Source organism: Gossypium raimondii, chromosome 5 (assembly GCF_025698545.1).
Source record: "Gossypium raimondii isolate GPD5lz chromosome 5, ASM2569854v1, whole genome shotgun sequence".
Taxonomy (NCBI): Eukaryota; Viridiplantae; Streptophyta; class Magnoliopsida; order Malvales; family Malvaceae; genus Gossypium; species Gossypium raimondii.
The window spans coordinates 56277673-56566030 of NC_068569.1; the positions used below are offsets into that span (position 1 = coordinate 56277673).

Consider the following 288358-nt stretch of genomic DNA (forward strand, 5'->3'; position numbering starts at 1 on the left):
TCTAACACAAGAATATATTTGTTATGATATATTGAGCAAAGTAAACATGTCAAATGCGAAGGAATCAAACACACCAATGTCCACTTTAGTTTCTTTTAAGTTTTCATGGTGGCTTTGCTGCAGTCGACGCCAAATTAAGAGGCCGAAAATTTTGTTGCTTCGTTGTAATATTTGACATTGACACTAAACAATAATTGTTTCGTTGTCAACAAACTTTCCAAATTTGTGCATAAACCAACCTCTATTAGAGATGAAGATAAGTACGGAGTAGATATATTTTTGTAGCTAAGGATTTAATATTTATTTCTCGTATAATGATAAAGTACAATGACCAAGTATGAGAATTTTAATTTTTAATACTACAAACCTATATATTTCTCATACATTTATTCTAACAAGTGGAGCATAATCATATGACTTTCACACAACCCAAGACGATTGACTCTGTAAATAACATCTTAGTAATGAATTACAGTAACGTTAAATTCAATGATGACATTGGTGGCATTTATAAGGATAGGGTTAAATAGTGCAGTCCCTGTTGCCATCGTGAATTGGCCTCTTCCTCCGACCACCGCAAGCCCAGCTTCTCCCCTTGAAAACACGCTTAGAGAGCTTCCGTTGAACTTACCGGTATTGAATCCAAAATCTATGTACTGCGTGCTCGATGCATTTGATCCGGCTAGGAGGGAAATACCCTGAACATTTCCAATCAGCTCTGAGTCAGGCTCAGGACCAGTCCTGAGGGGATCATTAACGGCAACTAGGGTGGCAAATGGCACTGATGTATTATTGCTTGTGATGTTAGCTTGGGTTAGCACGACTGCTGTAGTGCCCGTAAATTCGTGCATATAGAAGTGAAGATTGGTGACCACAACTGGCCTGGGTTGATATGGTAGGGTGTCCGAGTAGTATTGGCTCCGCACTGCTACTTGGGAGAGGCAGATGATCAGAATCCAACTCAACACCGATGCTCCCCTCATTGTCTCTGCTTTACTATAATTTCTGGGGTGAAGGAAAAATGTTGATGAAAGGTAGTGGAATTTTTGCTTCATGTTTATGAACAAAACGGAGACATTTATACTGAGAAATCCTGCGGACTTTGGAAATAATGTATTGCCCAAAACATTTGATATAATAACTGGTTGATTTTTCCCTAGTAATATTAAAAAGAAAACAAATTTTGACCACGCAACGGTAGCTTGGTCTAATTAGCAGCTTGATTTTTGAATAGGAATATACCTTTTTTATATACGTATAAATACGAATTTCTTCCCTTAATAATTAGAATGGTGAAGGTTGTAAACACCATTTTATCTATAAATATAATGTTTGGAAGTTTCCTGCCCTGCGTTTTTGTTTTTGTCTGAATTTGACTTTAATTTATCTGATATCAGATATTAGATGTGATTGATGTGTTGGTTTTATAAATTATTCTATCTTCCGCTAAGAAAAGTCTGCTTGATATGAAAGTCTTCTTTCTCTTTTTCTTTAAATCTACGTACTAAATTATTATATTCCTACAATGTTCTGTGTATAAGAACTAAACGACAAGAATAAAAGAATATAATTCCCCAACCTTCAAATAACTTCATTTTCATAGTGTCCTTGGTCATATGGAGCAGCAGCTACTCCTAATCCTTTGCTCCTTCTGTACAAACCCAAATATGCCCGGGCCCAGACCAACAAACAAGCCCAAACATTTAACCCCAAGCCCAATAACTAAATAGCCCAATACTTAAATAAATGCAGAAAACCCTAGTAGCAGCAAGTAGCCGCCGCCCTCAAACGCCCCAGCAATCTCCAGTCGCCGCAAGTTTCGGCCTCCACGCGTGCCGTTTCTCCGCAAACACCGCTCCTCAAGCACGTACCTGCAACAAGCGAAAGAGAAGAGAAAAAAATCGGGCCAACAAACAACCGAATAGATTTATTTGGATTTATTTTTTCTTTCCCATTTTCGGCTATAAAAGGCCAATATTTTCAGTGTAAAAAGGGGGATGCAGTGTAAAAGATACGAAAATAGAGAGAAAAGATTGAAATACAAAGAAAATTGAAGGTTAATCGCGTTTATTCTATTTTCATTTTTACTTTTTTTTTCTCTTTTCTTTTTTATTTGTTTTGTGAAATAATAGAACAAAAGGGGAAAAGGGAGACTTACCTTTCGCCGGAGTCTTCGAGCTGGTGTCCCCTCCGTCGGAATCGAGGCGTGGGCTGAACGGCGGCCAAAGGGTTAAGGAAACCCAGAAAGAAGCAGTTTTTGCTTCAAAGGGAAAGGCAAAATATTACCCTGAATTTGTTTTTTTTCTAAAACTTAAAACGGAACAAAGATGGTGTTGTTTAGTCTGGGGGTCTGCGCATATCAACCTTAAGTGGGAGAATTGCGCAATAAGTCCTCCCCCTTTGCGCCATGTTTTATTGAGCCAGTTATTTCTTTTTAATTTGGCCCAAATATTTTTACCTTGTTTCAAGTCGGTCCCCATTGCTGCGCACCGTTTGGGGAGAGGGATTATTTTCATTTTAGGTCCCCCATGTACTGCGCGCGTCGCAAATTGGTCCCCTTTCTTTTTTTTTAATTTCATTTTTTGGTTATTTTGTTTTTTTTGCATTTTTTTAAAAATTATTACTATATTATTTATTATTATTTATTATTATTCCTATATTTATACACGCATTTTCTTTATATAGTATATATATACATATTTCTTTATATAATATATATATTCTTAAACCTTTTTAAATACATGCATTCTACATTATATATTTAATTATTTTTTGTAACTTTTATGTACCTTATATTATATATATGCATACTTATACATTTTCTTTTATTCTGTGAATATATACATCTCCGCATACTCTTATATTTTTTATATTATTTTATTTTTATAGTTTTTGCATTCATATATGTACATATATATATACATATTTTAATGCGTGCATAATTTATATATATATATATTTTTCCTTTTTTTGTTTTCATAGTTTTTATAAATAAGTATATATGTATGTACACTTATATTTTACAATACATATGTATTTTCCTTATTTTTGTACATATACGTATTTTCTTTGAAATCTACATACATATTTTTGGAGATTACTATAAGTTCATTGTACATGTCTTTTTTACATACGTATACTTGTATATGTGTGTTAAATATATGCATACACATATTTTCAAATTTACTTGTGTATTGTGCTTGTGTTTACATATTTTGTAAATACATGTACATATATATTTTAAATTAAAATATTTGTTTCATATTGTACATTAATTTTTAACGTACCCTTTGGAAAATAAATCTTGGTTTTTTCGATATATCAAAATCATTTTTTCTTGATTCAAGGGTTTTTTTTTGAATAAAAGCAATATTCGAAGTTTGGGATTTTCGAGGGAAATTGAGCCCTAACGTATTGGGTTCTAATTTTCTTTGTTAATCTTAAATAACCGAGGATATTCTTCATTCAAAATGCATGAGTATAAAAATCATTTTTAGGAACTTAACTTGTTGTGCCCTAACGCATTGGGTGTGGCATGTTACTTTCTCAAAATGAAGATTTTCACATAAAATAAAAGTGATATTCAAAGTTCAGGGATTATGAGGAATTGTACCCTAACGTATTGGGACTCGATTTCTTTACATGACTTGAACAATTGATTATCCTTTTTCAAATTTCATCATTTGAGCCGATTTTAGAAATCTTTTTAACCTTCGACACTAAGATATTAAATGATCAATTTGGTACCGATTTTGGGCGTTATGAGGGTGCTAACCCTTCCTCGTGCGTAACTGACTCCCGGACTCATTTTCTCAAAATTCGTAGACCAAAATAGGGTGAGCCGATCACACCTTAATAAAGGATCGGTGGCGACTCCAGTTTTATTTTTAAAGTCGACAACTAAAATTTTTGTTTTCAAAAAACGGTTTCGACAGCTTGGCGACTCCACTGGGGACATTTGAGAGTCCAGTCATGAATTGATTATGCTTTGTCTTTTTGTCGAAAGTCAATTTTTTTTTAAATCATGATTTCCTTTTGCATTTATTGATTTTCATCATTTGCATGATTGAATCAAGTTGGTTGGTCTGTATTTGCATTTTGCATTGCATGGTCAGTGTTACCCTTTAAGTAGGAGCGAGAAACTAGTCCTTCGTGAGGTTTTCACCTCCGTGCAGGGTAGTGGACCGCTTCCGAGATACATCCGTACCTATGTCTTCGTGAGATTTTCATCTCCGTACAGCCATAGGGAAATGTATCCCCCTGAACTGAACTCGATCCACATGAGCCTATAATGGGTGAGGATCGAGGAATCTACTGGTTCGGGTACCCTTACTTTAGAAAATAACCCTCATATAGTAAACATTAGGAACTTACCCTAGGTAGAGCTATACCAAACCCTAGAGGGGTCCTGAATAGGTGCTTTTATAATTTCCTGTGTATATTGAATTATGATTTTATACATAATACTGACTTTTTTATGTTTCACTTTGACTGCATAGCATTTAGACTGCATGGCATTTCATTATAGAAAAGAGGTGTTGATTCACGTTTGGTTGTTAATAGAGAGCTCACCATGGAAAACAGGTTTCTTGATAAGGTGGAAGATAATACGATTGTATGAGTACAGTCTAAGAAAACGTGACACGAAAGGTCTAACAATTGGAGTATACGAATTTGCTACGTGACCTGAGAATTCAAATTGTCAAAGATTATTCAAAGTCATCAAATGTCCCAACCTCTTAAAGAAGCTAATGAACGTGAATGAGCAAGGAGTTACGACCTAGATCAAACAAAAAAGAGTTCGAATTCGCGAGGTGCATCTTAATATCCGAATGGTCGATGCCTTCGCTTGGAGTACGAAGGTGAAGCCGTATATATATATCCGCTTTATGTAAAGAGATTTATTTTTTAGTAAAACTTTCTAGTAAAGAATTGAACATAAATCAACGTCTCTTTTTTGCATTCATTTCATGCATTTGCATTTCATTACATTATATGCATTAGACACCTTTAAATGATCCTAATTAATTAAAATCCTCGCCGCTTAACTCGAAACCAACCAACCAACCAAGCAATCATTCGGACACTCGAGCAAAGATTAAAGACATGGATCAGAGATTGGAAAAACTTGAACAATACCAGAAGGAGATGCAAGACTTACTTCAGCTACAAGTGCAGGAGCGGTTAGACAAGATGCAACAGGATATGTCTGAGAAAATGCAGGAATCCCAAAAGGATATGATGGCAAAGCTAACCAAACTATTGACCGGAGGAGGTGATAAGGGAAAGGGTCTCATGGCTGATGTCAAAGTGGGTAATGAACCACTCTATCTTCTAGGCTTTACTCCTCCACATGTTCGAACTTAATATCCACATAAACCCACTGTCACAATCAAGCCTCAGCAGTCCCAGGCCAGTGCTTCGAACTTTTAAGTTAGATTGGGCTCTAACCCCGAAAACTACCCTGTTAACTCTGTCATTCCTGACTTTGATGAAGTGGCTGAAAAGGAAAGAATAAAAGAGGAGTTACCAAGGCAGTTAGAGGAAAGGTACAAATGGCTAGAGGAGAAATTCAAGGCGATGGAAGTCACTGAAAGCTATCGCGGGATTGACGCCAAAGAGCTAAGCTTAGTTCCAGATTTGGTACTCCCTCACAAGTTTAAGATGCCAGAATTCGATAAGTACAATGGGACAACTTGCCCAGAAGCTCATATCACCATGTTCTGCAGGCGAATGGCTGGATACGTTAACAATGACCAGCTATTGATACATTGTTTCCAGGATAGCCTTTCAGGGGCAACATCTAAATGGTACAATCAGCTAAACCGTACCACAATTGGTTCATAGAGGGACTTGGCACAAGCGTTCATGAAACAGTATAGTCATGTGACAGACATAGTTCCTGACAGAATCACCCTTCAAAATATGGAGAAGAAGCCGAACGAAAGTTTCAGGCAGTATGCACAAAGGTGGAGGGAGGTCGCAGTCCAAGTTCAACCACCGCTCTTAGAGAGAGAAACAACAATGCTCTTTGTCAATACGCTGAAATCTCCATTCATTACGCATATGTTAGGAAGTGCTACAAAAAGCTTTTCTGACATAGTCATGAATGGTGAAATGATCGAAAATGCTATAAGAAGCGGGAAAATTGATACAGAGGAGAGTAACAAGAGGTCAGTCTCAAATAGAAGAGAAAATGAGGTGAACAACACAGGTTACTCTAAATTAGTTACCGTGAGTCAGCCAAGAAAGGTGGTTGGTAATCAACAGAATTCATCGAGGCAAGATTCCGGCATGAAGACTGAGAAGTTTCAGTTTACGCCAATCCCAGTACCGTATAAAGAACTGTATCAAAATTTGTTTGATGCATATGTTGTTTCCCCTTTTCATGTGAAGCCTCTACAACCTCCGTATCCCGAATGGTATAATGCCAACACACAATGTGAATACCATGCTGGGGTTACGGGACACTCGATTGAGAATTGCACTGCCTTCAAGAAGCAAGTTGAAAGACTCATCGACATGGGTATTGTCAAGTTTGATGACCCATCTAGTGCAGGAAATTCGCTACCTAATCATGATGGATGATGAAGGGAATGCAATGTATGAAGAAGTGGTGAGGTTTTCATATCGATGCCATATATGCAGACACAAATAAAAGGGTCCTTGTTAGATATTCGCCTGGGAGGTTTTATAAATAATGGGACTGCAGAGGAAACCCTGTAGTATTTAGAGTTTGTTAGAGTAATATTCAGAACACACTTGTTGCTTTTAGCCTAGAAGCAATGAGAACCTCTTTGTGAAATAGGCTCACGTCTGAACATTATTATTTTAATGAAATACATTATTACAATCATCTTTGAGCAAATGTTCTTTCATTCTTTACAATTTTTTTTCATTCCTTCAGATTCTTTTCTGCCAAACCATTCATTTATTCATTCATTTATTTGTATATCCTTTAGCACCCACTATGGGTCCCCAAATATCAATGACATGAGTGACGCTTCTACAGACTCAAAATCGCCTTCTGAGTGAGACATGTGTTTAGAGGGATCTCATGACTTTGAAGATGTCATAAATTGTAGTCTATTTCTAGACTTATTAAGGATGGTAGAGCAGGAAGGAAATTTTACCTCATGAGGAGACAATAGAAACTGTGACCTTGAGGAACATGCATGATCGAAGAAACAAAGCAAGATGTTGTTGAGCTACTTCAAGAATTCAAAAATGTCTTCGTATGGTTATACCAGGGTATGCCCAGGTTAAACACTGTCATTGCAATCTGAACAACAACACAATATGAGAAATTTGCAGTACGTTCAAGATTAATATCATGAATGATATAGTGGAAACTGTACCAGAGCAGTACCTCTCTCTTTAACTCATCACAGTTTTTTCTATTGAAGTTGAAATTCTTTCTCTCCGGGTATTGGCTGAGCAGGTTGGATGAGGCAGAATAGATCCAATCGCAATGTGATCAATTGAACTTGATAGAAGGAAGAAGATTAAAAGTTATTCATCATGGTCAGATGTACCAGAAATGAATGATGCGAGCCTATAACAAAAGGTTCATCCTAGAGAATTCCACGAGGGTGACCAAATGTTGTAGATCTTCCCTCTACAAAAAATATTTTGGAAGGAAACGGATACCAAATTGGGAGGAACCTTATGATTATAGAGAAGGTTTTTTTCAAAGGAGCTTTGATTTTGAGCGAGATGAATGATAAAACCTGCAAAGTCCTGTAAACTCAGATTCAGTCAGGAAATACTCTACTTAGAGAAGGAGAGGACCAAGGTAAAAACCCGCAAAGGGCAGCTTGAGTCCCAAAAAAAAAGAAAAAGAAGTGATGTGAAAAAATGAAAAGATGAAAATAAAAAATGAAAAAGTAAAATGGAGAGGCTAAGGTGAAAACCCGTAAAGGGCGCCTTAGACCAAAGGGGATTTGAGTTGAAAACCCAAAAAGGGCGGCTTAAATGTTGGTCAAAATGGCGTTTGAATTTTTCAGAGCAGCTCAAATACTGATCAGAATGGGGGCATGCAGTGGTCTTGCTATACCTGAATCAACAGGAAAGGGTAGGCGACATCTTGGGGCATCGACAAAGTACTCCTAAACACATGTTAAACTCAGAATGGTCTTTAAAAATTTGTACAGAGAAGTTCAAGCTGCGATATCTGGGGCACCTAATCCTTATATTATTTTTTGTTATTCTTGGAACACTTCATTCATTTCCAAGATATGCATTCATAAATCAATTTCTTTGTTATCCATCTTTATTATCTTTGACAACTTATTCATTTCAAGCTATGCTCAGAACCAACTCAATTCTTATCCATGATCTTTTTTACAAGCATGTTGCATTAGAATAATGATTAATGGACTAATAAAACTTTCACAAGGGAAGTTTTGCATATTACTCTAGAAGTTTCTGAATAATATAGGAACCTCAAACAAGACTATTGTTTAGAACGCATCAGGTTGGAAATCTGATAAAGAAGAGTCAAAATTAAGACTATCTCTTTGGATTTTCTTGTCTAAAGTATTACTTGAACAAAATGGTAAGATGTCGTGTTGGTGACAAAGCTTCAATGAATAAGCAAGTAATGATCACCGAATAATAAGAAGAAGTTGTTCTTGGAGAAGATTTCTTCATTTGTGCATGAGCATTTGGTACAACACCCTGGGAATTGTGTAAGAGACCAAAAAGTTTCACATCCTGTATCCTTGAATTGTGATAACAGAGGATTGAGAAAAGGCCAAATTTTTTACTCTTGGGTTACAACAGGAAAAGATGGTACAAATTTTGCATCCCAGTAGATCAAACTTGGAGGTTTACAGCGTGGGGCAATCTGGTCAAGTGCTTATTGGGTTCACCAGCCGAGCATAAAGGCGCTATAGTACATTAAGCGATAAGACCTTAATAAACTTGGAGTAATGACAACTCAAGTGTTAAAATATCATTTTTATGACATTCTACATTCATTCAAATGTCATTCATACATGTCTAGTTAGGAGAATTTGATTCATTTGATCATGACATCCTATTCACTAGGCATAATTAGGTTCACAAAATAAATCATACAGGTTATGTTCCACAGAGAACAGATTGGTGAAATCATAAAGCCTTATCTCCCTGAGTTGCCGTGGAGCAGGTTGAAAAGATAGCAGATCTTGTCTTCCCATACTGGTGGCGAAGTAGATCAAAGAAAGTAGATCTTGTCTTCATGTACTGGCGTGAAGTAGATCAGAGATAACAGATCTTGCCTTCCCATACTGGTGGCGAAGCAGATCGAAGGAAAAAGCAGATCTTGTCTTCATGTACTGGCGTGAAGTAGATCAGAGATACCAGATCTTGCCTTCCCATACTGGTGGCGAAGCAGATCGAAGAAAGCAGATCTTGTCTTCCCATACTTGTCTTCCCATACTGATGGTGAAGTAGATCGAAGAAAGCAGATCTTGTCTTCATGTACTAGCGTGAAGTAGATCAGAGATACTAGATCTTGCCTTCCCATACTGGTGGCAAAGCAGATCAAAGAAAGTAGATCTTGTCTTCATGTACTGGAGTGAAGTAGATCAGAGATACCAGATCTTACCTTCCCATACTGGTGGCGAAGCAGATCAAAGAAAGTAGATCTTGTCTTCATGTACTGGCGTGAAGTAGATCAGAGATAACAGATCTTGCCTTCCTATACTGGTGGCGAAGCAGATCGAAGGAAAAAGCAGATCTTGTCTTCATGTACTGGCGTGAAGTAGATCAGAGATACCAGATCTTGCCTTCCCATACTGGTGGCGAAGCAGATCAAAGAAAGCAGATCTTGTCTTCATGTACTAGCGTGAAGTAGATCAGAGATAACAAATCTTGCCTTCCCATACTGGTGGCGAAGCAGATCGAAGGAAAAAGCAGATCTTGTCTTCATGTACTGGCGTGAAGTAGATCAGAGATACCAGATCTTGCCTTCCCATACTGGTGGTGAAGCAGATCAAAGAAAGCAGATCTTGTCTTCATGTACTGGCGTGAAGTAGATTAGAGATAACAAATCTTGCCTTCCCATACTGGTTGCGAAGCAGATCGAAGGAAAAAGCAGATCTTGTCTTCATGTACTGGCGTGAAGTAGATCAGAGATACCAGATCTTGTCTTCCCATACTGGTGGCGAAGCAGATCAAAGAAAGCAGATCTTGTCTTCATATACTGGCGTGAAGTAGATCAAAGATAACAGATCTTGTCTTCCCATACTGGTGGTGAAACAGATCGAAGAAAGCAGATATTGTCTTCGTGTACTGGCGTGAAGTAGATCAAAGATACCAGATCTTGTCTTCATGTATTGGCGTGAAGTAGATCGAAGAAAACAGATCTTGTCTTCATGTATTGGCGTGAAGTAGATCAAAGATACCCGATCTTGTCTTCCCATACTGGTGGCGAAGTAGATCGAAGAAAGCGGATCTTGTCTTCCCATACTGGTGACGAAGCAGATCGAAGATGGCGGATTTTACCTCCCTGAGATTACAGTGGAGTACATTGAAGCCAGTTATTCCTATCTCATTGAAGTTGCAATGGAGTGGATTAAAGTACCAGTTCCTATACCTCTGAAGATGCAGTAGGAAGGAACAAGGCTACTGGAAAGAGAAGCATGAAATAAGTTGAGATTCAGTAGGACCAGGAACAATTGGGCCTTGTAGTCTTTGCTCTATTCCCGTTACACGACAATGAACAAAGAGGGGCAGTTGTAATAGGCCCAATCGATCCAGGTCCAAACAAAATTAAAATCAGTCCAAGATTTACAAGCTCATCTAAAGCAAACACGGCCCAAAAGAAAAAAGAAAGCTAAACCCTAGAACCTTTAGCAAATGGCAGCAAGGAGCGCCGCAGCAAGCTGTCAGTGTCGTGCCCAACGCCCAGTCGCCGCACAACTCGGAGGTCGGCCTCCCCACGCGCGTTTACACTCCATGAACGCCTGAAAAAATGGACTCAAGGAGTCCAAAGAAAAACAAACAGGAAGTAATATTTTTTTTTCCTTCTTTTTCGATTATTTTCTTTCTCTTTTTCGGCCTATAAAAGGCCATTTTGTAATCTGTAAAATGGGGGGGATTTTCGGTGTAAAGGAATACACATAGAAACACTGAAAAATACAGAGAAAAAGAAAGAAAGATACAAACTTTTCTTGAATATAAAGGTGGCTTTTTTTTTCCGGCGTTCATTATTTTTTTTCATGTTTACTGTTGATTTATAAAGAGAAGAGAGTGAAGAGGAGTTTACCTCTGTGTTCGGGCCACCGTTTGCTACCATCTCCGCCGCAATCGGGGATCCGGTTCAAAAGGCCGACGAGCGACGACGCAGAAGGAAAAATTTTAAAAAAACCCTAGCAAAGGATTCTCAATTTTTTTTCCCTTTCAGCTGTAAATAAGTTTTTAACAAAAAAATTTGTTTTAAATAACAAAAGTGAAACGACGCCATTTTGCAAGGGGCTAGATCCGCGCGCCGACCCGACCTGCAAGCAGGGTCCGCGCGTTCTGGCCCTGAATGGGGAATTTACGCAACTGGTCCCTCTGTTTTTGAGTCACCTTCAATGCAATTTTTTTATTTTCAATTTTGACCGCACGTTTGTTTCTTGTTTCAATTTGGTCCAACATGAAAACGCTGCGTATAAGGGGCTGGTACATTTCTTGTTTGCTCCTTGATGTTTCCAGCGCACTACAAATTAGTCTTCAGCTTTTATTATTTTAAATGTTTACCTGAAAGTTTCCTGTAGTTTCAATTTGGGTCCCTTGTTATTAATTATTTTATTATTAAAATTATTTATTTTTATTATATTATTTATTATTATTGATTATTATCATATTTTCTATACATATATATATATACGCATAGTTTTTTTTATATATAATATATATATGAGCATTTTTTATATATAGGTATATATATATATTTTAAGCTTTTATAAATACATGCATATATTTTATACATATGTTTTATTTTTGTTTTTACTTTTTATATATACTTTTTTTGTAAATATATACACATGTACATATTTTTATATTTTTATCTTATTTTCATAAATTTCGCATACATAGATATACATGCATATTTTCTTAGGAATTATAATAGGTTTTTGTTTTGTTTTATGTATTTCATTTATTTTTTAATTTTATATACGTATACTTATATATACTGTTTTAATATATGCTTATACACGTTTTCAAAATTTATTTATGTCTCATACTTATATTTTGAAAATACATATATACATATATTTTAAATTAAAGTATCTCAGATCATATTGTATATTAACTTTTTAACATACCCTTTTGAAAATATATTTTGGTTTTAACCATTCATCAAAGTTATTTTCTTGATTTAAAGGTTTTTTTTGAATAAAAGCATTATTGGAAGTTTGGGATTTTCGAGGGTAATTGAGCCCTAACGTATTGGGTTCTGATTTTCTTTGTCAATCTTAAATGACCGAGAATATTCTTTATTCAAAATGCATGAGCATAAAAATCATTTTTGGGAACTTAACTTGTCGTGCCCTAACGTATTGGGTGTGGCCTGTTACTTTCTCGAAATGAAGATTTTCGCATAAAATAAGAGTGATATTCAAAGTTCGGGGATTATGAGAAATTGTACCCTAACGTATTGGGACTCGATTTCTTTACATGACTTGAACAATTGGTTATCCTTTTGCAAATTTCATCATTCAAGCTTATTTTAAAATCTTTTTTTCAAATTTTCGACACCAAGGCATTAAATAATTAATTTGGTACCGATTTTGGGCGTCACGAGGGTGCTAATCCTTCCTTGTGCGTAACTGACTCCCGAACTCATTTTCTCAAATTTCGTAGACCAAAATTATTTTTAAGGTGAGCCGATCACACCTTAATCAAGGATCGGTGGCGACTCCCATTTTCGTTTTTAAAGTCAAAAACTAAAATTTTTGTTTTCAAAAAACGGTTTCGACACCTTCCACTTCTTTCCTGTCAAGTTTGGTGAAATGTAAATTACCTACAAAATATAAGTATAAATAACTAATTGTATAGGTTTACAAAATAAGAAATTCAGTTCAACAAAATAATTAATATTTTATAATCTACCAAGTAATTTTGAGGCAGTGCCAACCCTTTTGACATCCTAAATTTTACTCTTCCTCCGATGATCGCAAGCTCACGTTCTGTCTGCGTTATAGCGTTTTCGTGAGAACTGTTTGGTATACGTGGGGGGACGAAATAAAATTAAGTGGATTGAGCATTGAGTCATGATAATAACTTCAGTCCGATACTACTCCTAATATTTTCCTATTTCGTTTATCCTTCTACTTCTTTCCTGTCAAATTTGGTGAAATGTAATTTTCCAACACAATATAAGTATAAACGACTAACTGTATCTGTTGCTACTTTAAATTGTTTACTTGCTAAAATACAAAATTGAAAGGGAAGTGTTAGATTGTAGTGGTCACTACGGCTTGGCACTTCCAAATGCCAATTCTGTGCAAACAAAATTATAAAGAACATCAAGGTTTCTTTACATAGTTCGGTTTCTTTATGTCCATAGAGTCTAACTCAGTGAGTAATTTTACTATCTTTAACTACACTCTATCACTTCTCAAGAATAGAAATCTCACCTTTGTACCTGAAGATTAGAACACTCAATAAGCTCTCATACAAAACCTAAATAAGCCTGTATATTCAATTTCGGCTTGCTAACATGGAATCTAAGTGAACACAATTTTACACATTAAAACCAGCTATTACAATTACAACTTTCAAAGCAGAATCAAACGAAGATATGATTTCCAGAATAGCAATGCAGTCTTGATCGAATCTCGACACTTTCCATGGGTTGAATTGATTCATTCATATCCAATCAAATCCTCAAAAGCCAAAGACTATTTTGCATAGATGGACCATAGTATCTTCAATAACACATCACATTAAACAGGTCCAAACATTTTTTTGCCACCACCTTGACGAATTAGTCTACAGTGACATTATCGAGTACCAGTTAGCAACTATCAACTCATCTTGCCTCAGTAGTATCAGTTTACAAAAATAAGAAATTTTGGTCTACAAAGTAAATAATATTTTATAAGTTTTAGTATTTTATTTTCCAAGTAAAGTCCCACGACCTGGAATTTTTTTGCACTAAATATTAAATTTTTTTACACATGCAATGTGGTTGAGAAAAATGTTGTATAAAATTGATATCTCGAGAAATAATTATATTCAAAATAAAAGATTTAATATTTTTTTCTAAGGAGATAAATTATGGTATTTAATTTAATTTTGTTTTTTTTAAATATTGGTAATTTAGTTAAGGATACGAAGTTTGAAGTGGGTAGTTATAGAGTAATCGGTGCTAGAACAAATTTTTGCCACCATCTTGACGTTTTTAATTATCTATGTATATATTGAAAGTTGATTAGTTAATAAAAATTGTGTCTAAATTGGATTGGATCGACTTAACTAAAGGCCCAACACAATGAAAACTATATTTCATTTAAATGGATTTAGGATCTATTCAATTTGGGTTTTATACGATGTCTTGTCAGTCTAGTTAGTTACATCTATATTCTTATCTTTTGGGAGTAATTTGTTCTATATTAAAGATAAGATATGTCACCAATTAGGCTAGATAGAGAACATATTAGTATTTTAATCGATTTTCTCAATTCCGATTAGACTAAGGACGTGTTTAGATTATCTACTAATATAAATTGTCTTTTTATATTATGAGTCGACCACATAATATCGCTTACTATTAATTAAGCGTTGGATAATTAGTGAGTTAATATTTGTTTTCATTTTGTTTTGCATGCAAAAACCATTAAGAATAATATATGAAGATGTTAATGAAACTGATGAATATTTTAGTAAATCAATTTGTTCGAAAATTACAACTACATGTAGACGACAATACTACACCAAGGCACTAGATCCCAATGCACCCAAGAGACAATTTTCTAACCACTAAATTCTCCTATTGAGAACATAGCATGTAAAGCCACAATACAAAATTTGTACAATCATATGCACTCTTACAAATAATGTTTCTCACTTGAATGTATTAAATGTTATAAAAAATCAACACATCAACATTAATCTATACAAGTCTCTCAATTAAATAAGGATTTCGAGACATGCTATCATCATAAAAATCTGTCAGAAACCTATTAAACAATAGCTATATAAGCTAAAATACCATATAATAATAACAACCAAGATAAATAAGGACTGTTGACAACTAAGTCTTCAACATTCTAATCTGATCCAACCTCCTTGGTCTAACGTATTAGATAGACTTGCACTTCCTCAAGCATATTTTTATAATATTTCAAGTAATATGATATTCTTTCAACATTAATGAGGCTTTAAGTTCAAATACCTCTATTTGTGGATTTGGTCCAGAAAAGGAAAATAATTTGCTACATCAAACAATAGTATTCTATGCATAAGAACTAAGCAACAAGAATAGAAGATTAATACAATCAATCGATATTCTCCCGATATATGAAGATTAATTCTAGAGTTCGCCAACCTTCATTAACTTTTCTGTTAATTGTATGTACTACAATTCCCTTTAGACCAAATAACTTCATTCTAGTAGTGTCCTTGATCATGTGGAGCAGTAGCTACTCCTAATATTTAACTAATTCTTTGGTCCTTTCACTTCTTTCCTGTCAAATATGGTGAAATGTAATTACTTAGACAATATAAGTATAAACTAATTGTATCGGTAAATTTAGTTATAAGTTTTAGTATTTTATTTACCAAGTAAACTCCTGTAATTTTTTTTTTCAACAAATACTAAAATTTGTGACACCCACTATGTGGATGACAAAAAATTTTATGTAATTAATTCCTCAAGAAATATTTATTTTAAAATCAGATGTCATGTGATTAATATAATTTTGAAATATTAAAGAGTAGCTTCAACATCTTTAATTATTTTAAAAATATATAATTATCATGGATGGCCCTTCTAACAACTTTGGCCAGCCATCATGCTCCGAAATGGCCCTTGGAGACAACCATAGTTGTTAAGGTACATGAGGAGCAAGGGCCATTTAGCCTCTTCTCGGCATTGCTTGACAACTTACACAAATTTGGGTCATCTGGCAACTTGGAGGCTGACAATTTCTGATGGTCTTCTAACAACTTTGGTCAACAATTACGCTCGCAGATGGCCGTTTGAACAACTTTGGCTGGCCATAACGTTTAAGGTTAAATTTGACATTATGTTTTGATTTATTGATCAAGCTTAAGAATTGCGAAATCTGAATTTATTGATTCAAACAAAATATTGTATCACTAAAAATAATAAAGCTTATCCCTTTGACTTAGTTAAAACTTTTGTGTAGAGATTTTTCATTAAAGATATTGGTGATTTGAATCATTTCTTGAGAATTGACGTATAAAGATTTATTCATCTCAACACAAGAATATATCTGTTATGATATATTGAGCAAAGTAAACTTTCTCATTTTTTGGTAAACCAACCTCTATCAGAGATGAAATAAATACTGAATAGATATATTTATGTCTCTTTTGTAGCAAACAATTTAATCTTTATTTGTAATAAAATAATAAAGTACAATGATGAAGTATGAGATTCTCATACATTTATTGTAATCAAGTGTAGCAGAATCATATGACTTTTTCACAGTCCCAGAGAATTGAGTCAGTAGATAACATCTTAGTGATGAATTACAGTAACGTTAAATTCAATAATGACATTGGTGGCATTTATAAGGATAGGGTTAAATAGTGCAATCCCCTTTGCCATCATGAATCGTCCTCTTCCTCCAACCACCGCAAGCCCAGGTTCTCCCCTTGAAAATACGCTTAGAGAGCTGCCATTAAACTTACCGGTATTAAATCCAAATTCTATGTACTGCGTACTCGATGCATTTGATCCAGCCAGGAGCGAAATACCCTGAACATTTCCAATTACCTCTGAGTCAGGCTCAGGACCAGTCCTGAGGGGATCATTAACGGCAACTAGGGTGGCAAATGGCACAGATGAATTATTGCTTGTGATGTTAGCTTGGGCTACCACGACTGCAGTAACACCCGTATGTTCGTGCATAAAGAAGTGAAGATTGGTGACCTTAGGTGGCCTGGGATGATATGGTCGGCTCTTCGAGTAGTATTGGCTCTGCACTGCTACTTGGGAGAGGCAGATGATCAGAATCCAACTCAACATCAATGTTCCTCTCATTGTCTCTGCTTTACTATAATTTCTGGGGCGAAATGTAGATGAAAGCTATAGAATTGTTTCTTTATTTTTATTAAGAAAACAGAAATATTTATAGCGATAAAACCCGCAGACATGAAAATAATTTATTGTCCCAAATATTTTATATAATATTTCGCCGTAGTAATATTAAAAGGAACACAAACCTTGATCACGCAAAAGAAACATGGTCTCATTGTCTATGATCCACTTGTAAATTAATTTTATATTGGAAGTTTCCTCTCCTACGTTTTTAATTTCGTGTGAATGGTGCATTGTCCATTGACTTTATTTTATTTGATATTATATATTACTTGTGATTGATTTTATAAATTATTTTATCTTCTGCAAATAAAAGATGTTTGATTTTATAAATCATTTATTTGATACGTTTTTTCGGGTATTCTAAGATTAAATATGACAAAAAAAAGAAGATAGGAGTGAGTTATCATAGAATATTTAAGAAAATTTTTCTTATATATACATCTTAGAATGCCCGAAAAACCTAAAAAAATGCAATTTCCTGTAATTTAGTGTACAAATTCATAAAATCGACACGAACTACCACATGGCCGTGTGGAATGGGTCAGCCCGTGTGGCTCATGTAGCTTACTCTGATTTTCCATTCTTCACACGTTTTGCTCCCAAATGCTCTATTAAGCATTAAAATATGAATTTAAAGGATTAGGATAATAAAATTCACCATTAACATCGAAAAATCACCTAAAAACGAATTAAGAGCGAGGTTAAAATATGGTTTCTTTTAGCACTCATCAAATATCTCCATACTTAAGCGTTTGCTTGTCCTCCACAATCAAGTGCACTTCCCTTAATTTATTGTTTTCACCGATAATGTCTCAGGATAATCCACAGATAATCAAGCATTAGAAATTCGAACTAAAATGACACTAAAGAATACAAGTAATCCAAGCAAAAATTTTCAATACATAAAAACAAAGGCATCTCTCCTATCTCAATAATTACATGAAATTTAAACTCAACAAGAATTGACATCCTCACTAAGGATCACTCAAAGCACTCAGAGTCTTTAATGTTCAAGGACTATGCACTCAATAGTCGAATGAGAAATGTTATTACCATAGGCTTGCTTGAAAATTAGATCTCTACCACTAAAGAAATGAGATGACACACCTATTACCTCACATAAATACTAAGAAACCTTTAGTTTCATATGATCAGTAAAATGCATGTTTCACTAAGTAGAAGATCTGAAAGGACTTAATTTGGTTTCTAAACTCATGAAAGATCAAGTTGCCATGGAATGCTTTCCGAACACTGTTAAGCATGATGAAAATAAATTAAGTTGATTAATGTAATTATCTTAACCTATACATGTTATTGATTGTTGAAGTTGTGTTTCTGTTGCTAAAATCCATTCATACATTTAGATTATTTTGCATACTTAGTTTAAAAATGCATTAGGGACCAAATTTTGCATCCAGTTAAATTAATTTAGTTAAATCATCATCACTAAAATTATTGTGTTTGATAATACTCTGGATTGACATATTTTTATGTATTAATTACATAATTATTTTGAGTATGATCCTGCTAATTTGAGCTATTTATGGTTTTTTTATATGCTAGGGATTAAATTGAAGGCAAAAGGAAATTTAGGAGCAAAAGCATGAATTTGAAACAAAATGGGCCAGCATGCGAAATAGGAAAGAAGTTGTGCCAAAAATGCAAAGTGTGGAAGACTTGAGAGCAACAGTTCAAAGAAAAGATTTTATAAACACAATACTCTATTTAAATTTTAATTATATTAGGATTATTGTTAAAATTATTATTTAAATTTCATTTTAGCTTTTATCTTTATTTATCTTTTAGAATTTAGATAGGAATAAACTAGGTTTTCTGAGTACTATAAATAGAGGATGGAGTGACATAAATTGCACTCATCTTTTCTGTAAAAGCTCCCTCTCCCAAAAAGCTCTAGCTTTTGTTCCTTTTATTTATTCAATAAAATTCCATTTTTATTAAGTTTATTTCTTTTTCCCCAAAAAGCATGAGCCACTAAATTCATCTAGCCAAAGGTTGTCGAAGATTACCCAAAAAGGGTTCATGAGGCTTAGAATCCACACTTAACCTTCTCAACAAATATTCGTCATTTCTCTGTATTACAAGATTGACGCTTCTATCCATGTCCCTTCAAATGTGATCTTTTCATCTTGTGCAAAGGCGGCCGCTTTATATGTTTTGGGAAGGTTGCACAGTCGGTTCGTTAGCCTACTGCGTCAGTGTTTGTCAAGTCCAAGAGACAAAATAGCGTGGCATTCGCCATTGAGAAGTGATGATCTAGTGTAAAACGGTTCCATAAAAGTGACGATTGGTTAGAGTCAGGTTCCTCTATATCGTGAGTCTAAAATCTAAGTGGAGCTGGTGGTCATAGGCGTCCTCTTCCACTATAACTGGCTTATTCTGTTATGATAAGGATCATCTAAAAGCCTAGGATTGAACCTGAGGAGGATCGAGATAACCGGAGGCTGGAATCTCTTTATCAAAAACTCTATTTTCTTAATTCTGTTTATTTTTACAGTTTCAATTTCAATTTATGCAATCTCAACTCAACCAAACTTTTAATTTTGTTTTTTTATTCTTTTCCAGGCACGCTATTTTTATTGGGCAAGACTTTGCTCGGGATATCGAGGAAGAGGAACCTGTGCAAGTCCAATCCCTGAAGATTTGACCCTACTTCCCTTATACTATTCTTTTCATTATTTTATAGGGATATGATACTTTTGGTGCTCTCAACGATGCACCAAATTTTGACACTGTTGCTGGGGACTAGTAACGTACTAATCTTGCTCCTTTTGTTTCTTATTACCAGATCTGTTCCAAGTATTCTTACATTTGATTCAGAGATAGAGAAGATTGCGTGAGCTAATCGCAAAGAAACAAAACTACATAAAAAGCAGTTAGGGGTGGTAAGGACTCAGACTAACCCACCGCTGGAGATAGAAGCAGATGACAATGTGTCTAGGGTTAACGAAAACCCTACTCAAACACTAGAAAATGAAAGAGTAGGAGTCGATCCACCAGAAGAAGTGCTTAATGTGAGGGTTAACGAAATGCAAAACAAAAATCCCCACAAACATTTAAAAGAGTTTTATATGGTTTGTCTTAGCATAAAACCTTAGGGCATAACTAAGGATCAAATCAAATTGGGTGCTTTCCCTTTTTCCCTAGCAGATTCTACTAGGGAATGGTTATTTTATCTACCCTCTAGATCTATTACAACTTAAACTGATCTTTCTCGTTTGTTTCTCAATAATCTTTTCTAGCATCGTATGCAATTGAGTTAATAAGGGAGATCGTTGGGATAAGAATAAAAGAAGTAAAGTCTCTTTATGACTATTGGGAGCGATTTAAGAAGTTGTGTACAAGTTGCCCACAACATGGTATAACGAAACAGTCTTTACTCCAATACTTTTATGAAGGATGGAAACCTATAGAAATGAACACGGAAGATGCCGCCAGTGGAGGGGTATTGGTCAACATGACTCCCCAACAAGTAAGGGACTTGATATCCACGATGGCTATGAATAATCAACAATTTTGAGCCAATCCTAAACCCACTAGAAGGGTTCACTAGCTAAGTAATTCAACCTTAGAAGATAAAGTTGATAGACTTACTAATATTATGAATTCTCTTATTGCAGAAAAAGCAAAACTAACTTGACTATGCGGAATTTGTTCCATACCTAAACATACAATTGATTTATGTCCTAGTTTGTATGATGATACTATGGCCTATTTGAATGCTGTGGAGAACTTTCCTGGGCCACCACAAAGTCGATATGATCCTTACGCTAATACCTATAACCCAGGATGGAAAAACCATCCTAACTTGAGTTATAGGGTCAACCTACGATATAACTAGCCATACCAAAATTAGTTTCAACAATAGCCGCGAGATTGATGTACTTCTCTAGAAACCATGGTCAATAAATTAGCAGCTAATATGCTTGATTTTTAATAGAAAACTGAGGTGTCTATAAGAGAGTTGACCATATCAATTGAGAAAATGAACTCTTAAGGGAAGCTACCATCACAAAAAGAGCCAAACCCAAGACAAAATGCAAATGTAGTGACATTGCAAAGTGGAAGAGAACTAGAACCAATTCCTGGTAGAAATCTTGGCAAAGATTTTGCCCAAGAGAAGCACGAGAACGACGAACTAGTTCGAATGAAACCTCCATTGCCTAAAATTCAACCTCCATTTCTAAGATGATTGAACCAAAATCGGAAAGGTAAAGAGGATAAGGAGATCCTCGAAACATTCAGAAATGTTGAGATCAACATACCACTATTGGATGCCATCAAACAAATTCTGCGATATGCCAAGTTTCATAAGGAGCTCTACACCAACAAGTGAAAATTAACTGGTAATGAAAGGGTAAGCGTTGGTGAAAATGTATCCACAGTGTTATAGTGGAAGATGCCAACAAAATGCAAAGATAGGGGAATGTTTACAATACCATGCAAAAGAGGCCACTTAGGAATTAAAAAAGCTATGTGTGATTTAGGGGTCTCCATAACTGTAATGCATTTTCTATTTATGAATCACTTACCATGGGTTTTTTAATGAAAATAGGTGCTATCATTAAGTTAGCAGACACGTCTATTGTGCATTCTGAAAGAGGATCGAGATAACTGGAGGCTGGAATCTCTCCATCAAAAACTCTCTTTTCTCAACTCTGTTTATTTTTACAATTTCAATTTCAATTTACGCAATCTCAACTCAACCAAACTTTTAAGTCTATTTTTTTATTTTTTATCCAGGTACGCCATTTTTCTTGGGCATGACCCTGTCCGGGATCTCGAGGAACAAGAACTTGTACAAGTCCAGTCTTTGAGGATTTGACCTTACTTCCCTTATACTATTCTTTTCATTATTTTATAGGGATATGGTATTTTTGGTGTTCTCAATGACGCACCAATGTTTTTATACCAAATTGTGAATTTATAAATTTGCAAATAATCAATTAACACACACAGCCCCTATGGAGATGATAACTCATTTTACTTACTTATTACTTGAACAACTGTGTACACTTGCACAATAATCCCGTTACAAATGTTTTTCATATTCAAAAGGAGTAAGCTTTATGCATGTCATGGATGAGAAAAGTATGGCACTGGGTGTAGAGAAAAGGATAAAATTTTTAAGAGGATGTAGAGATTATAAGGTTTTCTAAATCTTCTCAAATATATAAAAATTATTTGACAAGAAAATCCTTGTCCCATAATAAATATATACCTTAATCCTGAGTGGATGATGGACTATGTATGTGTGTATCATATACTTTGAGGTAAGTAAAAGTCTGAGTTCAAATAGATAAGGAACCAAAAGTTGGTGCATTGGATATACGACTTCTGTAGTATATAAGTTCGTTCACAATAGTGGAATTCATTGCGCAACTAATGGGTAAATGATACAAATTCATCTACATTACATGCTAGATGAAAATTAAACATGATCATAGATCGTTTGTCTTTGTGGTAAATGGCTTGATTACTATTTGTCCTAGACAAATGATTCGTGGCCTTGTTACTTTTTCATCTATCATTTAATGCTAATGAGAGAATATCATTTACCCTTTAATGGGTTATGAATTCCACTATCTGAATGAAGCTATGTCGTGCAAAAGTAGTATGCCTAACATATTAGCTTTCGGATTTTTAGTTGTTTTGAACTCAATCTTTCACTACATCTAAGTGTACGAGTTATGCACACATAGTTAGTCACTTAGTCAAGTTTGAGGTAAGTCACTATGAACATCACAAATAAATTAATCCACAAACAAATCTAAGATTAATTTGAATTGAGTCTTTCTTTATGTATTATCAATCCAGACAATAACATCTACGTCTCTATCTTCTGGGAGTCATCTGTTTCGATACTAAAGACAAGATATCTATCTAATAGAACTTGATAGACTGCATAATAATCCTTTAACTGATTTGCTCAATTTCGATTTAATGGACCTTTTAAATTATCTACTAATATAAGTTATCTTCTCGAATTGATCCGACCATATAATACAACTTAATATCGGTTAAACGTTAGGTAATCAATGACTAATATTTGTTGACATTTTACTTCTTTTGCGCTTGTTTTTATATTCAAAATTTACCACTTTCTTTTGCAAATTCATTTTATTCTATTTTAATTAGTTTATAGTTAACTACACTTAGACTCCCTTTGGATAGGTGATGAGATTAATCCGATGAGATTGAAAATAGTGGTAGCGACAATATTATCTACTATTGATGTACTAAAACAACTCTTCATGACCTAAAATAAATTAAAATTAATAAATTTTATTTATTAACAACAGAATACCGCCAAACTCAAGAGGACGCCTCTATAAATGAAACTATTCGTGGCATTCAACGAGAGAAACGCCACTAATATATACAAATTAAAATTTAAAAAATTAATTATATTTCTTAATTGTATAATTTACGGTATCTGAGACTTGGTCGCCACCATGTGCACTAATGTGTTATCCGCTGAAATGTTGAAATTCGCTGGCTGACGTGAGTGAATTAGCCGCGTTTTCTGGGTAACCTCCACTTATCATGCGCATAAGCCACTACAGGAGTACCTATGTGGCACTTTTCTCTGTAAACGCCGCAAGGTATTGCCGCGGTGAGTGGTGAGATGCAACATGATATGATCGTGGTTTTCTTCAAGTCAACTGGATGAGGTCGCATATAAGCAATCTTGCTCCTTCCTGTCTTCCGCTGTGAGTGAGCTTTGTTCAACAAAGTGATCTGAGAGGATAGGTGGGTTTTACTTGTTGTAAGGGTGGAGTGGCAACGTCTAGCAACTATAAATTTTGCAACCATATAAGCCAAACTGTAAACGACAGCACATAATTCATCAAATAAATAATCTTATTCATAATACATAAAAATAAAATAATTAATTCAAAATCATGCACAATTTTCTTTAAAATAATATAAATGTCAAATGCTAAATAATATGATCAGAACAAGAAAGAGATAATACACTAAAATAATACAGTTGAATGTTTGAGTTTATAAGTTAAGAGTATTTTTATTAATATTATATTCCAATTCGAGTTAAGATTTTTATCAAACTAAAAGTGAAAATTTATATCAAAGAAAGAAATTGTAGTAAGTTGAGTGTCAAATCCGTTTTTATTGAAAATGGTGGCAAAACATTAATTTTTAATGATGTTGACGCGACAACTTAATTACATATACTTTATACAAACATTACAATTCGCTTTTTTTATGTTACCTCACCAAATGATTTAAAATTTATAAAATATTCAAATTATAAAAAGAGTTCATAAAAATTCATAAAATTAGCATGGACTACATGTAGATTGCTAAGTGGGCTGTTATGTTTAAAAGTTTAATGTTTTAATAAGTATTTCTATTTAAAAAAATAACAATTCGATTCTTTTTAAATGTTGGTGGTCAAATTTGACCTCTTTAAAATGGTTGAGACTAAAACCAATATGAGTAAAAATATAAACATTAAGGGTTAAATTTGATATTATGCATGGACTTATCGATAATTAGAGGCTTTTAAGTATAGTTAAATCCGAATTTATTGATTCAAACAAAATTTTGTATCAATAAAAATAATAAAAGTTTTCTTTTTTACTTTGGTCAAACTTTGGTGGAGAGATTTTCGAGTAAAGGTGTTGGTGATTTGAATCATTTCCTGGGAATTGAAGTCATTCTCAAGATTTATTCATCTCAACTCAAGAATATATCTGTTATGATATATTGAGCAAAGTAAACTTGCTGCTTCGTTGTAATATTTGACTTTGACACCATTTCATAATTGTTTGGTTGATATATTGAGCAAAGTAAACTTTTCTCAGCTTTTGCGTAAACCAACCTCTAGCAGAGATGAAGATAAATACTGAATAAATATATTTGTAATAAAATAATAAAGTACAATGATGAAGTATGAGAATGTCAATCTCATACACTTATTCTATCCGAGTGGAGCGGAATCATACGACTTTTTCACAATCCAAGAGAATTGAGTCTGTAAATGACACCTTAGTAATGAACTACAGTAAAGTTAAATTCCATAATGACATTGGTGGCATTTATAAGGATAGGGTTAAATAGTGCAGTCCCTTTTGCCATCATGAATCGTCCTCTTCCTCCGACCACCGCAAGCCCTGGTTCTCCCCTTGAAAATACGCTTAGAGAGCTGCCGTTAAACTTACCGGTATTAAATCCAAATTCTATGTACTGCGTGCTCGATGCATTTGATCCGGCTAAGAGGGAAATACCCTGAACATTTCCAATCACCTCTGAGTCAGGCTCAGGACCAGTCCTGAGGGGATCATTAACAGCAACTAGGGTGGCAAATGTCACTGATGAATTATTGCTTGTGATGTTAGCTTGGGTTAGCACGACTGCTGTAACACCCGTATGTTCGTGCATAAAGAAGTGAAGATTGGTGACCTTAGGTGGCTTGGGATGATATGGTCGGGTATCTGAGTAGTATTGGCTCCGAACTGCTACTTGGGAGAGGCAGATGATCAGAATCCAACTCAACATCAATGCTCCTTTCATTGTCTCTGTTTTACTATAATTTCTGGGGCGAAATGTAGATGAAAACTATAGAATTGTTGCTTCAATTTTATTAGGAAGACAGAAAGATTTATAGTGATAAAACCCGCAGACATGAACATAATTTGTTGTCCCAAACATTTTATATAATACATGATTGATTTCGCCGTGGCAATATTATAAAGAACACAAATCCTGATCACGCAACAGAAACTTGGCCTAATTATTTTAGATTGGAAGTTTCCTCCTCCTGCGTTTCTGTTTTCGTGTGAATATTGTCCATTGACTTTAATTTATTTGATATTATATATTCCATGTGATTGATGTGTTGATTTTATAAATTATTTTATCTTCTGCAAACAAATGTTTGTTTGATGTGAAATCTCTTTTTTTTTTTTTCTTTCTAAATCTCCTTCAGAAATTAACGGCGAATCTAGAAATCAGAAACATGGTCTAATTAGCTGCTGGCTCTAATCAATTTTCTTTGTTTTTTACGCAAAGCAGGTTGTGGAATTCACTACCACCGTTCTGCCAATTTTTCTCTTTTTTCTTGAGTAATTAAAACTTTATTCTGGCTTGGGGACACTAATCAATCCGAGAGAGAACTGTGATGCTTTCAATTTTGCCTAAATCTTCCACACTCTTGCAACACTTTATTGGAATTTGTTAAATTTGGAACTGAATTGTGTGCTAATACATGTCTCATGGAATTTGACATTTTCTATACTCGCTTAGACAAATTGCTCATTTGAAAAAACGAAAAAGAAAAAAAAAAGAAGTGAGAACAGAACTGACAGCTTAAATTATGAGTAAGAACTTGTGTATTGTGACGGTTGTTTGAATTGTTATCGCACTTCGCGTCAAAAGCTCTAGTACTGTTTCAAGTCAATAAATTACTCTAATCACGGTGCCATAAGAGAGATATATTGAATTGTGTAATCATCTTGAGTTGTCATTTCATTTTATGTTAAAAGATTCGACAACATCTTAAACAAAAAGAAATAAATAAATGTCTGTGCGAGTCTAATTGAATAAGTCCATGGAATGAAAACATTTTCCGGGATATTGTTACATGACTCGAATGATTGAACAAAAGGTGTGCTTGAGAACAAGCTTTCTTCAAGTCAGCCGGAGGAGGTCTGTCATCCGGTGTGAGTGAGCAATATTGTTCAACAAAGTGATCTTAGAGGGTAAGGGTGGAGTCACCATGTCTAAAAGTTATAAATTTTTTAACCATATAAGTAAACGTGTAAGAAAAACACATAATACATCAAATAAATAATCTTAATCGCGATACATAAAATAAAAAAAAATGATTTAAGATCATACACACACATTGTTTTAAATAATATAAATGTCGATTCCCACACAATATCTTCAAAACAGGAAAAATATATTACACTAAAATAATATAGTTGAATGTTTGAGTGTATAAATTAAGAAAAATTTTATTAATGTTTTATTCCATATGAAAGAAAGAAATTGTAGTAAGCTGAAAAATTTAACACATTTGGCCTATAGTTGGAGACTAGAAATTCAAATTTAACTTCTCCTTATTGTGATTTAACTTTTGTTAAACTTAACTTAAGCTTCAATTTAATCCCAGAAATTCAACAGAGTCTAGATTGGAAGTTTCCTCCCCCTGCGTTTTGATTTTCGTGTGGATATTGCCCTTTGACTTTAATTTATTTGATATTACATATAATATATGATTGATGTATTGATATTATAAATTATTCTATTTCTGCTAAGAAAAGTTTGTTTGGTATGATCAAGTCTCTTTCCAATATAATCAACTCCGACATAAGAAATTCATTAGAAATCAGAAACATGATCTAATTAACACCCAATTGAGAAATTTATATCAATTTTCTTTGGTTTTTGCGCCAACCAGGTGGTGGCCCATTTTTTAAATTATTATTTAATTAATTATAATTAATTAACTTAAGTATAATGCGAGAAATAAATTTAAATAATTATCATGGATTTATTAAATAAGACAATTAAATATATTTTTCTTACAAATTTATTAAATAACTTTAATGGAATTATAATTGGGTTGAAATATAATTTAATTAAGAAAATAATTTAATTAATTTATATATTTAAGAAATATAAAATAAATATTAAGTTATATAAATTATAAGTGTTGGATAAAAAACCCAAATTAGTTCTAGTTAATGGAAGGGATGGCAAGCCTTAGTATTTTCTAGGCCATGCCACCGCCCCCACCTATTCTACTTCAAGTAGAATTTTTATTTTCTATTAAAATATTATCATTCGATTACCCTTTATTCGAATAGATCTCTTGTACTGTTTCTTTATAATTAGGGACTACGAGCTAAACTATTCATACAATTTTGAGAGTATTGTTATTTTGTCAAAAAATAGTGACAATTTTTTTAGAATAAATTCTATTTTTTGGGAAAATCTGATAGTTTCCAGTTTATAGAGAGAATTAACATTCTCATTGAAAGTTAAGAAATGTTTTCATTCTGTGCATTTGGTTCTATTTTGAGAGCTCATACTCAAAGCAATTCAGGGTTTGAGGATAGCGAAGAAGGTCATTCACTAGAAAGTCAGGATTGACTTAGACTACCTCGTACAAAACATAGGTATAAATTTGGTTAAAGGTTTATTGTTATAAATATCACCAGGCTTGATTTTAAGTAAAATTTTAAACTTCCGTTTTGCCTAAAAACTTAGTTTTCTAAACCCATTTTTACAACAATTGTGTGGTGTATAGTTGGAAGAATCGAAACAATCCGTAATTGTCATATTCAGTGTGTTGAAGAACAAACTAATGTGACCAATTGAGTAAATGATTGGATTTGTCAAGGGAATTAATGATAGATTTTAAACGACTCACACAATTGAGACCTTTGATTCAAGTCAATTCTATCTTGTTCGCATGGTTAATGAGGAACTAAATAGTGGAAGTTGATTTTAGGTTATTCGCTTGGTAAGGGTTACTTGTCAAATCGTTCTCACATTTAATTTACATACAAAAAGGCAAGTCGCGGTTAGAAGTTGCTCCTCAATCATTATAATTGACTTATCGGTTGGAGGAGAAAATCTATTGTCGTGCATCAACTAAAACCAAGGCCAAAACTATTCTTGAAGTTAGAGCGTTGTTTCATCAGTTTACTCAATTTTAATCCCTCTCTTCTATTTTTCATATAGTTCGACACATGTCGTGGGCATGAAAGTTGCCTACCACACGTTCTGGTTAAAATGAACATCAATTTATTCTGTTATATTAGCATTATGGAAATCTCTGGGATACCTGGTCTATTCCGCTGTTATACTCGCTATTATATTCTCCGTTGAATACAGCAGTCGGAAAGTTAATTTCTCTCTATGAAAAATCGAAAAGCTTTGAGATTTATAGAAAATAGGATTTATTCTTGTAAATATCTCTTTTTTAAAGAAAATGATGACAAAAAGAATTAATTTTTTAATGATGTTGGTATGGCAATCCACACGTAATTTATATTGTCATGATATTTTTTGTTTTATATGCCATGTCAACAAATAATTTAAAAATTATAAATTATAAAAAAATTAATACAAAATATATGTGGATTGCCCTGCGCGCTGTGATGTTTAAAAATAGTTAGTATTTCCATAAACAAAAAAAAAAAATTGACTCTTCTTGAAAGGTTTGTGGTCAAATTTGATTCCTTTTAAAAGGTTGCGGCTCAAATTTAGCTCAAAAATGAAATAAGAGTTAAATTGAGTAAAACACGTCAACATTGAGAACTAAATTTGACATTACGCCTTGATTTATCAATCTATTAAAGGCCTAAGTATTGTGGAATATGAACTTATCGAATCAGACAAATTTGGTATCAATAAAAACAATAAAGCTTTTCTCTCTAACTTTGTTCAAACTTTGGCGGAGACATTCTCTAGTAAAGATCTTGCTGATCTGAATCATTTCTTGGAAGTTAAAGTCATTCCAACATATCAAGATTTATTCATCTCAACACAAGTATATAGATGTTATGATATATTGAGCAAAATCAACAAATAATTGTCAAGTGCCAAGGAATCAAATACACCAATGTCTACTTTAGTTTGTTTAAGTTTTCATGTTGGTCAAGTTTTGCATAAAGCAGCCTCTATCAGAGATGAAGATAAATACTGAATAGATATATTTATATGCCTTTTTGTAGCTAAGAATTTAATCTTTATTTGTAATATAACAGTAAAGTACAATGATCAAGTATGAGAATTTTAAGTTTTAATCAAATCAACATATATATATATATCATACACTTATTCTAATCAAGTGGAGCATAATCATACGACTTTTTCACATTAATCCAAGAGAAATGAGTCTGTAAATAACACCTTAGTAATGAATTACAGTAACGTTAAATTCAGCAATTGTATTGGTGGCATTTACAAGGATAGGATTAAATTGTGCAACCCCTGTTGCCATCATGAATTGTCCTCTTCCTCCGACCACCGCAAGATCAGGTTCTCCCCTTGAAAATACGCTTAGAGAGCTACCGTTAAACTTACCAGTATTAAATCCAAAATCTAGGTATTCCGTGCTCGATGCATTCATTCCAGCCACTGACGCAATACCCTGAATATTTCCAATCAACTCTGAGTCAGGCTCAGGACCAGTCCTGAGGGGATCATTAATGGCAAATAAGGAGGCAAATGGCAGTGATGAACTATTGTCATTGCTTGTGCTGTTAGCTTGGGCTACCACTACTATTGTAACACCCGTAGTTCTGTGCATAAAGAAGTTAAGATTGGTGACCTTAACTGGCCTGGGATGATATGGTAGGGTCTCCGAGTAGTATTGGCTCTGCACTGCTACTTGGGCGAGGCAGATGATCAGAATCCAACTCAACATCCATGTTCCTCTCATTGTCTCTGCTTTACTATAACTTCTGGGGAAAGCTATAGAATTGTTGCTTCATTTTTATTAAGAAAACAGAAAGATTTATACTGATAAAACCTGCAGATATGAAAATAATTTATTGTCCATAACATTTTATATAATACCTGCATGATTTCTCACTAGTAATATTAAAGACAAAACAAATTTTGACCAGGCAACACAAACTTGGTCTAATTGGCTGATTGATTTTTTAAAAAAGGATAACTTCACGTAAACACCATTCTGCCTATAAAATTAAATGATCCACTTGCTTTAAATTAATTTGTGGATTGGAAGTCTCCTACCCTGCCTTTTTTATTTTCGTTTGAATGGTTTGTATTGTCCATACATCTGATTGATGTGCTGATGTTATAAATTATTTTATTTTATAATTTTGTGGATTGGGTCCACTTAAATAAAGGTTGAAGATAACCAAAAATAATATTAATGTTCTTAGGTATCATTAAGTAAAATAATATTGTGTTACTAGGAGGGCAACAACACTCCCTCTCGAGCCTTGGGTGTTGCCCATCACACATTGGATGAGCTTATTGGGCCTATCTCATATATTGTACATATATCTAAATATTTAATCAACCCATATATTTTAGTTAACTTCATAAATAATTTTTTATTTACTTAATTAAAAAAAATTAATTAATCTATTTAATTAAATTATTTTCTCAACCCAATTAAATATTTGAGGTAAAATTTATTATTATACCAATAAAAATTGTCACCGTCAATGATTTAACGGAGTGATGACCAAAATATTAAATTTCAATAAGGTGACTAAAATAGAAAATTTTAAACTTGAGTGACCATAATTGAAACACACTAAGAATTAGGTGACTATTTTTTAACTTTACCATTGTTGTACTATGATAAGAACAATCGGATTTGGCAGGGCATATAGAGTTAAAAATTGTCACATAGCCTACATAATTTTTCTATACATTAATGCTTAAAATACTCATAAACCCCCACGCTCGTAAATTGGAGATAAAAGCACTTAAAGTGTTTGAACCCACATCCTACTTATTGTTGCAACAACAATAGTAACACTTGAGTTAAAGATCAATTAGCCATGCTTCTTTTTCTTTTAAAGTTGCATAACAAGTGGTTAAAATCTAAACAATGAATCAAACCCCAAATTTGTGGTCTATTGATTGACTGCCTATTTTCTATAAAAATAGCCTAAATTCGAGTCATCTATGCACCTATAACAAATGATTAAAATCTAAATAATGAACCAAACCGCAAGTTGTGATCCATTGATCGAGTGTTTATTTTCTATAAAAATAGCCTAGATTCAAGTCATCGATGTGCCTAAAGAAAACGTCTAAACGGAGATCCAAAGTTTTGTATTTTTCAAAAATATTAGTTAAGCGCATATCCCTATTATACTCAAGGTTAAAACATATATGGAGTCTAATAATTAAAATTTTTTAATAAGTTTTTTTTATAAAATATTTAAAAAAATTGTATTAATTTATTTATGAGGATAGTTTAGTTCATCAATTTAAATTGATCAATATTTTAAAATTAATATTAGAATGATATTTTGGTCTATCAATTTTAAGAGTTAATTTAAAGCTTACTCAAGAAACAGATGAAAAGGTGAGTTAAAGATGAAATGGATCATACTAAGTGTTGGGTATAGCGGTAAGATACATTATATTTTTAAGGGAAAATACAAAATTAAATTTTGGAGATGACATTGTTAAGACGGACAACAACGAACCTTGAACATGGACTTAAAAAAAACAAGAGGAATACAAAAAAAAAAAAAAAAGAACAAATAGGTCACAAGCATGGTGTGTTTCAATGTACAGTTCCGAGTTTATCAATATTTTTAGTTTTACATATATATTTATTGTTTAATTTTTAGATTTTCTTTTTGTAAATTATAATATATATTCAAGTAAGTATATCTTACATGCATAAATATGTTTATATCAAAATATAAGTTTTAAAATTACTAATTAGGTTTAATAAATTAATTTAATAATTGTATTTTAAGTTTAAATGTAAAATTTAAATTGTTTAATATAAAATAAAATAAAATTTAGGTTTAAAGTATTAAAATTTTATATTGATGTCCACTAAATTAATTAATAAATTTAATAAATTGGTTAAAATAATTGTACCTATCAATTAATAGTATAATTATAACGAGTGATTTGTCATAATTAATGTCTCAAGTAAGAGTATTCTCGGCGAGCTTGCTTTGTAGCTAAGAATTTAATCTTTATTTGTAATATAACAATAAAGTACAATGATGAAGTATGACAATTTTAATTTATTCTCGTACATTTATTCTAATCAAGTGGAGCAGAACCATGACATTTTCACAATCGATGAGAATTGAGTTTGTAAATAGCACCTTAGTAATGAACTACAGTAACGTTAAATTCAATAATGACATTGGTGGCATTTATAAGGATAGGGTTAAATAGTGCAACCCCTCTTGCCAACATGAATCGTCCTCTTCCTCCGACCACCGCTAGCCCAGGTTCTCCCCTTGAAAATACGCTTAGAGAGCTGCCGTTAAACTTACCGGTATTGAATCCAAAATCAATGTATTGTGTGCTCGATGCATTCATTCCAGCCAGGAGCGCAATACCCTGAACATTTCCAATCACCTTCGAGTCAGGCTCAGGACCAGTCCTGAGGGGATCATTAACGGCAACTAGGGAGGCAAATGGCACTGATGAATTATTGCTTGTGATGTTAGCTTGGGCTACCACGACTGCTGTAACACCCGTATGTTCGTGCATAAAGAAGTGAAGATTGGTTTCCTTAGCTGGCTTGTGATGATGTACTGGTCGGGTCTCCGAGTAGTATTCGCTCTGCACTGCTACTAGGGAGAGGCAGATGATCAGAATCCAACTCAACACCAATGTTCCTCTCATTGTCTATGCTTTACTATAATTTCTGGGGAGAAATGTAGATGCAAGCTAGTAGAATTGTTGCTTGATTCTTTATTAAGAACACAAACATTTATACTGAAAATACCCGGAGACATGAAACTCATTTATTGTCCAAAACATTTGATGCAATACGTGCTTGATTTCTCACTAGTAATATTAAAAACAAAACAAATTTTGACCAGGCAACACAAACTTGCCCTAATTGGCTGCTTGATTTTTAAATAGGAATATTTGTGTTTTTGGATACATATAAATACGAATTGTCTTCACTTAATAATTGGAATGGCTTAAAGAGCATTCTGCCTATAAAATTAAATGATCCACGTGCTTTATATTAGTTCTAGATTGGAATTTGGAAGTTTCCTCCCCCGCGTTTTTATTTTCGTCGTCGGTTTTCGTCTTTTTCACATGTTATTGATGTGTTGATTTTATAAATTATTTTATCTTCCGCAATTCCCTTTAGACCAAATAACTTCATTCTAATACTGTCCTTGCTCATATATTAATCCACGTTTAATAAAGTAAAAACAAATTTAATCCAACAAATGTTTATGCATAATTAAATAAAACACATGTTAAAGGATGGTATCTGAATATTTAATCAAAACTCATATATTTTAATCAACCTAAAAACAATTTTCTATTTTTCAAAATATTATTTTTTTATTTTTTTATTTATTTATTTTCTCAATTGAATTAAATATTTGAGGTCCAAATTTGTTATTAAAATTTGGTAACGTGACTAAAATAGACATCACCATTAGTGATTTAACGGAGGCGTGACCAAAATATTAAATTTCGATAACATGACTAAGATAAACGTTTTTAAACGTGAGTGGCCAAAATTGAAAAATGGTAATAATTAGACGGTCATTTTTAGAGTTTACCCTTGTTGTAGTATGATAAGGACTTTTGAATTTGGCGGGGCATATAGAGTTAAAAATGGTCACATTGTGTACGAAATCTTCTTTATATAATTTATTCATAAACCTCCCACACTCATAAAATAGAGGATAAAAACACTTGTACGCATGCTCAAACCCAAATCCCGTTTATTGTTGCAACAATAATGACAACTGATCAAACCCAACGTTGTGACCAATTAACCAGATGTTCATTCTCTTTAGGAATAGTCTAGATTTGAATAATCGATGTATGAAAAAAAGTTGTAAACAGGAAACCAAAGTTCTATACGTCGAAACCATTTTTTTTGAAAAGAAACGGGGTCGACTTTGATTTTGAAAATGAAAACGAACACGGGAGTCGCCACCAATCCTTTTTAATGAGGTGTGATCGGGTCACCTCGCAATTTAATCGTTTTAATAAATAGTTTGATTTATTAAAACATTATTTTTTAGTCTACAAAAAATCCAGAAAACGGATTCGGGAGTCAGTTACGCACGAGGAAGGATTAGCACCCTCGATACGTCCAAAATTGGTACCTAGTTGATTGATTAGTGTCTTAATATAAAAATGTGCAAATATTTTAAAATACGATCCTTGTATTTAAAAAACTTGTATAAATCAAATTACCCGTTAAGACCCTCTCATTTCGGAGAGAGAAAATGTCACACCCAATGAGTTAGGGCATGATATTTCACCTCCTCAAAAATGAGCTTGTCCTAAAAAAACTCATGCAATAAAATTTAAAAGGATATTCAATTGTTTAAGTCAGATGAAGAAATTGCAGCCCAATACGTTGGGGCACAATTTCTCAAAATTTCAAACATTGAATATTGCCTTTATTATTTTTTAGAAAAATCCTCATCTCGGGAAAAAAAAACATGTCATATCCAATGCGTTAGGACACAACGTGTTGAATTCCCAATACGAGAATACATACCGAAAAATTTACTTATTTGAAAGACATTCGATTACCTCAATTTTAGAAAAGATCATATTCCGTAAGTTAGAACACGATCTTTTATTAATTCCCGAGATTATAAAAAACTTATCTTTAAAAAGATTCGTGTATTTGGATTTATTGAGGAAAATCGAAACCCCGTAAGTTAGGGCACGACTTTCTCAAATCTCAAAATACGTAGCTTTACTCATTTTAAAGTCATGGTTTATGCATCAAATAAAATTAATCTAACGTGAAATGGTAGAAATAAAACACGGTGTTAATATGCGTAACAAAACAATAATGAATATGACAATGTGGACATAAATAATACGAGCAACAACAACAAAAATAAGATACATCAATAAAAGGACAAATCAATTATATATAAAAAACAAGTAAACAAACAAATAGAACTAAAACATTTTTATAATAATAATAGACACATAAATAAATGAATGAATAAATATTAAGTAAAACAATAATAATAAAGAAAATAAATAAAAATGATAACAGTTTTAAATGCTAGAATATCATTAAATAATAACTATGTACTTAAAAAAATAGTAAAAATATAATAATAAATAAAACAAATATATATATAAAACGAAAAATATATATATAAAGAATAATAATAATTCAAATTTATTAATTTTAATAATAAAATAACCAAAATAGCGAAAAAGGACTAAATTAAATTTTAAAACAAGATTTTGGGGCGAATCAGAAATGAATACAAGAAATAGGACCTAATTGGATGCGCGAATAACAAGGAGGGACTAAATGAGCAATATTCCTCGTCCTCCAAAACGCACAATTCCATTAAGGACTAAATTGTAAGCACAACAAGTTGTGGGATAAAATTAAAAAATAAAATAATTAATTGAAAATTCATTAAAAAGCGGAAGGGATAAAAGCGCAAATTGCCCTTCCGCATAAAAACACGCGGATCCTGCAGGTTGAATCGTGCGCGGGTCAGAGAGCAAAACGGTGTCGTTTTGGTCTCTGAACCCAAACTCCAAAACGGCACCGTTTAGTAAATGTTATTTAAACACAAATTTTTTTATTTTCATTCTTTCTTCTTCCTCAGGAAAAAAATTTTTGGAAAACTCTCTGAAGGCCCCCCATGTCTTCTGACAGTCGGGCTTCTCACCTCCGCTCATCCGTCAGCCGCACCGCCACTAAACCGACGACCGACAAAGCATGACAAACGGCTTTTAAAGCCCGGCTTCTGGGTGCTTTGAAAAGTCGAGTCTTTGAACCCCCATGAGCGCCGAGACAGAGGCTCATAACTCCCCTTTTCGGATCCGGGCCAACGATGGAGAACCACCCACTGACGGCGCGGTCGCGATGTATCTCCGGTATGCCCCTTTTTCCCTTTTTTTACTCTTTTATTTATTAATAGTATTTTAAAAAAAAACAATTCGTAAAGAAAAATAAAATAAAATAAAATAAATAAACAAACAAATAAATCGACAAAGAAAAAAATGAAGAACAAGAACAACAACCTTTTTATTTTTTTGATTTATGTTGTTTTTGTAAAAAAAATCCAGAAGAAGCAATACGATCGCCCTATTCGGCCTTTTATAGCCGATTTAAAAAAAACTAAATCTCTCTTCTTTTGTTGTTTTGTGCTTTGGATTGTACGTTTGTCGTTTCTGTTTTGTTGTTTTCTTGCTGGTGTTCTGACGCGCATGGGAAGGTGGCGTGCACGAGGGAGCCTGGCAGAGCGTGCGGCGTTGGGGCTTGGGTAGAGGTGTGCGGCGCACCCTTAGGGAAATTAGGGTTTGCCTATGTGCTGGGCTTCGGGCTAGGGTTAATTTATTGGGTTTGGGCCACTGCTGTAATGGACTTTTTTATTTATTTTTTTGGTTTATTTTGTTTATTTTTATCTGTCTTGGGCCCAGGCCAAAATTTGGGCCTTACACTATATTTTTCAAAAATATTTGTCTGCGCATATCCTTATTATACTTCATGGTCAAAGTATTTAAGGAATATAATAATTAAAATTAAAATTTTAATAAAATTTGTGTATTTAATATTAAAAATAATTTCAAATATATATTTTATGTGGAAAGTTTAGTTAATCAAGATTTATAAAGTTAGCATGAAAAATATATTAACTGTAGGTTGTGTAACTAAATCCGAAAATCATTTTAATTTTAATTATATTACATATAGCCTTAATTATATTACAGAATTAAATTGTGAAAGTTCAATCGCTATTTAATTTTAATTTAAAAACGTTTGAGGATCCAGTTAGCAATTATGCAAATGGCCTAAAATAGTTATGAAACCATTGTTATTATAGGGAAGTTTATGATAATATCCACTTAATTTCATTAATAAAGGTTAATTAATAAAGTAAGCATGTTTAATAGTTAAAAATCTAAGTCAATTAATCTTTAATTATAACCTTAATTATGTATTAATAGGAAGGTGAGTGGAGAGATGATACATTCATCATCCTCACCAAATTGTGTTGTCCAAGTAGGAAGAGAAAGGAAAGGAAAACTCTTTTGCTTCTTTTACATTTTGGTCCAAAATCCCTGAGGTATTTAAGTCTTTCCTTTGAAACTTTTATGTTTTCATGACTATCTAAGTTTGATTAAGTTTACCCGCGCCTTAGATTTGTCAATTGTTAAATGCTTATCAAATAGTCATTAATGGGTATTTGATGAAATTGAGTTTGATTTTGATGATAAATAGAAGTATGATTTTTTAGCATGTTAGGACTAAGTTGAAAATTAGAGAAACGTGCTGGAATTGATTAGAAATTCAATTAACCTATCTAATTGGTTTATGACATTTGGGATCAAATTGAATAAAGTGAAAATTGTTAGGGAATTATGTTATAGATTAAAAGTACAAGGTCCCTAATGAAAGGATATGAAATTAGATTTTGATTCGATATTAAATATAAAAGAATACAAGTATTTTGGATATAGGAACTAAAATGATAAAAATGCAAACTATGTTTGATTATATGTTTTCATGTGATTGGGTGAAAACTATTATCGTTTCTATGCTTGAATTATTGTATGTAGCTAAAGATGATGTCAGATTGTCTCAAGAGAAAGGAAAGACGAGAGTTGTAGACAAGTAGCTAATACAGTTTGTGCTTCCATGATTTAAAATCAATACATTTACATATATTTCTATTAATTGTATCAAACTATCTTGATTGAGGTAATGTCATGAAAATGGTAAGTATTTCATGGTTGGCAACTTGTGAGAAATGTGGTGATATGCATGTGATAATACGAAATAATATGAATTAATGGATTGGATTAAGCATGATATAATATGAAATGTTGGATCTGGTGTCTTAAGTGCAGTATATTCGTTTGGTAAACTTGTATTTTTTTGAACAAATTGATTTAATAATATCCATTAATTACTTTAACACTCTTTGTATATTGTCCTCAATGGTTTTTGTACACTGTTGACACCATTTTTTTGATGAAAACGGGATTGACTTGGGTTTTGAAAACGAAAACGGGAGTCGCCACCAATCCTTTTTGATAAGGTGTGATCGGATCACCTTGAAAAGTGGTTGTTTTTAATAAACGATTTGATTTTATTAAAACAATGATTTTGGTCCACAAAATTTAGAAAAACAGGTTCGGGAGTCGGTTACGTACGAGGAAGGATTAACACCCTCATAACGCCCAAAAATTGGTACCTAGTTGATTACTTAATGTCTTAATGTCGAAAATTGAAAACTTTGAAGAATTTTAAAAATACGATCCTAACATTGAATAATATGAGTTGGAATTTAAGATTCTCTTGTTCCGAAAGAATATCACAACCAGCACATTAGGATACGACAAGATCACCTTATGGTTTCTTAAACCTATACTTTGAAACTTTAAAAGGGTATTTGGCTATTTGGCTAAAAGAGAAATCGAAACCCAGCTCATTAGGGCACGTTTTCTCGAATTTCCAAACGCAAAATATTGCCTTACTTGGAAATTTTAAAAGGATATTTGGCTATTTGGTCGAACGAAAAAATCGAAACCCAGCACATTAGGGCACGTTTTCAAATTTCCAAATGCAAAATATTGCCTTTATTATTTTTTAGAAGAATCCTCATTTCGATAAAACGATGTGTCATATCCAATGCGTTAGGACACAACGTATCGAATTCCCGATACGAGAATAAATGCCGAAAAGTTTACTTACTTAAAAGATATTTAACTATCTCAGATTTTAGAAAAAGGTGTCATGCCCAGTAAGTTAGGACACGATCTTTTCTTAATTCCCGAGATCGTTTAAAAACTTGAGTTTGAAAAGATTCGTGTATTTAGATTTATTACGAAAATCGAAACCTTGTAAGTTAGGGTACGACCTTCTCGAATCTAAACACGAGATTTTGCTTATTCAAAAATCATAATTTATGCATCGAATAAAATTAATCTAACATGAAATAGTAGAAATGAAACTCGATATTAATACACGTAACAAGATAATGAATACAATAATGTAAGCATAAATGATACGAGCAACAACAACAAAATAATAAATAAATAAATAAAAGATGACAAAACAATTATACGTGAAACAATAAACAACTAGGGCTAAAACATTTCATAAGAATAATGATGAAAACATAAATAAAAACATAAATATAAGATAAAACAATAGTAACAATAAAGAAAATAGATAAAAATTATAAAATGTAAAAAATATATATGTACATAGAAAGGAAATATATATGTATGTAGATATAAAATTATGAAAATACGAGAAAAATATATATATATCTTAAAATTATTGAATATAAAAGTTTATGCAAGTATGTATATACACGTTTATGTATATAAAGTTTATAAAAAATATATATATATATATATATATATATTCATAAAAATGTATATAAATATATATAAATATAGATATATATGTATAGATTATAAAATGTATATAAACATGCGTGTGTATGTACATATTAGAGGTGCTCATGGGCAGTGCTGGCTTGGCCCGACGGCCGCCCGAAATATGGGAGGGTTTGGGTAAAAATATAGGCCGAAATATGGGCTTGGGCAAAAAATGAGGCCCATTTAGAAAATGGGCGGACCTCGGCACCACTTTTTGGCCAGCCTGCCTGCCCTACCGATATAATAAATTTATTTATTTTTTAATTTTAAAATATTTTAAAATACTTTTTTAATTTTTAAATTTTAAAATATTTTTAAAATACTTTTAAAATACTTTTTTTAAATTTTTTTAATTTTAAAATATTTTAAAATACTTTTTTTAAGTTTTAAAATAAATTTTTAATATTTATTAAAAATGGGCGGGCAGGTCGGGCCGGACTTATGATTTTTTCGGTGGGCACAGGTAAAATTCAGCCCATATTTCGGCCGGGCCGGCCTGGACCTAGGACCCGGCCGAAATTTTTTATGGGCCCGGCCGAACCCGCCCGACCAGTCCCATGAGCACCTCTAGTACATATTAAATAAAAAACGTGTACATATATTATGAAAATGTATATATATAGATATAAAATAAAGCTAAAAATATATATATTACTAATTAAGGTATTAAATATAATAGTAACAAATAAATAAAAGAAAAATAAAATTAATAATAATTAATAATAGTAACGATAATAATAATAATAAGGTTAAATAATAAAAATGCTAAAAAAACACTGACTAAATTAAAATAAAACGAAAATACATGGCTGATTTGAAAGTAAAAAAGACGAAAAGGATCAAATTGTGACACGCACAAAAAGGGAGGGACCAAAACAATAAATAGACCGAATTCCCAAAACGCGGTGCTACAGTGGACTAAATTGAAACGAAAACAAAACTGCGCGTCTAAATTAAAAAAAAGAAAAGAAAGAAAAAAAAGGGGAAAATTGCAACACGCCGTAAAATCGGAGGGACTGCACGCGTAAATATCCTAAAAGTCAAAAACACGTGGATCCTCCAGGTCGGGTCGGGTCGGGTCGGGTCGACGCGCGGATCCCCTCACCAAAACGGTGCTGTTTCATTCCTTTATAAAAGTCAGATTTTTTATATATTTTTTTATTTCTGCTACTTTTTTCTAAAAAGTTTTCAAACCCTTTTTTTTTTCTCTCAACCCTTCCCTCATCTCCCCAGAATCCGGCCGTCGATCCGGCCATGGGCCACTGTGCCGGTCGCCGACGCCGGTGCCGACGTGTACGACGGCAAGGAGACCAAAAGTCTCCCCTTTTTCGCTGAATCGTCTCTCCTCGGCCTCCTAAGCGTCTCGGCGTCGATAAAAAAGGGTAAAAATGCCTCCCTTCTTCTTTTATTTTGTACTTCGAATAAAAATAAAAATAAAAACAAAACAAAAATAAAAAGAAGAGTAACCTTTTATTGCTTTTTTAATCTTTGTTCTTCCTTTTTTTTGAATAGATTTCTCTTTTTTTTTTCAAAAGAAGAACCCTTTTACAATTTGTTTTTGGGCTATTTATAGCCGATTCTGTTTTTGTTTCCTTTTTCTATTTATGCTTGCGTGTTCTTCTTTCTCTTGCAGGTGGAGCAGGTGCAAGTGGGGTGATGGGACGTCTTGACGCAAGCGGGCGAGCTAGAGGCGGCGGCAGTTGGGTCTGAATACCCTAGGTGCGGCGCCTAGGGTTCTTTTGTTTCTGCTAGGGTTTTTTTCTTTTTTTTTTCTTTTGGATTTGGGCCATTTGGGTTTTGGGCTTAGGTTAGGTTTAATTGGGGTTTGGTCTGTTTATTTTCTGTTTTGGTTGTATTTGGGCTAGTTGGGCCTCGGGCAAAAAATTGGGCTTGTACAACTGCCCCTCTTTGCTCGTTGTCGTGTAACGAGAACAGAGCAAAGACCTAAAAAGACCAATATTTTGCCCGGTCTCGCCGAGTCTTGACTTCTCTTGACGTTTCTCTTCTTCAAGTAGCTCCGTTTCAATCCACTACGTCTTGTTGCTTCAATCCACTCTACTGTAGCAATAACTTTAGGGGGACGAGGTTTGTGGTTTTAGTCTGCTCCACTTGGGAAGATAAGATTCACCATCTTTGATCTGCTCCACTACTGCTTAGGGAGACAGAATCTGCAAGGGAGACAGAATCTGCAATCTTTAACCTACTCCACTACTGCTTAGGGAGATAGGACTAATGGCTTAAATCTACTTCACCACTATCTCGGGAAGATAAGATTCACCATCTTTGATCTGCTCCACTACTACTTAGGGAGACAGAATCCTACTCCACTACTGCTTAGGGAGATAGGACTGATGGCTTAAATCTGCTTCTCCACTATCTTGGGAAGAGAAGATTCACGATCTTCGATCTGCTCCACTACTACTTAGGGAGACAAAATCTACAATCTTCAACCTACTCCACTACTGCTTAGGGAGATAGGACAAATGACTTAAATCTGCTTCTCCACTATCTTGGGAAGATAAGATTCACCATCTTCGATCTGCTCCACTACTGCTTAGGGAGACAGAATCTTCAATTTTCAACCTACTCCACTACTGCTTAGGGAGATAAGACTAATGGCTTAAATCTGCTTCTCCACTATCTTGGGAAGATAAGATTCACCATCTTCGATCTGCTTCACTACTGCTTAGGGGGATAGAATCTGCAATCTTCAACCTACTCCACTACTACTTAGGGAGATAGGATCTGTAATCTTTAATCTGCTTTGCTGCAAACTATGATGTCTTCGATCTACTTCACTGTCAGTACAGGAAGGCAAGATCTGCTATCTTCAGTCTGATGGTGTCTTTGATCTACTTCGTCGTCAGTACAGGAAGGCAGGGCTGGTGTCTTCGATCTGCTTCGCCGTCAGTACAGGAAGGCAATATCTGCTATCTTTAGTCTGCTCTGCTGTCAGTACAGGAAGGTAAGGCTGGTGTCTTCGATCTGCTTCGCCGTCAATACAGGAAGGCAAGATCTGCTATCTTCAGTTTGCTCCGCTGTCAGTACGGGAAGGCAAGGCTGGTGTCTTCGATATGCTTCGCTGTCAGTATAGGAAGGAAAAATCTGCTATTTTCATCTGCTCATTGTCAAGACAGGAAGGCAAGGTGGTGTCTTGATCTACTTGCAACAAGACAGAAGGCAAGATCTGCTATCTTCAGTCTGCTCCGTTGTCAGTACAGGAAGGCAAGGCTGGTGTCTTCGACATGCTTCGCTGTCAATATAGGAAGGTAAAATCTGCTATTTTAAATTTGCTCCGCTGTCAGTACAGGAAGGCAAGGTTGGTTTCTTCGATCTGCTTCACCGTCAGTACAGGAAGGCAAGATCTGCTATCTTCAGTCTGCTCCGCTGTCAGTACAGGAAGGCAAGGCTGGTTTCTTCGATCTGCTTCACCGTTAGTACAGGAAAGCAAGATCTGCTATCTTCAGTCTGTTCCGCTGTCAGTACAGGAAGGCAAGGCGGGTTTCTTCGATCTGCTTCACCGTCAGTACAGGAAGGCAAGATCTGCTATATTTAGTCTGCTCCGCTGTCAGTACAGGAAGGCAAGGTTGGTGTCTCCGATCTGCTTCGCTGCCAGTATAGGAAGGCATGATTTGCTATCTTTAGTCTACTTCGCTGTCAGTACAGGAAGGCAAGACTGGTTTCTTCGATCTGCTTCGCCGTTAGTACAGGGAGGCATGATCTGCTATCCTTAGTCTGCTTCGCTGTCAGTATAAGAAGGCAAGACTGGCTTCTTCGATCTGCTTCACTGTCAGTACAGGAAGGCATGATCTACTATCTTTAGTCTGCTTCGCTGTCAATATAGGAAGGCAAGACTGGTTTCTTTGATCTGCTTCGCCATCAGTACAGGAAGGCATGATCTGCTATCTTCAGTCTGCTCCGCTGTCAGTACAGGAAGGCAAGACTAGTTTCTTCGATCTGCTTCGCCGTCAGTACAGGAAGGCAAGATCTGCAATCTTCATTGATCTGTGCTCTGGGGAAAACCACCTGTATATTCTATTTTATGAACCTAATTGTGCCTAGTGGTTAGGATGACATGATCAGAATGAATCAAATGCTCCTAATTAGACACGTATGAATGACATTTGAATGAATGCAATGAGAATGATCCCTTTTTAATGCTTGAGTTATCATTACTCAAAGTTTATTAAGGTTTTATCACTACCGTGCTACAACGCCTTCTTGCTTGGCTGGTGTATCCAAAGAAACACTTTATCTGATTGCCCCCATTGTGAACGTCAGAGTTCAATCCACTAGGACGCAAAATTTGTACCATCATTCTCCCACTGTGATCCAAGGGTAGAAAAATATGGCTTTTCTCAATCATCTCCTATCGCAATTCAAGGATACAGAATGTGAAGCTCTTTGGTCTTTTACCCCATTCCCAGGGTGTTATACCAAATGCTCATGCACAATTGCAAAAGTTTCTTCTCCGAGAAAACCTTTTCTTATCACTCGGTGATTATTGCTTGTTTATTCATTGAAGCCTTGTCATCAACACAACATTTTGTCATTTTGTTCAATCAATGTTTGGATAACAAAATCTGAAAGGATAGTCTTAACTTAGACTCTTCCTTCTTAGAAATTTCAACCTTTAAACTTGGTGTGTTCTAAACAATATCCTGTTTCAGGTTCCTATATTATTTAGAAACTTCTAGGGTAATATGCAAAACTTCCCTTGTGAAAGTATTATTAGTCCATTAATCATTATTCCAATGCAACATGCTTGCAAAAGATCATATCGATAGATAAAACAAAATTGATTTGGGAGCCTAGCTCAAAATAAATTATCAAGGATAGCAAGAATAAAAGAGGAATTGATTGGAACACGTATCTTGAAAAAGAATAAAGTATTCCAAGAACAACAAATTCAATATAAAGGTTAGGTGCCCCAGATATCGCATCTTAAACTTCTCTGTACAAACTTTTTGAAGACCTTTCTGAGTTTGACATGTGTTTAGGAGATCTACAGGACTTTGTCGATGCCCCAAGATGTTGCCTACCCTTTCCTGTTGATTCAGGTATAACAAGATCACCACATGCCCCAATTTGGTTAAAATTTGAGCTGCTCTGATCACCTCATGCCCCATTTGATCCAAAACTTGAATCGCCCTTTTCGGGTTTTCAACTCAAATCCCCTTTGGTCTCAAGGCGCCCTTTGCGGGTTTTCACATTGGCCTCTCCTTTTTTTTTCTTTTTCTTTTTTTCCCTCTTTTTTTCTTTTTTTAATTTGAACTCATTGTATTAGGTATGTCATCGTTATCCCTTCCGATCAAGATTGACGCTTTTCCAGATAAGGCCTTCCCCATAAGGTTCTTCCCATCTTGGCATGAAGTTCTTTTTGTGTGGGAAGGATCTTCTTCGATACCAAGTACCCCTCATGGAACTTTATAGGGCAAACTTTTTTGTGAGCTCGCATCATTTGCTTTTGGCGCATTTGACCATGATGGACAACTTTGAACATTCCTCTTCAATCGGGATTGGATCCAAAAACTCAGAGAGAAAGAATCTCATCTTCAATAGGCGAAACCGCGATAGGCCCAAGAGAACGGCATTGCCCCCGCAGAGTTTTTTTTTAATGCTCTGTTCACCTTTGGGCAACATAGTGTTAATTTTGAACATACTGCCAACTTCTGATATCATGCTCTTGTTCAAATTTGGTGCATTGTTAGATATGATCCTTTTGGCATTCCATATTGACATATGATTTTTTTTGAGAATTTGTTGACTGTCAACTTTCTGATGTTGGCATATGAAGCGGCTTCTACCCGCGAAGATAAATCAATGACCGCCAAAGTCTTCTATCTAGATCGTCCCAATAGCCTTCATGCCCCACATAGGGAGGAGCCATGGACTCCATTGATTTTTTGTATGGTGGAATCTATTTTTCACCTTGTTTTATCATCCTTAACAAGTTCAGAGATAAGCTATAATCTATGTCATCTTCAAAGTCATGAGATCCCTCTAAACACATGTCTCGCTCAAAACGAGATTCTGAGTCTGTAGCAGCGTCACTCATGTCGTTGATATCTGGGGACCTATTGTAAGTACAAGAGAATATACAAAGAATGTATGAATTTAAGAATAATTATTTGTACAGTATGATTATGAATGAATGAAAGAATGATTTGGAAGAAAGAATGAAAGAATAATTATTCATAAAAGGATGAAAGAATATTAGCTCAAAAATGATCGCAAAGATATATTTCATTAAAATAACGACGTTCAGATATGAGCCTATTTCACAAAGGAATTCTTATCGCCTCTAGGCTGAAAGCAACAAGTGTGTTCTGGACATTACTCTAAATAAACTCTAAATACTACAAAGATTTCTTCTGCAGTCCGATTATTTAGAACACTCCCAAGTTTATAAGGGCGGATATCTAACAAGGTCCCTTTTCAATTGTCTTCATGTATGACATTGATATGACCATTTTTTTGACCCCTTCATAGAACTCTATCTTGTTGGACCTTAGCTAACCGCTCTTGTATTTGCAGTCATAGTTGGTCTTGCCTCCCCCTTTGGAGTCGTTCAAGTTTTCAATCTTTGGTCCATGTTTTTTTGTTCGGATACCGTAATGATGCTAAGTCGATAGACTTTTTTTCGGTTCCCAGGTTAACTGAAATAATTTTACTCAATTAGGGTCTTTTAATGGTCCCTAATGCACATGATGCTATGTAATGCAAATGCATGAAATGAATGCAAAAAGAGACATTGATTCTTGGTTCAATTCTATTAGAACAACTTTACTAGAAAACAAATCTCTTTACATAAAGCAGATATATATACGGCTTTGCCCTCATAGGCGGAGACATTCGATCCTCTTTTTCATTCAAGCGTTAAGATAAATCTCAGGAACTCTTCAAAAGGGACGTCTCTTCTATCTCTTTTTTGCTTAATCCAAGCCATGACTCGTTGCTCGCTCATCCTTGTGATGCTCATTGGCTTCTCTTTAAGAAAGTTCAGCGGCTCTCGAATAATCTTTGTCTTCTTGAATCCTCGGGCAACGGAGCAATAGTCGTGTAGTCCTCTATTAAACTATCATCATTCTCTTATCACGTTTTCTTGGACCATATTCGGATAACCGTATCGTCATCCACTTTATCAAGAAACCTATTGTCTTATGACAAGCTCTCTATTTAGCAACCGAACGTGAATCAACACCTCTTTTTATGATGAAAATGCAATGCAATCATAACAAAAAAGAAAACATGTTAGTACAAAGAAAAAGCAAGCAAGAATAAAGAGAACACCTATTCGGGTGAATACTAGGGGTTCGAAGTGGTTCTACCTAGGGTGGGCTCCTAAAGTTCGCCACATGAGGTTTGGTTCTAAAGTAAAGGTACCCGAGCCAGCAGATTCCTCGATCTTCACCCATTATAGGCTCACATTTCCCTAGTTCGGTTCAGGGGAATACATTTCCCTATGGCTGCACGGAGATGAAAATCTCACGAAGACATAGGTACAGATGTATCCCGAAAGCGATCCACTATCCTGCACGGAGGCGAAAACCTCACGAAGGAGTAGCTTCTCACTCCCACTTAAAAGGGTGTGACCAACGGTCATGCAATGCAATGTGCAGAGATGTAAAAATTTAAAATACAAAACATGATGAAAACTATAAAACATGATGAAAACTATAACTCAAAACAAATGCAATGAGAGGATTGTATATTTAAATCAAGTTTTTTAATTTTTGACAAAAAGACAAAAAATAATCATCTCGTGGCTTGACTCTCTTATTTTATGTCCCCAGTGGAGTCGCCAAGCTGTTGACACCATTTTTTTGATGAAAACGGGATCAACTTGGGTTTTGAAAACAAAAACGGGAGTCTCCACCAATCCTTTTTGATAAGGTGTGATCAGATCACCTTGAAAAGTGGTTATTTTTAATAAACGATTCGATTTTATTAAAACAACGATTTTGGTCCACAAAATTCAGAAAAACGGGTTCGGGAGTCGGTTACGTACGAGGAAGGATTAGCACCCTCGTAACGCCGAAAAATTGGTACCTAGTTGATTAGTTAATGTCTTAATGTCGAAAATTGAAAACTTTGAAGAATTTAAAAAATACGATCCTAAAAAATTTTGAATAATATGAGTTGGAATTTAAGATTCTCTTGTTCCGAAAGAATATCACATCCAGCACATTAGGATACGATATTTTAAACTCTCGAAACCAAGATCACCTTATGGTTTCCAAAACCTATACTTTGAAACTTTAAAAGGGTATTTGGCTATTTGGCTAAAAGAGAAATCGAAACCCAGCTCATTAGGGCACGTTTTCTCAAATTTCCAAACGTAAAATATTGCCTTACTTTGAAATTTTAAAAGGATATTTGGCTATTTGGTCGAACGAAAAATCGAAACCCAGCACATTAGGGCACGTTTTCAAATTTCCAAATGCAAAATATTGCCTTTATTATTTTTTAGAAAAATCCTCATTTTGAGAAAATGACGTGTCATATCCAATGCGTTAGGACACAACGTATCGAATTCCCGATACGAGAATAAATGCCGAAAAGTTTACTTATTTAAAAGATATTTAACTATCTCGGATTTTAGAAAAGGGTGCCATGCTCAGTAAGTTAGGACACGATCTTTTCTTAATTCCCGATATCGTTTAAAAACTTGAGTTTGAAAAGATTCATGTATTTAGATTTATTACGAAAATCGAAACCCAGTAAGTTAGGGTACGACCTTCTCGAATCTAAACACGAGATTTTGCTTATTCAAAAATCATAATTTATGCATCGAATAAAATTAATCTAACATGAAATAGTAGAAATGAAACTCGATATTAATACACGTAACAAGATAATGAATACAATAATGTAAGCATAAATGATACGAGCAACAACAACAAAATAATAAATAAATAAATAAAAGATGACAAAACAATTATACGTGAAACAATAAACAACTTGGGCTAAAACATTTCATAAGAATAATGAGGAAAACATAAATAAAAACATAAATATAAGATAAAACAATAATAACAATAAAGAAAATAGATAAAAATTATAAAATGTAAAAATATATATGTACATATAAAGGAAATATATATGTATGTAGATACATAAAATTATGACAATACGAGAAATATATATATATATCTCTTAAAATTATTGAATATAAAAGTTTATGCAAGTATGCATATACAGGTTTATGTATATAAAGTTTATAAAAAACATATAAGTATATATATATTCGAAAAAATGTATATAAATATAAATATAAATATAGATATATATGTATAGATTATAAAATGTATATAAACATGCGTGTGTATGTACATATTAAATAAAAACGTGTACATATATTATGAAAATGTATATATATATATAGATATAAAATAAAGCTAAATATATATATATATTACTAATTAATGTATTAAATATAATAGTAACAAATAAATAAAAGGAAAATAAAATTAATAATAATTAATAATAGTAACGATAATAATAAGGTTAAAAAATAAAAATGCTAAAAAAACACTGACTAAATTAAAATAAAACAAAAATACAGGGTTGATTTGAAAGTAAAAAAGACGAATAGGATCAAATTGCGACACGCGCAAAAAGGGAGGGACCAAAACAATAAATAGACCGAATTCCCAAAACGCGGCGCTGCAGTGGACTAATTTGAAACAAAAATAAAACTGCGCGTCTAAATTAAAAAAAAGAAAAGAAAGAAAAAAAGCGGCAAATTGCAACACGCCGCAAAATCGGAGGGACTGTGAGCGTAAATATCCCAAAAGTCAAAAACACGAGGATCCTCCGGGTCGGGTCGGGTCGACGCGCGGATCCCTTCACCAAAACGGCGTCGTTTCATTCCTTTATAAAAGTCAAATTTTTTTATATATTTTTTATTTCTGCCACTTTTTTTTTAAAAAGTTTTCAAACCCTTTTTTTTTCTCTCAACCCTTCCCTCATCTCCCCAGAATTCGACCGTCAATCCGGCCATGGGCCACCGTGCCGGTCGCCGACGCCGGCACTACCGTGTACGGCGGCAGGGAAACCAAAAGTCTCCCCTTTTTCGCCGAATTGTCTCTCCTAGGCCTCCTGAGCGCCTCGGCGTCGATAAAAAAGGGTAAAAATGCCTCCTTTCTTGCTTTATTTTATACTTCAGAAAAAAAATAAAAATAAAAATAAAAATGAAACAAAAATAAAACGAAGAGTAACCTTTTATTACTTTTTTAATCTTTGTTCTGCCTTCTTTTTTTTTTTGAATAGATTTCTCTTTTTTTTTTCCAAAAGAAGAACCCTTTTACAATTTGTTTTTGGGCTATTTATAGCCGATTCTGTTTTTGTTTCTTTTTCTATTTATGCTTGCGTGTTCTTCTTTCTCTTGCAGGTGGAGCAGGTGCAAGTGGGGTGATGAGACGTGTGGCGCGGCGGTGGCAGAGCTAGGGCGGCGGCAGTTGGGTCTAAATACCCTAGGTGCGGCGCCTAGGGTTCTTTTGTTTCTGCTAGGGTTTTTTTTCTTTTTTCTTTTGTTTTGGATTTGGGCCATTTGGGTTTTGGGCTTAGGTTAGGTTTAATTAGGGTTTGGTCTGTTTATTTTCTGTTTTGGTTGTATTTGGGCTAGTTGGGCCTCGGGCAAAAAATTGGGCTTGTACATACACAAAACAAAATGGAAGAAAATATTAGATCACTGATTACCTAACGTTTAACTAATACTAAGCAGCATTATGTGGTCGGATTGTAATGAGGAAAGACGACTTGTATTAGTAGATCATAAACCTAAACATGCCCTTAGTCTAATCGGAAATGAGAAAACCAATTGAAAGATTTATATGTCATATATGAAGTCCAATTAGGGCTAATCAATGACTAATAAATTTAATTTTCACTTCGAACTTCAATTATTTAATTTCAATAAATTAAATAATAATTCAAAACAATTAATTCAATTTTCTACATGCAATCTATTTTGGGTTATCTTGAATTAGCAGAGGAACCAATTGAACATATATAATTAGGGCTCAAATAATTTTTAATTTAGTTTCATCTATTCACCTATTAATTACAACATTATTTAATTATAAAGTCATTTCACTAAAGTATCATGATTGAACCCTTCCTATTATATAGCATCACGAAAGTAACTTAATAAATGCTTGTACAATGACCTTATTATGAGTGTGTTACCCTCGTAGGTTATCTATTATCTTTTTGGTTAATTTCTTTCAAGTAATATGATCCTATTTTATCTCATGGTAATTACTATTTCATCTTCCCTCATGAAACAGTCAATTAAATCATTTGTTCCAGACAAATGATCTAAGACCATGTTACATTTTCATCTATCATGTAATAATGTCAAAGAGAAGATATCATTTACCTTTTGTAGGACTATGAATTCCACCATAATAAATGAAGCTATGTCATGCAGAAGTCAAATACACTACATACCGGCTTTTGGTTCTTTAGTTGTTTTGAACTCAGACATTCAATACATTAAAGCATACGAGTCAAGCATACATAGTAACTTACTCAGGGTTAAGGTAAGTCACACTACGAACATTACAAGTAAATTAATCCTCAAACAAATCTACGATTAATTCGACTTGTATCTTGTCTAATGTATTATCAATCCAGACAATAACATCTATGTTCGTATCTTTTGGGAGTCATTTGCTTTGATACGCAAGACAATGTATCTCTCTAATTGGATTTGATAGACGACAGAATAGTCCTTTAATCAATTTGCTAAATTTCGATACAGTAAATGATGGATCTTTTAGATCGCCTACTAATATAAGTTGTTTTCTCACATTATGACTTGATGACGTAATACAACTTAGTATAAGTTAAACACTATGTAATTAGTGAGTCAATATTTACTATATTCAAAATTTACCATTTTCTTTTGGGAAATCATTTTAGTCTATTTTAATTAGTTTAGAATTAACATTTAATATCTCTCTCTCTTGGGCAGAACAATAAAATATATAATATGAGCTTAATATAGTTCATTAGAGTATACTTAGGCTCCTTTGGATTGGTGGTGACATTCGCTTGAATGGGATTAAAACTAGTGGTTCATGTACTAAAATGCCTCTTTATAACTCAAAATAAATTAAAATTAATAAATTTTATTTTTATATATTTAAATTTTTATTTATTAACAACCATATGTTAATTAAAAACATCGTTATATGATGGAATTCGCTGGTTGATGTTAGACTCATCACATTTGCTGCAGTGAGTGGCGAGATTCAACATGATATGATCGTCAAGTCCACTGGATGAGGTCGCATATTGGCAACCTTGCTCCTTTCTGTCATCCGGTGTGAGTGAGCTTTGGTCAACAAAGTGATCTTAGAGTTAAATAGAAATGTCAATTGCTAAACAACATCTTCGAAACAAGAGTATTTTTATTTGTCTTTTTATTCCATTTCGAGTTAAGATTTTTGAGAAAACTAAAAGTGAAAATTTGTATGAAAAGAAAGAAATTGTAGTAAGCTGAAAAGTTATATGGTTGGAAATTAGGAAGTTTAACTTTTCATAATTGTGATTTATCTTTTGTTAAATTTAACCAAAGCCTCATCTTAATTTATTTGAAATATCAGTTTATCCCAAATATTTAACTGAGTCTGGAATTAAGTTCGAAGGGTTGATTTAAGGTATAATATCAAATTTAGTCTTCAACATTTAAATATTGTCATTTTGGCCCTTATTCTATTTTTTAGCTCTATTTGACCGTTAACCTTTTAAAAAGCGTCAAATCGTTTTTGTTTTATATGCTATGTCAACTAATAGTTTTATTTTTTAAAAACAATAATAATAAAATTTATAAAAATATTCATAAAACTCAAAAAAGTAGCATGACGTACATGTGAATTACCATGCGGCTATGATATTTAAGAAGTTCACGTTTTAATTAATATTTTCATTAAAATTAATTATTCAACTCATTTAAAAGGTTGGCTCCTTTTGGTTAAAAAGTTGAGGCTCAATTTTAAGTAAAAAAAAAAAGAAGAAAAACCAAATTGAGTTTGATAGCTAAATTTGATATTATACTTCGATATATTAGAGGCTTAAGTATCTCTGAACCCAGATTTATCGAATCAGACAAAATTTGGAATCAATGAAAATAATAAAGCTTTTCTCTCTAACTTTATTCAAACTTTGGCCGAGAGAATTTCCAGTTTAGATGTTGGTGATCTAAATCATTTCTTGGGAATTGAAGTCATTCCAACATCTCAAGTTTTATTCGTCTGAATATATTAGTTATGATATATTGAGCAAAGTAAACATGTCGAATACTCAAACGCGAAGGAATCAAACACACCGGTTTCCACTTTAGTTTCTTTAAGTTTTCATGATGGCTTTGCTGTAGTCGAGGCCAAAGAGTCCAGAAAACTTGTTGCTTCGTTGTAATTGTTTCCTTGTAAACAAACTTTTCAAATTTTTGCATAAACCAATCTCTATTAGAGATGAAGATAAATTTTTGTAGCTAAGAATTTAATCTTTATTTGTAATATAATGATAAAATACAATGATCAAGTATGAGAATTTAAACTTTTAATCAGATGAAGATATATATCTCATACATTTATTCTAATCAAGCGTGACAGAATGATATGACTTTTTCACAATCTGTAGATAACATCTTAGTAATGAATTACAGTAACGTTAAATTCAATGATGACATTGGTGGCATTTATAAGGATAGGGTTAAATAGTGCAACCCCTGTTGCCATCATGAATCGTCCTCTTCCTCCGACCACCGCAAGCCCAGGTTCTCCCCTTGAAAATACGCTTAGAGAGCTGCCGTTAAACTTACCGGTATTGAATCCAAAATCTATGTATTGCGTGCTTGATGCATTTGTTCCAGCCAGGAGCGCAATACCCTGAACATTTCCAATCAGCTCCGAGTCAGGCTCAGGACCAGTCCTGAGGGGATCATTAACGGCAACTAGGGAGGCAAATGGCACTGATGAATTATTGTCGCTGCTTGTGATGTTAACTTGGGCTACCTGGACTGCTGTAATACCCGTAAATTCGTGCATAAAGAAGTGAAGATTGGTGACCTTAACTGGCCTGGGACGATATGGTAGGGTCTCCGAGTAGTATTGGCTCTGCACTGCTACTAGGGAGAGGCAGATGATCAGAGCCCAACTCAACATCAATGTTCCTCTCATTGTCTCTGCTTTACTTTAATTTCTGGGGCGAAATGTAGATGAAAGCTATAGATTTGTTGCTTCATTTTTGTTAACAAAACAGACACATTTATACTGAAAATACCCGCAGACATGAAAATAATTTATTGTCCAAAACATTTTATGTAATACCAACTTGATTTCTGACTAGTAATATAAAAAACAAAACAAGACAAGGCAACACAAACTTGGTCTACGAATACTTGGATAAATACGGTTGACTTTACGTAATAATTAGACTGGTCAGCGTTGTCAACACCATTCTGTCTATAAAATTAAATGATCCAATTGCTTTAAATTAATTTTAGATTGGAAGTTGTCCTCCCCTACGTTTTTCTTTTTCGATTTTATGTATCTACCTAAGAAAACTAAGTGGATTGAGAATAAGTATTGTGTCATGATGACAGTATACATGAATTTCAATTTGTATATACTGCAATCTCCCTATATATGAAAATCAATATTATAGGGATCTCCCTATATGTGAAGATCAATTCTAGAATTTCCCAACCTTCATAAACTTTTCTGCCATGTATATGCTGCAATTCCCTTCAGACCAAATAACTTCATTCTAATATTGTCCTTGATCAAATGGAGCAGCTACTCCTCGTAAAATTTAATTCTACAAAATAATTGAATAAATAAGAATTTCTTCACATAAAAATTAGAATGGTCAAGGTTTTAAACACCATTCTGTCCATAAACTAAATGTTCCATTTGTTGTAAATTAATTTTAGATTGGAAGTTTCCTCCACTTGAGGTTTTATTTTCTTCTGAATGGGACATTGTCCATTGACTTTAATTTATTTGGTGTTATATATTACATCTGATTGACGTCCTGGTTTTATAAATTATTTTATCTTCTTCTAACAAATGTTTGTTTGATATGAACTTTCTTTTTACTCTTCTTGCGATCACAACAAGCTCAAGTTCTGTCTGCATTATAGGATTGTTTGGGAATCAAGGACGAAGTTATAAGTTTATTTTGAGGATCAAAATTAAATTATAAAATTTTAAAGGGATTAGAATACAATTTTATCTTCGTATATGATTGCTAGTTTATAATTTTAAAAGATTAAATTGAATTTTTTTCAACTTTAGGAGGATAAAACAAAATTTTACCATTAAATTAACTTATAATTTTAAAAAATTCAAGGAACTAAATTGATAATTTATCATTTGAGGGGGGCCAGGCCCTTGCGTATCCCCGTTTGCTTTGTGGCTGTTGAGGACTGTTAGGTGGATTGAGAGCTAGTATATATGAATTTCAAACGTTATACTCAATTTTAACCAAAATTACTTAGAATAATTTTTATTTAATTCACAAGATCCCACTATAAAATAAAAAATATTTATTTTCTTAAATTTAATTTATACTTTTTATAATTTATACTTTTTAAAAATATTTTAAATACCATTAAAAAAAGAGTTTTTTTGGTTTAAATACCATCATGGATTTAATTCTGAAAAGGAAAATAATCCCCTCCATAAAAAAATGGCCTATGTAAGATGTTCAAATAACACCATTTGTGAATTTGGTTTTATAATTATATTGTATCCGGTTGATTTAGCCGCTGTTTAATAGGGATTGTGGCAAATATCAAAATTCTAATTGAGGGACTTGTACAAGTTGATAAATTAATTTTGAGAGCACTTATTTGTTCGAGTGAGGAACATTATTTGTAAGAGTACACTTGATGGTAAAATCTTTTGTGTTGTGATTTTACAAACTAAGTTCTCAAGGGGAGAAGTTAATGATGAAAGATATAATCTTCGAAAATCCCCTATTTGACTTTGTGTTATCATAGTGCTTGCCGAAGTGCCTACTACTACAGTTATTTTTGCTCGTACTTTTCTTGTTACTTAGCAACTATTTCAAGTCAACAATTGGTATCATGGCCTCCTACTTAACATTTCTAGTGGAGATTCCTGGTGTTGATAGTTGCAAGCTATGGAAGGATCATCAATCACTAGACCACCGATGTTGGAGATTGGCTATTTATGCTTACTGAAAAGCAGACATGGAGTCTACAACAAAAGGAATAAAAATGTAACGGTGTAATATCCCTAACCCAGTCGCCGAACTTGAGTTATAGGATGCTAGAGCAGATAACAACGCTTGTCACATATAGATTCAACTTTAAACATTGAATTAAACAATAGAACATTCCATAGTCAAAGTATAACATGATTTACAAACAAAACCGGAATGGCTTATGAATAGAAATTATAGACCATGGTAGTTACGGAAATTGTTGGGGGATATCGACTGTGGCACTAACTAGTTGGCTCAATTTTAGTTCGAAGATATTCACAGGCAAGGTAATGGTATGGAGGATGCTTGGTGAAAGCTGGTATATCGAGATCTTTTTTTTTTTTTTAAAGCTTTATGGTGAATTTTGTTTAATGTACTATAGCTCTAGTTGTTCAGAGGATTTTGTCTTTGGTTGCTAGTAGTAATACTACTGTATTCATGTTGTCCTTGAAAGATGTTGGTAGTTCCAACGTCTTTCTCGGTTTTACATTATTTTTCTTGACTGAGAAAAAAAAATAACCAATGGTAATCCACAAGCATTGTGGAAATTTGCAGAATGCCAAATCATTTTCCATGCAAAGAAGAAAATTTTATAGTTTTGAATATGCTTAACTCGAGAAAAAGATGATGAGATGAGCAGGAAGACTGCTAGAAATTTCATCCACCAATTAATAAGCTAACTAAAGTAAATAATGACAACTGATCAACCAATTGATGTTTTAATTCATTATATTATTATGCCCACATAAGTAAGCTTTTACTGACAAAGTCTTGAAAGCAGATATTATTGAGACTAAACTCTATGACACCAGTAAGATTATTTGAGGATAAAATCAGCTTGGTAAGATTGAGAAGTTGGAATATTGAAGATGGAAGAGGACCTTGGAGTTTATTATTTTTTAGATATAAATATTCTAGTGATTTGGATTGGAATTCTTTGATATTCCCACTGAATTGATTTTGAGAGAGATATATTGTCTTTAAGGAGAGAGCAAAATACAACCATGATGGAAGTGTTCCATTCAGTAAATTGTTTGTTAAGTCTAAAGATATTAGATAAAGAAAAGTGGTTACCTCATCTGGAATGGAACCTTCTAATGAATTTCCAGCTATTTTCAAGTATTCCAGCTGCGTTAGGTTTAGAATTGACAATGGAATTTGTCCACTCAATTTGTTCCGTCCCAAGTTTAAATGAGTGAGTTGCAAGAGGTTTCCCAATGATCTTGGAATTGGTCCTGATAAGTTGGAATGGGAGAGATCCAAAAACTTCAAGGATACAAGATTCCCTATTGACTCAGGCAATCCTCCAAAAAAATATGGATCTGAAATAATCAAGTCCTCCAAAGATGATAAAATTGTGATTGAGACAAACAATCCTTGAAAGAAAGAATTTCCTGATAGACCTAAGTACTTTAAGGCCTAGATTATCAATTGAATTAATCCATTCTGTAGAGAAGGACATCCTCGACAGATCTAAATGTTCAAGATTGCTGCTCCGGTCGAACTTCAAAAGATCAAGATTGAGGTTTCGGTTGCCTCGCAAGTTGAGCAAATTGAGGTTTGGGAAATCAAAAATGTTTTTTGGGAATTTTCCTTGCAAATCACAACTATCAAGACTGAGCGACCTTAGAGAAGATGATAGATTCATGAAGACATGAGGATTAATAGAAGACATGTCGATTCCATCCAAGAAAAGATGTCTTACCTCGGTTAGGTTGTGAACAAGTCCCTCCAGAGCATATTTGTCAATTGTTAATTGTTCATCAATCCAAGAGAGATCAAGCGAGACCAACTTTGACAGGTGGGAGACTTGCGATGGGACTACTCCTACAAACCCTGTATGAGAAAGGTTGAGGTAGAGTAGGCCTGTAAATCGACCAAACTCAGATGGAATTTTTGACTGATTAAAATTATTGAAGGCAAGATTGAGTTTTTGAAGGTGAGGAAGAAGGAAGAGACTGTTATTTAAGGGAAGTTGCCAAAAAGCCAACTGCAGCTCAAGTCAAGGGTGTTGGAATTTTCGATTAACAGCAAGGAGCAAAACAAAGTTTTTGTGTTTGAAAAATGAAAAACAGAAGCAAAAACAAAAGCTTGATGATGAAGAACAAAGCTTAACTTCATTACTTAAAAATGAGTAAAAACAAATACATAAGTAGTTCAAAAATTACATTGAAAGAAAACAAAGCTTGCTTGTGCAAGTATCTAAGCTATTACATCAGCTTAATGACAACCTAAGTAACTACCAAATCAGCTAAGCACACAATTAAATCTTAGCTGATCAAATAAAAATGATTACAACATAAGCTAGCAAAAAGTCAACTGTGCAAAGACTCTACAGTCGAATTACACCATGGACATTACCATGCTTCAGCTGTGTTCCTGGTTACTTGCATGCTGCAGCTGTGTTGCATGGTTTCTTGCATGTTGCTGCTGTGTTGCCACCTTTGAACAAAGGGCAATAACATGAGCATTAAGGTGATCACAACTGACCCCATCCCATGAGCAGCAATCTGTACCCTCCTTCCATGAATTTGTCTTGGGATAAGATTTAAGGCCAGCAATCTCATCGCAATACAAAGCGGGAAGCATTGTCAGAGTGATGGAAAAAGAATTCTTTAGCTGGATAGGGAAGCAGCTTCAGGGTGAGAGCAGGAGTGAGATCCTGAAGAAGAAGCATAAAGATGGGGAAAGAAGAGAAATAGGCAGAGAAAGAGTAAGGAGGCCATGTTATGTTTTTAGAGTAAGATGATGGAGAACGGTATTTATAGGCAACAACAACAGCAGTTGAAAAGTGAAACAAATTATAATATCCAATACTAAACAAAAGATTTGTTTAAATAATTTTAGATGTATATTTTCATACTTTAAATAATTTATTTATCATTTAAATAGTAATCTGTGATTTTATAATAGAATATGCGTTAAAGGATTCTAGAAAGTTAAGGATCTGCACGCACACAGACATGTTGTGAAGATTAAGTGAAATACTAGCTGTTAGGGGTGAGCATTCGGTCGAATCGAATCGAATCGAATCGAATCGAAAATTTTCGAGTTAATCGAGTTTTCGAATCTCATTTTATCATCCTAACTTTATTTGAAGTTTTCTCGAATCGAGTCGAGTGAGATGGAATTCGAATCGAATCGAATCGAATATATTTGTTCGAGTTAAATTTTAAAAAATAATTTTGGGTCCTTATAACCATTATCACCCATCGTAATAAAATTTGTCCACCTTAATCAAATTTTTTATTAACTTTCATCACTTCCTAATTTATTTATTAATTTTTTATATATTGGTTAGCTTCTTTGCTTGCTTAGTTGTTTCAATTATCTTGATTCTTGTCACTATGTATTTTAGAATTAAAAATATATTAAGCGTAAAAATATGATTTTTTAATAAAAGTTATTTTAAAATAAAATGTGAAATTGATACCAATTTAAAATTTTAACACGAATATTTTATGGCATAATTAATAATTCAATTTTAATATAAATATTCAATATGACTAAACAATTCAATAATATAAATAATATAAAATATGAAATTTAATTTAATAATATAAATAGTAGATATAAATAAAATTATTACTATTTATGTTTAGTGATTTTTTGAATAATTTTGATTTTTTATTTGAGAGTAAAGGGTGAGAAGTAAAAGTTTAGGGAAAAATAAAAGTTTTGCGAATAAAAGTTTGAGGAAAGTAAATAGGGAGTAAAATTTTGGAGGAAAATATTAAAAAATTGGAGGGGAGGGTTTGGGATAGAGGTGTTCATGGGCGGGCGGGCCTGAAAAAAATTCGGCCGGGTCCTAGGCCGGCCCGCCCAAATATGGGCCTAGAATTTTGCCCAGGCCCGGCTCGGGAAAAAATTCATAAGCCCGGGCCCGGCCCCGGCCCGTTTTTTAAATAAATACCAAAATTTATTTTAAAAATTAAAATAAAAATTAAAAAAAGTATTTTAAAAAATTTTTAAAATTACAAAAATTAAAAAAAGTATTTTAAAAGTATTTTAAAGTTAAAAAATAAAAAATAAAAATATTTATTATTCGGGCCGGGCCGGGCCCGGGCCAAAAAAGTTGTGCCCAAGGCCCGGCCCATTTTTTAATCGGGCCTCATTTTTTTGCCCAAGCCCATATTTCGGGCCTATATTTTTACCCAAACCCTCCCATATTTCGGGCCGGGCCGCCCGGCCCATGAACACCTCTAGTTTGGGATAGATGGGAGGTGGGATGAGAAGGAAATAAAAGTTTTAGGGGAAAAGTGGGAGAGAGTAAAAATTTTGGGGGAAAATAAAAGGTTTTGAGGGTTTTTGGGAGTAAAATTTTGAGAAAAAATAAATGGAAGAGTAAAATTTTGGTGGGAAATGGATTTTGGGTAGATTGGGGGTTGGGAGGAGGAGTAAAAGTTTTGGGGGGGAAAGTGGGAATGAGTAAAAGTTTTGAGGGAAAAGTAAAAAGGTTTGGGAGTTCGGGTTAAAAATGTAAAATATTATAGTTTGATATTGAATTATTCGAGTTATTCAATTGAAAACTCAACTCGATTCGAACTCGAATTGAAAAAATATTCGAGTTGATTCGAATAACTCGATTAACTCGAATAACTCGATTCGTTTAACTCGAAATTCAAAATTTTTTTCGATTTTTTCGAGTCGAATCGAGTTTTGCTCACCCCTACTAGCTGTCCGGTTGTCTTTTTATGTGTTTTTGACCTTCATTTAAATATAAAAAATGTTTTTTTTTTCTTTTGGTAATGAACACTACTCCGCATCCATAACCTATCAACACCACTTTCCAACCAAAAGCAATGTTTGATTTTGAGCAATCTTTTTCAAGCACATTTGGAGGTGCTGCCTCAATGATGTTGCAACCTTTCGAGACCGGAAATCCACATAGTCCCTTATTTCCTTCATATGAATCATTTCCAAATGTGTTGAATTGTTTTCCTTGAGGAATCTGACCATGGAGTTGATTTTCAGAAACATTTAAGGACGAAGGAAATGGCAGATCTGCCAATCTATTTGGAATCGTCCCAGACAACCTGTTTGAAGATAGGTCCAACCATTCAAGACTTGTCAAATTCCCTAATGAGGTTGGGATATCACCATTAAGGTTAGTATGAGAAAGGTTGAGCCCTTTCAGTAAGTTAAGCTTCCCAAAAACCTTTGGAATACCCCCTTCAAACTGATTGTTTGATAGATCAATGATCATCCACAAGGTGAAAATTTTCACCAATTCCATATATTGTCCTTTCATAACAATTCCAATGGAATAGGTATAGAAGCCACTACCTCTCTGAACATACACCCCCATGTACGACATTGTACTCCCAATCTTCTCTAGATTTATGATACCCTTGAAGCTGTTGATGTATCTCACTGGTAGAGGTCCAGAAAAATAATTACTTGAGAGATCAAAAATTTGGTCATTAAATATGTCATTTTCTATTAACTGCAAGAAAACTATCCGGTAAACTGCATCTTCTATGGTCCTTCAATTTTTTTTTTAAAAGTCATTTTAACTCTTCATTTAATATTTCGCCTTTTTGAGCTTTTAAATTTGTGTTATTTATCAAATCATCCCAAAATGGATAAAAAAATTAACATTTGTTAACTTTATTGACAAGACATACATATCGATATCATATGAACAATTAATTGATTTTTAAATTTTAAAATTTAAAATAAAACATATATTAAAATTTTTCATCTTTTTAGCCCTTAAACCTACATTGTTTATCAAATAACTCTTAAACTTACATTGTTTATCAGATGAAAAATTAATATCTATTAACTTTGCTAACATGCATACATATGCAACTTCATTTAAATCAAAAAATATAAAAATAATTAAATATGTATAAATCTAAAAATATCTTAAAATTAAAACTAAAATTTTTAAACTATTAATCGTTTGAATAAATAAAACATACACATGGATTAAATTAGCTATTAATCATTTGAATAAATAAAACATACACATGGATTAATTAATTAATCCACAAGCAATGTTCATATATAGCTTATAAGACAAAAGTTAAAACAGCCTTCAGTTCATCTACATTCCACGTCAAATCTGCAAGCATCAAATATTAACCTTTGAACTCCATAATAACAACACCAATTTCTAGCAATTGCAGAAGAATGTCCAATCATTCCACACAAATCAACAACAATTTGCAGCATCCACTACATTCATATGAATTCCTCACAAATTAAGACTGCAAATTCTAACTTGATTATACCCTCAATGAAGCTACCTAAAAGATATGAATTCCACTGCAAATTTTGTATTGCTTGGAATGAATATTACTATTTCCATTTTAGCAATTAAAGCAACCTATATGTACCCTTTTACAGTCTGCATTGTTCCATGTTTCAATTCATTCCATCATTCCTTCCACTCTGCTATATATTATTACTTTCTCCTTATAACCAAACCTTTTACGGCTAACTTGTAAAAAAATTATGACAATACAACAGAGATCATTGACACATTTTGTTCTCCTTTCTCCTTTACTGAGCAGTAGCAAAGATTATCGAGACTAAATTGAAAGTCATGAAAGAAGACATAAACAACTCCACCATACAAAATGTTACACTCAAACAAACCATTACAGATAGTACGAAATGCAATGAAAGACAGAGGAATTGGTACGATAATAAAGACAGACACGTACCAATGCAACCCTTCACCATAGGCAAAACGGTCTACAGAACAAGAAACTATGAAAATGCAACACTAATTCTTGAACATCATTTGCAGTAATTAGATCCTTCTTCGTCTATTGCTTCGATGGCCTTTCTTTGACATTCTTCTTCGCCTCATCTCTTGTTGGTTTTCAACCAAATTCCCAACCATTTCGGCTTACCAGTTTGGAAAACAACATATCCCACGGACATTCCGAACACCACTCCGCATCCATAACCTATCAACACCACTTTCCAACCAAAAGGAATGTTTGATTTTGAGCCATCTTTTTCAAGCACATTTGGAGGTGCTGGCTCAATGATGTTGCAACCTTTCGAGACCGGAAACCCACAGAGTCCCTTATTCGCTTCATATGAATCATTTCCAAATGTGTTGAATTGTTTTCCTTGAGGAATCTGACCATGGAGTTGATTTTCAGAAACATTTAAGGACGAAAGAAATGGCAGATCTGCCAATCTATTTGGAATCGTCCCAGACAACCTGTTTGAAGATAGGTCCAACCATTCAAGATTCGTCAAATTCCCTATTGAGGTGGGGATACCACCATTAAGGTTATTATGAGAAAGGTTGAGCCCTTTCAGTAAGTTAAGCTTCCCAATAACCTTTGGAATACCCCCTTCAAACTGATTGTTTGACAGATCAATGATCATCCACAAGGTGAAAATTTTCACCAATTCCATATATTGTCCTTTCATAACAATTCCAATGGAATAGGTATAGAAGCCACCAGTAAAATCTTGCACACCCATGTATGGCCTTGCACTACCTTTTTTCTTGAGATTGATGATAGCATTGAAGCTGTTGATGTATCTCACTGGTAGGGGTCCAGAAAAATAGTTACTTGAGAGGTCAAAAATTTGGATTTTAGAGAAAAAAGGGCTAGACTTGGAGCTATTGACACGCAAGGAACCATGCATATGATTTGACTTCAATACAAGAACTTGTAGCTGTGGAAGACTTCCCAACCAATGAGGAAATGTATCGTTGATCTTGTTGTTACCAAGATCTAGCACTTCCAGACCATTACAATTAAGGATGGATGGTGTCAAAGGCCCTTCTAACAGATTTCCATTTAAGTTGAAATCACTCAATTGGCATCCCTTTGCAAATGTTGGAGGAATCGTCCCATAGAACTTGTTCTTCTTCAGATTCAAGAATTGAAGGCTGTTGCTTAAATTTCCAAAACATTGCGGAATTGTTCCACTCAAGTTATTGTGGGACAAATCAAGAATTCGAAGAGAAGTGAGATTGCAGATTAAAGAAGAGACCTCTCCATTGAAACTATTATTTGAGATCAGGAAGACACTGATCTTCGAAGCTGGAATCGGAAGATTTCCACGGATCAAATTGGAGCTTAAGTCGAGAGCTTCAATATTCTTCCATGGAAAGTGCTCAACTTCTGCCAAAGAGTTATGAGATACATTTAAGTAAGCCAAAAAGCCATTCCCCACCTCTTGCATCCACTGTGGAATCTTACCTTCAATTCTGTTGCAAGAGAGGTCTAAGCTTTTCAAACTTTTAAGCCCTTTCAAAAATTGGGGGAATTCACTAAGATTGCAAGATGACAAAAATAAGCTTGCAAGATTTACAGTAGAAGTAGTATTAGATGTTAAGGATAGGCTGTTATATGAAAGGTCGAGAATTTCTAGATTTGTAGGTTTGAGAACATGCGAAACTCTATGACACCACTAAGATTATTTGAGGATAAAACGAGTTCGGTAAGATTGAGAAGTTGGAATATTGAAGATGGAAAAGGACCTTGGAGTTTATTATTGTTTAGATATAAATATTCTAGTGATTTGGATTGGAATTCTTTGATATGCCCACTGAATTGATTTTGAGAGAGATCTATATCCTTTAAGGAGGGAGCAGTATACAACCATGACGGAAGTGTTCCATTGAGAAAATTGTCATATAAGTCTAAATATATTAGATTAGGAAAAGCGGTTACCTCATCTGGAATGGAACCTTCTAAAGAATTGTTATATATTGCCAAGTATTCCAGCTGCGTTAGGTTTAGAATTGACAATGGAATTTGTCCACTCAATTTGTTCCATCCCAATTCTAAATGAGTGAGTTGCAAGAGGTTCCCCAATGATCTTGGAATTTGTCCCCTCAATTGGTTCTGCCACAAGTCTAAATAAGTGAGTTGCAAGAGGTTCCCCAACGAACTTGGAATTTCTCCACTCAATTGGTTCTGCGATAAGTCTAAATGAGTGAGTTGCAAGAGGTTCCTCAATGATCTTGGAACCGGTCCTGATAAGTTGGACTGGGAGAGAACTAAAAACTTCAAGGACACAAGATTCCCCATCGAGTCAGGCAATTCTCCAAAAATATTTGCGCCTGAAATTATCAATTGCTCCAAAGATGATAAGTTTGTGATTGAGACTGGCAATCCTTGAACGAAAGAATTTCCTGATAGATCTAAGTACTTTAGGGCCTGTAGATTATCAACTGAATCAATGAATTCTGTAGAGGAGGACATGGACGACAGATCCAAATGTTCAAGATTGCTGCTCCGATTGAACTTCAAAGGATCAAGATTGAGGTTTTGGTTGCCTCCCAAGTTGAGGAGATTGAGGTTTGGCAAATCAAAAATGTTTTTTGGGAATTTTCCTTGCAAATCACAACCAGCAAGACTGAGAGACCTTAGAGAAGAGGATAGATTCATGAAGACATGAGCATTAACAGAAGACATGTCCATTCCATCCAAAAACAGATGTCTGACCTCGGTTAGGTTGTGAACAAGTCCCTCCAGAGCATGTTTGTCAATTGTTAGTACATTAGCCCAAAAGGAGAGATCAAGTGAAACCAATTTCGACAGGTGGGAGACTTGGGATGGGACTTCTCCTGCAAACAATGTATTGGAAAGGTTGAGGTAGAATAGGCTTGTAAACCGACCGAACTCGGATGGAATTTTGGAATGATTAAAATCATTGTAGGCAAGGTTGAATTTTTGAAGGTGAGGAAGAAGGAAGAGAGTTGTATTGGAAGGGAAGTTGCCATATAGCCAACTGCAGCTCAAGTCAAGGGCAATAACATGAGCATTTAGGTGGTCACAAGTGACTCCATCCCATGAGCAGCAATCTGTACCCTCCTTCCATGAATTTGTCTTGGGATAAGATTTATGGCCAGCAATCTCATCGCAATACAAAGCAGCGTGGTCTGTCTGAGTGATCGAAAATGAATTCTTGAACTGGATTAGAGAAGCAGCTTCGTGGTGAGAGCAGGAGTGAGATCCTGAAGAAGAAGCATAAAAATGGGGAAAGAAGAGGAATAGGCAGAGAAAGAGATAGGGGGCCATGTTATGGTTGTAGAGGAAGATGAAGGATAGGAATGGCATTTATAGGCAACAAATAATACCACAACATTGCTGTTACAGTCTTTTATTTCTTTTACATTGAAAAGATATGGATATTAGATTTTTAAAAATTTTGTATTTTTCACAATCATCAACAACCACTTAGTCTTCTTTTTACCATTATTTTTCATTCTTAAAGTTAGATTTTTTTTTTAGCAAAATCTTGTATTTCTTTTGAACTCCTTAAACAACTAAAAAAATTAAGATTGACTTAGTCTTCTTCCCTATAACACTAAAGAATGTGTATCTGTTCACTTGCCTGTCAACCAAAGCTAATTAATGTGGAGATTCTTTTCCAAACGAAAGAATAAAATTGTGCTCTATTCACTACGTTTGAGGAATAAGACTGTTAAAATTTTAATCCACCGATTCCATAAAAATGTGTTTATATATTTACAACCTCATAATTCAAATCTAAAATCTCATTTGTTATAAATTTTGATAAATTTATTTGGGAATAGCTAGTTTTCATTCGTTAATTATTTCTCTTTTAATCAAGTAAAATATTAAAACTAAAAAGATATAATGATTTATTTGGCATTTTTAACTTTACAAACAAAAAGTGATTTTAGCTTTTCTTTTTTTTTTCCGTCTCTTTTAGTCTTTAAACTTGTATGATTCGTTAAATCACCCAAAAACATGATGTAAAAGTTTAAGTACCCAATTGAGTGGGAAAAAATAAGGGTTTAATTACTTTTTTGAAGAAGTTTGAGAGTATTTTTTATGCAATTTAAAAGTTTAAGTGCTTAATTGAGTGTAAAGAAAAAGAGGAGGATTTAATTTTTTTTTTTTGAAAAAATTTGAGGGTATTTTACACCTTAAGCCAATAAAAAAACATGTATATCTTCATACTTTAAATAATTTATTTATCATTTAAATAGTAATCTGTGATTTTATAATAGAATATGCGTTAAAGGATTCTGGAAAGTAAAGGATCTGCACGCACACAGACATGTTGCGAAGATTGGGTGAAATACTAGCTGTCAGGTTGTCTTTTTATGTGTTTTTGACCTCCAATTAAATGTAAAAAAATGTTTTTTTTTTCTGTTGGTAATGAACAGGAGCCAAATGTTGAAGTGGCTGGAACTTGTCTTGTATTGCTTGCCTGCAGATTTTGGTATGTTTGAATGTATGGAGATGTGCCAAGTGGAACTATTTTGGGGCTTATCACTACCTCTATGTCACACAACAGAACACAAAATAAAATAATCAAATCAGATCTTTGAATATTGAAATACCAAAAGTTAAAAGAGTACATGCACTAAAATACAGTAGAATACAATGGAAATAATTTTTTATTTTTTTTAGATTGTAAATAAGTATACATTATTGTTGTAAAATATAGTCGAAAATACTTTTTTGTTAAAATTGGAATAAACACATTGTGGATGAAAATTTTTAATACAATACAAATTGATCATTAACAAATTAAATGACGATTTACATGAGAAAAATAAAAATAAAAAAAAGAAACACCGGCGTTGTTTGCCCGAATGTGTGCCACAACCCAGTGGGTGTTAGTTACGAAAAGGATTCTAGCTCTTTCTCTTCTTCACCTCCACCTCCAATTGATCTTCATCTTCATCTCGTTCCTCCGTGCTAGTATGGATTAAATTCTTGCAATACAGGGGAGAGAAACCTAGTTTTCCCGTAAACTTATTATCAAAAAAGTTGAACAATTTCAAGTTCCAGCAAATGGAAAGGGGCTTAGCGGTCTTACTCACACTGGACCTAGCACCTAGGTGGTTTGGCTAATAGTGGGCTAAGAAATCTTGAATGGCGATATGGGTTGGGGCTTCCGAGGAGTACAAATAACCTCTGAGTTTTTTTTTTTCAAATTTGACGAGCATCTAGAATAACTAGTGAATTACAATTCTATTGTACCACAATCGGTGCATTGGTCTTTGCGGACTTAATGTGTTTTGCTTGTTGGTTCTATTATCACAAAGCGAACCCAAAATTGGCTTGGTTCCAAGATGTAGAATTTATGTTGAATCACCATTTAGCAAGGTTACTGGGGCTTGTTTCCCTTTCTTGGGCAGGGCATCAAGTACATGTCTCTTTACCAATAAACCAATTTTTAAATGCTTTAGTAGACTCTAAAGAGATCTCACTTCCCCATGAATTTTTATTGAATCATGATCTTTTGGCTCAACTTTATCCTAGTTTTGATGAGGGAACAACTCCATTTTTTACCTTGAATTGGTCAAAATATGCAAAATTTCTTACTTTTCGTGGATGATTAAATCCAATGATTGGGGGGTCCATGGTTGACTGATATTGCACACCATCATTTAGCTATTACAATTCCTTTCCTAATAGTACGTCACATGTATAAGACCAATTGGGGCAATGGACATAGCCTAAAAGATATTTTAGAGGCTATAGAAGTCCATTCATAGGCCAAGGACATAAAGAACTATATGAAATCGTAACAACAACATGGCATGCTCAATGATCTCTTAATTTAGTTATGTTAGGCTCTTTAACCATTGTTGTAGATCACCATACGTATTCCATGTCCCCTTATCCATATCTAACTACTGACTACGGTACACAACTATCATTGTTCACACATCACATGTGGATTGGTGGATTTCTGATAATGGGTGTTGTATGGTAAAAATTAGTTGTATTCATTCTTCACATAGTTGATCTTTTGTTGTGGAAGTATTGTATTTCTGGTAATCCATTAAGTATTCAGTGTTTGATACAATAGATTTGCATTTTATTATTGTATTTTGTGGAAGGATCCTTTTTCTATTTTGTTTTTTGCATTTCTGATAAGTTTACATTTTTCAGTAATTAATTTATGTTGTTTTAGCCAAACTTTGTAGCGTTTCAGTTTTGGTAAAATTTCATCCTTGGTCCCTTTAAACTTCTTTTTGCTTTAATTTGATTCCTTTCTAGCGTTGCAAATTACATAACACTCTTCAAATGTCTTATTAAATTCTCACTTGTACGAGTGCTATGTTAATCAATTTTAAGTTCCATATAACACTTACATGGCCACAAAATGTGTGTGTGTGTGTAAGTGTCCTCAACCACAAACAATCCAAATTTGCTGAGAAACCACCCACTGTATATAGGTTTGCCAATGAGATGGCAAGCAGACTGCTAGCTAGAAATTCATGCATCTTTGAATCACCAATTCAATTAATAAGCTTAACTAGAGGAAATAAGGACTTTACACCACCAATTAAAGCAACCTATATGTACCCTTTTACAGTCTGCATTGTTCCATGTTTCCATTCATTACATCATTCCTTCAACTCTGCTATATACTATTACCGTCTCCATATAACCAAACCTTTTACTGCTAACTTCTAAAAGAATTATGAAAATACAACAGAGATCATTGAGACATTTTGTTCTCCTTTCTCCTTTACTGAGCAGTAGCAAAGATTATCGAGACTAAATTGTAAGTCATGAAAGAAGACATAAACAACACCACCATACAAAATGTCACACTCAAACAAACCATTACAGATAGTACGAAATGCAATGAAAGACAGAGGAATTGGTACAATAATAAATACAGACACATACCAATGCAACCCTTCACCAAAGGCAAAACGGTCTACAGAACAAGAAATTATGAAAATACAACACTAATTCTTAAACATCATTTGCAGTAATTAGATCCTTCTTCGTCTATCGCTTCGATTGCCTTTCTTTGACTTTCTTCTTCGCCTCTTCTCTTGTTGGTTTTCAACCAAATTCACCAACCATTTCGGCTTACCAGTTTCGAAAACAACATATCCCACGGACATTCCGAACACCACTCCGCATCCATAGCCTATCAACACCACTTTCCAACCAAAAGCAATGTTTGATTTTGAGCCATCTTTTTCAAGCACATTTGGAGGTGCTGGCTCAATGATGTTGCAACCTTTCGAGACCGGAAATCCACATAGTCCCTTATTTCCTTCATATGAATCATTTCCAAATGTGTTGAACTGTTTGCCTTGAGGAATCTGACCATGGAGTTGATTTTCAGAAACATTGAAGGACGAAAGAAAAGGCAGATCTGCCAATCTATTTGGAATCGTCCCAGACAACCTGTTTGAAGATAGGTCCAACCATTCAAGACTTGTCAAATTCCCTATTGAGGTGGGGATACCACCACTAAGGTTATTATGAGAAAGGTTGAGCCCTTTCAGTAAGTTAAGCTTCCCAAAAACCTTTGGAATACCCCCTTCAAACTGATTGTTTGATAGATCAATGATCATCCACATGGTGAAAATTTTCACCAATTCCATATATTGTCCTTTCATAACAATTCCAATGGAATAGGTATAGAAGCCACTACCTCTCTGAACATACACCCCCATGTACGACATTGTACTCCCAATCTTCTCTAGATCTATGATAGCCTTGAAGCTGTTGATGTATCTCACTGGTAGGGGTCCAGAAAAATAATTACTTGAGAGGTCAAAAATTTGGATTTTAGAGAAAAAAGGGCTAGACTTGGAGCTATTGACACGCAAGGAACCATGCATATGGTTTGACTTCAATACAAGAACTTGCAAATATGGAAGACTTCCCAACCAATGAGGAAATGTATCATTGATCTTGTTGTTACCAAGATCTAGCACTTCTAGACCTCTACAATTAAGGATGGATGGTGTCAATGGCCCTTCTAACAGATTTCCATTTAAGTTGAAATTAGTCAATCGGCATCCCTGTGCAAAATTTGGAGGAATCGTCCCATAGAACTTGTTCTTCTTCAGATTCAAGAATTCAAGGCTGTTGCTCAAATTTCCAAAACATCGCGGAATTGTTCCACTCAAGTTATTGTGGGACAAATCAAGAACTCGAAGAGAAGTGGCATTGCAGATTAAAGAAGAGACCTCTCCATTCAAACTGTTATTTGAGATCAAAAAGAAATTGATGGTCGAAGCTGGAATCGGAAGATTTCCACTGATCAAATTGGAGCTTAAGTCAAGAACTTCAATATTCTTCCATGGAAAGTGCTCAACTTCTGTCAAAGAGTTGTGAGATACGTTTAAGTAAGTCAAAGAGCCATTCCCCACCTCTTGCATCCACTGTGGAATCTTGCCTTCAATTTTGTTGCAAGAGAGGTCTAAGCTTTCCAAACTTTTAAGCCCTTTTAAAAATTGGGGGAATTCACTAAGATTGCAAGATGACAAAAGTAAGTCTGTAACATTAGGCAATATATGATTAACACTAGATGTAGCATTAGATGTTAAGGATAGGCTGTTATATGAAAGGTCGAGATGTTTTAGATTTGGAACGTTTGAGAACATGCGAAACTCTATGACACCACTAAGATTATTTGAGGATAAAAGGAGCCAGGTAAGATTGAGAAGTTGGAATATTGAAGATGGAAGAGGACCTTGGAGTTTATTATTTTCTAGATCTAAATATTCTAGTGATTTGGTTTGGAATTCTTTGATATGCCCACTGAATTGATTTTGAGAGAGAATTATACCCTTTAAGGAGGGAGCAGTATACAACCATGACGGAAGTGTTCCATTGAGTACATTGTCAAATAAGACTAAATATATTAGATTCGGAACAGCGGTTACCTCATCTGGAAGAGAACCTTCTAAAGAATTTTCAGATATTTCCAAGTATTCCAACTGCGTTAGGTTTAGAATTGACAATGGAATTTGTCCACTCAATTTATTTGATCCCAAGTCTAAATGAGTGAGTTGCAAGAGGTTTCCAAGTGATTTTGGAACCGGTCCTGATAAGTTGGAATAGGAGAGATCTAAAAACTTCAAGGACACAAGATTCCCCATCGAGTCAGGCAATCCTCCAAAAAAATTTGCGCCTCTAAGAATCAAGTACTCCAAAGATGATAAATTTGTGATTGAGACAGACAATCCTTGAAAGAAAGAATTTCCTGATAGATCGAAGTACTTTAAGGCCTGTAGATTATCAACCGAATCAATGAATTCTGTAGAGAAGGACATCCACGACAGATCCAAATGTTCGAGATTGCTGCTCCGATTCAACTTCAAAGGATCAAGATTGAGGTTTTGGTTGCCTCCCAAGTTGAGGAGATTGAGGTTTGGCAAATCAAAAATGTTTTTTGGGAATTTTCCTTGCAAATCACAACCAGCAAGACTGAGAGACCTTAGAGAAGAGGATAGATTCATGAAGACATGAGCATTAACAGAAGTCATGTTGATTCCATCCAAAAACAGATGTCTGACCTCGGTTAGGTTGTGAACAAGTCCCTCCAGAGCATGTTTGTCAATTGTTAGTACATTAGCCCAAAAGGAGAGATCAAGTGAAACCAATTTTGACAGGTGGGAGACTTGGGATGGGACTTCTCCTGCAAACCCTGTATAAGAAAGGTTGAGGTAGAATAGGCTTGTAAACCGACCGAACTCGGATGGAATTTTGGAAAGATTAAAATCATTGTAGGCAAGGTTGAGTTTTTGAAGGTGAGGAAGAAGGAAGAGAGTGGTATTGGAAGGGAAGTTGCCATATAGCCAACTGCAGCTCAAGTCAAGGGCAATAACATGAGCATTTAGGTGGTCACAAGTGACCCCATCCCATGAGCAGCAATCTGTACCCTCCTTCCATGAATTTGTCTTGGGATAAGATTTAAGGCCAGCATAATCATTGCAATAAGAAGAAACATCCTCTGTTATGGAAAAAGAGTCCTTAAACTGGATTAGGGAAGAGCAGGAGTGAGATCCTGAAGAAGAAAAAGAAGCATAAAGATGGGGAAAGAAGAGGAATAGGCAGAGAAAGAGATAGGGGGCCATGTTATGTTTGTAGAGGAAGAAGAAGGATAGGAATGGTATTTGTAGGCAACAAATAGTACCACAACATTGGTGTTACAGTATTTTTTTTTTTTTCTTTTACATTGAAAAGCTATGGATATTAGATTTTCAAAAATTTTGTATTTTTCACCATCATCAACAACCACTTAGTCTTCCTTTTACCATATATTTTTCATTCTGTTTTTTTTAACAAAATCTTGTATTTCATTTCAGCTTCCAAAACAACTAAAAATTTAAAATTGATGAAATTACAAAGTAGATTGACTTAGTCTTCTTTCCTATAACATTTAAAAGAATGTCTTGTCAACCAAAGTTAATTAATGTGAAAATTCTTTTTCACACAAAAGAACAAAATTGTGCTCTATTCACTACGTTAGAGTAAAAAGACTGCTAGATTTTTTAATTATTTTTTCTTTGAAAAATTTAAAAGTTTTTTACTGCCTTAAGCCAATAAAAAAAAACATGTATTAATTTTGTTTTTAAAAATAGTGTGTTTGATTGTGAAATGATTCATCATCCTCCACCACAAACTATCCATGTTTGCAGTGTGAAAGCAGCTACTTTCATAAAGAAACTACTAAGGAGATGGGATCACCAATTTTACCTAAACTCGCATCAACATTGTTTAGCAATTTCAAAATAGACTAATTAGTCTGGTTCAAATACCAAGACTACAATATCTATTCACTTCACTTGGTCTTGCTGCCTATCACTGTCAACCAAACTTGATCGACTATCAGTAAGGAAATTTCAGTCATTTGCAGCATAATGTACAAGAATTCCACTCCCACAAAATAATTTACAATATGGACTAACACTCCTTTGTTTCACTAAAAATAATTTTTAAAAAATGATTTTTAGAAAGTAATTTTTGAAAAATGGTTAGAAGATAATTTTTGTTTCTGAAATAGTTAATTTTTTTTGGTGTTTAGATAAATTTTGTTATGTTTTCATTGTTTACTTGAGTTTATTTCATAAAGCTTATTTATATTTTAATTAATCATGTTTTAGTTTTAATTAAGCTTAATTTACTTAATTAAACTTAATTGTTAATTTCGTACATTAAAATATAAATTTATGTTTAATTAAGTTGAAAGTGATAAATATTTATTTTGAATATTATTTGAATAAGTTGAAAATGATTTAATTTGATAAAATTGAAGTCAGGGCCATAGAACTATGCTTTTTACTGACAAAATCTTGGATGCAGAGATTATTGAGACTAAAAAATGAAAGTCATGAAAGAATACATAAATAGTTGAACCATACAAAATGTTACATTTTGTAATGCAATGAAATATAGATGAATTGTTACAAAAATAAAGACAGATGCATTGCAATGCAACCTTTCTCCATAGGAAAAAAATTTGACAGACTTCAAAACAAGAAATTATGAAGATACAACATACACACTTGAACATCATTTCCACTAACTAGATCCTTCTTCGTCCATTGCTGCGACTGCCATCCTTTGACTTTCTTCTTCGCTTCTTCTCATGTTGGATTTCAACCAAATTCACCAACCATTTTGGCTTACCAATTTGGAAAACAACATATCTCACGACCATTCCAAACACTACTCCGCATCCATAACCTATCAACACCAATTTCCAACCAAAAGAGATGTTTGATTTTGAACCATCTTTTCCAAGCACATTTGGAGGTGGTGGCTCAATGATGTTGCAACCTTTTGAGACCGGAAATCCACATAATCCCTAGTTTCCTTCATATGAATCATTTCCATATGTGTTGAACTGTTTGCCTTGAGGAATCTGACCATGGAGTTGATTTTCAGAAACATTGAAGGACGAAAGAAATGCCAGATCTGCAAATCTATTTCGAATTGTCCCTGACAACCTGTTTGAATATAGGTCCAACCATTCAAGACTCGTCAAATTCCCTATTGAAGTGGGGATACCACCGTTATAAACACTGTCACATGGCATGAAAAACACACCCTCATATTCACTTTCACATTAGTCATCATAAGCTTATAACATATGTCATAGCAATCTCATATATATTCATAATTTCACAATTTCACAAGCGTACATATATCACATTTAATCATATGCGCGAGAAAACTTACTCTCACTTACTCTTGGAATTTAGAGTAGGAATTTAGGCTACCACTAAATTCTCATCAATTAAACAATGAAACATCTACGAGCAACAATTTCAAACCACAATGAATCGAGAGCTCAAACTAGCTCTTCCTCTAACTCGTAGAAGGCTTTAATGAATCCGAGGCTTCACACGTGACAATCACACAATACTCACAGTCAAATGACAGCCAAGGACCCACTTAAACTAACCAAAATAAAAGCCTAAGCTACCTTCTAATGTAACCAAACCCTTTAGCATGACGAACTTAAAATGCAAATATATCAATCTACACTTAAACATTTTCACATGAAACAAGTTTCAGTCATCCCCCATATTCATTTATAGCTAAACTCCAATCTTTAAACCACACAAAACTACAAGTTTCAAGGTATAACATTTTCGACAAATTTTGACCATAATAATGAAAATTCATTAAAACACGGAAATCTATAATGAAACTTAGAAGTAATTTTAAAAACTTCTAATTAAGTTAAAACAAGTTGAAAAACACTTTTAAATCACATTTTCATCCACAATCTCGAATTCCACCATTAATGACCCAATTTTTAGGTTTAAATTAAAACATGCAATTTCATAACTAAAATCTCAATTTTAAAGTCTAGATAACATTAAAAACTAATGAGAAAGTAAATGGTTACCTTTGATGAAAGATTAAACGAGTTTTGAAGTATATTTGAAAAACCCACAATTGAAGAAGATGATGAAATCTATGGCGTTTTTGAGTGTTTTTCTTGGAGATTTATGAAGGTAATTGACTTGGGAATTATAAGAAATCAAAGTACTATGGTTTGGGAATAAAAATTAATTGAAAGATCAAGGGAATAGCAAAGGACGGCAATAGCAAACTTTGGAGAGTAACTATTGTGAAATAGAACAGGGAATGGGGTTTATTAGGTTCAATTTAAAGCATTGGTAAAACTGCAATCTAAGTGCTCACTATTTTAACTTTGTTACAAATTAGTCCTTTTTCTAAATTTTAGGTATTTAAAACTCATTTTCAGAAATCGGCTCAATTCCCTAATAGCCATTGTCGAAAACATTATCGAATACTAACCTTACGAAATTTTGAGTACATATAGGCTAAAATTCCTAAAATACACTCGAAACTCTTAAACCTTATTTTGGGGTGTTACGCGCATGGTCATGATTCATGTTGAATTAATACATCATTCACCGTAATAAGGCTTATCGTTGTAATAATTAGTTAAATCACCTAATATCTAAAAAATAATTATTATTTTCATAAAATCATTGATCAAATTTTTGTTTTCAAATTTCATACATGAAATTAACAAATAAAGATAGCTCTAAATAGCAAAACCCAATATGTGTAACAAGTATTTTTATTAATCCATTTGGAACTAGATTTTGTTTTCTAATGTTAAGGTTTGCTGCAGCAAATAAATTGATTAATGCTTATGAATATAATGTTGGATTAAAATCCTTAATTATGAGTACATATGTATAATGTTTGATATTACAATTATCTTAATAATTTTTTTCTGTTTTTGTTGATTGATGATTATAAAAATCATTATTCTTTTGAAGGCATACTTTGTTGTCAATAACAGTACCTGCACCCTAAGAAATCACCAGGAAGCACATTGTCAGGAGATCCTTGCTGGAAAAAACATTGTGCAAACTTAGGATTTCAATTCTCAGCAAGGAACTTGCAAGCCTATTATAGTAGAAATGTTTTATCCAAATGATAAAGATGTTGATGCAACATTTTAGATTGCAAATTCCTTCATCACATTTGGAATCCTAACCACAGGGACTTGCAAGCCTATTAGCTCCAGGAACTTTAGATTGTACCTGTTCAATACATTTTTTCAAAGAAGGAACCATAGGTGAAATGCGTACGTCTACTCTGGTTCATCTCATTGAATACATCAAATGGAGGATCAATACGCTGAAAAAGGGACAATGGAAACAACTTTAGTCAGCAACTTGAGTTTTATAACTACTGCTATGCTAACCAGCAGACCATAACAGCATACATAAAAAAAAAAGATGCTGACTTACAATTTCTTTCATTTCATCACAACCAATCAAATCCCTTGCAATGTTGTTTGGATCACAACAGCTCATCTTTCAATCCTAGATGGCTCCGCCAATTTTTTTAAAGCATACATAAACTGTTAAAGAAATAAATGGATAAAACAACTACAGGATACATGTCTGGACTGCATGAGCTAACTTGTAAAAAAAAAATTATGAAAATACAACAGAGATCATTGAGACATTGTTGAAGTTGGCTTGCGTGCACACCAAGAAGCAGACCAAGCTGTCCGAGCCATGCAAGTTGCGGCTGAAGCTTATGCTGCTGTTTTGTTACTTTCAAATAGATATTTTATTACTTAGTTAGATATGAACTAAGTTGTTGATATGCTTGATGTAATTAGGTGCTGATAGATTGATAAATCAGCTTTACCAAGTGTACAAGCAATGTTTATCAAGTTACTAAGCCACTTATTGGAGTTAGGAATGTGTTTAGGTAACATTTTCTTATTTTTGACCAGCTGATTGCTTGGTATATGTAATGGCATTGTGCCTTCATTCAAATGTAATGAAATCTTTCAGAAAATTCTTCTTCATTTGGTCTTTAGTTAAGCATTTTTATTCACAAAGATCTTGCTGCTTTTGTTTTGTTTGTTGAGCAAGATATTAATGCTTTATGCTTAAGTTTCTGTCAAAATATCTCATTCTTTTTTCTTAGTTCCTACAGACATTTTGTTCTCCTTTCTCCTTTACTGAGCAGTAGCAAAGATTATTGAGACTAAATTGAAATCCATGAAAGAAGACATAAACAACACCACCATACAAAATATTACACTCAAACAAACCATTGCAGATAGTACGAAATGCAATGAAAGACAGAGGAATTGGTACAATAATAAAGACAGACACATACCAATGCAACCCTTCACCATAGGCAAAACGGTCTACAAAACAAGAAATTATGAAAATACAACCCTAATTCTTGAACATCATTTGCAGTAATTAGATCCTTCTTCGTCTACTGCTGCGATTGCCTTTCTTTGACTTTCTTCTTTGCCTCTTCTCAGGTTGGTTTTCAACCAAATTCACCAACCATTTCGGCTTTCCAGTTTGGAAAACAACATATCCCACGAACATTCCGAACACTACTCCGCATCCATAACCTATCAACACCACTTTCCAACCAAAAGCAATGTCTGATTTTGAGCCATCTTTTTCAAGCACATTTGGAGGTGCTGGCTCAATGATGTTGCAACCTTTCGTGACCGGAAATCCACATAGTCCCTTATTTCCTTCATATGAATCATTTCCAAATGTGTTGAATTGTTTTCCTTGAGGAATCCGACCATGGAGTTGATTTTCAGAAACATTTAAAGACGAAAGAAATGGCAGATCTGCCAATCTATTTGGAATCGTCCCAGACAACCTGTTTGAAGATAGGTCCAACCATTCAAGATTCGTCAAATTCCCTATTGAGGTGGGGATATCACCATTAAGGTTATTATGAGAAAGGTTGAGCCCTTTCAGTAAGTTAAGCTTCCCAAAAACCTTTGGAATACCCCCTTCAAACTGATTGTTTGATAGATCAATGATCATCCACATGGTGAAAATTTTCACCAATTCCCTCTCCTGTCCTCTCATAACAATTCCAATGGAATAGGTATAGAAGCCACTACCTCTCTGAACATACACCCCCATGTACGACATTGTACTCCCAATCTTCTCTAGATTTGTGATAGCCTTGAAGCTGTTGATGTATCTCACTGGTAGGGGTCCAGAAAAATAATTGCTTGAGAGGTCAAAAATTTGGATTTTAGAGAAAAAATAGCTAGACTTGGAGCTATTGACACTCAAGGAACCATGCATATGATTTGACTTCAATACAAGAACTTGCAAAAATGGAAGACTTCCCAACCAATGAGGAAATGTATCATTGATCTTGTTGTTACCAAGATCTAGCACTTCCAGACCACTACAGTTAAGGATGGATGGTGTCAAAGGCCCTTCTAACAGATTTCCATTTAAGTTGAAATTACTCAGTTGGCACCTCTCTGCAAATGTTAGAGGAATCATCCCATAGAACTTGTTCTTCTTCAGATTCAAGGATTCAAGGCTGTTGCTCAAATTTCCAAAACATTGCGGAATTGTTCCACTCAAGTAATTGTGGGACAAATCAAGAATTTGAAGATAAGTGGCATTGCATATTAAAGAAGAGACCTCTCCATTGAAACTATTATTTGAGATCAGAAAGACATTGATGGTCGAAGCTGGAATTGGAAGATTTCCATGGATCAAATTGGAGCTTAAGTCAAGAAATTCAATATTCTTCCATGGAAAGTGCTCAACTTCTGTCAAAGAGTTGTGAGATACGTTTAAGTAAGTCAAAGAGTCATTCCCCACATCTTGCATCCACTGTGGAATCTTGCCTTCAATTTTGTTGCAAGAGAGGTCTAAGCTTTCCAAACTTTTAAGCCCTTTCAAAAATTGGGGGAATTCACTAAGATTGCAAGATGACAAAAGTACGTCTGTAAGATTAGGCAATATATGATTAACAGTAGAAGTAGTATTAGATGTTAAGGATAGGCTGTTATATGAAAGGTCAAGATATTCGAGATTTGGAAGGTTTGAGAACATGCGAGACTCTATGACACCACTAAGATTATTTGAGGATAAGCTGAGGTGGGTAAGATTAAGAAGTTGGAATATTGAAGATGGAAGAGGACCTTGGAGTTTATTATTCTCTAACGCTATCAATTCTAGTGATTTGGATTGGAATTCTTTGATATGCCCACTGAATTGATTTTGAGAGAGATATACTGTCTTTAAGGAAGGAGCAGTATACAACCATGACGGAAGTGTTCCATTGAGTAAATTGTTAGATAATTCTAAATATTTTAGATGAGGAAAAGCGGTTACCTCATCTGGAATGGAACCTTCTAAAGAATTATAAGATATTTTCAAATGTTCTAGCTGCATTAGGTTTAGAATTGACAATGGAATTTGTCCACTCAATTGGTTATGCCACAAGTATAAATCAGTGAGTTGCAAGAGGTTACCCAATGATCTTGGAATTTGTCCACTCAAATGGTTCGCCGTCAAGTCTAAATGACTAAGTTGCAAGAGGTTTCCCAGTGATCTTGGAAGCGGTCCTGATAAGTTGGAATGGGAGAGAACTAAAAACTTCAAGGACACAAGATTCCCCATCGAGTTAGGCAATCCTCCAAAAACATCTGCGCCTATAAGAATCAAGTACTCCAAAGATGATAAATTTGTGAGTGAGACAGACAATCCTTGAAAGAAAGAATTTCCTGATAGATCTAAGTACTTTAAGGCCTGTAGATTATCAACTGAATCAATGAATTCTGTAGAGAAGGACACGGACGACAGATCCAAATGTTCAAGATTGCTGCTCCGATTGAACTTCAAAGGATCAAGATTGAGGTTTTGGTTGCCTCCCAAGTTGAGGAGATTGAGGTTTGGCAAATCAAAAATGTTTTTTGGGAATTTTCCTTGCAAATCACAACCAGCAAGACTGAGAGACCTTAGAGAAGAGGATAGATTCATGAAGACATGAGCATTAACAGAAGTCATGTTGATTCCATCCAAAAACAGATGTCTGACCTCGGTTAGGTTGTGAACAAGTCCCTCCAGAGCATGTTTGTCAATTGTTAGTACATTAGCCCAAAAGGAGAGATCAAGTGAAACCAATTTTGACAGGTGGGAGACTTGGGATGGGACTTCTCCTGCAAACCCTGTATAAGAAAGGTTGAGGTAGAATAGGCTTGTAAACCGACCGAACTCGGATGGAATTTTGGAAAGATTAAAATCATTGTAGGCAAGGTTGAGTTTTTGAAGGTGAGGAAGAAGGAAGAGAGTGGTATTGGAAGGGAAGTTGCCATATAGCCAACTGCAGCTCAAATCAAGGGCAATAACATGAGCATTTAGGTGGTCACAAGTGACCCCATCCCATGAGCAGCAATCTGTACCCTCCTTCCATGAATTTGTCATGGGGTAAGATTTAAGGCCAGCAATCCCATCGCAATATAAAGTAGGAAGCATTGTCTGAGTAATGGAAAAAGAATTCTTGAACTGGATTAGTGAAGCAGCTTCAGGGTGAGAGCAGGAGTGAGATCCTGAAGAAGCAGCATAAAGATGGGGAAAGAAGAGGAATAGGCAGAGAAAGAGGTAGGAGGCCATGTTATGTTTATAGAGGAAGATGAAGGATAGGAATGGTACTTATAGGCAACAAATAATACCACAACATTGTAGTCTTCTTTTTACCATATATTTTCCATTCTTAAAATTTGATGTTTTTCTTTTAGCAAAATATTGTATTTCATTTGAAGTCCTAAACAACTAAAAAAATTAAGATTGATGAGATTACAAAGTAGATTGACTTAGTCTTCTTTCCTATAACACTTAAAGAATGTCTTGTCAACCAAAGTTAATTAATGTGAAAATTCTTTTTTACACAAAAGAACAAAATTGTGCTCTATTCACTACGTTAGAGGAAGAAGACTGCTAGATTTTTTAATTATTTTTTCTTTGAAAAATTTGAGAGTTTTTTACTGCCATAAGCCAATAAAAAAAAACATGTATTAATTTTATTTTTAAAAATTGTGTGTTTGATTGTGAAATAATTCATCGTCCTCCACCACAAACTATCCATGTTTGCTGTGTGAAAGCAGGTACTTCCATAAAGAAATTACTAAGGAGATGGGATTCACCAATTTTACCTAAACTCGCATCAACATTGTTTAGTGCTCCCTCAATTTCACATCAATGCATTCAATTTCAAAATAGGTTACCAAGACTACAATATCTATTCACTTGGTCTTGCTTCCTATCACTGTCAACCAAACTTGATCGACTAGCAGTAGGGAAATTTCAGTCATTTGCAGTATAATGTACAAGAATTACACTCCCACAAAATAATTTACAATATGGACTAACACTCCTTTGTTTCACTAAAAATAATTTTTAAAAAACGATTTTTAGAAAGTAATTTTGAAAAATGGTTAAAAGATAATTTTGTTTCTGAAATAGTTAATTTTTTTGGTGTTTAGATAAATTTGTGTAAAATATTTTTGATGTTTAAAAAATTAGAAAATATTTCATAAAAGTTGTCTTTAATGAAATCAACATATATTTGAAATTTTGTTATGTTTTCATTGTTTACTTAAGTTTATTTCATAAAGCCTATTTATATTTTAATTAATCATATTTTAGTTTTAATTAATTTTAATTTACTTAATTAAGCTTAATTGTTAATTTCGTACATTAGAATATAAATTTATGTTTAATTAAGTTGAAAGTGATAAATATTTATTTTGAATATTATTTGGATAAGTTGAAAATGATTTAATTTGATAAAATTGAAGTCAGGGCCATAGAACTATGATTTTTACTGACAAAATCTTGGATGCAGAGATCATTGAGACTAAAAAATGAAAGTCATGAAAGAAGACATAAATAGTTGAACCATACAAAATGTTACATTTAAAACAAACCCTTACAAATACTACCTAATGCAATGAAATATAGATGAATTGTTACAATAACAAAGACAGATGCATGGCAATGCAACCTTTCACCATGGGAAAAAATTTGACGGACTTCAAAACAAGAAATTATGAAGATACAACGTACACACTTGAACATCATTTCCACGAACTAGATCCTTCTTTGTCCATTGCTGCGACTGCCATCCTTTGACTTTCTTCTTCGCTTCTTCTCATGTTGGATTTCAACCAAATTCACCAACCATTTTGGCTTACCAATTTGGAAAACAACATATCCCATGACCATTCCAAACACTACTCCGCATCCAAAACCTATCAACACCAATTTCCAACCAAAAGAGATGTTTGATTTTGAACCATCATTTTCAAGCACATTTGGAGGTGGTGGCTCAATGATTTGCATCCTTTTGAGACCGGAAATCCACATAATCCCTAGTTTCCTTCATATGAATCATTTCCATATGTGTTGAACTGTTTGCCTTGAGGAATCTGACCATGGAGTTGATTTTCAGAAACATTGAAGGACGAAAGAAATGCCAAATCTGCAAATCTATTTGGAATTGTCCCAGACAACCTGTTTGAAGATAGGTCCAACCATTCAAGACTTGTCAAATTCATACCACAATTATAAACACTGTCATATGACATGAATAACATACCCACATATTTACTGTCACATGGCATGAAAAACACACCCTCATATTCACTTTCACATCAGTCATCATAAGCTTATAACATATGTCATAGCAATCTAATATATGTTCATAATTTCACAATTTCACAAGCGTACATGTATCACATTTAATCATATGCACGAGAAAACTTACTCACTTACTCTCGAAATTTAGTGTAGGGGCTTAGGCTACCATTAAATTCTCAATTACACAATGAATCATCTACGAGCAATGATTCCAAAACACTCATAGATATCAACTTTAGCCAAAAATCGAGAGCTTGAACTAGCTCTTCCTCTAACTCGTAGAAGGCTCTAATGAATCCGAGGCTTCACACATGACAATCACACAATACCCACAGTCAAATGACAGCCAAGCACCCACTTAAACTAACCAAAACACAAGCCTAAGCTACCTTCTCATGTAACCAAACACTTTAGCATGACGAACTTAAAATGCAAATATATCGATCTACACTTAACATTTTTGCATGAAACAAGTTTCAATCATCCCCATATTTATCTATAATTAAACTCATACAAAACTGAACGTTTTAAGGTATCGATATTTTTCAACATGTTTGGCCATAATAATGAAAATTCATTAAAAGGCGAGAAATTGTTAATGAAACTTGTAAGTAATTTTAGAAACTTTCTAATCAAGTTAAAACAAGTTGAAAAACACTTTCAAATCACATTTTTATCCACAATCTCAAATTCCACTATTAATGATCCAATTTTTGAGTTTTAATTAAAACATGCAATTTCATAACTAAAAACTCAATTTTAAAGTCTAAATAACTTTAAAAATTAATGGTAAAGTAAATGGTTACATTTGATGGAAGATTAAACGAGTTTTGACTAAATTTGAAAAACCCACTATTGAAGATGATGATGAAATCTCTGGAGTTTTTGAGTGTTTTTCCTGGAGAATTATGAAGGTAATTGACTTGGGAATTATAAGAAATCAAAGTATTATTGTTTGGGAATAAAAAATCAATTGAAAGATAAAGGGAATAGCAAAGGACGGCAATAGCAAACTTTGGAGAGTAACCATCGTGAAATAGAACTGGGATTGGGGTTTATTAGGTTCAATTTTAAAAATTGGTAAAACTGCAATATAAGTGCTCACTATTTTAACTTTGTTACAAATTATTCCCTTTTTTTTTTTTCTAAAATTTAGGAATTTAAAACTTATTTTCAGAAATTGACTCAATTCCCTAATGGCCATTGTCGAAAACATTGTCGAATACCAAGCTTACGAAATTTTGAGCACATATAGGCTAAAATTCCTAAAATACACTCGAAATTCTTCGACCCTATTTTGGGGTGTTACACACATGGTCATGATTCGTGTTGAATTAATCCATCATTCACCGTAATAAGACTTGTCGTTGTAATAATTTATTTTGATATGTATTATTTTATGATGCATAAACATCATAAATTTTTATATTATGAAATAATATAATTAGTTAAATCATCTAATATCTAAAAAATAATTATTATTTTAATAAAATCATTCATCAAATTTTTGTTTTCAAATTTCATACATGAAATTAACAAATAAAGATAGCTCTAAATAGCAAAACATGGTAGGATGGTTTTTTTGTGCAAACTTAGGATTTCAATTCTCATCAAGGAACTTGCAAGCCTATTATAGTAGAAATGTTTTATCCAAACGATAAAGATGTTGATGCAACATTTTAGATTGCAAATTCCTTGCTCACATTTGGAATCCTAACCACAGGGACTTGCAAGCCTATTAGCTCCAGGAACTTTAGATTGTACTTGCAAATTCCTTGCTCACATTTGGAATTCTATTCTGGTTCATCTCATTGAATACATCAAATGGAGGATCAATACGCTGAAAACGGATCAAATCCCTTGCAATGTTGTTTGGATCACAACAGCTCATCTTTCAATCCTAGATGGCTCCGCCAATTTCTTGAAAGCATACATAAACTGTTAAAGAAATAAATGGATAAAACAACTACAGGATAGAAGGCTGAAAATTTACGAAGGGCAATGACCTTAATGTTAAAATTCCAACGTCCATTCCTTGGAAAGATATCTTCACCATTGCCCACTCAAGAGAACTCAAATAGCAGCAAGATCTAGAATAAAATGTAACCCTCAACAACACACAAATGTTTGTTCTGTCAAGGAACAATACACAGACATATTCACCTACCGTTGGTGCTGGCAGAATATGCCCATTCACTTGGGTGAAATTAGAGTTGATATTAACCCCACAAGATTTCTGCACCATAATTACTGCTAAGTAAAACCTGCACATAAATTTTCATTCTTCACTAGAAACTGAAACTATTTTTGTAAGTAAAAATTAGTTGTATTCATTCTTCGCATAATTGATCTTTTGTTGTGGAAGTATTGTATTTCCGGTAATCCATTAAGTATTCAGTGTTTGATACAATAGATTTGCATTTTACTATTGTATTTTGTGGAAGGAACCTTTACCTATTTTGTTTTTTGCATTTCTGATTAGTTTACATTTTTCAGTAATTAATTTATGTTGTTTTTGCCAAACTTTGTAGCGTTTCACTTTTGGTAAAATTTCACCCTTGGTCCCTTTAAACTCCTTCTTGCTTTAATTTGATTGCTTTCTAGCGTTGCAAATTACATAACATTCTTCAAATGTCTTACTAAATTCTCACTTTTACGAGTGCTATGATAATCAATTAAAATTCAATTCAGTTTTAAGTTCAATATAACACTTACATGGCTACAAAATGTGTCCTTAACCCCAAACAATCCAAATTTGCAGAGAAACCACCCATTATATATAGGTTTGCCAATGAGACGGCAAGCAGACTGCTAGCTAGAAATTCATGCATCTTTGAATCACCAATTCAATTAATAAGCTTAAGTAAAGGAAATAAGGACTTTACATCCTCCAATTAAAGCAACCTATATGTACCCTTTTACAGTCTGCATTGTTCCATGTTTCAATTCATTACATCATTCCTTCAACTCTGCTATATATTATTACCGTCTCCAGATAACCAAACCTTTTACTGCTAACTTGTAAAAAAAATTATGAAAATACAACAGAGATCATTGACACATTGTTGAAGTTGGCTTGCAGGCAGACCAAGAAGCAGACCAAGCTGTCCGAGCCATGCAAGCTGCAGCTGAAGCTTATGCTGCCGTTTTGCTACTTTCAAATAGATATTTTATTACTTAGTTAGATATGAACTAAGTTGTTGATATGCCTGATGTAATTAGGTGCTGATAGATTGATAAATCAGCTTTACCAAGTGTACCAAGTTACTAAGCCACATAGTGGAGTTAGGTATGTGTTTAGGTAACATTTTCTTATTTTTGACCAGCTGATTGCTTGGTATATGTAATGGCAGTGTGCCTTCATTCAAACATAATGAAATCTTTCAGAAAAATCTTCTTCATTTGGTCTTTACTTAAGCATTTTTATTCACAAAGCTCTTGCTGTTTTTGTTTTGTTTGTTGAGCAAGATATCAATGCTTTATGCTTAAGTTTCTGTCAAAATTTCTCATTCTGTTTTCTTAGTTCCTACAGTCATTTTGTTCTCCTTTCTCCTTTACTGAGCAGTAGCAAAGATTATTGAGACTAAATTGAAATCCATGAAAGAAGACATTAACAACACCACCATACAAAATGTCACACTCAAACAAACCATTACTGATAGTACGAAATGCAATGAAAGACAGAGGAATTGGTACAATAATAAAGACAGACACATACCAATGCAACCCTTCACCATAGGCAAAACGGTCTACAGAACAAGAAATTATAAAAATACAACACTAATTCTTGAACATCATTTGCAGTAATTAGATCCTTCTTCGTCTACTGCTGCGATTGCCTTTCTTTGACTTTCTTCTTCGCCTCTTCTCATGTTGGTTTTCAACCAAATTCACCAACCATTTTGGCTTTCCAGTTTGGAAAACAACATATCCCACGAACATTCCGAACACTACTCCACATCCATAACCTATCAACACCACTTTCCAACCAAAAGCAATGTTTGATTTTGAGCCATCTTTTTCAAGCACATTTAGAGGTGCTGGCTCAATGATGTTGCAACCTTTCGAGACCGGAAATCCACATAGTCCCTTATTTCCTTCATATGATTCATTTCCAAATGTGTTGAATTGTTTTCCTTGAGGAATCTGACCATGGAGTTGATTTTCAGAAATATTGAAGGACGAAAGAAATGGCAGATCTGCCAATCTATTTGGAATCGTCCCAGACAACCTGTTTGAAGATAGGTCCAACCATTCAAGATTTGTCAAATTCCCTATTGAAGTGGGGATACCACCATTAAGGTTATTGTGAGAAAGGTTGAGCCCTTTCAGTAAGTTAAGCTTCCCAATAACCTTTGGAATCTCTCCTTCAAACTGATTGTTTGATAGATCAATGATCATCCACATGGTGAAAATTTTCACCAATTCCATATATTTTCCTTTCATAATAATTCCAATAGAATAGGCATAGAAGCCGCTAGTATAATCTCCCACACCCATGTATGGCCTTGCACTACCTTTTTTCTTGAGATTTATGATAGCCTTGAAGCTGTTGATGTATCTCACTGGTAGGGGTCCAGAAAAATAGTTACTTGAGAGGTCAAAATTTTGGATTTTAGAGAAGAAAGGGCTAGACTTGGGGCTATTGACACGCAAAGAACCATGCATATGATTAGACTTCAATACAAGAACTTGCAAATATGGAAGACTTCCCAACCAATGAGGAAATGTATCATTGATCTTGTTGTTACCAAGATCTAGCACTTCCAGACCTCTACAATTAAGGATGGATGGTGTCAATGGCCCTTCTAACAAATTTCCATTTAAGTTGAAATTACTCAATTGGCATCCCTCTGCAAATGTTGGAGGAATCGTCCCATAAAACTTGTTCTTCTTCAGATTTAAGAATTCAAGGCTGTTGCTCAAATTTCCAAAACATTGCGGAATTGTTCCACTCAAGTTATTGTGGGACAAATCAAGAATAAGAAGAGAAGTGACATTGCAGATTAAAGAAGAGACCTCTCCATTGAAACTATTATTTGAGATCAGAAAGACATTGATGGTCGAAGCTGGAATCGGAAGATTTCCACGGATCAAATTGGAGCTTAAGTCAAGAACTTCAATATTCTTCCATGGAAAGTGCTCAACTTCTGTCAAAGAGTTGTGAGATACGTTTAAGTAAGCCAAAGAGCCTTTCCCCACCTCTTGCATCCACTGTGGAATCTTGCCTTCAATTTTGTTGCAAGAGAGGTCTAAGCGTTTCAAACTTTTAAGCCCTTCCAAAAATTGGGGGAATTCACTAAGATTGCAAGATGACAAACGTAAGTCCATAAGATTAGGCAATATATGGTTAACACAAGAAGTAGTATTAGATGTTAAGGATAGGCTATTATATGAAAGGTCGAGAAGTTTTAGAGTTGGAAGGTTTGAGAACATGCGAAACTCTATGACACCACTAAGATTATTTGAGGATAAAACGAGGCGGGTAAGATTGAGAAGTTGGAATATAGAAGATGGAAGAGGACCTTGGAGTTTATTATCGTTTAACCTTATGAATTCTAGTGATTTGGATTGGAATTCTTTGATATGCCCACTGAATTGATTTTGAGAGAGAGATATTGTCTTTAAGGAGGGTGCAGTATACAACCATGACGGAAGTGTTCCGTTGAGTAAATTGTCAAATAAGTATAAATATATTAGATTAGGAAAAGCGGTTACCTCATCTGGAATGGAACCTTCTAAAGAATTATTATATATTCCCAAGTATTCCAGCTGCGTTAGGTTTAGAATTGAGAATGGAATTTGTCCACTCAATTTGTTCCCGGACAAGTCTAAATAAGTGAGTTGCAAGAGGTTCCCCAATGATCTTAGAATTTGTCCACTCAGTTGGTTCCACGACAAGTCTAAATGAGTGAGTTGCAAGAGGTTTCCCAATGATCTTGGAACCGTTTCTGATAAGTTGGAATTGGAGAGATCTAAAAACTTCAAGGACACAAGATTCCCCATCGAGTCAGGCAATCCTCCAAAAACATTTGCTACTGAAATTATCAATTGCTCCAAAGATGATAAATTTGTGATTGAGACAGACAATCCTTGAAAGAAAGAATTTTGTGATAGATCTAAGTACTTTAAGGCCGGTAGATTGTCAACTGAATCAATGAATTCTGTAGAGAAGGACATGAAAGACAGATCCAAATGTTCAAGATTGCTGCTCCGATTCAACTTCAAAGGATCAAGATTGAGGTTTTGGTTGCCTCCCAAGTTGAGGAGATTGAGGTTTGGCAAGTCAAAAATGTTTTTTGGGAACTTTCCTTGCAAATCACAATAAGCAAGACTGAGAGACCTTAGAGAAGAGGATAGATTCATGAAGACATGAGCATTAACAGAAGACATGTCCATTCCATCCAAAAACAGATGTCTGACCTCGGTTAGGTTGTGAACAAGTCCCTCCAGAGCATGTTTGTCAATTGTTTGCTCATCATCCCAAGAGGAGAGATCAAGTGAAACCAATTTTGACAGGCGGGAGACTTGGGATGGGACTTCTCCTGCAAACCCTGTATAAGAAAGGTTGAGGTAGAATAGGCTTGTAAAGCGACCGAACTCGGATGGAATTTTGGAAAGATTAAAATCATTGAAGGCAAGGTTGAGTTTTTGAAGGTGAGGAAGAAGGAAGAGAGTGGTATTGGAAGGGAAGGTGCAATATAGCCAACTGCAGCTCAAGTCAAGGGCAATAACATGAGCATTTAGGTGGTCACAAGTGACCCCATCCCATGAGCAGCAATCTGTACCCTCCTTCCATGAATTTGTCTTGGGATAAGATTTAAGGCCAGCAAAATCATTGCAATAAGAAGAAGCATCCTCTATTATGGAAAAAGAGTTCTTGAACTGGATTAATGAAGAGCAGGAGTGAGATCCTAAAGAAGAAAAAGAAGCATAAAGATGGGGAAAGAAGAGGAAGAGGCAGAGAAAGAGATAGGAGGCCATGTTATGTTGGTAGAGGAAGATGAAGGATAGGAATGGTATTTATAGGCAACAAATAATACCACAACATTGGTGTTACAGTCTTTCTTTTCTTTTACATTGAAAAGCTATGGATATTAGATTTTCAAAATTTTTGTATTTTTCACAATCATCAACAACCACTTAGTCCTTTTATCATATATTTTTCATTCTTAAAATTAGATATTAGATTTTCAAAATATTTGTATTTTTCATTTGAACTCTCTAAACAACTCAAAAAATTAAGATTAACTTAGTCTTTTTCTTATAACACTTAAAGAATGTGTGTAATCTATTCACAGGTTAACCAAAGCTAAGTAATGTGGAAATTCTTTTTCACACGAAAGAACAAAATTGTGCTCTATTCACTACGTTTGAGGAAGAAGACTGTTGGAAATTTTATTCACCGATTCCATAAATTAAAACGTGTATACTTATATATATATATTTATAACCTCATAATTCAAATCTAAAATCTTATTTGTTATAAATTCTAATAAATTTATTTGGGAATAGTTATTTTCATTCGTTAATTATTTCTCTTTAATCAAGTAAAAATTAAAACTAAAAAGACATAATGATTACTTTTACCCTTGAAACTTATATGGTTCGTTAAATCACCCATTGATGACATATTAACCTTTGAGTTAAACTCAAATTGCTCTTTCCTTTGTTATAAATTAAGAGTATAACTAATTTTGATAAGAATGGTTACTTTTCATTAACACAGTTTAAAGGACCATAACACGTAAACTTTGGTCTATTGCAGAATTCACATGCAATGCAGGACATTTACATTATGCAGAATTCAACACATATATGGGAATTTTTGTATTTCCACAATCATCATGTTTTTAGTGATCAACAACTACTTCCTTTTTACCATATATTTTTCATTCATAAAATTGATTACTTCTTTTTACCAAAGAAGTAAAATAATTAACATTCCTGAGATTACAAAGTCTTCTTCCTTATAACACGTCAAATTTGGTCCCAAATAAATTTCCACACAAAATTAAGAATACACAAAGGCAGGATGAATTATTCCATGTTTGAACATCTGCAACATAAATGCATATGGCAAAAAGGCTCAAACCATACCTTAAGTTCATGAATTCTCATCATCACATGTTTATAAATGCAACTCAAACTTGAATAATTGAATCTTTTGTAATTCTACATGTATTTGTTTTTTTTTATGGTGAGCAGTATAATGTTTACTAAAAATTGAAATTCAAGAAAGAAGACATACATAGTTGCACCATTCAAGATAAACTTACCTCGAGTATTGATACTCGGGTTGAAGTATCGATACCAAATCTTTTTTATCATATATTTTTCATTCACAAAATTGGATACATTTTTTTACCAAAATTTTGTATTTCATTTGAATTCCCTAAACAACTGAGAAAATTAAAATTGATGAGATTATAAAGTAGATTGACTTAATCTTCTTCCTTATAATACGTAAAGAATGTGAGTGTCTATTTACTTAGTATGTATGGCTGTCAAGCAATGTAGAAATTTGCACACAAAAGAACAAATTTGTGGACTACTTAAAAATTCAAAGCATGTGTGGCCAATATTCATTTATTTTATTGCATAAAATTCAAGGCATGTGTGTTGAATAATTTTATCCAAGAAGCATATTTTCCACAAAACTTTAATCGGTTGGCATTAAATATGTCATTTTCTATTAACTGCAAGAAAACTATCCGGTAAACTACATCTTCTTCTTTTAGATAAAATTTTGTAAAAAAATTTGACATTATCACTTATATAGTTATATGGTCCTTCAATTTTATTTTTTTAAAAAAAAGTAATTTTAACTCTCCATTTAATATTTCACCTCTTTGAGTTTTTAAATTTGTGTTATTTATCAAATCATCCAGAATGTATGAAAAAGTTAACATTTGTTAACTTTATTGACGGAACATACATATCGATATCATATAAACAATTAATTGATTTTAAATTTTAAAATTTTAAAAATAAAACATATATTAAAATTTCTAAGAAATGAGAAAATTTGGAAGCATTGCAAAAGAATGTGCAATAATTCCAAACAAATTAACGCAACATTTTAGTTACCACTTATATAGTCCTTCAATTTTATTTAAAAAAAATTATTTTAACTCTGCATTTAATTTTTCGCCTCTTTAAACTTTTAATTTGTGTTATTTATCAAATCTTCCAAACAAATTAACGCCGTAATAACCCATTTTTCCCGGCCCATAATTAACCAAATTAAAAAAAACGAAATATAAAATTTTAATAACAGTCCACTACAAACACAATAAGTAGCAGGCCCAAAACCCAAATGCACTACCTAATTACAAACCCAACTAAACCCTAACCCAATACAAACCCCAAAAGCCCAGCTTGCAGCCCACAACACTAAAAACAATAGAAACCCTAGCAACAGTTTCAGCCGCCGCAACAGTGGCCCCAGCGCTGCAGACTGTCCTCCGCGCGTGTCAAGCCTCCGCGCGCGTGCGCCTCCAAGCTAGCATGTACCTGCAACGAACAATAAACAGCAAGCAGCAAGAGAGGCAAAATAACAGATTGATAGCTAAAAAATAAAGAGTTTTTTTGTATTTTTTCTTTTTTTCATTTTTCGGTTATATAAAGCCACTTGTGATACTGTAAAAGGGATTACGCATTCGAAAGAAAAAAAAAAGAATCAAATAGCAGCATAATTTTAAGGTGGTTTCCGATTTCTACTTCTTTTTTTTTCTTTTTCCTTTGATTTGTTTTTATTTGTTGATTAAAAGATAAAAAAAAGGGAAGTTCTTACCTACATATTGCGCCGCCAGGAGCCTTCGTCCCTTCTGTTTCAAATCGAAATGGGGTGGGCAATGGTCGAATCAAAAGCGGCGCACATAGGATAGATTTTAGGGTTGGTTAGATTTTTTTTTTTTAGAAATGGAGTGTCTGCTAATGTTAACTTATATATAGCGTATGAAACGACGACATTTGATGCCATTTTAGTGGTTTCAAAATGGCGTCGTATAGGGCCGAGATCCGTGCGGTGACCCGACCCGGGGAGGATCCGCGTGTTTTCACTTTGGTGGGATATTTGTGCGCTAGGTTCTCTACCTTTGCACTTTGTTTTAATTCGGTTTATTTTGATTCTTCAAATTGGGCTGCATAATTTCCTGCTGACTACATTTTAGTCCATTTGCAGCGGTGCGTTTTGGTGGGCAAGGAATATTTCCTATTTTAGTCCCCATGTTATTCGCGGTTTGTAATTTGGTCCTTTCCTTTTATATATATAATAATTTTATATAATACTATTTTATATATATATAATTTGTATTAAGTTTTTTATATATCATCGATTTCATATTTACGTATTTTTCTACTTATTTCATATATAATCTGTTTCATTTAAAACTTTACTTTATTATATACTTGATTTATATCAACCTTTTATACATACTATTATACGATACGTATATTGTTTATTTTAAATTAATATGTATATATTATTTCATGTATTTCGGTTTTCTTCATATACAATATTCACTTTAAAATTCATTTTAATATTATTTTTTCGTAGTATTTATTTTTATCTTCATTTTTGACTTATTTCAAACTCATATATGTATATCTATTATCTTTGCTAATGTGCATACATATGCAACTTCATTTAAATATAAAAATCTAAAATAATTAAATATGTATAAATCTAAAATATCTTAAAATTAAAACTAAAAATTTTAAACTAATGCAAATTTTTATTATTTAAAAATCTTAAAATTTTCAAATTAAATTCCATTTGTTTTCCACCGTTGAAGAACACCTTCAATCACATTAACAACTTCATGCTATTTTGCCTAGAAATTATTTTGCAAATTTATTTTGTTTTATTTATTTCTAAATCCATATTTCTTTTCTGTAACTCCAATTATTAGATTGTTTAGGGTTTTGAGTAACTTTCGATTTTGGAATTTTAGATTTTTAAATTTAAATACGAAGTGCTCTTCTTCTTCTCCAAACCCACAAATTTTCTACCAAATTTCAACTCAAGGTTTTACTTTCAGCTATAAATAAAACATATATTATATTTATAATGACCTAAGAATAGTAGAGTCGACGCCGATCTACATGAAAAAGGAGGGAAAAAAACAGGCAAAGAAAGATGATATGAAGAGAGCATAAATCAATAAAGCAAATGAAAAACGAGTAGAATTAAAGTAAATGGGTATTTAATATTTTTTTGTGAAAGTTCAAAGACTAATTATGTATGAGCTTGGATGTGGAAAAATTAGTTGGAAATTTTTTCTTGCACCAATTGATTTTTTTATATAGAATTTGTATTTATTTTTAAGATTTTTAAATTTTGTTACAATTATTTTTATGAAAATTTGAAAATATAAAAATACTTTTGAACTATAATTCAAGGATTAAATTAGCTATTAATCATTTGAATAAATAAAACATATACATGAATTAAGTAATTAATCCACAAGCAATGTTGGACATTTTCATAATGCCAAATTTCACTTCAGATTTAGTTACCCATAATCATATTTAAACAAACAAAACATAACAATCACACAAAATAGGCATAACTAGAAAACATGAGAAAAATGAGAAAAGCTTGAAAACAATTACAATGGTAGCAAAGGAAATGTAAAAAAAAAAACTTAAAAATCAGATTTTTAATGATGAAGGGAATTGATCATTTATATTAAAACCAAGGATTAAACTGAAAATACAAAGAGTTGAAGGTACTAAACTAGCAAACAAACCCTAGCTGCAATGTTAATTAACTTAACTAACTACTATTGGAACCAAGAAAAACTAAAAGAAAACATGAATTACACCCTAGAGTTATGGAGAAGAAAACAAAAACTCTAAAAATAAAGAGGAAATTTGAAAACCATGAAATGTTAAGTGTGCCTTTTGTTCAGCCAATTTTTTTCCCTTTCTAGCAAATTACAGATCCAAAAATAGTGGCCAAATTGTCCTTGATCGTTTAATTTTGGTTAGGGGACATGTTGGAAACGGATTACCCATACGGTTATATTTTGTCTCCTCTCATCAATGATATTGCCATACCCAAAGTTTGGTATCGCGATATCCACAACAATCTTGGGGATCCTTAGGAGTTTTGAGTATCGCGATACCTTATGACTGGTATCATGATAGCACTGTTGATGGCTCAATCTTCCTTGTTTTTAACATTGTTATGGGTGTTACGACTTTCAATCTTCCTTATTTTTAACATTGTTATGCAATACCCTCTTTCTAGGTGACATTTTCGCTCCTTCCGGGTCACCATGGGCTCTCTGCATCACTCACCAATCACATTAGATTCCCCGGGTGCCATTTGACCATCTCAGGTCTCAAAATAGCATCAAAATGCACACTAATCATTTATTAATATAAATAACTAAAACTAAATAAAAACACAACAAAGATATCTAAATTGCTCGAAAATAAGCTTTTAAGTGTGATGGAGAGCCTAATTTGACATATCAATTTACAGCATGTCATAAATATAATTTATGGAACCTTGTTAAAATTTTGGGTTTCTTTATTAGTTTTCTTTCAATATTCTGTATGGTACATTTGTATTAATATATTGTGCAGATCATAGACTAAATTGCTTTATTAGTTTTCTATTGTTAATCTCACTTTTTATTAATTAAGGAATACGAATTAGAATTAATATGAAATTACTATTTCAACATTTCATAAGAAAAAGCTAAAATAATATTTGTCATATCCCATATGCTCATATATAGCTTGTCGAAACCATTTTCTTGTAAAAGGGGGGTTGACTTTGGTTTTAAAACGAAAATTGGAGTCGTCACCGATTATTTTTATGAGGTGTAATCGGGTCACCTCGTAACGGTTTAATTTATAACAATTTTGGTCTACGAAATTTAGAAGAAAAAAAGGGGTTCGGGAGTCGGTTACGTACGAGGAAGGATTAGCACCCTCATAATGTCCAAAATTGGTACCTAATTGATTACTTAATGTCTTAATGTCGAAAATTAAAAATTCGAAAAGAATTTAAAATAAGATCCCTGTTTATTAATGTTATTTATTTTAAAAGAATTTGCTTGAATAAGTTGCAATGAATGTCAAAGACCCTCCCGTCTCGAGATAACTAGTGTCACGTCCCGTAAGTGAGGATACGACGCTTGGAAACCTAGAGAATAAGCCTGGCTTTAACTCTTACTGAGATTTCGTGTGTTTTGAAATTTAAAAGGATATTTTGTTATTTAGGTTTAACGAGAAAATCGAAACCTCGTAAGTTAGGGTACGATTTTTCTCGAATTTTCAAAACGCAAAATTTTTTTTTTGAATTTAAGTAAAAACTAATGTAATATGTAATAAGATATGTGTTTAATTTATTCAAACATCGCCTGAAAGTGAACAAATAATTTTAAAAAAAATGATGTATAATGCAACATATTAACTACTACAACGAAAGTGAAATGCAATGAAAGTCATGAAATCGAAAGATTATCGAGACTAAATTGAAAGTCATGAAAGAAGACATAAACAACACCACCATACAAAATGTTACACTCAAACAAACCATTACAGATAGTACGAAATGAAATGGAAAGACACAGGAATTGGCACAATAATAAAGACAGACACATACAAATGCAAACCATAGGCAAAACGGTCTACAGAACAAGAAATTGTGAAAATACAACACTAATTCTTGAACAGCATTTGCAGTAATTAGATCCTTCTTCGCCTATTGCTTCGATTGCCTTTATTTGACTTTCTTCTTCGCCTCTTCTCTTGTTGGTTTTCAACCAAATTCACCAACCATTTTGGCTTTCCAGTTTGGAAAACAACAAATCCCACGGACATTCCGAACACCACTCCGCATCCATAGCCTATCAACCCCACTTTCCAACCAAAAGCAATGTTTGATTTTGAGCCATCTTTTTCAAGCACATTTGGAGGTGCTGGCTTAATGATGTTGCAACCTTTAGAGACCGGAAATCCACATAGTCCCTTATTTCCTTCATATGAATCATTTCCAAATGTGTTGAACTGTTTGCCTTGAGGAATCTGACCATGGAGTTGATTTTCAGAAACATTGAAGGACGAAAGAAATGGCAGATCTACCAATCTATTTGGAATCCTCCCAGACAAACTGTTTGAAGATAGGTCCAACCATTCAAGACTTGTCAAATTCCCTATTGAGGTGGGGATACCACCATTAAGGTTATTATGAGAAAGGTTGAGCCCTTTCAGTAAGTTAAGCTTCCCAAAAACCTCTGGAATACACCCTTCAAACTGATTGTTTGATAGATCAATGATCATCCACATGGTGAAAATTTTCACCAATTCCATATATTGTCCTTTCATAACAATTCCGATGGAATAGGTATAGAAGCCGCGACCTCCAGGATCATTCACCCCCATGTACGACTCTATAATACCAATCTTCTCTAGATTTATGATAGCCTTGAAGCTGTTGATGTATCTCACTGGTAGGGGTCCAGAAAAATAATTACTTGAGAGGTCAAAAATTTGGACTTTAGAGAAAAAAGGGCTAGACTTGGAGCTATTGACACATAAGGAACCACGCATATGATTTGACTTCAATACAAGAACTTGTAGCTGTGGAAGACTTCCCAACCAATGAGGAAATGTATCATTGATCTTGTTGTTACCAAGATCTAGCACTTCCAGACCATTACAATTAAGGATGGATGGTGTCAAAGGCCCTTCTAACAGATTTCCATTTAAGTTGAAATTACTCAATCGGCATCCCTTTGCAAATGTTGGAGGAATCGTCCCATAGAACTTGTTCTTCTTCAAATTCAAGAATTCGAGGCTGTTGCTCAAATTTCCAAAACATTGCGGAATTGTTCCACTCAAGTTATTGTGGGACAAATCAAGAATTCGAAGAGAAGTGACATTGCAGATTACAGAAGAGACCTCTCCATTGAAACTATTATTTGAGATCAGAAAGACATCGATCGTGGAAGCTGGAATCGGAAGATTTCCACGGATCAAATTGGAGCTTAAGTCAAGAACTGCAATATTCTTCCACGGGAAGTGCTCAACTTCTGTCAAAGAGTTGTGAGATACATTTAAGTAAGTCAAAGAGCCATTCCCCACCTCTTGCATCCACTGTGGAATCTTGCCTTCAATTTTGTTGCAAGAGAGGTCTAAGCTTTCCAAACTTTTAAGCCCTTTCAAAAATTGGGGGAATTCACTAAGATTGCAAGATGACAAAAATAACCTTGTAAGATTAATAGTAGAAGTAGTGTTAGATGTTAAGGATAGGCTGTTATATGAAAGGTCGAGATATTTGAGATTTGGAAGGTTTGAGAACATGCTAAACTCTATGACACCACTAAGAGTATTTGAGGATAAGCTGAGGCCGGTAAGATTGAGAAGTTGGGATATTGAAGATGGAAGAGGACCTTGGAGTTTATTATTCTCTAAGCGTATCAATTCTAGTGATTTGGATTGAAATTCTTTGATATGCCCACTGAATTGATTTTGAGAGAGATCTATTGTCTTTAAGGAGGGAGCAGCATATAACCATGACGGAAGTGTTCCATTGAGTAAATTGTCAGATAAGGCTAAAGATATTAGATTAGGAAAAGCGGTTACGTCATCTGGAATGGAACCTTCTAAACAATTATTAGATATTTCCAAGTATTCCAGCTGCGTTAGGTTTAGAATTGACAATGGAATTTGTCCACTCAATTTGTTCCCTGACAAGTCTAAATAAGTGAGTTGCAAGAGGTTCCCCAATGATATTGGAACCGGTCCTGATAAGTCGGAAAAGGAGAGATCTAAAAACTTCAAGGACACAAGATTCCCCATCAAGTCAGGCAATCCTCCAAAATCATTTGCGCCTGAAATTATCAATTGCTCCAAAGATGATAAATTTGTGATTGAGACAGACAATCCTTGAAAGAAAAAATTTCCTGATAGATCTAAGTACTTTAAGGCCTGTAGATTATCAACTGAATCAATGAATTCTGTAGTGGGGGACATCCACGACAGATCCAAATGTTCAAGATTGTTGCTCCGATTCAACTTCAAAGGATCAAGATTGAGGACTGGGTTGCCTCCCAAGTTGAGGAGATTGAGGTTTGGCAATTCAAAAATGTTTTTTGGGAATTTTCCTTGCAAATCACAATAAGCAAGACTGAGAGACCTTAGAGAAGAGGATAGATTCATGAAGACATGAGCATTAACAGAAGACATGTCCATTCCATCCAAAAACAGATGTCTGACCTCGGATAGGTTGTGAACAAGTCCCTTCAGATCATGTTTGTCAATTGTAAATTGCTCATGGACATAAATCAAAGCGGAGAGATCAAGTGAAACCAATTTTGACAGGCGGGAGACTTGGGATGGGACTTCTCCTGCAAACCCTGTACGAGAAAGGTTGAGGTATAATAGGCTTGTAAACCGACCGAACTCGGATGGAATTCTGGAAAGATTAAAATCATTGTAGGCAAGGTTGAGTTTTTGAAGGTGAGGAAGAAGAAAGAGAGTGGTATTGGAAGGGAAGTTGCCATATAGCCAACTGCAGCTCAAGTCAAGGGCAATAACATGAGCATTTAGGTGGTCACAAGTGACCCCATCCCATGAGCAGCAATCTGTACCCTCCTTCCATGAATTTGTCTTGGGATAAGATTTAAGGCCAGCAATCTCATCGCAATAGAAAAAAGCATCCTCTGTCTGAGTGATGGAAAAAGAATTCTTGAACTGGATTAGTGAAGCAGCTTCAGGGTGAGAGCAGGAGTGAGATCCTGAAGAAGAAGCATAAAGATGGGGAAAGAAAAGGAATAGGCAGAGAAAGAGATAGGAGGCCATGTTATGTCTGTAAAGGAAGAAGAAGGATAGGAATGGTATTTATAGGCAACAAATAATACCACAACATTGGTGTTACAGTCTTTTTTTTCTTTTACATTGAAAAGCTATGGAGATTAGATTATCAAAATTTTTGCATTTTTCACAATCATCAACAACCACTTAGTCTTCTTTTTACCATATATTTTTCATTCTTAAAATTAGATGCTTGTTTTTTAGCAAAATCTTGTATTTCATTTGAACTCCCTAAACAACTAAAAAAATTAAGATTGATGAGATTACAAAGTAGATTGACTTAGTCTTCTTTCCTATAACACTTAAAGAATGTCTTGTCAACCAAAAGAAATGTTTAATTTTGAGCCATCTTTTTCAAGCACATTTGGAGGTGCTGGCTCACTGATGTTGCAACCTTTCGAGACCGGAAATCCACATAGTCCCTTATTTCCTTCATACGAATCATTTCCAAATGTGTTGAATTGTTTGCCTTGAGGAATCTGACCATGGAGTTGATTTTCTGAAACATTTAAGGACGAAAGGAATGGCAGATCTGCCAATCTTTTTGGAATCGTCCCAGACAACCTGTTTGAAGATAGGTCCGACCATTCAAGACTTGTCAAATCCCCTACTGAGGTAGGGATACCACCATTAAGGTTATTATGAGAAAGGTTGAGCCCTTTCAGTAAGTTAAGCTTCCCAATAACCTTTGGAACTCCCCTTCAAACTGATTGCTTGATAGATCAATGATCATCCACATAGTGAAAATTTTCACCAATTCCATATCTTGTCCTTTCATAACAATTCCAATGGAATAGGCATAAAAGCCACGACCTCCAAGATCATTCACCCCCATGTACGACACTGTACTACCAACCTTCTCTAGATTTATGATAGCCTTGAAGCTGTTGATGTATCTCACTGGTAGGGGTCCAGAAAAATAATTACTTGAGAGGTCAAAAATTTGGATTTTAGAGAAAAAAGGGCTAGACTTGGAGTTATTGACACACAAGGAACTATGCATTTGATTTGACTTTAGTACAAGAACTTGTAGCTGTAGAAGACTTCCCAACCAATGCGGAAATGTATCATTGATCTTGTTGTTACCAAGATCTAGCACTTCCAGACCTTTACATTTAAGGATGGATGGTGTCAAAGGCCCTTCTAACAGATTTCTATTTAAGTTGAAATTACTCAATTGGCATCCCTTTGCAAATGTTGGAGGAATCGTCCCATAAAACTTGTTCTTCTTCAGATTCAAGAATTGAAGGCTGTCGCTCAAACTTCCAAAACATTGCGGAATTGTTCCACTCAAGTTATTGTGGGACAAATCAAGAATTTGAAGAGAAGTGACATTGCAGATTAAAGAAGAGACCTCTCCATTGAAACTATTATTTGAGATCAGAAACACTTTGATCGTCGAAGCTGGAATCGGAAGATTTCCACGGATCAAATTGGAGCTTAAGTCAAGAATTGCAATATTCTTCCATGGAAATCGCTCAACTTCTGTCAAAGAGTTATGTGATACATTTAAGTAACTCAAAGAGTCATTCCCCACCTCTTGCATCCACTGTGGAATCTTGCCTTCAATTCCGTTGTAAGAGAGGTCTAAACTTTCCAAACTTCTAAGCCCTTTTAAAAATTGGGGGAACTCACTAAGATTGCAAGATGACAAAAATAAGCTTGTAAGATTAGCAGTAGAAGTAGTACTAGATGTTAAGGATAGGCTGTTATATGAAAGGCCGAGATGTTTGAGATTTGGAAGGTTTGAGAACATGCTAAACTCTATGACACCACTAAGATCATTTGAGGATAAGCTGAGGTAGGTAAGATTGAGAAGTTGGAATATTGAAGACGGAAGAGGACCTTGGAGTTTATTATTTTTTAGATATAAATATTCTAAGGAGGGAGCAGTATACAACCATGACGGGAGTGTTCCATTGAGTAAATTGTTAGATAAGTATAAATATTTTAGATTAGGAAAAGCGGTTACCTCATCTGGAATGGAACCTTCTAATAAATTTTCTGTTATATCCAAGAATTCAAGCTGGGTTAGGTTTAGAATTGACAATGAAATTTGTCCACTCAATTGGTTCTGCGACAAGTCTAAATGAGTGAGTTGCAAGAGGTTCCCCAATGATCTTGGAATTGGTCCACTCAATTGGTTCTGCGACAAGTCTAAATTAGTGAGTTGCGAGAGTTTCCCCAATGATCTTGGAATTTGTCCACTCAATTGGTTCTGTGACAAGTCTAAATGAGTGAGTTGCAAGGAGTTCCCCAATGATCTTGGAATTTGTCCACTCAATTGGTTCTGCGACAAGTCCAAATGAGTGAGTTGCAAAAGGTTCCCCAATGATCTTGGAATTTGTTCACTCAATTGGTTCTGTGACAAGTCTAAATGAGTGAGTTGCAAGAGGTTTCCCAGTGATCTTGGAACCGGCCCTAATAAGTTGGAATAGTATAGAACTAAAAACTTCAAGGACACAAGATTCCCCATCGAGTCAGGCAATCCTCCAAAAATATCTGCGCCACTAATAACCAAGTACTCCAAAGATGATAAATTTGTGATTGAGACAGACATTCCTTGAAAGAAAGAATTTCCTGATAGATCTAAGTACTTTAAGGCCCGTAGATTATTAACTGAATCAATGAATTCTGTAGAGAAGGACATGGACGACAGATCCAAATGTTCAAGATTGCTGCTCCGATTGAACTTCAAAGGAGCAAGATTGAGGTTTGGCAAATCAAAAATGTTTTTTGGGAATTTTCCTTGCAAATCACAATCAGCTAGACTGAGAGACCTTAGAGAAGAGGATAGATTCATGAAAACATAAGCATTAACAGAAGACATGTTGATTCCATGCAAAAACAGATGTCTGACCTCGGTTAGGTTGTGAATAAGTCCCTCCACAGCATGTTTGTCAATTGTAAATTGCTCATAGTCATAAATCCAACAGGAGAGATCAAGTGAAACCAATTTTGACATGTGGGAGACTTGGGATGGGACCTCTCCTACAAATCTGGTATGAGAAAGGTTGAGATATACTAGACTTTCAAACCGACCAAACTCAGATGGAATTTTGGAAAGATTAAAATCATTGTAGGCAAGGTTGAGTTTTTGAAGGTGAGGAAGAAGGAAAAGAGTGCTATTGGAAGGGAAGTTGCCATATAGCCAACTGCAGCTCAAGTCAAGGGCAATAACATGAGCATTTAGGTGGTCACAAGTGACCCCATCCCATGAGCAGCAATCTGTACCCTCTTTCCATGAATTTGTCTTGGGATAAGATTTAAGGCCTGTAATATGATCGCAAGACAAAGAAGCATCCTTTGTTATGGAAAAAGAGTTCTTGAACTGGATTAGTGAAGAGCAGGAGTACTGAGATCCTGAAGAAGCATAAAGATGGGGAAAGAAAAGGAGTAGGCAGAGAAAGAGATTGAAGGCCATGTTATGTTTGTAGAGGAAGATAAAGGATAGGAGTGGTATTTATAGGCGACAAAAAAAGGGTTACAGTCTTTTTTTATTTGACATTGAAAAGCTATGGATATTAGATTTTTAAAATTTTTGTATTTGTCCCAATCATCAACAACCACTTCCTTTTTACCATATATTTTTCATTCTTAAAATTGGCTGCTTTTTTTAGTAAAATCATGTATTTCATTTGAACTCCCTAAACAACTAAAAAATTAAGATTGATGAGATTACAAAATAGATTGACTTAGTCTTTTCCTTATAACATGTAAATAATGTGAGTGTCTATTCACTTGCTTGTCAACCAAAGCTAATTAATATGGAAATTTTTTGTACACAAAAGAATAAAATTGTGCTCTATTCACTACGTTTAGGGAAGAAGACTGTTGGAAATTTAATACACCGATTTCATAAAAAGTGTTTACTTATATCTATATATATATATAACCTCATAATTCAAATCTAAAATCTAATTTGTTATAAATTCTAATAAATTTATTTGGGGCTAGTTATTTTTAATCAAGTAAAAATTAAAATCGAAAACCTCATTATTTGTTGACGTGTTTACTTTTATATATATATATATATATATTTCTCTTTTAAAAATTAAAACTAAAAATATATAATGATTTATTTGGCATTTTTAACTTTACAAACAAAAAGTCATTTTAGTTTTTCCCTTTTTTTTTTGTGTGTCTCTTTTAGCCTTGAAACTTGTATAGTTTGTTAAATCACCTAAAAAAATGATGAAAAAGTTAACATCTGTATACTAACAAAACTAGCACTTACGTGGCTGATGTTGACTGTTAGTAGTTAATGGCAACACCTAAGTGGCTATTAACAGATACCACACCATTGTTTGTTGACGTGACGATGCCACATTATTAATAATCGCTGACATGGTAGTGCCACGCCATCGCCCATCGGTGACATATTAACCTTTGAGTTCAATTCAAATTTCTCTTTCCTTTGTTATAAATTAAGAATATAACTAATTTTGATGGGAATGGTAACTTATCATTAACTCGGTTTAAAAGACTATAACAGGTAAAGTTTAGTCCTATTACTGTCCGTGCCACATTAATGTGAGACATTTACATTACGCAGAATTCAAAGCATATATGGAAATTTTGCAGTATTGACTATTGAATATGCTCTACTCCACAAAAAAGACTAAGACTGTCAGTTGTCTATTGACTTCACTTGATGTTACTTCCTATCACTCTCACCCAAACTTAATTTACAAGGAACGTGGAGATTTCAAACATTTGCAGCACAAAATACAATAATTCAACACAATTTGCAGTATTGACTAAAAGCCATTAAACATTCATTATTGATTGCAATTATAATTATAACATCATTAAAAGAAACATATTATTTTAATTTATTGCTTAAAAATTCAAAGCGAACGTGGAAATATTTCATGGGTTGGCACTAAATGTGTGTCATTTTCTATTAATTGCAAGAAAACTACTCGGGAAACTGCATTTTTATGGAAAATTTTTTACTATAATGACTTATTTTGTCCTCTAACTTTATTTAAGAGATTATTTTAGTCCTCTATTTAATTTCGAATAGTTGCAGAACAAAGTCCAATAACTCCATACAAAATAACAACAATTTGCAATATCGACTACGTTTACTCGAGAGGTAGATAGATGTGCAGAGGGAAAAAAAAAGACATGGTTGCTGGAAATTCTACCTTGTTTGTACAGTCGACTAAAGGCCATTAAGGACATCAATTCCTCTAATTAGATAATACCAAATGGGAGACCAATTAGGTTTACTCTTTAAACTTTTAGTCTCATAACACCATCATTGATTAGTGTCAAAAGTAACATATTTTAACCTCATTCTTAGTACATTGTTAAGTGATTATGTGACATTAATTGTGAATTATATGCTTCTAATCCTTTATAAGAATGGAAGCAAGAAGCTACAAGAGGAGAGCACAAAATTACTTTGAGAACACCATTGAAGCCTATTTCCAAGTAATTTTTCATCAAGATTTAAGAGTCTAAGTTGATTTTAAAGAGAGTTATCATGGATTTTTTTTATTGTAGTGGTTATATTGTATTTTTTTGTGTTTACTCTTACCATTATGAACTGATTCTCTTAATACTTAGGGAGATGAACCTTAGAATGAATTCTATTATTTGATTTATATTTTATGCAATAAAATCTTAGTCTCTTTGTTTTCAATTATGAATGTTCTGTTATTCTTGGGTTAATAATTCTAGAGTGTTAATTCATGTTTGATGAGCATAAGTCTGGGGTTGAATAAACCCTTCTTGTGATTAGATCTTGCATAATTGAATTGAGTTGCATGCAATTCTATAAATAAAACGACATAAATCTATCAGATTAAAGTCAAATCTAATTAGTGTAATTGGAAAGTCAAATGATGTATATCACAAACGAGAAATTCTAATTAGTGTAATTGGTATTATCAAATGATGACTTCAAATGTTGATCATCCTCGACCACAAACTATCTAAGTTTGCAGTGTGAAAGCAGCTACTTCCATTACAGAAACCTTTCACTGTATATTGACTTGGTCTTATTTCCTATAACACCTCATGTTTGGTCATAGATGGTGGAAGATAGTAGAGACTCGATACAACACACCATTTGCACCTGCAATTAAGCTTCTTTAAAAGGAAATGGGATCCACCAATTTTACCTAAACTCACATCAACATTGTTATGGGGCTTTTCATTTCGTGAAGCACCTAATATTTGTCTCAACGTGTTTACTGGTTCCTCAATTTCACATCAATGCATTCAATTTCAAAATAGATTAAGTTGTTTGGTTCAAATACCAAGACTGCCAACATCTATTGACTTCACTTGGTCCGGCTTCCTCTCACTGTCAACCAAACTTAATCGAGAAGTACTAAGGAAATTTCAGTCATTTGCAGCGTAATGTACAGGAACTCCACGCCCACAAAATAATTTATAATATTTTGGATGGATGTTGCGTTTACTTACGACTAGTGTAAAAATAATGGTAGCGGTGAGATTAGGTATTGTAGCATGAGACCAAAAGTAAATTAAACACACCACACCGCACTCAATCGCCTATCCGAATTCACCCTAAGTTTGATGTGCTGAGAAAAAAAAAGCATGAATGATGAAGAATTAAAGCCAATACTTGGTAAGTACCCTAATTAGTTTACAAGTAAATATTCTTGTACTAATTATTCAGGCAAACCTTAGCCAATAATAAAAAATATATAATGATCTATTAGGTCCTCCAACTTTATAAAAAAGAATCATTTTAACTCAGGGGCATAATTAGGGGTTGACAAGGGCCTGCCTGAAATTACAATTTGGCCCTCCCTAAAATTGATAAAAATTTGATTTAATTATTTAAAAAATATAAAGATATAGAGTATTAAAATGGTAAAATTGCATTTTTACTGTCATAAATATTTATAATTTAATTTCGGCCCCCTAAAAAATTTTCTGGCTTCTCCCATGTTTTAGCCCTTCATTTAATTTTTCATCTTTTTTAGCCCTTTAATTTGTATTATTTGACAATTCACCTCAAAAAAGATAGAAAAGTTAATATTTATTAACTTTGTTGACGTGACATCCACATGACAAGACATGTGTATGTAACGTCAACAATCAATTAATTTTTAAAACTTAAAATATTTTTAATAATTTTGAATTTTAAAATTAATTAATTATTAATGTGGCATTCATATGACAATCCACAAAATTAATTAATAATTGAAAGTTGCGTTACATTAAAATTAGTTTGTTAGAATGGAATTCTAATAAATTTATTTGGGAATGATTACTTTTCGTTAAAGTGGAGTCAATATTACTTGGTTAACTATTTCTCTTTTAGCCAACTACAAAATTCAAGTCCATTACAAAATTGTAGAGGACTAAATCCTAAAAATAAAATGTATAGAGATTAAACTTTAAATTTACAAAGAGTACAAGAAATTTGAATATATTACAACTATTAAATTTTCCTCTATAATTTAGTTAAAATAAATAAATAATTCCCTCAACGCCAAACGTGGATAATAAACATACTAGTTTAATGTATATATTTGGTACACTTTTTTTTTAGTAAGAGCATATCACCACCATGTCAGCAATTTTAAGATGATGTGGTAGTGCCACATATTACTATTTCTCTTTTGGCTAACTAGAAAATTAAAATAGAAAAAAAGATGATCTCATTTCGAAAGACTATAAGACGTAAAAGTTTGGTCCAACACTGTTAGCGTCTATTGACTTCAACTGCTTTTACTGTTTGTGTCAACCAAATTAGATAACCTGCAAGCAGTGTAGGACATCTGCATAATGCAAAATTTTACACAAATAATATGAAATTTTTGCAATATTTGACTGTATACATTTACTCGAGAAAACTGCGATTAGGTGAGAAATTTTCACATTCATGCATTGAAGTTCGAGATACCTTTAGAATTTATTGAAAAATGGTAATTTTTAGAAAATTTGAGGCATATTTGTGATTGGTAAATGTGGAGAGTTGAATCATAAAATTATGAGACCTTTATAATGGTAATCTTCTTGTGAATTGTGTTGAGAAAAATGAGAAGCATTAGTCTCATGCTGGTTGAGAATTAAGTGTGGGACTTATATATATATATATATGTATGTAAATCAACTTAGTAGCTATTTAATGACTAAAGCTTGAAACTCTGTCTCATGCGCAATTGGGGTGCAAATCTAAACCCATCGGGGTTGGGGCATACCCGCACGACATGGGTGACGCGAAATGTCCGGACCAATAGGGCCCAAGAATGGCATGCAGATATTTTAGCCCAATACAAAAGATATTATACAGAATTTGTTTAAAAGGACAAATATATCAATTTGATTTTATTTGATTCAAATTGATTTAAAGGCTCCTCAAATTTTATTCAAATTTATCTCAGGATACACAACGAATTTTCAAACATTTCGGTGATAGAATAAGGCAATGTTTGTTCGTTGATCACTACATAGGTACTACTGCTGCGATTATTTTGTTGTTGTATCCTGAGAGACAGATGACTAACGCTTCTCCAATTGTCATAAGAACGACCAAATCTATCTTAAGAAAACTATGAAAGCAGGTCTCAACATCTAATAAAACTCAATTCCCTTATTTTATTTTTGATTTTTTAAAATCTTGTTTATTTAATTATTTTTAGATCTAATGTTTTAAATAAATATTTATTTAATTTGTTTTATTTAGATCTAGTATTTTTACATAAATATAAATATTTGTTTATATTATTTGTTCAGATCGTGCATTTAATATTTATATTTATTCGTAACGTATTTTCTCCAACAAATTTATCTTTATAGTGGATCCACTTTTTGAATTATATTAACACTGCAAATTATTCTGATGAATCTTATTGAAAATTGTTCTTTTGATGAAATTGTGGGTCAATGTTGTTTCGTAATTTCTCTTTTAACCCATATATATATATATATATATATATATATATATATCTATGCAATGCTATTGTATATATTATTGTTACTCAAATATGATGATAGATCTATCGGTTTGGGACATCCTATTATTTTACCTAGAAATTTTTAAATTAAAAAAAATAGTTACATGGATGGATTGAAGTTAAAATGAGTGACATCCTCAATTAATATCAAGACTAGAGCATAAAAATTAAAAGATTATATCGTCCCTAAGTGTGTATAAATTAATAACACTTTAAAAATTTTGAGCAAATACCAGGCCCAAACTGTTAACCTATTACCTAAACTGTAACATCTTGATTTTGTGTCTAGTAGGAACAGTAGTCGAGAGACCACAAATCCGACATCAAAATATTTTTTTATTATTTTTATGTCTATAGTATGATACTAAAGTTGTGTGAAATTTTCATAAAGAAATTTCTTCGTTTGAGTACTCAATTTGATAAAAAGAACTAAATCGCGTAAGGTGCAAAACTTGAGGTCTAATTGATAAAGGCACTAAATAGTTATAGAATTGAAAAGTATGGGCACTTGCATGGAAATTATACCAATAAAAAAGTGAGGAGACAAAGATGGACATGTAGTAGATGGATTTGGTGAAGTTACTAAAAGTTAAATTGGTAAATAAGTTAATAGGATAATAAGACAAAATAGCAAAAGCTATCATCTTTATTTTTCTTCTTCTTCAACCGTAATAGAAAAAAATGGAGGGTTTCATTTGGCCAAGCTTTGGAGCTTATGTGAGTGGTTTTTGCCCCGTTTTTAATGATTTCTATGTTTTTGGAGTTGTGGTAACTCGATTTAGCTATCTCGTACCTTCATTTTCAAAACTGTTAAAGTTTGTAAATTTTGCCATGGTTGATAAAGTGTGTATTTTGATAATTGATGATAGAAAATACATCCTTGTTGTTAGATAAACAACATTTGTAAAGACCACAGGCAGTGGAAACAACAAGAAGGCCATAGCCAACCAACAAAACACGAGAACGACCCAGATGCTAAAAAAAAAAAACACATGAATTCCAACAATTGCATAACCCCAATTTCAACACCAATTAGTTTTACTCAACTCTAATCTGTAATTACACTCATTGTTGAAATACCATTACAATAGATAAAGACATATAACTAAATTGGTCGAGGCAAAACATTACACACACTTAAAAATTAGATATATGCTTGAACATGGTGAAAATTCCAATAACCTTTGGAATCTCTCATTCAAACTTAATATTTGAGAGATCAATGATGGTCCACATGGTGAAAATTTTCATGAATTCCCTATCTTATATATCCTTTAATAACAATTCCAATTGTTGAGATTTATGATAGCCCTAAAATTGTTGATGCATCTCACTGGTAGTGGTCCAGTAAAATAATTACTTCGAAAGTTTGGTCCAAGACTGTTAGCGTCTATTGACTTCAACTGCTCTTGCTTCCTCTTACTGTTAGTTTTCAACCTAAGAATCTACAAGCAACCATGCAGAATTCCACACAAATAATATGAAAATTTTGCAGTATTGACTATATACATTTACTCGAGAAAAGCTGAGATTATAGGCTTGGAGATCCTAATTTTTACTATTTAAAATATTTGTTACCTGATCTATTTAAAAACAAAAATTCTTTTTCATATCACTGTGAAATTTGTGAATTGGCTAAACAACACCGGTCATTCTTCCCACCTCAAAAATATAAAGCTTCCAAACCTTTTTCGTTAATTCATAGTGATGTTTACGGACCTTCAAGAGTCTCAATTTTTTTAGGAAAACGTTGGTTTGTCACATTTATTGATGATCATACTCGCATTTGTTGGGTGTTTCAAGAGTCTCAACTTTTTCAAGAAAACGTTGGTTTGTCACATTTATTGATGATCATACTCGCATTTGTTGGGCGTTTTTATTAAAAGATAAGTCTGAAGTTAAAAATGTGTTTCAGTCTTTTTATGCTATGGTGAAAACACAATTTTGTGTGAAAATAGAAGTACTTCGAAGTGACAATGGTGGGGAATTTTTTAGTAACCAATTAGGTGTCTTCTTAACCAAACATGGTATAGTCCACCAAAGCTCTTGTACAAATACACCACAACAAAATGGGTTTGCAGAAAGAAAAACCGACATATTTTGGAAGTAACTAGAGCCTTGATGTTCACTAGTCAGATACCACATTATCTTTGGGGTGAACCCGTGTTAACTGCTACATATCTTATTAATAGAATGCCTAGTAAAACTCTAAACTATAGAACTCCTTTCAGTCTCTTTACAGATAACTTTCCTAACTCTAAATTGACCACAGATTTATCCCTCCGAGTTTTTGGGTGTAGTGTTTTTGTCCATCTTCACAATCAAGGTAAACTAGATCCTAGAGCAAAAAATGCTTTTTTGTTGGCTATGCTTCTAGTAAAAAGAGTTACAAATGTTACAATCCAATTGATTGGAAGATTATTGTTACCATACCTTATGTTCATGAATTCTCATCATCACATGTTTATAAATGCAACTCAAACTTGAATAATTGAATATTTTGTAATTCTACATGTATTTTTTTTATGGTGAGCAGTATAATGTTCACTAAAAATTGAAATTCAAGAAAGAAGACATACATAGTTGCACCATACAAGATGTTACACTCGAACTAAACCCTTACAAATAGTACAAATTGCAATGAAATACAGAGGAATTGGTACAATCATAAAGACAGACACATACCAATGCAACTTTTCACCATAGGAAAAACTTTCTGACAGACTACTAAACAAGAAATTATGAAGACACAGCAGAAAGGCTTTAACTTCATTTGCACCAACTAGATCCTTCTTCATCCATTGATGCGATTGCTATATTTTGGTTTTCTTCTTCGCCTCTTCTCATGTTGGTCTTCAACCAAATTCACAAACCTTTTCGCCTTACCGGTTTGGAAAACAACACATCCCATGGCCATTCCAAACACTACCCCGCATCCATAACCTATCAACACCACTTTCCAATCAAAAGCAATGTATCGAAATGGGGTGGGCAATGGTCGACTCAAAAGCGGCACACAGAGGGTAGATTTTAGGGTTGGTTAGATTTTTTTTTAGAAATGGAGTGTCTGCTAATATTTAGGGTTTATGTTGAGTTATTTATGGCGTATGAAACGACGACGTTTGACGCCATTTCAGTGGTTTCAAAACGGCGTCGTATACGGCCGAGATTCGTGCGGTGACTCGACCCGGGGAGGATCCGTGTGTTTTCACATTGGTGGGATATCTGTGCTCTAGGTCCTCAATATTTGCACTTTGTTTTAATTCGGTTTCTTTTGATTCTTCAAATTGGGCTTCATAATTTCTTGCTGACTTCATTTTAGTCCACTTGCAGCGCTGCGTTTTGGTGGGCAAGGAATATTTCCTATTTTAGTCCCCCATGTTATTCATGATTTGTAATTTGGGTCCTTTCCTTTTATTTATTTTAGATTTTTCCCTGAATTACTGCTTTAATGCCAATTTAGTTCTTTGTTTGTTATTATTGCTATAGAATTATTTAGTTTGTTATTATTGGTGTTACTATTATTAGTTTATATATTTACTTATTTTTATGCATGTACATTATTTTATTATGTAGTCTTATTTTAATTATTTTTTATCTAATGCATTAGTATATATTTTTATGTTAATTCAATATTATCTATACATTTTAATGAGTTTATTTTTATAATACATTTTCTTAAAATGTTTATTTATATATACTTTTGTGCTTTAAAATCAATAATATTTTTATATAATACTATTTTATATATATATATAATTTGTATTAAGTTTTTTTATTATACATATATATACCTAATATATCATCGATTTCATATTTACGTATTTTTTACTTATTTCATCATTTAAAACTTTACTTTATTATAAACTTGATTTATATCAACCTTTTATACATACAATTATACATATATTATTATAAGAAATTTTACAATCCATATGTAATATTTATTTAAATTAATATGTATATATTATTTCATGTATTTCGGTTTTCTTCATATACAATACTCACTTTAAAATTTATTTTAATATTATTTTTTCATAGTATTTATATTTTATCTTCATTTTGACTTATTTCAAACTCATATATGTATATTGTTTATTTTAAAATTTTACACATAGAACTCATTTTTGTATTGATAATTTTAAATTTCCTTGTGTATGTTTTTTATTTATTCTAAAACTTGTTACATTTTATTTGTGTTAATCTGCTTGTTTCTTAGTTTTTTATTAGCTTTTAAATATTAATGTTGATATTTACGTGTGATGTAAGATTATTGCCCTAATGTGTATTGTATTGCTTATTTGTATTCATTAGTATACATTTTGGCTTATGAATTATCATTTCACGTTACATTATCATTCCATCATTTTTTTTAAAAAGGGGATTACGTTTAATTTAAGCACTAAAATCGATTTATCCATAAGATAACGCAATACTCGGCATTTGAGATCTTCGAGCAGATTGAGTCCTAACGTATTGGGTTCCAATTTTCCTTGTTGAATCTAAATAATCAAGAATATTCTTTAATCAAAACACATAAATAAAAAGCTCATTCTCGGGAATTTGATACGTTGTGTCCTAACGCATTGGATATGGCATATTGTTTTCTCGAGATGAGGATTTTTTTCTAAAAAATAATAAAGGCAATATTCAATGTTTGGAATTTTGAGAAATTGTGCCCTAACGTATTTGGTTTCGATATTTCATCTGACTTAAACAATTGAATATCCTTTTTAAACTTCACTGCATGAGTTTTAAAAAAAAATCAAAAGACAAGCTCATTTTTGAGGATGCGAAACATCACATCCTAACTCATTGGATGTGACATTCTATCTCCCAAAATGAAGGGGGTCTTAGCACGCATTTTGATTACATTTGAGCTCCCTAAACAACTAAGAAAATTAAGATTGATGAGATTACAAAGTAGATTGACTTAGCCTTCTTCCTTATAATACGTAAAGAACGTGAGTGTCTATTCACTTAGTATGTATGGCCGTCAAGCAATGTAGAAATTCGCACACAAAAGAACGAAATTGTGCACTACTTAAAAATTCAAAGCATGTGTGACCTATATTCATTTATTTTATTGCATAAAATTCAAGGCATGTATGTTGAATAATTTTATCCAAGAAGCATATTTTCCACAAAACTTTAATTTGTTGCCATTAAATATGTCATTTTCTATTAACGGCAAAAAAACTATCCGGTAAACCGCATCTTTTTCTTTAGATGAAATTTTGTAAAAAAAATTTGACATTATCACTAATATGGTCCTTCAATTTTATTTTTTTTAAAATCATTTTAACTCTCGATTTAATATTTCGCCTCTTTGAGCTTTTAAATTTGCGTTATTTATCAAATTATCTCAAAATGGATGAAAAAGTTAACATTTGTTAATTTTATTGACGAGACATACATATCGATATCATATAAACAGTTAATTGATTTTTTAAAATTTTAAAAATAAAGCATATATTAAAATTTTCTAAGAAATAATGACCAAACTTGGAACAATCGCAGAAGAATGTCCAATAATTCCAAACAAATTAACGCAACATTTTAGTTATTGTCTACTGTCCAATAACGCCATGTGTATTAGTACAAACATTCATTAAACCTAATTTAATTTTAGCCCTTAATTTAATTTTTCATCTTTTTTAGCCCTTAATCCACATTGTTTATCAAATAACCCTTAAACTTACATTGTTATCAGATGAAAAATTAATATATATCTATTAACTTTGCTAGCGTGCATATATATGCAACTTCATTTAAATCTAAAAATATAAAAATTTATTAAATATGTATAAATCTAAAATTTCTTAAAATTAAAACTAAATTTTTTAAACTAATGCAAATTTTAGTATTTAAAAATCTTAAAATTTTTAAATTAAATTCCTTTTCTTTTCCAGCGTTGAAGAACACCTTCAATCACATCAACAACTTCATGCTGTTTTGCCTAGAAATTGTTTTGCAAATTTATTTTGTTTTATTTATTTCTAAACCCATATTTCTTTTCTATAACTCTAATTATTAGATTGTTTAGGGTTTTGAGTAACTTTCGATTTTGGAATTTTAGATTTTTAAATTTAAATACGAAGTGCTTTTCTTCTTCTCCAAACCCATAATTTTTTCTGCCAAATTTCAACTCAAGGTTTCACTTTTAGCTATAAATAAAACATATATTATATTTATAATGACCTAAGAATAGTAAAGTTGACGCTTGATCTACATGAAAAAGGAGGAAAAAAAAACAGGCAAAGAAAGATAATATGAAGAGAGCATAAATCAATAAAGCAAATGAAAAACAAGTAGAATTAAAGTGAATGAGTATTTAATAATTTTTTGTGAAAACGAGTAGAATTAAAGTGAATGGGTATTTAATTTTTTTTGTGAAAGTTCAAAGACTGAATATTTATGAGCTTGGATGTGGAAAAATTAGTTGGAATTTTTTTTCTTGCACCAATTGATTTTTATATAAAATTTGTATTTATTTTTAAGATTTTTAAATTTTGTTACAATTATTTTTATGAAAATTTGAAAATATAAAATACTTTTGAACTATAATTCAAGGATTAAATTAGCTATTAATCATTTGAATAAATAAAACATATACATGAATTAAGTAATTAATCCACAAGCAATGTTGGACATTTTCATAATGCCAAATTTCACTTCAGATTTAGTTACCCATAATCATATTTAAACAAACAAAAACACAACAATCACACAAAATAGGCATAACTAGAAAACATGAGAAAATGAGAAAAGCTTGAAAACAATTACAATGGTAGCAAAGGAAATGTAAAAAAAAAACACTTAAAAATCAGATTTTAATGATGAAGGGAATTGATTTATACTAAAACCAAGAATTAAACTAAAAATACAAAGAGTTACAGGTACTAAACAAGCAAATAAATCCTAGCTACAATGATAATTAACTTAATTAACTACTATTGGAACCAAGAAAAACTAAAAGAAAACATGAATTACACCCTAGAGTTATGGAGAAGAAAACAAAAACTCTAAAAATAAAGAGGAAATTTGAAAACCATGAAATGTTAAGTGTGCCTTTTGTTCAGCCAATTTTTTGCCCTTTCTAGAATTACAGATCCAAAAATAGTGACCAAATTGTCCTTGATCGTCGAATTTTGGTTAGGGGACATGTTGGAAAAGGATTAGCCCTACGGTTATATTTTGTCTTCTCTCATCAATGATATTGCGATACCCAAATTTGGTATCGCGATATCCACAACAGTCTTGGGGATCCTTGGGAGTTTTGGGTATCGCGATACCTTACGACCGGTATCAAGATAACACTATTGATGGCTCAATCTTCCTTGTTTTTAACATTGTTATGGGTATTACGACTTTCATGCTTTGATATGCGATACCCTCTTTCTAGGTGACATTTTTGCTCCTTTCGGGCCATGATGGGCTCTCTGCATCACTCACCAACCTCATTAGATTCCCCAGGTGCCATTTGGCCATCTCAGGTCTCAAAATAGCATCAAAATGCACACTAACCATTTATTAATATAAAGAACTAAAACTAAATAAAAACACAACAAAGATATCTAAATTGCTCGAAACTAAGCTTTTAAGTGTGATGGAGAGCCTAATTTGACATATCAATTTACAGCAGATCATAAACATAATTTGCGGAACCTTGTTAAAATTTCGGATTTCTTTATTAGTTTTTCTTTCAATATTTTAAACGGTACATTTGTAGTAATATATTGTGCAGATCATAGACTAAAATGCTTTATTAGTTTTCTATTGTTAATCTCTTTTTTTTCTTATTATTAACACCACTTCCTTTTTACCATATAATTTTTATTCATAAGAAAGAAGTGAAATAATTAGAATGAATGAGATTACAAAGTATATTGACTTGGACTTGCTTCCTTTATATGTATGAATGTGGAAATTGGCATAATGCCAACTTATTTTCCACGCAGAAGAAGAAAATGGTGCTCTATTCACTCAGTTTCTAACAACACCATAATAACAACACCAATTTGAACTCCCTAAAGAAAGAAGAAGTGATGAGATTAGAAAGTATATTGACTTGGTCTTGCTTCCTTTATATGTATGAATGTGGAATTTGGCATAATGCCAACTTATTTTCAACGCAGAAGAAGAAAATGGTGCTCTATTCCCTCCCTTTAACTTAGCAACTAAGGTCTAGCAAACAAGGCCACATATGACTTAGATATATATATATATATATATATATATGGTCCCTAAGTGTGTATATATTAATATATTTTAAAGTAGACAAACTTATGCCTTAAAAGTTGAATAATAGTATCTAAGAAACAAATTTTCCACCAGACTGAAAATTTTGTATTGCTTGGAATTAATTGACTGTCATTTTCTATTACTTGCTAGAAATATATTGTATTGCTTTAAATTCAAACAAGAAATAGGGGAAATTTCACATCAATGCATTCACTTCACTTGGTCAACTTGATCGACTAGCAGGAAGGAAATTTCAGTCATTTGCAGCATCAGAATTCCACACCCTCAAAATAATTTGCAATTTCAAAAATAGATGAATTAGTGTGGTTCAAATACCAAGACTACAATATCTATTCACTTCACTTCGTCTTTATTACTCACACAGAATTTATCATCATCATCATCATCATTATATTACTCTTTTATTGTTATTTTTTATTTTTTTCTTGTTACTTTTATTTGTTATTATTATTATTTTTATACTTTCATGTTTTCTTTTCATATATTCCACCTTTTATTTGTTTATTTAATTCTTTTACTTAATTAATATTAGATTTTATTAGTTGATGTTATTACTTATTTATTGTTTTTGATATATCATCGCTTCGTTAATATGCACCATCATTTTATTATTGTTACAATTACGTCACGAGCCGTTTTAAATGTATTCATGCTTTTCTAATATGCCCGAATAAATTAAATACCTACCGTTTTAAATATTACATTAACTTTTATGCGATACCTAAAAACGAATTTTTTTACCAAGACAAATGTTTGTTATTTCAAATTTAGAAAAATCATGTTCTAACTTACGGAATATGGTTTCCTTCTAAAATTGAGATAATTGAATATATTTTAAAATAAATATTATTTTTTTTGCATTTGTTCTCGTTTTCGGGATTTAAGGCATGGTGTCCTAACTTACGGAACGTTATCCTTTTTCCCAATTAATTTGAAATAAATCCATTTTTGTGAAAACAAAATTAAGTAATATTGTAACGAAGGATCGTATTTTAAAATCTCTTCAAATTCTCAATTTTTGACACTAAGACATTAATTAATTAATCAATTAGGTACTAATTTTGGGCGGTACGAGGGTGCTAATCCTTCCTCGTACGTAACCGACTCTCGACCCATTTCCTGGATTTTTGTAGACCAAAAATTGTTGCTTCAGTAAATCAAATCTTTTATTAAAACGATTAAATTGGAAAGTGATCCGATCACACCTAATAAAAAGGATTGGTGGCGACTCCCATTTTCGTTTTCAAAATAAAAGTCGACCCTTTTCAAAAATAGTTTCGACAATGTGTAACAAGTATTTTTATTAATCCATTTGGAACAAGATTTTGTTGTCTAATGTTAAGGTTTGCTGGAGCAAATAAATTGATTAATGCTTTGAACTTTCCCAAACACTTTTTATAGTTTTGTTATATGCATTTTGTATAATTAGTATATTTGAATATATTAGATACATTGTCTAAAACAATGTCAATTGTAATTTTTATATTTTATTGATCATAAGCTTATTATATAAATAATATTTTTTAAAAGATGGAGTGATACATTTACGTAGTGCTTATGAATATAATGTTGGATTAAAATCCTTAATTCTGAGTACATATGTATAATGCTTGAAATTACAATTATCTTAATAATTTTGTTTCTGTTTTTGTTGATTGATGATTATAAAAATCATTATTCTTCTGAAGGCATGCTTTGTTGTCAATGACAGTACCTGCACCCTAGAAAAATCACCAGCTTTAACAACTGTAAGAGTTGTCCTGCCTGACATTTACTAAAAAATCACCAGGAAGCACATTGTCAGGAGATCCTTGCTGGAAAAAACTTGGTAGGATGGTTTCTTTTTCTGCAAACTTAGGATTTCAATTGATGTTGATGCAACATTTTAGATCAAGGAACTTGCAAGCCTATTATGGTAGAAATGTTTTATCCAAATGATAAAGATGTTGATGCAACATTTTAGATTGCAAATTCCTTGATCACATTTGGAATCCTAATCACAGGGACTTGCAAGCCTATTAGCTCCAGGAACTTTAGATTGTACCTGTTCAAAACATTTTTTCAAAGAAGGAACCATAGGTGAAAGGCGTCTATTCTGGTTCATCTCATTGAATACATCAAATGAAGGATCAATACGCTGAAAAAGGGACAATGGAAAGAACTTTAGCCAACAACTTGAATTTTATAACTACTCCTATGCCAACCAGCAAACCATAACAGCGTGTACATAAAAAAGAGGATGCTGACTTACAATTCCTTTCATTTCACCACAACCAATCAAATCCCTTGCAATGCTGTTTGGATCACAGCAGCTCATCTTTCAATCCTAGATGGCTCCGCCAATTTTTTGAAAGCATACATAAACTGTTAAAGAAATAAATGGATAAAACACCTACAGGATAGAAGGCTGAAAAATTACAAAGGGCAATGACCTTATTGTTAAAATTCCAACGTCCATTCCTTGGAAAGATATCTTACACCATTGCCCACTCAAGAGAACTCAAATAGCAGCAAGATCTAGTATAAAATGTAACTCTCAACAACATACACAAATGTTTGTTCTATCAAGGAACAACATACACAGACATATTCACCTACCCTTGGTGCTGGCAGAATATGCCCATTCACTTGGGTGAAATTAGAGTTGATATTAACCCCACAAGATTTCAGCACCATAATTACTGCTAAGTAAAACCTGCACATAAATTTTCAGCGCTATGTATACATTGTGTCACTTGCATCCAAATCAAATATTTCGGGCTACAGAGTTTCATAGATATGACGAAGGTATTATCGGGGGATTGTACCATGTATACCTGACACGAAGGACCTACGACTATGGGAGATCTCAAGCACTTCGTTTTCCATGCGCACATGCAATTGCTGCATGTGCCTCAACATGTCTGGACTGCATGAGCTATGTTGACGATGTGTACAAACCAAAATGCATATATAAAGTATGAAAATTTGAATTCCCACCAGACCCAAAAAGCCTACTGGATTTTGGTCGGATACGCAACAATATGAATATTTGGGAGAAGATTGACCAACCAAGGTTATACAATTATTGTAGGAACGGCCTGGGCATAGTAAGTCAAGATGTCCACAATTGGGGGCAACATTGAGGAGAAGAACAAATTAAAACATTCGATCGTTTTTTTTTGAATAAGCATACAAGAAAAAACAAATAAATTTTTTCATTTTTTCATTGCTTCTCAGCTTTTGGTAAATTGTAAATAAGTATATATAATTAATGTAAAATACAATACAATACAAAACAATATAAATACTTTTTTTCCTTTTTTTTAGATTGTAAATAAGCTTATTATTGAAAAGGCATACAATAGAATACAATAGAAATAATTTTTAATTTTTTCGTAGATTGTAAATAAGTATACATTATTGATGTAAAATATAGTTGAAAATACTTTTTTGATAAAATTGGAATAAACACATTATGGATGGAAATTTTTAATACAATACAAATTGATCATTAACAAACTAAATGACGATTTACATAAGAAAAATTTAAAATAAAAAAATCATCAGCTTTGTTGGCCCGAATGTGTGCCACAACCCGGTGAGTGTCAGTTATGAGTAGGATTTCATCGTAGTTGGGGTTCTAGCTCTTCCTTATCTTCACCTCCACCTCCAACTTGATCTTCACCTTCATCTTGTTCCTCTGTGCTTGTATGCATTAAATTCTTGCAATACAGGGGAGAGAAACCTAGTTTTCCCGTAAGCTTATTATCAAAAAAGTTGAGCAGTTTCAGGTTCCAGCAAATGGAAAGGGGCTCAGCGATCTTACTCAGCCAATAGTGAGCTAAGAAATCTTTAATGACAATATGGGTGCGGGTTTTCGAGGAATACAAATAACCTCTGGGTTTTTTTTTCCAAATTTGACAAGCATCTAGAATAACTAGTGAATTACAATTCTATTGTACCACAATAGGTGCATTGGTCTTTGCGGACTTGATGTTTTTTGCCTGTTGGTTCTATTATCACAAAGCAAACCCAAAATTGGCTTGGTTCCGAGATGTAGAATCTATATTGAATCACCATTTAGCAAGGCTACTGGGGCTTGGTTACCTTTCTTGGGCGGGGCATCAAGTACATGTCTCTTTACCAATAAACCAATTTCTAAATGCTTTAGTAGACTCTAAAGAGATCCCACTTCCCCATGAATTTATATTGAATCATGATCTTTTGGCTCAACTTTATCCCAGTTCTGTCGAGGGAACAACCCCATTTTTTACCTTGAATTGGTCAAAATATGCGAAATTTCTTACTATTCGTGGATGATTAAATCCAGTGATTGGGGGTCCATGGTTGACTGGCATTGCACACCATCATTTAGCTATTACAATTCTTTTCCTAATAGTAGGTCACATGTATAGGACCAATTGAGATATTGGACATAGCCTAAAAGATATTCTAGAGGCTGTTAACCACCAGGTCGGAGGTTCAAGCCCACTTTGTAGCGTTTCACTTTTGGTAAAATTTCATCCTTGGTCCCTTTAAATTCCTTTTTGCTTTAATTTGATTGCTTTCTAGACCAAGAAGCAGACCAAGCTGTAAGAGCCATGCAAGCTGCACCTGAAGCTTATGTTGCTGTTTTGTTACTTTCAAATAGATATTTTATTACTTACTTAGATATGAACTAAGTTGTTGATATGCTTGAACTAATTAGGTGCTGATAGATTGATAAATCAGCTTTACCAAGTGTACAAGCAATGTTTATCAAGTTACTAAGCCACTTAGTGGAGTTAGGTATGTGTTTAGGTAACATTTTCTTATTTTTGACCAGCTGATTGCTTAGTATATGTAATGGCATTGTGCCTTCATTCAAATGTAATGAAATCTTTCAGAAAATTCTTCTTCATTTGGTCTTTACTTAAAACATTTTTATTCACAAAGCTCTTGCTGTTTTTGTTTTGTTTGTTGAGCTAGATATCAATGCTTTATGCTTAAGTTTCTGTCAAAATTTCTAATTTTGTTTTCTTAGTTCCTACAGACATTTTGTTCTCCTTTCTCCTTGACTGAGCAGTAGCAAAGATTATTGAGACTAAATTGAAATCCATGAAAGAAGACATAAACAACACCACCATACAAAATGTTACACTCAAACAAACCATTACAGATAGTACGAAATGCAATGAAAGACAGAGGAATTGGTACAATAATAAAGACAGACAGATCCCAATGCAACCCTTCACCATAGGCAAAACGGTCTACAAAACAAGAAATTATGAAAATACAACACTAATTCTTGAACATCATTTGCAGTAATTAGATCCTTCTTCGTCTACTGCTACGATTGCCTTTCTTTGACTTTCTTCTTCGCCTCTTCTCTTGTTGGTTTTCAACCAAATTCACCAACCATTTCGGCTTACCAGTTTGGAAAACAACATATCCCACGGACATTCCGAACACCACTCCGCATCCATAACCTATCAACACCACTTTCCAACCAAAAGCAATGTTTGATTTTGAGCCATCTTTTTCAAGCACATTTGGAGGTGCTGGCTCAATGATGTTGCAACCTTTCGAGACCGGAAATCCACATAGTCCCTTATTCCCTTCATATGAATCATTTCCAAATGTGTTGAATAGTTTGCCTTGAGGAATCTGACCATGGAGTTGATTTTCAGAAACATTTAAGGACGAAAGAAATGGCAGATCTGCCAATCTATTTGGAATCATCCCAGACAACCTGTTTGAAGATAGGTCCAACCATTCAAGACTTGTCAAATTCCCTATTGAGGTGGGGATATCACCATTAAGGTTATTATGAGAAAGGTTGAGCCCTTTCAGTAAGTTAAGCTTCCCAATAACCTTTGGAATACCCCCTTCAAACTGATTGTTTGATAGATCAATGATCATCCACATGGTGAAAATTTTCACCAATTCCATATCTCTCCCTTTCATAACAATTCCAATGGAATAGGTATAGAAGTCACCTCCATCATCATTCACCCCCATGTACGACACTGTACTACCAATCTTCTCTACATTTATGATAGCCTTGAAGCTGTTGATGTATCTCACTGGTAGGGGTCCAGAAAAATAGTTACTTGAGAGGTCAAAAATTTGGATTTTAGAGAAAAAAGGGCTAGACTTAGAGCTATTGACACATAAGGAACCATGCATATGATTTGACTTCAATACAAGAACTTGCAAAAATGGAAGACTTCCCAACCAATGAGGAAATGTATCATTGATCTTGTTGTTACCAAGATCTAGCACTTCCAGACCATTACAATTAAGGATGGATGGTGTCAAAAGCCCTTCTAACAGATTTCCATTTAAGTTGAAATTACTCAATTGGCATCCCTCTGCAAATGTTGGAGGAATCGTCCCATAAAACTTGTTCTTCTTCAGATTCAAGAATTCAAGGCCGTAGCTCAAATTTCCAAAACATTGCGGAATTGTTCCACTCAAGTTATTGTGGGACAAATCAAGAATTCGAAGAGAAGTGACATTGCAGATTAAAGAAGAGACCTCTCCATTGAAACTATTATTTGAGATCAGAAAGACATTGATGGTCGAAGCTGGAATCGGAAGATTTCCACGGATCAAATTGGAGCTTAAGTCAAGAAATTCAATATTCTTCCATGGAAAGTGCTCAACTTCTGTCAAAGAGTTGTGAGATACATTTAAGTAAGTCAAAGAGTCATTCCCCACCTCTTGCATCCACTGTGGAATCTTGCCTTCAATTTTGTTGCAAGAGAGGTCTAAGCTTTCCAAACTTTTAAGCCCTTTTAAAAATTGGGGGAATTCACTAAGATTATTTGAGGATAAAAGGAGGTGGGTAAGATTGAGAAATTGGGATATTGAAGATGGAAGAGGACCCTGGAGTTTATTATTGTCTAGATATAAATATTCTAGTGATTTGGATTGGAATTCTTTGATACGCCCACTGAATTGATTTTGAGAGAGAGATATTGCCTTTAAGGAGGGAGCAGTATACAGCCATGACGGAAGTGTTCCATTGAGTAAATTGTTCGTTAAGTCTAAGGCTATGAGATTAGGAAGAGCGGTTACCTCATCTGGAATGGAACCTTCTAAAGAATTTTCAGATATTTCCAAGTATTCCAGCTGCGTTAGGTTTAGAATTGACAATGGAATTTGTCCACTCAATTGGTTCTGCGAGAAGTCTAAATGAGTGAGTTGCAAGAGGTTCCCCAATGATCTTGGAATTTGTCCACTCAATTGGTTCTGTGAGAAGTCTAAGTGAGTGAGTTGCAAGAGGTTCCCCAATGATCTTGGAATTTGTCCACTCAATTGGTTTTGTGACAAGTCTAAATAAGTGAGTTGCAAGAGGTTGCCCAATGATCTTGAAATTTGTCCACTCAATTGGTTCTGCCACAAGTCTAAATGAGTGAGTTGCAAGAGGTTCCCCAATGATCTTAGAATTTGTCCACTCAATTGGTTCTGCGAGAAGTCTAAATGAGTGAGTTGCAAGTGGTTCCCCAATGATCTTGGAATTTGTCCACTCAATTGATTCCCCGACAAGTCTAAATGAGTGAGTTGCAAGAGGTTCCCCAATGATCTTGGAATTTGTCCACTCAATTGGTTCCCCGATAAGTCTAAATGAGTGAATTGCAAGAGATTCCCCAATGATCTTGGAATTTGTCCACTCAATTGGTTGTCTCCCAAGTTGAGGAGATTGAGGCTTGGAAAATCAAAAATGTTTTTTGGGAATTTTCCTTGCAAATCACAACCAGCAAGACTGAGAGACCTTAGAGAAGAGGATAGATTCATAAAGACATGAGCATTAACAGAAGACATGTTGATTCCATCCAAAAACAGATGCCTGACCTCGGTTAGGTTGTGAACAAGTCCCTCCAGAGCATGTTTGTCAATTGTTCTTTCATAAGCCGGACCGGAGAGATCAAGTGAAACCAATTTTGACAGGTGAAGACTTGGGATGGGACTTCTCCTGCAAATTCTGTATAAGAAAGGTTGAGGTAGAATAGGCTTGTAAACCGACTGAACTCGGATGGAATTTTGGAAAGATTAAAGTCATTGTAGGCAAGGTTGAGTTTTTGAAGGTGAGGAAGAAGAAAGAGAGTGGTATTGGAAGGGAAGTTGCCATATAGCCAACTGCAGCTCAAGTCAAGGGCAATAACATGAGCATTTAGGTGGTCACAAGTGACCCCATCCCATGAGCAGCAATCTGTACCCTCCTTCCATGAATTTGTCTTGGGATAAGATTGAAGGCCAGCAATCTCATCGCAATAAGAAGAAGCATCCTCTGTTATGGAAAAAGAGTCCTTAAACTGGATTAGCGAAGAGCAGGAGTGAGATCCTGAAGAAGAAAAAGAAGCATAAAGATGGGGAAAGAAGAGGCATAGGCAGAGAAAGAGATAGGAGGCCATGTTCTGTTTGTAGAGGAAGATGGAGGATAGGGATGGTATTTATAGGCAACAAATAATACCACAACATTGGTGTTACAGTCTTTTTTTTTACATTGAAAAGCTATGGATATTAGATTTTCAAAAATTTTATAATATATGGATTATGACATATAAATTAATGAAATCATATAATTTTTGTTAATATATGAATATTATGTTTGAATGTAAAATATAATTCTCAAGTTATTTATTACTTCTAATATCTAATATTTCATTGTAGAATAATTAAATTATTTGTTTCACTAATGATATTTTAGCACATTAAATATGTATTGCAGTTTAAAAATAATAATGTAGATTATATATTATTTTATAGTATTATATATTATGATTTTAGTAAATTCATATAGTAGTAATTTTATTAAGAATTTTATTAAATTATATATCATTTTATTAAATTATATTTAATAATAATTATGTTAAAATATGGTTAAATTATTTATTATTTTTATTAATAATCTTATTAAAATTTAATAACAATAACAATAATCATCTACTTAAAAAATTTTTGCTAAGGGTATTTTAGTCATTTTAGTTTTTTTCCTTATGCTATTACAACATTATTCCATTCAACCAAATGAAGAATACTATTACGGTTCTATTTCATTCCATTCAACCAAACAATTAAATTATAGATTATAGCTTTATTCCATTACAGCTCTATTAAATTACAACTCTATTCCATTATAGTGAACCAAACGTACCCTAAGTATGTAGGGCTGTCAAGCAATGTAGAAATTTGCACAGAAAAGAACAAAATTGTGCACTACATAAAAATTCAAAGCATGTGTGGCCTATATTCATTTATTATATTGCATAAAATTCAAGGCATTTGTGTTGAATAATTTTAAAGCATATTTTCCACAAAACTTTAATTGGTTGCCATTAAATATGACATATATTTTCTATTAACTGCAAGAAAACTATCCGGTAAACTGCATCTTCTATGGTCCTTCAATTTTATTTTTTTTTAAAGTCATTTTAACTCTCCATTTAATATTTTGCCTTTTGAGCTTTTAAATTTGCATTGTTTATCAAATCATCCCAAAATGGATGAAAAAGTTAACATTTGTTAACTTTATTGACAAGACATACATATCGATATCATATAAACAATTAATTGATTTTAAATTTTATATTAAAATTTTCTAAGAAATGAGGAAATTTGGAAGCATTGCAGAAGAATGTCCAATAATTCCACACAGATTAACAACTCTATTGACTACACTACAGATTAATAAAATTTTATTTGCTGAGCTCAAAAAAAGAAAAAAGAAAAAATAGTTGCAATTAATGTGTTTTTGGTGGTGAGTAGGGGATTGAAGAAGAAAATAGATGGAAAATTAAATTAAGTAAAACAAAAGGCAAGTCTAGTTGTCCACTACAACTTTTTCATTCTAAAGAAATAATATTTTACCAGCATCGTTGAAAAATTAACACAAAAAGTAAGTCTAGTGTGGAAAATTGAAAAATTACATTGTAAAGCTGAAGTGGAATTTAGAACAAAAGCAAAACACAGGCCTTAATTAGTGGTTATTGTCAAAAAGTAATTGGACACAACAATTGCAACTGCAAGGTATTTTCTGATTCATATTATTGAAGAATTCAAGGCCCACTGTTCCTTCGCTTCATGTGGAACTGAAGAAGAAAATTGTGGGTAAATTCAACAGAAAGCAAGTCTAAGTCATGAATTAAAGGTTGAGTAGGACTAACAAATTCAGACATTATTCACATTTGAGTCGTAAAGTCATTAATCTCTCATTAGTGCTACCAATAACAATGTCTTTTCCATATAAGTATAGGGTACAACGATAAGATTAAATCAAAATTAAAACAAAAGCAAAACAGGCTTATTACTTACTCCTTAATTAGTGCTTATAGTCCAAAAGTAATTGGACACACATCAATTAGAATTGCAAGGTATTTTCTGATTCATATTATTGAATAATTCAAGACCCATATCTCATTTAAATGTCCAATAAAAATGTCGTCACCCGTAAGTTAGGATGCAACATTTAAATTCCCGAGCATAATCTAGCCTTTAAAAACCTTTATTGAAACTTTATGTATTTGAAAACTAAAAATGTTTGACCACCTTGGTTTAGTGAGGAAATCGAAACCCCGTAACTTAGGGCACAATTCTTCGAAGTTCCAAAGACGATATATAAGTTTGCCTTTATTTTAAAAAAACCTTGTCTCGAGATATCGAAAGGTCATATCCAATGAGTTAGGACACAACGTTTCGAATTCCCGAGATAAGCTTTGATTTGAAATTTTTACATTTTAATTAAAGAAGGATACTCGGTTACTTAAATTCAACGAGGAAAATTGGAGCCCAGTAAGTTAGAGCATAATCTTCTCGAAAATCTTGGATACCGAGTATTACGTTATTTTGAAAACCTTTGAATAAAACGATTGCAACACTTTGATTAAACGCAACCTTTTAAACGAATAAAATGCGATGGAACAATAATGTACAGCGCAAAGTGATAATTCGTAAACTAAAATATATGCTAATGATCGACAAGGAATCAATGAATACGGGTAAGCAATACAATACATCATATAAGAGCAACAATCTCATATCCCACATTGTGCAAATACTAACAATATAAAATAAAAACTTAATATAGACAATAATGTATACAAATAATATATATATATATATATAAATGTTGAAATAAACAAAGCGTATAATTAAATAGGACCTAAAAATATAAACTATGTATACAATAATAGGTTTTTTCTAAAATATATGAACACATTTAAAAGAGAACTTAACGTTAATAATTATAATAATATGAAATTAATAATATATATATAGAATAAAAATAATTTAATATAAATTATATGTATATATATAAAATAGTATTATATAAAAATATTTTCATATAAATCTTTAATACATAGAAATATATAAAAGTGAATTTTAAAAATATATTATAACATAAAAACATCAAAGAATATACATAAATCATATCCAATTTACACAAAATATAGAAAAATATGATAAATTTAAGTAATGAAACATAATAAATTTTAAATAATAATACATAATGAATTTTAAAGTAATAATACATAATAAATCTAAAATGTAATACATGATAAATTTATATAATATTAATGATAAATTTAAAATAATAATATCTTGTAAAAATTAAAAAAATACATGAAACTTGAAATATCAATTCATGAAAGATTTAAAATAATAATACATATAAAACTTAAAATAATAATAAGATAAAATATTAAACTCATTCACTAAATTAGATTTAAAGTTAAATATATTAAAAATGAAATAATATACATTTAAATAAATAAAAAAAACATTAAAATGAACTAAAGGATTAAAATAGATTTAAAACATAAATAAAGGGTCAAAGTATGACGTGCGAATAACATGGGAGCCGAATGGGAAATATTCCATTTCCTCAAAACGCAGCGTCTTTGCGTGAACCAAATTAGATTGAAACATAAAATGCGTGACCAAATTTGACAACTGAAATAAAAGGATCAATTCGAATGAGTTATAAAAAAGGGGACCATTTGCGCAAATTCACATTGCGCTATAAAACACGCGGATCTGGAACCTGGTTCGGGTCGGGTCATCGGGCATGGCCAGTACGGTGCCGTTTTAGAGCCGTTGAAGTTGGTTTATACGGCGCCATTGCACGATTAATATAAAACTCAAATTAACACCAATATTAGGCCATTTTAAACAGCCGAAAACCCTAGCCGCTCAATCGCTCTATTCCATTACAGATTATAGTTTTATTCCATTACAGCTTTATTCAATTACATAGCTCTATTTCATTACAGTAAATCAAACGTACCCTTAGTATGAATGGTTGTCAAGCAATGTAGAAATTTGCACACAAAAGAACAAAATTGTGCACTACTTAAAAATTCAAAGCATGTGTGGCCTATGTTCATTTATTTTATTGCATAAAATTCAAGGCATGTATGTTGAATAATTTTATCCAAGAAGCATATTTTCCACAAAACTTTAATTTGTTGCCATTAAATATGTCATTTTCTATTAACTGCAAGAAAACTATCCGGTAAACTACATCTTCTTCTTTAGATCAAATTTTATAAAAATATTTGACATTATCACTTATATGGTCCTTCAATTTTATTTTTAAAAATAATTTTAAATTTGCATTTAATTTTTCGCCTCTTTGAGCTTTTAAATTTGTATTATTTATCAAATCATCTTAAAATGGATAAAAATTAACATTTATTAACTTTATTGACGAGACATACATATCGATATCATATAAACAATTAATTGATTTTAAATTTTAAAATTTTAAAAATAAAACATATATTAAAATTTTCTAAGCATTGCAGAAGAATTTCCAATAATTCCACACAAATTAACAACAATATAAACGCAATGATTTTCACTTTTTTTCATTTTCCCAAAACTCATTTCACACTTAGCTTTATAAAAAAATTTATTTTAACCCTTAATTTAATTTTTCATATTTTTAGCCCTTAAACCTATGTTGTTTATCAATAACCTTAAACTTACATTGTTTATCAGATGAAAAATTAATATCTATTAATTTTCCTAACGTGCATAAATATGCAACTTCGTTTAAATCTAAAAACTATAAAATATCTTACAATTAAAACTAAAATTTTTAAACTAATGCAAACTTTTATTATTTGATTGCTTTCTAGCGTTGCAAATTACATAACACTCTTCAAATGTCTTATTAAATTCTCACTTTTACGAGTGCTATGTTAATCAAATAAAATTCAATTCAATTAATAAGCTTAACTAGAGGAAATAAGGACTTTACATCCACCAATTAAAGCTACCTATATGTACCCTTTTACAGTCTGCATTGTTCCATGTTTCCATTCATTACATCATTCCTTCAACTCTGCTATATATTATTACCGTCTCCAGGTAACCAAACCTTTTACTGCAAAATTGTAAAAGAAATTATGAAAAATTGAGACATTGTTGAAGTTGGCTTGCATGCAGACCAAGAAGCAGACCAAGCTGTCCGAGCCATGCAAGTTGCAGCTGAAGCTTATGCTGCTGTTTTGTTACTTTCAAATAGATATTTTATTACTTAGTTAGATATGAACTAAGTTGTTGATATGCTTGATGTAATTAGGTGCTGATAGATTGATAAATCAGCTTTACCAAGTGTACAAGCAATGTTTATCAAGTTAGTAAGCCACTTAGTGGAGTTAGGTATGTGTTTAGGTAACATTTTCTTATTTTTGACCAGCTGATTGCTTGGTATATGTAATGCAATTGTGCCTTCATTCAAATGTAAAGAAATCTTTCAGAAAATTCTTCTTCATTTGGTCTTTACCTAAGCATTTCTATTCACGAAGCTCTTGCTGTTTTTGTTTTGTTTGTTGAGCAAGATAACAATGCTTTATGCTTAAGTTTCTGTCAAAATTTCTCATTCTGTTTTCTTTGTTCCTACAGACATGTTGAGCAAGATAACAATACAAGTTCAAAAGTTAAAAGTGAAGAAAATTAAATAAGTAATTTTTTATAAATTAAAAGTTAAATGAGTCATTATGGTATATATATTTATAATGGATTGTAGAAGAATCCAATTAATTAATGCATGCCAATATATATAATATCAATCATGGAAGTAATATAAATAAATGAAGTTAAGGTTGGGATTCAAATGATGCATTTGAATGTTTGTAAGCACTATAAGCTAAGGATATGCCCATTTTTTTTTTTGTCTAAATGCACTTAGCCACACTATTAACAGTGATTTTATGAGTCAGGGGGTGTGTGGTGGTGGTGATAAGGTCCCCCAAAATCAATTTTAGTAATAATTATATATTGTAAAGAAACAGTCGCATTATGGGTCAAGTCCAAATTCTTCCATCCTAATAATTGCATGCATCCTATGCTAAATTACTTTTAGATTAAAAATAGAAAAGCATAACCCCACTAGTCTAGGTTTTATATTTTAGATGCTTACTATCTAAGTGGATGAGAAATTGATTATGGTATCAGTTTAGAATAAAAGATTAGATTGGTTAATTTATGAACGGGTTGAATCGGCCGATCAAATAAATTGAAATGATTATTGAAACTAAATTGAAATCCATTAAAGAAGACATAAACAACACCACCATACAAAATGTCACATTCAAACAAACCATTACAGATAGTACGAAATGCAATGAAAGACAGAGGAATTGGTACAATAATAAAGACAGACACATACTAATGCAACCCTTCACCATAGGCAAAACGGTCTACAAACAAGAAATTATGAAAATACAGCACTAATTCTTGAACATCATTTGCAGTAATTAGATCCTTCTTCATCTACTGCTGCGATTGCCTTCCTTTGACTTTCTTCTTCGCCTCCTCTCATGTTGGTTTTCAACCAAATTCACCAACCATTTCGGCTTTCCAGTTTGGAAAACAACATATCCCACGAACATTCCGAACACTACTCCGCATCCATAACCTATCAACACCACTTTCCAACCAAAAGCAATGTTTGATTTAGAGCCATCTTTTTCAAGCACATTTGGAGGTGGTGGGTTAATGTTGTTGCAACCTTTCGAGACTGGAAACCCACACAGTCCCTTATTTCCTTCATATGAATCATTTCCAAATGTGTTGAATTGTTTGCCTTGAGGAATCTGACCATGGAGTTGATTTTCAGAAACATTTAAGGAGGAAAGAAATGGCAGATCTGCCAATCTATTTGGAATCGTCCCAGACAACCTGTTTGAACATAGGTCCAACCATTCAAGACTTGTCAAATCCCCTATTGAGGTGGGGATATTACCATTAAGGTTATTATGAGAAATGTTGAGCCCTTTCAGTAAGTTAAGCTTCCCAATAACCTTTGGAATTCCCCCTTCAAACTGATTGTTTGATAGATCAATGATCATCCACATGGTGAAAATTTTCACCAATTCCCTATCTTGTCCTTTCATAACAATTCCAATGGAATAGGTATAGAAGTCACCTCCATCATCATTCACCCCCATGTACGACACTGTACTACCAATCTTCTCTAGATTTATGATAGCCTTGAAGCTGTTGATGTATCTCACTGGTAGGGGTCCAGAAAAATAATTACTTGAGAGATCAAAAATTTGGATTTTTGAGAAAAAAGGGATAGACTTGGAGCTATTGACACATAAGGAACCATTCAATTGATTTGACTTCAAAACAAGAACTTGTAGCTGTGGAAGACTTCCCAACCAATGAGGAAATGTATCATTGATCTTGTTGTTACCCAGATCTAGCACTTCCAGACCATTACAATTAAGGACGGATGGTGTCAAAGGCCCTTCTAACAGATTTCCATTTAAGTTGAAATTACTCAATTGGCATCCCATTGCAAATGTTGGAGGAATCGTCCCATAGAACTTGTTCTTCTTCAGATTCAAGAATAGAAGGCTGTTGCTCAAATTTCCAAAACATTGTGGAATTGTTCCACTCAAGTTATTGTGGGACAAATCAAGAATTTCAAGAAAAGCGGCATTGCATATTAAAGAAGAGACCTCTCCATTGAAGCTATTATTAGAGATCAAAAAGACATTGATGGTCGAAGCTGGAATCGGAAGATTTCCACTGATCAAATTGGAGCTTAAGTCAAGAACTTCAATATTCTTCCATGGAAAGTGCTCAACTTCTGTCAAAGAGTTGTGAGATACGTTTAAGTAAGTCAAAGAGTCATTCCCCACCTCTTGCATCCACCGTGGAATCTTGCCTTCAATTCTGTTGTAAGAGAGGTCCAAGCTTTTCAAACTTTTAAGCCCTTTTAAAATTGGGGAATTCACTAAGATTGCAAGATGACAAAAATAAGCTTGTAAGATTAACAGAAGAAGTAGTATTAGATGTTAAGGATAGGCTGTTATATGAAAGGTCAAGATATTCGAGATTTGGAAGGTTTGAGAACATGCTAAACGCTATGACACCAGTAAGATTATTTGAGGATAAATTGAGCTTGGTAAGATTGAGAAATTGGAATATTGAAGATGGAAGAGGACCTTGGAGTTTATTATTCTCTAACTCTATCAATTCTAGTGATTTGGATTGGAAGTCCTTGATATGCCCACTGAATTGATTTTGAGAGAGTTTCATATCCTTTAAGGAGGGAGAAGTATACAACCATGATGGAAGTGCTCCACTGAGTAAATTGTTAGTTAAGTCTAAAGATATTAGATTAGGAAAAGCGGTTACCTCATCTGGAATAGAACCTTTTAATGCATTTCCAGCTATTCTCAAGTATTCCAGCTGCGTTAGGTTTAGAATTGACAATGGAATTTGTCCATTCAATTGGTTCTGCCACAAGCCTAAATAAGTGAGTTGCAAGAGGTTCCCCAATGATCTTGGAATTTGTCCACTCAATTGGTTTTGCCACAAGCCTAAATAAGTGAGTTGCAAGAGGTTCCCCAATGATCTTGGAATTTGTCCACTCAACTGGTTCCCGGATAAGTCTAAATGAGTGAGTTGCAAGAGATTCCCCAGTGATTTTGGAACCGGTCCTGATAAGTTGGAATAGGAGAGATCTAAAAACTTCAAGGACACAAGATTACCCACCGAGTCTGGCAATCCTCCAAAAAAATTTGCGCCTGAAATTATCAATTGCTCCAAACATGATAAATTTGTGATTGAGACAGACAATCCTTGAAAGAAAGAATTTCCTGATTGATCTAAGTACTTTAAGGCCTGTAGATTATCAACTCAATCAATGAATTCTGTAGAGAAGGACGTCCATGACAGATCCAAATGTTCAAGATTGCTGCTCCGATTCAACTTCAAAGGATCAAGATTGAGGTTTTGGTTGTCTCCCAAGTTGAGGAGATTGAGGTTTGGCAAATCAAAAATGTTTTTTGGGAATTTTCCTTGCAAATCACAACCAGCAAGACTGAGAGACCTTAGAGAAGAGGATAGATTCATGAAGACATGAGCATTAACAGAAGCCATCTCCATTCCATCCAAAAACAGATGTCTGACCTCGGTTAGGTTTTGAACAAGTCCCTCCAGAGCATGTTTGTCTCCTACAAACCCTGTACTGGAAAGGTCGAGGTAGAGTAGGCTTGTAAACCGACCTAACTCGGATGGAATTTCGGAAAGATTAAACTCATTGTAGGCAAGGTTGAGTTTTTGAAGTTGAGGAAGAAGGAAGAGAGTGGAATTGGAAGGGAAGTTGCCATATAGCCAACTGCAGCTCAAGTCAAGGGCAATAACATGAGCATTTAGGTGGTCACAAGTGACCCCATCCCATGAGCAGCAATCTGTACCCTCCTTCCATGAATTTGTCTTGGGATAAGATTTAAGGCCAGCAATCCCATTGCAATAAGAAGAAGCATCCTCTGTTATGGAAAAAGAGTCCTCAAACTGGATTAGTGAAGAGCAGGAGTGAGATCCAGAAGAAGAAAAAGAAGCATAAAGATGGGGAAAGAAGAGGAATAGGCAGAGGAAGAGATAGGGGGCCATGTTATGTCTGTAGAGGAAGATGAAGGATAGGAATGGTATTTATAGGCAACAAATAATACCGCAGTGTTACAGTCTTTTTTTCTTTTACATTGAGAAGCTATGGATATTAGATTTTCAAAATTTTTGTACTTTTCACAATCATCAACAACCACTTAGTCTTCTTTTTACCATATATTTTCATTCTTAAAATTGGATGCTTTCTTTTCGCAAAATCTTGTATATAATTTGGTCTCCTAAACAACTAAAAATTTAAGATTAATGAGATTACAAAGTAGATTAATTTAGCGTTCTTCTCTATAACACGTAAAGAATGTGTGTATGTATTCACTTGCCTATCAACCAAAGCTAATTAATGTGGAAATTCTTTTCCACCCAAAAGAACAAAATTGTGCTCTATTCATTAAGTTTGAGGAAGAAGATTGCTGGGAAATTTAATCCACTGATTCCATAAAAAATGTGTATACTTATATAACCTCATAATTCAAATCTAAAATCTCATTTGTTATAAATTCGATAAATTTCTTTGGAATTGCTATTTTCATTCGCTAATTATTTCTCTTTTAATCGAGTAAAAATTAAAACTAAAAGACATAATGATTTATTTGTCATTTTTAACTTTACAAACAAAAGTCATTTTAACTTTTCATTTTTTTATCTCTTTAAATCACCCAAAAAAATGATGAAAAAGACTAACACTGTTTGTTGACGTGACAATGCCATATGATCAATAATCACCGACATGGTAGTGCCACGCTATCGCCCATTGGTGACATATTAACCTTTGAGTTAAACTCAAATTACTCTTTCCTTTGTTATAAATTAAGAGTATAACTAATTTTGATAAGAAAGATTACTTTTCATTAACTCAGTTTAAAGGGTTACAACAAGTAAAGTTTGGTCTATTGCAGAATTCACATGCAATGCGGGACATTTACATTATGCAGAATTCGACACATATATTGGAATTTTTGTATTTCCACAATCATCATGTTGTTCGTGATCAACAACTACTTCTTTTTACCATATATTTTTCATTCATAAAATTGATTACTTTTTTTTTACCAAAGACGTAAAATTATTAACATTCATGAGATTACAAAGTTATTTATCACTTCTAATATCTAATATTTCATTGTAGAATAATTAAATTATTTGTTTCACTAATGATATTTTAACACATTAACTATGTATTGCGTTTAAAAATAATAATGTAGATTATATATTATTTTATAGTATTATATAATATGATTTTAGTAAATTCATATAATAGTAATTATGTTAAGAATTTTATTAAATTATATTTAATAATAATTATTTTCAAATATGGTTAAATTATTTATTATTTTATTAAATTATTTTAATAATAATCTTATTAGAATTTAATAACAATAATCATCTACCTAAAAAATCTGCTAAAAGTATTCTAGTCATTTTAGTTTTTTCCTTATGTTTGTTACAACATCATTCCATTCAACCAAACACAAGAATACTATTACGTTCTATTCCGCTCCATTCAAACAAACAATTGAATTATCGACATAACTCTATTCTATTACAATGAACCAAATGTACCCTTAATATGAATGGCTGTCAAGCAATGTAGAAATTTGCACACAAAAGAACAAAATTGTGCACTACTTAAAAATTCAAAGCATGTGTGGCCTATATTCATTTGTTTTATTGCATAAAATTGAAGGCACGTATGTTGAATAATTTTCCCAAAAACTCATTTCACTCTTAGCTTTATAATGAAAAAAAAGTTATTTTAGCCCTTAATTTAATTTTTCATCTTTTTAGCCCTTAAACCTACATTATTTATCAAATAACCCTTAAACTTACATTGTTTATCGATGAAAAATTAATATCAATTAACTTTGCTAATGTGCATACATATGCAACTTCATTTAAATCTAAAAATATAAAAATAATTAAATATGTATAAATCTAAAGATATCCTAAAATTAAAACTAAAATTTTTAAACTAATGCAAATTTTATTATTTAAAAAAATCTTAAAAATTTTCAAAATAAATTCCATTTGTTTTCAAATAAAGAGAAAAATTGAAAACCATGAAATGTTAAGTGTGCCTTTTGTTCAGCCATTTTTTTCCCCTTTCTAGCAAATTACAGATCTGAAAATAGTGATCAAATTGTCCTTGATCGTCTAATTTTGGTTAGGGGACATGTTGGAAAAGGATTAACCCTACAGTTATATTTTGTCTCCTCTCATCAATGGTATTGTGATACCCAAAGTTTGGTATCATGATATCTACAACAGTCTTGGGGATCTTTGGGAGTTTTGGGTATCGCGATACCTTATAACCAGTATCACGATAACACTGTTGATGGCTCAATTTTCCTTGTTTTTAACATTGTTATGGGTATTACGACTTTCATGCTTTGATATGCGATATCCTCTTTCTAGGTGACATTTTTGCTCCTTCTGAGCCACCATGGGCTCTCTGCATCACTCACGAGCCTCATCAGATTCCCCGGGTGCCCTTTGGCCATCTCAGGTCTCAAAATAGTATCAAAATGCACACTAATCATTTATTAATATAAAGAACAAAAACTAAATAAAAAACAACAAAGATATCTAAATTCCTTGAAAATAAGCTTTTAAGTGTGATGGAGAGCCTAATTTAACATATCAATTTACAGCAGATCATAAACATAATTTATGGAACATTGTTTAAATTTCAACTTCTTTATTAGTTTTCTTTCAATATTCTGTATGCGGTACATTTGTAGTAATATATTGTGCAGATCATAGACTACATTGCTTTATTAGTGTTCTATTGTTAATCTTTTATTATTATTATTAACACCACTTCCTTTTTACCATATAATTTTATCCATAAAATGAAGAGTTGATTTACCAAAAATTAGTATTTCATTTGAACTCCCTAAAGAAAGAAGAAGAATTGATGAGATTACAAAGTATATTGACTTGCTCTTGCTTCCTTTATATGTATGAATGTGGAATTTGGCATAATGCCAACTTATTTTCCACGCAGAAGAAAACGGCGCTCTATTCACTCCCTTTAACTTGACAAAATACAGGACATGTGATCCACCAATTAATGTTTGACTATCTCCATCTCACTTTTTATTAATCAAGGAATATAAGCTTACTATTTCAACATTTCACAAGCAACAGCTAAAATAATATTGGTCACATTATAAGACAAAAGTTAAAACAGCCTTCAGTACTTCATCTACATTCCACGTCAAATCTGCAAGCATCAAATATTGACCTTTGAACTCCATAGTCCATAATAACAACACCAATTTCTAACAATTGCAGAAGAATGTCCAGTAATTCCACACAAATCAACAACAATTTGCAGCATCCACTACATTCATATGAATTCCACACAAATTAAGACTGCAAATTCTAACTTGTTTATACCCTCAATGAAGCTACCTAAAAGATATGAATTTTATAATATTCTAAAGTTAAGTGACCAGAACATAAATTTTCTAATAGATTAGTACTTGAGGTGTAGTTTACCTTATAATAAATAACTAAAATAAATTTGTGAATCAATTGCATAATTAAATTAAGATTTTCAAGCCTTTTACCAAACCAAACTTGAAAGGAGAAAAAGATTCATGAAAGAATCCACTTTTAAAAGACTTTCACTTTTCCCAAGTCCAATACACAAATTCACAAGATCCCACACTTTCATTTATCCTCTTCAGAAAGCAAGGTCCACAACAAGAGATTAATTTAGATATTAATTATTTTATTTTAATTAAGTGAGTTTAAATTAATGATATTTGTTATAATAATTAAGTTATACTTTCGGGAAGGTTGATAATAATGTTCACACCATAGATGTTGTGAAGAGCCACTAAAAGTGATAATTTATCTATGCTGAAAAGGTGTTTGAATAGAGTATTGGACAATGTCCTACCTAAAGACCCAAAAGGGATGCCAATTTAAGATCCAAGGAAGCCTTCGACTTATCTCACTTGTGTAAGGAGCAGCAGTTATCTCTTTACTATTAACAACATAATCATATTCTATAATTCACCTTTAAGGTGTCTTATTCACTTGTTTAGGTCAACTATACCAAATTCAGCATTTTATTTCGCCAAACCAAAATTGTTATTTGCCATATAGGGATCGCCAAGCCTATAAAAGCCAAAATCATTTCAAAGATTTGCCTCGTTTAGCTCGATTCTTCAATTTATCTTCTCAATCTCAATTATTAACGTTTGTCTCTCCAACTTGCCTCCTCAAATTTAATCATTAAAACTAAATGCATTACGTGCTCACCATACTACAAGAACATAAACTTATTTATTTCAAGAGGATCACTTTATAAATTTCCATCAATTAGGGAAAAATTATTATACCTCTATAAGTATATTTTAAAATATGGCGATATTTCAAGATACCACCTATCACATTTCAATAAAACTCATTATATATCTACCACCATCATAATTAAGTAATAGAGGCATCATTCTATATGGACACACATCAAGCTCATTTCCTTTTATGTAAAGTCCTCTCCATAACCTCTCATAATAAATTTTGAAAATAATTAATGTTAATTATTCACGTAATTCTAATTTTCAATTATTTCCTTAAAATTAAAAATAACTACTCTGTTAATGCCATGTAGCTATCTTGATTAATGATTTCATTTAATTTGTTTTCCTCCTGACTGGGAAATGTGGACTTGACAACAAAATGAAATTTGAGCATGACACCTTAATTTTGTGGTTGGTTTGACGAATACTGAAGGTTGGTCATCTTGAAACATATATAAAATTAAATGATTGAATTATTTGAAATCATGAAATAAAATAATTATGAAATTAGAATTTAAGATTAGAGGTTATTTTAGAAATTTAACTTTTAATTAATTAATTTAGCACAAATTTTATACAAGTCATGAACTTAATTTCATCAAATTATATTATCCAACTTTTACTGTTAATAAATTAAGCGGTAAAAACACATGTCTTGATATAAATATCAAAATTGATTATATTTAAGGTGGTACAAATAATTGCAAGAAATTGTAATTATTAGGTAGTGATTATAACCTCTCATAGTAAATTTTGAAAATAATTAATGTTAATTATTCACGTAATTCTTCTAATTTTCAATTATTTCCTTAAAATTAAAAAGTGTAAACTCTTAATTAACAAAAATATATAAATTATAATGGTTAAGCAAATATGTCATAAATATGTAATTACATCAAAATTTAATTACTATTGATTTCTAAACACCCTAAAATTTCAATGAAGCTACCTAAAAGATATGAATTCCACTGCAAATTTTGTATTGCTTGGAATGAATTGACTGTCATTTTCTATTACTTGCCACAAAATTTTGTATTGCTTTAAATTCAGACAAGAAATAGGAGAAAAACTACATGGAAAGAAATTTTGCTAATTCAATTTCCCAAGTCTTTACACAAAGTTGGCTCTAAATTAAATTTAGTAAAAGAAAAGAAAACATGTCTTAATTTCTGTATATTATATAAATCAGTTTTGTTACCTTGGAATTCTGATAAGTTCAATTTGGAATATGATTAATTTTGGTTAAATTGGAGTGAATATTACTATTTCCATTTTAGCAATTAAAGCAACCTATATGTACCCTTTTACACTCTGCATTGTTCCATGTTTCAATTCATTATATCATTCCTTCAACTCTGCTATATATTATTACTTTCTCCATATAACCAAACCTTTTACTGCTAACTTGTAAAAAAATTATGAAAATACAACACAGATCATTGAACCATTTTGTTCTCCTTTCTCCTTTACTGTGCAGTAGCAATGATTATCGAGACTAAATTGAAAGTCATGAAAGAAGACATAAACAACACCACCATACAAAATGTTACACTCAAACAAACCATTACAGATAGTACGAAATGCAATCAAAGACAGAGGAATTGGTACAATAATAAAGACAGAGACATACCGATGCAACCCGTCACCATAGGCAAAACGGTCTACAGAACAAGAAATTATGAAAATACAACACTAATTCTTGAACATCATTTGCAGTAATTAGATCCTTCTTCGTCTATTGCTTCGATTGCCTTTCTTTGACTTTCTTCTTCCCCTCGCCTCTTGTTGGTTTTCAACCAAATTCACCAACCATTTCGGCTTACCAGTTTGGAAAACAACATATCCCATGGACATTCCGAACACCACTCCGCATCCATAACCTATCAACACCACTTTCCAACCAAAAGCAATGTTTGATTTTGAGCCATCTTTTTCAAGCACATTTGGAGGTGCTGGCTCAATGATGTTGCAACCTTTCGAGACCGGAAACCCACACAGTCCCTTATTCCCTTCATATGAATCATTTCCAAATGTGTTGAATTGTTTGCCTTGAGGAATCTGACCATGGAGTTGATTTTCAGAAACATTTAAGGACGAAAGAAATGGCAGATCTGCCAGTCTATTTGGAATCGTCCCAGACAACCTGTTTGAAGATAGGTCCAACCATTCAAGACTTGTCAAATTCCCTATTGAGGTGGGGATACCACCATTAAGGTTATTATGAGAAAGGTTGAGCCCTTTCAGTAAGTTAAGTTTCCCAATAACCTTTGGAATACCCCCTTCAAACTGATTGTTTGATAGATCAAGGATCATCCACATGGTGAAAATTTTCACCAATTCCCTATCTTGTCCTTTCATAACAATTCCAATGGAATAGGTATAGAAGCCACTAGCTCTCTCAGCATATACCCCCATGTACGACATTGTACTCCCAATCTTCTCTGGATTTATGATAGCCTTGAAGCTGTTGATGTATCTCACTGGTAGGGGCCCAGAAAAACAATTACTTGAGAGATCAAAAATTTGGATTTTAGAGAAAAAAGGGCTAGACTTGGAGCTATTGACACATAAGGAACCATGCATATGATTTGACTTCAATACAAGAACTTGTAGCTGTGGAAGGCTTCCCAACCAATGAGGAAATGTATCATTGATCTTGTTGTTACCAAGATCTAGCACTTCCAGACCTCTACAATTAAGGATGGATGGTGTCAAAGGCCCTTCTAACAAATTTCCATTTAAGTTGAGATTACTCAGTTGGCATCCCTTTGCAAATGTTGGAGGAATCGTCCCATAAAACTTGTTCTTCTTCAGATTCAAGAATTCAAGGCTGTTGCTCAAATTTCCAAAACATTGCGGAATTGTTCCACTCAAGTAATTGTGGGACAAATCAAGAATTTGCAGATAAGTGGCATTGCATATTAAAGAAGAGACCACTCCATTCAAACTATTATTTGAGATCAAAAAGACATTGATGGTCGAAGCTGGAATCGGAAGATTTCCACGGATCAAATTGGAGCTTAAGTCAAGAACTTCAATATACTTCCATGGAAAGTGCTCAACTTCTGTCAAAGAGTTGTGAGATACATTTAAGTAAGTTAAAGAGCCATTCCCCACCTCTTGCATCCACTGTGGAATCTTGCCTTCAATTTTGTTGCAAGAGAGGTCTAACCATTCCAAACTTTTAAGCCCTTTTAAAAATTGGGGGAATTCACTAAGATTGCAAGATGACAAAAATAAGCTATTAGATGTTAAGGATAGGCTGTTATATGAAAGGTCGAGATGATATAGATTTGGAAGGTTTGAGAACATGCGAAACTCTATGACACCACTAAGATTATTTGAGGATAAATCGAGCCAGCTAAGATTGAGAAGTTGGAATTTTGAAGATGGAAGAGGACCTTGGAGTTTATTATTTCCTAGATATAAATATTCTAGTGATTTGGATTGGAATTCTTTGATATGCCCACTGAATTGATTTTGAGAGAGATCCATACCCTCTAAGGAGGGAGCAGTATACAACCATGACGGAAGTGTTCCATTGAGTAAATTGTCAGATAAGTCTAAATGTATTAGATTAGGAAAAGCGGTTACCTCATCTGGAATGGAACCTTCTAATGAATTATTAGATATTTCCAAGAATTCCAGCTGCGTTAGGTTTAGAATTGACAATGGAATTTGTCCACTCAGTTGGTTCTGCGAGAAGTCTAAAGAAGTGAGTTGCAGGAGGTTCCCCAATGACAATGGAATTTGTCCACTCAATTGGTTCTGCGACAAGCGTAAATGAGTGAGTTGCAAGAGGTTTCCCAATGATCTTGGAATTTGTCCACTCAATTGGTTCCACGACAAGTCTAAACGAGTGAGTTGCAAGAGGTTCCCCAGTGATTTTGGAATCAGTCCTGATAAGTTGGACTTGGAGATACCTAAAAACTTCAAGGACACAAGATTCCCCACCGAGTCAGGCAATCCTCCAAAAAAATTTGCGCCTAAAATTATCAATTGCTCCAAAGATGATAAATTTGTGATTGAGACAGACAATCCTTGAATGAAAGAATTTCCTGATAGACGTAAGTACTTTAAGGCCTGTAGATTATCAACTGAATCAATGAATTCTGTAGAGAAGGACATCCACGACAGATCCAAATGTTCAAGATTGCTGCTCCGATTGAACTTCAAAGGATCAAGATTGAGGTTTTGGTTGTTTCGCAAGTTGAGGAGATTGAGGTTTGGCAAATCAAAAATGTTTTTTGGGAATTTTCCTTGCAAATCACAACCACCAAGACTGAGAGACCTTAGAGAAGAGGATAGATTCATGAAGACATGAGCATTAACAGAAGACATGTTGATTTCATCCAAAAACAGATGTCTGACCTCGGTTAGGTTGTGAACAAGTCCCTCCAGAGCATATTTGTCAATTGTTAATTGTTCCTCAATCCCAGAAAGATCAAGTGAAACCAATTTTGACAGGTGGGAGACTTGGGATGGGACTTCTCCTGCAAACCCTGTATGGGAAAGGTTGAAGTAGAATAGGCTTGTAAACTGACCGAACTCGGATGGAATTTTGGAAAGATTAAAATCATTGTAGGCAAGGTTGAGTTTTTGAAGGTGAGGAAGAAGGAAGAGAGTGGTATTGGAAGGGAAGTTGCCATATAGCCAACTGCAGCTCAAGTCAAGGGCAATAACATGAGCATTTAGGTGGTCACAAGTGACCCCATCCCATGAGCAGCAATCTGTACCCTCCTTCCATGAATCTGTCTTGGGATAAGATTGATCATCGCAATCAAAAGAAGCAGCATCTGTCTGAGTGATGGAAAAAGAATTCTTGAACTGGATTAGCGAAGAGCAGGAGTGAGATCCTGAAGAAGAAAAAGAAGCATAAAGATGGGGAAAGAAGACTAATAGGCAGAGAAAGAGATAGGAGGCCATGTTATGTTTGTAGAGGAAGATGAAGGATAGGAATGGTATTTATAGGCAACAAATAATACCACAACATTGGTGTTACAGTCTTTCTTTTCTTTTACGCTGAAAAGCTATGGATATTAGATTTTCAAAATTTTTGTATTTTTCACCAGCATCAACAACCACTTAAGTCTTCTTTTTTCCATATATTTTTCATTCGTAAAACTGAATTCTTTTCTTTTAGCAAAATCTTGTATTTCATTTGAACATGTAAAGAATGTGTGTGTCTATTCACTTGCCTGTCAACCAAAGCTAATTAATGTGGATATTCTTTTCCACACAAAAGAGCAAAATTGTGCTCTATTCAGCTACGTTTGAGGAAGAAAATTGTTGGAAATTTAATCCACTGATTCCGTAAAAACATGTATACTTATATATATATATATATATATAATTTCATAACTCAAACCTAAAATCTCATTTGTTATAAATTATGATAAATTTATTTGGGAATAGTTATTTTTCATTCGTTAATTATTTCTCTTTTAATCAAGTATAAAATTAAAATTAAAAAGACGTAATGATTTATTTGGTATTTTTTAATTTTACAAACAAAAAGTTATTTTAACTTTTCCTTTTTTTATCTCTTTTAGTCTTGAAATTTATATGGTTTGTTAAATCATCCAAAAATAATAATGAAAAATACTAACAAAACTAGCACCTACGTGGCTGATGTTGACCCTTAGTAGCTAATGACAACACCTACGTAGTTGTTAACAGATACTACACCAACATTGTTTGTTGACATGACAATGCCACATGACCAATAATTGTTGACATGGTAGCGCCACCCCATCGCCCATTGATGACATATTAACCTTTGAGTTAAACTCAAATTACTATTTCCTTTGTTATAAATTAAGAGTATAACTAATTTTGATAAGAATGGTTACTTTTCATTAACTCAATTTAAAGGACTATAACACGTAAAGTTTGGTCTATTGCAGAATTCACATGCAATACGGAACATTTACATTATGCAGAATTCAACACATATATGAGAATTTTTGTATTTCCACAATCATCATGTTGTTAGTGATCAACAACTACTTCTTCCTTATAACACGTCAAGTTTGGTCCCAAATTATTTTTCCCACAAAAGAATAAAGAGGAAGAAGACTACTACAGATTTAACTATCAATTGTCTATTGACTATACTTTAACTCCACAAAAAAAGACTAAGACGAAGACTATCAATTGTCTATTGACTATACTTTTAACTCTACAAACAAAGACTAAGACTATCACTTGTCTATTGACTACACTTTAACTCGACAAAAAAAGACTTAAGACTAGGACTATCCATTGCCTATTGACTATACTTTTTAACTCCACAAACAAAGACTAAGACCATCAGTTGTCTATTGACTACACTTTAACTCGACAAAAAAAAGACCAAGACTAAGACTATCAATTGTCTATTGACTTCACACTTGCTGTTGCTTCCTCCTATCTCTCTCTCCCAAACTTAATTTACAAGCAATGTGGAAATTTTGGACATTTGCGCCACAAATAAAAAATACTTCCACACCATTTGCAGTATTGACTACGTTTACTTGAGGGAAAACAAAAACATGAATGCTGGGGAAATTGCATTATAGAAAACATGTGTATCCTATATATGTTGAACAATACTATCTAACAAACATATTTTCCGCAAGACTAGAAAATTTGTATGTCATTTTCTATTACTTGCAAGAAAACTACCGGGGAAATTGCATTTCTAATTCATCCATAGGCTTTAAATTCAAACAAGAAAAAGGAAAAATAATATATATATCAACAGGAAACTTCTAGGAGAGAGATTTTGTTACATCAATTTTCCAGTTATTTAATCTTTACCCAAAGTTGGTTCTAGATTAAATTTGGAAAAAATTAAAAAAGAGGACATGTATTTTTTATTTTTGAAAAGTAAAGGATTATAACTCAGCCAAATAAAAAAGTCACAATGCAAAGCCAAGAGCCAAAGCCAAGCCAAGCACACACTCAACAAGCAGAAAAACCAACAACATTGAAAACAAAAGCGAACCGAATTGCATCATTATAGTGTTATCTATACAATCAAGTGATGATATCCATATTATTTTCCCACTAATTAATTCAGTTCAATAAACATAATTTGAATTAATGGCCTAAATTTTAAACTTTGAAGAAACATAAGGCAACTGAATGAAAATTAATAACCTCCATCACCAGATCTGCCCGCGCTTGTCTTCCTACGTGTCCTCCAAGTAAGTAAGATAGTGATTCTCTCCTTTAGAGATCATGAAGATAAAAGATTGAACCTAAACATCAGGAAAATATGTCAGTGGACATTACAGTCAGAAAAAACAGATGATGAAGTACAGCATCCAAAATCCATACCATCATTCTTTTTCTTAGATGTCAATGCTTACTGCTACTGTGGTCCCATTGAGGCAAAATTCTGGGAAATGTTTGAGCCTTTTACCACATGTCCATGCAGTGCCTGCTCACACAATATCGGAACTTTGTTCAGTCAAGTTCCTCAAAAGATAGCCCTGTAATATGCAACATATAAATCAGTGTCAGAAAAGGCCAAAGAAAGAGTAAGGAACTGAACTAGTAGAAAATCAAGATAACATACCATATTATCCAGTGCTTGAGCTTTCAGAGCACTAATCTCGATCATTGCACAATCAGGAAACGCAAAGCTAGCAGCATGCCATGTTTCAGTGACTCTGTCACTGAGTTTTATTTAAAAAAATGTAAATTTCAGAAGGAAACATGAATTCCAAAGATCAACGACTCCACTGAGTTTGTCGCTTCAATAAAAAATGGTAAGAACAACAAGACCAGTTAACAATAATCAATAATAACATTTTCTACAACACTAAAAATGACTCGTAGGGATTATAAATTTGAGGGGGAAATGTATGAACAATGGGATCAATTACACCTTACAAGCATGTGATAACTAGCAGACATAACTCATACAAGACCTAGATGTATTATTGAACTCTTATATAAAAGACAACTGAAGATGCAAAGCTTAATTGTTAAGCTTTTCTGATCCTTGATAAGCATAGTTTTAGTTCAGTTCCGAAATCTAAACTGCTTTGCTATGGGATTATTTTTATAAGTACATTGAGATCCATGCATGCTATTGCGATTTATTATCTTTGATTCCATGGAAATGACGGAATTCAAACACCAAAAGGTTCAATTACATACTAGATCATGGATGTAAGCCAATCTACAACCTCCTCCCTCCTCGACCTCCATTTGAAACCAGCATGATTTGAATTCTCAGCCGCATATACCCTCACAAACTCCTCAGCAACAACATAAAACATATACCTAACACTCCTTTGAGAACCGATAACTGCACAGACAGATTCACTGGTGGAATCCTTCAAGAAATATTGAACCACACAATTACCACACTCCTGTGAAATAAACTCCTCCTGCCACTCGAAACAATGACCATTTCCAGACATTTTGATAGACAATACACAATTTGCTTCACTACTTACTCACATAGCTAAAAGATGTCCAATGAAACTGGCAAAGGGTTCTTCCGAAATGGTACATTAGCTGCCAAAAAGACAACCACCATACATTCATTCATTCAGTAAACAGCTTCAATATGGCAATAAGCTATTATCTTAAAAATGCTTTTCTACCACAGAAGAATAAGAACTAGGCATCTCAGAAAATTTGCTAAATTAATGACTTTGCTCCCTTCAAAATAAACAAATGATTAACTGCATTAACCCCAAAGAGGTCACCATCAACCTCCAGTTGAACTTTCAAGGAATAATAATAAACAATAGAAGGAAATAAGGCGGGAAAAAACTAACCAGAACTCAGTAAAAGCTAAGCCTTGAAGATCTGCAGGTAGTAAGAGAAAAACCCCATGACGACTAAAGTCCAAGCTTGAAAGGACCAAAAGGGAGCAACATACGGCTATGACTCACTGGACCAAGAGAATCACCAATGAATAAAGGAAAATGGGTACTTTCCTTTATACCTAAGCATACAATATTTAGCCTCAAAACAAGATCCTCTTTGGGAAAAATTCAGGTTTTCACAAAGGGTTTAAGAAAGAGGGTGAAAGTTAAAGAACTTGTCTTTGTTTTGATGTGTGGTACACGAGATAGTGAAGGAAAATAGAGGCGAGGAAATAAGATGGAGTAAGTGGTGAAAAAGGAGAGCCTAAAAGAGACATTTTTGAAGGGTAGTTTAGAAGCTGCAGAGGCTTTGGCATACAGCAGCTGATAATGAGAGAAGACAAACCAGAAACGTAAGTACGACGACGACAAAAATAAAGTTAAAAAAATTTTAAGAATTGATAAAATAACATTTTGTAGCTTAGCGAATTGGGACGAAGTCCACCAGTCTGATGCCCATAGATCCACACCTGGGATTTTCTATTTAGGCTAACCTTCTAACTTCTCCCACCAGTCTTGAAACTTTGCAGATTTTTTCAATTTGATCTGAATTGTATGATAACATATCACTTTGAGATTGGAAAAAATAAATAATTTTTTTTTAAATTAAAGAAAAAATAAAGAAACTAAATTTCAAGCATGAAAAGTACAAAAGAAAGAACTGTATTTATAAAAGATGAGTTACTTCACCCAGATTGGAGTACCCTTAAACAAATTTATTCTTGTAGAGAAAGAAACTGAATTTTGATTTCATTTGCTGTGGCAAAATTTTTAATTTTTAATTGTGAAAGAAACAGTATAACATATTGAAAGCCTGCCTACGTCTCGGCAGAAAATTTTACAAATTCTTTCATCAGACAATTTAAATGATGCAATGCAAAGATTCATCAATGTATGATCTTTTTACCATAAAATGGCTGTTTTACTGGAAAACTTGATATGTATTGTCTTTCACATTCTTCTGTGCTGAATGGTCTCCGAAAACTGCAATCATCAACTCTAGATAACCCTTTCCTCAGCGCTGCCAGAGCCGACCTTGTTGTTTCTGTTCTTGAACTCGCCTGTGTCATCAAAGGCAGTGAGCATTTATCAATGTTATAAAAATGGCATATCGAAGTCAGATTTTACTTGACAATACACAAATATAAGAAGATAATTCACCTTTGATACTCTTTAGAATGCTCGAGAAACTCTTTCGCGATGTCTTTTCTTTCATATGATTGCAATACTTGTCTGATATCAGCCGGACTATTGCGCGCTACATCTGTGAACAAATCAAAACAAATGGTACTATAATTAACAAATGAATATAGGAAACATAAAATTTGAACAAAGGCGATGTGCAGAGGAAAAAGCAACAACATAAGACCTACATTCAAGAAATGGAATAAGGTCTAAAAGTGCGGTATCATCAGTCTCGAGCTTAAATGGCTTAATAGGGACACAATTTTCTGGTTTTAGGCTAGAATCAAATGCATGAGCACTCACATATAAAATCTTGGTTGGATCCCTGTTTAGCTTTGAAAGATCCTGCCAACAGGAACTATTTGTTAACAATAAGGCTTCTTTTTAAGTAGCAGCTTGTAAAGGCACTGCCTCATAGATTAATACACGTAGTATTGTAGAAACTAAGGAGGCGAAAACCAAAAGCAAAATGTTTTGGAGGGAAGAGATTGACTATGACATGGTAAAAGAATCATCGAGGCACCTGTGTTAGGAGTTAGATTGCATTTTGCCCCATTTACTCAGAAACTGAATAAATTAGTCCCTGTATGTTAGATAAAAGAAAGAGTAAACTAGACTTTCTGTTAAAAACTTCATCCATTGCTACTATTAAAAACTGGTGCAGTTGATAAAATAACCAAATAGTTACACATAATGTGTCACGTGTACCTCATGCTAATGTACAGGGACCAATTTTTAACAGTAAAAATGGATGGAACTTGTAACAGAAGGGCTAGCTTGCTTTTTCATCTAATGTACAAGGATTAATTTGCCCATTTTTTTAGTAGAGGGGGTTAAATGCAATATGACTCCTAGTACAAGGGCCTCCATGGTACTTTTACCACTATAACATACTCCATAATGCTTGCCATTCGGATATTTAGTAGCACCCCTTGATAGCCTAGATCGTATACAATGGTCAGTGTCCAACATTTCACAAACAGAATCAACATACTGCATAGCCAAGAAAAAACTAATTATGAACTTGCAGGCAACATCAGTTATGATATACTTGTGTATCTAAAATGGTAGCCACAATGACAATATCAAATTACCATATTCATCTGGTCAGAATAGACGACAATTTCATAGAACTTTGCTAGATGTTCCAGAAAGGCATCAACACCAGGTCTTTTGAAGGTACGCCAGCCTCTCTCTCGCTTTGTCAACCAAAAACGGAACGTGTTAGATATCGTAAAGGTGAAATGGAAAATAATTTTAAGTCAAATTCTTACCTTCCAGTCTGTATAAAGTAATGTCTCGTTCAGATCTAGGACAAGAGTGAAAACATGCTGTTCTAGAGGATGCAAATCAGGAAGATGCTTATCCGAAGTCGGTTCATTATATTCCTGAAAGTACGAGATAAAATTATGAGAACAAAACAAAAGATAGGCCGACAATAATAGAAAACCGGAAACAAGAGAAAGAAGAACACTCCTCACCAGCAAATGTTCTTCCACTAACCTCCTGAGATCCAGATAAGATTCAAGTGCTTTAGCCGGAACTGAAATGTTACAAGCAAAGAAACCAGGAATAAATTGGGTTCGAACCAGAGCATGTAAACAAATCAATCATTGACCAACATGATAGACAGCAACCAGCACCAACGGAATTTTCTTTTCTGTCTCAACAAATCCATTTATAATAAAGCAGCCCAAATTTTCAAAAGGAATATTTTGGTAAAAGTACCATGGAGGCCACTAAGAGATGAATTGCATTTTGACCCCTCTACTCAAAAAATTGGCAAATTAGTGCCTATGTTAGATCAAAAAGTAAATTGGCCCTTTTATTAAAAACTCTTCAGTTATTCTGTCAACCATGCTAGTTTTTAACAGTAGAAAAGAACGAAATTTTTAACAGAAAGGACCATTTTGCTCTTTGATCTAATGTACAATGACTAATTTGCCCATTTTCTTAGTAGAGGAGGCAAAATGCAATCTGACACCTAATACAGGGGCCTCCATGGTATTTTTACCTGAATATGTCCGGGTACTAGACAGTGCAAACTGAATGCCCTGTTATGCAAATATTGTGCTCGTAATTAGGTTGACATACAGAACAAAGACTTTAGAGATAATTGTAACCATGAACAAACAAAGAAGCAATAAGAGAGAGGAACACAATAACGTCCTCACCTGTCATTGCAGCGGAGTAAAGCAAGCCTCCATATTTCTGAAAAAGATATGGAAAAAAAAAAAACTGTTACTTTCATATCTAATTTCTTCATAGTATTAGGATAAACTAAACAATGGGTATATCACATTATTAAGACTTAGCTAAGGTACCGCAGATATACATTCAAATGATCAATCATAAAGGATGAACTAGGAGGCCCAATGATCAATCAAAATTACACCTAAACCAGTTAGCTGTCTAAAGCCAATTGCACATTATATCAATCAAACAACTAAAATAAATAGAGAAAATCCTTTAAAATATTCAATTTCTAAACAAAATCAAACTCACATCAATAGCAGATCTTGACAAAGAAACCCAAAATCACAAATGATCCGATCTTTTTAAAAGGGGAAAAAGAAAACTTACTATAAGAGAGATAACCAGCATAGCCAGTAGTTCCAGTAACACCAGCAATGAGTCCGTACTTGACAAAGCTCCAAATTTTCCCTCCCAAAACCTGTGGGGCAACTTTTGGCGCCGGAGGAGGAGGTGTCGACTGATCGGAGAGAATGGATTGTGAAGAAAATATTGTTCCTTTAGAAGGATCCGAACAAGACATAATGATTTATTTGGCTTTTTTTAACTTTACAAACAAAAATTCATTTTAACTTTAGTTTTTTTTTTTAATCTCTTTTACCCTTGAAACTTATATGGTTCGTTAAATCACCCATTGATGACATATTAACCTTTGAGTTAAACTCAATTTGCTCTTTCCTTTGTTATAAATTAAGAGTATAACTAATTTTGATAAGAATGGTTACTTTTCATTAACTCAGATTAAAGGACTATAACGCGTAAAGTTTGGTCTATTGCAGAATTCACATGCAATGCGAGACATTTACATATACAGAATTCAACACATATATGGGAATTTTTGTATTTCCACAATCATCATCAACAACTACTTCCTCTTTACCATATATTTTTCATTCATAAAATTGATTACTTTTTTTACCAAAGAAGTAAAATAATTAACATTCATGAGATTACAAAGTCTTCTACCTTATAACACGTCAAGTTTGGCCCCAAATAATTTTCCACACAAAAGAATAAAGAGGAAGAAGAATGCTACAAATTTAACTCCACAAAAGGACTAAGGGCCAGTTCTTCATTATTTTTGAAAAGTACTTTTGAAAAGTGTTGTGGAAAAGTACTTTTGAGAAGTACTTTTAAAAAATGTGAGTGTTTGGTATTGCTGTCAAAAAGTGCTTTTGAAAAATAAAATGTTCATTTTAGACATGATATTATAAAGTAACAAATATGTATTTAAATAATGTTCAAATTAGTTAATATTATGATATTTTAGCAAAAATATAAAATAATTTATTATAACTTATTGTTAATATTTTAATATATAATATTAATTTTAAATATTTCTAAGTAATTAATATTAATTATTTATTAAATTTAATTAGAATATATAAACTATATTTAAATATTTAAATATAATAATTAAATATTTGTAATTAGATATTGACACAATTGTATTATTATAAAATTATTTTTATTTTTAATTAATGTTTTAACACATTTGTATTATTTTATTTTAAAATGTATTTGAATATATAACTCATATTAGATATTAACATAACATAGAAAACATAAACCTTACAAATTAAAATATTACATATATTTGGATTAAAGTTTTAAAAAGGGATAATATTTATATACCAAATATAAACACTAAAAATTTTACAATAGCATTTACAATTTAAAGTGAATATTCATTAAATTTTACAATAGCATTTACAATAGCATCTCTTGTTAATTCTATTTCAAAACCACTTGAATTGTTTGATTCACCGTCATCATCGTCGTCATCATCATCACTTTCTCGACCATGCGCATTTTCTGAATCAATAATATTCTCATATGCCCAGTTAATATCTTCGTATTCCATAAAATCTGCATCATTTCGACCGAAATATTTTGCGGATAAAATTGTGTATCGTCATTGTAGCAACAACGATCATGGTTTGCTTTTCAAAACTATAACTTGGCATATCCCTTAAAATGACCCTTTTTTTTCAAAACACCAAAAGTTCGTTCAATCACACTACATAATGATGAATGTGAATGATTGAATATCTCTTTTATACCAGATATCGGTCTACCTCTACGAAAGTTAGATAAATGATATCGCTGTTATTTTAGTACGGCACTCTTTAATATGTACCATTTGCAATACATTTAAGTAAAAATATTATTATATAGAAAGTCCTAAGGCAGTCATTAAGAAAACCCATGTAGTTACTTCAAACATGTGGTATTATTGATTATCAAAGTAATGGCATTAAAGGCATGACTTCCCCACTCCACCGGTCCAGCTGCAACTGCATTAATGGAGGAAAAAAGACACATACCTAGCTACAAAATTATGGCTTGTTTCCAAACCTTACCAAACCATGAACTCGACATGATACTTCAAACAATAGAATCACCAAACTAAAAGAGAAAAAAAGAATTTCAAAAACTAGAATAAATTGCTTGGATGTTTAAGTTCACCTGGGAATATATATATAGAAAGGCAAAAGCTGAAGTAAAAAGCCAGTGTAACCTCCAGAGAGAAGCTTAAAAGAATGGAAATGCTAGCATTTACCAATCAGAATTAATATATAGTAAAGTAATTAAGTTGAAAAAAAGAACTTTGCAAATGAAGAAGAGACAGAAAACAACACACATAAAAAATGGACAAAGACTGATGATGTTTTGAAACCATGCATCCAGAAAATAGAATAAGAAGAGAACAAATCCATCAACCACCTCTCTGAAAACTATCCATTTGCCAGCAGAGGAACAAAAAACCGGCACCAGCAGAGGAACAAAGAACCAGCGATGAGAGCAAAGAACCAGCGTTGTGTGTGTGGCTAAAAAAAGTAAAAGACCAGCCCAAAAGCACTAAAGCTAAAAAATTCTGCTTAAGACTATCAATTGTCTATTGACTACACTTTAAGTCGACAAAAAAAGACTAAGACTATTAATTGTCCATTGACTTCACACTTGCTGTTGCTTCCTCCTATCTCTCTCACCCAAACTTAATTTACAAGCGATGTGGAAATTTTGGACATTTGCGCCACAACGTACAATACTTCCACACCATTTGCAGTATTGACTACGTTTACTTGAAGGAAAACAAAGACATGAATGCTGGAAATTTTAACTAGTTTGTTCCGTCAATGAAGCTACGTACCTAAAAGCCATTTAGGATACCAATTCCTGTAATTGGATTAATCTCATCGTTGCTGCAATCTTTTGACAGTGTAATCGAATCATAAATAGGTTACTCTGCAATGCTATTGTAAATATGACTCTTAAATTTGTCGATAGATATATAGGTTCGGCACAAAATTAAGAATACACAAAGGCAGGATGAATTATTCCATGTTTGAACATCTGCAACATAAATGCATATGGCAAAAGGGCTCAAACCATACCTTATGTTCATGAATTCTCATCATCACGTGTTTATCAATGCAACTCAAAACTTCAATAATTGAATCTTTTGTAATTCTACATGTATTTTTTTATGGTGAGCAGTATAATGTTTACTAAAAATTGAAATTCAAGAAAGAAGACATACATAGTTGCACCATACAAGATGTTACACTCGAACTAAACCCTTACAAATAGTACAAAATGCAATGAAATACAGAGGAATTGGTACAATCATAAAGACAGACACATACCAATGCAACTTTTCGCCATAGGAAAAACTTTCTGACAGACTACTAAACAAGAAATTATGAAGACACAGCAGAAAGGCTTTAACTTCATTTGCACCAACTAGATCCTTCTTCATCCATTGATGCGATTGCTATATTTTGGCTTTCTTCTTCGCCTCTTCTCATGTTGGTCTTCAACCAAATTCACGAACCTTTTCGCCTTACCGGTTTGGAAAACAACACATCCCATGGCCATTCCAAACACTACTTTCCAACCAAAAGCAATTTTTCCTATTTTATTTGCAGCGCTGCATTTTGGTGGTCCAGGAATATTTCCTATTTTAGTCCCCCATGTTATTCGCAATTTGTAATTTGGTCCTTTCCTTTTATTATTTTAGATTTTTCCCCTGAATTACTGTTTTAATGCCAATTTAGTTCTTTGTTTGTTATTATTGCTATAGAATTATTTAGTTTATTATTATTATTGGTATTACTATTATTAGTTTATATATTTACTTATTTTTATGTATGTACATTATTTCATTTTATTATATACTCTTATTTTAATTCTTTTTCTTATCTAATGCATTAGTATATATTTTTATGTTAATTCAATATTATCTATACATTTTTAATGAGTTTATTTTTATAATACATTTTCTTAAAATGTTTATTTATATATACTTTTGTGCTTTAAATTTTATATAACACTATTATATATATATATATATATATAATTTGTATTAAGTTTTTTATTATTATTATACATATATATACCAAATATATCATCGATTTCATATTTACGTATTTTTTTACTTATTTCATATATAATCTATTTCATTTAAAACTTTACTTTATTATATACTTGATTTATATCAACCTTTTATATATATTATTATACATATATTAATATTATTATAAGAAATTTTCCAACCCATATGTAATATTTATTTAAATTAATATGTATATATTATTTCATGTATTTCAATTTTCTTCATATACAATATTCACTTTAAAATTCATTTTAATATTATTTTTCTCATAGTATTTATTTTTATCTTCATTTTGGCTTATTTCAAACTCATATATGTATATTGTTTATTTTAAAATTTTACACATATAACTCATTTTTGTATTGATAATTTTAAATTTCCTTTTGTGTATGTTTTTATTATTTATTCTAAAACTTTTTACATTTTATTTGAGTAATTTTAAATATTAATGTTGATATTTACGTGTGATGTAAGATTATTGCCCTCATGTGTATTGTATTGCTTATTTGTATTAATTGATTATTTGTATTCATTAGTATACATTTTGGCTTACAATTATCATTGATCTTCCTTATAATACGTAAAGAACGTGAGTGTCATGTGTGACCTATATTCATTTATTTTATTGCATAAAATTCAAGGCATGTATGTTGAATAATTTTATCCAAGAAGCATATTTTCTACAAAACTTTAATCGGTTGTCATTAAATATGTCATTTTCTATTAACTGCAAGAAAACTATTCCCTAAACTGCATCTTCTTCTTTAGATGAAATTTTGTAAAAAAAATGACATTATCATTTATATGGTCCTTCAATTTTATTTAAAAAATGTCATTTTAACTCTCCATTTAATTTTTCGCCTCTTTGAGCTTTTAAATTTGCGTTATTTATCAAATAATCCCAAATAGATGAAAAAGTTAACATTTGTTAACTGTATTGACGAGACATACGTATCGATATCATATAAATAATTAATTGATTTTAAAATTTTAAAAACAAAACATATATTGAGGAAATTTGGAAGCATTGCAGAAGAATGTCCAATAATTCCACACAAATTAACAACAATATAAACTCAACATTTTAGTTATTGTCTATTGTCCAATTCACTTTTTTCATTTTCCCAAAACTTATTTCACTCTTAGCTTTATTTTTAAAAAAGTTATTTTAGCCCTTAATTTAATTTTTATCTTTTTAGCCCTTAAATCTACATTGTTTATCAAATAACCCTTAAACTTATATTGTTTATCGGTGAAAAATTAATATCTATTAACTTTGCTAACTTGCATACATATGCAACTTCATTTAAATCTAAAAAATATAAAAATAATTAAATATGTATAAATCTAAAATATCTTAAAATTAAAACTAAATTTTTTAAACTAATGCAAATTTTATTATTTAAAAATCTTAAAATTTTTAAATTAAATTCCTTTTGTTTTCCACTGTTGAAGAACTCCTTCAATCACATCAACAACTTCCTGCTGTTTTGCAAATTTATCTTGTTTTATTTATTTCTAAACCCATATTTCTTTTCTATAACTCCAATTATTAGATTGTTTAGGGTTTTGAGTAATTTTCGATTTTGGAATTTTAGATTTTTAAATTTAAATACTGAAGTGCTCTTCTTCTCCAAACCCATAATTTTTTCTGTCAAATTTCAACTCAAGGTTTTACTTTCAACTATAAATAAAACATATATTATATTTATAATGATCTAAGAGTAGTAGAGTCAATGCCGATCTACATGAAAAGGAGGAAAAAAACATATATTATATTTATAATGATCTAAGAATAGTAGAATTAAAGTGAATGGGTTTTTAATATTTTTTGTGAAAGTTCAAAGACTGATTATTTATGAGTTTGGATGTGTAAATATTAGTTGGAAAATTTTTTCTTGCGCCAGTTGATTTTTTCTATAAAATTTGTATTTATTTTAAAGATTTTTAAATTTTGTTACAATTATTTTTATGAAAATTTGGAAATATAAAAATACTTTTTGAACTATAATTCAAGGATCAAATTAGGTATTAATCATTTTACAGATCATAGACTAAATTGCTTTATTATTATTATTATTATTATTATTATTATTATTATTATTAACACCACTTCCTTTTTATTAATTAAGGAATTTTAATCAAACAAGGATATGAATCAGAATTAATATAAACTTACCATTTCAACATTTCATAAGCAAAAGCTAAAATAATATTTGTCACATCCCATATGTTCATATATAACCTATAAGACAAAAGTTAAAACAGCCTTCAGTTCATCTACATTCCACGTCAAATCTGCAAGCATAAATTGACATAAATTGAGACATTTTATTCTCCTTTCTCCTTTACTGAGCAGTAGCAAAGATTATCGAGACTAAATTGAAATCCATGAAAGAAGACATAAACAGCACCACCATACAAAATGTTACACTCAAACAAACCATTACAGATTGTACGAAATGCAATGAAAGACACAGGAATTGGTACAATAATAAAGACAGACACATACCAATGCAACCCTTCACCATAGGCAAAACGGTCTACAGAACAATAAATTATGAAAATACAACACTCATTCTTGAACATCATTTGCAGTAATTAGATCCTTCTTTGTCTAGTGCTTCGATTGCCTTTCTTTGACTTTCTTCTTCGCCTCTTCTCCTGCTGGTTTTCAACCAAATTCACCAACCATTTCGGCTTACCAGTTTGGAAAACAACATATCCCACGGACATTCCAAACACCACTCCGCATCCATAACCTATCAACACCACTTTCCAACCAAAAGCAATGTTCGATTTTGAGCCATCTTTTTCAAGCACATTTGGAGGTGCTGGCTCAATGATGTTGCAACCTTTCGAAACCGGAAACCCACATAGTCCCTTATTCCCTTCATATGAATCATTTCCAAATGTGTTGAATTGTTTTCCTTGAGGAATCTGACCATGGAGTTGATTTTCAGAAACATTGAAGGACGAAAGAAATGGCAGATCTGCCAATCTATTTGGAATCGTCCCAGACAACCTGTTTGAAGATAGGTCCAACCATTCAAGACTTGTCAAATTCCCTATTGAGGTTGGGATACAACCATTAAGGTTATTATGAGAAAGGTTGAGCCCTTTCAGTAAGTTGAGCTTCCCAAAAACCTCTGGAATACCCCCTTCAAACTGATTGTTTGATAGATCAATGATCATCCACATGGTGAAAATTTTCACCAATTCCGTCTCTTGTCCTCTCATAACAATTCCAATGGAATAGGTATAGAAGCCACTTGTATGATCTTCCACACCCATGTATGGCCTTGCACTAGCATTTTTCTTGAGATTTATGATAGCATTGAAGCTGTTGATGTATCTCACTGGTAGGGGTCCAGAAAAATAATTGCTTGAGAGGTCAAAAATTTGGATTTTAGAGAAAAAAGGGCTAGACTTGGAGCTATTGACACGCAAGGAACCATGCATATGATTTGACTTCAATACAAGAACTTGTAGCTGTGGAAGACTTCCCAACCAATGAGGAAATGTATCATTGATCTTGTTGTTACCAAGATCTAGCACTTCCAGATCATTACAATTAAGGATGGATGGTGTCAAAGGCCCTTCTAACAGATTTCCATTTAAGTTGAAATTACTCAATTGGCATCCCTCTGCAAATGTTGGAGGAATCGTCCCATAGAACTTGTTCTTCCTCAGATTCAAGAATTGAAGGCTGTTGCTCAAATTTCCAAAACATTGCGGAATTGTTCCACTCAAGTAATTGTGGGACAAATCAAGAATTTGAAGAGAACTGGCATTGCATATTAAAGAAGAGACCTCTCCATTGAAACTGTTATTTGAGATCAAAAAGACATTGATGGTCGAAGCTGGAGTCGGAAGATTTCCACTGATCAAATTGGAGCTTAAGTCAAGAAATTCAATATTCTTCCATGGAAAGTGCTCAACTTCTGTCAAAGAGTTGTGAGATACGTTTAAGTAAGTCAAAGAGTCATTCCCCACCTCTTGCATCCACTGTGGAATCTTGCCTTCAATTTTGTTGCAAGAGAGGTCTAACCTTTCCAAACTTTTAAGCCCTTTTAAAAACTGGGGGAATTCACTAAGATTGCAAGATGACAAATATAAGTATCTAAGATTAACAGTAGAAGTAGTATTAGATGTTAAGGATAGGCTGTTATATGAAAGGTTGAGATATTCGAGATTTGGAAGGTTTGAGAACATACGAAACTCTATCACACCACTAAGATTATTTGAGGATAAGCTGAGTTGGGTAAGACTGAGAAGTTGGAATATTGAAGATGGAAGAGGACCTTGGAGTTTATTATTCTCTAAGCGTATCAATTCTAGTGATTTGGATTGGAATTCTTTGATATGCCCACTGAATTGATTTTGAAAGAGATATATATACTTTAAGGAGGGAGCAGTATACAACCATGACGGAAGTGTTCCATTGAGTAAATTGTCAGATAAGCCAAAATATATTAGATTAGGAAAAGCGGTTACCTCATCTGGAATGGAACCTTCTAATGAATTTTCAGATATTCTCAAGTCTTCCAACTGCGTTAGGTTTAGAATTGACGATGGAATTTGTCCACTCAATTGGTTCTGCGACAAGTCTAACTGAGTGAGTTGCAGCAGGTTCCCTAATGATCTTGGAATTTTTCGACTCAATTGGTTCTCCGACAAGTCTAAATAAGTGAGTTGCAAGAGGTTCCCCAATGATCTTGGAATTTGTCCACTCAATTGGTTCAGCGACAAGCGTAAATGAATGAGTTGCAAGAGGTTCCCCAATGATCTTGGAATTTGTCCACTCAATTGGTTCTGCACCAAGTATAAATGAGTGAGTTGCAAGAGGTTTCCCAATGATCTTGGAATTTGTCCACTCAATTGGTTCCCTGACAAGTCTAAATGAGTGACTTGCAAGAGGTTCCCCAATGATCTTGGAATTTGTCCACTCAATTGGTTCTCTGACAAGTCTAAATGAGTGAGTTGCAAGAGGTTCCCCAATGATCTTGGAATTTGTCCACTCAATTGGTTCCACCTCAAGTCTAAATGAGTGAGTTGCAAGAGGTTCCCCAGTGATCTTGGAACCGTTCCTGATAGGTTGGAATCAGAGAGATCTAAAAACTTCAAGGACACAAGATTCCCCATCGAGTCAGGCAATACTCCAGAAACATTTGCGCCTGAAATTATCAATTGCTCCAAAGATGATAAATTTGTGATTGAGACAGACAATCCTTGAAAGAAAGAATTTCGTGATAGATCTAAGTACTTTAAGGCCTGTAGATTATCAACTGAATCAATGAATTCTGTAGAGAAGGACATGGACGACAGATCCAAATGTTCAATATTGCTGCTCCGATTGAACTTCAAAGGATCAAGATTGAGGTTTTGGTTGCCTCCCAAGTTGAGGAGATTGAGGTTTGGCAAATCAAATATGTTATTTGGGAATTTTCCTTGCAAATCACAACCAGCAAGACTGAGAGACCTTAGAGAAGAGGATAGATTCATGAAGACAACATGTTGACTCCATCCAAAACTAGATGTCTGACCTCGGTTAGGTTGTAAACAAGTCCCTCCAGAGCATGTTTGTCTCCTACAAACCTTGTATTGGAAAGGTTGAGGTAGAATAGGCTTGTAAACCGACCAAACTCGGATGGAATTTTGGAAAGATTAAAATGATTGTAGGCAAGGTTGAGTTTTTGAAGGTGAGGAAGAAGGAAGAGAGTGGTATTGGAAGGGAAGTTGCCATATAGCCAACTGCAGCTCAAGTCAAGGGCAATAACATGAGCATTTAGGTGGTTACAAGTGACCCCATCCCATGAGCAGCAATCTGTACCATCCTTCCATGAATTTGTCTTGGGATAAGATTTAAGGCCAGCAATCTCATCGCAAGACAAATAAGCAGCCTTTGTCTGATTGATGGAAAAAGAGTTCTTGAACTGGATTAGTGAAGAGCAGGAGTGAGATCCTGAAGAAGAAAAAGAAGCATAAAGATGGGGAAAGAAGAGAAATAGGCAGAGAAAGAGGTAGGAGGCCATGTTATGTTGGTAGAGGAAGATGAAGGATAGGAATGGTATTTATAGGCAACAAATAATACCACAACATTGGTGTTACAGTCTTTTTTTATTTTACATTGAAAAGCTATGGATATTAGATTTTTAAAATTTTTGTATTTTTCACAATCATCAACAACCACTTAGTCTCCTCTTTACCATATATTTTTCATTCTTAAAATTGGATGCTTTTCTTTTGGCAAAATCTTGTATTTCATTTGAACTAAAATATAAGATTAAGATTAATAAGATTACAAAGTGATTGACTTAGTCTTCTTCCCTATAACACATAAAAAATATGTGTCTCTAATCACTTGTCTGTCAACCAAAGCAAATTAATGTGGAAATACTTTTCCACACAAAAGAACAAATTTGTGCTCTATCCACTACGTTTGAGGAAGAAGACTGCTAGAAATTTAATCCACCAATTCCATAAAAACGTGTATACATATATATATATTTATAACCTCATAATTCAAATCTAAAATCTCATTTGTTATAAATTCTGATAAATTTATTTGGGAATAGTTATTTTTCATTCGTTAATTATTTCTCTTTTAATCAAGTAAAAAATTAAAATTAAAAAGACATAATGATTTATTTGGCATTTTTTAACTTTACAAACAAAAAGTCATTTTAGTGATCAACAATTATCATGTTGTTAGTGATCAACAACTACTTCCTTTTTACCATATATTTTTCATTCATAAAATTGATTACTTCTTTTTACCAAAGAAGTAAAATAATTAACATTCCTGAGATTACAAAGTCTTCTTCCTTATGACACGTCAAGTTTAGCCCCAAATAATTTTCCACACAAAATAATAAGACTAAGACTAAGACCATCAATTGTCTATTGACTTCACACTAGCTGTTGCTTCCTCCTATCTCTCTCACCCAAACTTAATTTACAAGCAATGTGGAAATTTTGGACATTTGGGCCACAATGTACAATACTTCCACACCATTTGCAGTATTGACTACGTTTACTTGAGGGAAAACAAAGACATGAATGCTGGAAATTTTAACTAGTTTGTACCGTCAATGGAGCTACGTACCTAAAAGCCATTTAGGATATCAATTCCTGTAATTGGATTAATCTCGTCGTTGCTGCAATCTTTTGATAGTGTAATCCAATCTTAAATATGTTACTCTGCAATGCTATTGTAAATAGTACTCTTAAATTTGTCGATAGATATATAGGTTTGGCACAAAATTAAGAATACACAAAGGCAGGTTGAATTATTCCATGTTTGAATTGAACATCTGCAACATAAATGCATATGGCAAAAGGGCTCAAACCATACCTTATGTTCATGAATTCTCATCATCACATGTTTATAAATGCAACTCAAACTTGAATAATTGAATCTTCTGTAATTCTACATGTATTTTTTTTTATGGTGAGCAGTATAATGTTTACTAAAAATTGAAATTCAAGAAAGAAGATATACATAGTTGCACCATACAAGATGTTACACTCGAACTAAACCCTTACAAATAGTACGAAATGCAATGAAATACAGAGGAATTGGTACAATCATAAAGACAGACACATACCAATGCAACTTTTCACTATAGGAAAAACTTTCTGACAGACTACTAAACAAGAAATTATGAAGACACAGCACAAATGCTTTAACTTCATTTGCACCAACTAGATCCTTCTTCATCCATTGATGCGATTGCTAAATTTTGGCTTTCTTCTTCGCCTCCTCATGTTGGTCTTCAACCAAATTCACAAACCTTTTCACCTTACCGGTTTGGAAAACAACACATCCCATGGCCATTCCAAACACCACCCCGCATCCATAACCTATCAACACCACTTTCCAACCAAAAGCAATGTTTGCTTTTGAGCCATCCTTTTCCAGCACATTTGGAGGTGGTGTCTCATTGATGCCTCTGTTTCCTTCATATGAATTGTTTCCAAATGTATTGAAAATCTGACCATGGAGTTGATTTTCAGAAACGTTTAAGAAGGAAAGAAATGCCGGATCTGCCAATATCTCTGGAATTAACTCAGTTCAAAAGACTATATAACTCGTAAAGTTTGGTCGAAGACTGGCAGCGTCTATTGACTTCAACTCTTGGTATTACCTCAAGAAGAAAGACTGCTACAATTCTATCTTCTTTAAACCAGCTATTTAAAAGCAATAAGGACATTAGATCCACCAATTTATGTTTGAATTCATTCATCGTGCAGCTCTGCTATGTACTATTATTGGCAAAAATCTTGAAAGGAGACAACCTCAAATTTGAAGACAAGAAATGAGCAAGAACATGCACCAACAAAGAATCGATTATTGTTTTGCATTTGGTAAATACAATTTGAGTTAAATAATCAAGAATGGTAGTGAATAAATAAGAAAAAACAATGTAGATTCAGAACCACAATAAATCATATTAAGCTCGTGAGTTTAAAATACATATCTCTGAAGCTTGATTGTCTTGTTAGTTATAAACATAACCTGTTAATTCCATCATTAATACCATTAGATATATTTTGATCGGGGAGATTTTTTAGTAGGAAAACAGTTGAAGCCATTCAAGAAGACATAAACAGCTGCAACCATGCAAGAGTTTAACTTTGAGAATAGATCCTTACACGTTATTGAAATACCATACTAAAGATAAAGACATATAGCTAAAAGTTAGACACACCATAAAAATATATATTTGAAAATACAACAGAAATTCTTGAACATCATTTGCTCTGCCTAATCCTTCTTCCTCTATTGCTGCGATTCCCGGTCATTGGCTCTCTTCTCTGCCTCTTCTGAATATGATCTTCAACCAAACTCACAATCCACTTTGGCTTACCAGTTTGAAAAACAACATATCCCACGCCCAATCCTAACACCACTCCACATCCATAACCCAATAACACTACTTTCCACCCAAAATCAATGTTTGATTTTGATCCACCTTCTTCAGATAAGTTTGAAGGTGGTGGTAGCTCATTATTGTTGCAATCACTTGACAATGGAAAACCATGTAATCCTTTGTTGCCTTCATAGGAAGCATTTCCAAAGGTATTGAATTGTTTTCCTTGAGGGATGCACCCAACCAATTCATTCATTGAAAGGTTTAACATAGAAAGAGCCATCAAATTTAGCAGTTCTCTTGGAATCCTTCCGACCAGCTTGTTTGAAGAGAGGTCTAGCCATTCAAGGTTGGTCAAACTCCCTATTGATGTGGGAATGTTACCACTAAGGTTATTATGAGAAAGGTTTAGCCCTTTGAGTGATCTAAGCTTTCCAATAACCTAGGGAATCTCCCCATCAAACTTATTATTTGAGAGATCAATGATCGCCCACATGAAGGAAATTTTATTCAATGGTATATCTTGTCCTTTTATCACAATTCCAATGGAATAGCTATAAATGCCACCACTACCATTAACATCCTGCACACCCATGTATGTCATCGTACTTGCATCTTTAGTGAGATTTATGATAGCCTTGAAGCTGTTGATGTATCTCAGAGGTAGGGATCCAGAAAAATAATTACTTGAAAGGTCAAAATTTTGGATTTTAGATAAACAAGCATTGGACTTGGAGCTATGGTCATGCAAGGAACCATGCATTTGATTTGACTTTTAGTACAAGAACTTGTAGCCGTGGAAGACTTCCCTACCAATGAGGAAATGTATCATTGATCTTGTTCCCAAGATCTAGCACTTCCAAAGACCTACAATTGAGGATGGATGGTGACAAAGGCCCTTCAAATTGATTTCCCTTTTGAGTTGAGATTACTCAATTGGCATCCCTTTGCAAATGTTGGAGGAACCAATCCATAAAACTTGTTCTTCTTTAGATTCAAAAATTCAAGGTTGTTGCTCAAATTTCCAAAACATTGTAGAATAGTTCCACTCAATTTATTGTGGGACAAGTCAAGAATTTGGAGAGCACTCACATTGCCTATCAAAGTGTTGACACCATTTTTTAATGAAAAACGGGGTCAACTTTGGTTTTGACGAAAACGAAATCGAATGTGGGAGTCGCCACCAACTCTTTTTGATAAGGTGTGATTGGGTCACCTTGAAAAGATGGTTGTTTTTAATAAACAATTTAATTTTAATAAACAACGAGTTTGGTCCACGAAATTCAGAGAACGGGTTCGGGAGTCGGTTACGTACGAGGAAGGATTAGCACCCTCGTAACGCCCAAAAATTGGTACCTAGTTGATTAGCTAATGTCTTGATGTCGAAAATTGAAAACTTGGAAGAATTAAAAAAATGCGATCCTTCTTTTGAAAGAAAATTTATAAAAATCGAGCTGCTCATTAAGACTTTTTCATTTCAGAAAGAGAAAATGTCACACCCAATGCGTTAGGGTACGATATCTTACCTCTTCAGAAATGAGCAAGTCTAAACTTACATAGAAAAATTTAAAAGAGTGTTTGATTGTTTAAGTCATATGAAAAAATTGCAACCCAATACGTTAGGGTACAATTTCTTCAAATGTTAAACATTGAATATTGCATTTATTTTGAAAAATCCTCGTCTCGAGAAATCAACGTATCATGTCCAATGCATTAGGACACGACGTATTAAATTCTCGGTAATGAGTTTTTATTTATGTCTTTTTTTAAAAAGAGTAACCTCAATTATTTAGATTCAGCGAAGAAAATCGAAACCCAATACGTTAAGGCTCGATTCTTTCGAGGATCTCAAATACCGAGTGTTACTTTTATTTTGAAATTTTCCATTTTTTTTTGATAAATCCAAGTAAAAGTAAGTGTAAAATAACAATAATGATACAATGTAAATAAAATGAAACAAATAAACAATAAACAATAAACAATAAATAAAATGAAATGAAACAAATAAACAATAAACAATAAAAAATAATCATACGGGCAAAATAACAAATAATAAGAAACTAAAGTAGGAAAATAAACAATAATAGACATGCAAATAAATAAATGAACCATATTTAACAAAAATCATATAATTATGGAAGATATATAAACATATACACGTATAAAATGATGAAACTACGAGAAACATGTGCATGTATACATCTTTTTAAAACTACTATGCATGAAGAATTATATAAGTGTATGTACATGCATATTTATGTAGCAAACATCAAATATAAAAAGCATATATTGGTACGTATACGAGTCATAAAATAAAGAGTATATACAAGATATGTATTTTAAAAATATAAAGGGTAAGTAAATATATATATATATATGTATGTATATTTATGCAAATGAAATATATATATATATATAAACGTGAATGTATGCAGGTAGGTATAACTATTATAAAAATATGAAAATATATGTGCACGTATAAGAAAAACATATATACGAATTATATAAAAAAAGTAAGATAAAAGATAATATATACACATAAAATATATATATGAGTATGTATTTACACATTTGTGAGAAAAATATAGATATAAGTGTATATAGGTATGTATATAAAACATGAGTATTCACATATATTAAATAAATTAAAATATATATATATGTATAAACAATTATATAATAATAATATAATAAACACATATATCTAGAATCTATATATGTAAATATAAGCGAAAACATAACAATAATAACAATAATATTAATAATAATACTAACAATAATAGTGAGGATAACAATAATAATAATAATAATGAAAGTAATGTACGAAATAATAAAATTACTAAAAAAGGGATTGAATCAAAATATAAACAAAAATACAGGGCGAATTCGGAAAAAAAAAGACTAAATCACTACACGCGCTAAAAGAGGGGGGACCAAAAAAGAAAATAAACTATAGCCCCAAAACGCTACGCTGTAATGGACCGAATTGAGAGAAAAATAAAACTTTTTGGCCAAATTAAAAAATAAAAGAAAATAGCGAAAAGGGCAAAATTGCGACGCGCTTCAAAGTTAGAGGGACTGCGCACTCAAATAATCTATTCGAAGAAAACACGTGGATCCTCCCCCTTGGGTCGGGTCACCGCGCGGGTCAGAGACCAAAACGACGTCGTTTTTGGTCTCTGAACCCTAAGCCCAAACGGCGCCATTTTGAAAATCTTATTTAAATTAATTTTTCAACAAAAAATTTCATTTAACAGTAAAAAATAAAAAAATGGCCTTTCTCTGTTTTTTTTTTAAAAGACGATGCTCCCCTCTCCCCCCTTTAGTGCAGCTCTAGCGAACCCCAAGGGGTTTTTACAGCCCTGGCGCACGGAGAGGCACATTGACGGCGGCACGTCGCTAACAAAGGTATCCTTTTTCACTCTTTTTTTGTTTTTAATGAGATAAAATCTAAATGAATAATAAAAAGAACTTGCAAAAAGAAAAAAAAAGAAACAGAAAAATAGAATGGCCAAAATCACCTTGAATCTGTTTATTTTTGTTTTCTTTTTTGCTACTATTTGTTTTTGTGTTACATAAATCGCTAGCTAAAGAAGAGAAAAGAGTTACATATTCGGCTTTTATAACCGATTTTTTTCTTTTTGTTTGTTGTTGTTGCTTCTTTTTCTTGCTTGTTTCTCTCTTTGCAGGTAACTGGCGGCGCAAGTGGTGGTGGTGACGTGACTGTGGCGGTGGCGACGTGACCATGGCGGTGGCAGGGCTAGGGCGGCGCCTGTTGGTCAGAAGACCCTAGGTGCGACGCACCTAGGGTTTGTTTTTTTCTGATTTGGGTTTTTGGGCCTGGGGTATTAGGTTAGGTCTAGGTGGGATTGGGTAGCTGGGTAAGGTTTGTAATTGGGCCTTAGGTTTGGGTTTTGTTTTTGTTTGGGTTAAGGGTTAGTTGGGTCTTGGGTAGGTTTAGGTTGTTTTGGGTTCTTGGGCCCAGGTTTAAAATTGGGCTTGTACAGCTGCCCCTTTTTGCTCGTTGTCGTGTAACGATAACAGAGCAAAGACTAAGAAAGACCAATTTTTTCCCGGTCTTATCGAGGAAATAAGATTCGTCGTTGCGGCTTCAATCTTTTAGTTGCAATGTCAGAAAAGCAAGATTTGCCATCGTAGCTTCAATCTGTTCCACTGTATCGTCAGGGAGGTGAGATTCACTGTTGTAGCTTCAATCTATTTGACTGCAATGTCGGGGAAGGAAGATTCGTCGTTGTAGCATAAATCTGTTCTGCTGCATCGCCTGGGAAGTAAGATTCGTCGTTGTGGCTTCAATATTTTAAATTGCAATGTTGGGGAAGCAAGATTCGCCGTCGTAGCTTCAATCTGTTCCGCTGCATCGCCTGGAAAGTAAGATTCACCGTTGTGGCTTCAATCTTTTAAATTGCAATGTTGGGGAAGCAAGATTCGTCGTCGTAGCTTCAACATGTTCCGCTGCATCGCCTGGGAAGTAAGATTCGCCGTTGTGGCTTCAATCTTTTAAATTGCAATGTTGGGGAAGCAAGATTCGCCGTCGTAGCTTCAATCTGTTCTGCTGCATCGCCTGGGAATTAAGATTCGCCGTTGTGGCTTCAATCTTTTAAATTGCAATGTCGGGTAAGCAAGATTCACCGTCGTAGCTTCAATCTGTTCCGCTGCATCGCTTGAGAAGTAAGATTCACCGTTGTGGCTTTAATTTTTTAAATTGCAATGTATAGTTTCTTCGATCTGCTTCGCTGTCAACTCAGGAAGGCAAGACATGCCATCTTCATTGATCTGTTCTTTGGGGAACATGACCTATATGAACCTATTTATGCCTAGTGATCATGATCGAAATGAATAAAAATATCCTGGCTAAATGTGTATGCATGAATGCAAAATGAAAATGATCTTTCAATGTTTGAGTTGTTATTGCCCATTGCTCAGTAAGGCTTTATTACCAAGGCGTCCGAATGTTATCTAGTTCGGTTGGTAATGCTCATCTCTTACTTGGTCGGATTACCCCACTATAATCTTCAAAGTTCAACTCGGATTACCCTTTTACCTACACCATTTCCAGGGTGTCGCGCCAAAATTTTACGCATAATTGCAAAATTTTCTCTTCCGAGAAACCTCTTCTTATCATTCATTGCTTGTTTGTTCATTGAAGCTTTGTCACCAATATAACATCTTGTCATTTTGTTTGGACAACAAAGTTTGAAAGGATAGTCCTAACTTAGACTTTTCCCTTTTAGACACTTTAAATTTGGTGTGTTCTAAACAACGGTCCTGTTTCAGGTTCCTTAATTATTTAGAAATTTCTAAAGTAATATACAAAACTCCTTTTGTTTGAACATTCAGTCCATTAATTGTTATTTCAAATGTTTGAAAAAGATTATCACAATGGACAAACAAAATATTATTGAGAACAAATCTCGAAATGAATAAGTTAATCAAGATATTAAATGTTGTTAAGATAAAATGAAAAAAGATAATAAACAAGATGGAACTTTATTGGGAGCAAAGCTTGAAACAAATACATTAATCAAGACAACAAATTTTGCCAAGATTCAAAATAGATAAGATGACGACAGGTGCCCCAGATATCGCAGTACGAGCTTCCCTGCATAAGCTTTCTAAAGACCATTCTGAATATAATATGCGTTTAGGGAATCTACAGTACTTTGTTGATGCCCCAAGATGTTACCTACTCTTTCTTGTTGATTCAGGTATAGCGAGACCATCACATGCCCCAGATCTTAATCAATGTTTGAACTATTTTGTTCACTTCATGCCTTTATCAAAATTTGAGCCACCTTTTTTAAGATTTCAACTCAAATCCCCTTTGGTCTCAAGGCGCCCTTTATGGGTTTTCACATTGGTCTCTCCCTTTTTTTTTCAACTTTAAAGTGCCATTTACAGGTTTTCACTTTGACCCTCCTTCTTCAAGTGAAATATTTCTTGACTAAATTTGAGTTTACAGGATTTGGCAGGCTTTTACCATCCATCTCGCTCAAGATTAAAGCTCCTCCAGAAAACACCTTCTTTACCACATAAAGACCTTCCCAATTTGGCATCCATTTTCCTCTAAAATCCTTTTGTAGATGAAGAATCTTTTTCAAAACCAAGTCCCCCTCATGAAATTCTCTGGAACGAACTTTCTTGTTATAGGCTCGCATCATTCGTTTCTGATACATCTGACCGTGACGAATAACTTTTAACCTCTTTTCTTCTGTCAAGTTTAGATTGAATCCATTCGGCCTCATCTAACTTTAATTCAGCTAATACTCAGAGAGAAGGGATTTCTACTTCTATGGGTAAAACTACCTCCATCCCATAGACTAAGGAAAACGGTGTTGCCCCAGTCAAGGTTCTAACAGAAGTACGATATGCCAAGAGAGCGAAAGATAATTTCTCGTGCCAATCTTTGTAGGTTTCAGTCATTTTCCCTACAATTTTCTTGATATTTTTGTTAGCTGCTTCCACAGCACCATTCATTTTTGCACGGTACGGTGACGAATTATGGTGTCTGATCTTGAACTGACTACAAACTTCCGCTATTAAGTTGTTGTTCAAGTTCAGCGCATTATAGGATATGATTCTTTCAGGCATCCCGTACCGACATATAATCTCTTTTTCAGAAACCTGCTAACTGCTGATTTCGTGACATTAGCATATGAAGCAGCCTCCACCCATTCAGTGAAGTAATCAATAACCACAAAGATAAAACGATGCCCATTAGAAGCCTTTGGAGATATTGGTCCGATGACATCCATTCCCTACTGCCATGGAAAAACCATAACGTAAAGGGGCGAAGGTGGCGCATGCATTTTGTCACCATAAATTTGGCATTTATGGCACCTTTTGGCGTAACTAATGCAATCCCCTTCCATGGTGGACTAATAATACCCAAATCTCATAATGTCTGGCCATCGTCAAGCCGTTAGCATGCGTTCCACAGATACCTTCATGGACTTCTTCCACAATTTTCTTGGCCTCGACAGCATCCACACATCTCAACAATTGATCTTTTCCCTTTTTATACAAAATCTCTCCATCTAGGACATAATCAATAGCTAATCTCCTTAATGTCCTCTTATCATTTTCCGTCGCATGGGCGAGGTACTCACGACTCTTTACATATCGCAATATGTCATGATACCAGGGGTGATCATCCTTTTCCTCTTCATCGTCAATGTTGTAACAATAGGCTGGAGCCTCATGAATGTTGATCTGAATAGGCTTCATATCTTCTGGTTTGTTCACCTTGATCATAGACGCTAGAGTGGCCAAAGCATCAGTCATATGGTTTTCGTCTCGTGGGAGATAACAAAAGGTGACGCTATCAAACTCCTCAATCAATTCTAGAACCAACTTCCAATATTGGACTACCTTTAGGTCTCTTGTTTCCCATTCTCCTTTGAGCTAGTATATTACCATACAGAGTCTCCGTATATCTCTAGCACCTTAATTTTTCGCTCTATGGCTGCCTGGATGGCCATAATGCAAGCTTCATACTCATCCATGTTATTGGTGCAATCAAAGTCCAATTTGCTAGTGAAAGGATAATGATCTCCACTAGAGGACACGAGGACTGCCCCAATTCCATTGCCTATAGCATTTGAAGCTCCGTCGAAGCTTAGCTTCCAAGGGTGATTTTCGTGGGAATCCTCTTCAGCGGTTGCAAAATACATCAAATCTTCATTCGGGAAATCAAAATTCAGAGGTTCATAGTCTTCTAAAGCTCTGCTGGCCAAAAATTTTGCTATCGCGCTTCCTTTAACGGCCTTCTGATTTACATAGACTATATCAAATTCGGAGAGTAGAATCTGCCACCTAGTCATCCTCTCATTCAACGCAGTAGACTCCATCATATACTTTAAAGGGTCTAACTTTGAAATTAACCAAGTCGTATGATAGAGCATGTATTGTCTCAATCTTCTTGTCGTCCAGACCAGAGCACAACATAATTTTTCAATAGGTGAATACCTCATTTCACATTCAGTAAATTTCTTACTAAGATACTAGATTGCCTTCAATTTCTTTCTCATCTCATCATGTTGACCAAGCACACATCCCATGGAATTGTCGAACACTGCTAAATACAGGATTAGTGGCTTATCTGGCCTTGGTGGTGACAATACTGAAGTGTTGGACAAGTACTGTTTTATCTTGTCAAAAGCCTCCTAGCATTTTTCATTCCACACATCTGGATTGTGTTTTTTCAAAAGACAAAATATGGGGTCACATTTTTCAGTCAATTGGGAAATAAATCGAGCAATATAATTCAATCTTCCTAAGAAACCTCGAACTTCTTTCTGAGTACGTGGTGGAGGCAAATCTCTAATTGCCCTGACTTTGTCTGGGTCAATTTCAATCCCTTTTTCACTGGCTACAAACCTCAGAAGTTTTCTTGTCCTAGCTCCGAAGATACATTTGGCTGGATTAAGTTTGAGTTGGAACTTTCTTAACCTTAAGAACAACTTTCTTAATACTCGCACATGTTCTATTTCCGTCCGGGATTTTGTGATCCTGTCATCAACATAGACTTCTAACTCCTTATGCATCATGTCATGAAATAATGCTATCATGGTCCTCTGATACGTTGCCCCTGCATTTTTTAACCCAAATGGCATCACTTTATAACAAAAGGTCCCTTATAGGGTTATGAATGTAGTTTTCTTCATATCTTCAGGATGCATCTTAATTTGTTTATATCCAGAGAAACCATCCATTAAAGAAAATAGTGAATGCCCTGCTGTGTTATCTACTAGGGCGTCGATCTGTGGCAAAAGAAAATTATCTTTTGGGCTAGCCTTATTTAAATCTCTATAATCTACACACATTCGTACTTTCTCATCTTTCTTAGGAACGGGTACGATGTTGGCTACCCATTCGAAGTATTTAACTACTTGCACAAATCCAACATCGAATTGTTTTTGCACCTCCTCTTTTATTTTTAATACAACATCAGGCCTCATTCTTCGGAGTTTTTGCTGAACGGGCTTGCAATCTTCCTTTATAGAAAGACGGTGAACTACGATATCAGTACTTAACCCATGCATATCTTGGTATGACCATGCGAAGACATCTTTGAACTCTCGAAGCAACTCAATAAGATCTTGTTTTACTTCTTCAGCTATGCATGTGCCAATCTTCACCGCCTTTCCCTCTTCCAGGATCACCGTCTCCACCATCTCCTCGTGAGGTATAATTTGTTTCTTTTCCTGCTCTATCATCCTCAACAAGTCCGGAGATAGGTTGCAATCTAGGTTATCATCAAAATCTTGAGATTCCTCTAAACACATATCTCTTTCAAAAGGATTTTCTAAGTCCATAATAGAGTCACTCATGCCATTGATATCTTGAGACCTATTATAGGTACCAAAGAATATACAATGAACGTATGAATTTAAGAATTCCTATTTATAGTATGATCATGAATTGATGAATGAATAATTTAGAATAAAAGCATCCAAAATGACTATTCGTATGAAAGAATGAAAAGAATCTTAAAAGAATATATGCTCAAAAAGAAATTGGAAAGATATATTTCATTGAAGTCAAAATGTTCAAATATAAGCCCATTTCATTTCACAAAAAGTTTCCATTTTCTCTAGGCTTAAAAAAATTAGTATGTTTTGAATATTACTCTAGAAAAGGTCTAAAAACTTCAGGCATTTCTTCAGCAGTCCAATTATTTAGAACACTCCTAGGTTCAAAGGGACAGATGTCTGATGTGCTTCCTTCTTCAGATTCTTCTTCCAATATGGCATTGATGTTCAGTATTCCTAACATTTCCTCCGTGGTCTTCTTTCTTGGAGTCCTCAGTCCAGAATACATGGTTCCCCCTAATACGAAGGTCCTGGATATGTGAGGGAAAGTCATAGGTTCCCAATCAACTTCTTCTCCATTCAAACGCGCCTTCCTCCTCTCTTGTCTTTTCTCCGACTCTTTCCTTTTTTGCTTAGTATTTGGCTTAAATCCTAAACCACAGCGGTCTCGTTTATCCTTCACTATTGGTGCCTCTATCCTTCCTTGAATGCATCTTCCCAGTCCTCTTCTAGGCATAACTCCTTTCCCAACTGTCATTTGCAGTCCCATCCTCGTGGCTCTAGATATGCTGGGCGTCGGGATCTTTTTTCCCTCAACGATAAAGGTCACATTTACGAATTCTAAGGACCGAAAGGAACATTCGATTGCCTCATTATCCGTTTCCAAAAATGGTGCGTTACTGGTTACGATGCAATGATGTCTTCCTCAGCGTTAATCGTAATTAACCAGCCTTCTGTTACCAATTTCAACTTCTGGTGCAGTGATGAAGGCACCTCTCCTGCTGAATAAATCTAGGGTCTTCCCAACAATCAATTATACGAAGGCATGATATCCATCACTAGAAAATCCACCTCGTACGTATTCGAGCCAATCAAGAGAGGTACTTCTATTCTCTCCATCACCCTCCTTTCGGTGCCATCAAATGCTCTCACTATATTCTGACATGATTTCGTGTGAGAGCTATCCACCGATAACCTATTTCAAGTGGATAGGGGTAAAACATTCAAGGCTGACCCATTATCAATTAGCACACCCGGTAACGTATATTCCCCGCAGCGAATAGTGATATGTAAGGCTTTAACGGCTCCTCTTCCCTCCGGCGGTATTTTATCATCATTAAAGAAAATGAAATTGTCGGTACTGATATTGTTAACAAAACGGTCCAACTTATTCACTGAGATATCGTTAGCGACATAAGTTTCATATACCGCCTTAATCAACGCATTACGATGTATCTCTGAACTTAGAAGCAACTCAAGTACCGAGATACGAGCTGGTTGCTTATGTAATTGTTCTACCACGCTGTACTTGCTATATTTTAAGAATTCCAGAAATTCTCTAGCCTTATTTTCAGTTACCGGCTGATTGACATGCGATTCAATTTTGTCTGTTTTTGCTTTTCCCAGCTCAACTGCTAAGGCTTTTCCTTTTCCAGATTCCACTTTTGCATTTGCCGGATCATAGCGTTTTCCACTTCGTGTATAGAATCATTCATTCTCTTTTGAAGCGTTTACCAAGCTCTTCTTTCCTGGGATTGTCACATTGTAGTTGTAATTCCAAAGAACTTTTTTGCTATCCTTATAAAGAAAGGATACAGGTTTTTGGATTATGACCTTTGGCGCTATTTGTATTCCAGATTCTCTGCTTATTGGCTTTGAAATAATCACCACTAGGTGATTAGCCTTTTAGGATTTCCCCGTAGATCCTTCCTCTGAAGCATAAACTTCTCCCTCTTCTAGTTCCTTGATCTCTTCATAAAACTCCAACTCTTTGTTATCCATTAAGTTTTGCACTATGGTTCTGAACTCGGTGCATTTTTAGATGTCGTGGCCTTCTTCTACGTGGAACTTACAAAACTTCCTTGCTGCTTCAGGCCTTTCTATTGAATCTTGCTTGATGAGACATCCTTCCATCATTCGTTTCCAAACCCACTCGATGGGGGTCTTTATCTCTGCTACGTTGGCTTTAACTCTCCTTCCTTCATTCTTAATTATCTCGTTCACTTCTTTATCATCATGATTGGGTAACGGATTCCTTGCTACGTTCAATCCTGATGAGTCGCTAATCTTTACGATCCCCAAATTGATAAGTTTTTCAACTAACTTCTTGAATGCAGTGCAGTTCTCAATCGAGTGCCCCTTAGTCCCCACGTGATACTCGCATTGGGCATTTGCGTCATACCACTTAGAGTATGGAGGTTGCATAGGTTTTAGGTAAAATGGAGATACCACATGTGCATCGAATAAGTTCTGGTACAATTTCCTATACATCATTGGGATGGGTGTGAATTGATGTCTCTCTATATTTGGCCTTAGATTGGATTCCTATTTCGAAGAACCTGCTGATTAGCGGTTACTGCTCTTGGTTGTCCTACCGTGATTGATTTAAAATGGTCTTTGTTAAACATGATTGTATTGTTTGTCTCGTGCTCTTTTTTTGGTACTGTCCTTTTAGTGCTTTCTCCTGCTTCTATCTTGCCACATCTTATGGCGTTCTCTATCATTTCTCCAGACATCACTATGTCTAAAAAGCTTTTAGTGGCATTGCCCAACATGTGATTGAGAAATGGAGCTTTCAAAGTATTGATAAAAAGCATGGTTATCTCTTTCTCTAAAAGTGGTGGTTGAACTTGCGCTGCCACCTCCCTCCATCTCTAAGCATACTGTCGGAAGCTCTCATTAGGATTCTTTTCCATGTTTTGCAATACAATTCGATCGGGTGCTATATCTATCACATTTCTGTACTATTTTATAAAGGCCTACGCTAAATCTTTCCATGAATGGATGTTAGCCCGACTCAATTGATTGTACCATCTAGCCGCTGACCCGATCAAACTGTCCTGAAAGCATTGAATCAATAGTTGATCATTGTTGATGTACCCGATCATTCTTCAGTAAAACATAGTGATATGAGCTTCGGGGCAACTTGTCCAGTTATACTTCTTAAACTCCGGTATTTTAAATTTGGGTGGGAAGACCAAATCGGGTACCTCAAATCCTTAGCGTCCATTCCTCGATGGTAATCAGTATTTTCCATGGCTTTAAACTTCTCCTCTAGCCATTTACACTGGTCCTCTAATTGCTTTGACAGATCCACTTCGCTTTCTCTACTTCTGCCACGTCATCGAGATCAGGAACTATAAAATTGATAGGATTCTCTCCGGGATTAGTACTTATTTCGATTTGAAAGTTTATTGGCACTAAAGGACTCGTTTGAGACTGCTGGGGTCTGATTGTAACAGAGGATTTATGTGGGTACAGCTCAGCTTGAGTATGCGCGTGCGGAGGGGTAAAGCCTGGAGGGTAAAGGGGTTCATCATTATTTCCCTTTTCAACATTAACCACAGGGTCCATTCCCATGTCATTTCCTCCTTTCAACAACTGTGTTAACCGTGCCATCGTGTAATTCTAGGACTCCCGCATCTTTTCTGTCATCTCTAACTGAATTTTTTCCAGCCGCTCTTGTATTTGATCTTGCATATCCTTTTGGAGTTGTTCAAGTTTTTTTAATCTTTGATCCATGTTCTTTGACTTCGCTCGAGTTTCGTAGGGGTGTCGATTTTTCAGGTTAATTGAAATAGTTTTATTTAATTAGGGTCCTTTAATGGTCGTTAATGCATATAATGTGATGCAATGCATGAAATAAATGTAAAAAGGCGTTAATTCTAATTCAATTTCATTTTGAAAACTTTACTAGAGAACACACTTCTTTACATAAAGTGGATTACAGATATGACTTAGCCCTAATACTCAAAACTCTAATCTTCCTAAGTACCGAGGCTAACTCCTGTCCTCGACTTGACTCTAATTCGTACTTCACGCTCAACACATCAGCTTGTACTGCTAACGTTTGCAGATGATCAGCTACCTCCCAGATTTGAACCACGGCTTCTCCCATAATATGATCTCTATCTCTAACTTGGTTCTGAAGGTAGTGCAACTGCTCGGTTTGACGATCTTCATTAGCATCCAAGTACTCAATCCGAATCTCGTAACTTCGCAATGCTGCTTCTAACTCTTCAATTCTTTCTTTTATTTCTTCAATTTTATTTAAGCTTGCCTTCAATTCCATTATAGAATTCCGATTTCGATGTCGATGGAGAGATCCTTCTAATTCAGTCACTCTGTTTTCTAGTTCCCCTTTTTCCTTTTGGTTCTCTGATAAACTTTTCTTTAGAGTCTCATTATGTGCTTGAACTTATTGAAACCTCCTTTCCCATCTATCAGCCTTGTTTTTTTCTTCTTGAATCTCCTCGCGCCACTGCTCTGAAGTCTTTCCCAACCCGGCAGTCCTTATGGATAATCGTAACTTCTTGTAATCTATTTTTAAACTATCTAGATCTTTTTCAACTCTAGCTTTCCCTTTTCTTAATCGCTCCGCCTCGAGCTTCTGAACATCTGGATCTAATCTTAAGTTCATCTTTTCTTCCTCCATTTGCTCTATCTGCTTTTCCAACTCTACATTTCTCCTTTCAAAATCTTGCTTTAAATTTTCTAGTTCATAAGGGACGACCCGTAAATGCTCCTCTATCGACTGACTGCCTTCGTGCCTTGATTTGGGGATATTATCATTGACTCTTCTGACCCTCCATTCATCATACTCAGGAGTCGTCATTGGTCCTACAGTCAATTTTTTCATCCAACAAGTTTGCTTCCAAGCATTGGTCATCTCTCGAATTTTCTTCTTGTAACCATCTTCCCCGTACGAAAATTCACACTCAGCTAGTCCCTCGGTTGCGGGTACAAACTGCATTGACCTATACTGTCTGAGCACTAACAACGGGGCATAACCAATAGCTCCCCAGATTCTAAATAGAGAGACCCAATCAAAATCACTACATCGGTACAAAATTTCATCCGAAAGTAACCACGGAGCTTTCCACTCAATGTCATCCATTTTTCGCAGACTCTGGAGAATTGCCATCCATTTTTCCATCGAAATGTCATCCCTTCTCGGTGTAACTACTACTTCTTTTAGTGGTGAATAATTTTCAGAGAAGACCCGATATGAAACCTTATCAACTTTCCAAAAATGACTATGGAACCACACGAGCAATAGCTGTGCACATCCAATGAATTTACCTTCACTCGCTCTTCGACAGGCATTTAGAGATCTGAACGTTTCTGCTAAAATTGCTGGAACCGGAGTAACTCTCTTATCAAGACGGTCGAACAAATCAGTGACTGCTTTATCAACGTGTCCCAAAGCTCTGGGGAAGATAACTAAGCCATATATGCTCAAAGAGAAGACATCTACCATCTTTTTCACATCTGAATGCATTAGGACCACATCTTTCAAATTCCTCCAAGAAATGTACTTGTTATCCCCTTTTTGTTTGATTCAGGCTGTAACCCACTGCTCACTCATACCTGTTATGTTCATCAACTTTTTCAGAAAGGTGGGTGGATTTACAGCTCTCGAGTAAACTTTGTCGACTTGCATCTTTGCACACCGAAGTAAAGCCATATATTCTTCTACAATAGGTACTAAGTCGACTATTCCGAATGTAAAACAACTGTAGGAGGGGTTCTAAAATTGTGCGAGAGCCCGGAACAGGTACTTGTCTACCTTCATATCTAGCAAGTACAGCAAATCCCCATAATTAGAATAGAAAAGGTGTCTGACCTCCTCATCCCATTGGTCTCAAATCTCCTTCAACTCTTGCAAACTGTTCTAGGTTACACTGATACGGGTGAAGTCCCATAACTTTGATATATATCATTCAGCCAAACTATCCCCTTTCTCCCGCTGCGTCATTTTTGACCAAATTCAGACCGCTATATTATCTTCCACCTTATCAAGAAACCCCCTTTTCATGATAAGCTTTCTTTCTAGAAACTGAATATAAACCAACGCCTTGAAATAATGAAATGTCATGCAGTTGAAATGTCATGCATCCAAAGTAAAATAGTAAAGATCAGTATCAGGTATAAACATACAATCCAAGACAATTCTGAAAGAATAAAAGCACATATCATGGTATCTACTAGGGTTTGGTGTAGTTCTACCTAGGGTAAGTCCCTAAAGTTCATTACATGAGGTTTGGCTCTAAAGTAAAGGTACCCAAAGCAGCAGATCCCTCGATCTTCACCTATTGTAGGCTCATATAGACCGAGTTCGGTACAGGGGAATACATTTTCCTATGGCAGCACGGAGATGAAAATCTCACGAAGACATAGGTACAAATGTATTCCAGAAGCGATCCACTATCCTGCACGGAGGTGAAAACCTCACGAAGGAGTAGTTTCACACTCCCACCTAGAAGGGCATGACCAAAGGTCATGCAATGCAATATGCAGCAAGATACCAAAATTTAAGTCACCACAACAATTACAACGATGAGAATTTTGATAAAATGAATAAAATGCAATGAAAGGATCGTATATTTAAATCAAGTTTTCAATTTTCAACAAAAAGACAAAAGGTAATCAACTCGTGGCTTGACTCACTTATTTTGGAAAAATCATACGTCCCCAGTGGAGTCGTCAAGCTGTTGAAACTATTTTTTGATGAAAAACGGGGTCAATTTTGGTTTTAACGAAAACGAAATTGAATGTGGGAGTCGCCACCAACCCTTTTTGATAAGGTGTGATTGGGTCACCTTTAAAAGATGGTTGTTTTTAATAAAAAATTTAATTTTATTAAAGCAACGAGTTTGGTCCACAAAATTTAAAGAACGGGTTCAGGAGTCAGTTACGTACGAGGAAGGATTAGCACCCTCATAACGCCCAAAAATTGGTACCTAGTTGATTAGCTAATGTCTTGATGTCAAAAATTGAAAACTTGAAAGAATTAAAAAAATACAATCCTTCTTTTGAAAGAAAATTTATAAAAATCGAGCTGCTCATTAAGACTTTTTCATTTCAGAAAGAGAAAATGTCACACCCAATGCGTTAGGGTACGATATATTACCTCTTCAGAAATGAGCAAGTCTAAACTTACATAGAAAAATTTAAAAGAGTGTTTGATTGTTTAAGTCATATGAAAAAATTACAACCCAATACGTTAGGGTACAATTTCTTCAAATGTTAAACATTGAATATTACATTTATTTTGAAAAATCCTCGTCTCGAGAAATCAACGTATCATGTCCAAGTTAGAGATAGAGATCATATTATGGGAGAAGCCGTGGTTCAAATCTGGGAGGTAGCTGATCATCTGCAAACATTAGCAGTACAGGCCAATGTGTTGAGTGTGAAGTACGAATTAGAGTCAAGTTAAGGACAGGAGTTAGCCTCGTTACTTAGGAAGATTAGAGTTTTGAGTATTAAGGCTAAGTCGTATCTGTAATCCACCTTATGTAAAGAAGTTTATTTTCTAGTAAAGTTTTCAAAATGAAATTGAATTAGAATTAATGCCTTTTTGCATTCATTTCATGCATTGCATCACATTATATACATTAACGACCATTAAAGGACCCTAATTAAATAAAATTATTTCAGTTAACCTGGAAAACCGACACCTCTACGGAACTCGAGCGAAATCAAAGAACATGGATCAAATATTAGAAAAACTTGAACAGCTCAAAAAGGATATGCAAGATCAAATACAATAGCGGCTGGAAAGAATTCAGCAAGAGATGATAGAAAAGATGCGGGAGTCCCAGAATTACATGATGGCACGGTTAACACAACTGTTGAAAGGAGGAAATGACAAGGGAAAGGACCCTGTGATTAATGATTAACCCATTTACCCTCCAAGCTTTACCCCTCCGCACGCACATACTCAAGCTGAACTTTACCCACACAAATCTTCTATTACAATCAGACCCCAGCAGTCTCAGACGGGTCCTTCAGTGCCAATGAACTTTCAAATCGGAGTAGGTACTAATCCCGGAGAGAATCCTACCAATTTCATGGTTCCTAATCTCGATGACGTGGCAAAAGTGGAGAAAGCGAAAGTGGATCTGTCAAAGCAATTAGAGGACCGGTGTAAATGGCTAGAGGAGAAGTTTAAAGTCATGGAAAATGCTGATTACCACCGAGGAATGGACGCTAAGGATTTGAGCTTGGTACCCGATTTGGTCCTCCTTCTCAAATTTAAAATACCGGAGTTTGAAAAGTATAATGGGACAAGTTTTCCCGAACCTCATATCACTATGTTTTGCCGAAGGATGACCGGATACATCAACAATGATCAACTGTTGATTCATTACTTTCAAGACAGTTTGATCGGGTCAGCGACTAGATGGTACAATCAATTGAGTCGAGCCAACATCTATTAATGGAAAGATTTGGCGCAGGTTTTTATAAAGCAGTACAGACATGTGATGAATATACCACCCGATCGAATTGTATTGCAAAACATAGAAAAGAAGCCTAATGAGAGCTTCCGACAGTATGCTCAGAGATGGAAGGAGGTGGTAGCGCAAGTTCAACCACCACTTTTAGAGAAAAAGATAATCATGCTTTTTATCAATACTTTGAAAGCTTCATTCCTCAATCACATGTTGGGTAGTGGCACTAAAAGCTTTTCAGACATAGTGATGTCTGGAGAAATGATAGAGAACGCCATAAGATGTGGCAAGATAGAAGCAGGAGAAAGCACTAAAAGGTCAGTACCAAGAAAGAAGGAGCACAAGATAAACAATGCAAGCATATTTAACAAAGACCATTCTAAATCAATCACGGTGGGACAAGCAAGAGCAGTAACCGCTAATCAGCAAGTTTCTTCGAAACAGGAATCCAATCCAATGCCAAATATAGAGAGACCTCAATTCACACCCATCCCAATGGCATATAGAGAATTGTACCAGAACTTATTCGATGCAAATATGGTATTTTCATTTTACCTAAAACCTATGCAACCTCCATACCCTAAGTGGCATGACGCAAACGCCCAATGCGAGTATCACGCGGGGACTAAGGGGCACTCGATTGAGAACTGCACTGCATTCAAGAAGTTAGTTGAAAAACTTATCAATTTGGAGATCGTAAAGATTAGCGACTCATGAGGACCGAACGTAGCAGGGAATCCGTTATCCAATCATGATAATAAAGAGGTGAACGCGATAATTGAGAATGGAGGAAGGAGAGTCAAAACCAACGTACCAGAGATAAAGACCCCCTCGAGTGGGTTTGAAAACGAATGATGGAAGGAGGTCTCATCAAGCAAGATTCAATAGAAAGGCCTGAAAGAGCAAGGAAGTTTTGTAAGTTCCACGTAGAAGAAGGCCACGACATCCAAAAATGCACCGAGTTCAGAACTATAGTGCAAAACTTAATGGATAACAAAGAGTTGGAGTTTTATGAAGAGATTAAGGGACTAGAAGAGGGAGAAGTTTATGCTTCAGAGGAAAGATCTACGGGGAAAACCCAAAAGGCTAATCACCCAGTGGTGATTATTTCAAAGCCAATGAGCAGAGAATCTGGAATATAAATAGCGCCAAAGGTCATAATCCAAAAACCTTTATCCTTTCCTTATAAGGATAGTAAAAAAGTTCCTTGGAATTACAACTACAATGTGACAATCCCAGGAAAGGAGAGCTTGGTAAACACTTCAAAAGAGAATGAAAGATTCTATACACGAAGTGGAAAACACTATGATCCGGCGAATGCAAGAGTGGAATTTGGAAAAGGAAAAGCCTTAACAGTTGAGCTGGGAAAAGTAAAAACAGACAAAATTAAATCGTATGTCAATCAGCCGGTAACTGAAAATGAGGCTAGAGAATTTTTGAAATTCTTAAAATATAGCGAGTACAGCGTGGTAAAACAATTACATAAGCAATCGGCTCGTATCTCGGTACTTGAGTTACTTTTAAGTTCAGAGATACATCGTAATGCGTTGATTAAGGCGCTAAATGAAATTTATGTCGCTAACGATATCTCAGTGAATAAGTTGGACCGTTTGGTTAACAATATCAGTGCTAACAATTTTATTTTCTTTAATGATGATGAAATACCGCCGGGGAGAAGAAGAGCCACCAAAGCCTTACATATCATTACTCGCTGCGGGGAATATATGTTACCAGGTGTGCTAATTGATAATAGATTAACCTTGAATGTTTTATCCCTATCCACCTTAAATAGGTTACCAGTGGATAGCACTCGCATGAAATCATGCCAGAATATAGTGAGAGCATTTGATGGTACCGAAAGAAGGGTGATGGGGAGAATAGAAGTACCCCTCTTGGTTGGCTCGAATACGTATGAGGTGTATTTCCTAGTGATGGATATCAAGCCTTCGTATAATTGCTTGTTGGGAAGACCCTGGATTTATTCAGCAGGAGAGGTGCCTTCACCACTGCACCAAAAGTTGAAATTGGTAACAGAAGGCCGGTTAATTACGATTAACGCTGAGAAAGACATCATTGCATCGGTAACCAGCAACGCACCATATTTGGGAATGGATGATGAGGCAATCGAATATTTCTTTCGGTCCTTAGAATTCGTATATACGACTTTTGTCGTTGAGGGAAAAAAGATCCCGATGCCCAGCATATCTAGAGCCACGAGGATGGGACTGCAAATGACAGTTGGGAAAGGAGTTGTGCCTGAAAGAGGATTGGGAAGATGCCTTCAAGGAAGGATGGAGGCACCAATGGTGAAGGATAAACGAGACCGCTTTGGTTTAAGATTTAAGCCAAATGTTAAGCAAAGAAAAAAAGAGTCAGAGAAAAGATAAGAGAGGAGGAAGGCGCGTTTGAATAGAGAAGAAGTTGATTAGGAACCTATGACTTTCCCCACATATCCAGGGCCTTCGTATCAGGGGGAACCATGTATTCTGGACTGAAGACTCCAAGAAAGAATACCACGAAGGAAATGTTAGGAACACTGAACATCAATGCCATATTGGAAGAAGAATCTGAAGAAGGAAGCACATCAGGCATCTGTCACTTTGAACCTGGGAGTGTTCTAAATAATTGAACTGCTGAAGAAATGCCTGAAGTTTTTAGAGCTTTAACAGAGTAATATTCAAAACATACTAATTGTTTTAAGCCTAGAGAAAATGGAAACTTTTTGTGAAATGAAATGGGCTTATATTTGAACATTTTGACTTTAATGAAATATATCTTTGCAATTTCTTTTTGAGTATATATTCTTTTAATATTCTTTTCATTCTTTCATACGAATAGTCATTTTGGATGCTTTTATTCCAAATTATTCATTCATCAATTCATGATCATACTATAAATAGGAATTCTTAAATTCATACATTCTTTTTATATTCTTTGGTACCTATAACAGGATCTACGGGGAAATCCTAAAAAGCTAATCACCTAGTGGTGATTATTTCAAAGCCAATAAGCAGAGAATCTAGAATACAAATAGCGTCAAAGGTCATAATCCAAAAACCTGTATCCTTTCTTTATAAGGATAGCAAAAAGGTTCTTTGGAATTACAACTACAATGTGACAATCCCAAGAAAGGAGAGCTTGGTAAACGCTTCAAAAGAGAATGAAGGATTCTATACACGAAGTGGAAAACGCTATGATCCGGCAAATGCAAAAGTGGAATCTGGAAAAGGAAAAGCCTTAGCAGTCGAGCTGGGAAAAGCAAAAACAGACAATTGAATCGCATGTCAATCAGCCGGTAACTGAAAATGAGGCTAGAGAATTTCTGATATTCTTAAAACATAGCAAGTACAGCGTGGTAGAACAATTACATAAGCAACCAGCTCGTATCTCGGTACTTGAGTTGCTTCTAAGTTCAGAGATACATCGTAATGCGTTGATTAAGGCGGTATATGAAACTTATGTCGCTAACGATATCTCAGTGAATAAGTTGGACCGTTTTGTTAACAATATCAGTGCCGACAATTTCATTTTCTTTAATGATGATAAAATACCATCGGGGGGAAGAGGAGTCGTCAAAGCCTTACATATCACTATTCGCTGCGGGGAATATACGTTACCGGGTGTGCTAATTGATAATGGGTCAGCCTTGAATGTTTTACCCCTATCCACCTGAAATAGGTTATCGGTGGATAGCTCTCACACGAAATCATGCCAGAATATAGTGAGAGCATTTGATGGCACCGAAAGGAGGGTGATTGAGAGAATAAAAGTACCTCTCTTGATTGGCTCGAATACGTACGAGGTGGATTTCCTAGTGATGGATATCATGCCTTCGTATAATTGCTTGTTGGGAAGACCCTAGATTTATTCAGCAGGAGAGGTGCCTTCATCACTGCACCAGAAGTTGAAATTGGTAACAGAAGGCTAGTTAATTACGATTAACGCTGAGGAAAACATCATTGCATCGGTAACCAGTAACGCACCATATTTGGGAACGGATAATGAGGCAATCGAATGTTCCTTTCGGTCCTTAGAATTCGTAAATGTAACCTTTATCGTTGAGGGAAAAACGATCCCGACGCCCAGCATATCTAGAGCCACGAGGATGGGACTGCAAATGACAGTTGGGAAAGGAGCTGTGCCTAGAAGAGGACTGGGAAGATGCCTTCAAGGAAGGATAGAGGCACCAATGGTGAAGGATAAACGAGACCGCTGTGGTTTAGGATTTAAGCCAAATACTAAGCAAAAAAGGAAAGAGTCGGAGAAAAGACAAGAGAGGAGGAAGGCGCGTTTGAATGGAGAAGAAGTTGATTGGGAACCTATGACTTTCCTCACATATACAGGACCTTCAGATTAGGGGAACCATGTATTCGGATGAGGACTCCAAGAAAGAAGACCACGGAGGAAATGTTAGGAATCTTGAACATCAATGCCATATTGGAAGAAGAATCAAGAAGGAAGCACATCGACATCTGTCCCTTTGAACACAGGAGTGTTCTAAATAATTGACCTTGAAGAAATGCACAAGTTTTAGACCTTTTCCGAGTAATATTCAAAACATACTAATTTTTTAAGCTTAGAGAAATGGAAACTTTTGTGAAATGAAATGGGCTTATATTTGAACATTTTGACTTCAATGAAATATATCTTTCCAATTTCTTTTTCAAAGATATATTCTTTTAAGATTCTTTTCATTCTTTCATACGAATAGTCATTTTGGATGCTTTTATTCTAAATTATTCATTCATCAATTCATGATCATACTATAAATAGGAATTCTTAAATTCATACGTTCATTGTATATTCTTTGGTACCTATAACAGGTCTCAAGATATCAATGGCATGAGTGACTCTATTATGGACTTAGAAAATCCTTTTGAAAGAGATATGTGTTTAGAGGAATCTCAAGATTTTGAAGATAACCTAGATTGCAACCTATCTCCGGACTTGTTGAGGATGATAGAGCAGGAAAAGAAACAAATCATACCTCACGAGGAGACGGTGGAGACGGTGATCCTAGAAGAGGGAAAGGCGGTGAAGATTGGCAAATGCATAGCTGAAGAAGTAAAACAAGATCTTATTGAGTTGCTTCGAGAGTTCAAAGATGTCTTCGCATGGTCATAACAAGATATGTCTGGTTAAGTTCTGATATCGTAGTTCACCATCTTCCTATAAAGGAAGATTGCAAGCCCGTTCAGCAAAAACTCCGAAGAATGAGGCCTGATGTTGTATTCAAAATAAAAGAGGAGGTACAAAAGCAATTCGATGTTGGATTCCTGCAAGTAGTTAAATACTCCGAATGGGTAGCCAACATCGTACCCGTCCCTAAGAAAGATGGGAAAGTACGAATGTGTATAGATTATAAAGATTTAAATAAGGCTAGCCCAAAAGATAATTTTCCTTTGCCACACATTGACGCCCTGGTAGATGACACAGCAGGGCATTTACTATTTTCTTTTATTGATGGTTTCTCTGGATATAACCAAATTAAGATGCATCCTGAAGATATGAAGAAAACTACATTCATAACCCTATGAGGGACCTTTTATTATAAAGTGATGCCATTTGTGTTGAAAAATGCAGGGCAACGTATCAGAGGGCCATGGTAACATTGTTTCATGACATGATGCATAAGGAGTTAGAAGTCTATGTTAATAACACGACCGTAAAATCCCGGACGGAAATAGAACATGTGCGAGTATTAAGAAAGTTGTTCTTAAGGTTAAGAAAGTTTCAACTCAAACTTAATCTAGCCAAATGTATCTTTGGAGCTAGGACAGGAAATCTTCTGGGGTTTGTAATCAGTGAAAAAGGGATTGAAATTGATCCAGACAAAGTCAGGGCAATTAGAGATTTGCCTCCACCACGTACTCAGAAAGAAGTTCGAGGTTTCTTAGGAAGGCTGAATTATATTGCTCGATTTATTTCCCAATTGACTGAAAAATGCGACCCCATATTTTGTCTTTTGAAAAAACACAATCCAGATGTGTGGAATGAAGAATGCCAGGAAGCTTTTGACAAGATAAAACAGTACTTGTCCAATACTCCAATATTGTCACCACCAAGGCCAAATAAGTCATTAATCATGTATTTAGCAGTGTTCGATAATTCCATGGGATGTGTGCTTAGTCGACATGATTAGACGGGAAAGAAAGAGAAGGCGATATATTATCTTAGTAAAAAATTTACTGACTGTGAAATGAGGTATTCGCCTATTGAAAAATTATGTTGTGCTCTGGTCTGGACGACACGAAGATTGAGACAATACATGCTCTATCATACGACTTGGTTAATTTTAAAGTTAGACCCTTAAAGTATATGATAGAGTTGACTGCGTTGAATGGGAGGATGGCTAGGTGGCAGACTCTACTCTCTGAATTTGATATAGTCTATGTAAATCAGAAGGCCGTTAAAAGAAACGCGATAGTAGAATTTTTGGCCAGCAGAGCTTTAGAAGACTATAAACATCTGAATTTTGATTTCCCGAATGAAAATTTGATGTATGTTGCAATTGCTGAAGAGGATTCCCACGAAAATCACCCTTGGAAGCTAAGCTTCGACGGAGCTTCAAATGCTATAGGCAATGGAATTGGGGCAGTCCTCGTGTCCCCTAGTGGAGATCATTATCCTTTCACTAGCAAATTGGACTTTGATTGCACCAATAACATGGCTGAGTATAAAGCTTGCATTATGGCCATTCGGGCAGCCATAAAGCGAGAAATTAATGTGCTAGAGATATACGGAGACTCTACATTAGTAATATACCAGCTCAAAGGAGAATGGAAAACAAGATACCCAAAGTTAGTTCAATATCGGAAGTTGATTCTAGAATTGATTGAGGTTAGTTCAATATCGGAAGTTGATTCTAGAATTGATTGAGGAGTTTGATAGCATCACCTTTTGTTATCTCCCACGAGACGAAAACCAGATGGCAGATGCTTTGGCCACTCTAGCCTCTATGATCAAGGTGAACAAATCAGAAGATATGAAGCCTATTCAGATCAGTATTTATGATGCTCCAGCCCATTGTTACAACATTGACGATGAAGAGGAAAAGGATGATCACCCCTGGTATCATTACATATTGCGATATGTAAAGAGTCGTGAGTACTCCGCCCATGCGACGGAAAATGATAAGAGAACATTAAGGAGATTAGCCATTGATTATGTCCTAAATTGGGAGATTTTGTATAAAAAGGGAAAAGATCAAGTATTGTTGAGATATGTGGATGCTGTCGAGGCTAAGAAAATTTTGGAAGAAATGCATGAAGGTATCTGTAGAACGCATGCCAACGACTTCACGATAGCCAGACAAATTTTGAGATTTGGGTACTATTGGTCCACAATGGAAGGGGATTGCATTAGTTACGCCAAAAGGTGCCATAAATGCCAAATTTATGGTGACAAAATGCATACGCCACCTTCACCCCTTCACGTTATGGTTTCTTCATGGTCGTTCTCCATGTGGAGAATGGATGCTATCGGGCCAATATCTCCAAAGGCTTCTAATAGGCATCATTTTATCTTTGTGGTTATTGATTACTTCACTAAATAAGTGGAAGTTGCTTCATATGCTAATGTCACGAAGTCAGCAGCTAGCAGGTTTCTGAAAAAAAGATTATATGTCGGTACGGGATGCCTGAAAGGATAATATCCGAAAATGCACTGAACTCGAACAAAACTTAATAACAGAAGTTTATAGTCAGTTTAAGATCAGATACCATAATTCGTCACCGTACCGTCCAAATATGAATGGTGCCGTGAAAGCAGCTAACAAAAATATTAAGAAAATTGTAGGGAAAATAACTGAAACCTACAAAGATTGGCATGAGAAATTACCTTTCGCTCTCCTAGCATATCGTACCTCTGTTAGAACCTCTAATGGGGCAACACCGTTTTCCTTAGTCTATGGGATGTAGGCAGTTTTACCCATAGAAGTGGAAATCTCTTCTCTCCGAGTATTAGCTGAATTAAAGTTAGATAAGACCGAATGGATTCAATCTCGATATGATCAACTAAACTTGATAGAAAAAAATAGGTTAAAAGCTATTCGTCACAATCAAATGTATTTGAAACGAATGATGCGAGCCTATAACAAGAAAGTTCGTCCTAGAGAATTTCACGAGGGGGACCTAATTTTGAAAAAGATTCTTCTTCTACAAAAGGATTTTAAAGGAAAATAGATGCCAAATTGGGAAGGTCCTTATGTGGTAAAGAAAGCGTTTTCTGGAAGAGTTTTATTCTTGAGCGAGATGGATGGTAAAAGCCTGCCAAATCCTGTAAATTCAGATTCAGTTAAGAAATATTTCACTTGAAGAAAGAGGATCAAAGTGAAAACCTGTAAATGGCACTAACAGTCAAATAGATTGAAGCTACAATAGTGAATCTCACCTCCCTGGCGATACAGTGGAACAGATTGAAGCTACGATGGCGAATCTTGCTTTTCCGACATTGCAACTAAAAAATTGAAGCCGCAACGGCGAATCTTATTTCCTCGATGAAACTAGGCAAAAATTGGTCTTTCTTAGTCTTTGCTCTGTTATCGTTACACGACAACGAGCAAAAAGAGGCAGCTGTACAAGCCTAATTTTAAACCCAAGCCCAAGAACCCAAAACAACCTAAACCTACCCAAGACCCAACTAACCCTTAACCCAAACAAAAACAAAACCCAAACCCAAGGCCCAATTACAAACTCTACCCAGCTACTCAAACTCACCTAGACCTTAAGTCAAGAATATTAATATTCTTCCATGGGAGTTTGCTCAACTTCTGTCAATGAATTGTGAGATAAATTTAAGTAACTCAAAGTGTCACACGTCACTTCTTACAGCCATTGTGGAATCTTCCCTTCAATTCTATTGTTAGAAAGGTCCAAAGTTTTCAACTTTTTTAACCCTTTCAAAAATGGGGGAATTGGCTGACATTATTTGAGCTTAAGGATAGGCTGTTTAGTGAAAGGTCAAGATATTCGAGATTTGGGAGATTTGAGAACATTCCAAACTCTATAACACCACTGAGATTATTTGAGTATAAAAAGAGCCAGGTAAGGTTGAGAAATTGGAACATTGAAGATGGAAGATGACCTTGGAGTTTATTATTCCCTAACACTATCATTCTAGTGATTTAGATTGGAATTCTTTGATGTGGTCACTGAATTGATTTTGAGAGAGATATACTTCCATTAAGGAGGAAGCATTATACAACCATGACAGAAGTTTTTCATTGGGTAAAATGTTAGATAAGTCTAAAGATATTAGATTAGGGAAAGCAGCTACCTCATCTGGAATGGGACCTTCTAAAGAATTTTCAGCTATTCTCAAGTGTTCAAGTTGTGTTAGGTTTACAATTGACAATGAAACTTGTCCACTCAATTGGTTCCATGACAAGTCTAAATATATGAGCCACAAAAGGTTCCCCAATGATCTCGAAATTGATCCCTGTAAATTGGAATTAGAGAGACAAATATTTCAAAACATGCAGGTTGTCAATCAAATCAATCAATTTCGTAAAGAAGGACATCCATGACAGATCCAAATGTTCAAGATTACTGCTCTGATAGAACTTCAGAAGATCAAGACTAAGGTTTCGGTTGTATCCTAAGTTGAGCAAATTGAGGTTTGGTGAATGAAGAATATTTCTTGAGAATTTTCCTTGTAAATCACAACCACCAAGACTAAGAGACTTTATAGAAGAGGATAGATTCATGAAAACATTAGGATTAATAGAAGGCATGATAATTCTATCAAGAAAAAGATGCCTCACCTCAGTTAGATTGTGAACAAGTCCCTCAAAAGTATTTTTGTCAGGTGTTAATTGGTCAGAAAAAACATTATGAGAGAGATCAAGTGAAACCAATTTCAAAATCCATGCCGTCATTCTTTTTCTTAGTTGTCAATGCTTACTGCTACTGTGGTCCCATTGAGGCAAAATTCTGGGAAATGTTTGAGCCTTTTACCACATGTCCATGCAGTGCCTACTCACACAAGATCTGAACTTTGTTCAGACAAGTTCCTCAAAAGATAGCCCTGTAATATGCAACATATGAATCAGTGTCAGAAAAGGCCAAAGAAAGAGTACGGAACTGAACTAGTAGAAAATCAAGATAATATACCATATTATCCAGTGCTGGGGCTTTCAGAGCACTAATCTCACTCATTGCACAATCAGGAAACACAAAGCTAGCAGCATGCCATGTTTCAATGACTCTGTCACTGAGTTTTATTAAAAAAATGTAAATTTCAGAGATATTTTACATGGTCTTTATTTTCCAAGGAAACATGAATTCCAAAGATCAACGACTCCACTGAGTTTGTCGCTTCAATAAAAAATGGTAAGAACAACAAGACCAGTTAACAATAATCAATAATAACATTTTCTACAACACTAAAAATGACTCATAGGGATTATAAATTTGAGGGGGAAATGTATGAACAATGGGATCAATTACAACTTACAAGCATGTGATAACTAGCAGACATAACTCATACAAGACCTAGATGTATTATTGAACTCTTATATAAAAGACAACTGAAGATGCAAAGCTTAATTGTTAAGCTTTTCTGATGCTTGATAAGTATAGTTTTAGTTCAGTTCCGAGATCAATGCATGCTATTGCGATTTATTATCTTTGATGCCAAGGAAATGACAGAATTCAAAGACCAAAAGGTTCGATTACATACTAGATCATGGATGTAAACCAATCTACAACCTCTCTCCTCGACCTCCATTTGAAACCAGCATGATTTGAATTCTTAGCCGCATATACCCTCACAAACTCCTCAGCAACAACATAAAACATCTGCCTAATACTCCTTTGAGAACCGATAATCGCATGCATGATTCACCGGTGGAATCCTTCAAGAAATATTGAACCACACAATTACCACACTCGTGAAATAAACTCCTCCCGCCACTCAAACAATGACCATTTCGGACATTTTGATAGACAATACACAATTTGCTTCACTACTTACTCACATAGCTAAAAGATGTCTAATGAAACGGCAAAGTGTTCTTCCAAAATGGTACATTAAGCGCCAAAAGACAACCACCATACATTCATTCATTCAAGAAATGACTTCAATATGGCAATAAGCTATTATCTTAAAAATGTTTTTCTACCACGAAGAATAAGAACTAGGCATCACAGAAAATTTGCTAAATTAATGACTTTGCTTCCTTCAAAATAAACAAACGATTAACTGCATTAACCCCAAAGAGGTCACCATCAACCTCCAGTTAAACTTTCAAGGAATAATAATAAACAATAGAAGGAAACAAGGGGGAAAAAAACTAACCAGAACTCGGTAAAAACTGAGCCTTGAAGATCTGCAGGTAGTAAGAGAAAAACCCCATGACGACTAAAGTCCAAGCTTGAAAGAACCAAAAGGGAGCAAACATATGGCTATGACTCACTGGACCAAGAGAATCACCAATGAATAAAGGAAAATGGGTACTTTCCTTTATACCTAAACATGCAATATTTAGCTTTAAGAAAGAGGGTGAAAGTTAAAGAACTTGTCTTTGTTTTGATGTGTGGAACACGAGATAGTGAAGGAAAATAGAGGCGAGGAAATAAGATGGAGTAAGTGGGGAAAAAGGAGAGCCTAAAAGAGACATTTTTGAAGGGGAGTTTAGAAGCTGCAGAGGCTTTGGCATACGGCAGCTAATAATGAGAGAAGACAAACCAGAAACGCAAGTACGACGACGACAAAAATAAAGTTAAAAAAATTTTAAGAGTTGATGAAATAACATTTTGTAGCTTAGCTAATTGGGACGGAGTCCACCAGTCTGATGCCCATAGATCCATACCTGGGATTTTCTATTTGGGCTAACTTTCTAACTTCTCCCACTAGTCTTGAAACTTTGCAGATTTTTTCAATTTGATCTGTGTTATGAGCAGAAAAGTTAGCAGGAGATATTTGTGAAGATTAAGTGAAACGGGGAGTTTTGGGAAGGGGGTCTGTTAGTTTAATTGAAACGGGGAGTTCAGAAGATTAGTTATACGGTGCGTTTAATCACAACAGAAATTGTCCACGTCACTTTGTTAGTTTTCCTTTAGAACTGCATGTAATGCATGAGGTATTCTTCATGAATGAAAACAGAAGAAAATCCAGTATTCTCAATCTTCTCTCTATTTTTCTTTCTCTCTTCCCCGATTACTCTCTTTTCTACTTTCAAATTCTGGTTCGTACCAAAGGTATCAGAGCTATCACGATCCCTTTCGATGGCTGGCGAAGGCGTATCGACGAGGTTGCAAAAAGAGGTGAGCAATATGTAGCAGGAAATCTCCAAATTCCAAGAGAAATTCGTGCATCTGGAGGTCAAGATGGAATCCCGTCTAAAGGAGCTTCGAACGGAGTTACGAGGTGATTTCCAGTCGTTGTTCGTTCAGTATTTCGGGCCACCGCCAACTGGTTTATCGATAATCGCCGCAATGATAAGGATAAGGGGTTTTGGGGCTCCTCCGGTTCCTACCAAAGATTCTCGATCCACCTCAGCGCAGATGGATCCATCCATTGTTGCAGGGGGCAGTGTGCATTTGAGAGAGCAACCAATTATTTTGAGAGCTTCGGGGAAAGGCGCTTTAAACACGAGCATTGGTGCAACAGCGATCGTTTCAAGTGGAACGAGGTGTCTGGATACAGGGCAGTTCATGTACCAGAAGGGCGCAACATTCGATGCCAAGGCAGATGTATTTCACATGCTATCTGGTATGTGGAAAACACCTACAGAGAGGTGCTTTATGTGGTTAGCAGGATCTCGTTCATCTGAACTTATGAAACAGCAAGTTCAGGATGGGGCTAGAGGTCAGAAACGTGAACCTTTTAACCGAGGGAAGAAAAATAAGCATTCTGGTCTCCAAAATTTTGGGAATTATACTGGTACTGGTTGGGGGAATCAAAGTAATGGAGGTGGCCAAAATAATTGGGGATCTAGGAGAACAACTTGGTTGATGCTTATTGACAAGCTTTCAAAGAAGTCACTATTACATGCAGTTTTATTAGATTTCTCAAAGAATCAATGTGATAAATCTGCTGACAAACGTCGATCGGAGAGGAGTTTTCAAGTTGGGGGATCTCCTATGTACAGGATAGAAAGAAAGCTTGGTAAAGGTGGATTTGGTCAGGTGTTTGTTGGAAGACGTGTTAGTGATGGAAATGAACGTGCAACTGGTTCTACAGCCATGGAGGTAGCTCTGAAATTTAAGCATAGAAACAGCAAAGGTTGTAGTTATGGTCCTCCTTACGAATGGCAAGTTTACAATGCTCTAGATGGTAGTCACGGAGTTCCAAAAGTGCACTACAAAGGAAAACAATGAGACTATTATGTGAGGGTTATGGACATATTAGGGCCCAGTTTATGGGATGTTTGGAATCCTTCAGGTCAAACGATGTCTGCAGAAATGGTAGCTTGTATAGCTGTTGAGTCACTATCTTTACTAGAGAAGATGCACTCCAAAGGTTATGTGCATGGGGATGTTAAACCTGAGAACTTTTTACTTGGTCAACCATCCACGCCACAAGAGAAGAAGTTGTTTCTTGTTGACCGTGGATTAGCAACAAAATGGAAAGATAGCAGCAGTGAACTGCATGTTGATTATGATCAACGACCTGATATGTTTAGAGGAACTGTTCGATATGCAAGTGTCCATGCGCATTTGGGAAGCACTGTTAGCAGAAGAGATGATCCTGAGTCTCTTGCTTATACGCTCATATTTTTACATCAAGGCCGGCTACCATGGTAGAAACATGCATTCCAAGTCAAATTTCCTCATTTTCAGCCTTGAGGACAAGGCTGTTTTCTGGGAAAGGAATATTGTTATGAGCAGAAAAGTTAGCAGGAGATATTTGTGAAGATTAAGTGAAACGGAGAGTTTTGGGAAGGGGGTCAGTTAGTTTAATTGAAACGGGGAGTTTAGAAGATTAGTTATATGGTACGTTTAATCACAATAGAAATTGTCCACGTCACTTTGTTAGTTTTCCTTTAAAACGCATGTAATGCATGAGGTATTCTTCATGAATGAAAATGAAGAAAATCCAAGATTCTCAATCTTCTCTATTTTTCTTTCTCTCTTCCCCGATTACTCTCTTTTCTACTTTCAAATTCTGGTTCGTACCAAAGGTATCAGAGCTATCACGATCCCTTTCGATGGCTGGCGAAGGCGTATCGACGAGGTTGCAAAAAGAGGTGAGCAATATGTAGCAGGAAATCTCCAAATTCCAAGAGAAATTCGTGCATCTGGAGGTCAAGATGGAATCCCGTCTAAAGGAGCTTCGAACGGAGTTACGAGGTGATTTCCAGTCGTTGTTCGTTCAGTATTTCGGGCCACCGCCAACTGGTTTATCGGTAACTGCTGCAGCTGATAAGGATAAGGGGGTTTTGGGGGCTCCTCCTGGGTTCCTACCAAAAGATTCTGATCCACCTCAGGCGCAGATGGATCCATCCATTGCTGCAGGGGGCAGTGTGCATTTGAGAGAGCAACCAATTATTTTGGGAGCTTCGGGGAAAGGCGCTTTAAACACGAGCATTGGTGCAACAGCGATCGTTTCAAGTGGAACGAGGTGTCTGGATATAGGGCAGTTCATGTACCAGAAGGGCGCAACATTCGATGCCAAGGCAGATGTATTTCACATGCTATCTGGTATGTGGAAAACACCTACAGAGAGGTGCTTTATGTGGTTAACAGGATCTCGTTCATCTGAACTTATGAAACAGCAAGTTCAGGATGGGGCTAGAGGTCAGAAACGTGAACCTTTTAACCGAGGGAAGAAAAATAAGCATTCTGGTCTCCAAAATTTTGGGAATTATACTGGTACTGGTTGGGGGAATCAAAGTAATGGAGGTGGCCAAAATAATTGGGGATCTAGGAGAACAACTTGGTTGATGCTTATTGACAAGCTTTCAAAGAAGTCACTATTACATGCAGTTTTATTAGATTTCTCAAAGAATCAATGTGATAAATCTGCTGACAAACGTCGATCGGAGAGGAGTTTTCAAGTTGGGGGATCTCCTATGTACAGGATAGAAAGAAAGCTTGGTAAAGGTGGATTTGGTCAGGTGTTTGTTGGAAGACGTGTTAGTGATGGAAATGAACGTGCAACTGGTTCTACAGCCATGGAGGTAGCTCTGAAATTTAAGCATAGAAACAGCAAAGGTTGTAGTTATGGTCCTCCTTACGAATGGCAAGTTTACAATGCTCTAGGTGGTAGTCACGGAGTTCCAAAAGTGCACTACAAAGGAAAACAATGAGACTATTATGTGAGGGTTATGGACATATTAGGGCCCAGTTTATGGGATGTTTGGAATCCTTCAGGTCAAACGATGTCTGCAGAAATGGTAGCTTGTATAGCTGTTGAGTCCCTATCTTTACTAGAGAAGATGCACTCCAAAGGTTATGTGCATGGGGATGTTAAACCTGAGAACTTTTTACTTGGTCAACCATCCACGCCACAAGAGAAGAAGTTGTTTCTTGTTGACCGTGGATTAGCAACAAAATGGAAAGATAGCAGCAGTGAACTGCATGTTGATTATGATCAACGACCTGATATGTTTAGAGGAACTGTTCGATATGCAAGTGTCCATGCGCATTTGGGAAGCACTGTTAGCAGAAGAGATGATCCTGAGTCTCTTGCTTATACGCTCATATTTTTACATCAAGGCCGGCTACCATGGTAGAAACATGCATTCCAAGTCAAATTTCCTCATTTTCAGCCTTGAGGACAAGGCTGTTTTCTGGGAAAGGAATATTGTTATGAGCAGAAAAGTTAGCAGGAGATATTTGTGAAGATTAAGTGAAACGGAGAGTTTTGGGAAGGGGGTCTGTTAGTTTAATTGAAACGGGGAGTTTAGAAGATTAGTTATATGGTGCGTTTAATCACAACAGAAATTGTCCACGTCACTTTGTTAGTTTTCCTTTAAAACTGCATGTAATGCATGAGGTATTCTTCATGAATGAAAACAGAAGAAAATCCAGTATTCTCAATCTTCTCTCTATTTTTCTCTCTCTTCTCCGATTACTCTCTTTTCTACTTTCAAATTCTGGTTCGTACCAATCTGAATTGTATGATAACATATAACTTTGAGATTGGGAAAAATAATTTTTTTTTAAATTAAAGAAAAAAATAAAGAAACTAAATTTCAAGCATGAAAAGTACAAAAGAAAGAACTGTATTTATAAAAGATGAGTTACTTCACTCAGATTGGAGTACCCTTAAACAAGTTTATGCTTGTAAAGAAAGAAACTGAATTTTGATTTCATTTGCTGTGGCAAAATTTTTAATTTCAAAAACAGTATAACATATTGAAAGCCTGCCTACATCTCGGCAGAAAAATTTACAAATTCTTTCATCAGACAATTTAAATGATGCAATGCAAAGATTCATCAATGTATGATCTTTTTATCATAAAATGGCTGTTTTACTGGAAAACTTGATATGTATTGTCTTTCACATTCTTCTGTGCTGAATGGTCTCCGAAAACTGCAATAATCAACTATAGATAACCCTTTCCTCAGCGCCGCCAGAGCCGACCTTGTTGTTTCTGTTCTTGAACTCGCCTGTGTCATCAAAGGCAGTAAGCGTTTATCAATGTTATAAAAATGGCATATCGAAGTCAGATTTTACTTGACAATACACAAATATAAGAAGATAATTCACCTTTGATACTCTTTAGAACGCTCGAGAAACTCTTTCGCGATATCTTTTCTTTCATATGATTGCAATACTTGTCTGATATCAGCCGGACTATTGCGGGCTACATCTGTGAACAAATCAAAACAAATGGTACTATAATCAACAAATGAATATAGGAAACATAAAATTTGAACAAAGGCGATGTGCAGAGGAAAAAGCAACAACATAAGACTTACATTCAAGAAATGGAATAAGGTCTAAAAGTGCGGTATCATCAGTCTCGAGTTTATATGGCTTAATAGGGACACAATTTTCTGGTTGAAGGCTAGAATCAAATGCATGAGCACTCACATATAAAATCTTGGTTGGATCCCTGTTTAGCTTTGAAAGATCCTGCCAACAGGAACTATTTGTTAACAATAAGGCTTCTTTTTAAGTAGCAGCTTGTAAAGGCACTGTCTCATAGATCAATACGCATAGTATTGTAGAAACTAAGGAGGCGAAAACCAAAAGCAAAATGTTTTGAAGGGAAGAGATTGACTATGACATGGTAAAAGTATTATGGAGGCCCCTGTGTTAGGAGTTAGATTGCATTTTGCCCCCTTTACTCAAAAACTGGATAAATTAATCCCTGTATGTTAGATTAAAGAGTAAACTAAACTTTCTGTTAAAAACTTCATCCATTGCTATTGTTAAAAACTGGTGCAGTTGATAAAATAACCAAACAGTTACACCTAATCTGTCACGTGTACCTCATGCTAATGTACAAGGACCAATTTTTAACAGTAGAAATGGATGGAACTTGCAACAGAAAGGCTGGTTTGCTTTTTAATCTAATGTACAGGGATTAATTTGCCCATTTTTTTAGTAGAGGGGGTGAAATGCAATACGACTCCTAGTATAAGGGCCTCCATGGTACTTTTACCACTATAACATACTCTATAATGCTTGCCATCCTGATATTTAGTAGCACCCCTTGATAGCCTATATCGTATACAATGGTTAGTGTCCAACCTTTCACAAACAGGATCAACATACTGCATAGCCAAAAACAAACTAATTATGAACTTGCAGGCAACATCAGTTATGATATACTTGTGTATTTAAAATGGTAGCCACAATGAAAAATATCAAATTACCATATTCATCTGGTCAGAATAGACAACAATTTCATAGAACTTTGCTAGATGTTCCAGAAAGGCATCAACACCAGGTCTTTTGAAGGTACGCCAGCCTCTCTCTCGCTTTGCCAACCAAAGAGGGAACGTGTTAGATACCGTAAACGTGAAATGGAAAATAATTTTAAGTCAAATTCTTACCTTCCAGTCTGTATAAAGTAATGTCTCGTTCAGATCTAGGACAAGAGTGAAAACATGCTGTTCTAGAGGATGCAAATCAGGAAGAAGCTTATCCGAAGTCGGTTCAGTATATTCCTGAAAATACGAGATAAAATTATGAGAACAAAACAAAAGATAGGCCGACAATAATAGAAAACCGGAAACAAGAGAAAGAAGAACACTCCTCACCAGCAAATGTTCTTCCACTAACCTCCTGAGATCCAGATAAGATTCAAGTGCTTTAGCCGGAACTGAAATGTTACAAGCAAAGAAACCAGGAATAAATTGAGTTCGAACCAGAGCATGTAAACAAATCAATCATTGACCAACATGATAGACAGCAACCAGCACCAACGGAATTTTCTTTTCTGTCTCACCAAATCCATTTATAATAAAGCAGCCCGAATTTCTAAAGGAATATTTTGGTAAAAGTACCATGGAGGCCTCTAAGAGATGAATTGCATTTTGACCCCTCTACTCAAAAAATTGGCAAATTAGTCCCTATATGTTGGATCAAAAAGTAAATTGGTCCTTCTATTAAAAACTCTTCGGTTATTCTGTCAACCATGCTAGTTTTTATCAGTAGAAAAAAATAATTTTTAACAGAAAGGACAATTTTGCTCTTTGATCTAATGTACAATGACTAATTTGCCCATTTTCTTAGTAGAGGGGGCAAAATGCAATCTAACACCTAATACAGCAGCTTCCAAGGTATTTTTACCGAAATATCTCCGGGCACTAGACAATGCAAACTGAATGCCCTGTTATGCAAATATTGTGCTAGTAATTAGGTTGACATACAGAACAAAGACTTTAGAGATAATTGTAACCATGAACAAACAAAGAAGCAATAAGAGAGAGAAACACAATAAGGTCCTCACCTGTCATTGCAGCAGAGTAAAGCAAGCCTCCATATTTCTGAAAAAGATATGGGGAAAAAAAAAAAGAACTGTTACTTTCATATCTAATTTCTTCATAGTATTAGGACAAACTAAACAATGGATATATCACATTATTAAGACTTAGCTAAGGTACCGCAGATATACATTCAAATGATCAATCATAAAGAATGAACTAGGAGGCCCAATGATCAATCAAAATTACACCTAAACCAGTTATATGTCTAAAGCCAATTGCACATTATATCAATCAAACAACTAAAATAAATAGAGAAAATCCTTTAAAATAATCAATTTCTAAACAAAATCAAACTCACATCAATAGCAGAAGCATCTTCACTAGGAGCATAACTCGCTGCAGCCCGCAATGCCTTTGCTTTATGATCTACTTCCTCACATGAACACTCTGCAAATCATATTAAATTCTTTTTTTTAAAACCACTTTTAATCATATAAAAAAAAAACCAAAATCACAAATGATCCGATCTTTTTAAAAGGGGAAAAAGAAAACTTACTATAAGAGAGATAACCAGCATAGCCAGTAGTTCCAGTAACACCTGCAATGAGTCCGTACTTGACAAAGCTCCAAATTTTCCCTCCCGAAACCTGTGGGGCAACTTTCGGCGCCGGAGGAGGAGGTGTCGACTGATCGGAGAGAATGGATTGTGAAGAAGTTATTGTTCCTTTAGAAGGATCCGAAGAAGAAGAAACCACTCCTGAACATAAACCCCTTTGAGAAATACTCTTTGAACTGAAATTATTTGAAATTGTTCGCGATCTAAGAACAATGGAAGACATTTTTATTAGAGTTTCTGATTTGGCTTCTTTTTTTTTTATTGATGGAGATTTTAAATTAATTAGGGTTTAGGGTTTTAGAAATCGAAAGTGAGCGATGAAATCAAAATGTTGAATTTAAGGGGAGTGTTTGGAAGTTGGTGTTGAACTATTCTATTAGAGTCCAGAATGGGGATTGTGGAATTCGTTCTTTGGTATTTGACTTTGTTTTTCTTTTGGGTAAACTACAGATTTAGTCACTTACATGTAGTTAAATTATAGTTTGGTCACTAACTTTTAAAAGGTTTGATATGGTCACTATAGTTATCGATTTGTTATATTTTGATCATTAAGCCATTAACAATGTAGTAATAAGTTGACTTGGCACGTTATATCATCATTTCAAACAAAATTTTAAGTCAAATTGCACATAAGTAATCCCTATATATTTTATTGTTGAACATTTTAATTTTTTTCTTCTTTCTTTTATTTCTTTATTTCTTTTGTTACCTTGTTCTTCACTTCCAAAATTATTAGAGGAAACATCATAAAAGTATGTTTGTGTGAACTTCTCAACTTCCTTTTACTAAATTATTACAATACCTTAGTGTTTTATATTTATGCCATATCTGAAGCTTCTTTTGGGATCATGATATCTTCCTTGTCCTAGCAAAGAAGATACCGGAGGAAAGGATACTCACTTCATATGTGCATATGAACAAGAAATAGGTGTAGCAAATAGAGTTGGTGGCTAGTTACTATTATTAGAAACTGATGTCTAACTTTACATTTGCTATCCTAGAGGAGCTAATCGACCCAACCACATTCACATAAAAAGCAACAAATATAATCAATAATACCAACAGTACAAGCATGGTGTTATTGCAAGCATAACGGTGTCAAATTATAACATAGTAGTTTACAATAAAACATTTTAGCAAGTATTCCAAGGATCGTTCTTCCATAAGGATTCATTAGGGAAAGCATTAATCGATTACCTCATGTATAAGGTAATTTACTAATCTAATTTACTCAAGTATTATTAGTGCAAGTCGAATGAAAAGCATAAAGAAAGTACACTAACTTAGCAATCAAACAAATTAACCTAATTTCCTTTTTTCTTGTCTTAGACTATGCAAATAATCAAGGTGATGGTCGATTAGTCAACTAACTACTTATGAAGCTAATGTGCATATCCTGGTTACATTTATTGTCACTCTTAAATAGGAATCTTCTCTCAGTCTCACCCTAACATAAGAATTACCTCCTAGGATCTCCTCTCAGTCTCGCCTAGGTAACAGATCACCTCTCGGTCTCATCATTTGGCGCAATTGTATCAAAATTCTACATGATATAATCTCCTCTTGATCTCATCTATCTAGATCCTCCACTAGAGACGTTAATTCTAATGTACTAAACAATTCGATACAATTGAACAAGCAAATAATCGAGATCAACCATATCAACTTAGATTAGCAATTAGTATCACAATCAACCATCAAGAAGGTTTAGAACAACATAAATTTCAAAATGCAAGCAACCATTCTAACATTCAATCGATAAAAGATGAATAAGAACAAAAGATAGAAATGCTCATTCATGGAGAAGAATCCAATTCAGAGCTGAAACTTTCTTGATCTCTATTTACATAGCCTTCAACAAGAAAAAATGAAAAAGCTACAACAAAACTAACTCTCTCTATTCTATTCTCACATAATTTTAATGTAACATAAAATGTGTATTGCATGATGTGTGAAAATATGATAGAGAAATGGTTTATATAGTAATGAACCAAAAGATCTTTGTACCCTTACTAAAAATCCACTTAATAAAGGCTAAAAACACAAAAATGCCATTAGTAATCGTTTCAAATCTGGATCTACATAGCCAACGTCGTGACCTCCACTTTCACAATGTTACGGCATTGACAAACGTCTTCTCCCCAAGAATGGCTCCAACGTCATAATCTCATCACAAGTACGTTGTGACTTAGCAAACCGATGTTACAACTTTGAGTCCTCTCTTCTGACATGATTAACTATCGAGTCCTTCTCCCACGTTCATGTTGCATGATATCATGACCCTAGAAAGCTCAATCTCACGACGTGATTCACTATTCAGCCACTTCAATCATTTAAAATTGATTAAGCGTCATTTGCTACTAAAACCCAAAATGACATGAGAACACTAGATTAAGCACGAAAATATGATAAAATTTAAATTCGATGCACAAAGTATTAAGTACATAAAAAGACTCGAAAACACACTATATGAAACAATCATATTGACATACATCAAATTATAACTCGACATAAGCCTAAAGGTTTAATTAACCCTACAAGAGTCTTTGAAAAAGTTCGCTCTAACACAAAGCCTAAAGGTTCCTCAATAGCATGCATCATAGCACTCATAGACTAGGTAAGCCTTTTCTGGGCTTTTGTTTATCATGCTAAGTTTCACAGTCCAATATGGGTTGCTTTTTCCTACAATAATTATTTGAACTTAAACCTACTCATTTGTCACATTTTTTTAAAGTTACTCTACCTTACTCTATAGAAAAACTTTACCCTCTTTCCAATATTTTTTCCTTGGACTGCTCCACCTCTAGACTAAGGGTGGGTTTGGATGAGCGATTGAGTGCGGTGCAGTGTGTTTAGCTTACTTTTTGTCTCACGCTACAGTATCGCTACGGTATCTAATCTCACCGCCACCGTTGTTTTTACACTAACCGCAGGTAAACGCACTGCCCATCCAAACTCACTCTAAGATTCACACCATCCACCACCTTGGCCATTTTCCATATTTCTTCATTAACTTATCATTGGACTCTCTAACTTTTTTTTAAGATTCCTCGAGGGGTTTAGCTTTTTTTTCTTCGAGTCTTTTAGTACAATTATATACTATTTGCCTACAACTAAATGTTGTAGCTAAAAGGGCCATTGCAAGCAACATTTGAAGGGATATACTAATTTCACTCGAATAGCAATTTCTCCATTTCAATCACTTTCTTACCCACATTAAATAAGGGTCCTTCAGTGTAATATGTCTAAATTTTTCCGATCCTGTAAATCGCGTAATTTTAGAAAAATATAAAAAATTCTAAGAATTTGTATCGAGTTAATTGTATGATATTGTTGGAATAAAATAGATATAAAAAAATTAATAGTAAAGTTTAGCATGAAATGTTAAGAATAGAGTAAGGACTAAATTGCTAAGAATTAAAAAATTGAGGGACTAAAGTATAATTATAGTATTTATAAAAAATTATTAGACCATGATTACAGTATAAAAAAAGTGATGAATATGTAGGACAAGTGGTCGAGTTTGGTTATTGAGTTAACGATTTCAAAGGGAAAAGAAATGGAAAGGAAATTTGGCCTTTCCATGAGACAAACGGCTAAGTAGAAAGGAAAAGAAAAAACAAAAAGTTTCCTAAGAAAATTTCACATCTCTCGAGTTTAGATTCCAATCTTAACTTTGTATTTGATCTTTTTAAATTTTATATGAACTTATTTAACATTAATTTATTATATTTATACATGTAATTAGGATTATATGAAAATTATTATAATTGATTATCGAATTATTTGATATCATAAAATGAAATAATCTACATTACTCCAATAATATAATGTAATGTTACGTATTCAATTTAATGACTAAATTTTAGTAAATAATGAAAAATAAAAACATTTGAGTAAAATTATAGATTTAAAATGAGTTTAAATAAAAGATAAAGTCTATTTTTAAATAGATCGTGTTTCATGTATGATTTTTTTTAGTGAGGCCTGATCTTAATCTATTTAAATTTTTCTCTCCTATTGTTTATTGTTGTTTTGTTGTTGTTTAGCTATTATTTTATTATTATATTGTTACTATTTTAGAGACATTTATTTGTTAAGTTGTAACTATTTTAATGTTATTTAAATATAAAACTTTTTTAATGTATTTTCAATCTGTTGAGAAACATTTGTTTTAATATTTTAATATATTTGATGTGGGTCGAACTCAATTTTAGTTTTTTTATCTGGAACAAAATTTTACACTCACTTTTTAAAATTAAATCAGACCCAAACTTAAAAAATAAACCTAAAATTTTATACTATCCCAACCCATTATAATGCCTAATAAAAAAAATTTACTAAGCATCACAAACTATGCCAACACATTATGTCCCTCTCTTTAGACTAAAAGTTTACCTCCCAAATTAAGAGTTCACCCTGGCTACAACACATTGTCTTAATCTGTCCTTGGGCTAAGGGATAATTATTATATGCATCCTTTATCAACACCTCTCTCTTCTAAGCTTAGCATATGAATCATGGCTAAATCACATCAAGATTTGTCACTAGGGCTCTATAGCTAGGATCACAAGTCCTTCAATCTTAGCCAATACACATGCAGATAGTTTATCATGATTCAACCATCAATTTCCTTGGTAAAACATCTATTTAGGAGACTTGCATCTGACTACATACTTCTCCACCGTTGAACCACACCTCTTTTAGAACCTTTCATTTCCTCTCCAAGCTCATTAAAACCACCACAAGTGGCTTTAAAATAGAGATGGACTTAAAAAGGGAAGTCAAAAAAAATTTAAGAAATCAGAATTAAATTGTATATTTTTACGACGGTAAAAATGTAAATTTATCATCTTAATAGTCTATATCTTTATAACTTTTAAAGGATTAATTCAAATTTTTATCATTTTTAGAAGAACCAAAATGTGATTTTATTATGATCATCTATTTCTTTTCCTCATAATACACTTCAGCATACTCAAATCCACGTCTTTCTTTATTATCAATAATGTCCATATTAATCCAATCGGGACTAATCCTCGATAAAAATCAAAATTTTAAATTTTTAAATGTTGGAGGGAGGGTTTTAAATTTTGTCCTTGATCCAATATTGATGAAGATGAAATGGATGGGGATGACTTAATAAATGTGTGTTTCAACCTCATTCATGAATAAGAATCATAGCCACAAACTTTTTTCAAAGCATTGAATGCAGACCCATCGAATGTGGTGTTCATGATTCATCCATGCAACGCTTTAGATGGTGACACGTCTTATTTTAATATAATTGTAATAACTAAATTTATTTTTATTGATTAAGAATTTTAACTAAAAATATTTTTTAAAAATTAAATTAAATGATAAATGATTGTGTGAAGTACATCTTGTTTAAGGTTAAATTGTAGTTACAATACTTCTATTATGTTTAAATTTTAGAGTATATATACTTTAATTTGACATGATTCGGTTCCTCTAATCAGTGGCGAAGCTAAGGTCTGGCAGCCTCAAATGAAAAATTTTCCATTTAAGCTTATTTTTAATTTATAAATTAGTAATGGTAAAATTACACTTTGACTCTCTAATTGATAAAAATTTGATTTAATCCTTTAAAAATTATAAAGATATAAGGTATTAAAATGGTGAAATTAAATTTTTAGTATACAATTTAATTCCGCCCCTACCTCTACTTTTATAACATCATTAGTTAGGCCAATAGTTGACACCCTTAATTATTTCGGTATGCTTAAGCTAGACTTTTTCTTAAAAATATTACAACTTATCATGTCAAGTGTGTGTGTTAGAAATGTGATTTAAATCAAATTTCGCATTAGCATGTCAATTAAAATGGTTAGGGATGTTAACTGTTTGGACTAACTAGTGTCATTGTAAAAGTAGAAGACCAAATTATGTCAAATTAAGACATAAAAGACTAAATCCCAAATGTGAGCATAATAAGATATCAAAATTATAATCTATCCATTATCTTATAATGACCAAAAGAAAGGGAAAAAAAAGATGGGTATGTTCATGAAGAGGTAAAAGTACTATAGCAATCATTGTACTATACCCCGGTTTGCATTTTGTTTCTACTGAAAATTTGGCAAATTAGTCCTTATATGTAAAACATCAAAATAACCATTTATTGATAAAATTTTAATAGAGAGACTATTTTACTCATTCATCTAATGTATAAGAACCAATTTGTCCATTTTTTAGTAGAGTGATCAAACCCAATATGAAGTACAGTACAAGGACTGCTATGATACTTCTACCGTCATGAATCTCTTTTATAATGATTAATCTATACTATTATTTAAAGCTTCGACTTAACTAAGCTGATGTCACCCTCAATTGGTTTCCAACTCAATTATGAAATTAATAAAACTCGATATTTTTATAAAGCAACAAATAATTTAAGAGTATTTTGTCTTTTAGATAAAGATAAATCTCAAAACTATATATAAAGTATGGTTTAATGTGCAATTGTATACATTAAATTTTGATTTGATCCAGTTCTTGTAAATTATTAATACAATTATTGATATAAACATAATTTTATGTTTATATATTGCATACGTAAATAATTATCTTTATCCAATATAAAATAAATTGATGTGTTTATTTCTTTAAATGTATATGATTAAATTAAAATTAAAGTTTCAAATATACATTTGAACTACAATTAGACTTTCACGTGTATAATTATATCAAATTAAAATTTATGTATATAATTACACATTAAATCAAAGTTCATGTATAATTTTAAAATTTATCCCTTTTAAACACAATTTAGAAAAACACATTCACATGACAGAATTTAAACTAAAAACCTCAAAATCTTTCTTACTCCAGTTTTACCATTTCAACATTAAAAGTTATAATTAATTTTCATATAAATTATTTCTATAAATTTCCTATATAATTTCTTTTACCCACGTCGTGAATTTCGCATAATATAATATACATGGTAGGTACCTTTTATGACATTTATTAGCAATCTTTTTTTCTTTTTTTTAATTTGTCAAGGTTAGAGGCGAGTATTTAATCGAGTTAAGTCGAATCAAATCGAGTAAAAAAATTTTGAGTTAATCGAGGTCTCGAGTCCTATTTTATCATCCTAACTCAATTTGAATTTATTTTTGAATCAAGTCAAGTGAAATGAAATTCGAATCGAATCATGTGAAATTATTCGAGTTAAATTAAAAAATTTAAACATGTCAAAAAATATATTATTACAGTATAAATAATTCCATGTTAGAGCACATAAATTTGAAACCATATATATTTAATTTTTTTCGACAAATAAATTTGAATCATTAATTAGATCCCAAAATTATTATTTTAGAAAATTTTTAAAATTTTAGATTTTTATTTTTTAGAAAATTTTAAAATTTTAAAATATAAATTTTGACATTTTATAAATATTTTAAAATTTAAAATTATTGTAATTTTTAAAAATATTTTGAATTTTTTTTTGTTGAGCCAATTTGCTTATTTTCGAAGTTGGTAGGGACAAAAAGGGTATTTGAATTTTAAAATTCGAATAACTCAAATAATTTGCATAACTGAATAATTCGATTCGGTTAACTCGAAATTCAAAATTATTTTCAATTTTTTCGAATCGAATCGAGTTTTGCTCACCCCTACTCAAGGTATTTATTAAAGGGAACCCAGTAACTAATCTTCAACATTATGTAGACCCATTAAGGTTTAAATGGTGACCACGAGTTTTAAAGCTGCTTCATACCCAATGTGAGGACCGAACTCTCAATCACTGGTTAAAGTAGCAGAAACCCTTGCCATCCAACCTAACTCTCGTGATTGTTTATTAGCAATCCATAAATCTTAAAATCAAAATAATAATAAAAAACCCACTAAACCCTTTAATTTATCACATAAATTATCAATTATTCATTTATTAAGTTTTAATTTTCCATTTATATATTGAAGAAATTATAATTACTCATATCTAATTATACTTTGATACACTTAATCTTACGCAATTACTTTATAAAGACAAAACCCTGAATAGCATTGATTACTTAAAATGCTAAAATAAGGTGCACATTTTTAAAGATCAAAAGCGACATAAAACTACCACATTAATGCAAACCATGGACGTGGCCTTCATATCAGCCAATACATACAATTTATTAAGTTTTAATTTTCCATTTATCACATATATATCTCTGCAGCTTGATTGTCTTGTTAGCTATAAACTTAACCTGTTAATTAAACTTTAATTCATTTTTTTAATTCCATCATTACTACCATTAGATATAATTTCATGAAGGAGATTTGCTTTTTCTTGATTGCTTTAGGAGAGTTGTAATATGGATTTTTTTGTAGGAAAACAATTGAAGTCATTCAAGAAGACATAAACAGCTGCTACTGTGTAAGAGTTTAACATTGAGAATAGATCCTTACACGTTATTGAAATACCATACTAAAGATAAAGACATATAGCTAAACATTAGACACGCCATAAATATATATATATATATATATATATATATATATGAAAATACAACAGAAATGCTTGAAAATACAACAGAAATGCTTGAACATCATTTGCTCTGCCTAGATCCTTCTTCCCCCATTGCTGCGATTCCCTGTCATTGGCTTTCTTCTCCGCCTCTTCTCAATATGATCTTCAACCAAACTCACAATCCACTTTGGCTTACCAGTTTGGAAAACAACATATCCCACGCCCAATCCTAACACCACTCCACATCCATAACCCAACAACACTACTTTCCACCCAAAATCAATGTTTGATTTTAATCCACCTTCTTCTGATAAGTTTGAAGGTGGTGGTTGCTCATTATTGTTGCAATCACTTGACAATGGAAAACCATGTAATCCTTTGTTCCCTTCATAGGAAGTATTTCCAAAGGTATTGAATTGTTTTCCTTGAGGGATGCACCCAACCAATTCATTCATTGAAAGGTTTAACATAGAAAGAGCCGTTAAATTTAGCAGTTCTCTTGGAATCCATCCAACCAGTTTGTTTGAAGAGAGGTCTAGCCATTCAAGGTTGGTCAAACTCCCTATTGATGTGGGAATGTAACCATTAAGGTTATTATGAGAAAGGTTTAGCCCTTTGAGTGATCTAAGCTTTCCAATAACCTTGGGAATCTCTCCATCGAACTTATTATTTGAGAGATCAATGATTGCCCACATGACGAAAATTTTATTCAATGCTATATCTTGTCCTTTCATCACAATTCCAATGGAATAGCTATAAAAGCCACCACTACCATTAACATCTTGCACACCCATGTATGTCATCGTACTTGCATCCTTAGTGAGATTTATGATAGCCTTGAAGCTGTTGATGTATCTCCCAGGTAGGGGTCCAGAAAAATAATTACTTGAAAGGTCAAAAATTTGGATTTTAGAGAAACAAGGGCTAGACTTGGAGCTATGGTCATGCAAGGAACCATGCATTTGATTTGACTTTAGTACAAGAACTTGTAGCCGTGGAAGACTTCCCAACCAATGAGGAAATGTATCATTGATCTTGTTGTTCCCAAGATCTAGCACTTCCAAAGACCTACAATTGAGGATGGATGGTGACAAAGGCCCTTCAAATTGATTTCCATTTAAGTTGAGATAACTCAATTGACATCCCTTTGCAAATGTTGGAAGAATCATTCCATAAAACTTGTTCTTCTTTAGATTCAAAAATTCAAGGGTGTTGCTCAAATTTCCAAAACATTGTGGAATAGTTCCAATCAATTTATTGTGGGACAAGTCAAGAACTTGGAGAGCACTCACATTGCATATCAAAGAAGATATCTCTCCACCTAAACTATTGTTTGAGATCAAGAACACATTGATTGTCGAAGATGGAATTGGAAGATTTCCATGGATCAAATTGGAGCTTAAGTCAAGAATATTAATATTCTTCCATGGCAGTTGCTCAACTTCTGTCAATGAGTTGTGAGATAAATTTAAGTAACTCAAAGAGTCACAAGTCACCTCTTGCAGCCATTGTGGAATCTTTCCTTCAATTCTATTGTTAGAAAGGTCTAAAGCTTTCAACTTTTTTGACCCTTTCAAAAATGGGGGGAATTGGCTGACATTATTTGAGCTTAAGGATAGGCTGTTTTGTGAAAGGTCAAGATATTCAAGATTTGGGAGATTTGAGAACATGCTAAACTCTATAACACCACTGAGATTATTTGAGTATAAAAGGAGCCAGGTAAGATTGAGAGATTGGAATATTGAAGATGGAAGAGGACCTTGGAGTTTATTATTCCCTAACACTATCATTTCTAGTGATTTGGATTGGAATTCTTTGATGTGTCCACTGAATTGATTTTGAGAGAGATATATTTCCATTAAGGAGGAAGCAGTATACAACCATGACGGAAGTTTTCCATTTAGTAAATTGTTAGATAAGTCTAAAGATATTAGATTAGGGAAAGCAGCTACCTCATCTGGAATGGGACCTTCTAAAGAATTTTCAGCTATTCTCAAGTGTTGAAGCTGTGTCAGGTTTAGAATTGACAATGGAACTTGTCCACTCAATTGGTTCCATGACAAGTCTAAATAAGTGAGTTGCAAGAGGTTCCCCAATGATCTCGAAATTGATCCCCGTAAATTGGAATGAGACAGATCCAAATATTTCAAGGCATGTAGGTTATCAATCGAATCAATCAATTTTGTAAAGGACATCCATGACAGATCCAAATGTTCAAGATTACTGCTCTGATTGAACTTCAGAAGATCAAGACTAAGGTTTCGGTTGTATCCTAAGTTGAGCAAATTGAGATTTGGCGAATGAAGAATGTTACTTGGGAATTTTCCTTGCAAATCACAACCACCAAGACTGAGAGACTTTATAGAAGAGGATAGATTCATGAAAACATTAGGATTAATAGAAGGCATGATAATTCTATCAAGAAAAAGATGTCTCACCTCAGTTAGGTTGTGAACAAGTCCCTCCAAAATATTTTTGTCAAGTGTTAATTGGTCAAAAAACACATTATGAGAGAGATCAAGTGAAACCAATTTTGACAAGTGGGAGATTTGGGATGGGACTTTTCCTGCAAATAACGTTTCTGAGATGTTAAGATACACCAGCCTTGTAAACTGACCAAACTCAAAGGGCATCTTGGAATAATTAAAATCATTGTAGGCAAGGTTGAGTTTTTGAATATAAGGAAGAAGGAAAAGAGTACTATTGGAAGGGAAGTTGCCATACAACCAACTGCAACTCAAGTCAAGGGCAATGACATGAGCATTTAGGTGATCACAAGTGACCCCATCCCATGAGCAGCAATCTGTACCCTCTTTCCATGAATTTGTCTTAGGATAAGATTTAAGGCCAGCAATATCATCACAAAGAAGAGAAGTAAACTCTGTTTTGATGATGGAAAATGAGTTCTTGAAATGGATCAATGCAGTAGCTTCGTGATGAGAGCACAAGTGTGTTACTGAAGAGGCAGAAAGATGAGGGAAGAAGAAAAATAGGTAAAGGAAGTGATAGGATGTGAGTAAGGAGGCCATGTTATGTTTTCAAATAAGGTTAACATGGTATGAATTATGAGAACCCTATTTATAGGTAGAACAAAACCGATAGAAACTAAGAATTTTAATGGTATAGTCCATTGATAATGAAGATTCTAAGAAATTTTATGGAAATTGTGGGTAACCATCATGTTTTTATTTCTGATGGAGAAAAGCTAAAAGTGTGAAGAAGACCAAAACTGTCAATGTCACCCAAACCTAATCTACAAGTCGCCACAATGTCAGTAATTCCCCACACACACAAAAAGACATAATTTTGTCCCCACATATCCAAAGCAGGAAAAGAAGTTCAAAGTTTCAGAGTAAATAACACTTGAATGATTGTATTATAGAAAACACGTCAATGATATACAATCCCTTATCACTTGCCTTCTATATATTCAAAGTTTACTGCTTGAAAATTCAAACCATGTGTATCCTATATATGCTGAACAGTGGTATCTAACAAACATATTTTCCACAAGACTAGAAAATGTGTATGCCATTTTCTATTACTTGCAAGAAAACTACCAGGGAAATTGCATTTCTAATTCATCCATAGGCTTTAAATTCAAACAATAAAAACGAAAAAGAACAGGAAACTTCTAAGAAAGAAATTTTATTACATCAATTTTCCAGTTAAGATTAAATTTGAAAAAAAAAAAAGGCATGTCCATTTTTATTTTTTAAAAGTAAAGGATTATAACTCAGCCAAATAAAAAAGTCAGAATGCAAAGCACACAATCAACAAGCAGAAAAACCAACAACATTGAAAACAAAAGGCAATAACAGATCATGCACCGCAGCAGGCCCAGAAAACCAAATTGCATCATTGTAGTGTCATTTATATTATCAAGTCATGATATCCATATTACTTTCCCACTAATTAATTCAGTTCAATATGCATAATTTGAATTAATGGCCTAAATTTTAAACTTTGAAGAAACATAAGGCAACTGAATGAAAATTAATAACCTCCATCACCAGAGCTGCCCGCGCTTGTCTTCGTACATGTCCTCCAAGTAAGCAAGATAATGATTTTCTCCTTTAGAGATCATGAAGATCAAAAATTGAACCTAAACATCAGGAAAATATGTCAGTGGACATTACAGTCAGAAAAAACAGATGATAAAGTACAGCATCCAAAATCCATGCCATCATTCTTTTTCTTAGATGTCAATGCTTACTGCTACTGAGGTCCCATTGAGGCAAAATGCTGGGAAATGTTTGAGCCTTTTACCACATGTTCATGCAGTGCCTGCTCACGCAATATCTGAACTTTGTTCAGTCAAGTTCCTCAAAAGATAGCCCTGTAATATGCAACATAGGAATCAGTGTCAGAAAAGGCCAAGGAAAGAGTAAGGAACTGAACTAGTAGAAAATCAAAATAGTATACCATATTATCCAGTGCTTGGGCTTTCCAAGCACTAATCTCAATCATTTCACAATCAGGAAGCGCAAAGCTAGCAGCGTGTCATGTTTCGGTGACTCTGTCACAGAAAGTTCTATAAGAAAATGTAAATTTCAGAGATGTTTGACATGGTGTTTACTTTCCAAGGAAACATGAATTCCAAAGATCAACTACTCTGCCAAGTTTGTTGCTTCAATCAAAAATGGTAAGAACAACAAGACCAGTCAACAATAATCGATAATAACATTTTCTATAACACTAAAAATGACTTGTAGGGATTATAAATTTGAGGGGGAAATGGAAGAACAATGAGATCAAGTTACAACGTACAAGCATGTGATAACTAGCAGACATAACTCATACAAGACCTAGATGTATTATTGAACTCTTATATAAAAGACAACTGAAGATGCAAAGCTTAATTTTTAAGCTTTTCTGACGCTTGATAAGCATAGTTTTAGTTCAGTTCCTAAGTCTAAACTGCTTTGCTATGGTATTATTTTTGTAAGTACATTGAGACCGATGCATGCTATTGCGATTTATCATCTTTGAAGCCAAGAAAATGACAGAATTCAAAGACCAAAGGTTCGATTACGTACTAGATCGGTCTCCCTGAAACTACTGCTTTGAGAGCATGGATGTAAGCCAATCAACAACCTCTCCTCAACCTCGATTTGAAACCAGCATGAATTGAATTCTCAGCACCATATACCCTCACAAACTCCTCTGCAACAACATAAAACATATGCCTAACACTCCTCTGAGAACTGATAACTGCACAGACAGATTCACCGATGGAATCCTTAAAGAAATATTGAACCACATGATTACCGCGCTCCTGTGAAATAAACTCCTCCATCCACTCGAAACAATGACCATTTCCAGACATTTTGATATACAATACGCAATCTGCTTCACTACTTGTTCACATAGCTAAAAGATGTCCGATGAAACTGGCAAGGGGTTCTTCTAAAATCGTACATTAGCTGCCAAAAAGACAACCACCATACATTCATTCATTCAGTAAACAGCTTCAATATGGAAATAAGCTATTATCTTAAAAATGCTCTTTCTACCACAGAAGAATAAGAACTAGGCATCTCAGAAAACTTGCTAAATTAATGACTTTGCCCACTTCAAAATGAACAAATGATTAACTGCATTAACCCCCAAAGAGGTCACCATCAATCTCCAGTTGAACTTTCAAGGAATAATAATAAACAAAAGAAGGAAATTAGGAAAAAGAAAAACTAACCAGAACTCAGTAAAAGCTGATCCGTGAAGATCTGCAGTTAGTAAGAGATAAACCTCATGACTAAAGTCCAAGCTTGAAAGAACCAAAAGGGAGCAAATATGGCTATGACTCACTAAACCAAGAGAATCACCAATTAATAAAGGAAAATGAGTACTTTCCTTTAAACCTAAACATACAATATTTAGCCTCAAAACAAGATCCTCTTTGGGAAAAATTCAGGTTTTCACAAAAGGTGAAAGTTAAAGAATTTGTCTTTGTTTTGATGTGTGGAACACGAGATAGTGAAGGAAAATAAAGGTGAGGAAATAAGATGGAGTAAGTGGTGCAAAAAGGAGAGCCTAAAAGAGACATTTTTGAAGGGTAGTTTAGAAGTTGCAGAGGCTTTGGCATACAGCAGCTGATAATGAGAGAAGACAAACCAGAAATGTAAGTAAGACGACCACAAAAATAAAGTTGAAAAATTTTTAAGAATTGATGAAATAACATTTTGTAGCTTAGCAAATTGGGACGAAGTCCACCAGTCCGACGCCCATAGAACCATACCTGGGATTTTCCATTTGGGATAACTTTCTAACTTCTCCCACTTATTCCTTGAAGTTTTTTTTTCGCATTAGTCTTGAAACATTGCAGATTTTTTCAATTACATTGCAAATTTTTTCAATTTTTGAATTCCATTAAACTTTGAGATTGGAAAAAAAAAAGATTAATTTTTTTAAAATAAAAAAAAAATAAAGAAACTAAATTTCAAGCATGCAAAGTACAAATGAAACAACTGTTTTTATAAAAGATGCGTTGATTCACTCAGATTGGAGTACCCTTAGACAAGCTTATTCTTGTAGAGAAAGAAACTGAATTTTGATTTCATTTGCTGCGGCAATAATTTTTAGTTTCAACAACATATTGAAAGCCTGCCTACATCTCGGCAGAAAAAAATTACAATTCTTTCATCAGACAATTTAAATGATGCAATGCAAAGAGTCATCAATGTATGATCTTTTTATCATAAAATAGCCTTTTTACTGGAAAACTTGATACGTAGTGTCTTTCACATTCTTCTATGCTAAATGATCTCCGTAAACTGCAATCATCGACTATACGTAACCCTTTTGTCAGCGCCGCCAGAGCCGACCTTGTTGTTTCTGTTCTTGAACTCGCCTGTGTCATCAAAGGCAATGAACATTTATCAATGTTATAAAAACAATACACAAATGTATGAAGATACTTCACCTTTGATACTCTTTAGAACGCTCGAGAAACTCTTTTGCGATATCTTTTCTTTCGTAGGATTGCAATACTTGTCTGATATCAGCCGGACTATTGCGGGCTACATCTGTGGACAAATCAAAACAAATGGTACTATAATCAACAAACGAATATGGGAAACATAAAATTTGAACAAAGGCAACATGCAGAGGAAAAAGCAACAACATAGACTTACATTCAAGAAATGGAATAAGGTCTAAAAGTGCGGTATCATCTGTCTCGAGCTTATATGGCTTAATAGGGACACAATTTTCTGGTTGAAGGCTAGAATCAAATGCATGAGCACTCACATATAAAATCTTGGCTGGATCCCTGTTTAGCTTTGAAAGATCCTGCCAACAGGAACTATTTGTTAACAATAGGGCCATAGATTAATACACATAGTATTGTAGAAACTAAGGAGGCAAAAACCAAAAACAAAATGTTTTGAAGGGAAGAGATTGACTATAACATGGTAAAAGTATCATGGAAACCCATATATTAGAAGTCAGATTGCATTTTGCCCCCCTTTACTCAAAGCCTAGACAAATTAGTACCTATATATTAGATTAAAAAGCAAACTAGTCCTTTCTGTTAAAAATTTCATTCATTGCTACTGTTATTGGTGTAGTTAATAGAATAACTAGACAGTTGCGCGTGATATGTCACGTGTACCTCATACTAGTATACAAGGGCAAATTTTTAATTGTAGAAATGGATAGAATTTGTAACAAAAGACCAATTTGCTTTTTAATCTAATGTACAGGGACTAATTTGCCATTTTTTTAGTAGAGGGGGCAAAATGCAATTTGACTCCTAGTATAAAGGCCTCCATGGTACTTTTACCACTATAACATACTCTATAATGCTTGCCATCCTGATATTTAGTAGCACCCCTTGATAGCCTATATCGTATACAATGGTCAGTGTCCAACCTTTCACAAACAGGATCAACATACTGCACGGTCGAAAACAAACTAATCATGAACTTCCAGGCAACATCAGTTATCATATACTTGTGTATTTAAAATGGTAGCCACAATGAAAAATATCAAATTACCATATTCATCTGGTCAGAATAGACGACAATTTCATAGAATTTTGCTAGATGTTCTAGAAAGGCATCAACTCCAGGTCTTTTGAAGGTACGCCAGCCTCTCTCTCGCTTTGCCAACCAAAAAGGGAAGGTTTTAGATTTCATAAAGGTGAAATCGAAAATAATTTTAAGTCAAATTCTTACCTTCCAGTCTGTATAAAGTAATGTCTCGTTCAGATCTAGGACAAGAGTAAAAACATGCTGTTCTAGAGGATGCAAATCAGGAAGAAGCTGATCTGAAGTTGGTTCAGTATATTCCTGAAAATACGAGATAGAATTATAAGAACAAAACAAAAGATAGGCTGTCAATAATAGAAAACCGGAAACAAGAGAAAGAAGAATGCTTCTCACCAGCAAATGCTCTTCCACTAACCTCCTGAGATCCAAATAAGATTCAAGTGCTTTAGCCGGAACTGAAATGTTACAAGCAAAGAAACCAGGAATAAATTGGGGTTGAACCAGAACATGTAAACAAATCAATAATTGACCAACATAATATACAGCAATCAGCACCAATGGAATTTTCTTTTCTGTCTCAATGAATCCATTTACAATAAAGCAGCCCAAATTTTCTAAAGGAATATTTTGGTAAAAATACCATGGAGGAGGCCCTTGTACTAAGAGCTGAATTGAATTTTGACCCCTCTACTTAAATAATTGACAAATTAGCACCTATATGTTAGATCAAAAAGTAAATTGGTCCATCTATTAAAAAATGTTCAGTTATTCTGTCAACCATCCCAGTTTTTAACAGTAGAAAATGAATGAAATTTTTAAAAGAAAGGACCATTTTGCTTTTTGATCTAATGTACAAAGACTAATTTGCTCATTTTTTAGTAGAGGGGATAAAATGCAATCTGACACCTAGTACAGGGGCCTCCATGGTATTTTTACCGGAATATCTCCAGGCACTAGACAATGCAAACCAAATGCCCTGTTATGCAAATATTGTGTTAATAATTAGGTTAACATACAGAACAAAGACTTTAGAGATAATTGTAACCATGAACAAACAAAGAAGCAATAAGAGATAGAGAAACACAATAAGGTCATCACCTGTCATTGCAGCAGAGTAGAGCAAGCCTCCATATTTCTGAAAAATATATGGAAAAAAAAAAAAAGAATCATTACTTTCATATCTAATTTCTTCATAGTATTAGGACAAACTAAACAATAGATATATCACATTATTAAGACTTAGCTAAGGTACCGCAGATATACATTCAAATGATCAATCATAAAGGATGAACTAGGAGGCCCAATGATCAATCAGAATTACACCTAAACAACTAAAATAAATAGGGAAAATCCTTTAAAAAATCAATTTATAAACAAAATCAAACTCACATCAATAGCAGAAGCATCTTCACTAGGAGTATAACTGGCTGCAGCCCGCAATGCCTTTGCTTTATGATCTACTCCTCACATGAACACTCTGCAAATCATATTAAATTCTTTTTTTTTAAACCACTTTTAATCATATAAAAAAAAACCCAAAATCACAAATGATCCGATCTTTTAAAAAGGGGAAAAAGAAACTTACTATAAGAGAGATAACCAGCATAGCCAGTAGTTCCAGTAACACCTGCAATGAGTCCGTACTTGACAAAGCTCCAAATTTTCCCTCCCGAAACCTGTGGGGCAACTTCCGGCGCCGGAGGAGGAGGTGTCGACTGATCGGAGAGAATGGATTGTGAAGAAATTATTGTTCCTTTAGAAGGATCCGAAGAAGAAGAAACCACTCCTGAACATAAACCCCTTTGAGAAATAATCTTTGAACTGAAATTATTTGAAATTGTTCGAGATCTAAGAATAATGGAAGACATTTTTATTAGAGTTTTTGATTTGGCTTCTTCTTCTTTTTTTCTTTTTTCTTTTTTCTTTTTTCTTTTTTTTTTTTGTTGTGATTGATGGAGATTTTAAATTAATTAGGGTTTAGGGTTTTAGAAATCGAAAGTGAGCGATGAAATCAAAATGTTGAATTTAAGGGGAGTGTTTGGAAGTTGGTATTGAACTATTCTACGTTGAGTCAAGAATGGGGATTGTGGAATTCGTTGTTTGGTAGTTGACTTCGTTTTTCTTCTTGGGTAAACTACAGTTTTAGTCACTTACATACAGTTAAATTATAGTTTTGTCACTAACTTTTAAAAAGTTATGATATGGTCACTATAATTATCGATTTGTTACATTTTGATTACTAAGCCGTTAACAATGTAGCAACAAGCTGACTTGGCACGTTATATCATCATTTCGAATGAAAAATTTAAGTCAAATTGGACAAGTAATCCCTATACATTTTCTTTTTGAACACTTCAATTTTTTTTCTTTTATTTTCTTTGTTCCTTTTTCTTTTATTTCTTTATTTCTTTTCTTACCTTGTTTTCACTTGTAAAATTATCAAAGGAAACATCATAAAAGTATGTTTTTGTGAACTTCTCAATTTCCTTTTCCTAAATTATTACAATGTCTTCGTGTTTTGTATTTATGTTATGTTTGACAATCATGACTAGATTCTGAAACTGCTTTCGGGATCATGATATCTTCCTTCTCTTAGCAAAGAAGATATCGAATGAAAGGATACTCACTTTATATGTGTATATGAACAAGCAATAGGTGTAGCAAATAGAGTTGGTGGCTAGGAAGATCTAGGTGTTGATAGAAGTCAGTATTATTAGAAACTCATGTCTAACTTTACAGTTGCTATCTGAGACGAGTTTATCGGCCCGATCACACTCACATAAAAAGCAACAAATATAATCGATAATATCAACAGTACAAGCATGACGGTATCAAATTATAATATAGTAACTTACAATGAAACACTTCAGTAAATATTCTAAGGAACGTTCTTCCATTGGGATTAGTAAGGGAAAGCATTAATTGATTAACCCATATAAAAGGTAATTACTAATTTAATTGACTCAAGAATTATTAGTCCAAGTTGAATAGAAATCATAAAGAAAGTAACCTAGCTTAGCAATCAAACAAATTAACCTAATTTCCCTTTTTCTTGTCTTAGACTATGCAAATAATCAAGGTAATGGTCGATTACTAACTACTTACGAAGCTAATGTGCATATTGATTATCACTCTTAAGTAGGTATCTTCTCTTAGTCTCACCCTAATGTAATCTCACCGTAACGTAAGAATTACCGCCTAGGATCTCCTCTCGACCTCACCATTTGGCACAATTGTATTAAAATTCTACATGATAGAATCTCATCTTGGTCTCATCTATCTAAATATTTCACTAGAGGCATCAATTCTAATGTATCAAGCAATTTGATACCATTAAACAAGCAAATAATTAAGATCATGCATATCAGATTACCACTCATATTTAATTAACCCTATAATAGTGTTAGAGAAAGTTGACTCTAACACAAAGCCTGAAGGTTCCTCAATTGCATGCATCATAGCACTCATAGACTAGGCAAGCCTTTCCTGGGCATTTGTTTATCATGTTAAGTTTCAAAGTCCAAAATGTGTTGCTTTTTCCTAAAATAATTATTTGAACTTAACCTTACTCATTTGTCACATTTTTTGAAGTTACTCAACCTTACTCTATAGAAAATCTTTACCCTCTTTCCAATATTTTTTCCTTGGACTACTCCACCTATAGACTAAGATTCACACTATCCACCACCTTGGCCATTTTCCATATTTCTTCCTTTAACTTATCATTGGACTCTCTAACTTTCTTTTAAGATTCCTTGAGGGATTTAGCTCTTTTTTTCTGCGAGTCTTTTAGTACAATTATATACTATTTGCCTACAACTAAATGTTGTAGCTAAAAGGGCCATTGTAAGCAACATTTGAAGGGATCTACTAATTTCACTCAAGTAGCAATTTCTCCATTTCAATCACTTCCTTACCCACATTAAATAAGAGTCCTTCAGTGTAATATGTCTAAATTTTTCCGATCTTGTAAATCGCGTAATTTTAGAAAAATATAAGAAAAACAAATAAATTTCCAAGAATGTGTATCGAGTTAATTGTATGATATTGTTGGGATAAAATAGATATAAAAAATTAATAGTAAAGTTTAGCATGAAATGTCAAGAATAGAGTAAGGACTAAATTGCTAAGAATTCAACAAATTAAGGGACTAAAGTATAATTATAATATTTAGTAAAAAATATTAGACCATGATTACAATATATTTGTATGAGGTAATTATTATAATGTACACATAATCTCATAAAATAAAGGAAAAGTGATGAAGATGTAGGACAAGTGGTCGAATTTGATTGGTTATTGAGTAATTTAAAAGGAAAAGAAATGGATGGAAAGGAAAGGAAAAGAAAAGAAAAAAACAAAAGTTTCCTAAGAAAATTTCACATCTTCGAGTTTAGATTCGAATCTTAACTTCGTTTCTATCCTATTAAATTTTAAAATATTTTATATGAGATTATTTAACATTAATTTATTATATTTATACATGTAATTAAGATTATATGAAAATTATCATAATTGACCGTCGAATTATTTGATATAATAAAATGAAATAATCTAAATTAATTACTCCGATAATATAATGTAATGTTACGTATTCAAATTTAATGACTAAATTAAGTGTGGAGTGTCACGAAAAATTTTGTTACTATTTTAGAAGTATTTACTTGTGAAATTGCAACTATTTTAGTATTATTTAAATATAATTTTTTCATGTATTTTTAATTTGTTGAGAAATGTTTACTTTGATATTTTTAGTGTATTTGATATATTTTATTTTTAATTTTATTTTTATACAAAAAATTTAATATAAATAGATTAAACTTGAATTTAGCTTCTTCTTTTTTTTTTTTGGAGCAATTTAAATAAAATTTTAAACTAACTTTTTTAGTCAAATCAAACCCAAACTTAAAAACAAGCCTAAAATTTTATACTTACTCAATCCATTATGATGTCTAATAAAAAAACATTACTAAGCATCACAAACTAGAGGTGCTCATGGGTCGGGCGGCCCGGCCCGGCCCGACGGCCCACCCGAAATATGGGAGGGTTTGGGTAAAAATATAGGCCCGAAATATGGGCTTGGGCAAAAAAACGAGCCCCGATTAAAAAACGGGCCGGGCCTCGGGCACAACTTTTTTGGCCTGGGCCCGGCCCGGCCCGGCCCGAATATAATAAGTATTTTTATTATTTTTTACTTTTTAAATTTTAAAATACTTTTTTTAAATTTTAAAAATTTTAAAAATTTTTTAAAATACTTTTTTAAATTTTTTTAATTTTAAAATATTTTTAAAATACTTTTTTAATTTTTATTTTAATTTTTAAAATAAATTTTTGGTATTTATTTAAAAAACGGGCCGGGCCGGGCCCAGGCTTATGAATTTTTTCCCGGGCCAGGCATGGGCAAAATTCTAGGCCCATATTTCGGGCCGGGCCAAAATTTTTTATGGGCCCGGCCCATGAGCACCTCTATCACAAACTATGCCAACACATTGTCTCCCAAATTAAGAGTTCACCCTGCTACAATACATTGGCTAAGGGATAATTATTATATGTATAATCGTGATGACTAAACTAGCATATGAATCATGGCTAAATCACATCAAGATTTGTCAGTAGGGCTCTATAGCAGGATCACAAGTCCTTCAATCTTAGCCAATACACATGCAGATAGTTTATCATGATTCAACCATCAATTTCCTTGGTAAAACATCTATTTAGGAGACTTGCATCTGGCTACATACTTCTCCACCGTTGAACCACACCTCTTTTAGAACCTTTCATTTCCTCTCCAAGCTCATTAAAACTACCACAAGTGGCTTTAAAATAGAGATGGAATTAGGGATGAAGTTAGAAAATTTTTAGGGAAATCATAATTAAATTATATATTTTTATGATGGTAAAAAATGCAAATGATCAACTTAATAGTCTGTATTTTTATAATTTTTAAATGATTAATTTAAATTTTTATCATTTTTGGAGTAACCAAAATGTAATTTTATCATAACTAATAGTTTTATAAATTATGAAAGAGCTTAAATGGAAAATTTTCCGTTTTAAGGGGATCAGAACCCCTACCAGCACCTAACTTCGCCACTGAGGTAAATAGAAATTAAATTGTTAAACATGATTGAGGAAAGGTCTCAAATTTTGTTCTTCCTAAATAGAATTTTTTTTCGTTTTTTAATAATTTTATTATAAATTATGATCATCTGTTTTTTTTTCTTATAGTGTTTAGAATTACCCGTAATTCCTCCTCAATCATAAATAAGAGAATAATATGTTTCAGTATACTCAAACCCACGCCCTTCTTTGTTATCAATGATATCCATATTAATCAGACTAATCCTCGATAAAAAATCAAATTTTTAAATTTTTAAATGTTGGAGGAAAGGTTTTAACTTTTGTCCTTGATTCAACATTGATGAAGATGAAATGGATGGGGATGGCTTAATAAATGTGTGTTTCAACCTCATTAATGAATAAGAATCATAGCCACAAGCTTTTTTCAAAGCATTGAATGCAGTGCAATTTAATTTGTACTTTGGAACCTCCAAAACCCATAGAAACCCGTCATGTGGTGTTCATGATTCATCCATGCAACGCTTTAGATGGTGACACGTCTTATTTTAATATAATTGTAATAACTAAAATTATTTTTATTGATTAAGAATTTTAATTAAAAATATTTTTTAAAAATTAAATTAAATGATAAATGATTGTGTTAAGTATATCTTGTTTAAGGTTAAATCATAGTTACAATACTTCTATTATGTTTAAATTTTAGAGTATATATATATACTTTAATCAAGGCGAAGTTAAGGAGTGGCAACTCCTAAATAAAAATTTTCTATTTAAGCTCCTTTATAATTTATAAATTTATAAATTAGTAATGGTAAAATTACACTTTGACTCTCTAATTGATAAAAATTGATTTAATCCTTTAAAATTATAAAGATATAAGCTATTAAAATGGTGAAATTAAATTTTATTATCATGAAAATATACAATTTAATTACGTCCCTACCTCTACTTTTATAACATCATTAGTTAGGCCAATAGTTGACACCCTTAATTATTTGATTAAGCTTAAGCTAGACTTTTCTTATTACAACTTATCATGTCAAAATAGATCCTTTTTTTATTTTTTGTGTGTGTTATTAGAAAGGTGATTTAAATCAAATTTCACATTAGCATGTCAACTAGAATAGTTAAGGATGTTAACTATCTGGACTAACTAGTGTCATAAAAGTAGACGACTAAATTATGTCAATTAAGACATAAAGACTAAATCCCAAATGTGAGCATAATAAGAGATCAAAATTATAATCTAATCATTATTCTTATAATGACCAAAAGAAAGGGAAAAAAAGATGGGTATGTTCATGAATCGGTAAAAGTATTATAACAATCATTGTACTATACCTTGGATTGCATTTTGTTTCTACTAAAAATTTGGCAAATTGGTCCTTATACTATAATAGATGTGGCAAATTGAATAAATGTGTAAAAGTTGAGGCAAAATTTGTTATTATCCTTTATATGTAAAACATCAAAATAATCATCTAACGTATAAGAACTAATTTGTCCATTTTTTTTAGTAGAGTGACCAAACCCAATATGAAGTATAGTACAAGGACTGCTATGATACTTCTACCGTCATGAATCTATTTTTTAATTACCAATCTATATATACTATTATTTAAAGCTTCGACTTGACTAAGTCGATGTCACCCTCAATTGGTTTCCAACTCAATTGTGAAATTAATTAAAAAAAATTCAAAATTTTATAAAGCAACAAATAATTTAAGAGTATTTTGTCTTTTAGATAGAGATAAATCTCAAAACTATATATAAAGTATGGTTTAATGTGCAATTGTATACATTAAATTTTAATTTGATCCAATTCTTGTAAATTATTAACATAATTATTGATATAAGCATCATTTTATGTTTATATATTGCATACATAAATAATTATCTTTATCCAATATAAAAATAAACTGATGTATTTATTTCTTTAAATGATGGTTAAATTAAAATTAAAGTTTCAAGTATACATTTGAACCACAATCGAGTTTCACGTGTATAATTATACCAAATTAAAATTCATGTATATAATTACGCATTAAATCAAATTTCATATATAATTTTAAAATTTATCCCTTTTAAATACAATTTAGAAGAACACATTCACATGACAGAATTTAAACTAAAACCTCAAAATCCTTCTTACTCCAGTTTTATCATTTCAACAAAAGCTATAATTAATTTTCATAAAAATTATTTTATAAATTTCCTATATAATCTCTTTTACCCACGTCGTGAATTTCGCATAATATAATATACATGGTAGGTACCTTTTATGACATTTATTAGCAATTTTTTTTTTTATTTGTCAATGTTAGAGGCGAGTGTTCAATCGAGTTAAGTCGAATCAAATCGAGTAAAAAATTTTTGAGTTAATCGAGTTCTCAAGTCCTATTTTATCATCATAGCTCAATTTGAATTTTTTTGAATCAAGTCAAGTGAAATGAAATTCGATTCGAATCTAATCGAGAGAAATTGTTCGAGTTAAATTAAAAAATTTAAACATGTCAAATAAAAATATTATTACAGTATAAATAATTCCATGTTAGAGCACATAAATTTGAAACCATATATATTTGAAATTTTTTCCAAAAAAATAATAAGATATTTAGTATGATAAATTTGAATCATTAATTAGATCCCAAAATTATTATTTTAGAAAATTTTTAAAATTTTAGCTTTTTATATATTTTTAGAAAATTTTGAAATTTTTAAATATAAATTTTGAAATTTTATAAATATTTTGAATTTTAAAATTATTGTGATTTTTAAAAATTATTTTGATTTTTTGTTGAGTGAGACCAATTTGCTTATTTTCAAAGTTGATAGGGACAAAAAGGGTATTTGAATTTCAAAATTCGAATAACTCGAATAATTTGAATAACTAAATAATTCAATTCAATTAACTCGAAATTCAAAATTATTTTCAATTTTTTCGAATCGAATCGAGTTTTGCTCACCCCTACTCAAGGTATTTATTAAAGGGAACCCAGTAACTAATCTTCAACATTATGTAGACCCATTAAGGTTTAAATGGTGACCACGAGTTTTAAAGCTGCTTCATACCCAATGTGAGGACCGAACTCTCAATCACTGGTTAAAGTAGCAGAAACCCTTGCCATCCAACCTAACTCTCGTGATTGTTTATTAGCAATCCATAAATCTTAAAATCAAAATAATAATAAAAAACCCACTAAACCCTTTAATTTATCACATAAATTATCAATTATTCATTTATTAAGTTTTAATTTTCCATTTATATATTGAAGAAATTATAATTACTCATATCTAATTATACTTTGATACACTTAATCTTACGCAATTACTTTATAAAGACAAAACCCTGAATAGCATTGATTACTTAAAATGCTAAAATAAGGTGCACATTTTTAAAGATCAAAAGCGACATAAAACTACCACATTAATGCAAACCATGGACGTGGCCTTCATATCAGCCAATACATACAATTTCTTGCAGAACAAGGCACTATTTTTAAAACCACCCCTTAATGATGGAGTCCCCAAGATATTTCTCATGTAACTTTCTAGAAATAAATTGATGCAAATAATTGAACCCTCATCATATTTACATATAAATACTAGCCCCTCCTTTCCAGTAAAGCTTTGAGTTTCCTGCTCCAAACATCAACAAATATGGCTCTCAAATGGTTTCTCAGTTCGGCATTTACTCAAGTTTTTGGCCATACCGATGGCGGTAACTTGCATGCCAAGGCAGTGGTATCGTGCCCTAACGAAGGACTTATCGGTTGCAAGGAAATGGAAGGAGGGATCACCAGCATCAAAACCTGCAAGGAAGACTACCCTAATGGCTTCCAAATGCCAGTTCATTATCCTCGATACTCGAAGGCCGATTATGAGAAGATGGAAGAATGGAGGATCGATATGTTGTTGAAGGAATATGGATTCAGCTTTAATGGCGGCACCGTCGATGAGAAAAGGGCTTTTGCCATTGGAGCTTTTCTTTGGCCTGACCAACTTTAAGTTACATATGTACATGTATGTATATCATGTTTGATTGGTAGATTGTGTGATTAGGAAGTGCTTGCAAAAGGGATGCTTTTATTTATGCTTTGGTGATATTGAGTTGTAGTAATTAACCATGCCTTAGCATGATTTGTAAGGAAATTATGTGTGTAATTAGCTAATCTTAATATAGTTATATATATATATATATATATATATATATATATATATATATATTCTTAGAAAATCTAATCTTGGACTTGTATGGTATTTTTTAGTAAAGAATCCTTAATTAAAATGGAATTCAAGAAAATTTGCTTTTGCAAAACGTATCACAGTACCAATTGTAAACGTTGTTTAGAGAAAGAAATACATATATCAACTCTATTAATTAAAACCCAAATCCGATTTAACCCAAAAACGGATTTAGTTATCAAATTCAATTGCCAAAGTAAACAAAAAAAAAGTACAAGCATCAAACTGAAGTTAATTGCCAAGTTCAAGAAAATATTAACGTATAACAAGTAAATCATCAAGTGATTTGGTGCAATGATTTCAAACCTTGGAGACAATATTGTTGAAAGGAGTAATTACGAACCTCAACTCAATCTGTAAAAGGCAAAGTAAAAAAGAAAAAAAACGTATAACAAGTAAATATGAAGAAACTCAACCCTTTGTTCTCCATTGTCAGCCATGGCTACCAACTTCGATTTCAAGTTGAAGATATTCTCATTTTGCATCACTTTCGGAGGAGACCTTTGGGGTGGTACTGAGGAGAAGAATATGAAAGCTTTTCTAAAAGCTACTTTGTTGTTAGACACAGAAATATTAAAAGTACGTAAACCAAGCAAAAAGAATATTATTGTGAAACTTGGAGAATGAGAAAAAATTTTGTTTGAAGGCAAGGTTTGGAGCCGTGCTATAGATGATGAATGCTATTTTTTTTTCCACAAAGAGGCTTATAATAACCTAAATTAGAGTTGTTCATGGGTCGGGTCACTTGGCCCGAAGGCTTACCTAAAAATGAGAGGATTTGAATAAAAATATAGACTCGAAAAAAGGTTTTTGGCAAAAAAAATACCCATTTAGAAAATGGGTCAGGTCTTGGGTAAGGTTTTTTGGCCCGCGTCCGACTCGACCCTAAACCCTAAACCCTAAACCCTAAACCCTAAACCACAACTTGCTAATTACATGTTAAACAATATCTTTCTTCAAAACAACATCAGTTAATATTTCAATCTAATTACTACATGTTAATGGGCTCAAAACGTCTTGGGAGGAAGAGATACGTGGAAGGAAGTGACAGCAAAGCAGCAGTTGATTTAATTTATGGGACTGATAGGGTTGTACTACCAAGACTGGGTTTGGAAATTTGCAATTGGATGGAGAGGGACTGACAAGTTAAGGTTCAATATGTGCTATGAACTACAAATATGGCAGCAAATGCTATAATCAGAAAGGTTAGGAGTAATGCAGAGGGATTTCACTTCTTCATTCACCCCTTCAATGATTCAAGATGTAATGATACGAGATAAATGTTAAACAACCCATTTTTTAACTTTCTTAGTTGAGCCTTATAGTTAAACTTCCATTTCTATCAATATATATATATATATATTTCAATCAAACTCAAATCGAAGTCCTTGTGTTGTTAGCCTTAAAAATTACCAAACCTACAAATCTCATTGCATTCTTCCAATTTCAAGATTCCAACACCAAAAAGGAAAGGTTGAAGAAACAAAATGGATCAAACAGAAAAGCAGAAGCAGAAGCAATCACTGAGTCAATTCAATAGAAAACTGACTCGGTTGCTTCTTTCAGTTTCTATTTTTTCCTTGTTTTTTTCTCATTCTTTGTTCCATTCCTTAAACTCCACTTTCCATAACACACTTGCTTTCAAGTTTTTTAGCCATAACATAATAAAAAAAACTTCATATTCCTTCTTTGCAATGTCCTCCTTGTTTTCCTTGCAAAATTTTCTGGACTCATCAGTTCTTCATCAAAGCATAATAATAATCATCAGTCTTTCAAGAGCTATGAATATGTTACTCAAACTGAGTCAACTAGTTTGGATCCCAAAACACCATTGTTAGAGAAGGAAGAAAATGCTGGTCTTGATGAAGAAGAGTTAAAACGGGCATCAGTTGATGAACCTTTTGTTGAAGAGATGAACAAAAGGTTTGATGAATTTATCAGAAAGGTGAAAGAAAGAATTAAGCACGGAAGCTTGACAACAGTTAGTCATTGTTCATAATTTGTCAAATCATTTCGGGTTTTGGGCAATGAATTTTTTAGGTTGGGTAATGAAGGCATCGAAGAATGGCACAGTAGTAAATCAGGGTTGACGATGTTTGGGGCCTTGGAACCTTGATAAAGTTACACGGAGTAAACACAATCTAACCAACAAGGTCCAGAAGAGCCAGTGGGTGGACAATGTATATTGGTTCACCCATACACGACGCTGATGGACACAGAGAAAAAGCTGAGGATGACAATGTTTTTGGTATCGTTAATGGAGATCACACTGATGAAGAAGCTGGCAAAGATGATTCAATGGCGTCTGATGCTTCTTCAGGATGAAAGGGTCGATGAAAGGGTCAAAATTTGATCCCATGATTAAAAAAAAAATTTATTTATCCATCCCACTATAAATGAGACATTGATGCTTAAAAGATATTCAGGTTTGACTCGAAAAAATTCAAATTCAATTTGGTAATTATAGAGCTAAGCTCAAGTTATCGATCGTGTCAAATTCAAATTTAGTAAAATTTGACTCAAACGACTCACGAACTTTATCGAACTTTTAATTTTTTATATTATTAAATTATGTTATTACCCATCATATATATTATTAACCCTAAGCTTAATTCAGTATAAAACTAATAAACGAGCTCAAACTAGAGTAGCTTATATAATATCTTATGGTTCCTATATGATATCAAGTCTTTTAGTTCCATCTATAATTGTTTTGCTTTAATGACATTAATTTGGTATTCCATTTATATTAACAAAATGTTAAAATTTTGTTGTTAGTCTTTATACTTTTATAAAATTTGAGATTTAGTCCATATACTTTAAATGTAAATAATTTAAGTATCTTACTTTTCAATTTAAAATCCTTGTCCAATCACTAAAACCGTTACTAGTTTTCGTCAAAATTTATTAACTTGGTATTATACGAGGGTAGCCTAATTAGTATGCCAAATTGACATTTTTTTTGAAAAATACAAACGATATTAATATCTAAATTGAGATTTTTAAATTGAAAGTACAATGACGGAAGACATTGTAACACCCCTTATATGGTTCGACCACCGACATGGAATAGCAATATCACTTAACAAGATTATTTAATACAATTTCAGACTTTTACCAAGCTTTGAACACATGTTTGAAATTATTTTGAACCATTCCCAAGGTGTTTGAATTTACCCACAACATAAAATGGGGTTCGGAGAACCTAGAATGACAAAAAATACAAGTTTTGAAGGTGTAATGGCTTAAGTCTCGAGACTTAGGCAACAAATCTCAATACTGGGCCTATAGGTCTTGAGACTTGGACTTCCTACTACAATTTTTTACTATTGACTTGCTAGTCTCGTTACTAAAAAAGTTTAATCTCAAGACTTAATGTTGGGATCTCAAAATTAATTCAAAAACACTTCGAGTCATCCCAAACATCATCATATGATACCAATAAATCTAAAATAATTTCAAAACCATTTTAAAGCTCATTCTAACTTAATTTCGAGTTATACTCATGTTCAAATGTCAAATAAAATATTCACATAATTTCAAATGATAGATGGTAACTCAAATAAATGTAATTATAAACAGTTATACTAGCCTAAACCTTTACGTATATGTCATTACACCATCATAACTAATACATAAAATTAATTACTTTACAACCTTCCGACCTCATACACTAATACGATCCTCCCTATATACGATCTCAAGCTCTTTGAAAAAGTTTTTACCTATGGGTTCAAATAACTAACACGTTAAGCTCAAATAGTTCCATAAGTACACTCAAGCTTCCTACCTTATCTCATATATATATATATATATATATATATATATTATTAAGCCTGAGTTTAATTATTGAGCTTAATTGAGCTCAAACTCGAGCAGCTCAATTATATCTCGACCCAAGATCAAACTTAAAAATAAATATTTGATCAAGTTCAAACCAAGTATCGAGCTTCAAATTTCAAGTCGAACTTAACAGTATTTAGACTCGGATTAGCTCAATTCTAAAGCAAAATAACAGTGGCTTAAAAGAGAGAAATATTCATTTGTAACCCAAATTAAATGAGTTGATGATAACCAATTAGAACTAACGTATTGATACGGGCGGATGATAGAGAAAGGACACTCCTAGCCAAGGCCTCTATGTATTTTTATCAAACACCCGTTTGATACAAGTTCAAGTTATGTTATCCTATTCCAATTCTTATGAGTTAATTCTTCATTTCACTTATATGAAGCGGTGATTAAAATTTTTATCAAACACCCGTTTGATATAAATTCAAGTTATGTTATCCTATTCCAATATTTATTAAGAAAAGTTTTTAATATATATTTATAAAGAAGTCCTAGTTGAAAGATGGTAATAGTTAAGGACTTAGACATTAGATATAAAGAGAATTTTTTTATTATAAAAAGTCCTAATTTAATTATTATAAAAGAAGTTGTATTTGGAAATTTAAACCCAAACTTGGTAGTTACAATGTTAAATAAAATTTTTTAAAAATCAAATAAAAACTCAAATCAATTTGATTCCTCTATAAAAAGGGCATACCCCTTTAGTTTCTTAGCCTTACAAATTACCAAACATAGACAGCCCATTGCATCTTCCAATTTCAAGTCTCCAACACCAAAAAGGAGAGTTTGAAGGGAAAAAAAATGGATCAAACAGGAAACCAGAAGCAGAAGCAATCACTGAGTCAGTTCATAGAAACTCAGTTCCATATAAATCTGACTCAGTTGCTTCTTTCAGTTTCTATTTTTTCCTTGTTTTTTTCTCACTCATATTGCCTTTCCTTGTTTCATTCCTTTAGCTTCACTTTCCATAACACACTTGCTTTCAAGTTTATTAGCCATAACATTGATAAAAACTTCATATTCCTTCTTTGCAATGGCATCCTTGTTTTCCTTGCAAAATTTTCTGGACTCATTAGTTCTTCATCACAGCATAGTAATCTTAGTGATGATCACTATAATCATCAGTCTTTCAAAAGCTATACATACATCCCTCAAACACCATTGTTGGAGTTGGAGAAGGAAGAAAATGCTGGTTTTGTTGAAGAAGAGGCAAAAGGGTCCTCAATTGATGAACCTTTTGTTGAAGACAACGAAGAAAGTGAAGCCTATGAACCAGAAGAAGAAGAAGAAGAAGATATTGAAGAAAGTGAAAACTATGAACCAGAAGAAGAAGAATTAATGGAAGGAAACAATGTGTTAAGTACTGAAGAGATGAACAAAAGATTTGATGAATTTATCAGAAAAATGAAGGAAGGATTAAGGATCGAAGCTCAACAACAATTAGTCATGCAGGTTTAATCATCACCAAAGAATCAAAATCTCCATATTGTTCATATAGTTTCCATGTTTGTATAATATATATATTTTTCTGTTCTTCTCCTTTTCACTATAATTTTGTACATAAATGGTAGTAGTTTTAGTAGTCTGAAGCATTAACCAGACCTGTTGATGGGATGGGATGATTGGGGAATCAAATTTGAATTAGAATTAATCACATTAAATTTTCGTACTAAGGTCGAAATTAGCAGGTCTAGTTATAGTTATAGCTCATTTGCAATAAAAATCCTTGTTGTTTTAAAGGATAAATGTCGTAGTTTCACCTTATGTAAATCATGTGTTTGATAATACAATATTAGCTCCTTTACTTTTTGCTTTTAACTCATGTTGGACTCTTATTTTATTTTGAAATATTTCGTATTTAATATATATCTGAACATGATTATAAGTAGGGGTGGATGATTATATCAGAACAATTTTTTAGGGGCGGATGAAAGTTTTATTTTTTATAGTCTATATCTTTATCATTTTTAAAGGATTAAATCGATTTTTTATAATTTTAGGGGGGGCTAAAGTATAATTTTACCTTTACTAATTTAAATTTTAAAAATAATTAAGGGCCTAAATAGTAGTTTTACATTTTAGGGGGGTTGGGCCCCTGCCATCCCCTAGATTCGCCACTGATTATAATAATATATTTTTTCAAAAGAAAATGCACACATACTTATATTTAAAAGATAAAATAATTTATTCGACCCTTCAATTTTACAAAAAATAATAATAATAATAACACTCCATTTAATTTCTTATTTATTTTAGCTATTAAACTTGCATTATTCACCAAATCACTTCAAAATAAATAGAAAAATTAACATTCGTTAACTTTGCTGACATGACATTCACATGGAATGGCACGATGCAACATCAACAATTAATTATTTTTTAATTTAAAAATTCAATAAAATTATTTAAAAGTATAAATTTATAAAAAAAATTATTTTTTTAAAATTAATTAATGACTAACGTAGCATCCATGTGGATTGCCATGTGGATGCCACATCAACAAAGTTAACATACATTAATTTTTTTCATCTATTTTAGCGTAATTTGACAAACAATACAAACCCAAAAGCCAAAAAGGATAAAAAAATTAATAAAAATTTAAAATGATTTATTATAAAGTTGATAGATCAAATAAATCATTATACGTATTTAAAACTCAAATCTAAATCCGAGTAACTCTATCATTATAGGTAATTTTTTTGAACGATCTCATTATAAGTTTTGATCATATCTATTTTTTTAACACAATGCTACCCATAGCCCATACCCCTCCTTAACCCATAAATAAAAAGAAAATGCGCTTCAGCTAGCTCCAACCCACGTCCTCTTGCATTGACAATAATACTTATACTAATCGAACTAAGACTTCAACCACCATTTTTTTTCAAAGTAATTTAGTTGCCAGTAACTTTCAAATTTAAAGAGAAAAAGAAAATTCATGGTGGCATTTCAATTTCATGGACTTATTTAGGATCTAATCAACCAATTAGAACTAATTTATTGATACAGGTGGATGATAGAGAAAATAAAATAGTAAATGGGAAACTCCTATGCCTCTATGTATCTTATGGTTCCTATCTTATATCAGGTCTGTTCAATTTCACTTTAATTTTTTTAATCACATTAATTTAGTATCCTACTAGGTTGCATCTGTATCAATTGTACACTTGATTATATTTTTATGATTTTTTAATTTTATTATGGAATTATAACATAATAATATATGTTTAATTTTAAAATTTATTTTAAAGGAAAATACTATTTTTAAGGAAAAATATTTAAAAAAACCGATACAATAAATTTTTTGAACAATCTCAATTATGTTCATATTTGCTCTTTTAACATAATACTTAAAACTACTCATAGCCCATTCTCAATCCATAGCCCCTAACCTTTCAAAAAATGTCTAATTGTTGTATTTTTAACGAAAATATTAACTAAAACATTAAATTTTTAAGCATGGCAGTTCGCATGACAATTCATGTGTACCTCATGCTTTTTTTTAATATTTTATATTTTTAAATTATTTATTGACGTGGTATATAGACAAATAGTGTCATGTTAGCATGGAGCATACATGGACTATCACGCAGGTTGTCGCGCCAACATCACTAAAAATATAATGTTTTAGTTAGCATTTAACTTAAAAAAGTGATTTGACTGTTTTCAAAAGATTAATAATCAAATTTAGCTAAAAAAAAGAATAACAGCTAAATTGACAAAAGATGTAAATGTTGAAGGTTAAATTTATTATTATAAAGGACTTAATTTTTTAATTTTTTAAAATAGAAATTAGATTTTAAATTTTTTTCTAAGCCTAAAGACTAATAGTATATTTAAACATAAAAAAAAAGTGTGATTAAATCCAAAAGTTTTAAAAGATGAGATGAAATTGAATGTGGTGCAAATACTAAAATTTGAACATGATGGCAATTAGGACTAGTTTTGATAATCCAAAGCCCTTACTCTAGCTGTAGTGTTACTTTCATTCAATCCAAGGGGTTATTAAGTTAATTGATTGATTTGTTGATAAGATTGACTATGATGCTTTTTCAACACTTTGGGGTGTCTTTTTGCAAATAGACAAATTATAGTTTGGTAGAGGCCAAAATTAGTGATTTATTTTACTACACATCACCACAGCAATAAAGGAAAATTAACCTAACAACTAATCCCCTTTTGACAGCTTCCAAGATATTTTGAATTGCATTTACACATAAATGTCACCATGAAGTTTCATCTATGTTATGAGAAGAAAATCAACACTAATATTACTTCAAAAAAATTGGAAGGTAAAAGTATCATGGCGGTCTTAATTTTAAGGGTCAAATTGCATTTTGCTCTCTTTACTAAAAAAAAAGGCAAATTAGTCTATGCAACTTAGATCAAAGAGCAAATCAGTCTTTCTATTAAAAATTTCATCCATTTCTACTATTAAAAATCAGTCCATGTACATTAGAATGAGATACATGTGGCACGTTAAGTTTAACTGTTTGGTTATTCTGTCAATCACGTCAGTTTTTAACAATAAAAATTGATAAAAATTTTAATAAAAATGACCAATTTGCTTTTTGATCTAATGTATAGGGAATAATTTGTCCATTTTTTAGGAATAATTATGTGTGTAATTAGCTAATCTTAATATATATATATATTCTTAGAAAATCTAATCTTGGACATGTATGGTAATTTTTTTTAGTAAAGAATCCTTAATTAAAATGGAATTGAGAAAATTTACTTTTGCAAAATGTATCACAATACCAATTGTAAACCTTGTTTAGAGAAAGAAGTACATAAATAAACTCTATTAATTAAAACCCAAATTGATTCAACCTAATTTAATAATAAAACGTTAACAACTCGAATCTAAAGCGCTTGAATTTAAAGTTGATTTAAATCCAATAGAATTAAAATCTTATATGACTTAAATCCAAATAAATAATCAAAATGATTCAAACCTAAAATGATCCAAACTAAAAAAAAATTAAATCATAAAATCGACATAATCCAAAATTAAAATAACCTAAATTGAATTACAACAAAACTAAAAAGTACCTAAACCCTCGTCTAAAACCAACTTCACTAAATTGACATATTTACTCTATAATATAATCAATTGGGGACCCTCGAAAAGCAATGGCTTATGTGAGACCCAATTTTTGCCCGGCCCATTAACAAATAACCCAATTACAAATAAAATAAAATACCCCTGCCCAATTACTAAATCAACCCAAACCTAGACCCAAAATCTAAACCCACTAAAACTAAACCCTAATGGCCCAAATGGCCCAAAGTACAAATCGAAAATGAACCCTAGCCTCGCCTTGTAGCACCACCGCCTTTTTGACTTCCACGCCGTCATCATTTCCTCTCTGTTGTTAATCGCCTCTAGCAACCACCAACTCTGCCACCTAATCCATCAGCATCAAATCACTCTGCAAACAAGGGGAAAACACGCAAAGTAGCAAAATAATAGAGAAAATAGAAATGGATCGGCTATAAAAGCCAAACACCATGTCTATTTTTTTTTACAATGGATGAACAACACCAGTGAATAATAAGGAGATAAAAACAAAAGAAAAAGGTTGATTTCAATTTATTTTCTTCTCTGTTCTTGCGTTTTTTATTTACTTTCTTCTATTTTATTTATTTTTTTGTTTATTTTGTTTATTTTCTCTGACTCTTTTAACGAAACAAAAATAAGAAAAGGAATTACATGCTTGGCGGAAAGGAGAAGACGAGCGGTTTCCCCTCGTTCTTCAGGCTTCGGACTTTTTTTTTAGGTTTGGCCCTAGATTTGTGCCTAAGACACGCTTGGCTTCGAAAAGAGGATCAAAAGATCCGATTTTGAGTCGCCAACCACCGCATCTTGGCGGTGCTAGGGCGGAGGCATGCCGGAGGCCTAGATCGGCCGATGATCGGCGCCAGGGCCTGAGAGAATACAAGAGAGAGAGTTCTCTCTCAGTTTTTTTTTTTAAATGATGAATCTGATTTTTTTAGTTTTTTTTTAGTTTTTTCTAATATTTATACTAAAAGTAAAGCGGCACTGTTTTGAGATCCCTTGACCACAAGCAATGACCCATTAAGGGAAGGATCCGCGTTACGCCTTAGGGGATATTTGCGCCATAGGTCCTCTCTCCTTTGTGGCGTATACAATACAGTTTTTTTTATTTTTACAATTTTGGCATCGAATGTTATTTCTGTTTCAGTTTGGTCCCTAGACCATGCGCTTTGACTTCGTTGGAACGGCGTCGTTTAATCGACATGGGTTATTTCCCTATTCAGTCCTCCCTCTTTCAGCGCGCGTCACAATTTAATCCTTTTTTCGTTTTTTATTTCGATTTCACCCAATACTTTCGTTTATTTTGATTTAGTCCATATTTTAGCAACTTTATTATTATTATTATTATTATTATTATTATTATTATTATTATTATTATTATTATTATTATTATTATTATTATTATTATTATCATTACTACTACTATATAATTGCTTTATTATATATACCCTTATGTATATATTTAATATTTACGTGCACATATACTTTTTTATTATATATTTTATAAAAGATATACATGTATGTATTTACATTTGCATTTTAAACTTTTGTACATACGTACTTACATATATCCTCATTTATTTGCGTAAATATATATTTATATATCCTTTATACTACTAAAATATATATTTTGTATATATATTCTTTATATTTTATGATTCCTATATATGTACCTATATATTATGATAGTTATATACGTATATATGTATATGCTTACTTATATATATATATATATATATTATATGATAATTTTAAAATACGTACATACATACATTTTCATATTTCCATAATTTTATGTATATACACACATGGATATCTTTTATATTTTTATAGTTTTATATATTTTCTTTGTTTGTTTTCATTATTTATTTATTTCATTTCCATTATTATTTTGAATGAATGTTTAACTTTATTCGTTTATATACTTGGTTATTTTAGTATGTTATAGATTTGACTTTTATTTATTTTATATTGTTGCTATTGCTCGTATCATTTTTGGTATTTATCATAGTTTTGCCATGCATAACAACGTAATTTGCTTTCACATTTTACTACGACTTTGTGTTTTTATTTCACTTGATATAACTAAATTTGTTTTAAAAAATGGCACTTCGTGTTTAGATTCGAGAAGATCGTACCCTAACTCACTGGGTTTCGATTTTCACAATAAATCTAAATACACGAATATTTTCAAACTTAAGTTTTTAAATGATCTCGGGAATTAAGAAAAGATTATGTCCTAACTTACTGGGCATGATCCATTTCCTAAACCCGAGATAATAAAATATTTTTTAAATAAATAAATTTTGGCATTCATTCGCGTATCCGAAATTCGAGGCATTGTGTCCTAACTTACTGGATATGATTCTCTTTCTTGAATAACGTGAAACATGCCCCTTTTCCTAAAAATTTCTAATGCTTTAATACAATGATCGTATTTTTAAATTTCTTTAAAGTTTTCAGTTTTTCGACACTAAGAGCTTAAGTAATCAACTAGGTACCAATTTGGGGCGTATCGAGGGTGCTAATCCTTCCTCGTGCGTAACCGACTCCCGAACCCATTTTTTTCTGAATTTCGTGGACCAAACTTGTTGTTTTAATAAAATCAAGCCGTTTATTAAAAACAACCACTTTTCGAGGTGATCCAATCACACCTCATAAAAAAGGATTGGTGGTGATTCCTGTTTCATTTTTCAAAACCCAAGTCGACCCCGTTTTCATCCAAAAAATAGTGTCAACAGCTTACATACTAAAACTTTCATGAAACAGAAAAGGGGTAATATAATTTTTGGTCTGATAATGAGGTTTATTTAGTATTTGTATTTCTTTCTCTATTTTAACACTTGAATTTGACAACTAAATTCATTTTGGTCCCTAAATTTAAAAAAATTATAGCGCAACACTTTAATTTTGTGCCACATCATCACTTGAAAACTAAAAAAAATTATATAAATTTTTAGGTGATGACGTGGTACAATCATAGAGTGTAACATACAACAATCTAATAATCGAACTAGTTGGTTAAACCGATCAAACCATTGGTGCTCGATTCGATCAATTTGATCAATTCAACTGCTAGACAAACAATGATTAAATAAATAATTAAAAATTCATAAAAAATAATTTTTATTAAACATGGTCCATTATCAGTTTTCAATTTTGTCAGTTTTGAGTTGTTTTCGATTCAATTGGTTCAACCCTTTTGTTTGGACCAATATATCAATCGGTTCTCGATCCAGTCATTTTCGATCCACCGATCCGGTCATGTTCCAAGAACACTAGTTACTTAATCAAATATTGATAGAATTCAAGTTCAAGGATCAAAATGGATCTAGTTATCAAATTCAAGTGCCAAAGTAAACAAAAAAAAAGTACAAGCATCAAAGTGAACTTAATTGCCAAGTTCAAGAAGATATTAAGGTATAACCAAGTAAACCATCAAGTGATTGGTTCAATGATTTCAAACCTTGGAGACAACATTGTTGAAAGGAGCAAGTACAAACCCCAACTCAATCTGTAAAATGAGAAGTAAAAATAAAACTGTATAACAAGTAAATATGAAGAAACTCAACCCTCTGTTCTCCATTGTCAGCCATGGCTACCAATTCGATCCGAAGTTGAAGATATTCTCATTTTGCATCACTTTCGGAGGAGACCTTTGGGGTGGTACTGAGGAGAGAAGAATATGAAAGCTTTTCTAAAAGCTACTTTCGTAGTTGCGTAACAAAAAAAATCATAATTGAACCACTACTATTGTAATTAAAAAATATTTTATATTGAGATTAAACCACAACTTGCTAATTACATGTTAAACAATATCTTTCTTCAAAACAACATCAATGAATATTTCAATCTAACTTGCTAATTACATGTTGATGGGCTCAAAACGTCTCGGGAGGAAAGGATACGTCGACAGAAGTGACAGCAAAGCGGCGGTTGATTTGATTCATGGGACCGATAGGGTTGTACTACCAAGACTGGGTTTGGAAATTTGCAATTGGATAGGGAGGGACTGACAAGTTAAGGTTCAATATGTGCCATGAACAACAAATATGGCAGCAAATGCTATAACCAGAAAGGTTAGGAGTAATGCAAAGGGATTTCACTTCTTCATTCACCCCCTTCAATGGTTCAAGATGTAATGATACGAGATAAATGTTAAACAACCCAACTTTTAACTTTCTTAGTTGAGCCTTATAGTTAAACTTCCATTTCTATCCATCTATCTATCTATATATATATATATATATTTCAATCAAAGTCCCTTGTGTTGTTAGCCTTAAAAATTACCAAACCTACAAATCTCGTTGCATTCTTCCAATTTCAAGATTCCAACACCAAAAAGGAAAGGTTGAAGAAATAAAATGGATCAAACAGAAAAGCAGAAGCAGAAGCAATCACTGAGTCAGTTCCATAGAAAACTGACTCGGTTGCTTCTTTCAGTTTCTATTTTTTCCTTGTTTTTTTCTCATTCTTTGTTCCATTCCTTAAACTCCACTTTCCATGACACACTTGCTTTCAAGTTTCTTAGCCATAACATAGAAAAAAACTTCATATTCCTTCTTTGCAATGGCCTCCTTGTTTTCCTTGCAAAATTTTCTGGACTCATCAGTTCTTCATCAAAGCATAATAATGATCATCAGTCTTTCAAGAGCTATGAATATGTTACTCAAACTGAGTCAACTAGTTTGGATCCCAAAACACCATTGTTAGAGAAGGAAGAAAATGCTGGTCTTGATGAAGAAGAGTTAAAACGGGCATCAGTTGATGAACCTTTTGTTGAAGAGATGAACAAAAGGTTTGATGAATTTATCAGAAAGGTGAAAGAAGAATTAAGCACGGAAGCTTGACAACAGTTAGTCATTGTTTATAATTTGTCAAATCATTTCGGGTTTTGGGCAATGAATTTTTTAGGTTGGGTAATGAAGGCATCGAAGAATGGCACAGTAGTAAATCAGGGTTGACGATGTTTGGGGCCTTGGAACCTTGATAAAGTTACACGGAGTAAACACAATCTAACCAACAAGGTCCAGAAGAGCCAGTGGGTGGACAATGTATATTGGCTCACCCATACACGACGCTGATGGACACAGTGAAAAAGCTGAGGATGACGATGTTTTTGGTATCGTTAATGGAGATCACACTGATGAAGAAGCTGGCAAAGATGATTCAATGGCGTCTGATGCTTCTTCAGGATGAAAGGGTCGATGAAAGGGTCAAAATTTGATCCCATGATTAAAAAAAAACATAGTTTATCCATACCACTAAGGATATAAATGAGACACTTATGCTTATAAGCTATTCAAGTTTGATTCGAAAAAATTCAAATTCAATTTGGTAATTATAGAGCTAAGCTCGAGTGATCGATCGTGTCAAATTCAAATTTAGTAATATTTGATTCAAACGACTCACGAACTTTATCGAACTTTTAATTTTTTTATATTATTAAATTATGTTATTACCCTTCACATATATTATTAACCCTAAGCTTAATTGAGTACAAAATTGATAAACGAGCTCAAACTCGAATACCTTATATGATATCTTATGGTTCCTATATGATATCAAGTCTTTTAGTTCCATCTATAATTGTTTTGCTTTATGACATTAATTTGGTATTCCATTTTATTAACAAAATGTTAAAATTTTGTTGTTAGTCTTTATACTTTTCTAAAATTTGATATTTAGTCCATATACTTTAACTGCAAATAATTTAAGTATCTTACTTTTTCAATTTAAAAATCCTCGTCCAATCACTAAAACCGTTACTAGTTTTCGTCAAATTTATCAACTTGATATTATACAAGGGTAGTCTAATTAGCATGCCAAATTGACATTTTTTCGAAAAATATAAATAATGTTAATATCTGAATTGAGATTTTTAAATTGGAAGTACAATGACGGAACCCCTTATATAATTCGACCACCGACATAGATGAGCAATATCACTTAACAAGATTATTTAATACAATTTCAGACTTTTACTAAGCTTTGAACACATGTTTGAAATTATTTTGAACTATTCCCAAGGTCTTTGAATTTACCCACAGAATAAAATGGGGTTCCAAGGACCTAGAATGACTAAAAATACAAGGTGTAGTGGCTTAAGTCTCGAGACTCAGGCAACAAATCCTAATACTGGGCCTATAGGTCTTGAGAGTTGGACTTCCTACTTCAAATTTTACTATTGACTAACCAGTCTTGTTACTAGAAGGGTTTAATCTCAAGACTTAATGTTGGGGACCTCAAAATTGGTTCAAAAACACTTTGAATCATCCCCAAACATCATCATATGATACCTGTAAATCTCAAATAATTTCAAAACCATTTTAAAGCTCATTCTAGCTTAATTTCAAGTTATACTCATGTTCAAATGTCAAATAAAATATTCACATAATTTCAAATGACACATGGTAACTCAAATAAATGTAATTATAAACAGTTATACTAGCCTAAACCTTTATGTACATGTCATTACACCATCATAACTAATACATAAAATTAATTACTTTACAACCTTCCGACCTCATACACTAATGCGATCCTCCCTATATACGATCTCAAGCTCTTTGGAAAAGTTTTTACCTATGGGTTCAAATAACTAACACGTTAAGCTCAAAGAGTTCCATAAGTACACTCAAGCTTCCTACCTTACCTTATCTCATATATATATATATTATTAAGCCTGAGTTTAATTATTGAGCTTAATTGAGCTCAAACTCGAGTAGCTCAATTATATCTCGACCCAAGATCAAACTTAAAAATAAATATTCGATCAAGTTCAAACCAAGTATCGAGCTTCAAATTTCAAGTCGAACTTAACAGTATTTAGACTCGGATTAGCTCAATTCTAAAGCAAAATAACAGTGGCTTAAAAGAGAGAAATATTCATTTGTAACCGAAATTAAATGAGTTGATGATAACCAATTAGAACTAACGTATTGATATGGGCGGATGATAGAGAAAGGACACTCCTAGCCAAGGCCCCTATCTTATGGTTCCTATATGATATCAGGTCTTTTTAGTTCCATCTATAATTGCCTTGTTTTAATGACATTAATTTGGTATTCCATTTATTTTAACAAATGGTTAAATTTTGTCGTTAATCTCTATACTTCTATGAACTTTGAGATTTAGTCCATATGCTTTAAAAGTTCTAGTCCAATCACTAAAACCGTTAGTACTTTTCGTCAAAATTTGTCAACTCGATATTATATAAAGGCAGTCTAATCAACATGTCAAATTGGTATTTTTCTAAAAATACTAACAATGTTAATGATTGGATGACTTTTAAGTATAATAACTAAATCTTAAAAAAAAAATCGAATATACTACTTATTAGTTAGTTCTTCATTTTACTTATATGAAGCGGTGATTAAAATTTTATCAAACACCCGTTTGATACAAGTTCAAATTATGTTATCCTATCCCAATATTTATTAAGAAAAGTTTTTAATATATATTTACAGAGAAGTCCTAGATGAAAGATGGTAATAGTTAATGACATAGACATTAGATATAAAGAGAAAATTTTTTATAAAAATCCTAATTTAATTATTATAAAAGAAGTTGTATTTGGAAATTTAAACACAAACTTGGTAATTACAATGTTAAATAAAATTTTAAAAATCAAATAAAAACTCAAATCAATTTGATTCCTCTATAAAAAGGGCATACCCTTTAGTTTCTTAGCCTTACAAATTACCAAACATAGACATCCCATTGCATCTTCCAATTTAAATTTAAAGAGAAAAGGAAAATTCATGGTGGCATTTCAATTTCATTTTAGGATCTAATCAACCAATTAGAACTAATTTATTGATACAGGTGGATGATAGAGAAAATAAAACATTAAATGGGAAACTCCTATGCCTCTATGTATCTTATGGTTCCTATCTTATATCAGGTCTGTTCAATTTCACTTTCAATTGTTTTAATCACATTAATTTAGTATCCTATTAGGTTGCATTTGTATCAATTGTACACTTGATTACATTTTTATGATTTTTTTAAATTTTTATAACAAATAATTGATAATTTTATTATGAGATTATAACATATTTAATTTTTTTAAAAAATTTAAAGGAAAATACTATTTTTAAGGAAAAATATTAAAAACCGATACAATATTTGTTTTGAATAATCTCAATTATGTTCATATTTGCTATTTTTAACATAATGGCTAAAACTACTCATAGTTCATTCCCAATCCATAGCCCCTAAAACTACCATCAACCTTTCAAAAAAAAGTCAAATTGTTGTATTTTTAACGAAAATATTGAATAAAACATTAAGTTTTTAAGCATGGCAGTTCGCATGACAATTCATATGTACTTCATGTTTTTTTAATATTTTATAATTTTTAAATTATTTGTTGACGTGGTACATAGACAAATAGTGTCATGTATATGTTAGCATGGAGCATACATGGACTACCATGTAGGTTTTCGCGCCAACATCACTAAAAATATAATGTTTTAGTTTTAGTTAGCATTTTTGTTAAAAAAGTGATTTGGCTCTTCTCAAAAGATCAATGATCAAATTTAGCTAAAAAAAAAAGAATTACAGCTAAATCGACAAAAGATGTAAATGTTGAAGGCAAAATTTATCATTATAAAGGACTTAAATTTTTTAATTTTTTAAATTAGAAATTAGATTTTAATTTATTTTCAAAGCCTAAAGACTAATAGAATATTTAAACATAAAAAGAAAAAGTGTGATTAAATCCAAAAGTTTTAAAAGATGAGATGAAATTGAATGTGGTGCAAATACTAATCTTTGAACAAAAGGTTTGATGAATTTATCAGAAAGGTGAAAGAGGAATTAAGCACGGAAGCTTGACAACAGTTAGTCATTGTTTATAATTTGTCAAATCATTTCGGGTTTTGGGTAATGAATTTTTTAGGTTGGGTAATGAAGGCATCGAAGAATGGCACAGTAGTAAATCAGGGTTGACGATGCTCGGGGCCTTGGAACCTTGATAAAGTTACACAGAGGAAACACAATCTAACCAACAAGGTCCAGAAGCGCCAGTGGGTGGACAATGTATATTGGTTCACCCATACACTACGCTGATGGACACAGTGAAAAAGCTGAGGATGATGATGTTTTTGGTATCGTTAATGGACACGGTTAAATTCAAATTTAGTAATATTTCACTCAAACGACTCACGAACTTTATCGAACTTTTAATGTTTTTATATTATTAAATTATGTTATTACCCTTCACATATATATTAACCCTAAGCTTAATTGAGTATAAAATTTATGAACGAGCTCAAACTCGAATAGCTTATATGATATCTTATGGTTCCTATATGATATCAAGTCTTTTAGTTCCATCTATTGTTTTGCTTTAATGACATTAATTTGGTATTCCATTTATATTAACAAAATGTTAAAATTTTGTTGTTAGTCTTTATACTTTTCTAAAATTTGAGATTTAGTCTATATACTTTAAATGCAAATAATTTAAGTATCTTACTTTTTCAATTTAAAAATCCTCGTCCAATCACTAAAACCGTTACTAGTTTTCGTCAAAATTTATCAACTTGGTATTATACGAGGGTAGCCTAATTAGCATGCCAAATTGACATTTTTTTTTCAAAAAATACAAATGATGTTAATATTTGAATTGAGATTTTTAAATTGGAAGTACAATGACGGAAGGCATTGGAACACCCCTTATATGGTTCGACGACCGACACGGATAAGCAATATCACTTAACAAGATTATTTAATACAATTTCAGACTTTTACCAAACTTTGAACACATGTTTGAAATTATTTTGAACCATTCCCAAGGTGTTTGAATTTAACCACAACATAAAATGGGGTTCCGAGGACCTAGAATGACCAAAAATACAAGTTTTGAAGGTGTAATGGCTTAAGTCTCGAGACTTAGGCAACAAATCTCAATACTGGGCCTATAGGTCTTGAGACTTGGACTTCCTACTACAAATTTTTACCATTTGACTTGCTAGTCTTGTTACTAAAAGAGTTTAATCTCAAGACTTAATGTTGGGATCTCAAAATTAGTTCAAAAACACTTCGAGTCATCTCAAACATCATCATATGATACCAATAAATCTCAAATAATTTCAAAACCATTTTAAAGCTCATTCTAGCTTAATTTCGAGTTATACTCATGTTCAAATGTCAAATAAAGTATTCACATAATTTCTAATGACACATGGTAACTCAAATAAATGTAATTAGAAACGTTATGCTAGCCTAATCTCAAGCTCTATGGAAAAGTTGTTAAGCTCAAAGAGTTTCATAAGTGCACTCAAACTTCCTACCTTACCTTATCACATATATATATTATTAACCCTAAGTTTAATTATTGAGCTTAATTGAGCTCAAACTCGAGTAACTCAATTATATCTCGACCCAAGATTAAACTTAAAAATAGATATTCGATCAAGTTCAAACCAAGTATCGAGCTTCAAATTTCAAGTCAAACTTAACAATATTTAGACTCGGATTAGCTCAATTCTAAAGCAAAATAACAGTGGCTTAAAAGAGAGAAATATTCATTTGTAACCCAAATTAAATGAGTTGATGATAACCAATTAGAACTAACGTATTGATACGGGCGGATGATAGAGAAAGGACACTCCTAGCCAAGGCCACTATGTATCTTATGGTTCCTATATGAAATCAGGTCTTTTTAGTTCCATCTATAATTGTCTTGTTTTAATGACATTAATTTGGTATTCCATTAATTATATTAACAAATGGTTAAATTTTGTCGTTAATCTCTATACTTCAATGAAATTTGAGATTTAGTCCATATGCTTTAAAAGTTCTAGTTCAATCACCAAAACCGTTAGTATTTTTCGTCAAAACTTGTCAACTCGACATTATATAAAGGCAGTCTAATCAACATGTCAAATTGATATTTTCTAAAAATACTAACAATGTTAATGATTGGATGACTTTTTAAGTATAAGAACTAAATCTTTAAAAAAATTGCATATACTACTTATGAGTTAGTTCTTCATTTTACTTATATGAAGCGGTGATTAAAATTTTTATCACTTATGAGTTAGTTCTTCATTTTACTTATATGAAGCGGTGATTAAAATTTTTATCAAACACCCGTTGATACAAGTTCAAGTTATGTTATCCTATCCCAATATTTATTAAGAAAAGTTTTTTAATATATATTTACAAAGAAGTCCTAGTTGAAAGATGGTAATAGTTAAGGACTTAGACATTAGATATAAAGAGAAATTTTTTTAAAAAATCCTAATTTAATTCTTATAAAAGAAGTTGTATTTGGAAATTTAAACCCAAACTTGGTAGTTACAATGTTAAATAAAATTTTAAAAAAATCAAATAAAAACTCAAATCAATTTGATTCATCTATAAAAAGGGCATACCCCTTTAGTTTCTTAGCCTTACAAATTACCAAACATAGACATCCCATTGCATCTTCCAATTTCAAGTCTCCAACACCAAAAAGGAGAGTTTGAAGGGGAAAAAAATGGATCAAACAGGAAACCAGAAGCAGAAGCAATCACTGATGAGTCAGTTCATAGAAACTCAGTTCCATAGAAATCTGACTCAGTTGCTTCTTTCAGTTTCTATTTTTTCCTTGTTTTTTTCTCACTCATATTGCCTTTCCTTGTTCCATTCCTTTAGCTTCACTTTCCATAACACACTTGCTTTCAAGTTTATTAGCCATAACATAGATAAAAACTTCATATTCCTTCTTTGCAATGGCCTCCTTGTTTTCCTTGCAAAATTTTCCGGACTCATTAGTTCTTCATCACAGCAGAGTAATCTTAGTGATGATCACTATAATCATCAGTCTTTCAAAAGCTATACATACATCCCTCAAACTGAGTCGACCCGCTTGGACACCTCAACACCATTGTTGGAGTTGGAGAAGGAAGAAAACGCTGGTTTTGTTGAAGGAGAGGAAAAAGGGTCCTCAATTGATGAACCTTTTGTTGAAGACAATGAAGAAAGTGAAACCTATGAACCAGAAGAAGAAGAAGAAGAAGAAGAAGAAGAAGAAGCAGATATTGAAGAAAGTGAAACCTATGAACCAGAAGAAGAAGAAGAAGAAGAATTAATGGAAGGAAACAATGTGTTAAGTACTGAAGAGATGAACAAAAGATTTGATGAATTTATCAGAAAAATGAAGGAAGGATTAAGGATCGAAGCTCAACAACAATTAGTCATGGTTTAATCATCATCAAAGAATCAAAATCTCCATATTGTTCATATAGTTTCCATGTTTTTATAATATATATATTTCTGTTCTTCTCCTTTTCACTATAATTTTGTACATAAATGGTTGTAGTTTTAGTAGTCTGAAGCAGTAACCAGACCTGTTGATGGGATGGGATGATTCGGGTTGATTCTGGGTCGAGTCGGTCTAAAATTTTTATGTTTGGGTTAGTTTTCAGAGGTCATTTAGGTTCGATATTTAAATTCAAGTTTTTTATTTAAGTTTAGTATTCGGGTTCAAGTTCAAATTATTTTTATTTAGTTCTTTCCCGAGTTTAGTAAACGGATTCAAACGGTTGACTTTTATGATAAAACTGTGTTGAATCAAATTTGAATTAGAATTAATCACATTAAATTTTTGTACTAAGGTCGAAATTAGCAAGTCTAGTTATAGCTCATTTGCAATAAAAATCCTTGTTGTTTTAAAGGATTAATGTAGTAGTTTCACCTCATGTAAATCATGTGTTTGATAATACAATATTAGCCCCTTTAGTTTTTGCTTTTAACTCATGTTGGACTCTTATTTTATTTTGAAATATTTCGTATTTAATATATATCCGAATATGATTATAAGCAGGGGTGAAGTCAGAACAATTTTCTAGGGGCGGATGAAATTTTTATTTTTTATAGTCTATATCTTTATAATTTTTAAAGGATTAAATCGATTTTTTATAATTTTAGAGGGCTAAAGTATAATTTTACTTTTACTAATTTAAAATTTTTAAAAAAATTAAGGTCCTAAATAGAAATTTTACATTTTAGAAGGGGCGGGCCCCTGCCATCCCCCTAGATTCGTCACTGATTATAATAATATATTTTTTCAAAAGAAAATACACACATACTTATATTTAAAAGATAAAATAATTTATTCGACCCTTCAATTTTACAAAAAATAATAATAACACTCCATTTAATTTCTTATTTATTTTAGCTATTAAACTTTCATTATTCACCAAATCACTTCAAAATAAATAGAAAAATTAACATTTGTTAACTTTGCTGACATGACATTCACATGGAATGGCACGATGCCACATCAACAATTAATTATTTTTTAATTTAAAAATTCAATAAAATTATTTAAAAGTATAAATTTATAAAAAAGTCTTTTTTATTTTTTTAAAACTAATTAATGACTAACGTAGCATCCATGTGGATTGCCATGTGGATGCCACATCAACAAAGTTAACATACATTAATTTTTTTCATCTATTTTAGCGTAATTTGACAAACAATACAAACCCAAAAGCTAAAAGGGATAAAAAATTTTAAATGAAAATTTAAAATGATTTGTTATAAAGTTGATAGATCAAATAAATCATTATACGTATTTAAAACTCAAATCTAAAACCAAGTGACACTATCATTATAGGTAATTTTTTTGAACGATCTAATTATAAGTTTTAATCATATCTATTTTTTTAACACAATGCTACCCATAGCCCATAGCTTATAGCCCCTCATTAACCCATAAATAAGAAGAAAATGCGCTTCAGCTAACTCCAACCCACGTCCTCTTGCATTGACAACAATACTGATACTAATCGAACTAAGACTTCAACCACAATTTTTTTCAAAGTTGCCAATAACTTGCAAATTTAAAGATAAAAGGAAAATTCATGGTGGCATTTCAATTTCATGAACTTATTTAGGATCTAATCAACCAGTTAGAACTAATTTATTGATACAGGTGGATGATAGAGAAAATATAATATTAAATGGGAAACTCCTATGCCTCTATGTACCTTATGGTTCCTATCTTATATCAGGTCTTTTCAATTTCACTTTCAATTGTTTTAATCACATTAATTTAGTATCCCATTAGGTTGCATCTCTATCCATTGTACACTTGATTATATTTTTATGATTTTTTTAATTTTTATAACAAATAATTGATAATTTTATTATGAAATTATAACATAATAATATATATGTTTAATTTTAAAATTTATTTTTAAAGGAAAATACTATTTTTCAAGGAAAAAGTATAAAAAAAAACCGATGCAATAATTTTTTTTTGAACAATCTCAGTTGTGTTCATATTTACTCTTTTTAACATAATGCCTAAAACTACTCATCCATAGCCCCTAAAACTACCATCAACCTTTCAAAAAAAAAGTCAAATTGTTGTATTTTTAACGAAAATATTGACTAAAACATTAAATTTTTAAGCATGGTAGTTCGCATGACAATTCATGTGTACTTCATGCCTTTTTTAAATATTTTATAATTTTAAATTATTTGTTGACGTGGTATCTAGACAAATAGTGTCATATTAGCATGGAGCATACATGGACTACCACGCAGGTTGTCGCGCCAACATCGCTAAAAATATAATGTTTTAGTTAGCATTTCCGTTTAAAAAGGGATTTGACTCTTTTCAAAATATTAATGATCAAATTTAGTTAAAAGAAAAGAATAACAGTTAAATTGACAAAAGATGTAAATGTTGAAGGCTAAATTTATCATTATAAAGGACTTAAATTTTTTTAATTTTTTAAATTAGAAATTAGATTTTAATTTTTTTTCAAAGCCTAAAGACTAATAGTATATTTAAACATAAAAAAACAAAGTGTGATTAAATCCAAAAGTTTTAAAAGATGAGATGAAATTGAATGTGGTGCAAATACTAAAATTTGAACATGATGGCAATTAGGACTAGTCCAAGGGGTTATTAAGTTAATTGATTGATTTGTTGATATTGTGTTCTGCTTTTGTAAGATTGACTATGATGCTTTTTCAACACTTTGGGGTGTCTTTTTGTAAATAGACAAATTATAGTTTGGTAGAGGCAAAAATTAGTGATTTATTTTACTACACATCACCACAGCAATAAAGGAAAATTAATCTAACAACTAATCCCCTTTTGACAGCTTCCAAGATATTTTGAATTGCATTTACACATAAATGTCAACGTGAAGTTTCATCTATGTTATGAGAAGAAAATCAACACTAATATTACTTCAAAAAAAATTGGAAAGTAAAAGTATCATGGCGGTCTTAATTTTAAGGGTCAAATTACATTTTGCTCTATTTACTAAAAAAATGGGCAAATTAGTCTATGTAACTTAGATCAAAGAGCAAACCAGTCTTTCTATTAAAAATTCCATCCGTTTCTACTATTAAAAATCAGTCCATGTACATTAGAATGAGATACATGTGGCACGTTAAGTTTAACTGTTTGGTTATTCTATCAATCACATCAGTTTTTAACAATAGAAATAGATAAAAATTTTAATAGAAATGACCAATTTACTTTTTGATCTAATGTATAGGGAATAATTTGTCCATTTTTTAGAGAAAGGATTAGAAGGACAGTGGGTAGTTGGTTATAGGCGAAATATAGGTGTGAGTTCAATCTTAGACGCTAAGCTTCAAGCGATTGTTGATGGTCTAAAAAAGACTTGGAATAAAAGGGTGCGGCGGCTGCTGATCAAGTGTGATTGCAAAACAGGGGTGGATTTTGATATTTAGGCCAAAGAGGGTGGGGTTACCGAAACTAAGCCAAGAAATTCGGAATTGGATGGAGAGGAATTGAAAGGTAGAAATAAGACAGGTTCCAAGAATGGCAAATATGGTTGTTGATGCGATGACTAAATGGGTTCGATGCTGCATGAGTGGATTTCATGTTTTTGACAACCCGCCTCAAGTGGTTCTAGATGTTATGGCGTGAGACAAAGGGTAAATAAGCTGAAGTAGGCGATCTGGTTGAGCATTAAGTCTCAACTTCCTATATTGTAACCAAAAAAAATCAAGAGGTAAAAGTATCATGAATGTCACTACCATAGGGGTTAGATTGCATTTTGTCATTTTTACTAAAAAAAAGACAAATTAGTACATGTAAGTTAGATCAAAGAGCAAATCGGTTTTTCTATTAAAACCAATCCATGTACATCAAAATGAAGTACACATGGCACATTAAATGTAATTGTTTAGTTATTTTGTCAATCACGCTAATTTTTAACAATAGAAATTGATTAAATTTTTAATAGAAATGACAAATTTGCTCTTTGATCTAATGTACAAAGATTAATTTACCCACCTTTTAATAAAAAGAGAAAATATAATCTAACTCTTAATATAATAATCATCATGATACTTTTACCAAAACTGTGATAATATTAGTTGTTATGTGTCCCTAACATATATCAATGTCTTCCTAGCTTTGCACTAAAGCAACTTGGAACAAAATAACTGGCTTAAATATAAGCATTTATTGCAATCAATTGACTTAACCCTAAGGCAATCTTGGATACCGATACTTCATAACTTAAAAATTATGTCAAAATAATAAATTAGCCCTTAACATTTATTTATTTTTTAATTTAGTCACATTTCTTTTTTTTAAAAACTAAACTTGATCATTAATCTTTTACAAAGAGTCAATTCGTTTTTTCTTAAGGGAAATGCTGATTAAACTTAATGATGTTGGCGTGACAACTCACATGTACTTCATGCTAACGTAGCTCTATTTGTCTTATATAACATGTCAACAAATAATTTAAAAATTATAAAAATATTAAAGTCATGCGAGGTTGTCGTATTTAAAAGTTTAACATTTAAATCAATGTTTCCATTAAAAAAACAACAATTCAACCTTTGCTGAAAAATTAATGGTTAAATTTAACTCTTTTAAAAAGTGAAAAACTAAATTTAATTAAAAAAGACTAAATTGATAAAAATATAAACATTAAAAATTTAATTTATAATTATACCAAAATTTAAAAAGCTTAAGACACTTGTAAGCACCTATTCCTATTGATATATTCATCTTTTCAGTTCTTGATTGTCATGATTTTGAAAGCTACAAATAATGCCATCTGGCAAATCTATTGTGCCCAAAAATAGGGTTACATTTGTTCCAATTATTTGCTTTTTTTCACAGTTGCAACCATGATTAAATTTTAAAATTTAAATTTAACTGTTAATATTGTTTATTAAATTTGCTGGTGTTAATATTGTTTATTAAATTTGTTGGTGTGATATTTTGAAATAAAATAAATATTCACTTGATAGCAATGTAACTAAAAGAATGACATTATAATGAACTTGAATTTAATAAAATAATTTTAACACTGCTAACAGATTAAACTTAAATTTTGAAATTAAAAAAAGACTAAATTTCTAAAATAAAATTTAACCTCACAAAAAGCACAAAGACTTATGACATATTTTAACTTAATCTAAACCCGCAAAAGAGATTTAAAAAATTGAGTATTTCACACAGAAAATAGATTGAAATTTGAAAAGTGACCAAAAGAATCCATGGTTCCTTTACACCTTTGTGGTTACAAATTCAAGAGCTTTCATTTTCAAATCACATAAAACCATTGAGTAAATTGGATCAACAAGAATTTGATTCCCATAACATATGTAGTGAAAAGCTCTAGAAAGTACACTTTTGAACTATTTGAAATTTAAAAATATATAATGATAAATCTTCAATGTTTACATTTTGTCAATTTGATCCTTATTCTTTTTAACTAAATTTTACTATTAACATTTAAAAAGAATAAGGTTTAAAAATTTTAAAAATCCAAAAATGATATAAAAAAGTTTATAAAATTTAAAAGAAAAATGTACAAATGGATTGTCATCTGGCTACCATGTTTGAAAATATAACGCTTTAGTCAATATTTCCATTAAACAAACAATAATTTGATTCGTTTTAAAGATTGATGACCAAATTGACAAAAAAAAATATAAGTATTAAGAGCTTAATTTGTTATTATGCCTAAAACTCTTTACTTGTTTCTCGGTTCTAATTAGGATTCCAACATTCACGAGAAAAATATTATACATTCAAGACTAGACCAAAATGACCCTTGAATAAAAATGACATAGATTTTTGGCTGAATGAAGTGGTTATATAAAAGGAGCAAAAAGAATATGTATATATATATATATATACACATAAGAACAAACATATTAATGAGATTTTGAAGATCAATTATTTACATTCATTGAGAAAAGTTTATCTAAATACAAAACAAAGCTTCACTTCTCAATACTTATTTGTTGTACTAATTGTAGAATATATAGACAAGAAATCAATTCAATACCAAATCTTCCTTGCTATGTTATTAGACGATAAAAGTATTATGGAGGTTTTTGTACTAAGAGTCGAATTACATTTTGTCTCCTCTACTAAAAACAATGAGTAAATTAGTCCTTGTCTATTAAATAAAAAAAAGCAAAATGGTTCTTTTGTTAAAAATTCCATCTATTTCTACTAAGGGCGAAGCCAGAAATTTTGTTTTGAGGGACTGAGATAAATTATAAATTTTGAGGGCCAAAGCTAAAAATTTGTATCAAAAAACTTGAATTGAATTATTAATTTTTCAAAAGGACTAAAATTATAATGTTTTTTTTATTTAACCAAAGGTTAAAGAGACCAAAGTTAAATCTTTTTATTCTGGGAGGCCCTAAAAAGCAATTTGACCATTGGGCTACCCTTAAAAATTGTCAAGTATAACTATCTGATTATTCCATCAGCTACACCAATTTTGAACAATAGAAATTGATAAACTTTAATAGAAATGACCAGTTTACTCTTTGATCTATCGTAGAGAGGCTTGATAAAGACTTTGCATAATAATTTTATAATTACTAGACACAAAAAACGAGGTAATATCAATTACGCATGATCCATACGATTGCTCCTAGATTCCAAAACTACTTGTGACATACATCATCCCCGAATACGGATAGACTATCAAGATACATAATGAAACGTACATCCTAAAATGTAAATAAATCCAATGTCCAACAATGCTACCAATATAGCATCATTTTACATTATATTGCACCTATCTGGATTCATCTCCTCAGGGGGTTCAAATTCAACTGCTGGTGGTGCTTTAGGTGGAAAATAGTTAATCACGGGTTGCAACGGCGGTGGAGGTGGAGGGGGCAGTGGCGGTGGCGGTGGCGGTGGTGGAAAAGGTGTTGGGGCATAGTGATGACCATCAAACCATGGAAAGTAAGGGTCTGGCCCTTGCATAAATGGATATGGGTGAATTGATCCATAAGGAATGAACCCATTTCCACCATAATAGTTACAATGGTGATGGTAAAATGGGTCCCTAGTATCACCTTCAAATTTAACACAAGAGATTTCCCCATGTTTCCCATATTTCTCAAAGATGTTCAAAATTAGATTTGGGTTTACATTCCCTGAAACTTTCATTGTCCCTTTCTCTGCATCAATATCAACTGAATATACCCCTGAATCCAAAAAGAAGGGGGGAAATTACTTTCTAGGAAAACATTTTCTAGGGAAAAAAAAAGGGTTTTTTTTTCCTTCTATTTAAATTACTACAATATGAGAAAAGGAAATGAATTACCATGGAGATTTTGTAACACATCCATCACCTTCCTTCTGCATGTGTCACAGTTGATATTCACTTTCAAAACACAAGACTGCATGCAAAAAAATTAAAATAAAAAATCCAAGAAAATAAATTAGTTTAGAGATGAAGTGATAGAAAATAAAAATAAAAATAGAATCATCTACCATTTCTGCACGAGATTCCATTGAAGCAATTTTTTGAAGAATTTTCTTGGTAGAGAAAATTAGAATAATTTGTATATATGTGAGAGAGGAGAAATTAAGTTAGTGAAATAAGGTAAGTAAATATTTTTATAATTAAAATTTCAACCCAAAGCTGACATGATTCCTGAAATCCCTCTTTTATAATTAAAATATTTTTATTAAAATTAATTAAAATTTATTTTATATAATTTATTTAAATTGCTTTGTTTAAATCTAATTTAATATGGACTGTACCAGTAACTCAAATTCTGGAAAAAGAAAATTACATTTTTCATCCTTTTAGTTTTTACCCTTTTAATTTTCCATCATTCCAACTCTTCAATCAAATCTTAAATCTCAAATTTTAGGATAATAAAGAGACCAAAGCTATAATTTAACCTTAATAAATTCAATTCTCTCTTTATTATCCTAAAATTATAGCTTTGGTCTCTTTATTATACGAATTTTTTATTTAAGTCATTAGGATGTTAAAATCGTTGCTATATGGCTTTTTCTATTCACACTGCCTACACTAACTGAAAACTCTCCTTCTCATTCTCTTATATAGTTCTTTTTCTTTTTCATGAAACAATTTTGGACGTTATAAATCTGCGAACTAAAATCTAAACATCTTTCTTCTCCAATCCCTGACACTGACCGTTAAATCAACTTGGATTTAAGGCATGTTATTCTACTTGTCGATGGGTATTGATTCATCGTACTGATATTTGAATCATCATTTGGAGATCACTAATTGGACCTTTTTTTAAAAAAAAAAACCTTAACAACTCATTGTCTTTTGAATAGTTCAATTACTTAAATGAAAACTTTTGAATAGTTCATTGTCCATTTTGTAACTTTTGAAGTTAAATTAAATGACTAAAACGTAAACTTACAAATAATTTAATGATATTGGGTGTAATTTACCCTAAAAAAGTAATTTTCTACTCCATTTAAATCTTGAAATTATAATATTAAAATAATTATTTTCATTAATTTGTCATTTTAAAACCACTTTTTAAAGAAAATATTTGATTCAATTTCGATATTAAGCAAATTGGTTTTAAGTAAAATCAAAAGAATTTAATCGAACAGTTTCAAAAGTAAACAACTAGAGATAATTAATCACATTATTAGTATTTTTCATTAACTTACATAATGAAGTATACTGAATTAAAATATAGGGATTAGTTCATAAAAGAAAAGGATTAAATTTTCAAGTTGAATGCAGTAAAAGGATTAAAACCAAAATTTACCCTGAAAATTAAACATGAGAAATTGAACTCGAACTCCAAAGCAGCAAATTCTGGAAACAACCAAAGGAAGCAAAGACTCGTGTCATCAATTAACTGGTCTTTGTTTCAAGCTTTCTTCAATTTTAAGTCCTGTAATCAAGCCGCCACAATGGCGCCTGTAAGAACCACAGGCGCTATTGTTGCTTCCACTGCCGCCATCTCCATTTCCATGGCGATCTTCTCTTACTTCCTCTTCTTCAAAAAGACCAATTCGACCCTTCATTGCAACAAGAAGAAAAAACCCAGAAATGGAGTCGTCGATGCTATTGGTAACACCCCTTTGATCCGCATCAATAGCCTCTCTGAAGCCACTGGCTGTGAGGTTACTTTCATGTCTCTTTTTCTTTTTTCAAACTTGATCACTGGGTTTTCGATAATATACCTCTTAGCTTCTTTTTTTTTTTTTTCTTTTTGGATTTTATTGATGTTTAGCCTTGAAGTTACTGTTTTTGGCTGATTTTGAGATTTGGGTCTTTCATGTTTTCTTTTATTAATCAATGGTTTTTATGGACTTGATTTCCTGAAAATGAAGGAAAATGATCATTTAAATTGCTTGTTGGTGTGATTTTGTTTCAGATTCTGGGCAAGTGTGAGTTCCTGAATCCTGGAGGAAGTGTGAAAGATAGGGTTGCTTTGAAAGTAATTCAGGAGGTAATTTATATTTGGTCAAATTATGGTTTTGGTCCTTCTGCTATGCTGAAATTTGTAATTTAGCCTATACTTTGATTTTGGTATATGGTGCTCCTACTATTAAAGTTTTATTAGTATCCAAATTATCAACACTGTTAATGTTAAATTGCTCATGACGAATTTTTATATTTGGTTCGGTCCACATGTAATTTAAAAAAAAATTCTACATCAGCACTCTAACCTGAATTGTTAACAATATTAACAAAATTTGACTAATTAATAACATTCTAAAAGTATGAAGACCAAATTATGCAAAATTAAAGTAAAAGATTATATCTTAAATTTTAGGATAGTAGAGGATCAAAGCCATAAATTTTACATTTATATTCTATAAGTTTTCAATTCAAATTGGTTACAAATAGAAGAAATGAGAAAATTTCAAGCTATAATGCACTGTATATGATAGTTCATGTTTCAGATTAAAAAGCTTGCATTTGAAATATAGCACGTTTAGCCATGGAGTGAGAATTGAAGCCTTATTATGTTATTATCATGGATAAATGTAACTTTGTATGTTTTTCAGAATTTGGGGATTTAATATTCATAATTGTAAATATAGCTTCTGTTAGGTAAAAGTACCCTGGAGACTCCTGTACTAGGAGTCTAATTGCATTTTGCCCGTTCTACTTAAAAAATGGGCAAATTAGTCCCTGTCCATCAAGCCAAAGAACAAATTGGTCCTTTTTCTATTACAAATTTCAATCCATTTGTACTTTTTAAAACCTGGCGTGGTTAACGGAATAACCAGATAATGACATGTGGCATGCCATGTGGACCAATTTTTAATCATAGAAATGAATGGAATTTTTAACAAGAGGACTATCTTGCTCTTTGATCTAACGTACAATGATTAAATTGCCCATTTTTTAGTAAGAAGGGCAAAATGCAATCTCACTCCAAGGACAAGTGCCTCCAGGGTACTTTTACCGCTTTTGTAACTCTGTTATGTTTATAGCATTGGCAGTTCTGTTTGTTAATCTGTCCGTTTTCTTCCTTGTGCTTTCCAATTTTCTGGCGCATTATAGGCTCTTGAATCAGGTGAGCTAGCTCCCGGTGGGGTAGTTACTGAAGGGAGTGCTGGGAGTACTGCGATTAGCCTCGCTACGGTGGCTCCTGCCTTTGGATGCAAATGTCATGTAGTCATCCCGGACGATGCTGCTATCGAGAAGGTTGTGTAAAATGTACTATGGATGAGCATATTCCGAATTTTCTTGTAAATATTTACTTTTAATTCACAACATTAACTCGAATCTGAAGCCACTGGCTGTGAGGTTACTTTCATGTCTCTTTTCTTTTTCAAACTTGATCACTGGGTTTTCGATAATATACCTCTTAGCTTCTTTTTTTTTTCTTTTTGGATTTTATTGATGTTTAGCCTTGAAGTTACTGTTTTTGGCTGATTTTGAGATTTGGGTCTTTCATGTTTTCTTTTATTAATCAATGGTTTTTATGGACTTGATTTCCTGAAAATGAAGGAAAATGATCATTTAAATTGCTTGTTGGTGTGATTTTGTTTCAGATTCTGGGCAAGTGTGAGTTCCTGAATCCTGGAGGAAGTGTGAAAGATAGGGTTGCTTTGAAAGTAATTCAGGAGGTAATTTATATTTGGTCAAATTATGGTTTTGGTCCTTCTGCTATGCTGAAATTTGTAATTTAGCCTATACTTTGATTTTGGTATATGGTGCTCCTACTATTAAAGTTTTATTAGTATCCAAATTATCAACACTGTTAATGTTAAATTGCTCATGACGAATTTTTATATTTGGTTCGGTCCACATGTAATTTAAAAAAAAATTCTACATCAGCACTCTAACCTGAATTGTTAACAATATTAACAAAATTTGACTAATTAATAACATTCTAAAAGTATGAAGACCAAATTATGCAAAATTAAAGTAAAAGATTATATCTTAAATTTTAGGATAGTAGAGGATCAAAGCCATAAATTTTACATTTATATTCTATAAGTTTTCAATTCAAATTGGTTACAAATAGAAGAAATGAGAAAATTTCAAGCTATAATGCACTGTATATGATAGTTCATGTTTCAGATTAAAAAGCTTGCATTTGAAATATAGCACGTTTAGCCATGGAGTGAGAATTGAAGCCTTATTATGTTATTATCATGGATAAATGTAACTTTGTATGTTTTTTCAGAATTTGGGGATTTAATATTCATAATTGTAAATATAGCTTCTGTTAGGTAAAAGTACCCTGGAGACTCCTGTACTAGGAGTCTAATTGCATTTTGCCCGTTCTACTTAAAAAATGGGCAAATTAGTCCCTGTCCATCAAGCCAAAGAACAAATTGGTCCTTTTTCTATTACAAATTTCAATCCATTTGTACTTTTTAAAACCTGGCGTGGTTAACGGAATAACCAGATAATGACATGTGGCATGCCATGTGGACCAATTTTAATCATAGAAATGAATGGAATTTTTAACAAGAGGACTATCTTGCTCTTTGATCTAACGTACAATGATTAAATTGCCCATTTTTAGTAAGAAGGGCAAAATGCAATCTCACCCAAGGACAAGTGCCTCCAGGGTACTTTTACCGCTTTTGTAACTCTGTTATGTTTATAGCATTGGCAGTTCTGTTTGTTAATCTGTCCGTTTTCTTCCTTGTGCTTTCCAATTTTCTGGCGCATTATAGGCTCTTGAATCAGGTGAGCTAGCTCCCGGTGGGGTAGTTACTGAAGGGAGTGCTGGGAGTACTGCGATTAGCCTCGCTACGGTGGCTCCTGCCTTTGGATGCAAATGTCATGTAGTCATCCCGGACGATGCTGCTATCGAGAAGGTTGTGTAAAATGTACTATGGATGAGCATATTCCGAATTTTCTTGTAAATATTTACTTTTAATTCACAACATTAACTCGAAAATTATTGTCTGTTGCAAACATATGTTAGTCTCAAATAATCGAAGCATTGGGAGCTACTGTTGAAAGGGTAAGACCAGTATCAATTACACACAGAGACCATTATGTCAATATTGCTAAGAGGCGTGCGCTAGAGGCAAATGAATTAGCAGCAAAGGATAAAAAGGTCAGCCAAGTTGATGGCAAAGACCGGGATCAAATGGATGGTTGCGTACCTGACCCGGAGAAAGAAAATCCGGGTTTCTTGAGCCATTATAACGGTGGTTTCTTTGCGGATCAATTTGAAAATTTGGCAAACTTCAGGGCTCACTATGAGGGTACTGGGCCTGAGATTTGGGAGCAGACTGATGGCAATGTGGATGCATTTGTTGCAGCTGCAGGCACTGGTGGTACCGTGGCTGGTGTTTCCACATTTCTTCAGGTAGAAGTTATAATGTCGGTAGTTCGTTTTAACTGCCTGTACATATTTATATGAGGGGCTAACTTAATTCATGAATGTCGAACAGGAGAAGAGTCCGAAAATCAAGTGTTTCTTGATAGATCCTCCCGGTTCTGGTTTGTTCAATAAGGTAACTCGGGGAGTCATGTACACTAAAGAGGAAGCCGAAGGACGAAGGTTGAAGAATCCGTTTGACACCATAACAGAAGGGATCGGAATCAACAGATTGACTAAAAATTTTATGATGGCAAAGCTCGATGGAGCTTTTCAAGGCACGGATAAGGAAGCTGTTGAAATGTCGAGGTCTGTCTACTATCTTATAAATATATATTACTTCTGTATTTGTCTCCTTAAACTTCCTATTTCTGTCGAATCCAATATAAAATGATGGGAAAGCCGTCTTGCTCAGCTTCTTAGCTGCAATCTTTTTATCTGCTCAATATTTCAGGTTCCTTTTGAAGAATGACGGGCTCTTTCTCGGGAGTTCTTCAGCCATGAACTGTGTTGGAGCTGTTCGAGTGGCAAAGGCTCTTGGCCCTGGCCACACTATCGTAACCATTCTATGCGACAACGGGATGAGACATCTAAGCAAATTCTATGATCCCAAATATTTGGCGCAGTATGGATTGACGCCCACGGCAACCGGATTAGAGTTCATGAGCATCAAATGAACCCTGCAAAGGTTTCTACTCCTAGACGAACATTATCCATCAAATCAGGTGGCATATCGAGTCATGTTTTGGTGGGCGGAATCTTCAGCTTTTTATTTTTATTTTTTTAGTTTCACAGTTAGAAAACATTAGTCCTATGTATACTGCTTTTAGCAGACAATTTTGGAGACCCAACTTATAATGAAAATTTACACGTATAGTTAGGTTTTGTTACTTTTCTCTTCAGAATTTAGATTCTGCTCAGAACTGTAAAATTCTGAGTATTTAGGAACGGCAAGTTTTCACCATATACCAAAGTGTGTATGCCAAGAAAATTGTAGTGTAGGAATTTTATAAATATATCTTTCAATGTCTTCTCATTAGTACCAAAACCAAATGGCTTGGTTGATAGATTATTGTCAAAATACATAAGCTCGATAATTTGCTTGCATACAAGATAAAGACTTATAATAAATGGTGCTGGAACGTTGAACTTTGCACCGATAAATATCTTAAGCTAAGAAAAGCTCCGATTCACTGAGGGTATGGCTTCTCAAATTCTGATTCATTGCAATGTGGGTCTAGCCAATCCCTAGGGGAACCCTTGGACATGTTGGGGCTTGCTTTCCCACCACCAACAAGCTCTTTCAAATTTTCCACCTTGTTCTCCCGGCCTGTCCCGCTGACCCTTTTATCAGCTTCCTTTAGTTTCTGTTTGAACCGTTGCTTACGAGTGGACAGATTCAGCTCCTGCTGCCTTGATTGTGATGGCGGCGCACCATGCGGTCCCAAGTAGATGTTCTCTTCTTTTTTGGTCTGCACAAGACAAGACAAAAGTTTCAAACAAACAAGTATTGACTCGGTAAAAGTATCATGAAGGCTTCCTATACTAGGAGTCAGATGGCATTTTACCCCCTTTACTCGAAAAAGAAGTGAAGTAATCCTTATATGTTAGATCAAAAAGCAAATTAATTATTTCTGTTAAAATTTTTATTCAATTCTATTGTTAAAAACTAGCATTGCTAACAAACCACGTGTACTTCATTTTGAGGTATAGAAACCAATTTTTAATGATAGAAATGGACGAAATTTTCAATAGAAAGACTAGTTTACTCTTTGATCTAATGTATAGGGATTAATTTGCCCATTGATTGAGTAGAGAAAACAAAATGCAATCTTACTCTTCGTACAAGGGTCTCTATGATACTTTTACCGTATTGACTCTTGACATCTATAGAGGTATAGATATTTGCAAATGACCTGCTGCGAATACGATTTTGATGTTTCTACATCTGAAGTATCAGCTTTAGTTTCATATGGTTCTTCAATTCCCAAGCTCGGAATCACAAATCCATCAGTGTCTAACGAAACACAAAAGAATGAACAGACATCAACATAAGAAAAACCTTTTTTTTTTAAAGTTATAGACAACATTTCAACATACCAACAGTATAAAACTCTCTAACTCTACTGGTAACAATCTGCAAAATAGTGACAACACATCTCTCTCTAACCATAAGACCGACCTCTTTATAAAAGGCCACTTAGCACGGCCATCTTTGAAACTGTGTGCCAAGATATAACAATATTGTGTTCATTGTCAAAAGGGCAAGTACTAAACAGTTTCACTCCATAGTTAGAGATGCTAGATTTGACCGAATACAATGACGAAATCAACAGCTTACAAATGACGAAATTGAATAAACTTGAACGCCAAAAGAAGAGAAATGGTACAATGGGAAAACCAAAAAGCAAACTAATAGAAGCCACAAAAGACCAGCAGTATATACAGACACAAGATACAGCAACCGGAATAAATGAACAAGCAATTGCAAACTTAAAAGCGAGGAGTAAGACGTAAGTGCATCCGTGTTTACTATCATCTTGCTAAAGAATTGGCTCATTTAACATACCAAAAGCAATCAAAGACCAACGAACAACTATGGAACAAATGTTTAGAAGTGAGACGTTTGAACTGAGAACTTCAACAAACAGCTACAAATATAAGGACTAGTTCAATTCTCTAACTTCTCCCTTGGTGAAAGTACCTATCAGATCTATCATAAGGACTAGTTCAAATTAGTCCTTGAATTAATAAAAAGAATCAAATGAAGCAAACTTTCAACAGAGTTAACTCTTACTATTTAAAAGATGACATGAAATTTATTCTTTTCATTTGCAGCTCAACTCCAAACAAAAGATTTCATTTGCAAAACCATAAAAGCTTTAAAAATACTAACTTTGTTAAACAATAAATGTTAACTGTCACAATTTGACCTTATTCGATTCTTTTTAATAGTTCAAGGACTAAATTGATCCATTTAATAATACAATGACTAATTTGAATCAGTCACTATATTAGAGGGACCTCTTGTTACTTTCACCCTTCTTCCTCACTAAGATATCCTACACAAAGTAAAGCTTCATAAACTCAAATTCTAGTTTACTACAAGTATGTAACCTTCAAATGCTTCTTAATTAGCCAAACAGATGAACTTGTTCATAAGATCATCACTTCCATACAAAAGGCAACCAGATATCAACTAAAGCAATAAAGAATAATGAAGGAAATGCATAAATCTCATCATCCCCCAATCAAAACAAAATCATCAAAGAAATAGAATTGAAACAGATAATCAAAAATACCAAATTTTCCATATCAAATGATGCCAACAAAGCAATTTTCCATTGAAAATCAATTCAAACATCCAGTTTTCTCCTATATATCACTACAATCTAAAAAACCCATATCTTCAAATTAAATATTAATAAAAACTCACTAATAAAAAAACGATCTTTTTGATAAGGATCCAAATTTCTCCCATTTATCAGAATTTTCCCAGCAAACAAACACAGAGAGAGAGAGAGAGTTAGTATACCCCACTCATCTTCTTGTTCATGGAGTGAAGAAGTGGTGTGCACTGGAGATGAGTCCATGAGGTGCTGAAGATCATGGATTTCAATGGCGAAAGGGCAACAAAGCCCAGAGATCAACGAAAACTCAGCAGCAACGAAACGAATCCAAAACAATTTTTTTAAAAAAGGAAGAAAGTTCTGCAATATGTAAATAAAACCCAAAAAGAATCTTCAAAATTGGAACCTTTCTCTCTCTCTCTCTCTCTCTCTCTCTCTCTCTCTTATGAAAAGATGGTTGGCTTTTTAAATGATTTATGAAGCATTTATAGACAGGAATTTAAAAAAGAAAAGACCCTAACCCTAGAAAATTTTCTTTTTTGAATTTCATATACTATAACAATAATTGCATTAATTCTAGAAAACATTTATTATTTATCAAAATTTTGTTTTTAATTTTTTCGAAATATCACATTCAAGAGTGTTCATGTTTCTTTATTTGTGCGAATCCTCGTAATAGAATCTGTAATTCTTTATTTATACCAATCTCATAATGAAATCGGTAATTCAGTTATTTATTACTAATGATATGATTCTACTATAATTTCGTCACTTACAAATGTCGAAGCTAGTGTTAATTTTTTAATATCTTTTAAGAATTTTATAATTGACTCATAAGTGTGAGACTTGATCATAAGTCGAGCTAAACTAGACGATGTAAAATTTTAGGTTCATTTTCTATGCACGGTCCGACTAAAAATAGGCCTAAATTTGTTATTTAAGTCCACCAGGACAAAAAATGCTAAAATTGAGTTGGCCCAGTATTAAATTTTTAATTTTTATATAAAATAAATTTTAAAAATATAATACATCAAATGTAACATAAAATTTTTCAATGGTTTCAAACGACGTTTTAGAACCCTACCATAAATTGAGTCGTAAATATTAATATCTAATATTTACCATCTATTATAGAAATATATTAAAGTTTGGTCAAGTAATTTTATTGAATTGATGGTTAATTAAGGTACAGAGACTAAATTGTAAAAGTTTTATCACTATAGATTTTAAATAGTTAAAGGATTAAAATGGTAATTTGACCATTATAATTTTTCAAGCGGTGTGGAAAGGTATTAAAATCCACTTGTTAATTGTAATTAACTTTTAATTAATTAAAGTTTAATTCAATAATTGTGATTAATTATATTTTAATTACAAGTATATAAGTTAAAACATAAAGATGTCACCTTTATTTTCTTCATCTTCTTCAACCTTTCCGTGAAAAGAAAAGAAAACCTAAGAAAAAGTTTCAAACATTTGGCCCTTAAATTGGTAAACTATACAAGTTCTTTTATTATAATTTTATGTTTTTGAGGTCATGAGAGTTTGATTTAGCTATCCCGTGTATTAATTTGTAAAATTGTTAAAGTTTTGAAAGTTGTCATTGATGATTTCTTGAAGAAATATGTGTTAAATTGATAGATTTTAAGCTTAGATGTTAAAAGGACTAGATTGTAAAGTTTAATTGTTAGTTTTGTACAAAATGACTAAAGTGTATAAATTGCAACATTAATGTAATTTTTTTGTAATAATAGCTAATAGAGGGCCCTAAAAGGATGTGATTGAGATCGGTTTTGAAATCAAAGCTCAAAATTGAAAGTTATGGCGATTTCGGTTTTAGGGACTAAATTGAATAAAATGAAAAACTTTAGAGGCATTCAAAAAATGGAATTAATTTGGTTCATGCATATATGGGATAATATAAAAATGTTTGGTATTGATAAATTATTTAAAATAATTGTTTAGATCAAGAATTGAAATCAAACCGGGGATAAACGAGAATAAGGCAAATTTATGGAATAGTCCTTGAAGATTCAAATTGTTTGTTGTTTTGACCAAAGGTGACTTGAGTTATAAATTGATTTAGGAAAAAGTTAGAAAGGGCTCATAAATTACTTGGTTGTAAATGTTGAGTGGCTTAGGTTGATAATAGATTAGGAATGTGATAAATGAGTCTTAGAGTCTTATAGGGCATATCAGTGTTAAATAAGTTTGGAGGTGTTTTATTACCCAGAAAGTGACTTCAGATAGGTTTTTAAGGTCTCATTGCACCTACATTTCAATACCTTAAGCATTGGTATTGATATTTGTAAAGCCAGTAGCTAATTGAACTTTAGAGAGCACTATTGATACCTCACCTTTGGGTATTGATACCTTTAGTCAATATATTTATACTTATGAAAAAAGTATCGGTACATGGTAATTCAGTACCCAATTAAGGATTTTAGGGAAAACAAGCATTGATAACTAAGCTTTTGGTATTGATACTATAATGACCGTTTTAGTAAACTAAAGCAATAAAGAATAATGAAGGAAATGCATAAATCTCATCATCCCCAATCAAAACAAAATCATCAAAGAAATAGAATTGAAACAGATAATCAAAAATACCAAATTTTCCATATCAAATGATGCCAACAAAGCAATTTTCCATTGAAAATCAATTCAAACATCCAGTTTTCTCCTATATATCACTACAATCTAAAAAACCCATATCTTCAAATTAAATATTAATAAAAACTCACTAATAAAAAAACGATCTTTTTGATAAGGATCCAAATTTCTCCCATTTATCAGAATTTTCCCAGCAAACAAACACAGAGAGAGAGAGAGAGTTAGTATACCCCACTCATCTTCTTGTTCATGGAGTGAAGAAGTGGTGTGCACTGGAGATGAGTCCATGAGGTGCTGAAGATCATGGATTTCAATGGCGAAAGGGCAACAAAGCCCAGAGATCAACGAAAACTCAGCAGCAACGAAACGAATCCAAAACAATTTTTTTAAAAAAGGAAGAAAGTTCTGCAATATGTAAATAAAACCCAAAAGAATCTTCAAAATTGGAACCTTTCTCTCTCTCTCTCTCTCTCTCTCTCTTATGAAAAGATGGTTGGCTTTTAAATGATTTATGAAGCATTTATAGACAGGAATTTAAAAAGAAAAGACCCTAACCCTAGAAAATTTTCTTTTTGAATTTCATATACTATAACAATAATTGCATTAATTCTAGAAAACATTTATTATTTATCAAAATTTTGTTTTTAATTTTTTCGAAATATCACATTCAAGAGTGTTCATGTTTCTTTATTTGTGCGAATCCTCGTAATAGAATCTGTAATTCTTTATTTATACCAATCTCATAATGAAATCGGTAATTCAGTTATTTATTACTAATGATATGATTCTACTATAATTTCGTCACTTACAAATGTCGAAGCTAGTGTTAATTTTTTTTAATATCTTTTAAGAATTTTATAATTGACTCATAAGTGTCGAGACTTGATCATAAGTCGAGCTAAACTAGACTGATGTAAAATTTTAGGTTCATTTTCTATGCACGGGTCCGACTCGAAAAATAGGCCTAAATTTGTTATTTAAGTCTGACCCAGACAAAAAATGCTAAAATTGAGTTGGCCCGCCCGTATTAAATTTTTTAATTTTTTATATAAAAATAAATTTTAAAAAATATAATACATCAAATGTAACAGTAAAATTTTTCAATGGTTTCGAAAACGACGTTTTTAGAACCCTACCATAAATTGAGTCTGTAAATATTAATATCTAATATTTACCAGTCTATTATAGAAATATATTAAAGTTTGGTCAAGTAATTTTATTGAATTGATGGTTAATTAAGGTACAGAGACTAAATTGTAAAAGTTTTATCACTATAGATTTTAAATAGTTAAAGGATTAAAATGGTAATTTGACCATTATAATTTTTCAAGCGGTGTGGAAAGGTATTAAAATCCACTTGTTAATTGTAATTAACTTTTAATTAATTAAAGTTTAATTCAATAATTGTGATTAATTATATTTTAATTACAAGTATATAAGTTAAAACATAAAGATGTCACCTTTATTTTCTTCATCTTCTTCAACCTTTCCGTGAAAAGAAAAGAAAACCTAAGAAAAAGTTTCAAACATTTGGCCCTTAAATTGGTAAACTATACAAGTTCTTTTATTATAATTTTATGTTTTTGAGGTCATGAGAGTTTGATTTAGCTATCCGTGTATTAATTTGTAAAATTGTTAAAGTTTTTGAAAGTTGTCATTGATGATTTCTTGAAGAAATATGTGTTAAATTGATAGATTTTAAGCTTAGATGTTAAAAGGACTAGATTGTAAAGTTTAATTGTTAGTTTTGTACAAAATGACTAAAGTGTATAAATTGCAACATTAATGTAATTTTTTGTAATAATAGCTAATAGAGGGCCCTAAAAGGATGTGATTGAGATCGGTTTTGAAATCAAAGCTCAAAATTGAAAGTTATGGCGATTTCGGTTTTAGGGACTAAATTGAATAAAATGAAAAACTTTAGAGGCATTCAAAAATGGAATTAATTTGGTTCATGCATATATGGGATAATATAAAATGTTTGGTATTGATAAATTATTTAAAATAATTGTTTAGATCAAGAATTGAAATCAAACAGGGATAAACGAGAATAAGGCAAATTTATGGAATAGTCCTTGAAGATTCAAATTGTTTGTTGTTTTGACCAAAGGTGACTTGAGTTATAAATTGATTTAGGAAAAAGTTAGAAAGGGCTCATAAATTACTTGGTTGTAAATGTTGAGTGGCTTAGGTTGATAATAGATTAGGAATGTGATAAATGAGTCTTAGAGTCTTATAGGGCATATCAGTGTTAAATAAGTTTGGAGGTGTTTTATTACCCAGAAAGTGACTTCAGATAGGTTTTTAAGGTCTCATTGCACCTACATTTCAATACCTTAAGCATTGGTATTGATATTTGTAAAGCCAGTAGCTAATTGAACTTTAGAGAGCACTATTGATACCTCACCTTTGGGTATTGATACCTTTAGTCAATATATTTATACTTATGAAAAAAGTATCGGTACATGGTAATTCAGTACCCAATTAAGGATTTTAGGGAAAACAAGCATTGATAACTAAGCTTTTGGTATTGATACTATAACAGCCCGTTTTTAGTAAAATCGAAACAGTCGTTTCAGGACCACAAATCCGAGTCAGGAAGGAAAATTATTTTAATATTATTTCATGATCTGCATTATGATAGGAATGTCGTATGAAAATTTCGTTAAGAAAATTTTACTGATTACATGTTTAATTGATAAAAGGACCAAATTGCATGAAATGCGAAAGTTGAGAGCTATAAGTATCAAATAGTTATGGAATTCAAAATTAGAGGTCCTTATATGGAAAATAGACCATTAAGAGAAGTTAGTAGATAAGTATGATGATTCATCCATGGAAAATTAATTAAAAAAAGAGGATGAAATTGGAAAGTGAAAATAATAAAAGATGATAAATGATAAAATAATGGAAATATCATCATTTTCATCATCTTTCCCAAAATTAAAACATGGAGACCCTAGCCTTGGAAACTTAAGCTCAAGCCAACTTGTTTTGCTTAATTAGGTATGTTTCTTTGTCCCGTTTTAGTGATTTTTATATTTCTGAAATCGTAATAACTTAATCTAGCTATCTCGGGGATTTATTTGCAAATTTATTAAGGTATTAAAGTTTTTTCATGGATGAGTATGCATGAATTATGAAGTTTTATGGTAGAAAAAAGAAAGGTTGTTGATAGATAAACAACTTTTGTAAAGTGAATTTTGATGAAATTGTGATTTAGGGACTAAATTGTAAAAATGTAAAATTCATGGAAAAATTCTGAATTTTATGAATTACATGGGCTGCAAATGTTATATGTAAAAATTGGTTAGGCTTGGAATAAGGATTAAATTGCATGAATTTCATTTTCCGAGCCTAGGGACGAGATTAAAATTAATTAAAAGTATTGAGGCAAAATGGTAATTTCACCTAAGATGTGAAATGGACTGAATTGAATATGAATTGATGTTAAATTCATTCGTATAGATCCGAATAGATCAAATACGAAGTTAAATCGAGGAAAAGAGAAAGTAGCAGATTAGTAACTTTTGTGTGCATAAACATTGTCGAGGTAAGTTCGTGTAACTAAATTGTGTATATTTATATGTTTGAATTTAATGTTGTATATGTGAATTGTATATATGCCATATGTATGAAATTGATCACATATCCGATAATGTTCGATAAATAATAAATTCCATTTGGATAAATGAGATTTGATAGATACAGGTTCCCGAATTGGTTGTGGTCCTGCATATGTTGCGGACACACCATAGCTCGAAAGAGCGTCCCGTTATTAGACCTCTCGAGCTTCCTGTTATATAGTTCATGCGAGCTTTCCGTTAATATTGGTTGTGATTCCGCATGTGTTGTAGACACACCACAGTTATTTTGAGCGTCCCGTTATATGGCTCTTTGTGAGCTTCCTGATTAATGGCTCTCCGGAGCTTCCCGATATAGCTCGCTTGAACTTCCCGATATATGGCTATCTGGAGCTTCCTGTTAATGTCTCTTCGGAGCTACCCGTTATTGGCTCGCACGAACTTCCTGATTATGGCTCTTATGAGCTTCCCGTTATATAGCCCGGATAAGCTTCCCGTTTTATGACTCAATTGAGCTTCCTGTTATATGACTCGAGAGAAGGTTTCCCGAATATGTGCTTTAACGAGCACTCCTAAATACGAATTGATAGATTACAGGTTCATACACTTCAAGTGTACTACCCTTTTATCCATCGATATTTTAAATGATTTAATGGATAAAGTTCTAGTATTATATGATATGAATTTAAGATGAATTATCATGAGAAATACTTGGATTACAAAGATATGGTATGTACATGTTCATGAACACTTGAAGTGATAAATACATGTATATGGAAATTGAATATTGATGAGCTCATTCATGTTTTTGGTATTTATGCGAGTTACATGATTAACAAGCTTGATGAGGATATGTGGTCAGGCAATTGGCCAAATTGGTTTGAGCATATTTATTTGCTTACCTTAAATGTGAATTAATTGGTAAGTTAATTTCCTATTATACGAACTTGCTAAGCATTAAATGCTTACTCTGTTTTATAGTAACGTGGAAGCTCGTTAAGGTTGGAAGCTTGTCGGAGCCATATCATGTTGGATCGCCGGCACTCCTAAGGCGCAGCGAAAAATAAAAATCCAGCGATCCTAACTAGGGATCCATGTGTGAGGAACGAATCGGGGTGAAAGAGGTTGCGAAATTACCTAATGTTTATTCGAGTAGACAGAACACCTCAACAACGAGTAGTCGATCTGTGTCGAACCAAACCAGTAATTTATCGTGATTCGCCTCTACGTAATCCACCCAGTTGACTACTGAACGGAAGGAATCCCCAAAATAATTTTGAGAGTTATTTTTCTTTGAAGGTGCTAGACTCAAACAAAGAAAACGGGATTATATATATCCTTTTGTTTTAGGGTTTTTTAAGAATTAAATAAATATAATAATATTTTAATCCGAAAATTATAATTACATTAATTATAATATAAGTTCGTAAACCATATATTTATTTGAATTCTTATGCTAACCAAATTCATGTCCTCACTATACATAAAACCTTGTACATAATGTGTTGAAATTTGATTACCGAATTAAATTAATTCTATAATTAATTTAATTCAAGCGACCCAAAAACAATACCAACTATGGTTTATTCCGTTCATTTCAACTATAGGTGTGACCTATAGGTTCTTGTAACGTTAGCAGAACACTAGAACGATTCTAATGCTACGAACAATGAGTGGCATCTAGCAATGCATCATTGCTACCTAAGTCACAAGAGATCATGATTCGACATAACCTTTTTATGATTAACCTTTTATGCAATAATCCTTAAGTCCTTTGTCTCTGGATTGGACACAAGTCATGGAATAGTCACACTTGCATTGTCCATTCCATGTTCCTTGATATCTTAAGCAGACTACGATATACAAATAAGTATGACATCTAATATCAACTTATTTGAGCATGGCCATGCATTTCTAGTCTCACTTAATCAAGTAGCCTAAAATATTACTCCCATTATGTAGGAGGGACTTATCCTATATCGACCAACCATATCCCTCTACATAGATTGTGGTATATCCAACATCAGTCTTTATAGAACAACCCATTTGTACGCTTTGATCGTATCAAAATATACAAGTCACGATGTTGGGATTATGATGATCTCAAGTCGAGGATCATATAAATATTAATCATTATGAGTAATGTCGTGACAATTACATAATAATCCAAGAAACATACTCATAACGGTCACCAATATGTTGTTCTCTAACACACATATTCATGTAATGATTCGACATTCCATATCAATGACAACTCTTTATCATCAATCAACTACACGTTAGTCTTAATGCATTATCGTTGTCCTATCTAACAATAATACTTGACTAAGGAACTTTTAAGAATAATCATATTATTCTCGTGACATTATTATAAAATAGTTTATTTATATATACGTAAAAGAAACTGAAATAATAATGGTAACGCCTTATATTAATAAACATGATAAATCAAGTATGTTATTACAACCATCTCATGATTGATCTTTGGGCATACTCTAACATATCACACTATCAATCACCCTTTTTCGGTATATTTATTAAATAAACTTTGGTATAATGGCATGTACAGGTTAACTTAGCCAATAATGATATATAAATGTTTTGGTTGTAATTAGCCATTTGAATGGCTTGTGATGAATACGTTTTGATATATATATATGAGATAATATCATGTTGGATATGAAATGATAATGTCATGCATAAGACTTGATATTGGCTTGATTTGGATGTATTGTATTAGATTGAGAATATGTTTAAGTGTTTATGTAGGTGGAAGGTAATTTTTAGGTGAGGAATAAGGCTTGGAAATGACCTTATTTTGTCCACACGGGCTTGTGTCTCAGTTGTGTGTCAGCACATGGGCGTATGTTTTGGCCGTGTGTCCCCTGGATCTTAAAAATTTCAAAATAGAATGCTTAGAATTGATCACACGGCCTGACACACGGGCGTGTGGCTTGGCCGTGTGACCCTTACACCTATTTAATGCAAATTTTCATATTCACACAGCCTAGCACACGGGTGTGTGGCTTGGCCGTGAGACCCAAGTCAGAGAGTTATATGGGTACGCACACGAGTTGGGACACGGGCGTGTGCCCTATTTTGAATATCCACATGGCTTGAGACACGCCCGTGTCTCTTGGCCGTGTGAGCTACACGGCTTGACCACAAAGCATGTGTCCCCTGTACCTTGGAAAAATTTTGAGATTTTGGAAAAAAATTTCTTAGTACTCAGTTTGGCCCTGACTTGTTTCTAATGTTTGTTTTAGGCCTCGATGGCTTATATAAGGGACTTTATGATTGACTTCTTATATGAATACTATATGATGTGAAATATTTTCTTACTTGATCTGTAAATTTTAGTATTACTCCGTAACTCTGTTTCAGCGATGAATACGGGTTAAGGGTGTTACAGATGCCTTCCGGTACCCTTCCTAAGGTATCGGTATCTTCTGACTTTGTTTCATATGTTACTTAGCTTAATGAGTCGCAAATCAGGTTTTTGAATTTGGATTATTACCCGAGAATTAAGGATTAGTAAGGTTTTTTAATCAATGTTTGAGGTTGGTTTTAGTCATGAGATGTCGTTAGGATCCTATTTTAAAACCTCTTAATTAAGGATCGTTGTCAGTTCAAGTTAGAGGTGGTATTTATATGTACAATGGTTGGCACTAAAGCATGTGTAATTGATGGATTAATCCTGGCAAATCAGTGGCATTTTATTAAAAATCATCTATCATTTGCTTATTATTGCATTAGTTAAAATAACGTACCATAAGACCAATAAACTTTGGTTCAAACAAGAGAAGCAATAAGGTAACATTATGGCAACCAAACACACTTCTTACAACAAAGGGTATTTAGCTCCTATCGTGTAATAGAATTCTCCCACTTACAACACATGTTTAGGGTTGATGATCTACCGATCCATTATGGGGGTGCCACCAAGTTTATTTAAAGTCGATCTTGATAAGAGGTGGTGTGATTGTGGGCATTTGTAAGCAAAAAGGTACCCATGTTCACATGTGATCATTGCATGCAATAAAATGCATTTGAATTGCATGGAATAACATTTTCTAAATTAATCGTGTAATCAATATTTATTAGCATGCATTTTAATCACTTTTTATAAAGACTATTATTCACTGAACATGATCGCTTATCAATTGTGTTTGAATCCTGAATGTTGCAAGCCCCCCAAGAGGTTGCCCTTAATCAACCTAAATACCCACCAAAATGGACAATAAGGAGTTAGGCTATCTAAAACATCGTTCATGATGTAGAACTAAATGACACGACAAATGCAAGTTTACACATGATGCAAAGGAGACAAACATTAGATAAGGAGAGCAATGTATAAATTGTATTCCAATAAACTTGTTTAGGGTTAAAAACTTGTTATTTAAACTTAACATATTTTCAATTGTAAGTTTTCTTTAGTATTTTGTTATTAAGTAATAGACTTAACATACTGTAATTGTAAATTGAGGTTTAGACTTCAAATTATACAAGTTTCACTCTTTTCTTACCTAGATTTGTGTATATATTCAACTTGGTGTGTATTCATGTGGAACTCCACATTTGGAATTGCTTTGGAATTTCACTTTTGGATAATTTTAATGTTTTCATTGGTATTTCAATTTATAGATATATTTATAAATTCATAACTTATTAATACAAATTAGGAACCTAAGTAAAAATAAAAATTCATTAAATTATCTAAACTCACTAACAATAAAGCCTATAACCCAGTTACAAAGTTATCTAGTTAAAATCATTATAAAACATATGTAATCATTCATTTGGGATTGCATCGAATTTTTAACCTCAAACAAGTTATTAACATTAAAAGGCACTACAATTTTAGACGAGCTCACTATATTGGCCTTAAATTACAGAAAAACAGGTTTGATACTTGACCGAACTAGTATAGGCATCATTATCAAATCAAGACTTAGATTTGGAAGACTGACATGTTCGCTTAGTTGCTTAATATTCAATCACACTAATGCCACTTGATATAAAAGAAGCACATAAGTGTCATGCACACATTAAAAATATGATTGTGCAAGCGTACATTCACCAATAGTATGGTAGTAATCTTTGAAGCTTGATATTACTTCTACATAAACTACAAAAACAAATAAAGAAATAAATTTAAATTCAATTATGATAATAATTATATTAACTAAATATAAATATAGCAAATAAATTACCTTTTCATACGATTGAATAACAATTTGCAATTGCATCTATACAAGATTATCCTTCCAATAAGTTGTATGGTCACGGTGCCCAATCCATCTATTAAAATATTAAATGTCAATACCAATATAAACCATTAATAATGCAATACATTTTATAACACATGCTTACAATTTTACTCTCTAATAAAAAGAAAAGCATGTAAAGATGTGGTAAACATTATCCCGGAAGTCGATGCCATACTGTGATTGGGAAATAATAAGACAACAATACTTTTTCACGTTTCTCACTTTACATGCCTTGCATAGAACTTTTTATAGACATACTAAAACAACAGACCCCAAATTGTATGTTTTTATCTATGGAAATAATCTAACAATGGATTATGCTTGGACTAAACTTTGTTGCTAGACTTTTCTAGCTATAGTACACCACTGATTAGCTAATGGATGCAAGCTTTAACGTGTCGAATAATCTCAAATAAAGGGTTTCTTTAGGAGAGTTTCAAAGTGCCTTTTCAGCCATGTAAAATTAATAAAAAACATCGTAATAAGACTTATAGTTGGTGGATTTTGAGATGGTAGAATTTGAATTGCCTAATGGATTTTGAACAACTCCAATTTGAATGAAGCAAGTAATATTTTGAAAAGTGGATTTGGGCGAGGCAAGGCTTGTAGATTTTTGTTAAAAAATCATCATCTAAACTTGTTAGGATTTAGTACCCTAAATGTAGTGTATTCATCATTTTGTACTTGAAATCTTTCAAACAAATTATTTTATATAAAATTTCATTATTCATTAATATCATTTGCACTTTTCTCAACGATTTTTGCTCGTAAAGTAAAATGTAAGCAAATATTGACTCATTGATTATCTAATATTTAACTAATATTAAGTTGCATTCTATGGTTGGATCACAATGCAGAAAACAACTTATATTAGTAAATAATCTAAATAGTTCATAGTCTAATCGAAATTGAGAAATCGATAGAAATACTATTATGTCATCTATCAAATCCAATTGGAGAGATGTCTTGTCTTGAGTATCGAAACAGATGACTCTCATAAGATAGATAAATAAATGTTATTGTTAGGACTAGCAATACATTGGACAATACCCAAATTGAATTTATCCTAAATTTGTTTATAGATTTATTCACTTGTAACATTCATAGTGTGATATACCTTAATTACGTGTAGATGATGGGCAATGTATGCGTGACTTATATACTTTGATGTATTAGAAGTCCGAGTTCGAATAGACAAGGAGCCAAAAGTCAAGTGCGTTGAGTCTACAACTTTTGCAACATGTAGCATCATTCAAAATAGTGAAATTCATAACCCAACTAATGGATAAATGATTTCCTCTCATCGACATAATTACGTAAAAACAGGTTTGATACTTGACCGAACTAGTATAGGCATCATTATCAAATCAAGACTTAGATTTGGAAGACTGACATGTTCGCTTAGTTGCTTAATATTCAATCACACTAATGCCACTTGATATAAAAGAAGCACATAAGTGTCATGCACACATTAAAAATATGATTGTGCAAGCGTACATTCACCAATAGTATGGTAGTAATCTTTGAAGCTTGATATTACTTCTACATAAACTACAAAAACAAATAAAGAAATAAATTTAAATTCAATTATGATAATAATTATATTAACTAAATATAAATATAGCAAATAAATTACCTTTTCATACGATTGAATAACAATTTGCAATTGCATCTATACAAGATTATCCTTCCAATAAGTTGTATGGTCACGGTGCCCAATCCATCTATTAAAATATTAAATGTCAATACCAATATAAACCATTAATAATGCAATACATTTTATAACACATGCTTACAATTTTACTCTCTAATAAAAAGAAAAGCATGTAAAGTACAGGTGGTAAACATTATCCCTGGAAGTCGATGCCATACTCGTGATTGGGAAATAATAAGACAACAATACTTTTTCACGTTTCTCACTTTACATGCCTTGCATAGAACTTTTTATAGACATACTAAAACAACAGACCCCAAATTGTATGTTTTTATCTATGGAAATAATCTAACAATGGATTATGCTTGGACTAAACTTTGTTGCTAGACTTTTCTAGCTATAGTACACCACTGATTAGCTAATGGATGCAAGCTTTAACGTGTCGAATAATCTCAAATAAAGGGTTTCTTTAGGAGAGTTTCAAAGTGCCTTTTCAGCCATGTAAAATTAATAAAAAACATCGTAATAAGACTTATAGTTGGTGGATTTTGAGATGGTAGAATTTGAATTGCCTAATGGATTTTGAACAACTCCAATTTGAATGAAGCAAGTAATATTTTGAAAAGTGGATTTGGGGCGAGGCAAGGCTTGTAGATTTTTGTTAAAAAAAATCATCATCTAAACTTGTTAGGATTTAGTACCCTAAATGTAGTGTATTCATCATTTTGTACTTGAAATCTTTCAAACAAATTATTTTATATAAAATTTCATTATTCATTAATATCATTTGCACTTTTCTCAACGATTTTTGCTCGTAAAGTAAAATGTAAGCAAATATTGACTCATTGATTATCTAATATTTAACTAATATTAAGTTGCATTCTATGGTTGGATCACAATGCGAGAAAACAACTTATATTAGTAAATAATCTAAATAGTTCATAGTCTAATCGAAATTGAGAAATCGATAGAAATACTATTATGTCATCTATCAAATCCAATTGGAGAGATGTCTTGTCTTGAGTATCGAAACAGATGACTCTCATAAGATAGATAAATAAATGTTATTGTTAGGACTAGCAATACATTGGACAATACCCAAATTGAATTTATCCTAAATTTGTTTATAGATTTATTCACTTGTAACATTCATAGTGTGATATACCTTAATTCTGTGTAGATGATGGGCAATGTATGCGTGACTTATATACTTTGATGTATTAGAAGTCTGAGTTCGAATAGACAAGGAGCCAAAAGCTGGTGCGTTGAGTCTACAACTTTTGCAACATGTAGCATCATTCAAAATAGTGAAATTCATAACCCAACTAATGGATAAATGATTTCCTCTCATCGACATTACATGATTGATGGAAAGTAAACGAGGTCACGGGTTATTTGTCTTTGTCACAAGACAAATGATTTAATTATTATGTGTTAGTAATTCACTTTTTTCATTGCAAGATGTAATAGATATTATGAGATAAAATAAGATCACATTGAGATAATAGATTTTATCTCAAAGAGATTAAAGATATCTTATGAGAGTAACACACTTATGATAAGGTCATTGGACGAACACTTATTGAGTGAGTTTCATAATGGTATATAATAAAGAAGAGTTCAATTGTGGTACCATAGTGGAATGATTACATGATTAAATAATATTGTATTAATAGACGAAGAGCCGGAACTAAATTCCAAATTATTTAAGCTCTAATTATATATTTCCAATCGCCCATTAACTAGCTCAAGATGATTTGAAACGAATTGCATATAGAACTAATAATATGGAATGAATGAAAACGACAACTAAGAGAAATAGATCGCACATAATAGTATTGGGAGTGAATGTGTTTTCTCGCTAGTACAAAAAATGACTTAGAAATTAAATTAATTTCTTCAAATTATTATTTAACTCTTTGTAATTAAATAATTAAATTTGATGTTCAAGTGAGAATTAAATTAATTCGTCATCGTAGATTTGTTGAATGAGACAATTAAATTAATTTCCTCGTGGATTTCAATACGGTAGAGTTGTTATGACTTTAATGTAATTATAATTGGGTTGAGAAAATAATTTAATTGAAATAATTAATTTAATTAATTAAAATTTTGGAAATGGAAAATAGTTATTGGGTAGATATTAACTCACATAGATGACATGTCATCATTTAATTAATTTTTTAATTTTAAAATATTAAAATAATTAATACAATTAATATAAATTTTAAAATAATTTAAATGGTTATTAATTTTTAAAATAGTTTGTATAAATTTTTGATTTTTAAAATTTGAAAAATTATTTAAACGCTAACGTGTCATCCATCTCGCATTAATGTCAACAAAGTTAAAAAATTGATTTTTTCATTTATTTTGGTTGATTTAACAAAAAATGTAATTTTAAGAGTTTAAAAAGGTGAAAAATTAAATTAAAGGCTAAATTGACTTTTTTTTTGTAAAGTTGAAAGGCCAAATAAGTCATTATGTCATTTTTTAACGTGGGTGGCAACAATATGACAATCTACTTGTACTTTATGTGAACATAACACTATTTGTCTTATATGTCACACACCAATAATATAATTTAAAATTACAAAAAATAAAAATTTAAAATTTTAAAATTTAAAATTCAAAAAATCAACATAAAGTACACATGAATTGTCATGCAGGCTATTATGTTAAAAATTAATATTTCAGTAAATATTTTCATTAAAAAATAATAATTTGACTCTTTTTGAAATGTTATGATTAAATTCGACTCTTTTTAAAAGATAGATAGTGAAATTTAACTTAAAAAGTATAAAAAGAACCAACTTGAAAAAATATAAACATTAAGGACTAATTTTAGAATTATACATTTATATTCAAATTTTTTTCTATCACAAAATAAATGTGATTTAAGGGTGTGTTTGATTGTAGTAAAACATTTTCCGGAAAAGGTTTTCAGCCTTTTCCAGTGTTTGTTTGGCAGAAAATATTTTCCCCATCAATTACAAACACGGGAAAAAGAAGTGTTAAATTTTGGAAAATGACTTACCGTTTCTAATTCGGTAAGACATTTTCAGGAAAATTTTAGACACCGATCTTCCCTTTCCCTTTCCCTTCCCCTTCCCCTTCCCCTTCGCTTGACACCTGATCTTCTGCTTGCCATCAGCCAACACCGATTCTTAACACCAGACACCGGCTTTCATCAACATTTTTTCTATGTTTTGATTTCGGAGCAATAATTGAGGGAATCAGAAAATGGAGAAAACTGATGGAATTGGGAAAGAAAATGGAAGCACAGAAGAAAAGCAAAGTTTCAAAGATGGATCAATTTTTGGGTATAATTCGCTTCACCACCTCTTGAGCGCAAATCTCAAGCCTCAACTCTACCAGGTCTTTTCTTATTCTTTTTTCCCGCTTTCCGGGTTGTAATTTATCTGTCTTCACTTTGTTGATTAAGATTTTATTTATGTTTTCAAGTGTAGCATAATGCTAATATTATGCACAATCGGAGCCCACCAATTGTTTACATTTTTTGATCAAACCATCGAAAAAAGGAAAGAAAAAATCTTCCATCTACAACGCTGAAGCAAACTCTCAAGTCTCAACCTTGAAATTTGCTGGTTCTTAAACCCTCAAGATATAACCGGTATTCCTCTTTCAGTTCTGTCTCGTTTAAGCAATTGCGTTTGGTTGCTGAGAAAATGCTGGAATATATAAGTTTATCCTTTTCTTTTAAGATTTTCTTGAAGCAATAAAATTGTTTAGTGGATGGAAACTAATGCTACCACAATTAATCAAAATTTCTTTCTTTTTTTCCTTTTGGTTTTGCATTATATCAGGATGCTTTGTTGTAGATATGCTCTGCCACTCATTACTAAAAGATTGGAATCAGTTAAAATTAACCAGAGGCCTAGGAATACCGTGGTAGGCTTTCAATTGAAATTTTCGCATGTATAGATATATTGTCTCCTCCTAAACGCTAAAGAGAGAAGGGAATGCTGTATGAAGTTTGAAATTTTAATGGTGTTATTGGTGAATTAGTAAATCTGAAATAATTTTCAGGTATGCGCTGCTAAAGGTCCAAGACCTCGGTATCCTCGGGTATAGGAATCAAGGAATAGAATTGGGACTGTCTCAAAATCAGCAAAGCTTGTTACTTGTGTAAGTTCTTGTTTGCTTTACTATCTTAACTTTTATAAGTTAAATATTAGCAAAACAAATATCGTTAATGGTTGCTGATTCTGGAATGAGTGACTTAAGCTGAGTGAGCTCGTTACGAAGTAATTATAGACACGGATTTGATTCTTTTTATAGCAATCTTGGGATAATAATCATCTATTATCGGCCATCCTTATGTAGGTTAAGCAACTGTCAAATGTCAAGGAGGAAGTTTGCGGGGCTCTCGACTCATTTATTACATGGGAACTAGAGTTCCCTCTAATTACAGTTAAGAAAGCATTGAAGATCCTACAGAACGAACAAGAATGGAAGAGAATAATTCAGGTAATCATTTCTCTTCAGTTTTATCCTTTCTTTTGGCTTTCTACACTAAAAAGAGTTAAGTCTAGGAAAGTGCACTTGGTTTGCAGGTGATAAAGTGGATGTTAAGCAAAGGTCAAAGAAGAACAATGGGAACGTATTTCACCTTATTGAATGCCTTAGCGGAGGATGAGAGACTTGAAGAGGCTGAAGAGCTGTGGGTCAAACTATTTTCTGATAATTTAGAAAGCACCCCACGTATTTTCTTTGATAAAATGATTTCTATATATTACCACAAGGACATGCATGAGAAGATGTTTGAGTTATGTTTTTTTTTTGCCATTTATTCAAGACTCTTATGCAGTACGATAATTTGAATGGATAGTTGAGCATTTCTTCTATCTTTCTTTGATTTCTGTGACTAACCATAAACTGCATCTGATTACTCCCAACTCTGATTTTATATTCCCTTAAAAATCAGTGTAGCACAGTTGAGATGGTTAGTGAATATGGTACATAGCGGTGTCTTTCTTTTCCTCGTGCTTTTAATCTTTCTATCTGCCTAAAACAATAATCAGTTTTTGGGATAATTGATGCACAATAATCAGTTGAAATTAGGACCAATAATTGATGCTGCTGGTGCTTCAGGAGTCAACATACTATGCTGCAGGTATGGTCAATTTTATTGATCGATGCATAATATTCTGAAAATGCAAATTAATGAGTCTATGATGCAAGTTCAGGAAGCATAGATGATGCCATTTGCCTTCTGTACATGAGAAAAGAGGTGGTGTGAATTTGCAGAACCTGTTAACGGGGAGTCTACACAATTTCTTCAGGAATTTGCACTCAAGTATAACATGGTCATTATAAGCTCAATTCTTGAGAGGGATATAAATCATGGAGGGACTCTCTGGAATACTGCTGTTATAATTGGAAATCATGGCAACATAATAGACTCTCTGGAATACTGCTCTTTTCTATTTAAATTGGGGACTTCAATGGAGCCTATTGCCTTTGTTGATTGCAATTGCTGATATTTCTAGCATATTGCTAGTTCATTTGCTTCATAGATATCAGATGGTTGTCTGCCTCTTTACCTGGTTGTATTAAATCAATAGGTGTCAGTTGAAAATTTTGATTGTATGTATCATTCATTTTTGGGCCATGAGTGATTTTTTCTTAACAGTTGCGTGAGCACGTTTCGCCATATGTCTAGGTAAAAAGCTGGGTTCTTCGCTTGTATTTTTTCCTCTCTATTGGATGGCAGCCTATAATATTGGGGCAATGCTTGATCTAGTAGTAGCTTTCAAAGAACATAGCTGATTGCATGCATATGGTTATGTATTTGTTGAATGCATACATATATACATATTTATGTCTGTAAATATGTGCATTGGGATAAATTTTATAGGAGTTAGCTTTGTGTTATAATGTAGATTGGTTGGCTAAAGAATTGGTTATACTTGAGAGTGGCTAAAATTTGATAATGATGCTATCTGTGTTGTTTGTAAGACAACAAAAAAATTGCTTTTATGCTGAGCATAATTTCATCAGGAGATTACTACAATTGATTCACTACTAATTAGTAAATTTCGAAGTAGTTTGCAATGCTTTTATATTTTAATAATTGAGTATTATTATATATTTAATTTGATTTATTTATTTATAAATAAATCATTGCAATATATGTAAAAACAATTTAAAATATAGGTAAAAACAACTTTTCCGGAAAATATTTTCAGGAAACCTGCCAAACAGTAAAAAATATTTTACACAGATTCAATCAAACACCAGAAAATATTTTCCAGTAAATCATTTTACAGAAAAGTAAAATATTTTTTAAAAATCATTTTACGGAAAATATTTTACTAGCAATCAAACGGACCCTAAGTTAAAAAAATTAAGTTTTTCAAAACTAATAATTACTTTGAAATAAAATAAAAATTGGAACTATCAGCCCACAATTTACATCACAAAATCGGGGCCCACCAGCAAACCCAAAATGTGGGGCCCGCAGCTTCCAAGATGCCTCCAAAACAAAATCTCAACCCTTGGATTTACATTACGTAGAATGAACGAGATCACAGCCGTCCATTACCTCCCATCTCGAGTTTCGCCCCTTTTCTGACAAGATCCCGTCCGACGTGTCACTTAACTGCATTTAAAATCCGGGTTTCAAGTCCGCACTTTGAAAAAATTGAAAGCTTAAAATTTGTTTCCCCCAAAAAAAAAAAACAAAAAATTTAATTAAAAAAAATTCTCACTTTAAAACACTCTCTTCTCTCTGGCGAGCTTTTGAATGATTATAAACAGTCCGTAACTCGCTGTAAGTTTTCTCCTTTTATTTTTTTTTTCGATTCTCAGCTTATATTTGGTAATTACTCTTCATTTTTTTTTTGTATTTTCTTTGGAATTTTGGTTTTTTCTGGGTGTGCTAAAAAGTTAGGGTTTTAGATTTCAACGTTTTTGAAAATTGTAAAAATTTGGGTTCTTTTACTAACTTTTTTGTGGGAAAAATTTCGGTGTTAGTTTGGTTGCTTTAAAATTTGAGAATTGACGAGTTTTCAATTTTTAGATTTGGGTTTTTTTCTTTGTCTAAATTGAAAATCTATTTAATTAAGCTTTAATAGACTCTGATTTTTGCTTTGTTAAACTGTGATTTAGGATTTATATTGGGTAGAGAGACGAAAGGGAAAAAAACTTGTGAGATTTAAAATTTCCCCCTTATTTTTACCCTTAGGAACCAACACGGTGACTTTGTTATGAATTTTGAATTCTTACTTCTTGTGGGTCAAGTTTGGGTTTTTCTTTGCTTTTCAACATGTCAAACTCATCTGGATCTCTAGTAATGCAATTCAAGTCTGGAAATGCTGTACTTTTCTTTTGGAGTATGAGGCTTTTCAGTTAGAGGATATTTTTTTCTTACATTAAGTTGAATGTTTCTTATAGTTTGTTTTTCCTCCTTATATGGAGAGTAGCATTTTTTTGTTGGTTACAGCTTTTTGCTCATTGTATTTCATGAGAGACTTAGAAGAACTTTATTCTGTGCAGAACAGAAATTTTGTTTTGTTATGTGAAAAGATGGCGAGGGAAAATTCGCCTGAAACACTAATATGGCTGTGAATTTTGGAAGCATTTAATGAGCCTATTGTTTCGTAATGTATGGATTATTACTTAAGTTTTCATGGAAATTTTTTCAATGGCGGTGTCTTTGGTGGGGTTATGGTGCTTGTTGCTGAGTGTTGTAGTGTCTGTTTAATGGTTCTTTTGTCTTGAGTGTAATTAATCGTTGTCTTTATTATTACTATACTTTTTTTTTTTGTTTCTTCATCTTTTTTGTTATCCTATCCTACAGATTTGGAGGGCAAGATAAACAAGCGTTGCTGTTTGAAGCATTTAATTTGAATTGGTTTGATTATGGGTGAAGAAGAAACAAAGACCAAAGTCCCTGACCCAGTGGCTAACGGGACTTCTCTTCCGGAAAAATCCAGTGAAGTTGTAGCAGAGAAAAAAGAGGAAGAAGATAATGGGGTAAAGGAAATGGAAGAAGATAAGAAAAATGATGAGAAAGTTGAGACTGAGAAGATGGATGAAGACCAACCGGTCAAGGATGACACAGAAAGCAAAGAGACGGAAAAAGAAGAAAAGGAGGAACCTAAAACTGAAGCGATGGAAGAAGAAACCAATGCAAAAGAAGATGTTAGGAAAGTTGCGGACGATGAAAATAAAGATGAGGAGGA

The 288358-nt window shown here is 33.1% G+C and overlaps 22 protein-coding genes, 3 long non-coding RNA genes and 2 pseudogenes across 53 annotated transcripts in view; 8 read left to right on the forward strand and 19 right to left on the reverse strand.

The window, feature by feature from the left end:
* Positions 1–276: 276 nt before the first annotated feature.
* On the reverse strand, positions 277–1093 carry LOC105768532 (dirigent protein 4). Its single transcript, XM_012588493.2, has one exon. The coding sequence runs from the start codon at positions 1053–1055 to the stop codon at positions 459–461; it is 597 nt and encodes a 198-aa protein (XP_012443947.1). The 5' UTR covers positions 1056–1093; the 3' UTR covers positions 277–458.
* A 15441-nt stretch (positions 1094–16534) lies between these two features.
* Positions 16535–17276, reverse strand: LOC105768533 (dirigent protein 4). The gene has a single exon (XM_012588494.2). The coding sequence runs from the start codon at positions 17207–17209 to the stop codon at positions 16685–16687; it is 525 nt and encodes a 174-aa protein (XP_012443948.1). The 5' UTR covers positions 17210–17276; the 3' UTR covers positions 16535–16684.
* A 7869-nt stretch (positions 17277–25145) lies between these two features.
* Positions 25146–25945, reverse strand: LOC105768537 (dirigent protein 4-like). Its single transcript, XM_012588497.2, has one exon. The coding sequence runs from the start codon at positions 25823–25825 to the stop codon at positions 25301–25303; it is 525 nt and encodes a 174-aa protein (XP_012443951.1). The 5' UTR covers positions 25826–25945; the 3' UTR covers positions 25146–25300.
* A 4172-nt stretch (positions 25946–30117) lies between these two features.
* Positions 30118–30806, reverse strand: LOC105768535 (dirigent protein 4-like). The gene has a single exon (XM_012588495.2). It carries the CDS (start codon positions 30708–30710, stop codon positions 30180–30182), a length of 531 nt encoding a protein of 176 aa, XP_012443949.1. The 5' UTR covers positions 30711–30806; the 3' UTR covers positions 30118–30179.
* Positions 30807–32951: 2145 nt separating this feature from the next.
* On the reverse strand, positions 32952–33771 carry LOC105768536 (dirigent protein 4). The gene has a single exon (XM_012588496.2). The coding sequence runs from the start codon at positions 33635–33637 to the stop codon at positions 33110–33112; it is 528 nt and encodes a 175-aa protein (XP_012443950.1). The 5' UTR covers positions 33638–33771; the 3' UTR covers positions 32952–33109.
* Positions 33772–53873: 20102 nt separating this feature from the next.
* On the reverse strand, positions 53874–54639 carry LOC105768538 (dirigent protein 4). Its single transcript, XM_012588498.2, has one exon. The coding sequence runs from the start codon at positions 54568–54570 to the stop codon at positions 54040–54042; it is 531 nt and encodes a 176-aa protein (XP_012443952.1). The 5' UTR covers positions 54571–54639; the 3' UTR covers positions 53874–54039.
* Positions 54640–57334: 2695 nt separating this feature from the next.
* Positions 57335–58727, reverse strand: LOC128041390 (uncharacterized). The gene is made up of 2 exons (XR_008196396.1): positions 58329–58727; positions 57335–57945 (listed from the first exon to the last, which is right to left on the reverse strand). It is a non-coding gene; the product is annotated as an uncharacterized LOC128041390 (long non-coding RNA).
* A 4457-nt stretch (positions 58728–63184) lies between these two features.
* Positions 63185–145073, reverse strand: LOC128041196 (receptor-like protein Cf-9 homolog). Its single transcript, XM_052630619.1, has 2 exons — positions 142211–145073; positions 63185–63809 (listed from the first exon to the last, which is right to left on the reverse strand). Exons 1-2 carry the CDS (start codon positions 144991–144993, stop codon positions 63443–63445), a joined length of 3150 nt encoding a protein of 1049 aa, XP_052486579.1. The 5' UTR covers positions 144994–145073; the 3' UTR covers positions 63185–63442.
* Positions 66114–144801, forward strand: LOC128041198 (uncharacterized). The gene is made up of 3 exons (XR_008195863.1): positions 66114–66201; positions 81348–81422; positions 144658–144801. It is a non-coding gene; the product is annotated as an uncharacterized LOC128041198 (long non-coding RNA).
* LOC105768548 (receptor-like protein 7) lies at positions 70049–100028 on the reverse strand. Of its 2 annotated transcripts, XM_052630622.1 has the most exons (2): positions 99967–100028; positions 70049–72795 (listed from the first exon to the last, which is right to left on the reverse strand). In XM_052630622.1, exons 1-2 carry the CDS (start codon positions 100020–100022, stop codon positions 70329–70331), a joined length of 2523 nt encoding a protein of 840 aa, XP_052486582.1. In that variant the 5' UTR covers positions 100023–100028; the 3' UTR covers positions 70049–70328. The 2 variants fall into 2 exon arrangements, with proteins under 2 accessions (XP_052486582.1, XP_052486581.1); XM_052630621.1 differs by lacking the exon at positions 99967–100028 and having other exon boundaries at positions 70049–73500.
* LOC105768552 (uncharacterized) lies at positions 74668–76424 on the reverse strand. The gene is made up of 2 exons (XR_001125858.2): positions 76220–76424; positions 74668–75311 (listed from the first exon to the last, which is right to left on the reverse strand). It is a non-coding gene; the product is annotated as an uncharacterized LOC105768552 (long non-coding RNA).
* LOC105768542 (receptor-like protein 9DC3) lies at positions 78337–101614 on the reverse strand. Its single transcript, XM_052630641.1, has 2 exons — positions 101500–101614; positions 78337–79301 (listed from the first exon to the last, which is right to left on the reverse strand). Exon 2 carries the CDS (start codon positions 79287–79289, stop codon positions 78585–78587), a length of 705 nt encoding a protein of 234 aa, XP_052486601.1. The 5' UTR covers positions 79290–79301; positions 101500–101614; the 3' UTR covers positions 78337–78584.
* Positions 87371–99668, reverse strand: LOC105768539 (receptor-like protein 35). The gene is made up of 2 exons (XM_052630626.1): positions 98483–99668; positions 87371–88576 (listed from the first exon to the last, which is right to left on the reverse strand). Exons 1-2 carry the CDS (start codon positions 99627–99629, stop codon positions 87612–87614), a joined length of 2112 nt encoding a protein of 703 aa, XP_052486586.1. The 5' UTR covers positions 99630–99668; the 3' UTR covers positions 87371–87611.
* On the reverse strand, positions 122927–134961 carry LOC105768541 (receptor-like protein 9DC3). Of its 2 annotated transcripts, none has more exons than XM_052630627.1 (2): positions 134483–134961; positions 122927–124637 (listed from the first exon to the last, which is right to left on the reverse strand). In XM_052630627.1, exons 1-2 carry the CDS (start codon positions 134485–134487, stop codon positions 123146–123148), a joined length of 1497 nt encoding a protein of 498 aa, XP_052486587.1. In that variant the 5' UTR covers positions 134488–134961; the 3' UTR covers positions 122927–123145. The 2 variants fall into 2 exon arrangements, with proteins under 2 accessions (XP_052486587.1, XP_052486588.1); XM_052630628.1 differs by lacking the exon at positions 122927–124637 and adding an exon at positions 132393–134017 and having other exon boundaries at positions 134483–134939.
* Positions 125604–126318, reverse strand: LOC128041197 (receptor-like protein Cf-9). The gene has a single exon (XM_052630642.1). The coding sequence runs from the start codon at positions 126235–126237 to the stop codon at positions 125683–125685; it is 555 nt and encodes a 184-aa protein (XP_052486602.1). The 5' UTR covers positions 126238–126318; the 3' UTR covers positions 125604–125682.
* Positions 145074–147037: 1964 nt separating the features above from the next.
* LOC105768545 (mitochondrial import inner membrane translocase subunit TIM50) lies at positions 147038–203211 on the reverse strand. 14 transcript variants are annotated; one of them, XM_052630635.1, is made up of 16 exons: positions 202825–203200; positions 202627–202715; positions 202292–202328; positions 201600–201661; positions 201393–201506; positions 201213–201317; positions 201012–201110; positions 200310–200466; positions 200098–200200; positions 149845–149998; positions 149408–149483; positions 148848–148963; positions 148219–148581; positions 147632–147731; positions 147391–147545; positions 147038–147311 (listed from the first exon to the last, which is right to left on the reverse strand). In XM_052630635.1, the coding sequence occupies exons 1-10, from the start codon at positions 203105–203107 to the stop codon at positions 149953–149955; spliced, it is 1095 nt and encodes a 364-aa protein (XP_052486595.1). In that variant the 5' UTR covers positions 203108–203200; the 3' UTR covers positions 147038–147311; positions 147391–147545; positions 147632–147731; positions 148219–148581; positions 148848–148963; positions 149408–149483; positions 149845–149952. The 14 variants fall into 14 exon arrangements, with proteins under 14 accessions (XP_052486595.1, XP_052486592.1, XP_052486593.1 ...); XM_052630632.1 differs by having other exon boundaries at positions 148848–149261; XM_052630633.1 differs by having other exon boundaries at positions 149349–149483.
* An 8038-nt stretch (positions 203212–211249) lies between these two features.
* On the reverse strand, positions 211250–217706 carry LOC105768543 (receptor-like protein 7). Of its 3 annotated transcripts, XM_052630625.1 has the most exons (6): positions 217611–217706; positions 217068–217464; positions 216412–216798; positions 215798–215891; positions 215589–215711; positions 211250–215477 (listed from the first exon to the last, which is right to left on the reverse strand). In XM_052630625.1, exon 6 carries the CDS (start codon positions 214399–214401, stop codon positions 211465–211467), a length of 2937 nt encoding a protein of 978 aa, XP_052486585.1. In that variant the 5' UTR covers positions 214402–215477; positions 215589–215711; positions 215798–215891; positions 216412–216798; positions 217068–217464; positions 217611–217706; the 3' UTR covers positions 211250–211464. The 3 variants fall into 3 exon arrangements, with proteins under 3 accessions (XP_052486585.1, XP_052486583.1, XP_052486584.1); XM_052630623.1 differs by having other exon boundaries at positions 217068–217691; XM_052630624.1 differs by having other exon boundaries at positions 215798–215906; positions 217068–217691.
* A 188-nt stretch (positions 217707–217894) lies between these two features.
* On the reverse strand, positions 217895–221326 carry LOC105768546 (mitochondrial import inner membrane translocase subunit TIM50-like; annotated as a pseudogene).
* Positions 221327–229055: 7729 nt separating this feature from the next.
* On the forward strand, positions 229056–229686 carry LOC105768554 (uncharacterized). The gene has a single exon (XM_012588521.2). The coding sequence runs from the start codon at positions 229105–229107 to the stop codon at positions 229450–229452; it is 348 nt and encodes a 115-aa protein (XP_012443975.1). The 5' UTR covers positions 229056–229104; the 3' UTR covers positions 229453–229686.
* A 4656-nt stretch (positions 229687–234342) lies between these two features.
* LOC128032004 (uncharacterized) lies at positions 234343–234999 on the forward strand. Its single transcript, XM_052630539.1, has one exon. The coding sequence runs from the start codon at positions 234343–234345 to the stop codon at positions 234997–234999; it is 657 nt and encodes a 218-aa protein (XP_052486499.1).
* A 7968-nt stretch (positions 235000–242967) lies between these two features.
* Positions 242968–243453, forward strand: LOC128041173 (uncharacterized). The gene has a single exon (XM_052630540.1). It carries the CDS (start codon positions 242968–242970, stop codon positions 243451–243453), a length of 486 nt encoding a protein of 161 aa, XP_052486500.1.
* A 6641-nt stretch (positions 243454–250094) lies between these two features.
* On the forward strand, positions 250095–250805 carry LOC105768553 (uncharacterized). Its single transcript, XM_012588515.2, has one exon. The coding sequence runs from the start codon at positions 250095–250097 to the stop codon at positions 250803–250805; it is 711 nt and encodes a 236-aa protein (XP_012443969.1).
* A 6834-nt stretch (positions 250806–257639) lies between these two features.
* Positions 257640–258383, reverse strand: LOC128041174 (heavy metal-associated isoprenylated plant protein 21-like). The gene is made up of 3 exons (XM_052630541.1): positions 258363–258383; positions 258193–258268; positions 257640–258073 (listed from the first exon to the last, which is right to left on the reverse strand). Exons 1-3 carry the CDS (start codon positions 258381–258383, stop codon positions 257640–257642), a joined length of 531 nt encoding a protein of 176 aa, XP_052486501.1.
* A 1305-nt stretch (positions 258384–259688) lies between these two features.
* On the forward strand, positions 259689–264567 carry LOC105768556 (cysteine synthase 2). Of its 6 annotated transcripts, none has more exons than XM_052630645.1 (6): positions 259689–259997; positions 260252–260326; positions 261391–261534; positions 263276–263665; positions 263751–263986; positions 264132–264567. In XM_052630645.1, the coding sequence occupies exons 1-6, from the start codon at positions 259785–259787 to the stop codon at positions 264352–264354; spliced, it is 1281 nt and encodes a 426-aa protein (XP_052486605.1). In that variant the 5' UTR covers positions 259689–259784; the 3' UTR covers positions 264355–264567. The 6 variants fall into 6 exon arrangements, with proteins under 6 accessions (XP_052486605.1, XP_012443977.1, XP_052486606.1 ...); XM_012588523.2 differs by lacking the exon at positions 261391–261534 and adding an exon at positions 263022–263165; XM_052630646.1 differs by lacking the exons at positions 260252–260326; positions 261391–261534 and adding exons at positions 261885–261959; positions 263022–263165.
* A 115-nt stretch (positions 264568–264682) lies between these two features.
* LOC105768557 (uncharacterized) lies at positions 264683–270089 on the reverse strand. 7 transcript variants are annotated; one of them, XM_052630652.1, is made up of 3 exons: positions 269772–270089; positions 265594–265694; positions 264683–265149 (listed from the first exon to the last, which is right to left on the reverse strand). In XM_052630652.1, exons 1-3 carry the CDS (start codon positions 269926–269928, stop codon positions 264868–264870), a joined length of 540 nt encoding a protein of 179 aa, XP_052486612.1. In that variant the 5' UTR covers positions 269929–270089; the 3' UTR covers positions 264683–264867. The 7 variants fall into 7 exon arrangements, with proteins under 7 accessions (XP_052486612.1, XP_052486613.1, XP_052486611.1 ...); XM_052630653.1 differs by having other exon boundaries at positions 269871–270086; XM_052630651.1 differs by lacking the exon at positions 269772–270089 and adding an exon at positions 267114–267536.
* A 12974-nt stretch (positions 270090–283063) lies between these two features.
* LOC105767341 (pentatricopeptide repeat-containing protein At4g21190-like) lies at positions 283064–285781 on the forward strand (annotated as a pseudogene).
* Positions 285782–286782: 1001 nt separating this feature from the next.
* The window catches only part of LOC105768561 (DEK domain-containing chromatin-associated protein 4), a 6274-nt gene continuing 4698 nt past the window's right edge, over positions 286783–288358 (forward strand). Inside the window, exons 1-2 of the mRNA XM_012588538.2 lie at positions 286783–286944; positions 287974–288358. The exon at positions 287974–288358 is cut by the window's right edge and continues 373 nt beyond it. Of these exons, the coding sequence (XP_012443992.1) occupies positions 288036–288358 (323 nt within the window). The 5' untranslated portion in view covers positions 286783–286944; positions 287974–288035. The remainder of the gene's footprint in view (positions 286945–287973) is intronic.

Coding starts and splice junctions, on each gene's coding strand:
- LOC105768532 (XM_012588493.2), bottom strand. CDS start 1,055: ATGAAGCAAAAATTCCACTACCTTTCATCAACATTTTTCCTTCACCCC.
- LOC105768533 (XM_012588494.2), bottom strand. CDS start 17,209: ATGAGAGGAACATTGATGTTGAGTTGGATTCTGATCATCTGCCTCTCC.
- LOC105768537 (XM_012588497.2), bottom strand. CDS start 25,825: ATGAAAGGAGCATTGATGTTGAGTTGGATTCTGATCATCTGCCTCTCC.
- LOC105768535 (XM_012588495.2), bottom strand. CDS start 30,710: ATGAGAGGAACATGGATGTTGAGTTGGATTCTGATCATCTGCCTCGCC.
- LOC105768536 (XM_012588496.2), bottom strand. CDS start 33,637: ATGAGAGGAACATTGGTGTTGAGTTGGATTCTGATCATCTGCCTCTCC.
- LOC105768538 (XM_012588498.2), bottom strand. CDS start 54,570: ATGAGAGGAACATTGATGTTGAGTTGGGCTCTGATCATCTGCCTCTCC.
- LOC105768548 (XM_052630621.1), bottom strand. CDS start 73,436: ATGGCCCCCTATCTCTTTCTCTGCCTATTCCTCTTCTTTCCCCATCTT.
- LOC105768542 (XM_052630641.1), bottom strand. CDS start 79,289: ATGTCGTACATGGGGGTGTATGTTCAGAGAGGTAGTGGCTTCTATACC.
- LOC105768539 (XM_052630626.1), bottom strand. CDS start 99,629: ATGGGGAATCTTGTGTCCTTGAAGTTTTTAGATCTCTCCTTTTCCGAC. Junction 88,577..98,482: donor ATCCATCCTTAATTGTAATG/GTCTGGAAGTGC, acceptor TTAATTGTAGAG/GTCTGGAAGTGCTAGATCTT.
- LOC128041197 (XM_052630642.1), bottom strand. CDS start 126,237: ATGGCCTCCTATCTCTTTCTCTGCCTATGCCTCTTCTTTCCCCATCTT.
- LOC128041196 (XM_052630619.1), bottom strand. CDS start 144,993: ATGGCCTCCTATCTCTTTCTCTGCCTATTAGTCTTCTTTCCCCATCTT. Junction 63,810..142,210: donor TTGGACCTATCTTCAAACAG/GTTGTCTGGGAC, acceptor ATCTTCAAACAG/GTTGTCTGGGACGATTCCAA.
- LOC105768545 (XM_052630630.1), bottom strand. CDS start 203,107: ATGTCTTCCATTGTTCTTAGATCGCGAACAATTTCAAATAATTTCAGT. Junction 151,666..202,291: donor TTACTCTGCTGCAATGACAG/GTGAGGACCTTA, acceptor GTAACATTTCAG/TTCCGGCTAAAGCACTTGAA. Junction 151,116..151,216: donor ATTCTGACCAGATGAATATG/GTAATTTGATAT, acceptor TTGGCTATGCAG/TATGTTGATTCTGTTTGTGA.
- LOC105768543 (XM_052630625.1), bottom strand. CDS start 214,401: ATGGCCTCCTTACTCACATCCTATCACTTCCTTTACCTATTTTTCTTC.
- LOC105768554 (XM_012588521.2), top strand. CDS start 229,105: ATGGCTCTCAAATGGTTTCTCAGTTCGGCATTTACTCAAGTTTTTGGC.
- LOC128032004 (XM_052630539.1), top strand. CDS start 234,343: ATGGATCAAACAGGAAACCAGAAGCAGAAGCAATCACTGAGTCAGTTC.
- LOC128041173 (XM_052630540.1), top strand. CDS start 242,968: ATGGATCAAACAGAAAAGCAGAAGCAGAAGCAATCACTGAGTCAGTTC.
- LOC105768553 (XM_012588515.2), top strand. CDS start 250,095: ATGGATCAAACAGGAAACCAGAAGCAGAAGCAATCACTGATGAGTCAG.
- LOC128041174 (XM_052630541.1), bottom strand. CDS start 258,383: ATGGAATCTCGTGCAGAAATG. Junction 258,269..258,362: donor TGGAATCTCGTGCAGAAATG/GTAGATGATTCT, acceptor TTTTGCATGCAG/TCTTGTGTTTTGAAAGTGAA. Junction 258,074..258,192: donor TGTGTTACAAAATCTCCATG/GTAATTCATTTC, acceptor TTTTGGATTCAG/GGGTATATTCAGTTGATATT.
- LOC105768556 (XM_052630645.1), top strand. CDS start 259,785: ATGGCGCCTGTAAGAACCACAGGCGCTATTGTTGCTTCCACTGCCGCC. Junction 260,327..261,390: donor CTTTGAAAGTAATTCAGGAG/GTAATTTATATT, acceptor GGCGCATTATAG/GCTCTTGAATCAGGTGAGCT. Junction 263,666..263,750: donor GTGTTTCCACATTTCTTCAG/GTAGAAGTTATA, acceptor AATGTCGAACAG/GAGAAGAGTCCGAAAATCAA.
- LOC105768557 (XM_052630652.1), bottom strand. CDS start 269,928: ATGGACTCATCTCCAGTGCACACCACTTCTTCACTCCATGAACAAGAA. Junction 265,695..269,771: donor AAAAGATCGTTTTTTTATTA/GTGAGTTTTTAT, acceptor GTGTTTCGTTAG/ACACTGATGGATTTGTGATT. Junction 265,150..265,593: donor CAAAATCGTATTCGCAGCAG/GTCATTTGCAAA, acceptor TGTCTTGTGCAG/ACCAAAAAAGAAGAGAACAT.